Consider the following 286,468-nt stretch of genomic DNA (forward strand, 5'->3'; position numbering starts at 1 on the left):
ACAACAACAATAATACTGTAAGTCCTCGGGGATCCCAATGTAGTCTTCGTAGGCTCCTGAATATCCAGTAAGAGCTGCAGTTCAGGGGTTACGGGTGTACCTCAGTTGGTGGAGTGCTTACCTAGCATGCCTGAAACTGAGTATCACATAAACTGGTTTAGCCATACACACTTGTAATCTAAGCACTCAGGAAACAGAAGCAGGAATTTGAGGTCATCCTCAGTACAGAGAGAGTTAGAGGATCGCCTGAGATATGCAAGGCTCCATTTCAACAACAAGAAAAAGGAAGTCATCCTTCTCAGAATAGCAGTAAGTATCTCTACTTGCTTCCCAGGAAACTAGGGTTCAACTCCTGATGATGGCGTCCCTGAGGCTAAAGAGGTGACTTTGATTAATAGCACTTGCTACTCTTGCAGAGGTCCCGAGTGTGGTTCTCAGCTCCCACGTGTTGGCTCATAGCAATCTGCAACTTCAGTTCCGAGGAATCCAATCCCTTTCTCTGATTTCTACCAGCACCAGGCATGGAAGTGGTATACAGATATGCATGCAGGCATGACACTCATAAAAATAAAATTAAGCCGGGAAGCGGTGGCTCACACCTTTAGTTCTAGTATTCAGGAGGCAGAGGCACGTTACCACATGAACTCCTCAGAGACACAGCTGTGAAACAGAGGACATTAGTCCCCAAAGCCAGAAGCAACAAGCTTTGCAATTGCTCTACTGCAAACTCTCTCTGTGGCCTGGGCCAGGGCTTCTGATTCCCTGTTGGTTCAGCCACAGGTGCTGGCTGCATTTCACACTCAGGTGAGACCCAGCAGCGCTTCCTATCTGTCCAGGTGCTGTTGACCTGGGATCTTCATCCCACAGGGTAATACCCTACACACATCTTTGTCTGTCTTCATGTGCTGTCCAGGGAGGGCAGGCCCATAGGTCTTTGCAGTGACCCTGTATGGTGAATAGGAATGGCCTTCATAGATTGATGAATATTTATGTGCTTGAGTACCCAGCCATAGGGAGTGGCACTGTTAGGTGGTATGGCCTTCTTAGAAGATGTATGTCACTGTGGAGGTGGTCATATATGCTTAATGTATGCCAGTGTGGCACAGTCTCCTGCTGCTTGGCTCTTCCAGCATTATGTCTTCCTGCACACGGCCATGCCTCTCACCATGACAATAATGGACTAATCTCGGAACTGTAAGCCTGCCACAATTAAATGTTTTCTTTTATGAGAGATGCCGTCCGTGGTCATGGTGAATCTTCACAGCAATGAAACCTTAACCAAGACACTTTGTGAAGTAACTTCCTTGTGAAGTATACTTCCCCTCGTATAGAAAGGAAAAGAAACCCAGGCATAATGATGTGGATGGGATGTTATATTTTCATATGTCCAGTTTTGGGGCTGGAGGGGTAGCTCCTGGGTTGAGGGCACTGGCTGCTTTTGCCTCAGAGGATCCGACTTTGGTTCCTAGCACCACATCAGGCAAATCACTGTTACAGCTGCTGTAATTCCAGCTCCAGAAGACCCGATGCCTCTGACCTTTGTGGACACCTGAACTCACTTGCATAAACCCATAAACAGAAACATAATTAAAAGTTAAAAGTAATAAAATAGATTTTTAAAGTATATGGTTCCTCGTGAGACTTTGAACACTCTAGCACTCATTTGCCTGGGTTTCTTTTCTTTTCTATATGAGGGGAAGTACACATAGCAGATGCTTCACTACGTGTCTTGTTAAATGTTTCATTGCTGTGAAGATTCACCATGACCACGGCATCTCTTAAGAAAGAGAACACTCTACATGAGACTCTGGACACTCAGGAACCTAGTGCGGCCTGCAGGGCAGCCGGGCTGCGGAGCTTGCCACCAGACTCCAAACCATCTGCTCGCCCTGTCTTCCCTCCCGCCCTTCCCCCACCTAGAGGGCCTTGCCGCTCCCAGCCTCAGTCTCGCCAATCTTCCTTCCAAGTCCATGCCTCCTCAGGGCAGAGGTCTGAACTCCCGCCCACCTCTGCCTCCCAAGACAGAACACCACCCTCTAAAGACCTCTCCCGATTTCTCGTAGGGCCCTGCCCTAGCTCCGCTCCAAAACAGGAAGACACAGACGCTACTGCGGTCTGGCCCTGGTCTCCAAGATCGATCAGAGATCAAACCTGCCTCACCTACCTCGGCTCCGCCCCTGGGTAGGCCCCGCCCCATCTGTGTCTCACGGCCACGCCCCCAGACGGGCCTGTCCCCACTATTCACTCTATGCACTCGCTAGTTTACTAGGCTCCGCCCCTTTGGCCCTGCCCAACGACCAGCTTCTCATGGCCCCGCCCTCTGTGCTGCTCCCGCTCCTACCGGCTCGGCCCCGCCTAGGCCCCACCCCGCTTCTTTGTTCCCGCTGGGAGCGGCGCCTTTTCGGGGAAATGTGGAATTTTCTTAGCTTGGCCCATCTGAAGTCCAGTTCTCACTGGTTCCCGGACGCCCGGGCATGCTCTGGATAAGAGGTGTGTGAGGGCGCTGGGCCAGCCCTTCCTTTGTTCCCGACCACATTCTTTTTGCCCAGCCCTCCGACCTGTGGAGTCCGGGATTATGCTGCACGGAAACTGATCGCCTTGTGACCCCTGGCCTGGGCCACCTGCTTCCACCTGCAGGTGGGGGCAGAGAACCCTGTCCAGGTACGGATCGGAAGGGTACCCAGTGTGCTAGCTAAGATCTCCATGGAAGCAAACTCCCGCCCCACGCCCCCACCGTGTCCCTCATCCCACCTCTTCTCTGAACCCCTGTCCTTGATTTCTCAGACACATTCACACCCTTACTCAGTTCCCCTAAGGTTCGCTTCTGAAATAATCCCTTACCGGATTTTTCCAATTACTGTTTTAACAATCGAGCCATAATTGGAATGGAAAAAAGGCTCTGCGATTAAAAGCACTTGCTGCGCTGGGAAAGAAGCCTGGTTCGGTTCCCAGTACTCATGTTACAGGCTCGGAACACGATTACGCGAGTTTTCCCCTCCAGGGGCACTTTGTAACTTAGTTTCTTTTGTTTTTATGTCTAATGTCTGAGGTGTTGGAGTTCATACCCAGGGACTTATGGATGGGGTAAGGACCCCCATCACTTAGCTCCATCTTAACCCTAGTTTTTCTTCACTTTGTGCATTCTTTAATCATGGGTGGGAAGGAAGCCAGAAGAGGTGTCCCTAAAACAAGTTTCAGACTCTTGTGAACTATACTATGTGGATGCTGAGAACCCAAACCCTGGGCTTCTGCAAGAGCATTAAGTTTGTTGTTGTTGTTTTTTTAAATTTATTTTATGTGAGTACATTGTAGCTGTCTTCAGACACCAGAAGAGGGCATCAGATCCTATTACAGATGGTTGTGAGCCACTGTGTGATTGCTGAGAATTGAACTCTGGACCTCTGGAAGAGCAGTCGCTGCTATGACTCCGCTGAGCCATCTCTCCAGCCCGAAATAAGTGTTAAGTTTTCAGCCATGTCTCCAGCCCCTACTCCTGCTTTTAAAGTTTAATTAATGCACTGTGCAGTGATATCTCAATACACATGTATAATATATCATGTGTTTATGAATTTTTATAAGTGGTACATCCTATAAATCATGCCCTTTGGGCTGGAGAGATGGCTCAGTGGTTAAGAGCACCGACTGCTCTTCCAGAGGTCCTGAGTTCAAATCCCAGCAACCACATGGTGGCTCACAACCATCTATAACTAGATCTGACGCCCGAAGACAGCTTCAGTGTATTATACACATATAATAATAAATAAATCTTTAAAAAAAAATCATGCCCTTAGGAAAATACAGGAAAGTGTCCCAAAAATTAAAGTAAATAAATAAATTACTGGGGGGCTGGAGAGATGGCTCAGTGGATAAGAGCACTGGCTGTTCTTCCAGAGGACTGGAGTTTGATTCTCAGCTGCCCACATGGTGGTTCATCTTACTGTCTTTAGTTCCAGTTCCAGGGGATCTGATATACTCTTCTGGCCTTCTGGGGCACTCCATGTATGTTGTACACACACATAAACATCCATCTACATAAATAAAATGAAGCTTTGGAGTCCTTCCCCAGCTATTCCTCCAATATCTGTCACCATAAGGTAAGTTGTTTTTCTTCTCTTTTCTTTTCTTTTTACATTTTTTGAGACAGAGTCTTACTACATAACCCTAGCTGTCCTGGAATTCACCATGTGTGTAGTGCAAAGTGGCCTTAAACCCATAAAGCCTGCCTCCAGAGTGCTGTGATTAAAAGTGTGTATCACCATACCCAGCAAGGTTGGGTTTGTTTTTTTTTTTTTCCGTTGTTTTGTTTTGTTTAGGTTTTTGGTTTTTCAAGACAGGGTTTCTCTGTGTAGCCCTGGATGTCCTAGAACTCAATGTGTATGCAGACCAGGCTGGCCTCCTGAGTACTGAGTGCTTGGATTAAAGATGTTCACCACCACAGCCCCTCTTCAAGCTGTATCTTAATATAAATAAAAAGGCAAATGTCTTAGGTTGGCATGGTAGTGTTTGCCTGGAACCCCATCACTCTGATAGCCAAAGCAAGAAGATTTTCAGTTAAAGAGCAGTCTACACAGAAGAATTGCTCAAAGGAGAGGGAAGGTTGGATGGGAAAGTGGGAGAGATGGCTCCAGGGTTAAGTGCCCTTGGTGCTCTTCCAGAGCCACCTGACAAGCATCTGTAGCTCCAGTTTCAAGGGATACAACACCTTTTTCTTGTCCTTCAAGGGAACCTGCAGCCATGTGGCATTTTCTCATACGGACACACACACACAGACACACACACACAGAGTTGTATTTTGTTTTGATCGTTTTGTTTTGTTTGTTGTTTGTCTTAAATAGGGCTGGAGAGATGGCTTGTAGATTAAGAGAATGTAGTCCATTTGCAGAAGGCTCAAGTTTGGATCTTAGTTCCCACCTCAGACAGCCCACAATTCCCTGTCACTCCAGCTCCAGGGAATCTGACACCCCTGGTCCCCATTCATACCAGCGCTCACATGCACAAACCTACAGACAGACAGGCAGACAGACAGGTGGACAGACATACAAGATAGATGCATAAATAAATCTTTTATTTAAAAAAATGCTTTTTATTTCTCTTGCATAAAAGCAGAAAGGCTGGGTCATGGGGCAATTGTGTGGTTTTGTCGGAAGCTGCCAAACAGCTGTCTGTTGTGATTATACCCTTTCCCAGGCTCACCGGCAGTGCCTGACTGATGGTTCCTTTTGCCAACACTTTTGTGAGCAGTTGGCATTGCCAATCTTCTTTCAGTGGTTCTCCTGGTGTAGTTAACTCTTGATGGCATTGGCTTTCTCTCCCTCTTTCTTTCTTTCTTTCTTTCTTTCTTTCTTTCTTTCTTTCTTTCTTTCTTTCTTTCTTTCTTTCTGTCTTTCCATGTGTGTGCGGTGAGTTACATGTTCACCTGGGTATATGGACACGTGCTCATATGAAGGCCAAGGGTCAGTGTTGGGTGTCTTCCTTGCTCCCTTTTTTTGTTTAAAAAAATGACACTTTTTTATTTGTGCACAGGGATGGACCTGTGCCAGAGCATGCACATGGTCTCTGTGAATCCTGGAAATGCAATCAAATCATTAGGGCAGGATTATCCACTGAAGGGTCCTGCTACCCCACCTTATTCCTCTGTATCTTTGCTTGTTGTTTTTCGAGACTGGGTTTCTCTGTTTGGCCCTAGCTGTCCTGGACTCACTCTGTGGGCCAGGCTGGCCTCAAACTCACAGAGTTCTGCTTGCCTCTGCCTCCCAAGTGCTGGGATTACAGGCATGCGCCACCACTGCCCAGCCCCACCGTGTTTCTCGAGACCTTATCTCCTGTGGAACCTGAAGTCCCTTCATCCTTTGGGTGACACTGACTGGCCAATGAGCTCCTGGGTTCCTCCTTCTTCAGCTTCCCCACATCTGAGGTTACAAGCGCCCATGCTGCCAGGCTTTTATGTGGGTGGGAGGATTAGAACTCAGGTTTGTGTGGTGTGTACTTTACCAATTGAGCCATCTCTCCAGCCCTGGCATTATTTTTTAAAAGATGATTATTAATACAGGCAGGCAAATGCAAAAAAAAAAAAAAAAACCCACTCTGAAAATAGCCCACAAGCATCCACCCACAGCCATCCCCCAAGTCCCCCAAAAAAGGTGAGTTTCAGGAGACCTCCATTCCATTTGGCTTGTGTTTGACTGTCAGTCCTTCTAGAGCCCCAGAAGAAAGACTGCCTGGAGTGTTCACAGCTCCTCTTCTCCACAGCTAATAAATGTTGTCAAAATGTTAGGTGCCATTCAGAAAGTCTCAGCTCCTGGCCTTTATCGTTATTTTTATTTAGGTAGGATCTCTCTGTGTAGCCCTGTGGAACTTCCTATATGTGGGCAAGCTTGGTCTTGAACTCACAGAGATCAGATCTGCCTGCTTCTGCCCCCCAAGTGCTGGGATTAAAGGCATTCACCAGTTCATGGAGACTTTCCCCCAACCTTTTATCTGTCTGTCTGTCTGTCTGCCTGCCTACCTGCCTGTCTGTCTGTCTACCTATTGAATTAGAGACAGGGTCTCCTGTAGCTAAGCCTGGCTTTGAACTCCTGATCCTCCTGCTTCTGTCCCCTGAGTTCTGCGATTACACACACCACTTTATTACATTTTAATTGAAGAGAGCAGCAGATCCCTTTGGACAAAGCCTGTAAATGGGTGATATCAATAAAAATTTGTTAAATGAATAACCGAAGGTGAAGGAAGGTCCCCGGGGGCTCTCACAGGCAAGGCACGCTGATTTATTTTTCCTTTTTTTTTTTTTTTAACACTTCCTGTCTGTCAGCTGCTGGGCAAACGCTGAAGATGCTCCTCTGTTATTCTCGTGGAGCAGCCGCATTACCTCACCCTTCTGGTAACAGAATCCCCGACTTTCTCAAGGGGATCGTCTTTCTCCACTCAACCCACACTTCCATCAGCTCCGGGGCAGATGACTCAGGCCAAACCAGTCAGAATGTGTCGGTCCCTTGGCAACAGTGACTGGCTGTTCCGGGGAGTGGCTTGCCTGGGTAGACCAATGAAAGCCAGCCCTGGACTCTTATGGCCAGAGAACTCAGTGAGGATGGCAGGCGTACAGATAATGTCCTGAGAAATTGAGTCGTTAGCCACCAGTAATGGAGGGACACACACCCCTACCCCACCCCCCACCACCCCCCTCCCCGCTTCACACTGGAGGAAAACAGTACAGGAAGTAGAAGCTGTGCCTCGAGGAGCTTTGGATTCTACAATGAGAAGCAGTTCCAATGTTCTGAGCAGAGGAGGGGTGGAGGCCCGGAAGTCCCCAGTTCAAAGCCAGCATGGACTACATAAGTGAGTTCCAGGCTGCCCAACAAGATTAGCAGTGAATTGGTCACAAAACAAAAACAAACAGCAAAAGAAATGCAAACAAAGGAAAAGCAAGCTCTACCAGTAATCCCAACACCTGGGCGGGTCAGAAATTCAAAACCATCCATTGTCAGGCTTTGCAGCAAGTTTTCTAAGCCAGTTTAGGATACTCAGGATCCTGCTTTTAAGTGTGTGTGTGTGTGTGTGTGTGTGTGTGTGTATCTGTCTGTCTGGGTCTGTGTGTGTGTGCGCGCATCTGTCTGTGTGTGTCTATGTGTGTGTGTCTATCTGTGTGTGTCTGTGTGTGTGTGTGCACGCATCTGTCTGTGTGTGTCTATGTGTGTGTGTGTCTGTCTGTGTGTGTCTGTGTCTATCTGTGTGTGTCTGTGTGTCAGTTGTGTGTGTGTGTCTGTGTGTGTGTGTCTGTCTGTGTGTGTCTGTGTCTATCTGTGTGTGTCTGTATGTGTGTGTGCGCATCTGTCTGTGTGTGTCTATGTGTGTGTGTGTCTGTTGTGTGTTGTACAGAGCCATATTGGGGCAGTCATGCACTTGGTCAGAGTTTGACTTTGGTCAAGGTTAACTTCTCCCAGATAGCCAGGATCCTGCTCCACCTAGGGCCGAGTGCTCGAAGTAAAGGTTAAGTTCATTGCTCCTCCAGGTCTAGGAATTCCTGAATTAAGCAGGTGACCCACCCAGCTGCCGGAGCAGTCAAGACGAGGACCTCCAAGAGAAGCTAGACAACTTCCACCGGAACTCAGCCTGGAGTCTGGGGGGAAGGGTTTGCCCAAACTGTTAAAAGGTCTGGCACCATTAAAGTTTCTGGCTTTGATCAGTGAATATTGTCTTAGCCATACTTCTTTTCGCCCCTTCCCTTCCCTATTTATCCCTCAGCTTCTGTTCCAGAAACCCACTTCGTAATAGCTGCAGGCAGCTATGGAACCCAGCAGTGTGTGTGTCTGTCTGTGTCTGTGTGTGTGTGTGTGTGTGTGTGTGTCTGTCTGTGTGTGTCTGTGTCTATCTGTGTGTGTCTATGTGTGTGTGTCTGTCTGTGTGTGTCTGTGTCTATCTGTGTGTGTCTGTGTCTATCTGTGTGTGTCTATGTGTGTGTGTGTCTGTGTGTGTGTGTGTTGTGTGTGTGTGTTGCGTGTGTGTCTTTATGTGTGTGTGCATGTGTATGTGTATCTGTGTGAATGTCTGTGTGTGTCTGTGTGTGTGTCTGTCTGTGTGTTGCGTGTGTGTTTGTGTGTATGTGTCTTTATGTGTGTGTGCATGTGTCTGTGTCTTTATGTGTGCGTCAGTATCTGTGTGTATGTCTGTGTCTGTGTGCATGTGAGCACACGTGTATGTTTGGGGTAGTGTTGTCATTAGATCTGATCCACTTTGTTAGATCTTTTTGTGAGGGTGTTGAGATGACTCAGCAACTGAAGGGGCTTGCAGCCAAGTCTGGTGATGGCCTGTGTTTGATCCCTGGGACCTTTGGCACATAGTAGAAGGAGAGTGCTGACTCCCTAAAATTGTCCTCTGCCCTCCGTACTTGCCCCCAAAATAAATACTTGTTTAAAAATTATAAAATAGAGCACTGTGAAGATGAGCTTGGGAATGAGAAGGGGACAAAGGCCATGGCCGCCGCTGAAGACAGAAGATCAACCTCTGGTTTGGCGAGGGTTTTGGCTATGGTGACAAGGAATTTGGCACGGCCTGTTTGAAAGCAGAGGGAGAGCTAAAGAAAACAGTCCAGGGAGCAGCTGTTGCTGACATCAGTTGAACACCTGGATCCAGCTATGCCTGAGGCTGTTTCTCCTAGTTTAGTGATTATGTGCGCCAATACTTTATTATTTTTAAATTTTTATTATACTGGGTTACATAAGTCATTTTCTTGCAAGTACATCCCCCCCTTTCTTTTTATTTTTTTTGTTTTGTTTTTGTTGTTTTTGTTTTTGAGACAGGGTTTCTCTGTATAGCGCTGGCTGCCCTGGAACTCACTCTGTAGACCAGGCTGGCCTTGAACTCAGATATCTGCCTGACTCTGCTTCCCAAGTGCTGGGATTAAAGGCGTGCACCACTGCCACTACCACTACCACTTTTTTTTAAAATTTATTTATTTATTGGTTGTTGTTGAGACAGGACCGCCCTGTATAGCCCTGACTGGTGTAAAGCTATGTACACTGCTCTTAGCTTGCTTCATAGCAAAAGATGGCCTGGACCTCACTCTATAGCTCGGACTGAACTCAGACTCATGGGAATTCCCTGTCTTGGTCCCACCGAGTTCCTAAGGGCTGGAACTTCGTCTGTCCAGCCACACCTGGTTTATGGGGTTCACTTGAGAATGAGATCTCTGGGTGTATGTGTTTTCTCATGAATTTCGTCAGAGAAAATCAGTGCCAGAGTCAGGGAGAAAGGTTGGAGTGTGTATGTGTTGGGGGGGGCATGTGCTTACATACTTGAGTGTGTGGGGGGGGAATGTGCTTACATGCTTGAGTATGTGTGTATATGTGTGTATGTGCTCATGTGTGTGTATGTGTGTATGTGCTCATGTGTGTGTCTCTGTGTCTGTGTGTATATGTGTGTGTGCCCATGTGTATGTGCCCATCTGTTTGTATGTATATATGTGTGTATATGTGCTCGTGTGTGTGTGTGTGTGTGTGTGTGTGTGTATGTATGTATGTGTGTGTCCATGTGTGTGTGGGGGAGCATTTGTGCACATGCTTGAATGTGTGTGTCTGTGTGTGTGCCCATGTTTGTGCCTCTGTGTGTGCTCCTGTGCATGTTTGTGTTGTGTGTGTGCTCTTGTATGTGTCTGTGGAGTGTGTGTGTATGTGTGTGTACGTGTATCTGTGTGCAGGCATGTGAGTGAGTGCAGGAGCCAGAGGTGCAGATCCCCTGGAGGCAAATGAACAGACAATTGTGAGCTGCCCTGCCCTGTATGGATGGTTTTTGTTGTTATTGTTGTTTTGTTTTCGAGACAGGGTTTCTCTGTGTAGAACTCACTCTGTAGTCCAGGCTGGCCTCGAACTCAGAAATCTGCCTGCCTCTACTTCCCAAGTGCTGGGATTAAAGGCGCGTGCCACCACCGCCCAGCCCCTGAATGGATGTTAAGAAGCAAAGCTAGGGGCCTCCAAAAGAGCAGGACCGACTCTGCTCTCAACCCCGAGCCAGCTCTCCAGCCCCACTCTCACACTTCATTTTTATTTATTATTATTATACTGGTGTGTTTGTGTGTGTGAAAATTGGATGTGTGGTCCACAGTCCCAGCGTGGAGGTCAAAGCCATCGATCTTTCTCCTTCCACAGTGAAATCTGGGAATCCAGTTCCAGTTGTCAGCAGGCATTGTGGCCCATGCCTTTAATCCCAGCACTCAGAGGACAGGCAGGCAGGTCTCTGTGAGCTTGAAGCCAGTGTGGAAGGAGAGCCATGGTAGAGAGACCATGTCAAAAAAGAAAGAAAGAAAGAAAGAAAGAAAGAAAGAAAGAAAGAAAGAAAGAAAGAAAGAAAGAAAGAAAGAAAGAGAGAGAAAGAAAGAAAACCAAACCCCCAAAACAAAAAAAAAATGTAAAAAAGAAAGAAAGAGAGAAAGAAAGAAAACCAAAAAAACTCCCAAAAAACAAAAAATGTAAAAAAGAAAGAAAAAAGTAAAAAATAAAAGCAAAAAAATGTAAAAGAAAGAAAGTAAACCAAAAAAAACCCAAAAAAAACAAAAAATGTAAAAAGAAAGAAAGAAAGAAAGAAGGAAAAATAGAAAGAAAGAAAAGAAAAAAATTTCAACTGTCAGGTTTGTGCACCAAGTATTTTTATTCTCTGAGCAATCTTGCAAGTCCCTTAAATAATTAATTAATTTTATTTCACTCTTTGCTGATTTTACTGTGTTGCCTGGGCCAAGACAAGGCCAGCAAGACGGCTCAGTGAGTACTGCCACCAAGCTCGACAACCTGAGTTCGATCCCTGGAACCCACATGGTGGAAGGCGAGAACTGATCCCCATGAGCTGTCCTCTGACCTCTGAACATGCATACACACACACACACACACACACACACAGACACACGTGTGCGCGCACACATGCATGCATGCATACATAACCAACTTAAAAAGAATGGGTAAAATATACTCAGGCTTCTTTAGAAAGCCTTGTCTTTACTTTTTTACTATGGTAAGAAATTCAGACTTAGGGATGTATCTCAGTGGTGGAGTGCTTGCCTCACATGCCCAAGACCCTGTGTTGAAAAAAAAAAAAATCCAGTATTGAAAAAAGAAATAGGCCAGGCAGTGGTGGCGCACGCCTTTGATCCCAGCACTTGGGAGGCAGAGGCAGGGGGATTTCTGAATTTGAGGTCAACCTGGTCTACAGAGTGAGTTCCAGGACAACCAGGACTACACAGAGGTTCCCTGTCTTCAAAAACCAGAGAGAGAGAGAGAGAGAGAAGCCAAGTGACCTTCCATCTCCAGTCCAAGCTCCCTGCTCTGTCTTGCCTACGATAACCACCTGCCCTTTGCCTCAGAGGACTCAGAGGAATGTGAACACCATAAAGAGTACCAGACCATTGCTCAGAAGACACGAAGTGCTCTGTGATCCTGCGTCAGGGAAGCTGCAGCAGGGGTGGCTGCCTCCGGATGCAAAGAATGCACACATCACCTGCACATCACCTATGCTGCTTGCCAAAGCTTCCTGTCCCTGGCCTACCATTGTTCTTCATATTGTTCTTCACTATGATGACGACTTGACAGTGTCCTCCCCCCCCCCAGATCTACTCAAGATATTTCTCTTTCGAACAAAAGAGAATACTTGTTGCACTCAGTGCTTGAATCATCTTTCGCTCATTTTATTGTATTTTGTGAGTCATCAAAACATGTTTGAACAGAAAGAACAGAAGTGAATACAGAAATGGATCGCAACACACTTATGTATGTATGTATGTATGTATGTATGTATGTATGTATGTATGTGTAGCCCTGGGTGGCCTGGAACTCTGAATGTAGATCCAGGTCGCCCTCAAACTCAACGATCTACCTGTCTCTGCCTCCTGAGTGCTGGGATTAAAGGCACCTGGCACCAAGCCTAGCCACACATTTCTTAACTGAACACTCCTCAAAAACAAGAATGAAGCCAGGCGTAGTGGACCACACCTACCATTCCAGCACTCCGGAGGTCGAGTTGGGAGGACGACTGCGGGTTCACATCAGCCTGAACTACATAGTGAGTTCTAGGCCAGCCTGGCAGAGTAAGGCCCCATCTCAAACAAGATGAAGAGGAAGAAGAAAAGATTGAACTCAGCTTTTCCATGGAGAAAATCCAAACAATCCTGCTGACTATTCAGTCACCAATGTCACAAATATTGCTGTTACCAATACTATTGGATTCTTATACAAATTAGAATGCTAACACATATCCATTCGAAATAAAAATGCGTGTGAGTCATTTAAAATATACTTTCCGAGTGTCACTTCACCGATTTTTATAGCAGGTTGAATACTAGAAACTCTTCCTGTATTTTTTTTTTTTTTACTTATTTATTCATGTGTTGTTAATGCTGTTTGTTTGAGACGGGGTCTCGCGATGTAGCCCTGGCTGTCCTGGAACTCACTATAGATCAGGCTGGCCTCCAACTCACAGAGATCCACCTGCTTCTGCCACGGCCAGTTTTTGTTGTTGTTGTTGTTTTTGTTTTTGTTTTTTTATTTGGTTTTTTTCGAGACAGGGTTTCTCTGTGTAGCCCTGGCTGTCCTGGAACTCTCTCTGTAGATCAGGCTGGCCTCAAACTCAGAAATCTGCCTGCCTCTGCTTCCCAGAGTGCTGGGATGAAAGGCGTGTGCCACCACGACCCGGCAACCACAACCAGTTTATTCATGTGTTTGTGTGGTGCTGGGGAGTGAACCCAGGATCTCACACATGCTAAGCAAGTGCTTTATATGGAGCTACACTCCTGGATCTTTGTGTGTGTGGAGGGGTTATTAGTGTTTTTGTGTTTGTTTTTATTTTTTTGCTTTTGAGACAGGTTTTTGCTAAGCAGCCTAGGTTGGCCTTGAACTCAGGATTATTCACCCCAGTGTGTTTCTATGGATTGGATAAAGCCCAGCTGAGGATCTGGCCATTACAGTGTCTAGTGCTGTTGGCCCCCTTATCCTTCAAATAGGCCTAGTCTTTTCCTCTCCTTCTAGAACATCCCAGGACAGCAAAACTAGAGATCATCATTTAAATAAAATATACCAGGCTTAAAAGGAAAAGCATTCTGTTTGGAATGCTTGTGGAACTGTAGAATCTAGAGGAAGAAATTCATAAAAATATAAAATCCAGGTCTGAAGAAATGGCTCTCCTAGTAAGAACACTGGCTTCTCTTGGAGATTTGACACCTCCTCCTAGCCTTCTCCAGTTGCAGGCATGCATACATGAAGGCAAAAAACCTATATTCAGAAAATGAAAACAAATACATCTTTTTTAAAAATTGAGAGAATTAAGCCAGGCAGTGGTGGTGCACACTTTACTTCCAGTACTCCGGAGGCAAAGGCAGAGGCAGGCATATCTCTGTGAGTTCAGTCAACCTGGTCTACAAGGTAAGTTCCAGGACAGCCAGAACTACATAGAGAAACCCTGTCTCAAAAAAATCAAAAAAGGCCCGGGCAGTGGTGGCACACACCTTTAATCCCAGCACTTGGGAGGCAGAGGCAGGCGGAAAGAGATGACAGGCGGATTTCTGAGTTTGAGGCCAGCCTGAGTTCCAGGACAGCCAGAGCTACATAGAGAAATCCTGTCTTGAAAAAAACAAAAAAAAACAAACAAAAAAAAAAAGGAAAAAGAAATTCACTAAACATTAATGCATTGTACACACATACTGAAACCCACAAACACACTCTCCTCATTTCTTAATTAAAGATTTAAACAGGGCTGGGAAGTAGCTCACTGATAGAATTCCTACCAGCATTCATGTGGCCCTGGGTTTGATCTCTAGTATTGGGAAACTAAGACAAGAAATAAGATAAGCTAAAGCACAAAGTCCTCCTTTACCTCATAAAAAGTCTCAGGCAGCCGGGGACAATGTCTTCCAAAGGACTGGGATTCTGTTTTTTTGTTTAGTTCTGAGACAAGGACTTAGCATTTGGACTTGTTTCGAACCTAATACAGAACTGAGGAAGACCTTGCACTTCTGATCCTCCTGTCTCTAGTTGGAGTTTGAAGATTGATTTAACTGGGGTGATTGGAAGAAAGAGATGACAAACAGACATAGAGAAATGCTGAGGTCAGGGAGGCCCTGTGATATGATAGAGACTCTTAGATACAGCAATTGATATATGCTGTGCTTGAACTTCTCAAAAGCAAAGATCTCTGTGAGCCGAGCTGCAACCCCAGCCCTGATAACAGGAGTTTGTTTGTTTGTTTGTTTGTCTGTTTGTTTGTATAGGATCTCTCTGTGCAGAGTCGACTGTCCCAGAACTCACTGTAGACCGGGCTGGCCTTGAAATTATAGAGATCTACCTACTTTTGCCTTCCTGCTAAGCACTGAGACAGAAGGAGAGCACCACTATAGAAGGGCATTACCTGTATGCATACACAAATACACAATCAATCAATGTAAAAGATTAAACAAACAGGAGATCTGGGCATTGTGGTGCATGAACTTAATTGCAGCACCCCAGAGACAGAGGCAGGTGAATGTCTGTGAGTTAAGGCCGATTTGGTCTAGAGAGCGAGTTCCAAGGCAGTCAGAGCTGTGTAGGGAGACACTATCTCATCTGGGTGTGGTCCCAGTACCCAGGAGGCAGAGGCTGGTAGATCTTGTGAATTTAAGGCCAGTCTGGTCTACAGGGTGAGTTGCAGGACAGCCATGAGACCCTATTTCAAAGAAAGAAAAAAAAGGAAAAAAGGAAGAGAGAGAGAGAGAAGAGAGAGAGAGAGAGAGAGAGAGAGAGAGAGAGAGAGAGAGAGAAGAAAGAAAGCCAAGAGCCAAGATACAGGAAAATCAGCTAGAGTGAGAGGTTGGTTAATGCTACAACCAGGGCACTGGTTGTCAGACATTTTTCTGCATACCCTACTGACACCCGAAACCCTGGCTAGCCTTTTTACACAGAGAATTATTCACAAGCTGAGAAAGTTTCCTGCATGGAATGAAGAGCACAGAAGGGCAGGGATGTGGGGAGCAGAGGAAGTCCTGAGTGAATGGGTGTTGTGGCCCTAACGAGGACCCCAGTACCCCAGACCCATGAGAATGGCAGAGCCTCTCCCTGGTCCATTGTTGACAGTGTGTGCAGAAAATGTGGAACACAGCCTCCTCCCCTGGATGTTTACATCCTGAGGCAACTCCCTACATAGCCTTCCTACCAACGTTAGCTAAACCGGCCTCCCTGTTCAGCTGTATACAATGAACCTGTTGTGTTTCTGAGAGTCTGCCTCTGTCAGATCACAGGGCCTACCAGATCCCAGCATTTCTCTATGTATGTCTGACATCTCTTTCTTCCGTTCACCCCAGTTAAATCATCTTTAAACCCTGCAAGTCAAGGCTCAGTGGCTGACCTAAGCATGGTATCACAGGAGACAATGTCTATAAGCGGGGTGCCCTCACTCTGGAGTTCCAGGACGTACTCTTGTAGACTCAAGTAAGGGGGCACCCTGAGCATAGCAAGTTTGGGTGTTGATAACATAATCTTTTTCTCCACATTGTGGAATGGGATCTGGAAAGTAGGTTTTAGGTGGTCTTTTGGTCCTGAAGCATGTAGAGGCTGGGGAAAGCAAACTGGCTCATCTGGTGAAAGTACCTGCTTGACAACCTGAGTTTGATTTCTGGCACTCACATTTTGATTTCTGGCACCCACATGGTGGAGGGAGATGGGCTCCTGCAAGAATGTCCTCTGATCTGCACATGGCAGCATTAGCTCCCATACAGTAAATATAAATGTAGAAAATAATTTTACAAAAAAAGAAGAGAATTTAGAGACTGTCAGAGAGACATTTTGATTTTTCATTTAGGAAAAAAAAAAGCAATTTAAAAGCTTCTGGAGCCAGGCATAAAGGCACATGACTTTAATTCTAGTACTAGAAAGACAGAAGAATCTCTATGAGTTTGAGGCCAGCTTGGTCTACATAGCAAGCTACATAATGGGACCCTCTCAAAAAAAAAAAAAAAAAAAAAAAGGTTCAGGGCACAGAAAGTGATGTAGGATCTGAAAGCGTCCAGAAGGAGACACGTAGAAGGACCTCTCTTGCTTCCCAAAAATACACTGCTGCTTTGTTCTGCATCTGTGTGACATTATCATCTTTGTGGCCTGACGGAGGTTGTTGCCTCTGCAAAATGGTATAAGATAGAGACGTGAACAGAGAAAGGAATCCATGTTCTAGGATGGATGAATTAGAGATCAAAGATCCATCCTTTGGAAGGCCAGTGTCATTTTATGTTATGAAGCCATAAACAGCCAGTGCTCTTAATCACTAAGCTGTCTCTGTGAGTTTTTGAGGCAGAATTTCTCAATGATCTGGAGTTAGCTCATTAAGCTAGGCTGGCTAGCCAACAAGCTACTGGCATCTGGGTGTCTCTGTCCCCCATTCTCCCATGCTTACCCCAACCAAAGCTGGAGTTATAGATACAGTTACTGTACCTAGCTTTTACTTGCATTCCATGAAGCAAGCTTACAGCCTCCAGTTGCAAGGGCTGCAGTTAACCAACTAAGTCATGGCCCCAGGCCTGAGTTAGAATTCTTAACTTATTCAATGACAATTCCGCCTCTGCCTCCACCTCCGCCTCTGCCTCCGCCTCCACCTCTGCCTCTCAGACCTTTGCCAGGGAAATCGGAAGCAGTGGGGCAGTAAGGATGGCACATACACACCAGCTCGTCTCCCTGCTCCTGCACGTGCTTCATCTCATCAGAATTCCCTTAGGGACACTGGAGGGATAACATCAAGAATTTCACCAGGGCAACATCAGAGCATTTAGCTGAGTCTGGAGTCCTTCTGAAGATGTGGCTCCCAGAAGAGCCCATTGATCACACATGTCAATAGTTGCCTCTCCCTGGAGGCTCCTCAATATTTTAGATTTGAGGCATGCTGCACCCCCTTGTTCTACTTTGGGACCAAATCTTAAATAATTACATGAAAATTTCCACTCAAAATAGAGCGTTGTGTGTGTTTGGCAACCTGTCAGTTCTCTCCCCGTCACCCATTCTCCCTATCTCTGATAACTGAATCTCCACCAATCAGCAGGGAACAAAGACTACATTTCTCAGACTCCCTTGGGCAAAGTGCATCCGGAAAATGATGCTCTCACCAAAGAGACACTGAAGTGCAGTGCGGTACATATCAAATCCAGGTTCTTTATTTTTTTAAAAGATTTATATATTTATTTATGTATATGAGTACACTGTAGCTGTACAGATGTTTGTGAGCCATCATATGGTTGCTGGGAATTGAACTTCAGAACCTCTGCTCGCTCCTGCCCAGATCTTTTTTCAGTCTGGACTATATATATATATTTGTAGATAGGCTCTCCATCTGTAACTCAGACTAGCCTCCATCTCAAAGCAAACCTCCTGCCATAGCCTTGAAATTTGGGGGTTGCAGATGTAAGCCACCCCACTCAGCTCAAAGCAATCTTTCTTTTCTTTTCTTCCTTTTCTTTTTTTTGTTGTTTGTGTCCCCCACCCCCATCCCACCCCCGGACAGGGTTTCTCTGTATAGCCCTGGCTGTCCTGGAACTCTGTAGACCAGGCTGGCCTCGAGCTCAGAAATCTGCCTGCCTCTGCCTCCCAGAGTGCTGGGATTACAGGCATGGGCCACCACCACCCAGCCCAAAGCAATTTTTCTAAGCTCAGTTCACAACACTCCACTTGCCTATGTAGGATGAATGGGCACACACACACTCCCACATATACACAACACACACACTCCCACATATACACGACACACATACATACCACACACATTACTACACACATACATATAAACACACACACAGCACACACATATACAACACATACACACACAACTCACATAACATACGAACACACTCACTCACACACACCACACATGTACCACGCATATATACAAAACACATACACACACACACAGAGTGCAGCAATAACTAACTCCAGTCAAACTGACACAGCTATTTTCCTTTGGGGTGGGGATGGGGGGTGTTGAGAGAGAACCGCATGTAACCCAGGCTGGCCTCAAACTCCTTACACACCCAAGAGTGACCTTGAACTCCTGATTCTCCTGCTTCCACATCCTTGCGTGCTGCAATCACGTGTGTGTGCCACCACACCCAGTTCCTTTGCTTTGCTCTCTGCTGGCACATACTCTGTCGTTACATTATAAATGACGAGAGTCTCACTCCTGATCTTCTAGTTTCTCCAGGAGCAGGAGTGAGGCCTTATTAATGACTGAGTCCTCAGGGCCTGGAAAATGACAGGGGAGTGGTCCTGAGAGGACAGTCCTAGAAAGACAAACACTGCACACTCTCTCTCTCTCATTCAGAGGTATCACAAGTTTTTTGGGGGTGGGGGTGGGGTTTCGAGACAGGGTAGCTCTGGCTGTCCTGGAACTCACTCTGTAGACCAGGCTGGCCTCAAACTCAGAAATCTGCCTGCCTCCCAAGTGCTGGGATTTAAGGCGTGCACCACCACTGCCTGGCTTAAATAAAATCTTAAAATAAATAAAAGTCAGGGTCTCAGTTTTTAATTGGATTATTTGGGTTTTTGGAGTCTAACTCCTTGAGTTCTTTGTATATTTGGATATTAGTCCTCTATCGGATGTAGGGTTAGTGAAGATCTTTTCCCATTCTGCAGGTTTTGTCCTATTGACAGTGCCCTTTGCCTTACAGAAGCTTTTCAGTTTTCTGAGGCCCCATTTATCAATTGTTGATCTTAGCGCCTGAGCCATTGATGCTCTGTTCAGGAAATTTTCCCCTGTGCCAATGCATTCGAGGCTATTTCCCACTTTCTCTTCTGTTAGATTCAATGTAAATGGTTTTATGTGGAAGTCCTTGATCCACTTTGACTTGAGCTTTGTGTGAGGTGAATATGGGACAATTTGCATTCTTCTACATGCAGACCACCAGTTAGACCAGTACCATTTGTTGAAGATGCTTTCTTTTTTTCCATTGTGTGGTTTTGGCTTCTTTGTCAAAGATGAAGTGTCCATAGGTATGTGGGTTTATTTCTGGGTATTCAATTCTATTTCATTGATTGACCTGTCTGTCTCTGTGCCAATACCATGTGGTTTTTATCACTATTGCTCTGTAGTACAGCTTGAGGTCAGGGATGGTGGAAATACAGGGACAAAAATGTAGCAGAGACTGAAGAAAAGGCCACAAGTGACCAGCCCAACTTGGGATCCATCCCTTGCACAGGCAGCAAACTCTGACACTATTACTGGTGCCATGTTGTGCTTGCAGACAAGAGCTTAGCATGGCTGTCCTCTGAGAGGCTCTGACAGAATCTGACTGAGAGAGATGCAGACACTTACAGCCAACCACTGGACTGGGATCAGGGACCTCTATGGAAGTGTTAGGGGAGGATTGAAGGAGCTGAAGGGGATGGCAACCCCATAGGAAGACCAACAGTGTCAACTAACCCAGGCCACTGGGAGCTCCAGAGACTGAGCCACCAACCAAAGACAGGCTGGTTCATGACCCCCAGAACATAGGTAGCAGGGGACTGCCTTGTCTGGCCTCAGTGGGAGAGGATGTGTCTAATCCTGTAGAAACTTGATGTCCCAGAGAAGAGGGATGCTGACCTGGGTGAGGTGGGGGGGGGGGACACCCTCTCAGAAGTAAAGGAGACAGGGATAGGGTGAAGAACTCAGCAGGGGCAGGGAGTGGAAAAAGACTGGGAAGGGAGACAATATCTGGAGTGTAAATGAATAAGATAATTTAACAAAAAATAGTCAGGGCCTCTGTGTGTAGATCTGGCTGGCCTGAAACTTCCTATGTAGACCAGACCAAACTGGCCTGGAATTCACAGAGACCTGACTATTTCTGTCTCCTGAATGCTGGAATTATAGTCATGTGCCACCACAACTGAAAAAAGAAAGAAGTTTTAAAAGAAATTTATTTGGCGTGGTTGGAGAGATGTTTCCATGATTAAGGGCACCTGTTGTTCTTCAAGGGGGCCCAAGGTCATTTCCCAGCACCCACTTTAGGTGGCCTGTGACTCCAGGGTGTGGGAATCCACTGGACTATTGGGTCCTCAAGTATCCATATGTATATAGACACCTGCAGATACACAACACACATGTAAATAAAACAATTTTAAAGTTATTTTAAATTAAAAAATATATGTATGTGTATGTGCATGTGTATGTGTATGATGTGAGGGAGGGGCTCACGTTCCGAAGGACGTATATGGAAGTCAGAAGACAACTCTGAGGAGTTGGGTCTTTCCTTCCACCTTTATTTGATTCTGGGAATCAAACCCAGGCTGCCAGGTTTTTGTGGTCAGCTTTACCTTTACCTGCTGAGCCACCTTGACAGCCTAGAAAAAGAGGTTTGAAGGAAGAGGGGCAAGGGAATAAAAGCCACACCTGAAAATGGGAAGGTGACTCACGGAGGCGGAAGGGTACAGGGTGGGGAGAAGTTGCATACTGGTTGAAAAAATAAAATAAATAGGGCCAGAGAGATGGCTCCGCAGTGGAACCAACCACCTGCTATTCCAGAGGACTTGGCTTTGATTCCTGCAACTCCCATGGCAGCTCTAGATAAATAAACAGCCAGATTTGGTGGCACATCTTTAAAGCCCCAACTTTGGAGGCAGAGGCTTACAGATTCTTATAGAGTTCCAGGCCAGCTAGGGCTAAGTAGAGCGATCTCATCTGGAAAACAAAAACCAAGGAAGAAACAAAACCAACAAAAGACATTGCCTATGAAAGCTCAGTACTAATAGGAAATCCCTTGCTTGCAATGTGTTCATTGGATGATCGTCCCTGGAGAGAACCTAAGCTGCCCCATGGGGTCCACGCCCTGCACAAGCTCCCAGTGAGGTCCACTGGACGGAAGGCATTTTCTCTGTGGGAACAGAGCGTTGTCCAGAACAGGTGTCGGGGTCTACCATTCCTTAATTGCTAGGTAGCTGTGATGTGGGCATGGGAGAAGGAGCAGCCCTCGCTGTGAGGGCAGCTGGAGAGGTTTTTTCCCACTGCCAGCAGTGACATTCTGCAGGATTATTAGGAACTCTGCTCAGTCAGGGCTCAGTCTGTCAGCCTCCACAGCTGGAAAATCAGGAATGTCTGATGTGTTAAGAGACAGGAGCAGGTGCTCCTGATCCATGCCCTGAGGGAGTCCAGACTTCACACAGACAGGAACACTAAACCTTCAGGCATCAAAGTTCAAGAAGAAAATATGTTTATGATGGGGGATCTGGGTGAAGTGGCACATACTATTGGGAAGGCAGAGGCAGGAAGAAGGCTAAAGGTTCTGGAACCATCTTGTTCTGCTCAGTAAGTCCAAGCCAGTCAGGGCTACATAATGAGACCACATCTCAAAAACAAGCAAACAAAGGGGATAAGCGGATGGGTTCCTCATGATGAAAACCCAACTGTAATGCAAAATACTGATTGATGTGTTCCAGAGAGAGAGAGAGAGAGAAAGAAAGAGAGAGAGAGATGGATGGAGGGGGAGAGAGAGAGAGAAAGAGAGAGAGAAAACAATAAAACCTAAAGTCACATGATGCAGACGGCCATAATGAAGTTCAAAGACAGAAGAAGGTTGTGGGAGCCACAGTTTAGGCGAATGATCTACCTCAGAGAAGCGGGGTGTTTATTAATGTAACTGACTCAGAGCTGGGCTTCTGGGCACAGGTTTGCAGTTCCAACACTCAGGAGGCTCAGGCAGGAGGATGGCAAGCCTGCACAGCCTAGACAAATCCTACGTCAAACAGACAGAGCAGGTGAGGTGACTCAGCAGCTAAGGATGTTTCCGGCCAACCCTGATGCCCTAGAAGCCATGTGGTGGAAGGAGAGAAGGAGTCCCGCAAGTTGTCCTTTGACCTGCACAATCAAGCCTGCATGTGCACACACACACACACACACACACACATCACACCACAGAACAAGACTAAATAAATAGACAAATAAATGTAATTTAAAAAATCACAGTTCCCCAAACAAAAACAAACAAATGAAAACAAACTCCCCAGATGACAACTTGAGCTTCACAGGGTATCCTCTAGAGAGGCCTTGAGTTTGAACGGCAGCATCCACTCAATAACAAGAACAAAACCAGCACAGAAGGAACGGCTGCGCACAGTAGAAGGCTGCACTGGTCACTCCGGCTACGTAGGAAGCAGAAGAGTCACTTGAGGCTGAGGACAGGAATCTGAGGACAGCCTGACCAACACAGCCTGCTCCATGACACAAAACTAATCCCTACATACAGAAGGCAGAGGCAGGAGGAATACTACAAGTTCAAGGCCAGCCAGGTCTACATGCTGGCTTTGACTTCTGTCCTCCTTATACACATGCATGAGACCTGCAAATACATATGTGCACATGTTTCACACCTCTCAATAAAGAAATTAGCTAATTATAAATTAAAAGTTGGGAATAAGCCAGGTGGTGGTGGCACACACCTGTAATCCCAGCACTCTGGGAGGCAGAGGCAGGTGGATTTCTGAGTTCAAGGCCAGCCTGGTCTACAGAGTGAGTTGCAGGACAGCCAGGGATATACAGAGAAACCCTGTCTCGAAAAAACCAAATCCAAAAAAACCAAAAAAAAAAAAGAAAAAGAAAAAGAAAAAAGAAGAAGAAGAAGCTGGGAATAGTGTAGGAAAATTGTACTCCTGTCACTGGAGAGTTGGAGACAGAAGAATCAGAAATTCAAGGTCCTTTTAAATTTGATCCCTGAATCACACATGGTGGATGGAAAGAACCCATTTCTACACACACACACACACACACACACACACACAGTGAAACAAAGTAAAACAATAAAAAACAAAAAACACCAGGGCTACACAGAGAAACCCTGTCTGCGGGATAAAAACAAACAAAACAAAAATAAAAAAACAAACAAAAAAGTAATCTATATAATGTGTATATACTAGAGTCAACACCTTTGCATGTGCTGGCTCTGGTTTTTTTTTCTTTCTTTTTTGTTTTTTGTTTTTTTGGATTTGGTTTTTTTTCAAGACAGGGTTTTTCTGTATAGCCCTGGCTGTCCTGGAACTCACTCTGTAGACCAGGCTGGCCTCGAACTCAGAAATCCACCTGCCTCTGCCTCCCAGAGTGCTGGGATTATAGGCGTGCACCACCACAGCTGGCTTTTTTTTTTTTTTTAAAGATTATTTCTCTGTAGCCCAGGTTGACTTCAAACTGACATCAGTCTCCCTGCTTCTGCCTCCCCAGTGCTGGGATAATCAGCAAGAGCCACCCTGCCTAGCTTTAGTCAGCACGTCTAGCCTGTATGCCTAGCACATCTGTGCATTGCTTTTCTTTGTACTGAAGATAGCACCTAGGACCTCACACAGGCTAGACTGGCCCTTTCCACTGGCTGCCCCCAGCTCTGGCCAGTGCTTTAGGAAAGGGCAGATGACTGAGGAGTTTCTTTCCTTTCCTTTCCTTTCCTTTCCTTTCCTTTCCTTTCCTTTCCTTTCCTTTCCTTCTTCCCTCCTTCCTTCCTTCCTTCCTTCCTTCCTTCCTTCCTTCCTTCCTTTCTTTCCTTCTTTCTTTTTGTTTGTTTTTGTTTGTTTGCTTGCTTTCAAGACAGCATCTCACCATGTAGTCCTGGCTTTCCTAGAACTGCTATGAAGATCAGGCTGACCATCAAACTTAGAGATCTGACTGTGCCTTCCAAGTGCTCAGACTAAAGTCACATGTCACCACGCTGGGCTAAACACAAGAATTTCATGATCATGGTGGAGGGGGGATCTACATACCTCTGCTGACAGTTTGTTCTTCCTCTGGGTTCCAGGACACCTGTAATATTTGGCTTTAGGAAATGACCCATGTGTCACTATGCATGTCCCCCGAGGTCCCCCATTCCCTTGGCCGTTTGTCACAGTGAGGGCACGGTGCAGGGCGAGGCTTAGAGCTTGGTTCCCTCAAAAGGGTGGCTGGATCAGAGGACAGGACAGGAGCTGTCAGTTCGTTTCAGTCTGTTCCCCAGCTCTTATGGGAAAGGACTTTGTGACCCACACCTTGAGCAGAAAGTCTACCTGGCCCCACGGAGGCCTTCTAGACTTGGCAGAAAGACTCCTAAGGACCTAGCTAGGGCCCTCACTTTCATCTGATGATGGGAGTTTGGATGGGGTGAGGCCTAGTTTCATCTCCAGCAAAAGTATTCACTCACCCACTGCCTGGATTAACTTCAAGAACTTGGCTGGGGGAGAAGGGCAAGGAAAACAACTACCTGGCCTGGAACTTGCTCTATGGACCAAGCTGGCCCTGCCTCTGGAGCGCTGGAATTAAAGGCATGTGATATCACTCACCTGCTGGCCAAGCTGATCTCCCACTGAACTTAGGTAAAGCAGGCTGGTTTTGAACACATAGAGATCTGACTGCCTGTCCCTCCCAAATGCTGGGATTAAAGACAAGCCTATCTAGGCATATTAGTGGTATGCAGATAAACATACAGGCAAAATATATGTACACATAAAATAAAGGCAAATAAGTGTTTAAAACAAATATGCCCATGAAGCTTGGCTGTGTGTGTGTGTGTACATGTGTGAGCATGTGTGTGCATGTACATGTATGTGTGTATGTGTGCGTGTACATGTATGTGTGTATGTGTGTGTACATGTGAGCATGTGTATGCATGTACATGTATGTGCACGTGTGCGTGTACATGTATGTGCATGTGTGTGCGTGTGTGTGCGTGTGTGTTTCTCATTTAGCCCAGCTTATCCTCCAACTCTCTACTAGCCAGGGATGATCTTGAACTTTTGATATTCTTTTTCTCCAACTACCAAGTGCTATATTAGTATAGGCCTGTATTAGACATTAGGCCATACCTGGCTTATTCAGTGCTGGGATCAGTCCGTGGCCTTATGTGTGCTAGCCCAAGTACACCACCAAAAATACTTTTTCTCCTTTTCAACAGAGTTAGGGATTAAACAACCAGGGCTTCACATGTACTAAGCACACACTCTACAAGGACACTTCTGAAATGCTACAGGGCTTTAACAGGTTTTTGGTGGTGTTGTATTGTGTTGCGTTGTATTGTCTTTTGTTTTTGAAACAGGGTCTCTCTCACTGAGCTGAGGATGACCTTGAGTTCCAGATCCTGCCTCTGCCTCCCCCAAGCCCCCACCCCACCTCACCTCCACCCCTGCACACTCTTTGTTCTTAACGAAGACAATGGCAATTTAATCATGAGGCGATTTTGGCCTTTGGGGCTTGTCTCAAGTCTCTGCTAAACTTGCAGGAAGTTGAAGTAAGTCAGAGGGAGGAGGAAAGCCTGGCCCTGCTGGAAAGGCCCAGTGGCAAGGGGTGTAAAGAAGAGGGAGGGCAGGTGTCCAAGAGGAGGCAGAGGACAGTCCTGATTAGGAGGCGGAGACTCTAAGCCGTGGGGGTTGGGGGGTGGCTCAGGGAGATGTGGTAAAACAGGAACTGGAGGAGAAACTGGGAGGCCCAGAGGCTGGCCAGGGGACAGAGAGCCAGGAGCCCAGGCTGAGCTTTCTGACCTGTGTCCCCAGGGCAATGGGAGAGCTGGCTGAGGTTCTCTGGTTATATCAAAGGGCAAAATTGCAACAAACTTGGTCATAGATCAAATTGGCTCTTATTCTGCAAGTTGGTCTGAGAGCTGACTGGAAAAAGAGTGAGTTTTGTAAGATGGGAGCAAAGAAACAAAACAATAAAAATGCTGATTAGTTTGTGCTATTTTTGGTACTGGTTAAACCTGGGACTTCCTTCTGTGCTGACTCAAGTGGACTGGCATCTCCTGTTTTGAGGGACGAGCAGTCTCTTTCGGAAAATGTCTGCTTCATGAGAGTGTCCCTGAGATTTTGTGGCACAAGGCTTGAGTTACTCCATTTTGGTCTGGCCTAGTCTATCGGGGCCTAGCGCAGATTCCATTCCAAAATAATGCCTCTTGAGATTTTTTCTTTTCTTTTCTTTTCTTTTCTTTTCTTTTCTTTTCTTTTCTTTCTTTCTTTTCTTTCTTTTTATTTATTTATTTATTTTTTCGTTTTTCGAGACAGGGTTTCTCTGTATAGCCCTGGCTGACCTGGAACTCACTCTGTAGACCAGGCTGGCCTCAAACTCAGAAATCTGCCTGCCTCTGCCTCCCAAGTGCTGGGATTATAGGTGTGTGCCACCACACCCGGCTGAGATTGTTTTATTTTTTTTTTTTGTTTTTGTTTTTTTTGTTTTTTTTGAGACAGGGTTTCTCTGTATAGCCCTGGCTGTCCTGGAACTCACTCTGTAGACCAGGCTGGCCTCGAACTCAGAAATCCACCTGCCTCTGCCTCCCAAGTGCTGGGATTAAAGGCGTGCGCCACCACCGCCCAGCTGAGATTGTTTTAAAGATGTATTTTATTGTTAATTTGGGGTATGTGTATGTGAGTAGAGGTGCCCTCGGAGGCTAGAAAGGCAGATGTCAGATCCCTTGGAGCTGGAGTTACAGGCTGCTGTGAACTGCTTGATGTAGGTGCTGGGAACCTAACAGGTCCTCTGTATTTGTGCTCAGGGGCTGGAGAGATGGCTCAACAGTTAATGACTGCTCTTCCGAAGGTCCTGAATTCAAATCCCAGCAACCACATGGTGGCTCACAACCATCCATAATGAAATCTGACACCCTCTTCTGGTGCGTCTGAAGACAGTTACAATGTACTTAGATATAACAATAAATCTTAAAAAAAAAAAAAAGAGGATTTGTGCTCCTTGTCTGCCCACTGTATGCTCTTAACTGATGAGCAGTCTCTCCAGTTCTTACCTATCGTCTTTGTTTAAGCAGCAAAAGATGTGGTGCATACTTGTAATCCCAGCTATGACAGACTTGAGGCAGGAGAATTGCAAGTTCCAGGCCAGCCTAGGGGAATTCAGCAAGACCATGTCTTAAATAAAAGTGAAAAATGGGCTGGGGATACAGCCCAGGGGTAGAGTGCCTGTCTGGAATACACAAGGCCTTAGCTTTGATCCTTGAAGAAAGCAGCTTGGCAGGGGATTGCATGCAAGGGGATCGCTCGTAAGTTAGAGGCCAGCCTACAACAGTCTGAAATGGCCACATATTAAGATACAGTCTCCAAAACAAAACAAGGCAGGAGAGATGGCTCAGGGGTTAAGACTTGTTACTTTTGCAGAAGACCTGAATTCATTTCCCAGCAACCACATGGTAGGTCACAATAGTCTGTAACTCCAGTTTCAGGGGATCTAATGCTCTCTTCTGGACTCTATAGGCTCGAAGCACACATGTTACAAAACACTCGTGCACATAAAAAACATATATACACAAGTAAAACAAAGAAAGAAAGAAAGAAACAAACAAACAAAGAAGCCAAATTCTTAAAAATAAGCAGGGAGCCATGCAGTGGTGGCACATACTCTTAATCCCAGCACTTGGGAGGCAGAGGCAGGCGGATTTCTGAGTTCGAGGCCAGCCTGGTCTACAGAGTGAGTTCCAGGACAGCCAGGACTACACAGAGAAACCCTGTCTTGAAAAACAAAAACAAAAACAAAACAAAACAAAACAAAAAACAGGAGAGGCTGGGAGGGGGAGGGGAAACTGTGGTTGAGATGTAATATTTGAGAGAATAAAAACCAAACCAGAACAAAAAGCCTTGCAGGGGGGACATGTGCCATTAATTCCAGCACTCAGGAGGCAGAGGCAAGCAGATCTTTGTGAGTTTGAGGCCAGTTTGGTCTACAGAGAGAGTTCCAGGACAGCCAGGGCTACACAGAGAAACCATGTATTCAAAATGAAGCCAAAACCCAAACAACCCAAACAAAAACAACAATAATAACAAAACCAAAAATACCAAACAAAGGCTAAGCAGAAACTCAAAATAAATAAGATACAACCAGAGAACCAGTCATGAGTTGAGTCAACGGGCTGAATTTGCTGACTGTGTTTCTGAGGATTAGGAAAAGTTGTACCTGATTTTGTTTGAAATTTTTGTCTGTTTATTTAACATAATGTCTCCTTGTGTTGCCAAGAATGGCCTTAAGCTCCCAGGCTCAAGGAAGATCCTACTTAAATTTCCAAAAAAACGGGGAGGACAGGCTTGCTCCTGGTTACACAACAAGAGAGACATTAAAATAACAAAAACAGAGTCTTTCGGTGTAGCCCTGGCTGTCCTGTAATTCACTCTATAGATCAGGCTGGTCTTGAACTCAGAGATCCACCTGCTTCTGCTTTTATTTTTTATTTTTTTTTAAGATTTATTATTTTTTTTTATATGTAAGTACACTGTAGGTGTCTTCAGACACACCAGAATAGGACATCAGATCTTATTACGGATGGTTGTGAGCCACCATGTGGTTGCTGGGATTTGAACTCAGGACGGCTGGAAGAGCAGTCAGTGCTCCTAATTGCTGAGCCATCTCTCCAGCCCCCCAGCTTCTGCTTTTAGAGTGCTGGGATTAAAGGTAGGTGCCACCAAACTGGGCGGTGGTGGAACACACCTGTAATCCCAGCACTTGGGAGGCAGAGGCAGGCAGATTTCTGAGTTTGAGGCCAGCCTGGTCTACAGAATGAGTTTCAAGACAGCCAGGGCTACACAGAGAAACCCTGTGTCAAAAACTTAAAAAAAAAAAAAAAAAAAAAAAGGGCACCGCCATGCCCACTCAACATTTTGTATTAACTACTTCTCAGTCATAATAGCTATTTCTTTGTTTTTTGTTTGTTTTTTGGTTTTGTTTTGTTTTGTTTTTTCCGAGACAGGGTTTCTCTGTGTAGCCCTAGCTGTCCTGGAACTCACTCTGTAGACCAGGCTGGCCTCAAACTCAGAAATCTACCTGCCTCTGCCTCCCAAGTGCTGGGGTTAAATGCGTGTGCCACCACCACCCGGCTGATAATAGCTATTTCAAGTGTGAATATGTAAGAGTGTGTGTGTGTGTGTGTGTGTGTGTGTGTGTGAGGATGTGTGCATTTGTGTGTGCAAGTGTGCATTTAAATGTGGGAGTGTGGGAGTATATGTGTGTATGTAGGATATATATGTGTAAGTGTGTATTCAAATGTGTGTAGGTGTGTGAATATTTGCACATGTGTGTACAAGTGTGCATTTAAATGTGTGTATCCTGTCTTGGAATAAATAAATAAATATATAAATAAATAAATAAAATAAGTGTGTGTATGTGTAGGTCTTATTCAGCATGTGTGTGTATGTATATGTATGTATGTAGGTCCTATCCAACATGTGTGCTCCTATTCAGAGGGTGTGTGTGTGTGTGTGTGTGTGTAAGCCTTATTGAGTGAGTGGGCCTGGGCAACACATGTTGCCAAGGTAACTGTGTGGTCAGAGGATGACCTCAGGTATTGATTTGTAGAGCAATAATTGATTCCTTGCTGCTTCCCACTGCATATACCATTGTCCTGTGAGCTGGGGATTCTCCTGCCTCCACCTCCCATATCACTGTAGGAAAACTAGGATGTGCCTGACATTTCTTGAGTTCTAAGGATCCCACGTTAAGTCCTCCTTTTTGTCTAAACTTTACATACTGAGCCACCTAATTCCCCTTGTTTCTCTTTGCTGTCTTGCACTGGCCTGGGGCCTGCTAATTAGGGATGTGTCTGTTTCTGCCTCCCCAGCATTTGAGAATGTAGACACACACCATCAGGCTGGCCAGATGGCTTAACTGGGATGGCTCAACTGGTAGAGGCACTTGCTGCCAAGGCTGATGACCTGAGTTCAGTTCCTGGAATGAGCACAGTGGAGGGAGAGAATGGACTTCTGCAAATCTTGTTGGGTGTTCTAGTTTGGTTTTTGAGACAGGGTGTCATTCCGTAGACTTGGTTAGCCTGGAACTCTCTCTCCTCTCTTTAAAGATTTATTTATTTTATGTATTTGAGTATACTGTTGCTGTCTTCAGACACACCAGAAGAGGGCATCAAATCCCATTACAGATAGTTGAACCCTCATGTGGTTGCTAGGAATTGAACTCAGGACCTCTGGAAGAGCAGTCAGTGCTCTTAACCACTGAGCCATCTCTCCAGTACCAGCCTGGAACTCTCTATGTAGACTAAGCTGGCCTTGAACTCACAGAAATCTGCCTGCTTCTGCTTCTAAAGTGCTGGGATTGAAGGTATGCATCACCTCATCTGTCTAGGTAAAGTACTTTTGAACTTTAGTTTTTCATCTTGGAAATCACAATCGAATGAGTCTGTCTGCTAGACTTCATGGCATATGCCTGTAGCGTATGAAGCAAGAGGATCTCCAGTTTGAGTTAACAACCTGAGTTCACAGTTATGTACTGTGTCAGAAAATGAAGGGCTGAGCTGGGCGGTGGTGGCGTACGCCTGTAATCCCAGCACTCTGGGAGGCAGAGGCAGGCGAATTTCTGAGTTTGAGGCTAGCCTGGTCTACAGAGTGAATTCCAGGACAGCCAGGGCTATACAGAGAAACCCTGTCTCGGAAAAAAAAAGAAAAAGAAAAAAGAAAGAAAAAAAAAAGAAAATGAAGGGCTGGACATAGACCATAGTATGAAGTGCATGCCCAGCATCCAGCTGGGACTGAACCTATGACCCTTAAACATACTCTTTTACTACTGAGATAAGACCCAGCCCTACAGATTGATTTATAAGATTTTGACTGTGGATTATTTCCTGACAGCTACTGAATAAAAACCTTTAAGAGATGAAATATTCTGGGTGTAGAAATACTCTTGGGAGGCAGAAGCAGGAGGATCAGGAGTTCCAGGTCATCCTCTGCAACATACTGAGTAGGAGTCCAGCCTGGTCTATAGAGTGAGTTCCAGGCCGGCCTGGGCTACACAGAGAGTTCCTGTCTCAAATACCATCAACAACAAAACTAACTTGTGTGGGTATGCTGAGGCTCACCCCAAAGGCCTTTGCCTGCTAAGCACGCTCTACCACTGAGCTGTTCTCCCAGACCCAGCGGAATTTTCGGAGGAGATAAAGATTCATACAATTACTTTTCTAAGGCTCCTCTGTTGCAATTTTTTATGGATCCACCACTTCTTTGCTGCATCTTCATGTCCCTGGGCCGTTAGTTTATTTTTTATCTACATTCATTTCTTTTGTAAGTATTCCTATGAGGATGTAGGATCCTTCCCTGGTTGAGTTCTCTGCAAAGTAAAAATCCCCCCAAAACATTTATATGTAAATGTATTTAGGAAAACAGCACACTTAAAATGACTGTTGGGTTTCCTAGATAGCTTGTCCCTGGAACCTTTATCTTAAAGCAAGTGAGGAAGGCAAACGGCATTGGCCAGGCCTGCAACTTCAGCGGTGGGGGTGGGGGTGGAGTGGGTTTAGGTAAGAGGGCTGCTATTAGTGTCAGCCCAGCCTAGGCTTTATAAGGAGACCATGAGCAGCAATAATGGCACAAAATTACTGAGTAAGGATCTGAAAGTGTGGCTTTTGTCAAGGAACTGGGTTCCTATCACAGAAATAAATAAATAAATAAATAAAAAGGATGTGGTGGCCTAAGCTTTTTTAACCCCAAAGGCATAAAGGCAGAGGGGTTAAGTCTCTGAGTTCAGGATCAGACTGGTCAAGCCTGCTCTTCACTCCTGTCTCCACTGTTTGCCCTCTTGCTCCTTCTCCCTCTCCTGGTCCCCTCTCCCCTCTCTCTCTTCTCTTCTTCTCTGGCTCTCCCTCCCCTCTCCCTCCTCTCATGGCCTAGTCCATTCTTCCGGCCATGTTCGGTTTGGGCTCTTCCAGATGCCTCGGGCTGTTCTTTCCTGCACAGCCACAATGCAAACCTTATCATCATCTACCAAGTTTAGGGGTGATCATGTCTTCATTTTGCTTCAGAGTCCTCCACAAGAACAGTTCAGTGGATGCTGTTAACCACTAAGCCACCTTGCCTCTTTGTTTTGTTGGGTTTTTGAAACAAGCTTCCCCTGTGTAACATGCCTGGCTGGCTGGCCTGGAATTTGATGTGTAGACCAGACTGACCTTGAACACACAGAGTTCCATCTTGTGTGTTGTATAGATGCATCACTCATCATTTAAAAAGCCTATAGCCTATGGCTTAGGCCAGAAGTAGAAGGTGGGACAAGGTGGGACATCCGGGAGGAAAAAGAATTCTGGGATAGAGCCAGGCACATGAGATCCACCTGGGAAGATGTGAGGAGATGGATACATGGTACCTGAGAACAGGTAAGCAGCCATGTGGAAGAATGTAGGGTGAAATTGTTGGGTTATCTAAGTCATATCTAGTCAGAGAAGAGCTTGGCCATATGGCCAAGGTCTAAACTTATTTTGAGTCCAGGTCTTATTTCTGGGAGCATGGGGCTGGGAGGAAGAACCAGACATAACTTTTACACACCTGCCTCTGCCTCCTGAGTACTGGGATTAAAGTCATGCACCACCATGCCCAGAGTTTTTTTTTTCCCCTAAGTTTATTTATTTATGTATATGAGCACTTTATTTGCACATGAACTTGCACAACAGAGGAGAATGTCAGAGAGAAGAGGGCATCTCTATAGATTCTACTAGATCGTTGTGAGTCACCATTTGGGCACTGGGGATTTGAACCCAGGTCTTCAGGATTGTGCAGCAAGTACTTTTACCCACTGAGCCATCTCTTTTTATTTTATTCTCTCTCTCTCTTTTTTTTTTTTTATGGAAGGTCTCCCACTAACCATGAAGCTTGCCATTTCAGATCAACTAGCTGGCCCACAAGTTCCCAGGGTCTGCCTGATTTTGCCTGACAACACTGGCAGCAGAGTCACTTACCCTTCTACACGGGTGCTGGGGATTTGAACCCAGGTCCTCAAGGATTTTGCAGCAAGTACTCTTACCCACTGAATTATCTCCCCAGGTTCGGTACCTACAACTTTAGCTTCGTCTTATTCTCCACCTAAACAATGTGTGATAATAAATTGTACCAATATTTCTATTCTACCTAGACATTCTGCCATAACTGTACTAAATCATATTGTGATTTTTGTCAAGGAAGAGAATTTCTCATCACACTGATCAACTTTTTTGGATGACTCTAGACATTCCATCAGTAAATCTGATTCATAAAATCATAAGCATCCTGTCTCGATAACAGCTCCCGGCTCCCCTCACTTTCACATGGATGTGTACATATGGATCTTGGAGTTGGGTTTCAGTTCAGTTTGTATGCCTTTCCATTTCCTTTGTTGACTGGGAATGTGGCACAGACGCTGACAGTCTTTGTGTTTGTTCCTTCTATTCTGGTGTTAGTGAAATATTTCCCAGCTCTACAGACCTCGTAGTGCAGACAAAACAATAGATTCTATTAAGATGTGATGTAAGCAGATCATCCGTCCCCACGTCCCCACCTCCTTCTTCCAAGGTGACTGGGGTGAGATGCCCACCACAAGCCTGAATGTTTGAATACTTGGTCCTTAGCTGGTAGCACTGTTTGGGAGCCTTAGGAGGCATGGCCTTGCTGGAAGAAGTCTGTCACTGAAGATGGGCTTTGAGAGTTGGTTTTGTTTGTTCTGTTTGTTTGTTTGAGACAGGGTTTCTCTGTATAGCCTGACTGTCCTGGAAGTCACTCTGCAGACCAGGCTGGCCTTGAACTCTGAAATCCACCTGCCTCTGCCTCCCAAGTGCTGGGATTAAAGGCTTGTGCACCACCACTGCCTGGCGAGAGTTGTTGTTTTTTTTTTTTTTTTTTTTTTTAAAGATTTATTTATTTATACATGTAAGTACACTGTAGCTGTCTTCAGACATCAGAAGAGGGTGTCAGATCTCATTACAGATGGTTGTGAGCCACCATGTGGTTGCTGAGATTTGAACTCAGGACCTTCAGAACAACAGTCAGTGCTCTTAACCACTGAGCCATCTCACCAGCCCCGAGAGTTGTTGTTTTAAAGATGTATTTTATTTTAAATTATGTGTGCATGTGTATATGTCTGTGTGTGAATAAGCAGATGTGCATGCAGCTGCTCATGGAGACCAAAAGAGGGTGGCAGACTTCTTGTTGCTGGGGTTACAGGTGGTTATGATGTGCCTGATGGGGGATGTTCAGCAAGGGTGGTACAGACTCTAACCACTGGGCCATCTCTCCAGCCTGGGCTTTGAGAGTTTAGAGACTTGCTATTTTGAGTTTAATATTTCTACTTCCTGTTAGTTTAAGGTATGGGCCCTCAGCTGTTCCTGCTGCCAAGGCTGTTACCTGCTGTCACAATTCCCTGCTGTGATGAATTCTGGTCCCTTTGGAACCAGAAGTTCAAATACACTGTTCCTTTTACAAATTGCCTTGGCCATGGCAATGTAATTTATTTATTTATTTATTTATTTATTTATTTATTTATTTATTTATTTGGTTTTTCAAGACAGGGTTTCTCTGTATGGCCTTGGTTGTCCTTGAATTCACTCAGAAGACCAAATTGGCCTCAAACTCACAGAGATCCACCTGCCTCTGCCTCTCAGTGCTGGAGTTAAAGGCCTGCGCCACCACTGCCCAGAGGTCATGGTATTTTATCACACAATCAACAAAGTAACCAACATACCTCTGCAACTGTCTTGTTTCCTTAAAATTTCTACCTGTGTCCTTATTTAGAGACTGACAAATTCTTATTTGAAATATTTGTTTGATTGCTTGTTTACTTGAGACAGGGTCCCACTATGTAGCCTTACCTAGCTTCTTACTCACTATGTAGACCAGGCTGCCGTCAAAAATGGCAGCATAGATTCTCGCTTCTGTTTCTTGAGTTTTGGGATGAAGGGTGTGTGCTGCCACACCAGGCATAATTTAATGATTTTTTTTTCTTAAGACAGGGTTTCTCTGTGTAGCCCTGGCTATCCTGGAACTCATTCTGTAGACCAGGCTGGCCTTGAAACTCAGAAATCTGCCTGTCTCTGCCTCACAAGTGCTGAGATTAAAGGCATGTACCACCACTGCCCAGCAATTTAATGATTTTTATTTGTTTTTTATTTTTGAGTTTTCCATCTAACTCCATAAAAATCTCCATCAGGAGCCCTTTTGCTATGGTCTCACTATATCTCTTGAATCTTTTGTTGAAACTCAACTGTTGCCACAGTATTAATAACAGTATTAACAAACTGATCTTTGTCTGTGGTTTTTAGGCCCAGAATTCAGGAAGCAGAGGCCAGTAGATCTATGTGAGTTTAAGGCCAGTCTGGTCTACATACTGAGTTCCAAGCCAGTAGGGTTGCACAGTAAGAACCTGTCTCAAAAGAAGGTAAAAAAAAATGTCTGTGTGTCTGGTTGTTTTGCCCATGCACAGGTTTGTCTGCACAGCGTGTTTGTGTCTGTTGCTCTCAGAGGCCTGAAGAACTCACTGGTGTCACTTCTGGGTGCAAGCCACCATACGGGTGCTAGGAATTGAGCTGATTCCTCTGAAAGAGCAGCTGATGGTCTTAACTGCAGAGCCATCTATCTCTCCCGCCTTGTTTACTTAATGTTTAGAAGGAACTTAGCTTTCTTTGAGTCTGGAGCCAGGATTAAACACACAGCTGCCCTTCTTACTAAAGTGGCTACTGCTTCGAGCCGATGGCTTGCTCTCAATGTCCCTTCCCAAAGAAATTCTAACCAAAAACCAAAGCAGGTTCAGAAGCTAAGAAATCAAACTAAAGGATAGGCTATGAGCCAGGCAGTGGTGGCGCATGCCTTTAATCCCAGCACTTGGGAGGCAGAAGCAGGTGGATTTCTGAGTTCGAGGCCAGCCTGGTCTAGAGTGAGTTCCAGGACAGCCAGGGCTACACAGAGAAAGTCTGTCTTGAAAAAAAACAAAATGAAAAAAAAAAAAACTAAAAAAAGGATAGGCTGTGATAGAGGCAGATGAATGTGTGTCTCTGGATGCCCATGCACACTGGGGGGCCTGATGGACTTGAAATGCACAAATTAACAAAAATTAAAGTTGATTTAAAAATTAAATAAAATAAAAATTAATTTAAACTTTAAAATTTTATATAATTTAGTAAACTATATAACTATATAATAAAATAATTTTAAATTTATTAAAAATAAATTTTTATTTAAAAATGTATTTTATTTTGCTTTTTAAGAAAGGATTTCTCCGTGTATCCCTGCTATCCTGGAACTCACATTGTAGAGCAGGTTAGCCTCAAACTCACAGATATCAACCTTCCCCTGTCTTTGCCTCTGGATTGGTAGGGCGAAATGTGTGTACCACCACTGCCAGACTATTTTTTATTTTTATTTTTTTATTTTTTATATTTATTATTATTATTATTATTATTTGTTTGTTTTTTTCGAGACAGGGTTTCTCTGTATAGCCCTGGCTGTTTCGGAACTCACTCTATAGACCAGCCTGGCCTCGAACTCAGAAATCCACCTGCCTCTGCCTCCCAGAGTGCTGGGATTACAGGCGTGCGCCACTACCACCCAGCCATTTTTTATTTTTATTTTTACCTTTTGAGGCAGGATTTCTCTGTGTAGCCTTGGCTGTCCTGGAACTCAATCTGTAGACCAGGCTGACCCTGAACTTAGGTATCTGCCTGCCTCTGCCTCCCAAGTGCTGGGATTAGAGCTCTACTACCACCTGGCAAGTTTAAATTTTAATTTTCCGAGACAGGATCCCCCTACATGGTACTGGTTCACTTAAATTAAAACTTACTAGTTTTAATTTAAACCAGTCTGGCCTTGAACTTGTGGGGACCCTGTTGCCTCTGCTTCCCAAGTGCTGAGATTACAGGTATGTGACACCGCCTGGCACACAAGTGGTTTAAATTCTTTCTTCTTAGTATGCTCCTCACCATTGTCTGTGTTCAGTCACTACCTGACTGCCTACTACAGAGATACGGGGGTCATTGCCCAGGCCTCCGGGGCACGGTTCTCCGGGGTCACATGTTGACCCAGGAAGCAGATGCCTGATCAGCTTATGGGTCATCACTGCACACCATGCAGACCCCAGATGCGACTGCAGTGTGTATGGACTTTGGATAAGATTGGGCTGGCCTCTGGGGCCTCCACCTCCCTCCCCCTGAGAAGGATTTCTAGACAGAGCGATAAAAAACTCCCAAGGGAATAAGAGCTGACAAGCTAAAAGTGTATCCAAGGACTCTAAAAAACAACAGAAAATTAAAAAAAAAAATCTGATTTACCTATGGTATTAGCAAACATGATCTCCCTCTCTCTCTCTCTCTCTCTCTCTCTCTCTCTCTCTTTTTTTTTTTTTTTTTTTTTTTTTTTTTTTTTTTTTTTGGTTTTTCAAGACAGGGTTTCTCTGTGTAGCCCTGGCTGTCCTGGAACTCACTGTGTAGACCAGGCTGGCCTCAAACTCAGAGATCTGCCTGCTTCTGCTTCCCAAGTGCTGGGATTAAAGGCATGCACCACTATTGCCTGGAAGCAAACAAGATCTCAAAAACAAAAGCCAAGTGTCCAGGCTGAAGGTGGATAAAGCCAGTAGCAGCTCTGGGCACAGCTACTAGCAGCGCTGTCTGGGAGGGCACTCGGGATAAGATTAAAAGCACACTAAGAAAATGAAGAAAAAATATTAGCAAAAAATATTAGAAAAGTAGGCAAGAAAACCTTTTAAAAGAGCCAAGCAGGGACCAGAGAGATGGCTTAGGAGGGGGTGGTAAAGGAATTCACTTTCAAGTTGAGAGTTTGATTCCTACCCAGGTGGTCACAAAGAATCCACTCCTGTTGGTTGTCCTCTGATCTCCAAACCTGTGTCTTGGTGCACACACACACACACTCCAAGAAATAATATGAACGCTGAAGATTGCTCAGCACGCAGAAGGCCATGAAGGACATTATAAATAGCATGGTTGAATATAAATAGTTGAATTGCTAAGATTTAAGCTAGAAGCTGCCGTTCATTCCTGTAATCCCAGCCCTTGGAGGCTGAGGCAGAAGGATTGGTACACACTGGAGGCTAGCCTGGGATACAAAGTAAGCTTGAGGCTTACCTGGCCATAGTGTGAGATCCTGTCAAAAGAAGCAAGCAATCAGCGGGATTGAGGCTGCACAGGCTCCGTGTGCGTCCTGTGCACACCGTTCGAACGGCTTATGCTGGGGATGGAGGCCGGGGCCTTGTGTATTGCAGGTACACACTCTGTCCCTGAGCTACACTCTAGCTATGTAGGTGGGGCTGACCTCAAAACTGTGATTCTTCTGCCTCAGCCTCCGGAGTGCTGGGGTTAATCAGCCTTCCCCACCAACTCCAGATGTCCTCTGGTGCAGACTACTCTTATGATCTGGGAGATAGCAGTGGTTCCAGGGAACTGAAGAATGCTAGTCACAAAAATCCCCCTCCACAGAGCCCCAGGCACTAGCATGGGCCCTGACTTAACTAGTTCCTGGGTAGTCATTAAGACATGATGTCCCTCGGGTTCTTGTGGCCATCTGGCAAAACTTAGGAAAGTCCTTCAGTTGTAGAGAATCTCCTTGACCTGAAGGCGTTGAAAAGCTTGTGATAGATGCCTTTGTTTTATCTGGGACATGCTTATTCATTTATTTTTAATTTTTTTTTTTTTGAGAAAGGATTTCTTTGTGTAGCCCTGGCTGTCCTGGAACTTGCTTTGTAGTCCAGGCTGGCCGCAAACTCACAGAATCGGGACATGTTTATTAAAGCACCTACACTTCTTGGGAACTAGTAAAGCATTAACTTCCCTTCAACTCTGTGGCGCTTATATTTTCCCTGAAGAACCAGGAAGTAGGAGGATATGAGGATAAAGAGATTTCTCCTTGTAGGTGTGCACAGAATTCATGTGGCAAAGTTTATCTCTAGCCTGCTTAAAGATTGCAGCAGTCTAGAGGTGAAGCTACAAAGCCAAGGCCCTATGCCTTGACTGCCCGGCACCAGCTCCTCCTCCAGTAAAGGGAAAACCATCCAGGCTCAGGTCTCCAAGACCAGGAAACTTTGTAGCAAAGGGCTTTGTATCAGTTTCTCCCCTTTGTTTTAAAGATGGCTCCAGGCTGTGCCTTCTTGAGCATAACCATAGCTTACCCAACACAATGCTCCAGGATTGGGGTTGGGGACGTGAAAATCAGAAAGCCTTTAGAGAAAACAGGACAAAATTATGGATCACAGCAAATGATGGGGCTGGAGAGAAGGCTTAGTGGTTGAGAGAACTGACTGCTCTTCCAGAGGTCCTGAGTTCAATTTCCAGCAAGCCCATGGTGGCTCACAACCATCTATAATGGGATCCAATGCCCTCTTCTGGTGTGTCTAAAGATAGCTATGTTGTACTCATACACACAAAATAAATCTTTGGAAAAAAAAAAGAAAGAAAATGATGTTATGCAAGAAACAAGAAGACATGCTCAAAGTTGTTGAGGTTTTTGGGGGGTTGGGAGGGTGTTTCGAGACAGGATTTCTCTGTGTAGCTCTAGCTATCCTGGAACTCACTTTGTAGACCAGGTTGGCCTCAAACTCAAAGAGATCCTCCTGCCTCTGCCCCCTGGGTGCTGGGATTAAGGGCATGTGCCATAACCACCCATCAAGTTGTATCTTAAAAATAGAGACGAGAGCAAGCAAGATGGCTCAGCAGACAGAGGAGCTTGCTACCAAGCCTGGGTGTGATGCAGAGGAGCCACATTTTAGGAGGCAGGAGGATTGTAGCAAGCTTGAGCCAGCCTGGAGTAGAAATGAGTTTAAGTCCAGCCTGGGTTACATGTTTCCAACAACAACAACAATAGCAGCAAAACTCAAACCAGAACAAAACAGAGCATTAAAGAATAGTAGGTAAGAATCGCTGGGGGTAAAGAAGGCGAAAAGCTAATGAAGTGATAGGTTTGTTTGGAGATAGACAGAACTCCATGTTGGAGAGCTTGCCAGCACATATGACATCCTGGGTTTGATCATCAGAACCACTCATAATTAACAATAAATGAAACCAACATACCCATTCACTTAGAAAATATATTCTTTTTTTGTTGTTGTTTTGTTTTGGTTTTTTTCGAGACAGGGTTTCTCTGTGTAGCCCTGACTACCCTGGAACTCACTCTGTAGACCAGGCTGGCCTCAAACTCAGAAATCTGCCTGTCTCTGCCTCCCAAGTGCTGGGATTACAGGCATGTGGCACCACACATATTTAAATAAATCTTTAAACAAAAATAAGGCAGCACAAAACAGACCAAAAAGACTGCTCAGTGGGTAAAAGTGTCACCAAGGCTGGTGACATGAGTTCAGTTTCCCAGAGGCCACATGATGTGAAGGAGAGAACAGACTCCTCCTGTAAGATGGCTTCTGCCTTTCATATCTCACTGTGGGATGCAGGTGCACCCTTGAAACTTTAATCTTTTTTTTTTTTTGCAATGGCCCAAAGATTTACTTATTATTATATGTAAGTACACTGTCGCTGTCTTCAGACACACCAAAAGAGGGCGTCAGATCTCATTATGGATGGTTGTGAGCCACCAGGTGGTTGCTGGGATTTGAACTCATGACCTCTGGAAGAGCGAGCACTCAGTGTTCTTAACTGCTGAGCCATCTTTCCAGCCTGAAACTTTAATTTTTAACACCATATTTTTTTTTTTTTTTTTTTTTTTTTTTTGGTTTTTCGAGACAGGGTTTCTCTGTGTGGTCCTGGCTATCCTGGAACTCACTCTGTAGTCCAGGCTGGCCTTGAACTCAGAAATCCGCTTGCCTCTACCTCCCAAGTGCTGGGATTACAGGCGTGCGCCACCACGCCCAGCTTACACCATATTTTTAATGATGGTTCTTTAACATTTTAAGGTAATGGGAAAGAAAGGATATCGAGGAGCTGGGCAGTGGTGGTGCACGCCTTTAATCCCAGCACTTGGGAGGTAGAGGCAGGCAGATTTCTGAGTTCAAGGCCAGCCTGGTCTACAGAGTTCCAGGACAGCCAGGGCTATACAGAGAAACTCTGCCTGGGGGGGGGGGGCAGGGGAGAAGAAAAGAAAAAAGAAAGGATAGGGGGAGTGGACCAACAGGAGGGACCCAGAGGGATGCCAGGAAAATGTCTAGGCTGTGCCTCTCTCAGGGAAGCAAAGATCAGAGAAAATGAGAGACCCACAGGCCTTGCACAGCTAGCTCTATAAGCAAGCAAACTCCGCCTCCATCACTGTCTGTCCCATTTAGTCCCATTTAGACCCTCCAAGCATCATGTGTCCTCCAAGGGTCTTGCCCTGACATGTGTCTTGACCCAGCACATGTGTCTGTCTCAGCTGACATCACTCTGCCCAGCAGCCCGGGTCCACAGAAGCAGCAAGAAACTGCAGCACACCACCAGAAGTTTTAGGTATGTTTCTCTCTATGGAGTCCTGACAAATGCAGCTCAACTACACAATGTAAGGTGGACCAATACATGCGTGTCGTTAGCAAAGAATCCGTCATCATGTGTCCTTTCACAATCTTGCTTTAGCAGAACGTTCCTTCACCTGTGTCCACTTCAGCTAAACAATCCTCCAGGTGACTCCTGTACTTAAATGCAATCGCTGATTGAGTCAAACCGCATTGAAAAAAGAAAAGGCCGCGTGTGATGGTTTAGTGAGTAAAGACACTCTCCAATGAGCCTGAGAATCTATCTGATTTTGATCCCAAGGACCCGTAGGGTGGAAAGGGAGAACTAACCCCTGGAATGTGTCATCTGACCTCCACAATAGCACCACGGCACATGAGTGCACATGCACGCACACAAGTATACATACAAGTAATGTAAAAGTATAAGAAAAAAATTGAACAGTGTTGAGGGAAATATTAAAAAAAAAAAAAAAGCTGGGTGGTAGTGGCGCACGCCTTTAATCCCAGCACTTGGGAGGCAGAGGCAGGTGGATTTCTGAGTTCGAGGTCAGCCTCTGGTCTACAGAGTGAGTTCCAGGACAGCCAGGGCTACACAGAAACCCTGTCTTGAAATACCAAAAAAAAAAAAAAAAAAAAAAAAAAAAGGAAAGAAAAAAAGAAAAAGAAAAACAACTACAACCTGGCCTGTCCCCGGGCTTGTGTAGGCAACTCTCTGCCCCAGGGGCCTGGCCGGCCATGCACTAGAGGGCAATGGCTCACCGGTTATTATCTCATGGAGACTCTCTGACTCAGAGCTCCAAAATCTCTCCACTCAGCTCATTACGTTCCTACTGGCAGGTTGCTACCACGCCAGCCTCATGCTTCCAAACCCCCACAACCTTTGTGGTGCACCTCAGGCAAACCCACGCTTTGCCACTGTCTCTCTTTCTCAAACCCAGATGAGCCACTGAGTAAAGAAAACACAACACGAACTTCAGAAACAACAGTAATTCAATCGCTGGACGCAACAACTAAAATCCTAACTTGTAAGCCTTATTAAATGTAAATCCTCTGGTGGTGAATCCTAACAGATCCACCATTGAAACCCGGAGACGCTATAGCTATGTCCTCTCGCTATCCGTGTCCAAAAGGGCATATCTCCTTTCAACCTGGAAGTCCCTCCTACTAGTCCAGTGATTGGCTCCTTTATTCATTAGAGGATTTTTTTCCCCCACAAGAAGTTTCCTGAGATGTGACTCACCCCTTGACTGCAGCCCCTCCCAGGAGAGCAAAATTAGCATCAAAATACAAACAGCTCCAGGCCCACCCACAATAGACCAGCAGTTGTTTAGGCTTGGGGTAGGGAAAATAGAGGGTCTGGAGTGATGGTTAGCAGGTGGCACATGCCTGTAATCCCAGCACTCTGGGAGGCAGAGGCAGGCAGATTTCTGAGTTCGAGGCCATCCTGGTCTACAGAGTGAGTTCCAGGACAGCCAGGGCTATACAGAGAAACCCTGTCTGGGAAGAAAACAAATCCAAACAAAGAAACAGTTAAGGTTTACATTATAATAAAAGACAAGTAGAAGTTACATTGTTTACCTTAAAGATATTTTCTAGCAAGTCTGATGATGGCTCACACCTGAAATTTTAGTACTTGGGAGGTAGAGGCAAGAACAGGTTCAAAGCTAGCCTAGTCTGCATAGTGAGTTCTAGGCAAACCAGGACTATATCTTTAAACCCTGTTTCGTAAACCCAATAGACAAACAGCCCCTATCCCCCTGCATAACAAAAACCTGAGCAACCAAACCACAACAAAAACAAACAAAAACAGAACACAAAAGAACCACAAACCTCCTCCCCCTCTTCCCTCTGCCATTTATTTAAAAAAAAAAAAAAAAATCCTCGCCAGGGAAGTAGTTCCAAAGGAAAGAAGAGGAGGGTACTTCAGCGCCTCCTAGACTCTGGCTTAGTAATTAATTCTTCACTTCCTCCTTAGCTTTCCAATACCGTCAAACAGAGCTTTTTAAGGGCTCCTTGTGCAGGCTCCCAGTCCCCGGTTTTTTTAGTTTTCCAACAATGGGAGGATTACTTAGATCTAAGTCTAGGTGTGGGTGGTGGGTGTGGCTGTGGGAGAGGAGGTTAGTCTGCTGAGATCTGCAAAGAAACAAAGTGCTTGTTGGAATGGTAACGGCGTAGCAAAGAAAATCAGAGAAACCTTCTGAGGGAGTCTGCTAACAAGCTAGTTGACTAGTGGAACACAGATGACAACTACTACTTATTACAAAGTGTCTTTTCAGAAAATTAGAAGACATAAAGGCTGCCTCAGAGACTTTACAGTGTTTACAAACACAACTTTTTAGGTATTATTAAGATGATGATATTTTAAAAACATTTATCAGCCAGGAATAACAGTACAGGAGGGACTGAAAATGTCTCTGGAGTCATTGTCAGTAACCAGGTTGTCCCTGGACACACTTTGAAAACTGTCATGCTCAATGAAACCTACTTGAAAGGCCTGTCTGTCTGTCTGTCTGTCTATCCATCCATCCATGAGTCTATCTATCCTTGTTGGTCTTGTTATGAAGCGTGACTAGCCTGAAACTTATGGTCCTCTTGCTTCAGTCTCTCAAGTGCTGGGATCATATACCCAGTTTCCAAGGTTTTCTTGAATGATCTTCACTAGAAGTTTCTGCCCAGAGACTTCTTGAGGTTTTTCAGTTACATTGTAACATTCAGTTACAATGACATGGATTAAGTTTCTGCTGATTGGATTAAAAATACCTTTCTCAAATCCATTCTAATTCTCCTCCTTATCAGCTTGACTAGATTTTTTTTTCTTTCTTTTTGAGACTGGGTCTTACTATGTAGCCTTGGCCAGTGAGGAACTTTCTGTGTAGCTCAGGCTTCAAACTCACAGAGATCTGCTTGTTTGTGACTCTGGACTGTTCAGATTAAAAAGGCGTACACCTCATCTGCCCTTGATTAGATAATTTTTTTTTTTTTTTTTTTGGTTTTAGCAGACAGGGTTTCTCTGTGTAGCCCTGGCTGTCCTGGAACTCACTCTGTAGACCAGGCTGTCCTCGACTCAGAAATCTGCCTGCCTCTGCCTCCTAAGTGCTAGGATTACAGGTGTGCGCCACCACGCCCAGCTAAGATAATTTTTTTAAGTTTTATGAACTGAGGATTGATAATATGTTATACATAAGTTTGGCTATATGAATGAGAGAATCCCACTTTTTTTGGGGGGGGGGGATTTGTTTTTTTCCGAGACAGGGTTTCTCTGTATAGACCTGGCTGTCCTGGAACTCACTCTGTAGAGAAGGCTGGCCTGGAACTCAGAAGTCTACCTGCTTCTGCCTCCCAAGTGCTGGGATCAAAGGCATGCATCACCACTGCCCAGCTAAAATATGTTTTTTTTCATTTTATTTTTAAGTGTGTGTGTGTGAGTGTGTGTGTATACAAATGAGTTTGGGTACCTGAGGGGGTAAGAGGTGTATGTTCTTCTGGAGCTGAAGCAACCAGCCTTCGGTGTCATGCAAGGTGGGTGCTGGGAACTGAGTTTAGGGAGTGCAGTACGGGCTCTTACTTGCTGAACCATTTCCCTGGCCTGCCTTCTCTGTTTTCATTTTTATTTATTTATTTATTTACTTAGAGTTTTTTTTTGTTTTGTTTTGTTTTGTTTTGTTTTTGAGACAGGATTTCTCTATGTGGCCCTGCCTGTTCAGGAACTTGCTCTGTAAACTAGGCTAGCCTGGAACTTACAGAGACTCACCTGCCTCCTCTTCTGTGTGTTGGGATTAAGGCATGTACCACCATGCCCTGTTTATGTTTTCTCATTTTTATTATTATTATTGTTATTATTATTATTATTGGGTTTTTTTCGAGACAGGGTTTCTCTGTGTAGCCCTGACTGTCCTGGAACTCACTCTGTAGACCAGGCTGGCCTCAGACTCAGAAATCTGCCTACCTCTGCCTCCCAAGTGCTGGGATTACAGGCGTGTGCCACCACTGCCTGGCTACGTTTTCTCATTTTAAAACAGGAATACTGGTGTCGTGTCTACTATGACTAGTATTTCGTAGTCCGGCAGCTTTATTTATTATTTTAGTTTGGAAAAAAATTCAGATATATTTATTTTATGTATATGAGTACACTGTAGCTGTCTTCAGACACTGCAGAAGAGACCGTTGGATTCCCTTACAGATGTTTGTGAGCTACCATGTGGTTGCTGGGAATTGAACTCAGGACCTCTAGAAGAGCAGTGCTTTTAACTGCTGACCCATCTCTCCAGCCCCAGTTTGGAAATGTTAAGAGTCTGAGGGCAGCACATGTCCTACTGGTAAACACTTGATAACAGCAGTCTCGAGAGCCTGCTGGAGGCTGTGCTCTGATAGGGTTATTCCGGGGCTGGGTTTGTGTCTTAGAGCCTTTGAAAGTAATTTCTTTAGTTTATTTTTAGTTTAGTTTAGTGAGATCAGAGATGTGTGATGTTTACTCTGCTGGGATTGCCTCACTTGATTGAATAGAGAGCCCTTAAGACTAATATGTCCTGATTATGGCTAAACCAGCATTAAAATCTCACTAAATGAATGACGGAAGCTGAGGTTCAATCTAAGGAAATGAAGCTGGACAGAGGTGGCACTATCTTTAACCCCAGTACTCAGAAAGCAGAGCCAGCAGCTGGACCTCTAAGTTTGAGGCCAGCCTGATCTACAGAACAAGTTCTAGGCCACCCAGGTCTATACTTGAGAAACCAAAAATCCAAAACAAATCAACCAACCAGACAGACAAAAAAGAAACTAAAGAATAAGCTGTGACTCTCAGGATGAAAGTATGGAGCCCAGCGTCTGGTAAGAAGCTGAAAGGTATAATTTTCTCATATCTGTCATCTTTTCTTCCTCCTGCATGCTTTTGCACTCTGGCTCTTCAGTACTGTCCAGGGCCCTAGCCTTTATGGAGCTAAATGCATTATCTACTTGATTTCACAAAGTATTGTTAGCAGTGTGGGAAATGAAGGTTCAGTTAAGTAATTTCAGGTCTGATTTCAAGCTGGCTCTCTGAATACAGTATGTTCTTGAGTTTGAATATTGAGACCTTGCCGGGCGGTGGTGGCGCACGCCTGTAATCCCAGCACTCTGGGAGGCAGAGGCAGGTGGGTTTCTGAGTTCGAGGCCAGCCAGGTCTACAGAGTGAGTTCCAGGACAGCCAGGGCTATACAGAGAAACCCTGTCTCCAAAAAACCAAAATCCAAAAATCCAATATATATATATATATATATATATATATATATATAGAGAGAGAGAGAGAGACCTGGAGATGTAGTAGGGTGTCACATAGATGCCTGAAGTCCTAAGTTTGGTATCCAGCACTGCATAAACTGGATATGGTTGAACATGTCTGCAATAACAGATGTTGGAAGGTATGGAAGTAGCTCAGGGGTTCAAGGTAATTATCTCAGCCACACAGTGAGTTTGAGGGCAGCCTGGGCTATATGACATCCTGTCTCAAAGAAAGAAAGAAAAAGAGCAAGGTGGTGGTGGCAGAGGCCTTTAATTCCAATACTCAGGAGTCAGAGGTGGAGACAACTCTGTGAGTTCTGAGGCCAGCCTTGTCTATAATTTGAGTTCCAGGACAGCTAGGGCTACACAGAGAAACTCTGTCTTGAAAAGGCTACAAAAACAAAAACAAAAACAAAAAACAAAACAAAAAAACCCAAAAAACAAAAACAAAACCTAAAAAAACACAAAAAACCAAAATAAACCCCAACAAAACAAAAAAAGCAGGGCGGCGGCGGCGGCGGCGGCGCGTGCACACCTTTAATCCCAGCACTTGGGAGGCAGAGGCAGGCAGATTTCTGAGTTCGAGGCCAGCCTGGTCTACAGAGTGAGTTCCAGGACAGCCAGGGCTACACAGAGAAACCCTATCTTGAAAAAACCAAAATCCAAAACCAAAAAAAAAAAAAAAAGTGGATGGTTCTTGAAGGCAGAGAGGCAGAGGAGGTGGATTTCAGTAGGATAGAGAACAGCCAGGGCTACAACAAAAGACCTTGCCTGTCACATAAAAAAAAACCGACCAACCAAGCAACCAACCAACCAAAATTGAGTGCTTGCAAACACCTCTTGTTTCTAGTTCTCATCTTAATCTGTTTAGTTTGCTCCTTGATATTTATAATGACCTTTGAACAAGGGTCTTGACCCTGTCATTGTGCTCCAGATCCTGCAAATTAGATTTGCACTGAGGTCCTGCACTCCATCAGCATGGTCATTCCGTTGCTCTTTTTTTTTTTTTGTATGTTACACTGGGGAAACCGAGGCAGGGGAAGATGCAGTAAGGCCAGGAGCCAGAAGGCTGGAAGGGCCTCGAACCCAGCCTCGGGCCGGGCTCTGCCACTGTCCGTGCACAGCCCCGGGTCGGCATCCCCTCCCCCCAACCCCCCCATCCCTCCCACGGCTGCCTGGGCACTCCGTGCGCGCTCCCGCGCCTTCCACCCCGCTCCCTAGGCGGCGGCGCGCGCTCGCCCCAGCGGGCGGGCACAGCGGTTGTGTGGCTTGCGAGTTTCCCCGAGTTCACGCAGGCCCTGGTGTTGGCATGGCAACCGGGCAACCTGTTCTAGAGCCGCCCGCCCGCTCCGCACACTCCGCTGCCACCGCCGGAGCCGGGGCCGGCGCCGCTCCCATGATGCACCGCGTCAGCCCAGTCCCCAGTGGGCCGCCATGTTGTCGGAGTGAAAGGTAAGGGGGAGCGAGAGCGCCGGCGAGCGAAGATCGGGGGGCCGGAATCCATCTTCATCCTACCGCTCCGCCCGTGAGTATCCGCGCCCCGGTAGCCCCAAACCGTGCTTCGAACCCCCGACGAGCCGATGCGCCCCTCGTATTGGCGTTTAGCAGCGGTTGGCGGGGCGAGAAGGGCTTAGAGACGCCGCCGGGCCTGGCGGAGGCTCCGCGCTCGCTCCGCTCGTACGTGTTTGGGAGGCGGCAGCGAGGCCCTATTGTTATCCGCGAGGAGGGGGTGGGGAGCGGGCCGCGGCCGGGGCCCGGCCCGCAGCTGGCGGCGGCTCCGTGCCTCCGTTCGGCCCTGCTGGGAGTCCCTGGAGGTTGGTGGTGCGGTTCGGCTCGGCTTTTTCTTTTTTCCTTTGTATTTATTATTTATTTATTTTTGGATGGCTCTGAGAAGCCCCAGGTCCTCTCTTGTGGCCGTGGAGTGGAGATTCTGTGCTCCCGCGGGCTCCTTCGACTTCTGGAGCTTCCGCGGCGGCGCCGAGGGAGGAACAATACATCGCTTTAGAAAGCAGCGGTGGGCCCGGGTCCTCGGGCGAGCCCCCACGGCGGTGGGGGAGTGGGCGATTTTGCAAACCTTTAATAGGGAGAGGTGGCCATCAGGAAGTTTCGGATCGCTTTTTAAGCTCCTGGGTTTCTTGTGGCCTTTTGTTTCTGTGAGAGCTTGTGGTTTTTTTTTTTTTTTCCTTTTTTTTTCCCTTGAGGAGGGGGTGTTCTTCCTCTCTGAGCCTCCCTGTGTCGGTGTGCTTTCCTCTCTAAGGGGCTTTCTGTAGGTAGTAGGAAAAACATGTAGATAGCTACACAGTGCTACAGTTTCGGTCCTCACAATCGCGGTGGGTAAACATGGGTCATTTGTTTTACTCGTCAGTACCACTCCCACGTTAAGTGAGGAACACTCCTGTAACTTTTTTCCAGTGGAGCTCACCCCTCTTCCCAAGAGCTCCCCTCCCACATCGCAAAGAACTCCCACACAGATGACCAGAGAAGGCTTTATCCTCACCATAACTTTGAAGGATTGTTCGTTTTCATTGTGCAAATTACGATAACGCTTCGTTACACTTGATCATTTTGCTCACCCCATTAATTACTGGGATTATTAAGATGATTTATGAGGGCTTTTGGGCGTTAAGTTTTTAAAGCCAGTTACTTCTGAAGATAGGATTATAGCTTTAGCTTTTCGTTTTGGTGTAAAAGTTACAAATGTGGTTCTCCCTTTAAGATAAGCAGTTTCCTTTGTAGTTTTTAGTAAACATTTTGAGCCTTCGCTCATTGTAATTTTGTAAACTAGGGACTGCGGATCTTTATCTGAAGGTTTGGAAACACTGGGTTCAGAACTTTAGTATTTTGCCTTCGCTTGAGTTCATGTTGTCTGCCGCCACAGCTTTTTGAAGTTGAGATTTGTTTAGTTTGGGTCTGCGAACTGCTTAAGATAAATTTATGTCCACAGAAGGTTAGTTCAATGTAGTAAAAATAAACACCTTTTAAACCTGAGCATCTTAGTAAAAGGAGGTAGATTAAACTGTGCTGGTTTTTTTAAAGAAAACTCCTATTAGTGATAATCAAACAAACTACAGTGTGAAAGCTAGGCAGTGCCTACACTTGCTACTTCATATATTGCTTAAAATTATGTCATTTTCTTTAAAAAGTATCACATTTTAAATACTGCACATAACTTTTTAGTGAGCGTTGAGATTCCCCTAAAAGGTATCATTAGTTTCTTCTTTTCTGGTACTTAGGTGACAGATTATTAGTTTTTGTTCTGTCATTGCCAAGATGTTACAAAATTCTCTCAGACACATGTTAGTGTTTAGGTGTTTGCTCACTTGTAAGTTGCCCCTCTTGCCAGGCTTTCCCTTGTCTGAGAAACAAGGGAAAGCAGGACATCTCAGGGCTTCCAGACAGCCTTACAAAGGCCAATTGTTTTGTTTTAATATTGTTGTAAGTGACCCCTCCCCAGTTATAGTTTAGAATGAGATTGCTTTCAGGGACAATTTTTCATCATTTTTTTTTGTTTACTTATTTATTGCTTTTTGAGACAGGGTTTCTCAGTCTACCCCTGGCTATCTTGGAACTCACTCTGTAGCCTAGGCTGGCCTCGAACTCAGGTCCATGTGTCTCAGCCTTCGATTCCTGAGTGCATAACCACTGGCCAGCTAAACTTTTTCTTAATATGAAAATTCATAGGTAACTTTTAGCAGCTCTTTTATGTAAGAAAACACGGCATTTACTATCTTATGAATCCTCTTGATGATTGAGGCTCTGTTGCCTTGACTGGTGTAGGTAACTAAATTTGTGGAACCTTAATAAGCATAAGTGATTTGAGAAAATTTAGAACTTTCTACATACCTTTCAACGTATTGATTAAAAACTATCAAAAACCAAGGCATGGAGGAAAAACTTTCTTTGGAAGCACACAGAGAGATTGTTAGTTTGGTGACAAAACTTGAGTTTTGCATCAGTTGGCTCAGTTGGCCCAAAGTAAAGAGATGTAGAAGCAAATGTACTATGTGATATGAGGGGACTGAAGTCCTTAGAGAACCGAGTGAGGAGTGTTAGGCTGGTGTATACTCTGCAGAGGCTGATAATGAAACAGCTGTACTTTTCTGGGTTTGCACTTCATCCTAGACAGCGTTTTATTCATGAGAGCCTAGAAGGCTAAAATTATTCCTGTGTAAGATTTAATGTGTGTGTGTGTGTAGGTAGAAGGGTATTAGAAATTATTATTATTATTTGTATTTGTTTTTTTTGAGACAGGGTTTCTCTGTATAGCCCTGGCTGTCCTGGAACTAACTCTGTAGACCAGGCTGGCCTTGAACTCAGAAATCAGCCTGCCTCTGCCTCCCAGAGTGCTAGGATAAAGGCGTGCGCTGCCACCACTGCCAGGCTTGGAATTTTTGATTTACATTAGACATAGCCAAAGCAGAGGTTTGATTTTTTTTTTTTTTTTTTTTTAGATTTTATTTATTATTATATGTAAGTACACTGTAGCTGTCTTCAGACACACCAGAAGAGGGCATCAGATCTCATTACGGATGGTTGTGAGCCACCATGTGGGTGCTGGGATTTGAACTCAGGTCCTCTGGAAAAGCAGTCAGTGCTCTCAACCACTGAGCCATCTCATCAGCCCCAGAGGTTTGATTTTTGTCTTTTGTTGTTTTGAGAGAATTTTACTGTTCTCCATGGTTGCCTTAAATTCACAGTATTATAATTCCCCAATCTCAGAATATTAGCACCCCTTCTGGTTTAATCTCCCAGAGTGCTGGGATTACAAACTAGGTTTTGAACAGATTGTAGATTCCATGTGACCTCTACTAGCTTCATAACCTGAATTAGTAGTGAGATGCTAGGATTACTTTTCCAGGAGGTTACTTACCTAATGAGAGAATGTGGTTGGAGGCTGGAGAGATGCTCAGTGCTTTTGCACATTTGACTTGGTGCTTTTGAGAGGACATGTGTTTGGTTCCCAGCACACATGAGTCACAATCATTCCTGACTTCAGTTTAAGAGGATATTATGCCTCTGGCCTTCTTAGACACTGCATGTACATGATACTCATACACACAGGTAAAACACAAACAAAATAAGACTAAATATTTCAAAAAAGAGAGAAACCAGGTTTCTCATTTGTTTTTAACAGTATTGCTAACCTTGGAAGTTCAGTGGTGGGTGCAGACAGACTACCATAGTTGGTAATCAGTTTACTTTGTTCATACAAATGTAATTACTTGGTTTTATGGAACTTAAGTAGCAATGGTTCCTAGTAGCATTTGGATTCCCAGAGTTTAATGTACTCCAGATACTCACAGGGGTGGTGACTTATATCTTTAATCTCATACTTCAGACTGGCAGATGTCAGTGAGCTCAAGGCCAGCCTGCTCTACATAGCAAGTTGTAGACCAGGACTGCATGATGAGACCAAAACAAATGAAAAAGATAGTGATACTGTTGCTAGGATTCTAGGAGGAACCAGGGTTGGTTTCAAAATAGCTTGAGATCTCTGTTGCTAGCTGGACAGCCATGGCTCCTCCTAACTTCTGTAATGTTTTACTTGTAAAAACAGGGCTAATAATGCTTCCCTTTCAGTGTTTCTGTGATGAGACAATGTCTGCCTTGTATTTGCTACCCTATGACTGGTGAGACAGACCTGGTTTTTACAGTGAGGTTTAGTACCAGCAAAGTGAGTTGGATTTGTCTTGTCCTGTTTCTAGTTAATCAGTAATGCACATGATATCGCATTGGGTTTGTAAGGTAAAAGTCTTGATTTTTTTCCTATGTTATAAAAACACAGCTGATACTGGTATTGTCCCACAAACATGTTAGGTATTTTAAAGGACCCTTTTAAGTTATAGAGTCTAAGCCATAGACTGGTTATTGACATGTTTGTTACAGCTGTAAATTCTTGTAAAGCTAATTAGGGCAGGAAGCTGAGAGGGGTCTGTGGGATTGAATCTGCAGAGGCTGGGGTGGAGTCTAGGGGATTGAATCGGGCTTGTTCAGGCTAGGCACCCCGTTGAGCTACACCTCCACCCTAGAAACTTCTTAAGGGTGCTTTGAAAAGTTTCTGGTCACAGTCCTGCTGATGGATGTTTGTAAACCCAGCACCCAGCCAGCTTTGACTACCTTTTAGTTTCAAAGCCAGCCTGGGTTACATGAAATCTCGCCTGAGGGGGAAAGTGTGTATTTTTAAGTACAGTTGACTTAAGGAGAAAGTCAGTTGAGTAGGGAAGCTATTGGTTAAATTCTGATTTCATATTGCCTGCCCCCCCCCCCCCCCCAGACAGGGTTTCTCTGTGGAGTCCTGGCTGTCCTGGAACTTACTTTGTAGACCAGGCTGGCCTCGAACTCAGAAATCCGCCTGCCTTTGCCTCCCAAGTGCTGAGATTACAGGCGTGTGCCACCATACCCGGCTCCATATTGCTTTTTTGCTTGTTTGTTTACTTTTTTATTTATGTGGTTCTAAGGCTCCAACCTAGGTCCTAGCATGTTAGCAAATTCCTTGTCTTTCTATGATAACTGTTTAGTAAAGCTCTGGTTACAGTAGTGGGCCTTCATCTCAGCTTGTTGGAGTACCTGCTACTGTTGACCTTTATTCCTTTAAACACAGGCCCACCAGCTTCAAAGGAGGTTCAGTTCAGGAAACTGTTACTAGACACTTGACTTCTTGGTAGAGACAGTATTGACTTCTAGAAGAGAGGGAATTGTTTAGCATTGTGTACTGGAGTATATGGAGTTGTTTTTTTAAAAATGCAAGCATTAAACATGTGTTAACTTTGTTCTCAGGTGTTGGTGGAATGAGCGTTGCATGTGTCTTGAAGAGAAAAGCAGTGCTTTGGCAGGACTCTTTCAGCCCCCACCTGAAACATCACCCTCAAGAACCAGCTAATCCCAACATGCCTGTTGTTTTGACATCTGGAACAGGGTCGCAAGCGCAGCCACAGCCAGCTGCAAATCAGGCTCTTGCAGCTGGGACACACTCCAGCCCTGTCCCAGGATCCATAGGAGCTGCAGGCCGTTCCCAGGACGACGCTATGGTGGACTACTTCTTTCAGAGGCAGCATGGTGAGCAGCTTGGGGGAGGAGGAAGTGGTGGAGGCGGCTATAATACTAGCAAACATCGATGGCCTACAGGGGATAACATTCATGCAGAACACCAGGTAAAAAAAGTTCCCTATTTCAGCTTTGAAACTTGTAATCACTGTCTGCTTAGGCTGTCTGCTTTCAGTGACTGTCTTGAAACTCTTCTTGCTTATTTAGTTTGTTATAAACAAGAGTCACTTGTTTTTAAAGAATGGTTGGTTATTGTAATTGGCACTGGCTTATTTACAGTTCTGGTGTTATATAGTAAATTCACTAAAGAAATCTCAAGAGTGTCTTAATGTTCACAAGGTATTTCTAGGAATATCTTTTAACAAAATCTTTTTACCATTGACATGCTCTTAAGAATTGTTTGGGCTTACAGGACAATGTGAAGCAGAGTTTCTCTGCTCCGTTGGGTGACTTTTATCAAGATCCTGTTATTTGGAAACAATTCGAGAATGTTTAAATTCCTAGGAAGAACTAAACTTGTCAGATCTTGTAAATTGAAAATTAAGAGAATTACTGAAATAAAAAGATGTTATGGCTGAAAGTGGGGGGAAATTAAGAAATTAGTTGCTCACTTCAGATTTGTTATTCAAAGTGAGGATTGATTGTGCCTTTTAAGTTTTAACTATTTTTCTCTTCTAAGAATTTAGTTGATATTCATTAATTTTTTTTCATTAACATTTTTTGAGAGATATGGTCTCTCATGTAGGCCATGTAGATCAGGCTGGCCTTGAATCCATAGGGGTTGGTCGGTACTGGGTTAAAGACATGTCTCCATGTCTCACTTCATTTTTTTTAAACATAAATCTATTTCACTGACAAAGTTAAGCCTGCTCTGTTTCCTGAGTATTAGATTTAATCAACTGATTAAGTCTACTCTTGGCAATTGGGTATGAGTGCCATTTGTAAAGATTCATTTGATATTGCCATTCCAGTGCTTATTAGAAAAAGGAAAATGATATCTTTTCTAGGGTTTCTAGTTTGTTTGTTTGTTTTTTCTGTTGTACTTCAAAAACATAAGCACACTTGCAAGTCTAATTTTTCAGTTACATGCCAGGAAGGATAGTAGTTATTTTTGTTATTTGTGTGTGTATGCATGTGTGGTGTGTCTTGTGTTTGTTTGTAGGTGTGCTCATGCCTGAGAACCAGACAAGTCTGTCAGGCATCTTTCTCTACTGTTTTCTAACTTTATTTTTTTTTATTTTTGTTTTTTCAAGACAGGGTTTCTCTGTAACAGCCCTGGCTATCCTGGAACTCTGTAGATCAGGCTGGCCTCAAACTCAAAAATAGATCCTCTTGCCTCTGCCTAAAGTACTGGGATTAAAGGGATTAAGTTTTGAGACTGATTGCTTACTGAATTTAGAGTTGGGTGCAATGGCTAGATTGGCTGGCATTGAGTCCCTGGGTTCCCCTGGCTTGCTTTCCCACCAAGTCAGGGGTTACAGATACATGCCTTTACGGTTAGCTTTTATGCCAGGGCTGGGGAGCTAAAGGCTTCATGGCTTAGTGGCAAACACTTTACCCAATGATCTATCTGACCAGCTCCTATTTCATTCTTTTTTTGTTGTTGTTTTGTTTTTTGGATTTGTTTTTTTGGAGACAGGGTTTCTCTGTATAGCCCTGGCTGTTCTGGAATTCACTCTGTAGACCAGGCTGGCCTTGAACTCAGAAATCTGCCTGCCTCTACCTCCCAGAATGCTGGGATTACAAATGTGTGCCACCACCGCCCGGCTTCATTCTTTTTTTTAAAAGATTTTAGTTTATGTTATGTGAGTATACTAGCTGTCTTCAGACACACCAGAAGAGGGCATCAGATCCCATTACAGATGGTTGTGAGCCACCATGTGGGAATTGAACTCAGGACCTCAGGAAGAACAGTAAGTGCTCTTAACCATCGAGTCCTCCTTCATTTTTATAAAATAATATTTATTACATTTTATTTGTATGTGTAGGCACATGTATAGACAGCATGTAACAGGTTAGAGGACAGATTGTAATCAGGCTTGCTGGTAAGCGCCATCACTCATCAGGCATCTTGCCAGCCCAACCCCTGTTTATTTGTTTGTTTAGTTTCTGTGGGGCTGAAACAGGGATTCTCTGCATAGCCTTGGCTGTTCTGGAACTCTCTGTAGACCAGACTGGCCTTGATCACATGCATCCACTTGCCTCTGCCTCCTGACTGCTGGGATTACAGATGCGCCACCTGAGTAGATGACAGATTGTTGTTTTACTGGCAAGGACATTTGGAGGGGAGGGATGCTAATGATAAGGAAAAGGAAGTGTCTTGTGTTCCTCTGGTAGTTTTAGTTTTTATTCTGTTCTTAAAGCACAGCACTGCATTTGTTTACTGTTATAGCAGGGTCACCCCTTTTTTCTTGGCTGAAGATAGAACTTGGGCTTGAGCTTCATAGACGAGACCACTCCCTCTGATTTACTATATCCTCAGAAAGGTTTAGAGTCTTGAAGGTGTTGATTAAATGTACTCATCTCAGTATCAGTCTATATACTTAGCATGTGAGAAGGTTTGGGAGCTGGATGTTGTGTCATATGCCAGAACTGGGGGGCGAAGGGGGCGGGAGGCAGGCAGATCTCCAAGTTTGAGGCCAGTCTGGTCTACAGAGTGAGTTCCAGGATAGCCAGGGATGTACCTAGAAACCCTGTCTTGAAAAACCAAGTAGAAAAAAAAGTTGGAAGAAATTTTTCATTTCATGATTCCCTAACTTTGCCTTTTTAATAAGATTGTAGAAAAAGAACATGGTAATAGAGGAAAAGTCCTTAAGTGGCAGGCTAAGATGTTGAATAGTGTGTGTGTGTGTGGGGGGGTGCTAGGTGCACAGTGGTAGAGAACTCTGGGTGGCTCTTATATAGTTATGGGGTATCCATACAAATAATTACTTACACAGTATCTTTCCTCTTCTCGAATGTTGGGATGACAGCCATGTCTGGTTTGGTTTTGGTATTTGTCTCACCTTTTGGACCGAGCTAGACTGTAGGGTGGAGATTTCCCCTGGAAATATTCTGTGATTTTATGTTAACTCAGGACAAAACATTTTAGTTTTGTCCTCAGGCAGATGAGTGGATCTTGTAGCTCAGCTATCTTGGAAATGCAAGGCTTCTGACAAGGAGTGGAGAGAATACTGGGGAGGGCTGTGCAGGTTTGTTTGTGTTTTGTTTTGTTTAAAGCCAGCCAAGGTGCTAACTCCTGTTTACCCAGCAGTCAGCAGGAGGAACACTCTAGAACAAAGGGACATAACTGTCCTCAGCCATGGTTACTGGTGAGGCAAGCAAGAGGCTATGGGGTCTGTCAGGAGCTAACAGGGTCTAGGCGCTGAGCTGCTTATTCCTGAATTTGATCCTTTCAGTTCTGTGTGGTAGCTAAGACTCTCTTGTGAGGGAGAAGAAACAAGTACAGTTATGAGGTGGCCCTTTGTGCTGGCATTACAGGAGTGTACTACCACCATGCATAGTTGATGAAGTTTTGAAGTAAGCATGGGTTCACTGTGGAAGCTCTAGGTAGACTTTTGCCTTCCCAGGAAGACATGCTGAACCCCAGAGAATTATCGAAGTAGCATATTTTTAGGGGAATGAGTTACTTTACTGGAAAGGTAAAGATCCTAGACTTGATAGTAGATAAATACAAATGATATATAGACTCTCATGGTACTGTAGTCTTGTCTGTCCCTTGACTGGTATGTGCTATGTGTTCTGTTTTTATGAGGGTTCTAAGTAGTAATCACTTCACTCAGTACGCAGTGATCTTATTCCACTGCTTGCCACTGTGCTACTGGGTTAGTCAGTTTTGGTGGTGGCTCTTTTCTGAGCCTTTTAATTTATTTTACTTTTTTCTAAGTTTCTGTCATTTTTTAAACTATTTTTTAAATGTATATGAGTATACTGTAGCTGACTTTAGACACACCAGAAGAGGCCATCCAGTCCTATTGCAGATGATTGTGAGCTGCCATGTGGTTGCTGGGAATTGAACTCGACCTTTGGAAGAGCAGTCAGTGCTCTTAGCTACTGAACCATCTCTCCAGCTCTGTCTTTTCTTTGGTTTTTCGAGACAGGGTTTCTCTGTGTAGTCCTGGCTGTCCTAGAACTCACTCTGTAGACCAGGCTGGCCTTGAACTCAGAAATCCACCTGCCTCTGCCTCCCAAGTGCTGGGATTACAGGTGTGCGCCACCACGCCCAGCTTTTTCATTTTTACATTTTGTTTTTAGATGACTGTATATCATAGTAGATTGACCCTCCCTTTTATTTTATTATTTGTTTTGTTTTGGAGTTAGTCTTGCTCTGCAGCCCTGGCTGTCTTTGAGTTTACAGACATTTGCCTGTCTTTCCTCTTTAGTGTTGGGATTAAAGGCACTTCTGTATTCTGTTATGATGGGACAAAATTTAAGATCAAACACTTTTGGTAAAACACTCATCATTGAGATAGATGCTCAGGGTATGGTAAGATTTATACTAAACGGTGTCAAGATATTTTAGGCTTGTGTTCCTCCCTTTTGTGAAAAACTACTTTTGGGGGCTGAAGAGATGGCTCAGCAGTTAAGCTGACTGCAGCTGGGCACTGGTGGCACACGTCTGTAATCCCAGCACTCTGGGAGGCAGAGGCAGGCGGATTTCTAAGTTCGAGGCCAACGTGGTCTACAGAGTGAGTTCCAGGACAGCCAGAGCTATAGAGAGAGAAACCGTGTCTTGAAAAAAGCAAAAAAAAAAAAAAAACAACAACAAAAAAAACAAAAACAAAACAACGTACTGACTGCTCTTCCAGAGGTCCTGACTTCTATTCCCAGCAATCACCTAGTGTCTCACAACCATCTGTAATGGGATCCAGTGCCCTCTTCTGGTGTGTCTGCAGACAGCGACTGTGAACTCATATAAATTAAATACATAAATCTTTAAAAACTTTACTCTTTAAAAAGTTTATGTGTGTTTGCCTGCATGTAAGTGAACCACAAGCATGCTCAGAGTGCTCACAGAGGCCAGAAGAGGGCATCAGTTCCCGAAGAACTGGAGTTAGCACAAGGTTGTGAACTATTATGTAGGTGTTGGGAACCAAACCTGGGCCCCTTTAAGAGCAACAAGTGCTCTTAACTAAAGAACCATTGCTCTAGCCCACTTTTCTTTCTTTTTTTAAGTTTTTGGGGACAATAGTTTTTTTTTTGTGTAGTCCTAGCTGTCCCAAAACTTGCTCTGTAGACCAGGCTAGCCTCAAACTTGGAGATTCACATGCGTCTGCCTCCTGAGTACTGGGATTAAAGGCATACACCACCACTGCCCAACTTTTTTTATTTTTTTTATTTTTTATTTTTTTGGTTTTTTTCGAGACAGGGTTTCTTTGTATAGCCCTGACTGTCCTGGAACTCACTCTGTAGACCAGGCTGGCTTCAAACTCAGAAATCCGCCTTCTTCTGCCTTCCAAGTGCTGGCATTAAAGGCATGCACCACCAATGCCAGGCTAACTGCCCAACTTTTATTTGTTTATTTTTTTATTTTTATTTTTATTTTTTGGTTTTTCAAGACAGGGTTTCTCTGTGTAGCCCTGGCTGTCCTGGAACCCACTCTGTAGACCAGGCTGGCCTCGAACTCAGAGATCCGCCTGCCTCTGCCTCTCAGAGTGCTGGGATTACAGGCGTGCGCCACCACCACCCGGCTGTTTATTTTTTAAAGTTAACTGATTGTATTTTTGAGATGATGGTCTTACTCTATTGCCCAGGTTTGCCACAAGCTCAAGATCTTCTTGCCTTAGCTTCTCAAGTAGCTGGGATCACTAGCACATATTATATATACTGCACTTGCCTTTTCTACTTTATAATGCTTAGCTGAGCTTTTTAAGGACAGGATCTGTATATGTAGCCCTGTCTGGTCTAGAACTTGCTTTGTAGACCCCAGAGATCCTCTACGGTCTTTGTCCTGAGTGCTGGGATTCAGGTCATGCACTGTCAGACCTAGCTGTAAAATGTTATATTCTTAGGAAGATGGAGACATATAGGAGGTCCTCCCCCAACACATAAGATGTGCACAGTGAGTCTAGGTTCTAATACTAGTATTCAGTAGGCTAAGACAGAAGAATGGTGAGGTGGAGGGTAGCCTGGGCTTCATAGTGAATCCATGTGTTAATGCACACCCTCCATATGAACAGTAGAAGCATATATAACTTTCTGCATAATTGATTTAATATGTAGCATTGCTATACATAAGTTTGAAATGTCAAAGCCCTCATTTTTTTTTTGGACTCAGTGGAGGTCTCTGGGGGAGGAGAGAAAGTTGACTTGGGTTTGGTGAGTTGAAAAGTGAGTAAGCCATTAGAGTACAGATAGACACTGATTGTGGAAATAGGAGCTGTGTGGCATACATTGTAGCACCCATCGCAAGCCATGAAGACAAGGAATGTGATGAGGGTGATAGAGAAGCGCTGGAAGACCGGTTTTACATGTAAATGAAATATATTTAAATAGTAAATTTTTGTGATTTAAGTTTTTCTGACTAGTATTAAAACTTTATCTTGTAAAACTAAAACTTTGACATGTGATTTTGTACTGTTATTGTGAAATCTATTTTCTCTGCAAAATGCTTGGAGATAAGTAGGTGATGAAATAGGGGAAACATTAAGGTCCATGACTGAACTTTATAGGGACAGACTTGAGCAGCTCTGTCCTGGCCACTGGGCCAGGGAGCATATGCATTTTGCTTGTGGTCAATGGCAGGTTCGCGTCACAGAAGTGCAGTGCAAGAAGAGCTCAGTAGATTAAATGTCTCATTGGTGTTGTACTGGTGTTTGTCTCATCTTACCGTGTATGTTTCCTCTCCAGTTCTATAAGAGAACTGCAGCCCCCTGAGAGCTTTCCTGGGGTCGATTGCTTAGGTTGTTCCTCAGCATTGGAACCAGTAGCTCGTGACTTGATAATCCATCTTTCATATTTTATATCCTCTTATATCTACCCTCTTCATTCTTTTTCTCCGTGTTCTGTACTAACAAGATTTAACATTAGTTAGGTTTTTTTTTTTTTAAAGATTTATTTATTTATTATATGTAGGTACACTGTAGCTATTTTCAGACACCAGCAGAGGACATCAGATCTCATTACGGATGGCTGTGAGCCACCATGTGGTTGCTGGGATTTGAACTCAGGACCTTCAGAAGAACAATCGGTGCTCTTAACCACTGAGCCATCTCTCCAGCCCAATTAGTTAGGTATTTTGTTAAAAGGGTGATCATCAGTCTTTGGCTGTATACTCTGAAGAATCATGGTTTCACTTGAAGAAGTGGTCCAGTGGTCCTGGCATGTGTGTATGTCCAGTCAAACATCATTCAAGTGCTAAATAGAACTTGATGTGCATGCCTTCTAGGCAACACATGGTTTCTCTCAAAAAGGTTTTGGTGTAAGGTATTGGTAAATGATAGACGGTAGTAAGATGTCACAATGGAAAATGAAAGTCAGAATTTATTGTAAGTTTCAGGCTGGCCTGGACTATTCAACGAGATTCTGTGTCAGAATTAAAAACAAATAAATAGAAAACTCACAGAAATAATATCCACCAGATTTACAGTGTGCTTTGATATCCGCCTGGATGAAGAAAAGATAATGGAATGAATTAAATTTTGTTGTTTTGTTTTATTTTTTGGACATGTCCCATGTGACTCTGGCTGGCTTGGAACTTGCTATGTAGATGTAGACTAGGGTGGCCTCAAACTCACAGAGATGGGATTAAAGGTGTACATCACCAAACCTGGCCATGAAAGTCTTAAGAAAAATACAGCAGTTTGGAGACATGTTTTAAATGTGAGGGGTGCTGTCTAGGTACCTTGGAGGGTGCAAAGCAAAGAGGTGCTTCTGTTTTTGATGACACCTCTGTGTGGCAGAGACATATTCTTGTGTGCAGCCTTTTCAGGAAGCTGCAGTTGCACAAGAGCTGTTTGCTTCAAGAATATTGTGGAAAGGCTAGCTAGCAGCCTTAGGAGCCTTGATGCAAACTCAGGTGAGGGTGCTGCCACTCACTGTCACAGGATGCCAGGAGTATGTGTATGCCGTAGTTTTTCTATGCTGTAGTTTTTCTTTTTCATCCTTCCTTTTTGGTTTTTTGATACAGAGTTTCTTTCTCTCTAGACCAGGCTGACCTTGAACTCACAGAGATATACATCTGCCTCCCAAGTGCTGGATTTGATTTTTTTAAAAAATACTCTCCTTTGCTGTGTTTTCCATTTAGTTTCTTCTGGACCCAAGGAGCTCACTATGTAGCTGTCGTGGTACTTTGTTCCCTGCTGATAATGTGCAAATAGTGCACAGATTGCAATAGATTGTGTGAGTTTGTTTATTGGTGATAATAAGGATTGAGCCCTGGACTTGGATTATGTTAAGTGTGCACCTGCCACCCAGCTATATTTCCAGCTCTGAAATACTTTTCTTAGAATTAATAAGCTTCCAGGAAAGCGTTTTTAATGTGCAGAAACCATAGTTTGCTCAATTAAAGTTTTGATTCAGGGCTTGTCAGCTGCTCCCCCAGTTGCCTAGCCACACCACAGTGGGAACAGTTACCAGAGCTTTACTCTCACTGACGCTTCAGCCCTACTCTAGTCTGTGGGTAGCCTGGTCAGAACTTTAAAACTTTTTTAGCATAGTCCAGTGTGTGAAGGGCTCAGCCAGAGTCTGGGGATGAAGTTTAACAGTAGTGCTGCTTTCTGAGTGTTGTGGGTTAGGACCCATCTTCGCAGGGGAGTTGTTGATGCTGTCAGGATCCCTGATTCTTTTTAAAGATATTTATTTTAAAGATATATTTGCCTGTGTATATGTATGAAAACTTTATGGGTGTCTGGTGTCCATGGAGGTCAGGAAAGGATGGTGAGTCCCCTGGAATTACAGGTTGTTGTAGGTGCTTGGAATTGGGCTAGACTTTGTTAAGAACAGCCAGTGACTTTAACTTCTGAACCATCTCTTCCGCCCCTGCCAATAATTACAAAATGTTCTTTAATCTATTAAAGAGCTTATTAATTCAAATTTGTGTTTTCCCACAGTTGTAAATGTTAGGGAGACATTATTTAGAGTCAGAAGTCTTGGAAAATGCAAACAATGAGTTTGCTTATGTATTTCCTCTGAAGAAACTTGGTTTCATGAAAGAAAGAGAAAAGTACAAAATGGTTTTGAATAGCAACTTCAGCAGGTCTGTACCAAGTTGGATAGGTCTTGTGTATACTTGGGTTATCCCCAGAATAATTGGCAGATACATTTTCTTCACTTGTTAGTTTATTGCCTAGAAAATAGGCATTTAGTTGGACATGGTGGAGCCCACCTTTAATACCAGCAGGAGGCAGAGACAGACAGATCTCTTGAGTTCCAGGCAAGCCTGGTCTATATAGTGAGTTACAGGACAGTTGGAGCTATATAGTGAGAGACCCGGTCTCAAAAAGAGACAGAGACAGAGCTTTTAAACTCTGTATCTATTGAGTGCTGTACATGGATTAAAGACAGGGAGGAACTATCCCAAAATTTGTTATTTATTTATGTAGGTGGTAGAGGTTATTGTTAATTTGGCTTCTTGCCATTTATTATTTCCAAATTATATCTAAGACAATTTATGTGTGTATTGTGTGAATGTAGACTTGTCATGCAGTGGTGTGTGTGTGTGTGTGTGTGTGTGTGTGTGTATGTGTGTATGTGTGTGTGTATGTAAGCCGGAGGATTCTTGGCTGTTAGTTCTCTTCTTACATTTATGAATTTCTGTTGTTTATACTGATATGTCAGGCCAGCTGGTCTGCAAGCTTGTTAGAAATTGTCTGCCTTCCATCCTGTCCTAAGACAATTGGGATTCGAACCCTTCACCAGCTTTACCTGGGTGCTTGGGACCAAACACAGGTCTGCATCTCATGCTTGCCAGGATAGTGCCTTTACCTATTACCCCCGCCCCCTTGTATAGTTCTGGCTGTCCTGGAATTCACTCTGTAGACCAGGTTGATGTCAGAACTCAAGAGGTTTTCCTCTACCTCCCTAGTACAGGTCCGGGACGGCAGGTATTTTCTTTGTTGTTGTTTTTTCCGCTCTCCCCCCTCCCCGACAGGGTTTCTCTGAAATCCTAACTGTCTTGGGACTTGCTCTGTAGACCAGGCTGGCCTGGAACTCAGAGAAATCTGCCAGCTTCTGCGCTTGAGTGCTGGGAGTAAAGGCTGCTGCCATCCCCTCCCTCCCAGCTTGGCTGGCAGTTTTATTCTTACGTGGTGAGAACCTCCAATAACTTCATATAGGTTATTTATTGAGCGATTGATTCATGGTGGTTGTATGGGTAGAATCTGGCAGCCTCATGTATCCAGGCCAGTGCTATCACTGCACATAGCCCAGCCCTCTGTAAGTTTTTATGAATGAGAAAACAGAGTTGGGAAATGTGTCTCTCAAGTAGAACCTCACAGCCAATCAACGCACTTTCTATATAGGACCCACTTGTTGCAAGTCTGTTGCAATTTATTGTAGGGCAGCTACTTTTCTAAAACACAAGCCTATGTTAAATGACACAGGATTTTAAGAAGTTGAGCTGAACATCTCTCCCAGCCTCATGTCGCACATATATATATATATATTTTTTGTTTTTTTTAAACACAGCATCTGTCTGTAAGCCTGTTTGGTCTAGAACTGTCTGCACACCTCTTTGGCCTGTGCCTTCCTGGGTGTTGGGATCACTAGCTTGTACTGGCATTCTTGTCTGATGTTTTTTTTTTTCCGTTTTCCCTTTTTAAAGATTTATTATGTGTGTAATAATGTTTGCCTGCATGTGTGTACACATACCTATCGAGGCCAGAAGAGTCTTGGATTCTATGGAACTTGAACTACAGGTAGTGTGAGCAGCTGTGTGAGTGCTAGGGACAGAACCTGGGTCCTCTGCAAGAGCATTAAGTGCTCTTAATTGCTGAGCCACTTCTACAATTTTATTGTTTGTATATGTATATGTGTATGTGTATGGTCACATGCCTGCAGGTGCCAGAGGAGGCCAGAAGAGGCCATCAGATAGATTCTCTGGAGCTGGAGTCACAAGTGAGCCACCTGACGTGGGTTCTGGCCACCAAACTCAGGGTCTATAAAAGAGCTAGCCAACTCTAGCCTCTGACTTTTTTTTTAAAGATTTATTTATGTATATGAGTACACTGTTGCTGCAGAAGAGGATATTGGATCCCATACATACAGATGGTTGTGAGCCACCATGTGGTTGCTGGGAATTGAACTCAGGGACTCTGGAAGAACAGTCAGTGCTCTTAACTGCTGCCATTTCTTCAACTCCCCTCCCCCCCTTTAAATACTACTGCAGAATAGAGTTTTTTGAACAAACATTTTCTTTAACTTTTTTTTTTATTGTTGTGTGTACCCATGTAGGAAGAGGTCAGAAAGGTATCAGATCATCTGGAGTTGGACTTAAGAGATGTGGGTGCTGGGACTTGAACATAGGTCCTTGGAGGCAGTAATCCGTGCTCTTAACCACCCAGCCATCTCTTCAGCACAGAATAGAGCTTCCCACCCTCTTTGCTCTACTCTGTTCTCTTCCTCTTTTCTTTTCCTTGATTACGCCGCAAGGGGCAGTAACAGAATATGCCTTCAAGACAATTTGTGCATATCTGTTTTTTAAATTATTTTATGTATATGAATACACTGTAGCTGTCTTCAGACATACCAGAAGAGGCATCACATCCCCTTACAGTGAGCCACCATGTGGATGCTAGGAATTGAACTCAGGACATCTGGAAGGGCAGTCAGTGCTCTTAACTGCTGAGCTATCACTCCAGCCCTTACTTTGTTTTTTCCTTTTTGAGACAGGTATCTTGTATCCCAGGCTGGACTCCATCTAAAGGTATAGCCAATGAGTGTTTGTTTCTTCTTACTGTCTCCCAAGTGTCAGGTACAGGCATCTACCCCCAGTACCCAGTTTATGTGTTATTGAGGATTAATCCCAGGACTTCCTACCTACGACCAAGTACTCTACCAATTGAGCTGTGGTTATTACCATGTTTTAAAAGATAGGGTTTGGCTTTGTAGCCTCAGATGGTCAGGATCTTACTATGTAGCCTAGGCTGGCCTCACTCTGTGACAGTTCTTCTTAGTGCTGGGAATGATTACAAGAGTGTGCCTCTTAGCCAGGCCAATATCTTTTTATTTTCTCTTGAATTTAGAGTAACATCAACTTCCCTTTGAAATAGTATAACAGGACCTCTTGGTGCAGGTCACCTCTCTGCTTTTTTCATTGTCTCTACTGTAGTTGTACTGAATCTGTAACTTTGTCAAAACATGCATTTTTTTTTTTTTTTTTTTTTTGGTTTTCCGAGACAGGGTTTCTCTGTGTAGCCCTGGCTGTCCTGGAACTCACTCTGTAGACCAGGCTGGCCTCGAACTCAGAAATCCACCTGCCTCTGCCTCCCAAGTGCTGGGATTACAGGCATGCGCCACCACGCCCGGCTTCCCCCCCCCCCCCAGACAGTGTTTCTCTGTGTAGCCCTGGCTGTCCTGGAACTCAGGCTGGCCTCGAACTCAGAAATCCTCCTGCCTCTGCCTACCAAGCGCTGGGATTAAAGGCGAGTGCCACCATCGCTCGGCTAAAACATGCATTTTTTAAATATTGTTTGTGCAGTGCTTCCACATGATGCTATTTAATGAATGAATGAATGAATGAAAAACCAAAAAAGAGCCGGGCAGTGGTGGCGCACGCCTGTAATCCCAGCACTCTGGGAGGCAGAGGCAGGCGGATTTCTGAGTTTGAGGCCAGCCTGGTCTACAGAGTGAGTTCCAGGACAGCTAGGGCTACACAGAGAAACCGTCTCAAAAAAAAAAAAGAAAAAAAGAAAGAAAAATCCAGATGTTGCATGTGAGAGAAAACAATGTTTTCTTTCAGCTGATATGATATAGTTAAGTATATGTATCACCTTCCTATTCTTCCTTTTTCCCTGAAAGTTTAGCTAAATTTAAAAAAAAATATATATACATATATATGTACGTATGTATGTATGTATGACCTTAAGCGGTGCTTCTGCTGCTTCTTGTATGTACTGAGATTACAGTTACATATAGTCACACCTGGCTTGTGCCATATATTCCTTCTCCATATAGCTGTCAGGTTAGTTCTAGGCTTTTCTGTCTTGGCTATTGTGAGTAGTGCAGCAGTAAACATAAATAGTATAAGGATTTCTCTGGTGTGTTGTAGTAGAGAATAATGTATTAGTTATTTTTTGTTGCTGTGGTAAAAGGCCAGAGCTAAGGCAACTTAATAGAAGTAAGGGTTTATTTGGGCTAGTGGTCCATCCATCATCATTATGCAGGTGGCAATGGTGATTGAAGCAGAAAGCTGAAAGCAGAAAGCTGAGAGATCATATCTTGAAACAGCTAGAGAGTGTGAGCAGAGGGAATGGCATTAGACTTGAAACCACAAAGCCAGTCCCCAGTGACATTCTTCATCTAGTAAGACACCATTCCCAAATTGCCACCAATTGGGGGCCAACTGTTCAAATACATGAGTATTGGCAAACTAACCCTTATTCCATCCCAATCCTTTCCAAATCCCCACCACTAGGTAGGAGAGAAAGAAGGTTAGAGGAGAAAGACTACTTCCTGCTGATTAGGGTCATTGGGTTTCTTGGGGCAAGTCCAATCTCCAGCAGGATATCTCCATTCATCAGTAGCAGATGGAGCAGCCTCCACTGCCTTATGCCATCCCAGGGCTCTCAGATTTATACCCTCTCGTCCCCAGAATTCTAAACATAATCTATCTGCAGTGGGCATAAATCATGCCCTTTGTAGAGCAGTACACAATCATAGGTAGTGGCTCTGAACACTCTGAAGCAACCCCATACTCCACAGCTAGGATTAAAACAAAAACATATTTACTTAGCATTATGAGGTTTTTAATTCTCAATACACATGAACCTTCAAGTTTTTGTTAAAAGTACCTTCATTTCTGGTAGCCCTTGCTAGCTCCCTCTTTTCTTCCAGAGTTGGATACTGTTATGCCAGTGTGGTGTTTGGTTGAACGTTTCTATGTCTCCATTGGATGTTACCATGCTGTTTCAGTAAACAAATGAACTCCAGTGAGTTGTCATTCATGTATGTTTTCAGGTTCCCTCAAACTTTATGTGCTCAGCCGGGCGTGGTGGTGCACACCTGTAATCCCAGCACTTGGGAGGCAGAGGCAGGTGAATTTTGAGTTTGAGGCCAGCCTGGTCTACAGAGTGAGCTCCAGGACAGCCAGGGCTGCACAGAGAAACCCTGTCTTGAAAAACCAAAAAAAAAAAAAAAAAAAAAAAAACCCTTATGTGCTCATTAGTTAAGAGTGTTAGTTAAGGTTTGGGAAACCTTTTTTTTTTTCTTTCTTTTCCTTTTCCTTTTTGGTTTTTCTTTTCTTTTTGGTTTTGTTTTGTTTTGGGGGGGGTTTGGATTTTTTTTTATATTTTTATTTTATTTTATTTCTTTATTTTTTGAGACAGGGTTTCTCTGTGTAGCCCTGGCTGTCCTGGAACTCACTCTGTAGACCAGGCTGGCCTCGAACTCAGAAATCCGCCTGCCTCTGCCTCTCAGAGTGCTGGGATTACAGGCGTGCACCACCACCGCCTGGCTCTTTTTTGGTTTTTCAAGACAGGGTTTCTCTGTGTAGCCCCGACTGTCCTGGAACTCACGCTGTAGACCAGGCTGGCCTTGAACTCAGAAATCCACCTGTCTCTGCCTCTGGGATTACAGGCAGTGCGCCACCACTGCCCACCTGGGAAACTTTTTCAAAGAAGCCTTTTGAAGCCTTTTATTCCTAGCACCTGGCAAGCAATGTATAATTGATGAGTGAAGACTTTATGCCATCAGGGCACTTTGAGATGTATTGTGTGGTGTGTTTTATTTTGAAGAGTATTAAGTCATTTTAACTTGATAAACTTGTGAAATTGAGTGTAGGATCTTGAATACTGAGATAGTTTGGACTTGAAGGAACAGTGAGCATGCTTCTAGAGGCTGTATTGAAGAACCTTAAAGTATTGTGTGTTCTCTGATTTGTGCCTTTTAAAACATTCGTTGCCAAGCTTGACAACCTGATTTCCATTCCTGGCACTCACACTGTAGGAGAGAATTTATTCCTGAAAGTTGTTTTCTGGGTCTGGAGACATGGCTCAGCGGTTAAAAGCGGTCCCGAGTTCGATTCCCAGCAACCACATGGTTGCTCACAACCATCTGTAATGGGATTGGATGCTCCCTTCTGGTGTGTCTGAAGATGAAGTACAGTGTATTCATATACATAACATAATAAATATTTGAAAAAATAAAAAAGTTGTTCTATGACCTCCACACTTGTGCTGTGGCATGTGTGAATAATCCTCTGTCCTATGCACACTAAATAAATCATAATGTAACAAAAAATGTGTTATGATTTTCAAAATACTTGAATTTTAAAAATGCATTCCTATAACCTCAACACTCAAAAAAGGCTGGTATATGAGCTGGAGAGATGGTTCAGCAGTTAAGAGCACTGACTGCTCTTCTGAAGGTTCTGATTCAAATCCCAGCGACGACATGGTGGCTCACAACCATCTGTAACAAGATCTGATGCCCTCTTCTGGAGTGTCTGAAGACAGCTACAGTGTACTTACATATAATAAATAAATAAAAATCTTAAAAAAAAAAAGGCTGGTATAGGATTGCTCTGAGTTTGAGGTCAGTCTTAGGTGGAAGTGAGACCGTATTCTTGAAGCAGGTGAAAACAAAATAAAATGTCTGTGTGAATAGCTATTGGTTGGCAGTTTGAATGGGAATTGACCCCAGAGGTTCATAGTGCCAATTCTGGGTGACCAGAAAGAAGTTTAAATCTAGGATTAAAGGATTAGGAGGTAGTTTTATTCAAAAGCCCAAGCCAAGCCAGAGTCTTCCTCATCCCTGGTGATCAGGGTGTAGAACTCTTCAGGTAACTTCTCTAGTACCGTCTGCCTGTGTATTGCTGTGTTCCCAGCAATAGCAGATCTCCTAAGCTATAAGTAAGCTTCAGTTAAATGCTGTGGTCATGGTGTTTTCCTCACAGCAATAGAATATTGACCAAGGTAGTAATTTATGTCTCATTTTAGAAATTATGTGGGACTTCATGTAATTTGAATGTTCCCTCACTTTTTGGATGGGAAAGTAATGCAGCCCATTAATGCTATATTTTATGTGCTTTTTCTCCCCTTCTTTTATCTTGCTTTTTGAGACAGGATCTCAATATACAATTTTGGCCTGGAACTTAGCTTTAAAGACCAGGGTAGCTTTAAACTCCCAGAAATCCACCTTTCTCTGCCTTTGTGGGATTAAAGGCATTCACTGTCATGCCTGGTTTACCTCATTTACTTGAGACATGGTATTGCCATGTGGTCCAGACTAACCTGGTTTTGTAATCCTGTCCTACCTAGCCTTCTATAGATGGAAATACAGATGTGCCCCATTTCCCCTCCCTTCCTTTTTTTAGTGTGGCATTTTTACTGGTTTTTGAGAAAGGGTATTACTATGTAGCTCTGGCTGTCCTGGAACTTGAGATTTTCCTGCCTCTGTCTCCCAAGTGCTGTGATTAAAGGGGTTTTACACCATGCCCTGATAAATGGCATATTTTATGGTAAACGTAACTCTAGTTTATTTAATGATAGAGTCTCTCTGTGCTGCCTAAACGAGGGCTCAGGTGATCTTTTTCTCTTAGCCTTTTGAGTAGCTGTAACTATAGCTACACCACTGTACCCAGCTGGCCTGCAGTTCTGTAGAGTTTGTGATAATGTATGCTTGTACTATCACAATGTAGACATGGAATGTTCTAGTTGTCTGGGTTTTTTAAAAAAATTTAATTAATTAATTAATTAATTGTTTTTTGTTTTTTTGTTTTTTTGAGTCAGGGTTTCTCTGTATAGCCCTGGCTGTCCTAGAACTCACTTTATAGATCAGGCTGACCTCAAACTCAGAAATCCCCCTGGCTCTGCCTCCCAAGTACTGGGATTAAAGGCGTGCGCCACCACTGTCTGCCCTGCCTATTGTCTTTAGTAATCCATCCCACCTCTGTTTCTAGTTATTACTGTTTTTGCAGTTTTACCTTTCTCAATATGTTACACTGGGCATTTGCATTTTTTAATTACCATTTGATTTATTTTGTGTATATAGGACTCATATTCCACACAGCACAAGTGTAGACGTCAGAGGACAACTTTCAGTAGTGAATTCTGTCCTACACCGAGTGCTAGGGATGGAATTCAGGTTGTCAAGTTTTGTAACTAGCATCTTTATTATTGAACCATCTCATAGGCCTTGAGAGACCTAAGTTTTTTTAAAAGGCAGTCACAAACCTACAACACTTAAAGGGTTATACTAAGTTTTAAGGTTTGAGATATGACTTAGTGGTTAAGAACGTTGCTCTTGCAGGGACCTAGATTTAATATCCAGCACCTACATGGTAACTCAGTTGTCAGTCATTCCAATTCCAGGGTACATGCTTTTCTGGTTTCCAGAGTAAGTGAGCATGCATGTGTAGGCAATGCCCATAGACATAACAAATAAATAATAGAGTGAGCTCTGCTCCTCCTTCCCATTTAGAAACTTTATTTTCTTTGGGTGTTTTATTTTGAGATAGGGTTTCACTATGCAGCTCATGGTGGCCTTAAACTCACTACAAGTACGAAGACCAGTCTGGCTTTCTTTTCTTTTCTTTTCTTTTCTTTTCTTTTCTTTTCTTTTCTTTTCTTTTCTTTTCTTTTCTTTTCTTTTCTTTTCTTTTCTGTCTGTCTTCCTTCCTTCCTTCCTTTCTTTCTTTCTTTCTTTCTTTCTTTCTTTCTTTCTTTCTTTCTTTCTTTCTTTCTTTCTTTCTTTCTTTCTTTCTTTCTGTCTGTCTGTCTGTCTTTCTTTCGCCCTGGCTGTCCTGTAACTCACTCTGTAGACCAGCCTGGCCTCGAACTCAGAAATCCATCTGCTGCTGCCTCCCAAGTGCTGGGATTAAAGGCATGCGCCACCACTTTTTTTTTTTTAATTTTGTTTTTGTTTTTTGTTTTTCGGATTTGTTTTTTTCGAGACAGGGTTTCTCTGTATAGCCCTGGCTGTCCTGGAACTCACTCTGTAGACCAGGCTGGCCTCGAACTCAGAAATCTGCCTGCCTCTGCCTCCCAGAGTGCTGGGATTAAAGGCGTGCACCACTACCACCCGGCCAGACTGGCTATTTTTAAGAAGACCAGTTTGGCTACCACCATGCTTGGCCTCAGTTTTTATTTTTATTTGTTCCAGATAGGTTTTCTGGCTCAGTCAGTCAACAGGGTTTAGGGAGGGAATGAAGATTAAAAAAAGAATTAGACAACATTATAGTATATCCCCCTCAAGTATTGAGGTGGGTTTACATTTTTTCAGTTTGCTTTTATACCATTTTATGCACACTGCAAAAATTGGGTCAGTTCTAGGTCAAAGTCAAAGTAGTCAAGGAACAAATAAAGCATAAACAAAGGTCCCAAGATATTCAAGGACTTATCAAGATCTTGAGCCTACTTCCTTGCCCTAGCCCAATTTCAGATTCTTGCCAATATCCTTGAGGTGGCACCAAGAGCTCTCTACATTTCTCCCTTTTATTTCATAAACAAGACTGTCTTAGGTTGTTCTGATGAGAATGTCTTCATAACCCGTCATTGAGTATGCATTAGCTAAAGCAATGCATTTCTGTCTTAGGTTGGTAAGGTTCTGTGCAGAAACTTAACTGCCATTGACTTCCAGTCTGTTTTAGTTTCAAGCCATGCATTTTGGCTGCCAACATGCCGAAGTTGTTAAAGGCAAGTTTTATCACAATGGGCAGGAATAAAAGTATTCCCAGGACAAGAAGGGCCAAAATGATCACAAGCCATTCTTGAAGCTTGTCCAAGATAGAAATACAGTATCCGCAGCATCAAAACTCAGCATAGCAGCATTCTTTAAATTCATAATTTTGTTATGCAAAGTTACAATATCCAGAGAGGCGATAGAATTATGCCAAATCGCCTGTAATCCCAGCACTCTGGGAGGCAGAGGCAGGCGGATTTCTGAGTTCGAGGCCAGTCTGGTCTACAGAGTGAGTTCCAGGACAGCCAGGGCTACACAGAGACACCCTGTCTCAAAAAAACCAAAAAAAAAAAAAAAAAAAAGGTTTATGCCAAATATCTTGCAAGTGTCTTTGAATTTTCTCCCAATGATAGTGGCTGTCATTGTTAAGTTTACAGTTGAACAAATCCATTGGTATTTAGTGTGATACCGGAGATGGCTTCTTACTCCTAAACTTTGAACCTCCTCTCCAATAATTCTTAATAGTATCATAAAGAGTATCAGTTTATTGTTCCAAATCCTCATCTAGATCTTCTTGAATGCTCAGAGCATTTGTAACATTTTCTGCTGAATGATTAACAAAAGTAGCTGTTTCAACTTCTTGCATCAAAGCAATTGTAGAAGCAGTGGCTGCTCTAACAGCAATAATCAAACCCCCAGCCCTCTTGAATCTGCTTAAAGCCTGACTCATTTCTTCCAAATTTTGTAAGGGTTTTTCAGAATACAAGGTCTGGTCATACTCACAGCAATAAAACAAAAGCTGGTTGATAGATCACCATATTAGATGTGCTAGATTTCAACACAGGTGTGCGCCACCACTGCCCTGCTGAAGGTGTAGCTTTTAATACTATTTATTTATTTATTTATTTATTTATTTATTCATTCATTCATTCATTTATTTCTGAGAGGAAACAAAGTACTTAGGTTAACATTTCTGAGAATACTGGAAGATATTTGACACCTATGATCTGTCAATTCAAGTTATTTTGTAACAGTCTGATTTGTCCCATAAATAACATCTTACTTTGGCTCTCCCCATGCATGCCCTTCCTTCTATGCACAGCATCTCTATGTCATGTTTAGACAGTACAGACATCATGTGTATAAGATGTCTATCTGGTACTTGCTGTCAGCCCAAACTGTAGGCCCCACAAGAAAGCAGTCTTGCTAGGGAGGGAGCTGTGCTTTCTTCTCTATCCTCAGACAATGCCAGAGCACTCTACAGGCAAGAAGCCCCTGGAGTAAGGCTGAGGATTAATACCTTTTAATACCTCATTAAAGAAACATTGTTTTAAATCCTATCTTTTATAAGTTTTTTCTATGACAGGAATTACATAAAATATTATTCCAGTGTAGAGGTATCTCTAGAGACCTGTTTCCCTGAGTTGGCTCCTGCCATGGGTTGTTGCCCAGAATGACTCCAACCCAGAGTTACCAGTTTTTGTTTTCTTTTTAAAGAGTTTTAAAAATTTATTTTATGTATGTGAGTACATTGTAGCTGTCTTCAGAAACACCAGAAGAGGGTATCAGATCCCATTACAGGTGGTTATGAGCCACATCTGGAAGGAAGAGCAGTCAGTGCTCTTAACTGCTGAGTTACCAGTTTTAAGCCAACTTTCTTTTACCAGTGTTATAAATTTTTTTTTTTTTTTTTTTTTTTTTTTTTTGGTTTTTTGAGACAGGGTTTCTCTGTGTAGCCCTGGCTGTCCTGGAATTCACTCTGTAGACCAGGCTGGCCTCGAACTCAGAAATCCACCTGCCTCTGCCTCCCAAGTGCTGGGATTACAGCTGTGCGCCACCATGCCCGGCTAATGTGTTATAAATTTTTAACAATAGCCAATAACTTATAAGCCTATAATCTATAACCCAGAGATACAGAACAGTCAAAAACAAACATGAAGTGGGCACACCTATCTTTTTTTTTTAAGATTTATTTTTGTTTATAAGAGTACACTTTAGCTGTCTTCAGACACACCAGAAGAGGACAGTGGATCCCCATTACAGATGGTTGTGAGCCACCATGTGGTTGTTGGGAATTGAACTCGGAATCTCTGGAAGAACAGTCAGTGCTCTTAACTGCTGAGCCATCTCTCCAGCTCCCACTCCCATTTAGAGTAGACAGACAAAATTTTCTTACTTTTTCTAGCTGTAATTTCAAGGGAGGAGCACCTTGTCACCTGTAGAACCCAATAATCACAATCACAGATTTTTGTAGGAGAAACAACCATCAGCTTCCTGTCCAGAGAAGCCAAGAAGCGGCTGGCTCCTTTAAGAAAGGCTTATATAGACAGACAGTCGCTGGCTGGGCTTTTCCAACTGCACTAGACTGCTAGCTACAGGTGCAGGGCAGTACCAGTTTTTGTCCTGCCAATTCAGAGCATTTCTTCTTTCTTTTCTTTTCTTTTCTTTTCTTTTCTTTTCTTTTCTTTTCTTTTCTTTTCTTTTCTTTTCTTTTCTTTTCTTTTCTTTTCTTTTCTTTCTTTCTTTTTTTGGTTTTTTGGTTTTTTGGATTTGGTTTTTTTCGAGACAGGGTTTCTCTGTGTAGCCCTGGCTATCCTGGAACTCACTTTGTAGGCCAGGCTGGCCTGGAACTCAGAAATCCGCCTGCCTCTGCCTCCCAGAGTGCTGGGATTACAGGCGTGCGCCACCACTGCCCGGCTTCTTTTTTTTTTTTTTTTTTAACAAAAAAATTCTTGAAATGAGTTAAAAACTAAATCAAGGGGTGAATGGCCAGCAGATAGTTTTAACCATTTTTTCTTTTGAATGTGAAACCCAGAGCAACAAAGCAATGAAGCGAAACCATAGACATTAACTGATATATGTGGGCAGACTGGTGCACCAATAGAGAGGGTAGAGAACCAGATGATATTCCTTTCACCAAAGGGACCCAGAACTAGGACTGGGCATTCCCCCATTGGGAGCCAGAGAGGAGGCAGCATGTTTTCCAGCCTCCTCCTAGCCCAAGGAGAGCTCTGAACAGCTTACTTTCATTTTTTTTTCCTCTTTTGCCCAAGCATCCCAGGACAGGGGTAGGGTTTTCTGAAACCCATTCTCCCTCTCAGGTGTAGAGTCTAAACTATCTAATTATTGTCCAAAAACTAAAAGCATCTGTGAGATTTAATCTTCACTCTAGATTTTAGCAAAACTCTAAGCATATGCTCATAAAAAGCATTTTGCCATTACCTTGTCCCATTTTTTACATGGCTTACTCACCATTAGCCCAAATTTTCTATATTTCCTTTTGCCCATGCTTCCTTTCCTTAAAGTGTCCTTCACTGTCTCCTTCACTTTTCTCTTCACAGTATCCTTCACTGTACCTTTGACTGCACTCTTCACAGTACCCTTCACTGCACCCTTCACTGCACCCTTCACTGTACCCTTCACTGCACCCTTAACAGTACCATTTACAGTACCCTTCAGTGTACCCTTCACAGAACTCTTCACTGTACCCTTCACTGTACCCTTCAGTGCACCCTTCACAGTACCCGTCACAGTACCCTTCACAGTACCCGTCACAGTACCCTTCACAGTACCCTTCACAGTACCCTTCACAGTACCCTTCACAGTACCCTTCACTGTACCCTTCACTGTACCCTTCACTGTACCCTTCATAGTACCCTTCACTGTACCCTTCACTGTACCCTTCACAGTACCCTTCATAGTACCTTTCACAGTACCCTTCACTGCACCCTTAACAGTACCATTTACAGTACCCTTCACTGTACCCTTCACAGAACTCTTCACTGTACCCTTCACTGCACCCTTCACAGTACCCTTCACTGCACCCTTCACTCTTTCACTGTCTCCTTTACTGCATCCTCCACTGTACCCTTTACGGCACCCTTTACTGTACCCTTCACTCTTTCACTGTCTCCTTTACTGCATCCTCCACTGTACCCTTTACGGCACCCTTTACTGTATGCTTCACTGTACCCTTCACTATATCGTTTATTGTACTTGAGCTCCAAAGTTGAGGTACTATCTGACCAAGCCAGTCCACAGGGTTTTGAGGGGAGGGAGTGAGGACCAAAAAGACAACATTATAGTATGATTCTAAGAAGTGCTGAGGCACGTTTGCTTTTTTTCAGTCTGCATTTATATCATTCTAGGTACATGCAAAAATAGGGTCAGTCCTAGGTCAAAGACAAAGTAGTCAAGGACTAAACAAGACATAAACAAAGGTACCATAGTATTAAGGGACTTATCAAGATGATCTAGGTCTTGAACCTACTTCTTTGTCTTAGCCCAGTGTCAGTTTCTTGCCTGAGCCTACTTCTTTGCCCTACCCCAATGTTAAATTCTTGCCAATATTCTTAAAGGAGCACTGAGAGCTCTCTATACACCTGCCTGTCACTATCTCCTGAGTACTGTTATTTTTGTTTGTTTTTTGTTTTTGTTTTTTTGGTCTTTTTCAAGACAGCTTCTCTGTGTAGCCCTGGCTGTTCTGGAACTCACTTTGTGGACCAGGTTGGCCTCAAACTCAGAAATCTGCCTGCCTCTGCCTCCCAAGTGCTGGGATTAAAGATGTGCGCCACCACCGCCTGGCTGAGTACTGTTATTTTTAAGATATACATTACCACAAGTTTGGCCTTAGTTTTTATTTTTATTTTTTTCCCCAGATATGGTTTCTCTATTAGCTTTAGGTGACTTGGAACTCGATTTACAAACTAGGATGGTTTTGAATACAAAGATCTGTCTGTCTTTGCCTCCTGAGTTCTGGGATTAAAGGTGAGCCCCACTAGGTTCTGGAGCTGGCCTACTTGTGTAACTGAGCAAGGAGGGTTTAACTTTCCTTTGTTTTTTTTTTGCTTTGTTTCAAAAATGTTAGAAAATTTCATTCACAATGTTTCTTTGAGAACTGAGCAGTGAACAGTGTTGAAGATGTAATAAGTAAGCTCCAGCTGTTATAACATCTGTCATGATGGCGTTGAAGAGGGATCTGTCTCTCTGCTTCAAACAGTGCTTGACCCTGTCTCCATTCCTTATTAGGAACTAGAGCTATACAACTGGGTAGTTGTGGTTGCACGCCTTTAATCCCAGCACTTGGGAGGCAGAGTAGGTGGATCCTCTGAGTCCCAGGACAGTCAGGGGCTACAGAGTGAAATCCTGTTCTGGAAAAATAAAAACAAAACTAAACTAAAAAACAAAATCCACCAGAAACAACAACAAACAGCATCAGATTCCTTGGAACTAGATGTGGATGCTTGTGAGTTGCCCTGTAGTGCTTAGATGTGGGTGCTGGAACTGTACCAGGTCTCTGCAAGAACACTTACCTGTTGAGCCACATCTCCTGCCCTCTTCCTTATCAAAAGAGTCTTGCTGTGTTTTCAGTGTTGGTCTATATAGCTAGTGGATTGCATGAGAATAGCCCCCATTATATTTGTATTCCTAGTCTCCAGTTGGTGACCTGCTGGGAGCTGTGTCTTTGTTGGAGGAGGTGTGTTGCTGGGTGTGGGCTTTGAAGTTTCTGCCTGCCTGGGTAGGTCAGGATGTAGCCTTCAATTACTTCTCCGGTACTGTGCTGCTTCTGTGCTCCTGCTGCCATGATGATCATGGACAACCCTTCGAAGCTGTAAGGAAGCTCCCAACTAAATGATTTCCTTTGTAAAAAAAAATATAGGTGTCTCTTCACTGCCGATGACTGAGACATGTAGGTGATTGTTGCTACTTTGTGGGTTCTTCTCCCCCTGCCCTTTATCATGCCCTCCCTGTTTGATCCCTTAAAAGTAGACAGGGGAGAAACAAGGGTAAAGGCAAGAGAGGAATTAGGAAAGTGCTTGAATCTAATTTCTTTAATATCTTCTTTGAGCATAGCTACTAATTGCAACCAACTACCCTAAATGACCAACAACTATTTACCCCCACTTCTTGGGGCCCTCACAGTTATATAGCCTCTAAAAAGTTCCCAGAATTCCAAAGTCACACAATTGTAGAAATTATCTGCAGCTGGCAAAACCATGCTTCTGTTAGAGCGTGAGGCAAATCATAGTCAGCTGCTGTGGACAGTCCGAAGCAGCCCCACAGTTGGGATTAAGACACAAGCACACTCAATATTTCTGTGTTTTTGTTTTTTAAAGAAACTAAAATTTCAGAATTCTCACTACAAAAGACATCAAGTCAATGCCCATACTGACTAGAACTTGGGGTCCTTATCCCCCTTTTACATGATGCTCACATTTATGGGTATGTGCATGTGTGAGCAGGGGCTGACAGAAGCCACAGATGTTTAGCTCAACTGGAGCTGGATAAGCAGCTACAGGTGCTTATAAGCCTCCATTTGTGCTTGGAACTGAACTTACATCCTCTGGAAGAGAAGTCAGTGCTCTTAACCATTGAGCCATCTCTCTAGCCTCTACATTTGCTTTGGAGCTGGGAATGTGTATGCTACCATGAAGCTACCTGGGATCCAGCTACTCGGCTACCCAGGCTTCTAGCAAAACAGTTTTATGCTTTGTTTTATTAGTGTGTGTCTGTATGATGTATACGTGTTGAGTGTGGGCTCAGTAGGTCAGCGGACAGTATTCCAGAGTCAGTTCTCTCTTTCCACCTTAGCCTGGATCAGATCAGGTCCTCAGGCTTTTACTGATTGAGCTATTTTACTAGCCCCAGCTCTAGAAGTTGTGAGTTAACATTTGGGTATATTACTTAGATGTGGTGTCTGTTTGGGTGGCACTTTGTATTGTCCTACTTTTTATGTACGTGTGTGTCACTTTAAAAATGTAGACATGTTTTAGGGTGCTGGAGTAGTGGCTCAGAACATTAGTACTTGCTGCTCTCATAGAACTCCCATGTTCAGTTCCCAACAACCATGCAACAGTTCACAACTGTATAACTCCCGTTCCAAAGGAACTGACACCTTCTCCTGGCCTACACAAGCAGTAGGCCTGCACGTGCGCATGTACTGCACAGACGTCAAACACTCCTACCCTAAAAAAAGTAGACATTTTAAGTAGCTGTATCAAGTTCTTTAAATTCTGCTGTGGTGGCACACACACTGGGGAGGCAGAGGCAGGCAAATTCTCTGTGAGAGCCATGTCCAAGACAGCTACACAAAGAAGTCCTGTGTCGAAAAACAAAACTAGCCCCTCCCCCCATCCTTGAAATACATGTGGTATTTAATAACTGCTGTTTTTTTAGCTCTGTGCTGCTTTCCTCATAATATGAAATCTGAAATTTTTGTCAATAAATCTTGGCCCATATTCTTAGAATTTAAATACTTAGGCAATTTAGCAGGTCAAGTGACATGGATATTAATAAAATTCATAAAGCTTATTGTGGGATTCCTAGAAAAGTCACTAGAGTCTACTGGTTTCTTGTGAAGCAAGACAAGAGCCATTTGACAGCCTCTGCCTGTAGGGTACAGTTCCTGCTTTCTGGACATTTGCTTGATTGTTGCTATTTAGACTGCCTACTTTTTGAAGGTACAGATATCTATGTAAATGGTTAAGCTTTCAGTTCAGAGAGCACTCAGGGGAAGTGGGAACCATTCTCTTGGCATTGCCCTGTAATGTCCATCTCTAGCTGAAATTTGTCAACCCCTGGCCGTCCTCAAACTCACTTTGTAGACCAGACCTGCTTCTGCTCTGGATTAAAGGTGTCTGCCACCCCTGGATTTATGGAATTAGTTACTTAAGGGGGAGTTATTCTTGGGATCATTCTGGCTACAGGTGGGGGAAGCAAGAAGTTGCTCATTTTCATTTTTTTAAATTATTTTATTATCTTATGTGTCTGGGTATCTTACCTGCGTATGAGCCTGCACATAAATAAGCATTCAGGGGTCATTGAGGCCAGAAGTGGACAGTGGATCTCCTGGAACTAGAGCTGCCATGTGGGTACTGGGTCCTCTGGAAGAGCAGCAAGTACTCCTAACACTAAGCTATCTCTTAGGCCTGGAAGTTGCTCTTCTTGACAGGTGTTTAAGTTAATTGACTTTTTTCTAAGTATATTTATAACTGAACAAATTTGTTCTCAAAAGAAATTCCTAGTACAGGTTAGTGAGTACTGAGTAGTGACACCCTGTTTTGTCTGAGTTTTATCTCTTATGCAAGAGAGGACTGGATAAACTGTTGCACCTGGGGGATAATAATCCGAGGGCTGGAATGCTAGCAGAGCTTTAATTAGAATGTTCTCCAGTCCTGTCTTTCTAAGTGGTGCTGAGGATCGAACCCACACAGTACTAGAATTACTGTTGAGGGCCATTCATACCCTCAGCACAGGGCTTAACTGTGTGTATTTATTCTGTGGTTCCAGTGACTGCAAGTGTATTTAAAAGAAATTACAATTTATGAAACATTTATGAGTGTTTCATTAACTTTTAAAAAGAGTTCTGTTGAGTCCATCCTGTCGCATCTCTTTCCCAACCCCTTTCACTTCTGCTTTAGGCCAGCAAGAAGACAAGAGTGGGGAGAATCAATGTCCAGAACAATGGTCAAGGATTTTAGAGTACCTCCTTTGTCTGTCTGTCTGTCTGTCTGTCTTTTTCTTCTTGATATTTCGAGGCAGGGTTTCATTGTCCTGGCTGTGTTGGAACTCATTGTGTAGACCAGACTGACCTTAAACTTACAGATCACCTATCTCTTCCTCTAGAGGGCTGGGATCAAAAGTGTACACCACCTCCACATGCTTTTTCTTTTTATTTCAATGACAACTTAAAAAAAGAAGATTGTCATGGGTGGGGATAGAGCAGTGGTTCATTTGGGGCCCTAGGGTAGTGTCTGAATGGATACTTATTGTATTTGCTTAGATTTGAAAAGGGAAAATAATGGGTATACACTGAAATGCCATAGTTTAGAAATCAAGATATTCCAGTGTTGTGTTAATAGACTTCTGGGGAGACGCAATCCTCCCTCCTTCCCTCCCCACACAGGAAGCCTAGGACAGAGAGCAAAGTATGAATACCACCAAAGTCCATCTTGGTGAACCAGTGAGTTTTACTGGGGCTTCTTAACAGGAATAAGGATGGGTGAGGGTTACTGAAGGAACAGAAGTACCTTGGACAGCTGTATTATTGCCAAAGCTAGCATGGGTGATAGCTCACAAAAGTTGGGAACCTGGAGCTCGCTGGACACACTATATGTAAACAGTTCAGCAGGTTGGAAAGTGTCCTTTGCTGGTAGCTCTAGTCCCCTGTTGGCAGCTTTGCTGGTGTAGCCTCAAAAGTCATCTCAGCCTGGGTTGTCTGAGAGTGACTCAGCAATCTTTGCTGTTTACTCTTGGGGGCAAGGAAGCAGGTCAATTTCAGGGACTTGTAGAAACAAAGTGCACCACACCGCTGGGTGGCAAGAAACCCTGTCTTGAAAACTTTACACACACATTGTAAAATTTGGCCTTTTTATTTTATGATGTGCTCTCTTTTGCCTTCTACCTGTTATAATTTAATTTTGCAAGACCTTATGTGACAAAACATCAGATTAATGAGTTAAAATGTAGGGCAGCATCTATACTTCCCTGTTAGAAGAAAAGGTTGGTATTGGGCCTTTTGAAAGGAAGTCCTGGGCTCTGGAAGAGGAAAGGGAACTCACAGTATAAGGATGATGGTGTTCTGAGGTGGGGTGAAGATGCTTGTGCTCAGGTCAGGCTCCCCAGTCAGCTTCCTATGCTCTGATGAAGGGCTGTCTGGATTGCAGAGATGGCTGAACACTCCTTGAGGTTGCCAGCACCCATATGGCAGCTCACAGAACTCCAGGGACACAAGGCATGCATGTGGTATACATGCAGACAAACATTCATACACATAAGATACAAATAAATACTTAAAAAGGGTGGTGGTGGTGTTCTTAAACTTAAATACTTCTATGAAATACTTACTTAAATACTTAAAATGGGAGGAGGTAACTGTGGGACAGCAATGGGAAGCCCAGGTGAGAGAGTTAGGTAATCCTCACAAATGCCACAAAGAAAAGAGAACTGTTTTTTGTGGAAAGACAGAAGAGTTTATAGAAATTTAGTAGATTCAAAAGAGAATTACCAGACAAGAAATTAACATAACCTGCTAGTCTAAGATTTCTGAAGAAAAGATAGGCAGAGAGTACAATAACTTGGAAGAAAGTCCAGTCTTGGTGAGAAGGGTTGGCTACTGACTGTAAGTACAGCCAGCCTTTCCTCTTGATGGTGAGAAAGGCTTTGTTCCCTAGGTCACACATTTCTTAGATAGCCTACATTTTTATCCTCCATTTTGATTCTTTTGATAATTTTGTTTTTAAAGGAAGAATTTTAGATGGTAGTAACCATATCATATGGAACTCCTATAAAGACAGACAGCTTTCTGAATAGTTCATACACATCTTTGAGAATATTTCCCCTGTTTTTGTTTGTTTTTGCTTTGGTTAATTGTAGGTGAAATTTTTAAATGGAGTTTGTAGTATCTCAGCAAAGCAAGCTTTTGGAAATGAGACACTTTTTCAGCATAGGGCGCAGCACACAGTAGATCGGGAAAGGATAATATCAGTTTCCAGTATAGGTGACGTGGGTCACTTGGAAACAGGGAGGCCTGGAGGGAGTGATAAAGTAAAAGAAGGTGTAAAAGGAAGCCTGGGAGGGGCAGAATGCAGAAAGAGACATGAAGGTGAAAGGGTATGTTTCCTGTCTAATTCTCCTGGTTTCTTTGGGAAATATGAACAAGATTTCAAGTGTTCAGTAGGACTAAACCTGTATTTGTATTTTTTTTAAGTGTCCAAGAATTGTTTAGTGTTTTCTCATATAAGATAGATCACACTGTAAGATACAGACCGATGTGCTTTCCAAATTCTGCTATAGTTTTTTTTTAAGTTTATTTAAAAAGTTTTGAGTATGTTTGTTTGTTTGTTTGTTTGTATGTATGTATGTATGTATGTATGTATGTATGTATGTACTCTGTGTTTCTGGTGCCCATGGAAGTCAGGAGAGGGTGTCACATCCCTGAAACTTGGCGTTCTGGATGCCTTTGATTGAGCTTTGCCAAGTGAGCGCCTGGAGTCAGTCTAGGCCTTTATCCCAGTAGCAGGTGTCCTTAACCTAGGGCCAGCTCTGCAGGGCCTGTTACAGTGAACATTTGGTAAGCTCAGGCTGGCTTTGGATTTGTGATTTCTTGCCTCAGTCTTCTAAGTGCTGGGATTATTTAAGTGATACTTAGCTTGTTTACGTCTTTTTTTTTTTAAAGCAAATATTCCCAAGTTGTTATTGCTTAATACACACGGTTTATCTTCTGTAGATTTTAAAGTATGTGATAGAAAGCAATAGTGCTACTGTAGTTTTATATACACTATATTGACAATTAAGACAGTCTAACAAGTTTTTCTTCTTTCCCCTTGACTGAGTTTCTCTTTGTAGTCTGGCTTTCCCGGAACTCAGTCTGTAGACCAGGCTGGCAGCAAACTCACAGCTATCCCTGCCTCTGCCTTCTGACTGCTGGGATCAAAGGGGTGCAGCACTATGCCTAGGTTATTAAGTTGGCTTTAAGTTCTGTCTTTCTCCTGGCTCAGCCCTAGCTCAACCTTGAAATTTAGTTCCTAGAAATTGTCTACCAACTCTGGGAAGGTGATGGCTAATAGGACAGCAGGTTTATTGAGGCCCCTGCTTCAGGAGTCTTGTTTTTAGGTGTGCAGAAATGCCTTCTTTCAAAAATATCTTAGCAGAGACTAGCTTCAGAAAGCAGAGATGGATTGTTGGTCATATTTGAGAAGATAGCAGATGGCAAAGGCTATCTTTTGAAACTCACACTAAAACTTGCCATGTTTTCTGACCTGTAAGTGGCATGATGGAAATGGCTACTTTGAGTACACTGTCTCGTCTTACCCTCACTGTTAAAGTTATCTTATTTTGTAATTACTACCATATGTCTCTGTGTGTGCATGCACGTGTGAGTGTGAGAACAAGTCAGTTCTTTCCTTGTACCACGTGGGGAGTCCCTCAATCCAGTCATCTTAGCAGGTAATGCTGTTGGAGCTGATGAAATGGAAGTTTAAATAGATGTGCTTTAGTGAAATGTGAGGAAGGTTTCTTGTGTTATATGCTATTTCTTTTTTCCTTGTTTGATATTTGGGGACTTCTTGGGACTGCTTTTTATAGATAGATGTTGGGGTACTCTGTACAGTTTGCAGCTTGATCTCTTGGAGTTACCCAAGCATGTTGGTTTAAACTGGCCTCCCTCATACTTGACTGCTGAAAGAGAGCTATTACAGATCAGAGACTCCCCATTGAGCACCACTGTGCTGACCTCTGCTTATTAAAGCATGGGAATAGTAGCTAGCATTCTTGTCATGTGTATTTCATGCTTTGAAAATGAAGGTAGTAGGTAGGGTAACACAGGGATCATTTCTGAATCTTAATGGGTAAAGGTGAGTGACTGTTTAATCCCTTGAGGTTTGTTACTGTGCTTGTTGCTTTCTTAAAGTAAATATAGAAAAGACTTTATTTGTGCATAAAATGTATGTAGTATTCATAATGCTGACGTAAAACTTTCCCCTCTATTCTGAACACTAGGTACGCTCTATGGATGAATTAAATCATGATTTTCAAGCGCTTGCTCTGGAAGGGAGAGCTATGGGCGAGGTAAGTGAGCTGGTGTGGTTGAAAGTGGGTGTTCCTGGGGAAGCTTGGACTTGTCTTTCATCAGTTGTGTCTGAATCTAGTCGCTAGAAATCTGTGCTTGCTTTTCCTTGTTGCCATCCTCACAGTAGGAATAGGATCTTGGAGAATTGTGCCAAAACTCTACTGGTAGGGGGTGATTTAGTAATTTAGTCCAGTTATTAAACTGCAAAGCACCAAATATGAGCACTAACAATAAATATGCTAATAACTTAGCTGTAATATGAGGTGTGCAAACAATTTATAGTCATCAGGTATTCTTACCTTTACATTGGTTTTCAGTGACTAGCTGCTTTCACAGTTGGAAATGGAGTTTAGATGTGCTGTTATTCAGAGCATATCAGTGGCCTGTGTTTTTACACTAGTTCTCTTTGAAGGGTGTTACTCAGGGCTCCATTTTGAATGTGGCTGAGAGATCTGTTGAGCAGAGCAAATCCAGAAACAAGAACTTTGGTTTCTTTTTAGCATTTATTTATTTATTTTCTCATTATATTGAGTTGCCATTGTTTAGAAGGAGAGTGTAACTAAAGTACAGCCAACCTCTGAAGGCTCTGCTTGTTGCCAGGAGTCATATACTGATGACAAATACAGTAGACTGTTCAAATGTATTGCTGAAGACTGCAGAGGTTCATTAAGAGGCCATTTACTTCTGACTGCCTTTCTGGACAGTGACCCTAGGATTGTCTGTTTTCTTCTGTACTTAGAAAGCTTTCCTATTTACTTCAATGTTTTGAAGGCGGGAGGATGACTCTACTTCAGACTTTTCTTGTGTTCCAGCCATTAGATAACATTTGTTTAACAGCATTAGTGAATGCTGTTTGGTCCTGGCATTGTGCTGGGTTTGGAAGATCAAGAAATAATGTGGTCCTTTGTCCTGAGAGTCTTGCTCATTTTGTTGGAAGATTTTGCTTTGAAGGTTTCTGAATTTTCTTGAGTTCAGAGAGGCTAGTGTCTGCCATCTTGGGTTCTGAATTTTAGGAAATGATTTGACAAGTGTCTTTGTGTTAACTCTGCCTGCGTATTATTATTGGAGCAGCATGTGCTAATAAACCTTGCATGTTATTGGGTAAAGGACTTTGTTACTTAATTTCTGGAGTAAGGCTTGAAGAGAAAATTAACATTTATGTTACCCATTAAGTATGGAAGATAAACTATACCTATGATTCTAACCTATTCTTTGTTTAAAGTCCAAATTCTAGAGCTGAGTATATTAGCTCACACCTTTAATTCCAGGACTGGGAGACTGGGACAGAAGGAGCTTGGGTTCAAGGTCAGCCTGGATATCATAGTTGAGTGTATTAGTTTTCTGTTGTGACAAAATGAACTAGGGTAATTTAAAGTTTATTTGAGCTTCTGGTTCCAGAGGGAGAGGCATGGCCACAGCTCTGAATAGCAGGAAGCTGACAGATCACACCTTTTATCTCAGCCTGGAAACATACAGGGAAGTTGGGGAGGAGGCTGTAACTTCTCAGAGCCGCCTCAGGGACGTACTTCCTCCAGTCTCAGCAGTATTACTAGTTGTGTTACTAGTTGGAGACCCTAGGGTTCATTTATGTTTGAGCCTGTTAGGCACATTGTTTTATTTAAACTACCAGTACACCAAACAAAACACTCATAAAGCAACCACCATTTGTTAACTAATTTTTTAGGCAGATATTAACTACTTTTTAAATATTAACTTATTAGCACCCACTGAGGACTCAGTTTTATTGTCCAGACGAGGAAAGCTCTTACTCCCTCTTCAAGCTCAGATGACTCAGTTAACTCTCCAGAGTACAAATAGGGAGGTGAAATCTAGAGTGAGGAAAATAAGAAGGGCCTGGAGAGCACCTCAGTATCATGAGGAGGTTCCCGGCTGAGAAGCGACTCTGGTCAGATGAGGACTTGGTTACGTGAAGATTGGGAGGATTTCCCTCTTAATGCAGGTTACAGTCGTAGTACACAAAAGCAGAGCAGTATGCTTTTGTAATAAAACTTGAGCTTCTAATTACTTGATTTTTCTTCCCATCTAGCAATAAAAGATACTCTCTTGAAGGGAGTACTATAGTATTTACTACTGCAAACTTTACTACTACAAGCTTTAATCTCAAGTGGATTGCATGGACTTTTAAATTGATGAGGGGGCGTGTTAAGAGATGTGGGGAGGGGAGATACGGGGATACGAACATCTTTTCCTTGAAAAAAACTGATTTCTATTAGTGTTAGGGCTGCTTCACTCTGTCCAAAGCCTTTGCCATCACTCTTGGCACAGAAAGATTCCAGTATATTTTTAGTAGAAATTTTTCTAAGAAGTTTTTTGTTGTTGTTTTTTCCCCAGTCAGGGTTTCTCTGTTTATATATTTTTTTATTTATTATATGTAAGTACACTGTAGCTGTCTTCAGACCCCAGAAGAGGGCGTCAGATCTCCTTACAGATGGTTGTGAGCCACCATGTGGGTGCTGGGATTTGAACTGTCGGTGCTCTTACCCACTGAGCGATCTCTCTAGCCCCAGGGGTTCTCTGTTAATAGCCCTGGCTGTCTTGGAACTCTGTTAGTACACCAGGCTGTCCTCAAACTCACAGATCCACCTACCTCTGCCTCCCAAGAGCTGGGATCAAAGGTCTGCGCCACCACTTCCTGAAGGAAGTTATTACTTAAAACACCACACTTAGATGTTTGCTGATTGTCTGAAGTGCAGCTGTTTTTGTTTGAAAAATTTTATTTTAAAAATTTAGTTACTTTTACTATGTGCCTATGGATGTTTTGCCTGAGTGTGTGTGTGTGTGTGTGTCTGCCTGCCTGCACTACAGAACTGCCTGGAGGAGGGTGTCAGATACTCTTGAACTGGAGTTATTATAGTGGGTTATGGGGATTCCACATGGGTGCTGGGATTTGAAGCTGTATCCTTTGGAAGAGCAGCTAGTGCTCTTACTGAGTCAGCCCCTCAAATATAGCTGTTTTTAGCTGAAGGGGTAGGTCCCATTTTTCCTTCTGCAGAGTGTGAAATAAAGTAGCTCCCAAGCATTTTACTGGCTCCTTAATTCTACTTAAGAGTCCTCAGAAGTTTAAAGACACTTAGCCGGGCAGCTTATTGTTGGTATGGATTCAAGAGAGTATTTTTATAATCATAGTAACTGTTATGTGCTCCTGTGGTCACCCAGACCAAATATATCTGGCCGTAGCAAAATGGAGGAGGAATTCTTATTTATTTATATTTTTATTTTATGTGTAAGGGTGTTTTGCCTTCATATATGTCTCTCTAGTCCAGAATTCTTTTAGCTGTTTCAGAGTTTGGAAACATACAACAGAGGGGCTTCTTTATGGCAGACAAACTTGATCAATGAAAGTAGCGTACTGAAGGAGGCCATGGTGACTCCAGGAACACACCTTCAGGAACTCTTACCTGGGCCTGCCTCTGCCTTTTCCCCCTCCCCAAATGCTGTCCTTTCATTCATGATACCAGTCTCTGGAGGCCCCTCATGCGCTCAGAATGCCCTCTATTTGGTCCTTAGTCTACTCTGCATCCAGCCAGCTTGACACTCAGCTCATCTGTCCGTTGCTGTTCTTAAACTTCCTGCCTTGGTTTCCCTATGGTTTCTGCTTTCTGGGTAGAAGGGTAGTTGGGACATAACTGCCTAGATATTTGTGAAAAATAAAGAAACTGTGAGAATCATTGGTAAAAAGATCCCTTAATCTTTCTTCTTTTTTTGTGGTCTTAACATTTTATTTACTTTTGGATAGGTCTTTTTTGTGGGGAGGATTTGGGGGGGAACCAGTTCTCTGTGTAGCCCTATCTGCCTTGGAACTCACTCTGTAGACCAGTTGGCCTCAAGATAAGAGACCCGCCTGCTGCTATCTCCTGAGTGCTTTAAGGCCTGTGCTCCCTCTAGGAGGCCTGAGATAGTCTGATTCTTCTGGAACTAAGTTTTCCAGGCTGACTTAAAATGGTCCTGTTCTCTTACCTCAGCTAACCAAGGGTTGGGTTTACAAGCATGAGCTAGCTGAAGTTTTCTAATCTGTAGAACAAGTGACTATTTTTCTTTTTTAGGATATTGGTGATGGAAATATAGGGTCTTAGGTAGCTCAGGCTGGTCTCACATATGTAGGTGACCCTGAACTCATTCTCCTGCCTGTACTTCTAAACGCTACTGTTCGAGGCATTGACAGTCACACTGAGCTCAGATTCTATAATGTTTTATATCTCTAGAATGGTTTACTAATGTAGGCTCCATCTCATTTATGGATTAAACAATGCATTTAGGTAGCTCTTCATCCTTCAGAAAACATTGCTCTTGGTGATAGGTTTTAAATATGATTGAGAAAGGGCTGGAATGATGATGGTTCATTGGTTAAGAGCACTGGTTGCTTTTCCAGAGACACAGGTTCAGTTCCCAGCACTCTCATGGCAGCTCACAGCAATCTATAACTCAGTTCTAGGGCATCTGACACCCTCACATGGAATACGTGCAAGCAGAAATGTCAAAGCACATAAAATTAAATGTGTGCCATAATTGCAGATACCAGAAATTAGAAAGGATTAATAATATCTTTGAATGTGAGATAGCAGATATGGGGAGCAGGGTCTCACTATATAGTCCTGTATGTCCTCTGCATACTGAGTGCTGGGATTAAAAGCAGGTACCACCACATAGACTAAGAAGAGGGCATGATTTGATAGTGATCCAGGAAACTGCTTACTCAGAGAAAGTAAAACTTGGTCTGTTAGAACCAGCACAGAGCCCAGGGCTCTTAGGCAGTGCTTCTATCTAAGCGTAACATTTATCTGTGGACTTTGCTTCTTTCAATCTCTAAGAGGTGTTGAGTAAGAGTTTAGTTTCTAGGACTCACCCATGTCAGAGATTGCTGGAGTTTGACCTTATAGAAAAAAGAATGATTAGCCTTATTTGAGGAGAGAGGAAAACAGAAATATGCCAAAGGACATTTAAGAGTGATTTGTTATTCTAGAGCTTCTCATTGGACATCCCTCCACCCTGCTCCCCCATGCCCAAGCACACCCTAAAGTAGGGTTTTTTGTATTCTAGGCTGGCTTCAACAAATTGTGACCTTGAATAGCCTAAAAAGTTCTTAATGATGTGTACCATAGAGGCGGGCTGTTAGTGTTTTGGGTTTTTTTTGACGCATAGTCGTATACTTGATTCAAGAGTAAACCAACTAAACATTTACAATAGTAAATGGTAGCCTCCAATACCATATTTATAATGATACCATCAATAGCATTATCCATGACTCTTTTGTTTTGCTTTGTTGTTTGAAATAAGTCTTCACTATGTAGTGTAGGCTGACCTTGAACTTGTGCTTTCTGTTTTTTTCTTGGAAAATGCTGTTTATAGGTATGTGTACTGTGTCTGACTTGTACCCCCAGATCCACCTTTCCTTTACCTGACTTGTGTAACCACATGCCCTCCCCCAGGTCCCCCCACCTTTTTAAAAGATGAGAAAAGGAAGACCAGCTAAGATTGTGTCAATACTGCATCGACTCATTCCATTTTATTGGGTACAGAAAAATAAATATGTTGAACAAATACATTTTATTTTGGCTCTTCTTACCACTTCATAGACCTGATTTTCATGATGGTCCGTCCTGCGATGTTAGGATGCTTTTTTAAAGCAGATAAAGCAGCAGAGACTGATGTGATCATTCATGTTCCTGCTGTTCAAACCCAGATACATCACTTTCAGTCCTTTATGTGGAGTCTTATTCTTTCAGATTGTAGCTTGTAGTTTCTGCTCCTCTATGCAGCTCTTCTGCTTTCTCACCTGCTAGAAGTTCTAGAGTTCAGCGTTCAGGGGAGTCCCCCGTCTTAGGCCCCACACTTGTCATCTACAACTCCAGTTGTGTTCAGTAAACAGCTGCAGCACTTAGATGCCTTCTTGCCCCTAGAGTTGTGAAGATGTGATGAAGAGGATGAATGACAACAAAATTCAAAGTCTCTGCCACTTTTGCAGATAGTTAGGGCAGAAGTGCTTCAGCACAGGCACCTAGTGATGGGCATTGCTGCTGCCCTGCAAGCTGAGTCTGATGTGGAGGTGCTCTGTTCCTGAGCCAGAGTCCTGCTGTGGAGCCCTGATTGGCCCCACAGCTGCATCCATATTGCCTCTGCTTCATTAGTACTGGGGGACTGTACTTACATTTCTCAACATGCCGCCAGGGCATTTGTTATCAGGTTCTTTTTTTTTTCTTTCTTCTGAGACAGGGTTTCTCTGTGTAGCCCTGGTTGTCCTGGGCTGGCACTCTGTAGACCAGGCTGGCCTTGAACTCAGAAATTCACCTGCCTCTGCCTCCCAAGTGCTGGGATTAAAGGCGTGCGCCACCAGTGCCCGGCTTGTTATCAGGTTCTTGTAGAGCTAGATTAAGAGGCTGCTTTTTTGTATCATCTATGTATCACCTATTCTATGTATGAAGGTAGACATAATGGTATTATGTCTACTTACTTGTACTCTGTTGCTTGCTCAGGTGTGCATTGAACTATGATGTGTGTAATTGTTTCTTTGTTGTTTGCTTTCTTTTTCTTACTTAATTTTGAGACAGGTCTCATTGTGTAGTCCTGGCTGGTCTGGACCTCAGGGATCTTCTTGCCTTTGCCTTCCAAGTTGCTGGGATTAAGGGCGTCTGCTACCACGCCCAGAAAGTCTTTTCTTGTTTACAGTAAGTTTGCTGTGAGGAACCAGAGAACATCAAACTTCATTGATTTTTTTTTTTTTTTTTTTAAATTTGGTTCTCATAGCACATAGAGACACAGAGAAAGTCTTTTCTGTTGCTATTCCCTGTATAAATAGCAGCCACATTTTTGAGCTAGTCATTTTTGATGATGTAGGAAAAAGGCGCTCCCTCTAGCACAGAGACCCCCTGTTGCTCACGTGTAAACGATGAGAAGTGCTAGAGGCCTCCTGGCAGTGTGAATGGCTTGAGGATGGCTTGAATGTCATATTCTTCACCTCTTAGTTATTAGCTTGTAGTTTCAGGATCTAGTGTTGGTTGTAGAATGTTCAAAACTGTCTATTATTGAACTTAATAATACCTGTCCCAGGCAGGTCTTTGTATACTAGGGTCTCAAGAAAGATTGTGTTGTTTTTGATACTGGCCCATTTAAACAAGAATATGATTGGAACACATATCATTTATGCATCAAAAAAGATGCAGCTTCATCCTTAGTTAACTTGACAGACAACAGTTGGATTGTATTGTGTATTTCTTCTGCTATTTTTCTGGACTGATTGTCAAGTGTCATGAAGATCATTTCCTTTGTCACTGCCCCAGGGATTTGAAGTGGGGGCATGTAAAGAATGCTCTCAGGGAAGAGACAGAGAGGAGTCAGTGTGTTACTTGTTTCTAGGTTAATTTATCCCAAGTGAAGGAAATTTAAGGTGCTGTCTGTGTCTGGATATCTTTAAAGGACTTGTTTCATGAAAGCAATGTCTTTTACAGTCTATTTCAGGAAAAGTTGCTCCTGATGGCTATATATCAAAGTGTAGGCATTGTCAAAGAGCCAGACTACAACTTTCACTGATGGGTGTCCTAACAGGCACCAGTTTTTCATATCTCCAGCCTCCTCCAAATCACACCTCTTGGTTCCTCAGTAGTTCATAGTGGATCTTCAGGGTACCTTACTATCTTCAGGATGGATGAAACATAACCTGTTTACATCCTGTTATCATTTACCCTTTGTGCCTCAGTTGACTCTATAGAATAGGTTTTCAGTTAAAACAACTTAAAAGTGATGAATTGGCTTCTGGGGTTGCATTCTTCTTCATTATGATGGGCTTTGATTCTTAATTTGTAATTACATTACAAGAGTAGGAGAGATGGCACAGTGGTTAAGAGCACTTGCAGAGGTCCTGGGTTTAATTCCCAGTATCCATATGGTGGCTCATAACCATCCACATGTAACTCCCTTTCCAGGATTCTGACCTGAAGGCACCAATCACACATGCACAACACTCACATAAAATGAATAAATCTTTAAAAAAAAAATAACAAAAACCAAAACTTGCCAACAACAAAAACAACAACAACCAGCCAGAAATTCAAATCCCAAAACTTGCTTAGAGGGCCAGGGATGTAGCTCAGGGGTAGAGGGCTTGCCTAGAATGAACAGGTCCCCAGCTGCTGCCCTGTATCACAGCGAATAGTCTGAATAAGTAAAGAAGTGGGAAAGCTGAAAGGCATCTCAGAGCTTTCTCCTAGGGCTTCACACCTTAGGTACAATAGCCCCATCCTCTGGCCCCATTTCAAACATTTTTTTTTTTAGTGCATGCAGAGCTCTGTCTTTGGGGCCAGCCTGATCTACAGAATGAGTTCCTGGACAGTCCGGGCTATGTAGAGATGCCCTTGTCTCTTTCCCCCACCCTAACAAAACAAAATGAAACAAAACAAAAACACCAAGAACCAAAATGACCCCACAAAAGTGGGTTTCTCACTGTAGAACAAAGCCATGTTAGCCTTACAGTCCAGCTTCAGTATCCTGGGTGGTAGGATTACAAACTTAAGATTTTTCCATAGACAGAACAATCAGCATTGGATGCTTTAGATTCAGGAAGGAAAGACTATAATGACCTTATCTTGGCTAGTTGAGTGATTGGTGGGTTTCACAATAGTGGTGAAACTAGTCTTAAAAGGCATTAATCTTCCTCTTATAACCCAGGACAACACAAAGTCATCCGTTTTAGGGGCTGGAGAGATGGCTCAGGGCTTAGTGTTACCCCAGAGCTGCCTTCCGACTTCAGGGCTGGGGGAGCTCTTCTGGCCTTCTCTCACATGATAAAAATAGTAAAAACCTTTTAAAATTTTCTTTGTTTCCTCCACCAAGGGTTCATGTAATGTTGGGTATTAAGCTGAGGGATTTGCAGGCTTGGCAAGTACTGTAGGAATGGGTATCTTTCTTATTTTTAAAAAATTAATTTTATGTGTCTGTGGGTAGGCTTGTGGAGGTCAGAGAGCAAGACAGGTTCTGGGCATGATCTCAGGCCATTGGACAATGATGATTCATCTCGCTGGCCCAGCTTGGAGATTTGATTAAAAAAAAAAAAGAGAAGCAGTCTTCATTACATTTGAGGGAGGGAAGGAGGGGTGGAGGGAAGGAGGAGAGATAGGAGGGGCTATGAATGACTCCTGGATGAGCATGTGTTGAGAAAGGATTTTATTTGTAACCCAGGCTTGTGGTACCCTCCATTAATTAGTCCTGGGGTGCTAGGATTACATGCATACGCACCAGCATGCCAGGCTGAAGAACTTCTGTTGTTGAGATGAATTCACTTGGCCCTGGGATCATTCTTACTCTTCTGGTAAAAGTTAATGGGTGACTCAAGTTTTATTAATATTTTTTTAAACTTTCAAAAACTGTTTATATTTCTTTTCTGAGACACTGGCTCACATCTCTAACAGAGTGATGACAGCATCAGTAGAGGACACGGCATTGTGGATATTTCCTGAATTGTCTCATTTGCATTACAACAGATTGGGGAGGGGGCGACTAGCTAAATCAGAGGGATTTTGAAAACGGTTTTCTGGAAATGCTGTTGTTTTCAAGGACTTGTGAATTACCATAGTCACCATCATAGTTCAAATTGTAGTCTCAGAGGGGCCTTTTCCTGACTTAATGTCAGCTTCTGAGACTTACAGGATTTTTTATTATTTGAGTCTTACTAGGTGATTAAATGTTTAATAATTTCAGGTAAAACTAGGAATTTGGAAATTTGAGTAGCCAGCTAAAATGATGAAACCTAATCATGCCTGTGAGTTTGTATGCAAACCTTGTGTCTCACAAGCCAGATTTCTGCAGGGAGTGGTGTAGACGGGAGAGAGGAGAAAGGGAGAAAGGGGGAGAAAGGTGGGTAGATATTTGTGACACAAGTGTAAGCAGTTAGATAACACTTTAGAGCATGTGGTAGTAGAAAGAGTGCACAACTTTTTTTTTTTTTTTGGTGGGGGTGTGGTTGGGTTTTGAGACACAGTTTCTCTTTGTAGCCTTGGCTATCCAGGAACTTAGTAGAGCAGTAGCTCTGTCTGCATCTGTTTTGCAAGTGCTGGGATCAAAGGTGTGTGACACCACCGCCTAGCCTGGCCCACTTGCTCTTAAGGCCAGCAGAGAACCTCATGAATACTTCCCAATAATAGTATTGGAGGCCATACACTCTCATCCTCAGTTAGAGCTTCTCTAAGTGCTGCAGAACTGCAGTCATAGTTCTTGGGGAGTTTGGTTGGCTAATGATTTTTCCTACAGAGGTCTGGATGGCTCGGTGCTAGCTTTGCTGGCAACAGTACATGGGCTGCCTTGGATTGGGGAAATCCCACCCTCTGGTAGTTGATGTTCATGACAGACTGTTATAAGACTGAGATAAGGAGGCAGATGCAAAGCTACATGGCCTTCAGACTTAGACACTTAAGAGGTTTTGTGTGTTAAAGGGTCCTTAATAAGGGACATAGGATCATTGTGTGGGGTGTTTGGTTTTAAATAGTTGTTTATGGTTTTGGTTTTGAGACAGGTCTTTACTCGCTTACATTTAGCCTGGAACTTAAAATGTAGAATGAACCAGCTTGTAGTAAATTTGTGGCAGTTCTGTCACCACTTGAGATTTCAGGAGATGTAGGCATACTCCACTGAGTATAACTTCTTGTATAGTTTTTTTGTTAGACTCAGAAAACAACAAAAGGTGTTCCCAGGCAAAACATCAGTTTCCCAAGTGCCAGCTGGCCTGTAGACCAGGCTTCCGTCTTGCTCTCAGTCCTCTCACAGTGCTCACCTGGTTAAGCATTTCCTTTGTGAACCTATGGGTCACGAAGAGATTTGACAAGATGTTTCCCTTCTGTCCAAGTAGGAAAAATGCTTGATGAGATAGTATAGGGAAAGAGAACAAGGTCTGTTTTGCTCAAGATGGGGAGGCAGCACACCTCCCTCTCAGTTTGTATAGGCTTGTTTGTTTTTTTTTTTGTTTTGTTTTGTTTTGTTTCAAGACAGGGTTTTAATGGTCCATCCTGGAACTCATAGACCAAGCTAGTCTCAAACTTAGAGATCTGCCTGCTTGTCTTCCCTCTGGAGTGCTGGGAATAAAGGTGTGTGCGTTACACCACTCTAGATTGTAGGTTCTTTTTCTTTTTGGTTTTTTTTGAGACAGGGTTTCTCTGTATAGCCCTGGTTGTCCTGGAACTCATTCTGTAGACCAGGCTGGCCTCGAATCCAGAAATCCGCCTGCTTCTGCCCCCCCCCCCCCCCCCAAGTGCTGGGATTAAGAAGGCGTGAGTCACCACTGCCTGGCTTAGTTTGTAGGTCTTCAAGGTGGTCTACTATTCATTCAGAGGATTGGATTATGACATTGATCCCACCCTGACCAGAACCACAAGACTATTGTGTAAAAACCGAATTGTAGGCTATTATTTTCTGAGGAGAAATTGTGGCTCTCATTGGACAAAGTCATTGTGGCCAATGATCACTGTGCTTGGTTACAGATGAAGTCAGTTTTGAGAAGCTGCTTGCTATTAGCATTGGATTTAGAGAAGTTGCCAGGCTGATGATTTTAGAGTTTGTTCATGCTAGCTTCTTTTGCTCTCTATCATTGGTGTGGACCTGTTTGTATCATGTGCTCTTTTCCAGGTGCCATAGGGAATTTAGAATTGTCAGATATTAATCCTTTATATCTTATATCTTATATCACTTGAAGAAAAGTGAAAGCAATTTGTAAAGCTGAATGGCTTTTGGCTATAATTTCAGCACCTGGAGACAGAAGCAGGAGGTTGCCTACAGTTGTAAATTAGCTTGGGTTACTTGGTGAGTTCTCAGCAGGCCTGGCTTTACCTGCCTCACAAAGAAAAGAAAAAGTGCTGGCTGGGTGTGATGCTTCCTCTGCACCTTTGGCTTTCTGTAGATAGTCTGAATCTTCCCCCCTGGGGGGCATCTCACAAATAAATGAAGGCTGATTGCATTTCAGTTTGTAGTGATTGAAGTTAGGTCTGGCTGAAGTGAAAGTTTGTCAAGTACATGTTTTTGGCAAGATGTAGGCTTGTGGGGATGCCATACCTCATGCTGTGGGTAGAATTACCTCCAGAGGTGTGTTTGCTGAGTTCAAATAGCTCTTAAATCTTTATTTTGTTTTGTGATAAAGTTGTTACTTAGCTCTGAAAGTAGATGTCCTTACTTTTGTTGACTTTGCATATAAAACTGAAAGTGTTAGCACTGCTTGTCCCTCAGTACACTGAGCTGTAATAATAGCTACTTATTTTTAATGTGGAAGGGTTTTAAGCCAGTGTATGAGAGAACATGAAATCGACAGAGCTAATTAGCTACTTTTTCCTAAATCAGAAATCGATGTACTTTGAGCACTGGGAGTAGGATGAGAAGTGTGGGTGGTGGTGTTCTTTTTGTTCTTGTTGTTCTTGTTGTTTGGTGTTTCAGTTTTTCAAGACAGGGTTTCTCTGTATAACCCTGGCTATCCTGGAACTCAGAGATCTTCCTGCCTCTGCCTCCCAAGTGCCGAGATCAAAGGTGTGGACCACCACCAATTGAGAAGTTACTCTTAAAACAAGACACAAGAGTTGGAAACACACACTTCCACATAGTTGTGATTGGATCTGTTCCCCCACTGTGTAACAGACCCAGACAGCTCAGAAGGCCATTGTTTAAATCTTATGACTTCATAAAATCTCGCATGAGCTGCATGAATGATTCCTACCAGGGCTAATTTTATCCTCAACTTTATCTGAGAAGGATCTTCTTTCAAATTCATGTGGTTGATACCAGGATTCAGGCCTTCAGACTCTTAGAATGAGGGCCTCAGTTCCTAGTGCATTGTTGGGTAGAGATCTCTCTTGATACTTTGCAGGTGGGTCACTTTCTGGTATTGTTCAGAGCATAGCAGCTGTCTAAAGTGAGCAAGCTGGGCAGTGGTGGTGGTAGGTAGGGGGAAACAGAAATGCACTGCACTGTAGACGGTGCGACCCCACTGCACCCTACCATCAAGATCTTCTTTACAGAACATGGAGACTAGGTCATTTGGAGTTAGCCCTGCTGCTTATCTCAGTTGAGTATGGACAGTAGATTTTACAGTAAAGGGAGAAAAGTTAGGTTCTATGTGAACTCGGAGAAATTAAAGGACTTAGCTAAGCTTGCTTTTGACTTTGCCTAGATCCCTTGGGTCAGAGTGCCTTCCTGTTTGCTGAGCACTCACACAGCTCTCTCTTTGTACCTGCCTGGCCCCAGTCAGCATGCTGCACCCCGCTCTCCCACCCTCTTCTGTCTCTTGGGAACTTGCCCAGATGTAGTGTCTGCTGTTGTCATTGATAACAGCTAGCTGACCTCCACCTCACATGTATAAGGAGCTCTAGCCCTGTGGGATCACCTCTAACATCTGTTTAGTATTTGTTTTCTGTTTTTAGTAGCAGGAGAACTGAGCTAGGAACATAATTTTGATGTGTTTCTTTGAGGCTTGTTGCATGTTACTAATAGAAAGTAGACACTTCACCTTAGCTCTTTTTTTTTTTTTTTACGTTTGTTTCATTATTTGTGTGCCATAGTACGTGTGTGTGTGTGTGTGTGTGTGTGTGTGTGTGTGTGTGTGTGTGAGTGAGTGAGTGAAGGACAGCATATGGACTTGGCTCTTTTCTACTAATATGTAGGTTTCAGGGATGAACTCAAGTAGTCAAATTTGGAGGCAAGAACCTTTGGCTTCTGAGACATCTCATCAGCTCTAAAAATCTCCACTTTGGCACCATGCCTCATGCTTGCTCCACTGTTTCCCTTTTGAAGGAGTGTCTAGCCACTGCTCTCATCTGTTTGCCTGTATTTGCTGCTTTGCATGTTATGACAATCTAATAGACTGTAGTAAACAATGTCAGAATCCCACAAGCCTCCTTTCACCCGTTGAGCTCAAAGATTGCTACTTTTAGTTACCAACTTGATAAATTATACTGTTTATATGTTGAATTTGGCTATTCTTGAATTATGTGGAGAAGGACAAAGGTTGAAAAAAATGACATCACAGGACTGGATTACTTTTGCCCTTTACACCATTTCATAGAGCATAAAATTAATCAGTAAGAGTTGTGGAATCTTGTACTGATATTGTTGCTCCCTTTACAATGCAAAGAGGGTCCTAAATTGGGACTACTATTTGGTCTCACCTCTTCAAAATAAATTTGAATGAGAATGTTGTCACTTAAAAAGTAGAATGTTGGGAGAGAAAGAGCTAGTGAGTAAGGAGGATTATGGATGCTTTGGACAGGCATTTGCAAGATGAAAGGGGAGAAAAAGTGAAATCAGGAGCTCTTTTCAATTTATTTTATGTGTATTGAGATTTATGTGTATATGTGTCTGCATATGGGACTGTAGTCACAGACAGCTATGAGCTGCCATGTGGGAACAGGAGTTTGTTTTATGTGTGAGTGATTTGCTCACATGTGTGTCTGTGCAGCTTGGCACCTGAGGAAGTCAGAGGAGGACAATGGTTCTCCCAGGACTGGAGTTATAGACACTTATAAATGACCAACTGGGTCCTGGGAATCAGACCCAGGTCCTCTGGGAGATCTGCTGATTGTAACAACTGAGCCATCTTTCAAGCACTCAGGAGTTTTTTTTTTTTTTTTTTTTTATTGACCCTTGTATATTAATGATTCTCAATATATTTTCTGGAATTTGACTATGATTTTGCTTATGTCTGATGTCACTGAATACATTTCCCAAGAAGCTGTTTGATGGACATTGTGCTTACTTCTTGGTCAGGATGCTTCTGATGGGAACAGCCACTGAAAAACAGGTTTGACATCAGTAAAAAGAGGAGGCTACCAAGGACAGTTTAATAGTTCCCAGGGCATATCACAATTATCTAGTTCAGGGATTTCTGGCTCTTTGCTTAGCTTTATTTGGTCACCTGTTTCTTCCTCTCTTTTACCTCTTTCTCCCCACCCCCTCTAGTTAACAGACCCCAAAAGCATCGAGGAAGAATTGGTTAATGCTTTGATTTAACTGCCCATCTTTGGGGCAACTTAGCACTTGCATAATTCAATGTCAGGTCAAAGTCTTTTGGTTAGGGATCTGCTTGAAAAAGGTAGCAGACTGCCTGGGCTTGTGTAGGAACCTGCTGTGGAATGGTTTGGGATTTTTTTGAGGATGTGTTAACACTATGCTGAAGGCAATAGTGAAGTTGGAGAGCTGGAGTTTGTTTCCTTAGCTTGGATTTCTTTATTATGCTCAGATGTAGCTAAGTAAGTTGGAAAGTTAACTCTGTGTAGGAGGAGAGCAGATCTCTTGGGCTTTCTGGTGTTTTATTTCTGAAAGATAGCATTCCATTTCTGGTATTTATTGAATAAGTCAGTTCTTAAGTATGCTCATTTATGCTCAGAAGTAGTGATTGCAGATTATCTCAAACTTCTGGTATCCTGTCCGAGGAATAGAGGTTAAAAAACAATTAGAGGAAATGAGGGAGACATTGTATTAAATAAAGTTGAACACACCAAGAATTATGGCAATCTTTAGGAATTTTTCTCTATGACTACTGTTTCTTTGAAGTTACTTTAATGATACTATTAAGTATTATTAAACCTAACAGAGGTCAGGAGATTCAATTTTCCTTTTGAAAGTAGATGAATATCTTTTTTTCTCTTAAAATCTTAGACTAGATGAATGTGGTGCGGAAGTGTTAGTTAATAGAAGTGGTGTCCAGTGTTCTGTAGCTGGGTTTCACAGCTGGGTTTGTGCTCCTGCTGGAGTAATGTGGTGTGCTCAGTCAGTGCATGTGCAGACAGTATTAACAGTAGTAGGTACTCTTGCAGTCAGAGCCCTCTGAGCAAGCAGTCAGCTAATAGGGCAATGTTTGTACTCTCCCCTCCTCAAAAATCTTCACATAGATTAAGTGAACAATTTTAGATATTGATGGCTAGTGTCCCCTTGCTTTAGGCCTTTCTGTGTCTTTTACAAAGAGGCCTAGTGCTCTGATCACAGCTCTGTAGCCAGAGCACTCTGATTGAGACCTGCAGGGCCCTTGAGCATCTTCAGTACCTTGTCTAAAGAAGTGTTGACTGCTGTACTCTCATCCTTTATGAATTCTTTAAAAGCATCTATTATTTTTAATTTGCAGCAGCTCTTGCCAGGTAAAAAGTTTTGGGAAACAGATGAATCCAGCAAAGATGGACCAAAAGGAATATTCCTGGGTGATCAATGGCGAGACAGTGCCTGGGGAACATCAGGTAATCTAGCTCTAGCCTCTCTACTGTGATTTATGCCTGTCTTAGAGCTCCCTTCCTCAGCACTTGGCCAAGTCATGAATTTCAGATCAGTGGCAGAAGCACGCAGAGCAAATATCCTGTCCTGTAGTAGTATAATTGCCACTAAGGAGCTTAGATGATATAATATATTAAAAATAATTACACAAAATCAAGTCTTCAATATTTTCTCAAGTGCTAGTCAAAGAAGAATGGACTCACTTGAAGTGACTGTGATTGTAGCTGAGTTTTCCCTATGTGCTGCTGTCAGCTTGCCTGGAATTGGAAAATCCAAGCCTGTACTGTGAACTTCATGATTTCTTTTTTTTTCTTGATGTTTTGTGCCATATACTAGGTAGTTATCTTTAAATGTGCTTGGGGCTGAATGAAATCACCCAGCACAGACATTCTTGTGATAGACTTCTCCTGAAGAGGGATGGGGAGAGCTGGTAGAGGCAGAGACACCAACAGCAGAAAGGAGCCATAGCTTCTAGGGAGGGGAACACAGAAAACCTAACACTGAAGAAACTGTATTCAGGACAGTGCAAATTGGAGAGTCCTCAGAATGATTTGTTGTTGCCCAAAAAAAGAACAGAAGAATTTCTGCAACTTGAAAGAGGTGACCATTGACTCATCTACCTAGCTATGTGAACTGCTGTACTCCTCTGCTCTCCTGGATAGAGGAGGGCTGTGCTCGTGTCCTTAGCCTGTGTAGAGCACCAGTGCTTATTGAAAGACCCAGGAGGAAGGAGACCTTGGCTCAGCCAACCGCTTGGGTCTCCTGATTCCCAGGCAGTGGTTTATCATGAGACATCACTCATAATTTGTTTGGGCTTCTGGCTGCACTGTGTCACACTTGTGTATCTTTTTTGTAGATCATTCAGTTTCCCAGCCAATCATGGTGCAGAGAAGACCTGGTCAGAGTTTCCATGTGAACAGTGAGGTCAATTCTGTACTGTCCCCACGATCGGAGAGTGGGGGACTAGGCGTTAGCATGGTGGAGTATGTATTGAGCTCATCCCCGGGCGATTCCTGTCTAAGAAAAGGAGGATTTGTAAGTTGGCTTGAGGAACTCGTTCCTATCTCTTTCTTTCCCCTTCCCCCAAAGCAAATGTGCCTGTTGAGTTTTCTAGGTTCTCAAAGGTTATAGGGTGTTTTTGAACACTCCCATTGTAGCTAGAGCTCAATAAGCATGGCAGGAGAGATAAACTGCACTTCAGAGATGAAAAAGTAAAGTTTGGGGTTTTTATGGGCGGTCAGGGTGCACGTTAAGTTAGGTGAGGAAAGAGCTAAAATCAAAGTCTCAGTTAACAAGAAAACATTCTTCATGAAAACAAAGAGCATAAGAGAGAAGGACTTTCTTTACAAAGAAAGTAGAAGTTGGGTATCAGCATGAGGTTCTTGTCTTAGAGGAATGATTGGCCACTACCCAAGAACCGTACAGAGGACAAGGCATGTGGCTCATTCTTGTTTTTTGCAGGCTAGATGTTAATGTCATGGTGGCCTCAATGGAGCAGCTTTGTTTCCTGTGCCTATGCTGTTGGGAGCTTGCTTTTTTTGTTTTGTTTTGCCTTTGTTTTCTGGTTTGGTTTTTACTTCACTGCCACTAACTCCACGTGTGTATCCTGGCTGGACCTGGATGGCAGCCAAAGCAGTCTCCTTGCCTCCTGCCACTTCCTGCAGAATCTCAGCATTCTTTCTCAAGTTTTGTCACTGCCTTTCTGGAAGCACAGTCTCCATATTATCAGCTTTATAGATAAAGGAATGTTAGGGAATATATCTATTTGAGTCTTTCTCCTTTTGTACTCTCTGGCTGATGTTGTATGTTGCAGCTATCTGCCTGCCTTTCACGCCTAATGTGGTTTGTTCTGTACCCTTTTATAGTCCTTTTCCCGGATGTCATTGTGGAATAATAGAACCAGGTGGCAAATGCTTGTGATACTTTCTTCCTCATCTTATTTTTAGTTTCATCTACACATGCGCTTCTTTATATGTCTTCTTCTTTATATGTCGCATTTATTACCTTGGTGCCACCCTTCTGTCACTGAAAACTGTTACGCAGCTGTAGTTGGTGTTTGGTAGCCTGCGCTCTCTGTATATTAGTATTAAGCATGTTCTTGAGGGCTAGCCTTTTCAGAGCTCACCTGAATGCTTCTGGATCTTTTGACTTAGTTTAGACATAATGACTTGTAAATCAGATAGGGAACTGCTTTTGTGTTCCATCTCTTGGGTCTTTTTTGTGGAAGAACAAGATTTATGCTTTGGATATGAGGAATGGGATCAAGCCAGATGATTATTTGCTTATTTTCTCGAGAGAACAGTAGAATTCTATTTTCTTCTTCCTTCACACTTTCATTTGATTTCTTCAGAGCAAGTACTGCCTTCTAAATACTGCCTACCACTTTAAGTTATTTGCTGGAAAAAAATTAGTGTGATTCATTAATGAGTTGCTGGCATGGTGATCAGGAGCCTTTATAACAACTGTGAATTCTTTGACCAGTTTCTAGTTTGTTGACATTAGGCACAGCCACACATCTGGATTACTGTGAAAGTTGTAGAGACAGAAAAGTCATTTGACTTAAAAGTAGGTAAGACAGAAGAATGGAATTACTACTGTCATTTTTAGGACAGTTTTTATGATAAAGCCCTGCCTTTGGGTTATAAAGGAGGGTCCCACACTTAAGTTGTTTTGGGAAATGTGATTTTTAGGTCTTCGTTGTATTGGGCCTCAGGTCAGATGCTTCCCCAGGGAGCAGGACTCCTAGCAGTCAGATGGTTAATTCTCCACATCTTCTTTAAGAGGATGGCAGTGGAGAATAAAAAGTTATTCAATATTTTGATGTCTATGCCATCTATATAGGTTGATAGAGGGATACTGATGAATGTAAAGCCAGCGTGTTGGCAAGTGCCATTTTCTGTCTGATGAAAGCCTGCCAGCCAGAAAACTACTGGTTAACACTGGGGTTGTGTTCTGCTGATGTTAACCTGGGCTTGCTTTGCTGTGAATAGGATGTCACCTAGAGAAAACTGTGTTTATGGGAAATCTGAATCACTCTAGTTCTCAAAATATGTTTGCAACATTGGGAAAGGGGGCCCATTCTTTCTTTTAACAACAAAAGAAGTTCAGTGTTAAGTTTGGAGAGCAAGGACAGCAAACCATCTGTGTCTAGGGGCGTTGTCCACAGAGCATGGAGCGCCTGGCCAGGGTGGCTGGGGCTCTAGTCCAGTAAGCTGAGTGGCCAATGATTGTATTTGTGGCACAGTGATTATATAGAACTCACTGCAGTTACACAGAAGTCCTTCTTGGATATGACAGCTGACAGTCCAGATGTGGTGTCTCATGAGGAGGCAATAGTTTTATGTTCTCATTGAAATTTCCTCAACACAGCGTGGATAAAGGGATTTAGCTCTTCGCCTTCCCTTCCCTGTGCTTCCCTGAGTTCCTTTTTGTGCTATAAATGCTTCAGGAGTTTCGGTTTGAAATGATTACTTTTAGGAGGTGGGGCCTGGTATTTTATGTCAGAGAGATATTAAATGATTTCTGTGACTTTGAGGCCAGCCTGGCTATATAGTGAGTTCCAGGCAAGCCAGAGCTTTACAGAACTTGCCACAAACTAATTAGCTAACTTACTTTGAGGTTCAGCAGAAGATTCTGTTCTCACACTTCTGTGAATGCTAGCTAGCACCCAGTATGTGTATCTCCAGCTTTTAGAATACCAGATTTGGGAATAATCTGAGAAAACTTGAATTCAAGAGTCAAGTCATTCTCCCTTTTTTAGCTTTTATTTTATTTGTTCCTGGAATAAGGTATCTTCCCCATCTCCTGGATTCAGAGGTAGTTACAAAAAATCACAAATTTTGAAAGCTCATGGGTGATATTGCCCATCTAAGGGCACTCTTCTTGGTCCCCTAACCTTCAAATTATTACGAACAGTGGATCATGAATGCTACTTTCTGATTTATCCACTGCAAACATTGGATCAGTGACAACTACTCTAACTTTGCAGAGACGTTGCAGATCTCCCCGTGCTGTGTCAAGTGCTTGCTTTCTGTCCTGGAGGATACGGACTTGTAGCTCTTCATTTGGGTCACAACTGTTTGGCTTGGAAGGCGGGTAGTATTACAATTGTGTGTGTGTGTGTGTGTGTGTGTGTGTGTGTGTGTGTGTGTGTGTGTGTGGTGAAATTTGGGATATTGCATTACATAGAGAAGTCAGAGCTTTGAGTCTCAACTGGATTTTTTTTAATTGTAATAATAATTACTATTCAAGGAAGTATCATAATATTGTAACAAAGTATATTGACATTCAAACAATACTCAACAACAAAGTATTGATACTGTGCAGTGATAGCAGTACTATCATTCTGGGGCTTAGGATCCCTAGGCCACACCCTAGCCTTTCTGAACCGAAACCTGCTTTTGATGTTTTAGGGACAGGGTGTCACTGTGTAGCCCTGGCTGGCCTCAAACTTCCAGTCTTGCCTCAGCATCCTGAGTGCTAGGCAGGCAAAAGCTTCCCTCCTGTACCTACATTTGTAACAGAGGAGCCCTTTTCTGTCCCCATGATTCATGTGTGAACTGTGCTGAACTGCTAGAGTCTCCTTGGAAGAGCAGATCGTTGGGGTGCAGCACCTTTAGATTGTGGCTAGCTCCATAGCTGAAAGCACATGTGGAGTCTGCAGTGTCAACTTATTAAACAAACCCAAACTATTTTTGAGGGTTTTATAATAAAATCAAATACCACTTCTTGCCTGTAAGATAGGTTTCTTTTTCCCTCTTAAATATCACTGCTTTCCCTCTTAAAGCCCACTGCTTTCACCTTTCTGCGCAGCAGGATTGGGTGATTGGGACCATGCCTGTGTAGGTGACGCTCCACAGCGTGCTTCCCTCAGCTCTTGCTCCTGCCAAAATGAGTGCCAGTTGAGCTGGGCTTTGGCCCACGTGTACTGCTGTTGTGTCTTTGCAGAGCATGGTAGTGCCCCAGAGTCAGGGGAGTGTGTGGTGCCTGCATCTTTCTATACTGATCTTATAAAAGCAAGTTTTCTTTTTTCTTTTTGATGAATTGTAATTTTAAGGATTGCCTCATTTAATCATTGGAACAACCTGTAATTAATTTATAGATGGAAAAAAAGGTTTGGAGGCAAAGTTGGGGGTCTTGCATTCAAGCTTTGTTTCCATTTCAGTTTTGCCCGCGATGGCTTTTGCTCTGCTATGTTGGCTTTTGAGGTGGGTTCATATCAAGTTGTCCCACAAGGCTAACAGCTGCAGATTTTTTCTCATTTTCTATTCCTGGCTGAGAAATGAACTGTTATACTTTGAAAAAATTTAATTAAAAAATTTCAGGGGTATGTTGTATGAAACAATTATACAGGAGAGAGACTTAGCGTGGTCAGCATCATCCTGTTTGATTTTACACAAACACACACAACTGCCTGTTGGATGCAGGTGGATCAGGAGGGCCCATCTGATCTCACTGAATGGATCTTTGCCATGTGAAGTACTTTTGGTTCTGACTTCTTTGGGAATGAGAAGTGTTTGGAGTTACCCTGCTCCATGGTTGTCCTGAGGAACCCGACCCACACCAGTGAAGAGGCCAGCTCTGCTCTCTGGTTCTTACATGTCTGTTTGGCTCCTGGCTCTTTAGCTGCTAGCAGTGGTGATGTTTTATTGCTGCTGTGAAGAATGTGGTGGGGCCTGGATGCTCAAGTGCTTTCTAGGCTTCTAGAGGCTCTTTTGTTTGTTTGTTTGCTTGCATTACTGTTTAAGGTTAAACCTTTAAAGTCAGAGATTGTGCTCATGAGACAGATGACTGCTCTAGAAGACCGCACCAATTATGTACTTGTGTTTGGTAGTATTTCAAACCCTGCTGTGTGCATCTGTTCTGCTGTATTTTTATGTGTGTACAATAAGAGTCTTAAGTTTCACAGTGTAGCATTTCATTGCTGTTTATAACTATTTATTAAACAAAATTATCCCTGCTTTATAAGAGAAAGCTAAGACTTAGAGAATAAATGATCAAAATCCTATGGCCAGTGCTACACATAGAACAGAGTAGATTCAGAGCACCTGTATTAATACTTTCTGAAAGACCTCATAACTATTAACAATCACCTTATATATTATTAAAAACCACAAAAGTGCCAAAAATTAACACTTTTTATACTTTTCTATTTTTCCCCCTTAATTTATTTTATGCATATGGGTGATTTGCCTGCATGTTTATTTGTATAACACATGCATGCCATGTCCCTGGAGTCCATCAGAGGATGTCAACTTCTCCAGGAACTTTTCAATCTGCCGTATAGGAGCTGGGATTGAACCCTCATCCTCTGTAAGAGCAGCCAGTGCTCTTCACTGCTGAGCCATTTTTCCATTCCACTTTTCTATTTTAGGTTCTTTACAAGATATTTTCTTCCTTTCCCTCCTTTTACAAAAAGAAAAGACAAGGTCTAATATAGGCCTGGAACTCCCTATGTAGCCACGAGCCTTGAATTTGTGGTAATGCTCCTGTTTTATTACCTGAGTTTCACACACACACACACACACACACACACACACAGAGAGAGAGAGAGAGAGAGAGAGAGAGAGAGAGAGAGAGAGATTGATTGATTGATTCACTGTATAGCTCTGGCTGTCTTGGAATTCACTCTGTAGACCAGGCTGTTTGTAGAGATCCTCTGTCTCTGCTCCCATGCGCTGGAATTAAAGGAACCCACCACCACCACCATGCTCAGAGACCTTTTTGCTGTTCTTTGAGGCAGGGCCCTTCACTGTAGCCCTGGCTGGCTGGTTGGTACCTTGCTGTTTCTTTTCCTGAGTGCTGGGACTATAGTAAAAACCCTTTTTATGATCTTGACCCAAGGCTGTGTTTCCATAGCAGCTGATTTCTCAGTCTGATCTTGCCATAATGCACATGGCAGACTGGATTGCCTGATATTTTGTTGCTTATCTTTTGTTTATTTTGAAACTTGGTTTCTCAGTGTAGTCCTGGCTGTCTTGGGACTTGCTCTGAAGACCAGGCTGGCCTCAAACTCAGAGGGAAATATATATATTCATGTATACACACCTAAATGCTGAGGTTCAAATGTTTTCCATAAACTTCTTCAAGATGAGATGCACCAACAAAATCAATAGGCAGAAAGAGTTGCCAATGCTCTGCCAAAAGTTTGATATTTTGATAGGGGGAAAACGTCAGGTATTAAGCTGTAGGAATGTAACCTAACATACAGGGCTAGTGAAATCCTCCCATCTCAGGGAATGTTTTGGAAACCTAGCCCTTGGCTGTGGAATTGATAGTGCAGACCAGTGAGCATACGGATAGCTGAACAGATTCATGGGAAGTCTTGTGAAAGTCAACAGGGAGAATGCTGACCAGGAACCCTCCAGTACAGTGTGTGCTGAAGGACCTTTGTGCTGCTCCTTTTTCCTGTTCTGTGCAGTTTATAGGCACTTTTTTTTTTTTTAACTCTTTGGGAGATTTTGGAGTTGGACAGATTTTCTTGAGACATGGCCTTGATGATTGACTTGATGGACTTGTAGAGATTGTTCATTGTGATTCTTCTTGGCTATTGACATTAATGGTTTCCTTTTGCCACTGCTATCATATTCTCACCATCTAGACTGGGGTAAGATGATAAAGAAAAGATTAAGTTTCTTATTTTGGCAGTTTAGTTTCCCAGGAGGTTTTGACCTTCACCATTAAAACAGCTCTTGGTCATAATTATTGAGCTCCTGCTAGACAGTGTATTTATCTTTATAGCTGCAGCTATAAAAATGAAAACTCTACTTCTATCCTTCTCTCTGCATTGTAGAGGTTGCTGCTGTTTGTGGTTTTGTGTAAGCTCTTGGCCTTCAGAGCCTTGCCTTCCCATGTCTGCTGGGTGTCAGAGCTCTCCTTCAGTGCCTCTCTGTTCCTAAGCTCATGTTGTAGAAAAGCAGTCTCCAAGGCATATTCTGTGCAGGCGGCCACTGTTGGGCTTCATTGTCTTGATATCACTTGAAGCCCGGCTGTGCATACAGTTCACACGCAGCCCTATTTTCTTAGTATCCACAAAGGCTTTCTTTTATTGTGTGTATTTAAACAGGGAATGTGGCTCTGAAATAGTATTCTACAGGTCTAAGACTGTCGGGGCTCCCATATTGTAGATTCTGATTGTGATCCCTTAGCACGTTGGAGAGCTTATATTTTCTCTGTGCAGCCTGACCATTTATTTCTCAGTGGATCTGCTCACAAAACTAACAACCTGCTACTCTGTGTTCCACTAAGTCCTACTGGAGTTTAGCTGGTGATTGGAAATTTTTTGTAGAAGTGGTTATCTTCTGTCCACTGGGCTTGCCTTGTACTGGGAACGTTAGTTTGAGCCATGTGTACTAGTTTCCACAATTAAAGCCTGAGTCAGTGGTGGGAACCACAAGATTGCTTCTCTCAGTTTATAACAGCTAAAGTCACTTAGTGCCCTGCAGTGCCAGCATCTGCAAAGCTCTCTGTCATATTGAGTCCAGAGATAGTTGCTTTCTTTTTGGAAATCAAGGCATTAAAAATGAATATCCAGGGCTTATGCTGGGTGCTACTAAGAGGAGACACATTCATATTCCTTAAAAGGCAGGACCTGGATATATCTGGGAATAGATTTGTGTTTGAAAGATTGAAACATTTCAGAAATAAATTCTCTTATATAAAATGCCCCCAATTATATCATTAAAATTAATTTATAGCAAAATATGCAGGTAATGAAAGATAAAGAGCTTTTAGAGTATGCTTTCTAAAAGGAAGATTTAATTTGTTTTGAAGCATCTTGTAAAAATGTTAGTGTTGGCTAGGTGTGTGGTACACACTTGTAATCTCAGCATTTAAGAGGCTGAGGCAAGAGGGTTGCCAAAAATACAGGCCAACCTGAGCACTATATGTAATGTGTTTTAAGCTAGCAAGGGAGAGCAAAAAGCCAAAACAAATCAAAAACAACAAAATACAAAAATGTCAAGGACTTGGTGCAATAGGGTGAAAGTTTGGCAAGGCATATATCCCCAGGTCAAGTGGAGACAAGTTAGATTCAGATGAGTTTTAACCCACATTAAGTAAGGGAGGGGTTTATATAGAATTGTGGGAAATCATGGATTTCTTTCTTTTCTTTTCTTTTTTTCTTTTTTTAAAACAGGCTTAATGCTTTTCCTCTTAGGAATATGCTAGATAGATTTGAGAGCAGAGAAGTAGGTTTCAATTGGGGAGAAGGGGATGGGGCAGAACGGGAGCACATGGTATGATAAAATGTCTTCAGTTCTGTAACATACCTGTCTGTCTGTCTTCCCCCATTTGGCAAAAAATCTCTGCAGTGTTCCTGCCTCTGTGTTGTTTGTAAACTAGACTGTAATGTCAGGCACGGACACTGTCCGGGTCCAGTTAGCGTTTAGTGTAGTCTGCTGTCCACAGTGGGTATCTATCCACAATTAGTGATGATGATTAGTGAAGCTGAAGCTATTTTTTAAACAGGGCCCAAGGGATGCAGACAGTGATGAAAACGACAAAGGTGAAAAGAAGAACAAGGGTACGTTTGATGGAGATAAGCTAGGAGATTTGAAGGAGGAGGGAGATGTGATGGACAAGACCAATGGTTTGCCAGTGCAGAATGGGATTGATGCAGACGTCAAAGATTTTAGGTTTGTATATTTTACACTTCTGATTTTTTAAATGTGGGCTGTGGGTTTTTGTTTTTATTTTAGTTCCTCCCATCCTGTTTCAGTTTTAAAAATCTAGTATAGACGATGCCATTGAAGTGTAAACTAACTGGTAAGGTGGGATTTTCCAAGAGCTGTCCGTGGTTTATACTTTGCCCAATAGTAAAATTTGCATTTGTATGGAGCTGGGCTTGCAGAGTGGTTCCACAGAGGACATTTTAATAACTCTAGAAGGCATAGGCACTTTGGGACTCCCTGAGTTGGCCCCACACCACTGTTCACCAGAGCCGTGGACATTGAGGAATTTGTGTGTGTGTGTGTCTCTCACATTGGAGGGAGAAACAGCTGCCATATTTTATGCCTTCTCCCATCTCCTATCCGCTCAGCAGCTCCATTCTATGTAGGTAGGCCAGTCACCAGTTACTTCAGTTGGAAGAAGTCAGGTGCAAAGTAAGAGGGGCTCGCTATGTAACCCAGGCTGGCTATGAACTTGGCAATCCTCCTGCCCCGGCCTCTGAGTGCTGGAATTTGAATTGTATACTGCTACACCCAGCACATGGCTTGTTCGTAATCATGCACTTTGCATGGATGACTCTTATCTCGTCTCTGGTCATGACTGAGCTGCAGATCTCCCTGTGATAGAGCATCCTTAGTATTAAATATTTGTCTTCTATAGTTGATAACCATTCTTCTTTATTGCTTTAGTTATGGTGTATAATTTCAAAAAGCCTTAAAAAAATCTTTGTTCAGTGTTATACATACACATGCAAATAATTTAATGCCATTCTAAAGCTAATGGGTATTTATTTGCAGACAGACAAAAACATGCATTTTATACCCTCATACCCACTAGTATAAAAAATGTTTTGTATCATTTGCAGAGGAATTGTATATTGAATTTTATAGAATTAGTCTTTGAAATTTGAGGCAATGGGCAATAAGTACTTACCTGTGTTATTTGGATGTGTTCAGACAGCCTCACCTCCATGAGTCACAAGCATCTTGACCAATGCTTTGAGGTATCTGGCTGGGGCAGGCGGGGGGTGGAGGTCGTAGTGTATGTGATGGAACATGATAGTTCCTTTAACTTGTACCAACTGAATTGTTTAAGAGATGGAGGGATTGAATGTAGCCATAGGCTACTCTCCCTTGCCTGTAACGGGTTGTGTGGTGTATCTCACATCTCAGAACAGTGTACTCAAACTTTTTGGCCCAGGCTTCACTCTGCTCTTTGGAGTGTTGTGACATGGAGGATGGAATATTAATATATTAGCTTAGCTTTAGCATTGTTTTGGAGTAGGAGCTTGTGGTCAGTAATGGCGCTTTACATCTTTTTGATGTTTTTGAACTGATTTCCTTCTTCCATTTCCTTGGAAGGTGTTCACCACTGGAGAAAATATAAATAATACATGAAAACCTTTTTATTAGAATCATTACAGGAATTAGAATTACGCCTAGGAACCAACTTTAGGTGTTTTGCTTTATTTTGAAACAAAGTCTTGTATGGACTCCAGCCTGCCTTTGAAATTTACTCTGAGTGCTGGGATGTTAGGTGTGTGCCATTATGCCTGGCCCAGAAAGTCAACCATTCCAGTTGGCTCTGTGTTTAAAGAGGATCCGCTACCCTGGTGGAGTAGATTTACCCATGTTTGTGGGGGATCATTATTGTTTTTGGTTTTTGTTTTCATGGCTGTTGCAGGCAATATTGTTTTCAGTTTATTCTGTTTCTTCACTCTAGATTCCATAGTAAAGGTATTGTATGTTACTAGCAGATGACGATACACATGCAAACAATGGAAGAGTCATTCTAGAGGCCACAGCCCTGTACGCTTCCTTATCAAAGGTCTCTGGGTTTTGTCTTTTTTTTTTTTAATAGAACTAGCTTTCAGGATTGCTAAAGAACTGTGTCAAGGACATAAACTGGGGGTTGCTGTAGTATCCCTCCTCGATCAAAATAAGGTTTAATGCCCTTTACTTTCTCTGTTTAGCCGTACCCCTGGTAATTGCCAGAGCTCTGCTAATGAAGTGGATCTTCTGGGTCCAAACCAGAATGGTTCTGAGGGCTTAGCCCAGCTGACCAGCACCAGTGGTGCCAAGCCTGTGGAGGATTTCTCCAACATGGAGTCCCAGAGTGTCCCCTTGGACCCCATGGAACATGTGGGCATGGAGCCTCTGCAGTTTGATTACTCAGGCACGCAGGTACCTGTGGACTCAGCAGCAGCAACTGTGGGACTTTTTGACTACAATTCTCAACAACAGGTACAGTGTGTGTCTTTGTCACATTATGGGCGGGTGGGGTGGGCAAGGCTCTTATCAGCTTAGAAAGTCTTCAGCTGCTTGCTTTTGGTCCAGCAATGGAATACATTTTAAAAGCTCACCTTCTCAGGAAGCTGGTTCTTGGGCTGCAGTTGCTGGAAAAGAGTTTTCTGTACACACCCCGCTTGCTCGGCTCTTTTCTCCCCTCCCCTGGGGAGTGGATGAGCATCCTCTCAGATGCTGAGTTACATTTGGAAGATTTGTATTGTATGCTTTTGTTGGTTTCTTTCGTGTTAAAAAATAATGAGGGGCTAGAGAGATGGCTCAGTGGGTAAGAGCGCTTGCTTTGAAAGCAAGAAACTCCAACTCCAAATCTCTAGTATCCTTGTAAAAGCTAGAGTAGCTATGCATGCCTGCAACCCTAGGATTGGAGGTCAGAGATAAATGGGCATGCTCTGGATCTTGATAGCCAGCCTGATAGATAGCCTGGCAGATCGGTGGGCTTCAGATTCCGTGTCAGACCCTGTAACCAAAAGTACGATAGAGGAAGGCGCTTATATACATGTGTATACAGCACCACATGCATCCATTCCCCAGGTGTGGATACCTTCTGCACCCTCCAATATATAAATGAGATAGTGATTTCTTTTGTTTATAACCTCAGTATAATACCAACCCATTTCCTATCCATCATGTCTTTTGTTTAAATTAGTTACTCTAGATATAGGCTAGAACACATATAACAGACATTCTAATTATTGTAAAATAATAAGAATGATAAACTGAGCACCCAAAATACTAGAAGGTCTGCAATGATTTGTTTGGTGCCTGGGGAGGGGGGTGGCCATGAGAGCCGAAGAGTGTGCACTTCACCTGCACATTCACCTGCAGAGGTCAGAGGACAATGCTGGATGCTTTCCTCTATTGCTCTTTGCCCAATTCCCTTGAAATAGGGCTTCTTACCAATCTGAAATAAAGCACTTCATCTAGGCTGGCTATTTTCCTAGGCTAGCCAGCCGGGAAGCTCCAGTTATTCTTCACCACCCCACATCCCATTGCTATTCATTGTTTTCTGTGCCCTTACACACTGAGCCATGCCCCCAGGCTTTACTCTCTGTTTTACAAGCTTCTAGAAGACTGTTCATGTGTCTATTGTTTTAGTTTTTTTGAGACTGTGTTCTTATGAACCCAAGTCTGCTCTGGAATCTACTATGTAGCCCAGGATGGCTTTCTTGTCTCCATGTCTGTGCTTTGCGAACATGCACGTGTGCCATGTGCATGCAGTGCTCAAGGAGGAAGACGAGTCTTGAATTCTCTCGAGATGTTTATGAGCTGCAGTGGGGTCTGGGAAATGAACCTGGGAGCAGTCAGCGCTCTTAACCACGTAGCCAGTTCTCCATGTCATTGCTTTTAGCCTCTTTGGTTGCTGAGATCACAGGTGTGAGCCCCTAAAACAATGGCAGCCAGTTTCGAAGGCACAGGTAGGCCTAATTCATTAGAAAGGAAATGAGAATCAGAGGGACTACTTTGTACTTCACAACCCTCAAGAGGTCTGGTAGATTATACCTTTCTGTTATTCCTTTGGTCTGGTACAAATATAAATTCAAAGCATCAGAGATGGCAATATTTTGAAATTACTCACTGTCTTTGGAGATTAAGTTGTAATGTGCTGTGCCTTTACTTGCTGCCATTTAACTGATCCCAAGTGAAGTTTGATTGGAAGATAAATAGATATCCATAGAAGTTTATAAAAGAAATCTCCTTAAAATATGCTCTGAGTACCTTTTTGTTGCTTTCTTCAGTACTGGGAGCAGAGCCTGTGCTGCCTCACAGGTGCACCCAGCCAGCCATACCCCCAGTCTGTATGTGATTAATAGGAAGCTTTTCCTCCCATAGAATGAAAAGTATAATTGAACATTATTCTCTGAAGCTCCCAATAGCTGTATACTCTACAAAAATTGTCTCTCTTGCTTTTCTCTTTTCTGGTCTTTACTGGGTCAGTTTTTTTGTTTTCTATTTTAATTTAACCCTTTCCGTTTAAGAAGAGTTTATCTGGGACTGGAGAGATGGCTCAGCAGTTAAGAACACTGACTGCTCTTCCAAAGGTCCTGAGTTCAATTCCCAGCAACCACATGGTGGCTCACAACCATCTGTAATGGGATCCGATGCCCTCTTTTGGTGTGTCTGAAGACAGCTACAGTGTTCTCATATACATATAAATAAATAAATCTTAAAAAGTTTATCTCCCGTAGGTTGTTTATTATTTTTATTCTCTTTTTACCTGATTGTCTTTTACTTCATGGTAAAGAAATTGTGGTCTTTTTGGATTATTAGTCTATGGTTTCATATTACCGGAGTTTTGGAGTAAGCTAATTATTAGGACTTTCTTCTGTATCAGAGATACTAGTTGTATAGTGTCATAGATGGCTTTTAGACTGGCTGATTTAAAAAGATTTGCATTTTGGAACCTGTTGAGTTACAGCTTTTCATAGATGTCTTAGTTTTTGTAGTTTAAGGGCGTGTATAGACTATGAATTGGGCATTAATTTTCTTATCCCATGTTTTTTAGTTAGGATTACTATTGATGTGATGAACACTTTGATCACAAGTACATTGGGGAGAAAAGTTATTTGGCTTATACTTGAGGAAGCCAGGGCAGGAAGCTGAGGCAGGAGCTCATGCAGACAGAGGCCATGGAGGAGTGCTATTTATTGACTTGTTCCTTCTGGCTTCCTAAGCCTGCTTTCTTATAGAAACCAGGATGACCAGACAAGGGATGGCCCCACCATCAATCACTACTTAACACTTTACACGCTCTACAGGCTTGCCTGCAACCTGACCTTACAGGAACATTTTCTAAATTGAGGTTCCCTCCTCTCAGTTGACTATAGCTTAAGTCAAAGTTGATACAAATCTAGCCAGTGCATTTCATATACCTTAAATATTATTTTTTCTCCATTCATGCCAATGACATGTTCAACTCCTGAACTGTATTGCCAGTCTCAAATTAACTTCTTCTGAGTAAATATGTAGTTTTTAAAACTCTTGTCTTGGATATCCAGATAACATCTAGCATCATTGTCCCAAGATGCCTAAGTGTCGCTCCATACCCAGTCTCCCAGAGGTGACTGCAGAGAAGCTGGTAACGTTAGGTTAAGGAGGAAGGATCACATGTCAGTGGTGTGCCATCTTACTTTTGCATTTTATATTAGTTTCTTTCCCTTGCTGTGATAAACCATCATGACCAAAGCAACTGAGAGAAGACAGGCTTTATTTGGGCTTCCAGTACTAGATAGTGTGTCATTGCAGGGAGACATGGCTGCAAATGGCAGCATGGCTGTAGGAGCAGTAAGCAGGAAGCTAACAGCTTATACAGCTCTTTGACTGCAAACACAAAATAGAGTGAGCCAGAAGTGGCTTGGACCTCTAATCTCTAAATACCACTTCTCGGTGATGTATTTCTTCCAGCAAAGTCATACCATCAATCAGATCCCAAGTGCTCATATGTTTGAGACTGTGGGGCATCTCATTCAAACTTCCATATTTCTCACCACATTTAACTCTATTCCCGTTCTCTCGCTCTCAGGGCCGGCTGCACCACTCTCCTTTCCTTATGTGCAACCAGAAAGTCCACATTTCTTGACTCCATTGTATAAAGTGGCTCAGTGAACTAAGAGCCCAAGTGTCTTTTCTTTGCCTTTGTGATATTGCCTTTGGCTATTTGTGAGCTGCCTGAGAGCAAGAGCTATCCTCTGCTTTTCTTTAGCCAAATGAGCCGTTAGGGGGCCTTTCCTCTGTTTCTGTTATAAGGTTTCCCAAATTACAATTCAAAACTGTGTAATACCGGGAAATTTTTTGGATGTTGTTGGAGGGTTTGTTATCACCTCCAATAATACAGTATTACAGTGTAATGGCCAGGGTAGTTATTTCTTTGATCAGATGTTAGGGTCACTGTATGGCTGTCTGACCGAAAACCATGGCTCTTCGTATCCAGAAAACATTCTTTTGGGACCCAGTTTTGTGCATTGATTCAGGGAGATTGTGGCTTCGTGGGCTACTCATAATAATATGTAGTTAGTACCTTTTTCATCTATGGACAAGTGTTTCTTTGATGAATAGAGCAGTTTTCTGTTTGGCTCTCTTTTTCCTAGTTCTATTCATTAGGATGCATTTCATTTATCTATCTATCTACTATCTATCTATCTATCTATCTATCTATCTATCTATCTATCTATCTATCTATCTATCTATCTAACAAGATAACACTGTGATAAGAGGTGGAATAATGCTGGAGAGGTGGCTCAGTGGTGTTAAATGCACCTGCTGCTCTTACAGAAGACCTGAGTTGAGTTTCCAGTACCCATGTTAGGTGGCTTACAACTGCCTGTTGGTACCACCACCAATTTCTGCTATCTAGCTCTGGCTTTCCAGAAATTTGCTGTGTAGATCAGGCAGGCCTCAAATTCTGTCTGTCTGCCCATGCTGGGATTAAAAGTGTATGCATTTAATGCCCTCCTCTGACCTCAGTAATAGGAATGCTCACATACACATGCATACACACAAACTCTAAAATAACAGAAAGTGGTAAGACTGTTCATGTCTACATCCTATCCATAGGGTTTCTGGTCTCCAGAGGAAGGAAAAATTTATGGAAGAAGTGCCAGTGAGCTGTTCCGTAAAAGCCTTATTTCTTCAGGAAGAAGCTGAAAATCAAAAATGCTCATGGAATAAATAGTAAAACATATAAATAGTAAAGCCTAAAATACAGATGATCTGGAGTGTGTTTAACCTGACTGGTAATTTGAGTAGACTCTGAAGGTGAATAGTTACTGTACATTTTTACTTTACTGAGTAAGACTTTTCAAGCAGGATCTATATATTTGTCTGTCTGTCTGTACATATATACATATATATATACATGCATGCATGCATATTTAGTCTTGCTATGTTTCCTTAACTGGCCTGGAACTCATGAGTTTCTTGAGTCTATCTTTTCTTTTTAGGAAGAATGCCTAATTTTTGTGGTTTTGTGTTTGTGTAGAAGCAGGTCTAGATATTTTGATGTTAATATATTAGTTAATTGTTGACTTGAGTACTTCTGGAAACTTCTGCTTTCAGTCGAATGAATCATACTAAATCAGCTGATATAAGTGCTATTAGTCAGGCATTGGAGGGCTCATAGATGACCTAAACATCCTAAATGAGTGTTTGGGTTGACAGAGCAGAGAGGATTATATATAATCAGAGAATGCCTGGACTGTAATTCTAGCATCTAATACAAGACTGCATTGAGAATTGAGTCTGAGTTATGGAGATCTTGTTTGAACCAGAGCTGGTAATACAGCACACTGGATAGTTCTGCACAGTATGCTCTTTGATTTTGAGTTCTGTAAATGAGGAGCAAAGGGTGGTTATCTTCCTTTTTTAATTTGCTTCAAATTGTAGGGCAACTTTTGTTTTGTTTTGTTTTGGGGTGAGGGACAGCTAGAGTGGACAACTACAGAGTAAATGATCTCTTGCCCCAGCTCCTTTCCATTATGACGTTTCCAGTTGATGTTTATGGAAGTTGGTTTGGTAACAAAGTGTCAGCTTTATTGAGCTACATGATACAAAGCGCCCAGTGAGTAGGGGAAAGGTGATTTTGATTTATTCTTTGGGCTTTGGATTCTTTAGTTTCTTCTCTGGTCACTGGTGCTCATTGTGAACGTGATCTTTCAGATTTATAAGAGCAAGAGTTCTGTACATCCTTTGAGTAGTTAGGTGATCCCTGTGACTTGCTTTCTTGTCTGCTTTGTTTTATGGTGAGGGACTGGACCATGATCCTGTGCAGGCCCAGTGTGCTCTGCTTCTGAGCTGCTTTACCAGCCCATAGTGTTGAGGGTGTGTGTGTGTGTGTGTGTGTGTGTGTGTTCTAAATATTGGCATGCAGAAGAGTATGGAGGAAACATCACATTAACTACAATGTCAAGGTATTTAAAATCTATCTTTGCTCCTTTATACATAAGAAGCATGAAGCATTAGTTCACCTTGACCATGAAAAGGATTTTGGAATGCTTGCGACTGCAGTGGAAACAGAAAGTGTCCATACTGTCATCTGTTTGTAATAATCCATAGGTATAAGGCTAATAGTAATCCTTTTTGGAGAATATTTCAAGAGTTTGAAGAATTCAATTGAAGAATATACTGAAGAGGGTCCTGGTGGATAAAGCATTCATTCAAGTGAGCCTGCAGTATTCATGGAAAAGGGGTCTCAATCTAAGGCCATTTTCTCCACACAATATCCTTTTCGATGCCCTTCTGGAGTGTTCTTTCCACTTTTTTGCTTTTCCCTTTTTCCTTCTTAATCTTGAAAACCACCCCCCAAAAGTTTTTGTATTCATGCCATTCTGTGTTATATTTGAGCAGTTTTTTTAAATGAAGTATCATAATAAATTTCATTATATCCTCACATGTAACTGAAGCTAAAACTGTTATGTCGGCATAAGTTAGAGTGTTGATACATTTTATTTAGAACACAATCAGTTGAAAAATAGCATAAGGCAGGGTCTCATGTTACTGGGACTGACCCAGAAACTGTTAATTGTGTAGCTGAAGTTATTTATGTCCTTCTTGAAGCCCTCCATCAACATTATGATCTGTGATTTTTAAATCCAAATTTTCCTGGTGTGGTGGGGTATCCAGGACTTGCTATTGAGGGAGGATTGGTGCCATATTGCCTTAAATTGATCCTTCTGTTTGGGTCTCCTGAGTGCTGGGATTATAGAGTGCACATGTGACTGGTAACTGACTATAATTCCAGCTGCAGGGGATTCAGTGCTCTCTTATCGCCCAAGTGCGCTTTGAAAACTCTCTCTCTCTCTCTCTCTCTCTCTCTCTCTCTCTCTCTCTCTCTCTCTCTCTCTCTCTCTCTCTCACACACACACACACACACACAGTCTTTCTGACACACTCAACTCATTTGCTTTATTAGTGATTAACTGTCATTCTCAAGAAGCCATAAGTATGCATAACTTTAGTGTTTTGTTTTTGAGATTCAGTCTCTATAGCCATGGCTTTCCTGGCACTCCTGCATAGATCAGTGAAGTGCCTCCCTGAATGCGGCCTGCTGCCCACCACACTGTTTTGCATAGCTTTAATGCAAAACAGTTTTAAAGTTCACAAGTGTCATAAGTGTTGTTCAGGAAGTCAGCATCAGATACTGACTAGTTATAGGATTCTTTAAGGTTACCTCAGTGTAGCTTTAGTTTGCTCAGGTATACAGAAACATTTATTTGGTAGAGGATTGGGTTTGACTTTTGATCTGTGATTTCAGAAATCATTTACCCTGGAATCAGTCTGTCACCATCCATGTGTCATTATTGTTTTCTCTTCTCTCTCCCCCCCCCCACCCCCCCAACTCATGTAGACTAGGCTGTTGTCAAACTTATTCATCTGTTAAGGAATGGTGAAGGTTTTGTTGTTTAAATATAACATTTGTTTATTTAATGTGTATGGTTGTATGCCATGCATGTAATGTATATGGACTCTTGTCTGAGATACATAAACAGTAAAATTTGAAAAAAGAAGAAAATGGTGAGATCTTTTGGTTTCCAGTGCTAGGCTGTTCCCTTGCCCCTTTCTTATCTTAGGAATGCAAAGGCTTTTGCTGTGTAGATTCGTCTTTCCTTCAAGCTCTGCTTTATCCATAGCTCTTTTTTTGGGGGAGGGGGAGGAGTATGACAAGGAAACTGTTCTTCTGTGATAACTTAGCATCTTTTCTTGTAACTTCCAAAAACGTGTGTGTGTGTGTGTGTGTGTGTGTGTGTGTGTGTGTGTGTGTGTAAAGCATGCATGACATGGAGGAGAGAGACCATACAGAAAGTTTTATCCTTCCACTGTGTAGGATCTGATCACAGCAGTAAACTATCTTTTATAAAAAGCCCACTGAATGGCACCCTGTGTTTCTGAGCTTTTGGAACAGGAACATTGCCTTTTGTAAATTCATGTAGTGAGGGACAGAGTAGGAAGTCAAAGCAGTTTGTCATAGATACACAAACTGTGTTTTCAGTATTTATTGTGAATCCCTATATGACTGAACTATTTACTGGATTTGCCCTGTGCTCCCTGTGAGTGAGCTGTAATTAGCATAGCGCTCCTCTGTGCTGTCATATGTGCCACAGTGCCATAGTTTTCACCAAGCTCCTTTCCCAGTGCAGGTCACTGACTGGCTCCTTTGTGAATTCATGACAGTGGTAGCAGAGCTCAGGTGTGCCACCAGAGGGCATTAGTGTGACTTTTTAAGGATCTTTGGAGACCGTCACTTGCCAATTACCCAATTTTGTTTTGAGTACTCTATTTTTAGTTAGTATTGTACCAAAGAGAATATGACAAAATTGACATAATCTAGTATATAATCAAATCTGATGGCTGTAGATGCATAATTAGCTTTTGTTAGATTGTTTACTACAAAATGCTTCCAAAAAAGAACATCTCCCATTTTTCTTATAATCACTAATCGTTAAGTAGTTGTTAATGATGGGCAACATGTGGCCTCTTGCAAGGCTGATTTATGTGGTTTCTGTTAGAAGTAATAATCCTTACCTTGAAATGTGACCACATGCAGATTTAGGGAGCATTGTTTTACGGTATTCACATATATGTGTTTCTATGTGTGTTTACAGTGTATAAATACTGAATACATGATGGATGTAGTGAGGAAAGTGTGGAGTCCTGTTGGATTATGTCAGGATGCCCTTAGTAGTGACAGTCTACATGGATCACAATTATCTCCCAGTTCCGTACTGTCTGGAGGCCTAGCAGTGGGACTTTGCAGTGAGATGGGTTAGTTTAAAGCAGGGCTGTGAGGGTGGCATAGAGGCAAATGAAAGCATTGGTGAGAATGCGACTGTTGGAAAGAGTTTCAGGGTTTTGTGTGACTTTTACCTTGGTTTTTATTTATTTGCTTTTTAAAATTGTTTTTTGGCACTTGTGATTGAACCCATGGCTTACTCCATGAAAAGTGAATGCTTCATCACCATGCTGTGGTCTAGCCTCTTTATGTTTGCCTCTTGGCCACTTCTCATGTGCAGACTGCCTCCAGGTGCTAGAGACACTATTCTTGAGATAAACTTGCAGCTTCTAAGACACACTGCCTAGCTCCCACCTTAGGGTGGGCAAGGGTTTTGAATATTTGAGAAATAATGTAGTCCTTATTTCACTGCTTGGTATTGGATGTGTACGAAGTAATGCTTTTTTATCTTTGTCTGCATAATGGTGACGTTTTCCTTTAACCCTTCAAAAGGAAAGCCAAAGAGTTTTTTGTTTGTTTTGTTTCGTTTTAATCTTCTGTTTATGATTATGTTTCCTAAGGACTGGTAAGATGAAAATCTTTTTTTTTTTTTTTTTAAAGAAAGATTTGAAGTGTAGGAAGTAAGATTCAGGTTAAAGTGGCCACTGTGTTCAACATATGCATCTTTATATAAAAATACTTGTAGGGACTTGTAGAAATGGTTCAGTGGTTAAGAGCACTGGCTGCTCTGAGGACCCAGGTTAAATTCTCAGTACCCACATGGCAGCTCACAGCTATCTGTAACTCTTGTTCCAGGGGATCTGACTCCCTCATGAATACAGGCAAACCACCAATGTACATAGAAGAAAAATAAATTATCAAAATATTTTTAGGCTTATATGTATGAATGTTTTGCCTGCATGTATGCGTGCATGCATTACACACACACACACACACACACACACACACACACACACACACACACCTTTACCTGGTGCCCACATAGGTCCTGGGATTGAACCTGGAGCAAAAGCAACAAGTGCTCTAATCAGCTGAACCATCTCTCCAGACCTGTTTGAGACAGAGGTAGAATGTAAGGCCACAGAATTAAATCTCTATTATATCCATTAACAGTAAGAATAGTTTCGATGGTAATTTTGCTGAGTTGAGGTGATGGCACCTTCTGATGACTCTTGATAAATAGGGCTGTAGTTCACTGTCTGTTCTATCTGTTAGATATCACTTAGTGAGGTGAACTTGGCTGTTGATGGGTCCTGTAGAAAGAACAGGTGGGTGGAAGCTATCTTCTGGGAATAGGGCTATTCAGCAGTTTGTCTCTGGAAGGAAGCCTTTTGAGACTTTATAGTCTGGCTACCAGCTTCACCATTGTTCATCACTCTTCATGTTAAAATGTTCCTCTTCCATGCATAGTAAATATTTGTTAAATGATTAGATGCGTCACTGACTGAATAGTTTATGTTAATAGGTAAATTCATGGGGAAATGTTTGAGAGAGGTGTAAAACACTTTCTCTTTCCCATGAGTTAAAATTTTATGTGCACATGCATGTGCTACCAGTGTAGGAGGTCAGAGGACAGCTGCAGGTCCTAGGGAATTAGACTCAGGTTGTTAGGCTTAGAGTTAGGAACCTTGCTGGGTCAGTGAAAATTTGTCAGTAGCTGCACTTTTCTGTTCTTTTCACTGCCCAAGAAGAATAAGATTAGGAGACCCTAAAACTCCCAAAGCCAGGCATTTCTCTAATTCATTCATTAGGAAAAGCTGCTACTTTAGGAAGGTATGCAAAGTAATTTTCCTCGAGAATAAAGCAATCTTTCCTGGTCTTCTCCAAAGCATGACTAGGTAAGAACTTAGCACTTGTTGGTCTTAAAAGATCTTTGGGTAGACTCTCTAACCCTTGGGATCCCATGGAAGTCTCTCTACAGTGTTCTTAGCTGACTTTAAGGTGTGCCTTTAGTACACTCTGTGCTGTACACTTGCTGGCTGCTGTTAAGGGTTTTTCATATGTGTATATATCAGGAGTTTAGGTAACATGAGACGTAGGGCCAGTCTGTGGAGAGGGGACAACTAATTGAGGCATTAAGAGAGAATGATAGATTGAAGCATTATTCCTCCAGGGAGTGGAGCAGACCTGAGGGTACCCTGTTTTGTCAAGTATCATGTGTAACAGAGGCTAATGAAATTGTTAGAGATTTCAAACATCATTTCACAGGACAGTTCTCTAACTATCACGTCTTTTTCTTGCCTCAGCTATTCCAAAGACCCAATGCACTTGCTGTTCAGCAGTTGACAGCTGCCCAGCAGCAGCAGTATGCGCTTGCGGCAGCCCACCAGCCTCACATCGGTAAGTTCTTAGGCCCATGGCTTTTTGTAGCTAGGAGAGGTGGGTGCTGGGAAAGCCAGTCACTCTCACTGCCATCAAAGTCCATCCTATCACCTGGGAAGCAGAAAGAGTTTAGAGGATGCCATGAGTTCCAGGCCACTCTGATCTATATGATAGATAATACATTTGGGGTGAGCCTGGCTTATACAGTGATTCCCTGTGTCCAAAAAAGAAAAGGCAAGGGTGGATGGAATTCAGACAAATGCCCTGTACAGAGTAAGCGGCTTCTTTCTTGTATCCAGTTATTTCTTGACCCATATTTTAGTTTTGATGTACTAGACCGGAACTTATAATACTTCTCTGGAATCTTTTTCCCCCTATATCAGGATTTAAGTAATTTAATAGAGAAATGACTACTGATACCTCTTGGTAAGATTTCAGGCAACAGTAGTGGGTATGGTAATGCATACATTTATCCTAGAACTTGGGAGACAGAGGCAGGAGGACTTCTATGAGTTCGAAGCCAGCCAGGGCTACACAGTGACATTCTGTTACACCCCCCCCCCCCAAAAAAAAAAAAAAAAAAAAAGAAAAGGAAAAAAAAAAAAAGACTAGGTTTCCGCACCTGTGATTAGCTTGTTGCAGTTGTGAATAGTCCGGGTCAGCTTCTCAGCCTACTGGGCAGTAGCTAGTGCTCTTTTCCTTTAAGATCCATCTTCCAAGTCTTTTCTTCCTCTTCTTGGGATGAGTTTGGTAGCTGTTTTAATCTTTACTTTGACCTTTCTACCTATATGGACCTCTATGTTTAGATCTCTGAGACAGGATCCTGGTGTAGTCTCAGCTGGACTTAGACTCATGTCGGTTCTCCTGCCTCAGCATCCCAAGTGTTGACATCACAGATGTGACTGCTGTGCCTGGCAGCCCTGCCACACCTTCTTAAGGGTTCTTTAAAACAAAATACCCCTACTGGGAGGAAAGATTTCTTTTATTCTTGCTTTAAAAGTAACATAAAAGAGCAGAAAGGATATGGCGGCTCTAGATGTGGTGGGTTTAATTCCATCTTAGTTGCCACAAGACCCAGCCAGTGCTGTGTACATGTAAATTTCCATAAATAAACTCATTTGAAGCATTGTTTTTAGTAGAAATAGTCCCTCATTTAATAAAAGTATTTTCAAACAAAATTAATATGATTTTAAGACTTGGAGATGGAACTCAGTATGCACAGTGGACTCAGTATCTGCACAGGGCCCTAGATTCAGTCCCCAGCAACACATACAGTAAAAATAATTCCTAAGTCTGTCTAGCTGGATTTCAAACTGTAACAGGGGCAGGTATAGTTTGGAGGTAGAGAGATTGCTTAACATTCAGGAGACTTGAATTTAATCTTAGCAAGGAGATAATACAAAAATGATATATAAATGATTTGTTGCAAACATTTCTTTAGTAAAGATGGGAGAGGTTGCCCAAAATGTTCTAAACTGGACATTGTAGTCCAGCATTTCTAAGACTGAGGCGGGGAGATTCAAGGGATGTAAGTTCAAGGCCAGCATAAAGGTACATAGTGAGACCCCATTGGTAGGTAAGAGTGGGTACTGGGCAAGCAAGAAGACCTGAGTTCAAATGTTCAGCACTCACCTGAAGGCAAGTAGACCCCAGTTTTGGGGGTTGGGAACAGGAGGATCCATGCAGCTTGCTGGCTGTGTGGCCAACTGCAAGCTTCCTGCGCAGCCAAGACAACTTGTCTTAAAAAATAAATGCACATGCCTTTAATCCCAGCACTTGGGAGGTAGAGGCAGGCGGATTTCTGAGTTCAAGGCCAGCCTGGTCTACAGAGTCATTTTCAGGACAGCCAGGGCTACATGGAGAAACCCTGTCTCGAAAAAACGGGGCAGAGAAAGACAGCCTTAGAGTTATGAGTCTCAACCTTTGGGCTCTCATATTAGATTTTCACATTATGATTCAAAATGGAAAAATTATGAAGTATCAATGAAATAATTTTATGGTTGGGGTTCACCACAACCTGAGAAATTGAATTAAAGGTTCTTAGCATTAGGAAGTTTGAGAACCACTGCCATAGAGGAAGGTACCCATTGTCTTCCTCTGTCCTCCCTGTGTATACACACAGATACATAGAAGGACACACTGCTGACTTGGATAAGTGTCACTGACTTCTTATTGAGGTTTTATTATCTTTGTGAAATTCCTCTTTACTCTCAGCCTGTTCTTTCTTCCCTTTTGAGTCTCCCCTTCATCTATAGCCTGGAATGCTAGCCAACTAGAGAGGTGTGTAGTAGGGCTGCAGTTTGCTCGTTTGTTTTTACTGACAGGTATGTTTCCAGCAGGTTTAGCTCCCGCTGCGTTTGTCCCCAACCCATACATCATCAGCGCTGCTCCCCCAGGGACGGACCCCTACACAGCTGGACTGGCTGCAGCAGCGACACTCGGTGAGACACGTGCTGCATGAGGGATTTGCTCACCTGCTTGAAAAGTCCTTTGAAATGGGCATGCCGCCTTTCTACTCTGCCAGAGCCATGTCTCCAACAATGTCTCCTGGTTTTAGTTCCAGTTCCTTGACAGTCATATTTCTCTGCTTAGCTATTGCCCAGTTCTGCCTGGGAAGATAGGTGGTCCCTTAGTCTGCGCACAGTGGCTCGAATCCACAGAATGGCTTGTTGGTAGTGCAGGGTATTTGTTTAGTTGTTTCTCTTGGTCCCATAGGGAGCTCACTGTGTTCTTAACCTTCTCATTGCTTTGTGGCTTTCCCTTCCTCCAGCCCTCTAAATTGTATAGCTTTTGAGCACAAGTCTTAACACTTCTCCCTTGGATTTCTCTTCTCCCTACTCTGAAATGTGGCATATTACATTGTCACATATAGCTGCTCTTCAGATCCTGAGGAGATGATGATGGTTGTCTTTGGGATTAGTACTATAGAGAAGCTCTAGTGTCAGAATTCTGAAGATTGGCTGAGGTTGGCCCACCCTCTCTCCATGACTTGTGTGGGAAGCTGACCAGTGCACTCCCCCTACCCCCCCCCTTTTTTTTTCCTTCTTTTTCCTGGTCACATTGGCTCATACCATACACCACAGCCAGCCCCATCTGATTTTAGGTTCCTTACTGTACCAATTTAGGCCTCTGTTTCCAGATATTTATCACATTTTGTGCCTGGGATGATCTGACTTTATTCTGGATTATCTGTTGTCTCTCTGTTGTTGACAACTGTTGATTTTATTTGCTTGTGAATGGATTCACAATGGTCTTTTCCTCCCCTGAACTTTTATTTATTTATTTTTTTTCAAAGTCAAGTACCCTTTTTTTTTTTGACTCTGTGTAGCACAGTTGCTGTCTCAGAGGGGTCATAAAATATTTAAGTAGCTTCTTTTCAGTATGAGGACAAAGACAACAGTCAACCTCTGAAACTGTTGGGGTGTACTCCTGTGTAAGTTACACTCTTTACAACTTAGTTTCAATGTAAGGTTTCAGTAACTGGTATGTGGTTCTCAGTGATGATGTAGGTTATCTCCAGAATTGTTTCCCTGATTATGATGGCAGCCTATTTAATACTTGCCTTTGGGAGTTAGACAGCACAGCCCTGTCAGTAGTGTGACCTTGCCTGGCTACCACTAATATTTGCCACACCTAAGTGCTATGCACTGTCCTTAGTGCTGTTCTGACTGAGTTTTTCATCATCAGGTTGATGAATGTGTAGTTAATAAATTACAGGTTGTTTGCACATCACCTAGACTGCAAATGATTTAAATAGTCTTCCAGATAACAAGAGACACAACTACCCAAACCATGGAAGGAAGGATTTTAGGAACTCTGATTAACCAGTTTCAGCTAAGCACTCTGGGGCGTTTAATTTTGGCCACATGACCAGGGTCCAAGTAGTAGAAGTACAGTTCAAGGATGTGAAGGCTAAATGTAAGTGTTTAGGGTGCTGTCTTTACAGGCCACACCTATCTTCTCAAAGGTCAAAGGGCCACACACTTAACCTGGTACGCCTGCTGTGTGAACAGCAAACCCAGACATCGGGACAGTTTCCTTAGGTGCCTTTCTTTACCTTACTAGTCTGTGGACACTTGTCAGTTGGGACACTGTTATTTTCTTCAACTTGCAGACCAGGCTTTTGAATCGTTTAGGTTCTGAAAAGTCAACAAGGCACTTTAATCCATGTGCTTACTGTAAGATGGTCTGTATCGTAACACATTTCTTCAACAACACAGTTGGCATTCTTGGTCATGGTAAGCCATAGGCATCAAACAGCACCCACCTAGGAATGCTGGAGCCTATCATCAGGCAGGGATGCAGTCTGACTCGCTAGTGGTGTAGAACCTTGCGAGCTTGTGTTGGTTTATTTCTGTTTAATGAGAAGCAGCTCCTCTGCCAGCACAACTGTATTGTTCGGAGCACAGTGCAAGGCTCACTGTTGGTCATGCAGCTCATGCTCTGTGCTGTGAGGGAGAAAGGAGGCTGTTTCACCACATTCCAGGAGCTGTTTTTGAACAGTTTCTTATTTTTTCCTTCTTGTGTAGGTTCTTTTACTTATGTAAAATACACTCAAACTATTTACTCTTAGCCCTGTCACTGTCTTGAGAGTAAATTCACATCTTTTTTTGTTTTGTTTTGTTTTTTTGTACCAAATTCAGCATAGAATTTTGTCCTAGACTTTGGCCCCACCGGTTGCTCTCTGAGTCACCTTAGTACGTTCAGATCTGCTGCTTTGCCTTGTGTGGCCAACTTTGGAGCTGTCACTTCTCAGCAGAGAAGGTGAACTGTTAGCTTGGAGCAGAGTATTAAGTGTCTGTGCTGAGGTCAGTGGCTCTGGTGAGTCAGGGTTAAGGTGCACTGCGCTTTAGTCAGTAGCCGTGAGCTTGAAATGTGAGACTTGATATAACCATGTGTGAGTGTGTGTTTGTTGTATTAAATAACTTTTGTGACTTTAAACATGGAAAAATATAGTCAAAGATTTTTTGAAATTGTATGTGGAGGTCCAGTTGTGAGAAGGGTCATAGATTGCATCTGGGGCTAGTGATGCAGGGGCTTGGTAGCCTCAGGTGACTGGTGAAGGCAAAACACAGCTGGAATTTGTTCTTTTCCTTTCTGTTTAAGCTCATGCACTTTCCATGTATTTCTCTTTCACAGCAAGCTTTGTCTGTTGTCTATCATGCATCTTTTCTTTCTCATGGGGTAAACATGACTTCTGGCTGGGTATGGTTTCACGTCTCTAATCCAGCACTTCAGAGACTAAGGAAGGAGCAGCTCTAGCTTGAAGCCAGACTAGGGTACATAGCACAGCCTCTTCTGACAAACAGATAGATCTTGGCCTCAGCAGCTTTTCCTGTTTTTAAGCCCTATTCCTTCAGTTTCCCTCCCCAGCCTCTCTTTTCAGTAGCTTTATCACCTTAGCCATACATGTCTGGCTGTAGTGCAGCCTGGCTTCAGAAGACCCTGCCATGAGAATCAAATACAAGATCTCCCTCCCTCCCTCCCTCTCTCTCCTCCCTCCCTCCCTCCCTCATGTCTCATAAATACTGGCTAGCACAGATCTTTGTGTTCTTTAATATTTTTTTGGATCTCACCTTTCAGGATCTGCATGCTCCTAAGATCATGCATTTTAAACTTCTCTTACCTTTCTCTGGTTCCTTCTAGGCCCAGCTGTGGTCCCTCACCAATATTATGGAGTCACGCCATGGGGTGTCTACCCTGCTAGTCTTTTCCAGCAGCAAGCTGCTGCAGCTGCAGCAGCAACAAACTCTGCTACTCAGCAGAGTGCTCCGCAGGCCCAGCAGGGACAGCAGCAGGTAAAGTCTCTCCTGTGAGGGTGGGCAGTGTGTGGTGTGTACTTTTGATAGGCCAGTAAGTACCTGTGAGTGCATCTATGTGCAAGCGACTCAAAGCTGATGTTGATGTCTTCATAAAACACAGGGTTCCTGTCTGTCACAGATGCTGCTGTTCTTCATCATAAACTGCCAAGTGCCTGTGTGTGCATGGCCACACATTTGCTACAGGGCTCATTTAGCTGATACATCATTGTTGTTGGCTATTATTAGCCCCTAGTGTCGTTCTTCAGGAACCAGCCACCTTGTTTGTTGAGACAGTATTTCTTTCCCATACCTGGCACTCACCAATTAGGCTGGGCTATCCAGCCAGTGAGCCAGGAACCCTCTGTGTCTCTGTCTCTGACAAAGGGATAAGTCCATGACCACACTGTCCTGACAGTGCTGGCCATGGAGTTCTGGGTCACATGTTTGGGCAGCAAACATTTAATGACTTTTTAAAAAAATGCCCCCACCCTCCTTTTCTTTTTTTTTTTTTGAGACAGGGTCTCACTGTGTAGCATTGGCTATCCTGGAATTCACTGTGTAAACCAGGCCATTTTCTGAACTCAGAGATCTGTCTGTCCCTATTTCCTGAGTGCTGGGATTAAAGGTACGGGTCACCATACCCTGCCAGAATGTCACAGGAGGTTCCAGCCAGGGCTACACAGAGAAAATCTCCTCTTCCTCCCCCCCCCCCCCCCCCACACACACACACACAATTTAAGAGAGCTTAGGTTCCAAAAGGTTAGAGTTTGTGATGGCAGAGGGAAGGTTGTAGCAGCTGGGGGCAGGGGTAGGGAGAGAAAGAGTCCACATTTCAAGCCACAACTGGGAAGCAAAGAGCATACTGGGGAATTCCAAGCTCACCCTTATTGGCTTACTTCCTCCAACAGGGCCACACCTCTTAGTTCTCTCTCTCTCTCTCTCTCTCTTTTTTTTTTTTTTTTTTTTTTTTTTGGATTTGGTTTTTTCGAGACAGGGTTTCTCTGTGTAGCCCTGGCTGTCCTGGAACTCACTCTGTAGACCAGGCTGGCCTCGAACTCAGAAATCCGCCTGCCTCTGCCTCCCAGAGTGCTGGGATTTGCGCCACCACCGCCCGGCTACACCTCTTAATTCTTAAATATTTTTTTCCCACCTGGAGACAAAGTAATCATACGTGAACCTATGGGGCCCATTTTCACTTGAAGCTCCATACATGATAAAAAAAAAAAGAAGAAAATGTTGTGGTTACAAATTTTGTGCTTTGGTTTGGGAGTTTGCTTATTAGCTTAGTGTTTTCCTAGCATGAATAAAGCCCTGGGTTCTATCCCTAGCAACATGTACAGCTGGGCATGGTGGCATGCCTAGTGGAGATAGGATGTTAAGTAGTTCAGAATTGCCCTGAGCTATACCCTGAGTTTGGAGGTGGCTGTGTAACGTGTACAGTTACTTCCGCTCAGTGCTGAGACTGCCCTGTCTGGGCTGTTCCTCCTAGTCCTTTTCAGTCACCCATGTGACATAACTCTGACATTGCACTGTGTTTTCTTCCTTCTTTTAATTTATTTACTTTTGTTTTATGTGTAAGAGTGTTTTGCCTGCATCTATGTATGCAAATGTGTCCGCTGGTATCTTCAAGGTCAGAAGAGGGCATTGTCTCTATCAAACTGGAGTTGTAGACAGTTGTGAGCCACTGTGTGGGTGCTGAGACCAGAACCTGGGTCCTTATTTAAGAATTCTTACTCTTAAGCTAACCTGTCTCTCCAGCCCTATTATTATATCTTCCTTATTGACTAGAGTGCACATACTTTGCTTGCCTCGTTTACAGTTCTTATCATCTGATCTATGGTAAGAGCTATTTGATTAAAGAGCAATGCTGTATTTCAGTTTTCTTTTGTTTGTTTTCCTTCTCTTCTCCCTCCCTCCCTCCCTCCCTCCTTCCCTCCCTCCCTCCCTCCCTTCCTTCCTTCCTTCCGTCCTTCCTTGCCTTTCCCTCCCTCCCTTCAAGACAGGGTTTCTCTATGTACCTCTGCCTCTTTAGTGTTGGGATTAAAGGTGTTTGCCACCACTGTCTGGCATAATTTACTGTTTCTAAAGGTCCTACTTTAAGCACAGTATAGTAGAATGAAATTTTACTAAATGATGGATGAATTGAAATTTTTACCCTAGTAGCCACACCGACATTTTACTCCTGGCAGTGGTGGCATACAGCACTCAGGAGACAGAGACAAGTGGATCTCTGAGTTTGAGGTCTACAGAGTGAGTTCTAGCACGACCAGGGCTACATAGGAAAACCCTGCCTTGGTTGAAAAACCAAAAAAGGAAAAAAGGAGCATTTTATTTTTGCTCTTATTTAAAAGCCTGACTCTAGTAGAGTGTGTGGTGTGTCCTCTGTAACTCCTATGAGATAGCATTTCTGTTTCTTATTCCCAGGTTCTTCGTGGAGGAGCTAGCCAGCGTCCTTTGACCCCAAATCAGAACCAGCAGGGACAGCAAACAGATCCCCTTGTAGCAGCTGCCGCAGTTAATTCTGCTCTTGCCTTTGGACAGGGATTGGCTGCGGGTATGCCAGGTGAGGTTTGCACTGATGTCCGAATAAAGTATGAGTTCTGGGAGTGATTTTGGCTTAGGACTGGGGACTGGCAGGGATGATACACACTTGCCCTCGCTTAGACCAGAGGTCGTTGATGAGAGCTTTGTTCTGAGCCAGTCATTGGTCGTTGTGGTTGTCCAAGCACGTAACAGATGTGTATGTCTGTACGTGAGAAGGTGAGCTTTGCTTTGTTGGTCTCTCTTACCTCAGGACGTAAGGTATGGAGCCTGGATTACTGTGTGGTATGCAAATACTGTCGTGGTTGTACTCACACTTCTGTTACTTGTTTAGTAAAGAAAACAATACATTGGTCTTGGAAAGCACTTTGATTGAATGGTATTCCCTGTCCTAAATTAACCAGCAGAAGAACACTCCTGTCCCTTAAGTGCTGTGAGACCCTTATCACTCGTCTTTTCTTTAATTCTTCCAAGGTCTTTTATAGTTTGGTCAGTGAGTGCTCAGAGATTTGAGGCCTTTCAGCTGTGTAAGGGACAGGGCCGAATTGTCCATCCAGGCCCACATGATCCCAAAGCTGGATTTGTCTGTTTATTTTGGTGCCTAGTATACATTTTCCTTGTGTAATTTCACATGTTCCTTTGATTACTGTTGCACGACCCAGGTATGTGACCCAGACTGGTTTGTTCTGAATCTTGTTTGTACTATATAAACAATATTCATTCAGTGCCCAGTAGGAGACTGGCATCTGTCTTAGTTACTTTTCTGTTCCTGAGATAAGACACCATGACTAAAGCAACTTACAGAAGAGGGAGTTTATTTGGGGCTTACAGTTTCAGAGTCCAAGTCATAATGGCTGAGAACACAGCAGCAGGCACGGTGCTAGAGCACTTCCGTCTTGTCTTGATCTATAAGCCAACTGGGAATGATGTGAGCTTTTGAAACCTCTTGTCAGCCTCTTGTGATAACACCACGGAAGCCAGACTCTGTCATCTTTTCTGAACAGTTCTACCAACTGGGGACCACGTATTCAAATATGTTAGCCTATGGAGACCATTCTTATCCAAACCACCACCACAGCTAAGAGCTCCTGTAGACTGTAGTAACTGGAATACAGAGATTTTATTCTAGCACGTCAGCAACCTCAGCACTCAAGCACTACAGCACTTACACTGCTAGGACAGTCTGGTAACCTAGGCTGCTATCTCTGATGGGCAGGTGGCATTTGTAGGGTGGTAGGACTTGAGTACTGTGAAATTTCATTATGTCACTTAGAATAGCCATGTGATTTAACTCTCATTAATCATTTGAGGAATTTCCACCTAATACTTTGCATAGTGGTTAAAACCTTGGCAGCAGAGACTAACCAACATGGTTTCTACTTGTCTGCTGCTTACTCTCCCCAGGTTATCCAGTCTTGGCACCCGCTGCTTACTATGACCAAACTGGTGCCCTTGTGGTGAATGCAGGGGCAAGAAATGGCCTTGGAGCTCCGGTTCGGCTTGTTGCTCCAGCCCCAGTCATCATCAGCTCCTCAGCTGCACAAGCAGGTGAGCTTCGTTTGGAGGACTCTAGTGAGGGAGCTAGAGGGGATGGCAGGGGAGGGGGGAGCTAGAGGGGGCGGCAGGGGAGGGGGCTGACAGTGGTGTCTTCAGATAGGCTCCGATGGGCCTAACTTGGTAAATATATTTTCACCACGTAATATTTCAAAGAGAATGAGAAGCTGCAAGGCATTTTGGTAGATTCAGTGTCTGTTGGTGATTGTGGCAAGCACCTGGATAAATGACCAGGAAATAGCACCGCAGGCAGCAGAGACTAACAACATATTTTTGTGATTTTTTTTTTCCCCTCCCCTGGGCGAGGGAGAATTGCTTTGGTGTAGGGCCGGAGTAAAACTATGGGGACTCCAGAGGATTGTCATAGCAGTGCATTGACATTGATTGACAGTGCAGACAATTTGTTTTTTAAAGCTCTTTACATGAGATTTTTAAAATGAGAGTCAGCCGCTTGTGTTTGCACACACTTCTGATTCCAATTCTTGGGAGGCAGAGGCAGGCAGATCTATCTCTTGAGTTCACATTCCATACCAGTCAGGGTTACATAAATGCAATCCTGTTCCTAAATAGATGTGTGGGTGGGTGGATGAATGAGAGTAGAGGGAGGGCTATTACAAAATGATCGGCATGGTAAAAGAAGAGGTTAACTGTAGGACTGAAGGACTTAAATCTGTGAACAAAATAACTTCTTGAAGAAGTCTCATGTAGGAGTAGGTATAGAATTTGGGATTTTTAGGAAGTCGTATTTAATGGGTGTATATGATGTCGGAGCCACTTTAAGTCTGCTTCGAGCATAAAGAGCTTGTTGTGTGGAATTTTTACTTTCAGACCATAATAGAAATAGACAATAAAAGCTTCACATGAAGGCATCACAATGGATTTGTACAGTTCTTTATAAAGTACAGCCTTGATAACATAGCATTAAAAGTAGACACAGTACAGTCTGGGTATATGGCTAGCGCCTCTTAGCCTAATGTTGTGCTTTCTTTCTCATAGCTGTTGCAGCGGCTGCAGCTTCAGCAAACGGAGCAGCCAGTGGTCTTGCTGGAACTACAAATGGACCATTTCGACCTTTAGGCACCCAGCAGCCCCAGCCCCAGCCTCAGCAGCAGCCCACTAACAATCTGGCTTCCAGTTCTTTCTATGGCAACAACTCTCTGAGCAGTAACTCCCAGAGCAGCTCCCTCTTCTCTCAGGGCTCTGCCCAGCCTGCCAACACGTCCTTGGGATTTGGAAGCAGCAGTTCCCTTGGTGCCACACTGGGATCAGCCCTTGGAGGGTTTGGAACAGCAGGTACAAATTAGGCTGAGAAACTGTTAAACCGATTTTGAATGAGATTTATAATCTTTCTGAAACTCTGACAATGCATGACAACCTGCACAGATACCACTGGCAGATGTGGACCAAGTCCCTGGCAATCTGGCCAGCCCATCTATCCTTTGAGATGTTGGACTACAGAAATCAAGTTCTGCAGCCAGGGCCTCTTTCAGGTCCATGTTCGTGTTGCTACTTATGTTCACTTTGTCAGTTTGTTTCAGGAGGTGAAAACTAAAGAGAGGAGGTTCTTCAGGCATCAGGGAGCTTGTGGAGGGGTCTCTAGCAATGTAGATGTGAGGCTGAGGGAGAACAAATCACAGAAGGTCGCAGGCTGGGTGCTCCACATTCAGACCTGTGTCCCGGGCTTGGCTTGAATATCTTAAACAGTTAGGCATTTTATCCAGTGTTTTGAACATTGGTAAGGGAGATGCTGTGGAACATTGGGAGGAAGGATGTTAGACCAAAATATTTGTTTTGATGGGAGAAGAATGCAAGAATGTAGTCTGTGGATAATGGGATACGAGGAGTGGGTATCAGCAGTGTGATTTCAGAACAGAACGGCATATCTGAGAAAACGGCACTAATCAGAGTTGTAGGCTAGCAGCAGCTCCCAAAGATGACAGGCCTGCATTAGAAAGTCCTGTGTAGCGGGCAGTGTCCCACTTACATACCCCCCCCCCCCGCCCCCCCCTGTATTCCATTTTTCTGCTAGAACCTTTCAGCTGATGAAAGGCACTCCTTGTAGGGCATTTCCTTTCACTTTCCCGTAGCTCATGTGGCCACCAGGGCTTTTTAACCTGCCCCGTCCCATTCTGTCTGTGACACTAAAGGAAGGTAAATTTGCCATATTTGTGTGATGGCTTGAATAGTTCTGTTAACCCAAGCCATGTCCTCTTTATGACGTTAGCTGCCCCTAGAACTGCTACATTAACAGTTAGGCTGTCTCTGCTGACACATTTGCGGTGGTAAGGAGTCTGGATCAAAGTGTTAGGAACAGGCCACTGGGCTTGTTCTTCAAAGAACAGGCCTGTTCTTATCTGCATTGTTTTAATTCCATTTTAGTTGCAAACTCCAACACTGGCAGTGGCTCCCGCCGTGACTCCCTGACTGGCAGCAGTGACCTTTATAAGAGGACATCGAGCAGCTTGGCCCCCATTGGACACAGTTTTTATAGCAGCCTTAGCTATTCCTCCTCTCCTGGACCCGTGGGCATGCCTCTCCCTAGTCAGGGACCAGGACATTCACAGACACCACCTCCTTCCCTCTCTTCACATGGATCCTCTTCAAGCTTAAACCTGGGTAAGAACCATTACTCTAACACCCCTTGAACGCTAGAAGTCTCCTGCCACTGATGACAGTTCAAGTACTTTGCATAAGCAAAGGACAGTCCCTTTATCCTAAAGTGTCCTGGTTTTCTGTGCCTTTGATAAATTCCTCAAGTTGCTCAGGTTGTACCTGTAGCTTCATAGCAGTTGGGGATTGCCTAGCATCTGGATACACCTCGTGTATTCACTCCATCCTCAGTGTGAACATTCTCTCTTGGGCAAACACAGTCAAAGTCATTGCAGGGAGGCAGAAGGGCACAGAGGAAGAATAGTTACTAGCATAGCTCCTGTGATGACAACTAAGTTTCTTTGTAGCCCCTCACCCCACCCCCTTGTATAAAAGTTAGCAGCTTCACAAAGCATTTTATTGAAAAATTTTTGCCAGATTTTTAAGTATTAGTAAGTACTTTTTAAAAATCTAAACCTATATAGTCTGTTAATAACTAGACGAAAGTTCCAAACAGCAGGCTTTAAAAATAATAGGAAAATTATAATTCTCGCACTGGGCAAGGGTGCAGAGTTCTTACCTAGAAACAAGGCATGCCCTGCCTTCCTTTCATTGTCTCTCAGGGATGTATTTCAAGGGACTGATTTACTTCTCAAATGGGGAAAGTTGAATTAGAGAAGTGGAGAGCACATTTTATGAGCAAATTGCGAGGTGAGAGTGTTATTTTTGTGGTGGTGGCTTTAAATGAGTGTTCTGGACAAACCAGCAGGAATGCACTTGCTAGAAGATTCTGCCATTGCCTAACAATGCGGCTTCAGGGACTTGGAAGTGGTAAACAGCATGACCTCATTTGGAGAGACATGCAAACCAAGAAAAGTCTGATAAAGTCTACAATAAATAGTTATTTTAGAACAGAGTTTGAAGGCAAGTGATGCTTGCAGTGTGTGTGCTTGGGCATGTGTGTGTACGCACACACGTGTTTCCTGAAGTGGAGAAAACTTGGAAGGACATTCTTACTGGCTGTCCACAATGGATAGATGAGTGGCTGGAGCATGTGGTTACGGCAGTGTTTTATAGCATCAGATAGCCTGGGTGCAGTGTAGCCTCAGGAGGGCGATAGGCTCAGTGGAGGCCTGAACAGCCACTCAACCTGCGCTACCCTCCTCACAGCAAGACTCTCATTTCCTGTGCCTTTGGGAAGCACACCGATGGGGTAGCACCCCATTCCATGTGTGGGGAGCCTTCTCCGAGCTTGAGTGTTTGCCTCACTTGTACCAGATTTGAACAGAATTTCTTAGAATTCTAAATCATGCATTTCCAATGTATGACCTTTTTATATGATGTGCCCAATATATCTTTTGAGCCAGTGCATTGTAACTAAAGTTTTGCTGAGATGTTGTGTTGTTGGCTTATTTTGTTGTTGTTTTGATATTTTTAAAATTTTTTTTTTAAAAAATGTGGGTGTTTTAACCTGCATGTATGTTTGTGCACCGTATATGTTTCTGGTGTCCAAAGAGGTTGGCAGAGAGGAACAGATCCCCTGCACCTGGAGGTAGGGACGGTTATGAGCCACCATGTGGGTTCTATGAATCCATTCTGGAACCTGTGGAAGAGGAGCCAGTGTTCTTTATCTGCTGAGCCATCTCTACAGCCTAGATATCTTCTAATTCAACTAGTTACAGAAAATAAATGGTAGCCAGACAGATCCTGTGTCCTAGAGTTTAACCTGAACTACTTGTAGTGGCTCTGGGTGTGCACACTGGATCTGAAAATGCTGATGATGCAGGAGACCTTTCCTCTTTCAGTCTGTGTGCAGTCTCAGTGAGACCCCATAGTCAACACATATTAGAGGATTCTTAAGAAAGCAATGGATGTGCTTAATAATTACTTGTATGTGCTTAAGAACCCTCAGTGACTTTTCATTACCATTTGTTTCCATTCTGAATTAAACAATGAAAACTTCTAGTTTTTACTATAAAATTTACCTCATTTGATGTAATCTGTTGGATAAATTTTATTGGCTGTAAGTTCTGTGGCTGTCAGGGTAAATCTTAATGTTTACAATTTCTTATACCCATCTGCATTTTATTCTCAACTGCAGTTAATGATGTATTTAATTTGCATTTTATTTTCTCTTAATATTTGTCTATGATACATTGCCAGTAGGTAGTTCCTTCTTATTGAACAATTTCTGTGAGCCTGTTTATTGCCTTTTGTCCGTTCACTCAGATTTCATGGGCATTTGTTTCTGCTTTGGCTGTTACTTGTACTACAGCGGTGAGCTACCCCACCCCCACAGTGTCTGCCTGAGTAGCCCTGGTTGTCCTGGAACTCCCTCTGGGCTTGGATGCAGAGATTCGCCTACCTCTGCCTCCTGAGTGCTGGGATTGAAGGCGTGTGTCTCCACTGTGTGGCATTCAGCTATGAACACTTTAATGCAAGTATTTCTGTAGGTGTTGTTATGTGTTAGCTTTATGATCTGCCTTTTATTTTTGTTGAGATGGGGTCTGGCTATGTAGTCCTGCCTGTCCTGGAACTCGAAGATTTGCCTGCTTTTGATTTGAGATAGCCCTTTCAGTGGACCAGGAATAGTATCTCATTGTGCTTATATTTTCAATTTCACTCCCAACTTGTGATTGAAAGCATTTTGGGAGAGGGTTGAGACAAAGTATTATTTATAGCTGAGGCTGCTTTGAAACTGTGTAATCCTCCCAGGTACTAACTTTGTATGCGTGGCTTTAGAGCATTGTTTTAAATGTGCTTTTTAACCTTTAGTTATCTTTGCTCATTTAAAACTTTGGGTTACTTGAATTATAAGAAAGAGATCTTTGTGTTCTCATTTTTTACTTCTATTTTAAAATCGGTGTCTTTAAAGTGTGTCAGGTTTTAATTTTGATGAAGTTCACTTCATTGAAATTTTGGTTATGTAGGAAATATTTTCCTGTCTTCTAAATGTTTTACTTTTTTTACTGCTTTTTTTGTTGATGTTATTTTTTCTTTCCAGATGCATTTTTATACTTTTAGATTATGAATGTGTGTCTGTTCATTTGAATACAGCCACTGTCAGAGTCATTGGATCTGTTGAGCTCTCATTGTGAGCTACTTGGCTGGGAACCAAACTCATCCTGTGGGAGAGTAGCAAGTTCTTTATTGTTTTAACTCCTGAACTTATGCATTCATTTTGAGCTAATGTTTTCATCTTGTGGGTTAGAATTCATCTTGACATGTGACTGTGTTTGTTCCTGCACTTTTTTTTCTAGAAAAGTTTTATAGTTTTCAATGTGTGTGGTTTATATGCTATTGTGAGTGGGATTGTGTTCTAGTTTAGGGTTGTTCATTTTGTTATTGAAATACTACTGAGTTTTGTACTGAACCTCTGACCCTGTAAGCCAGCCCCAATTAAATGTTGTCCTTTATAAGGCTTGCCTTGATCGTGGTGTCTGTTCACAGCAGTAAAACCCTAAGACTGATTTTTATCCAGAAAACTTCATTGTTTTGTTTATTCTAATGGTCTCAGGTAAATTCCCTAGGATTTCAATAAAACAGAACAGAGAGGAGCATATATTTTGGCTGTGTCTGGGTCCTGGGGATAACAATTGTTCTTTTGCCCTGATGTTTGTTGACAGTTGGTTATTGTGGTGGACCTTAATGAGGATAAGAAAACTTCCCACTATCACAAGTTGAGGTAGATTGTTTTGTTTTATGGATGGATGGATTTTGATATTGTTAAGTACTTTCTGTCTTTGCTGATCATGGTAGGACTCATTCTGTGAAGATTTTGTGGAGTTATATGTCTGTATTAGTTTAATGTGGTATTGTTCTCTTGTGTAATGTTTTGTGTTACATGCCTGTTACCGGGTGGTATTGACCTATTGTAGGTATCCCAAGTCCTGTAGTTTCTGGAAGTTGTGTAGTACAGTCCTTTCTCCTATTCATTTGCAAATTTACCAGTAAAAAAACGATCTTAAGATTTTTAATTACTTTCTTTTATGTCTGGGTTTTATGCATGGTTTTAGGTTTTATCTGTCTACCTTTTCCCTTATCCTATTCCCTCTTTGTGTCGATCTGGCACTATTGATAAGGCTGGCCTTGAAATCAGAGATCCCCCTGTCTCTGGCTTCCATGCACTAGATTAAAGGTGTGCTTTAATTCACCACCACTTGTTAGTATTGTCATTACCACTGGTTTTTGTTTTATTTTCTGAGATACAGTCTTATTCTGGCTTTCCCGGACCTCGCTGTGTAAACTAGGCTTGGATGTGGCATTGCCAACCTGCAGGTTTTGTGTTTCTTAAGTCAGGTTCAGTAATTGGGCTCTCCAAGAGATTTGTCCATTTCATCTTCATTTATAATTCAGTTAGGGCTGGCTCCATAGCTCAGCTGGTATACTCTTGCCACATAAGCCTGGTGGCCTCCGCTAGTTGTCCAGGACCCACATGAAGGTAGTACTAACTTGAGGGAGTTGTTTTTAGACCTTCAGTGGCATCATCCTTCCTCCCATCTCTTCCTCACACTGTACATATACATATATACGTTATATGCAGACACACACTCAAGCTTGGGAAGGACATACAGAATGTGAGTCTAAGCAAGGCTGAGGTAAGCAAGCATTCCTTCCCCATAGTCGAGCTGTTGTCATTAGAGCTCCTTGCAGTATACACGTGGATTAGATGGCGCCTGCGGATGCAGTCTTATGCTTAAAGAAGCTCTCTCAGGAAAGTCTCATGAGGACTGATGTGGCTGTTCCAGAAGTCGCGTGTTAGTTCTGTCTGCCCTGCTTACCCACACATCTGTTCTGTGACCTCGCTTTCCTATTCCCTGGTTTGTTTCCCCATGCATATAGTTTGCTGCAGCCCCTAGGTTGTGCCTTAGAAAGCTCTTGAGAATCAGAAGTTGCTGAGAGAATTTGCTTGGCTTATACAGTCTGCAACCCTCAGGCTTCTTGAACTCGGGTGAGTTGTGCTGTTCCCACCTCCACAGGTGAAGCACCCTATAGTTCCTCCGGACTGTTAGACGAACACATTCTGCCTCCTCTTGTTCTGAGGCTTTGTTTTCTTGTTGAGGCAGGGTCTTTCTTTGTAGACCAGGCTGGCCTCAAACTCAGAGATCTGTGTGCCTCTCTGCCTGAGCCTCACTAGTGCTGCAGGGATTGAGAGCCACACTTGGAAACCATTTACTTTTTCTTAGAGCAGAAAAAAAAGTCTTTTTTTGCCTGAACTTTATCCAGGCTGGACAGAAGCAACCCAGAAGCAGAAGCCTCTCCCTGGGTCCTGTCATCTATGAGTCTCACTGCCTGGACACATTTTAATGTACTAAGTTTTCTTTAGTTTAGGACTACCACGATGTGTTAAGGCAGCAATGAACACTGCAGCTTCTAGTAAATGTTGGAGGTGATGATGTAGCCAGTGGTTGCGTTTTTACCTAGCATGAATGCCCAAGTTTCAGTCCTCACCACAGTGAAGTAAGTGTGTGTGTGTGTGTGTGTGTCTGTAGGGGTGAGAGGATGATGTCAGGACAACAAGCTTGGCTCTGACACAATATAAGTAGACCATATAAGCCCTTAATTTCTGTGGTATGATGCTTCAAGACACTGTCCAAATACTGTAGAAGATGGGAAAGTTAAAAGCCCATGTTAATTGTCTCTTTCATGAAAGGCCTGGTACCTGCAGGTAGACTGACTGCTAGGGACTGGATGGTTAACTGCTGCTTCCCACATTGCTAATCCAAGAGCAGTTTGGTCAGTAAATATTGAAAATCTGTTTGCTAGATGGTTTTTTCAGAAAGGGCCAGAAAACTTGAGTATTAAGCAAAACTTGACGCATTGAGTTACTGTATAGATAAATCCTACTTGGCCCATGCAGAATACATCTGTGAATTGCCAGATCAATTACCTGAAAAAGTTTTTCTCTTTCAGAGATTTGTATATACTTTTTTTTTTTTTAGTAATAAAAGCCAATATGTCAAAACTTGAGCATAAATATATAACTTATGAGCATATTAGCTATTGTTCTCTCTAGCCCTTTGAATTATGTATTAGTATATTTTGGCCATGGTAACAAAGTTTAGCTAATGTTAGCTAATGCACTGCATTTATTAGTACATATAGCTGGAAATTGAAGTGTAGGGCAGTGTTGAGGGTTAGTTTGTTCCATCACTGACTTAGTTGCCAAGGACCTGGCTTCCCTTTCAACATACCTTCCGCCTTTTTCAGTGACCCACATGCAAAATGTCTGGCTCGACTTCAGAAATGGTGTGTTTGGGCTGGTCCTCTTTGGTCATGTTTGTTATGAGTACCGCATCTGCAGTGCCTGCTGCCCCACCATGCTTGTGACCATTTCTTTGTCCCCCCTCCAAACAGGAAGAACAAGGTTTCTTACTGTCATAGAGAGCAGTCATTAGGCTGCTCTTCTCTTTTTGAACAGATCCACTGTGGCATGTAAGAGTTAGCGGCACCCTGAAGAATGAGGAAAGTTGATGTATCAGCCTGAGTACAAGGCACATGGCACTTTGGGCCAAGGGCCTCGCTTTCTTCTGTTCTGGTTGTTAGAACTATGCATTGCATTTTTGGATGACTGTTTTTTTTTTTTTTTTTCTTCTTCTTCTCTTAGTTCTAGTTTCCTATGAGGTAAATGTACCTGTGGAGAACTAGCTATAGATGCTCGCTGACTATTCTCCACAGTGTAATGTTGAGTTGTTGGTATTGGTCATCACTTTGAGTGAGACCTACACTTTGGAAGTTGGATTTTGCGAGGGGTCTTTCTGTGGTGGCCATTGACTGCCATGCCCGCTCTTATCCAGAGCACACGTAGATGGAGGGTGCAGTGTGCCTGTGGCGCCGTCCTTGTTCACCAGCGGCTTTGCAGTTGATGACTGTTTCTCAGTACTTAGCTGTTTTAGGTCGGTTTGTTAACAGTGATTGGAGAAAAACATCCTGGTGCTGGAGCGCACTTCAGTAGTAGAGCTTTTGAGTAGCATCGGTTAACCTATTATGCTACTTTCCTATGTGCGTGTGCATGGCTGAGCGTGTGCGCATGCACGCTTGTACTTGTGTTTTGCCAGGTGGAGCCCAGTGTCATACCTATGTTAGGCACAGACCTGCTTTTTGTTAAAACTTTGGGTTGTGACACCATCTTACCGTGTATGGACACACATTTATAACCCAGTCACCAATCCAAGCAGCAGTACAAGGGGCATATGAAGCTGTTAGTGCTGCATCACACACGCTCCATCTCATGGAAAATGCTGAGAACTGCGTGTTACTGAGGACCTTAAACCTACCGTCTGCCTTGGACTCACTCCATCACAGAAAGGTTTCCAGGAATTTCCTGTCCCCATACATTAGGATGTCTTGATTTTGTTCCCTCTCCTTACAGCACTAGGACATTCCTAAGCAAGTGCTGTATCCACACCCCTGTGTGTAGTGATCTTAGAGGGTGCTTCAGCTGGTGGAGGTTACTTAGGGATGGCATGAGCCCCTGTAGTACTTGGAGTGGACAGCGCAGAAGCCTCAGTGTACTTGCTTTGTATTTTCTGAATCCTCACTGTAGGCGCCGTGCCTCATTTTGTTTATTAAGGAAATACAATGTATTGCTCCATTCTTTTTACTGGTTAGTTTTGTTTTCTCTTTTTTATGTAGTATTGGGTATTTAACCTAGGTCCTGGCACATGCTAGCAAGTGCTTCATCTTTGAGCTGTGTCTCCAGCCTTACAGCACCAATTTTTTAAGCAATGATTTGCTAGCAGTGGTTAAAACAAAACCAAAACAATCAAATAAAAAACCCAAAATAAATATTTCTTTCTTAATCTCTGTGTAAATGTTTCCTCCAGATTGTTGTGTGGGCCTTAGAAAGCCACGGTAGTGGGAAAAATTGCCTCATGATAGCGCAGTGCCGTAGGAGAAGAGAGATGGTGAGGCTTGTGGAGGTGGCGGAGTGGTGCAGACGGTGCAGGCTTGTGGAGGTGGTGCTTCTTCCTCCTAGATGAGTTCTCTAAGCGTGGACTCAAGTCTTTTTGTTCTATAACCAACAGGAGGACTCACGAACGGCAGTGGAAGATACATCTCTGCTGCTCCTGGCGCTGAAGCCAAGTACCGCAGTGCGAGTGGCGCCTCCAGCCTTTTCAGCCCCAGCAGCACCCTTTTTCCTTCCTCTCGTTTGAGATATGGAATGTCTGATGTTATGCCCTCTGGCAGGAGCAGACTTCTGGAAGATTTCCGAAACAACCGGTACCCTAATTTACAGCTGCGGGAGATTGCTGGGCATATAATGGAATTTTCCCAAGACCAGCATGGTTCTAGGTGAGGACCTGGCTTTGGCCCCCATCATAACTGAAATCTGTGCCCTGGATTCCATGACTCAGATAGATATATACCACACCACAGAGACATATCTGCCTCTTTGTGATTCACAGTATGCTTCTGCTGTGTTGGTTTCAGAGGAATTTGGGCATGGGGATCACTAGATGGCCACATGTTTAAAACAACTCTTAGTGGGCTGGACTGTGGTCGTCTTTGAGCAATTTTTTTACCTTCATGATCAAGTACCCTGTGTTTCTAGTTCACAAGAATCTCTTAAAATGCTTTTGTTTGCCACTGGCTATGGCTGTACATAACCTATAATCACAGTATCCAAGAGACAGAGGCAGGGGACTTGCTACAAGTTCAGATATCTTGTTGTACACTAGCTACATCCATCTCTATGTGTGAAGAAGTAGTCTTCCCAGGAAGCCCTGTGCATAAGTCAGCACTATAAGGCAGGCCTCTTATGAAGGGGACACTGTCATATGGCCGGGTGGATCCCCAGTTCCCAGGAGCACAACAGGACTAGCACTTGCTGGCATCCCTGCTGCTCCAGGAGCTGCCCAGAGGAAGGAACTGGGCTTAGGGACCCAGCGAGGTGAGATAGTGTCTGTCACTCATCCTCTATCCCATCTCTGTTGTGGTTTTTCTCCTCTCTGTGTTTAGGGAAACTCCTAATGGTCTGCCTGCTTCTGCTGGCTGCCTTTCCTGAGGAGTAGAGGTCAGGTGCAGAGACAGTGAAGGATTTCCTGAAGGAGTCAAGTAGGGAGCACTATTTCAGAAGCTGTAGAAGGACCCTCTTTACAGATATGGGTTATAGAATAAGTTTCTGATGAGGGACTGCTGTCTCAGCACTTGGGGAGGCAGAGGCAGGATGATCTTTATTGCATACGAGGCTAGCCTGGTCTATATAGTGAGACCCTAAAAACACAAGCAAAAAAATCCAAACCAAAACAAAACCCAGTGCATTTATTTGGCTTATCGGCCGAATGTCTAGTGATGTCCTTACATCTTTGCAAGTCTCCTCTTTGTGTGGTTTCATTGCTCCCCACTCTGTTCTTCAGATTCATTCAGCTGAAACTAGAGCGTGCCACAGCAGCTGAGCGCCAGCTTGTCTTCAACGAAATCCTCCAGGCTGCATACCAACTTATGGTGGATGTGTTTGGAAATTACGTCATTCAGAAATTCTTTGAAGTATGCCTTCTTTTTTCCTATACTTTGACTTTGAGAGTCTTCAGAGTATTTGATTTTCATTGGATTTTTTGACAGTCACCATTGTCATCCTCGATGTGTGAGATGCTCTGGGAACATGGTGCGGGAACTGCCTCCACGAGAGACCCAGCACAGAGCATATGAACTCTTAGAAGACATACACCCCCCTGCCTGGGAGCACTGAAAGAGATTGTGTTTTTAAAAAATAATGTTAATATATGGGGACAGGGGTGGGGGGTGGCTGAGGAGGCCCGAGACATAAGATCCCTTGAAGCTGGAACCAAGTGGTTGTGAGCTACATGGTGGGTGCTGGGAATCAAACTCAGGTCCTTTGGAAGAGTGATGCTCACTGGCCCTCAGTGCTGAGCCCACTCTGCAGCCTCTGCCTCAGTGGTTCAGATGGTCTCATGAGTTGTTCCACACAGCAACACAGTGTTAAAATGAAAAACAATGAAAGATGCCTAAGGAGTTGGCTTCAGCCGTTCCTCTGTGGCCCGAGGCTGTGTGTGGGGATGTCATTTGGCCTTGTCACCTTCTTTGCCCATTAACTTGATTGAGTCTTTGGGAATAAATTAGTGATGAATATTGTCTGCTCCCTCTAATAAGTTCAAATTTCAAAGACTTGGGCATTTTTAAAAAATTCTTATTAACATTTATAATAATGTTATTGTCATTGCTTATTATTGTTAGCAGCTTCAAGTTGTTAGATGACACAGAAGCACTGAGAGAAAGGATCGGGTCTGGGAACAGTTGCTGGAACTCTGAGCTTATCTGACAACATCTGCAAATTTCTCATGGCAAATTTCTTATTTGTATGAAGATTTAAGAGTTGCTTTCTCAGACTTTACCTGTCCACTTCCTCATAGACACTCAGTTGCTCAGTCCTCAGCTGTATTAAGAAACTGGCATCTGTGCCTCTCTGATTCTCTCTCTTCAGTGCCATTATGTCACTGAGTTGGGGGGCTATATGGCTAGAGTGTTAGACCCGTCCAGGTGTGTATATTCCTGTGATTTAGAACAAGCCGGTCAACTTCCCTAGACCCATGGGTGGAATATAGAGGCTTGGACAGTCCTGTTGATGGTTGTATTCAACTGACTACCAAAAGCCAAGGTTGGAAAACGACTTTCGGGAGAACTCCGTGCAAATGTCACCTTTTGGGTTCCTTGGTTTCTCCTTTCAAAGGCTTCCTGTTACTATCAGCAGTCCCTGAGAGACACTAATCTACAAGAGTATTGTCTCACACTTGGCAGTCACTTGGGTGAACGGCTTGCCAACCACAGACCTTGCACATGTCTGCCTATGCAACACAATTAGGTGTATGGAACCTTGAAGACAGTCCCATCCCTATGCTGACTTGGAGTAACAGGTTTTGGTTCCCTTCAGAAATGAATGCTAGTGCATTAATTCCTCAGGGCTCTTTGAGGTATGGTTGATTATAGGCAGCAGGACAGCAAGAGGTAGAGGCTGGGCGTAACACAGGTTAAGGAAAACTTTGTTTTCTTTGGTCTTTCTCTTTTACTTAAGTAATAGTGTCTCATACCTCATGTCTAGTTTGGCAGCCATGAACAGAAGCTTGCTTTGGCAGAACGGATTCGAGGCCACGTCCTATCATTGGCGCTGCAGATGTATGGCTGCCGAGTCATCCAGAAAGCTTTGGAATTTATTCCCTCTGACCAGCAGGTAATTGTAAGTTTCCTTTTCACTTTTCTCTTGGTGTCTCTCTGTGGTTCTCGCAGTGAATGGTGAAGACTGTCAGTATGGAGGTTCTTTGCTGGTTTATGGTTGTGTTTGTGGCTCTCCATCGACACAGCAAGCAGGAATTAGTTTATAAGATTCTAATGGATCAGCTAGTTTGCAGCCTCATCTCTTTGGTTCCATTGTAGTGGCTACAGTTTTACAGGGAGGTAAATCTGATTTCCCTCTGCCTTCTCCACGGAGGGGTTGCTATTGTCTGGCGGTGATGACCCACTTGCCCTCACTGAGGACAGAGTTCGATTATGACAATCTTTGTTATGGACTCGTTCTGAGCCAGACAGTTCTGTATCCCACCAGCTCTGATTGAGACCAATTCCACTATCAGCCAGTGTTGCAGATGGTGGCAGTTGAAGGCCAGTGAAGCTTACAGTACTTGAGGCTGAGCCTTATAGCTGGTGTCCGAAAATGCTGTGGAAGTGGGTGTGGTTAGAGACAGACCTCTGGGCCAGATAGATGTGCAGAAGAGATCAGAAAGCACCATCTAGCTGAGTGTGGATGTACATAGTGGAATCCCAGCACTTTGGGAGCTGGATGCTTGAAGATTACCCCAAGTTTGAAGCCACCCATAGAAAGCTAGATAGCCAGCCTTGCTCCCACCCCCTCCCAGAAAGGTGCTGTTTGTAATCACAGGCAGCCTGAGGCTGGCGTCTGTTACTTACTGTCATCTGTCATTCACTCAGGCATTGTGAGTTTTAATAACCTCGGGGTTTTGTGGCTCAGTGAATCATCTTTAATTCTGTTGCTTTTCTTCCCACACATGGAAGCTTCTTTCTCTTCTATCATGATAGCTACTTACCAAAAGACACTCGCTGTTTCGACACTTTCCTGTGTTCTCCCCTCTTCCCCTTCCTTACTGAGCAGTCGTTTTGCTAACTTTTCATCTTTCCATGTCTTTCCCAGAAGCTGTTGCTCTTCTTTTCCTCTCTGTCCTTTTCTCTGATTCTTCCTCTTCCCACTTTTGTAGCAATGCTGGGGTTGAAGCTAGGGCTTTATGCAGGTTGGGTAACTAACTGCCCACCACTGGCCTTGAAAGACTCCCACTTAGGTTGGCCTCCTGAGGAGCTGGGGTCATGGGCTTGTGCCATCAGGCAGAGTTCTTACATTTGTCCTTTTAATAGCCCTGTTTCTCTGTGCTACCTTGGACTACTTTTCTGCTGTGGAATATGCTTTATTTTAGTAGACAAGTTTTATCAGTTCTGTGAGTATGTGTATCCCTGGCCAAAAATAAGGCTCTTCTCTGATGTTGGGTTAGTAAATGCTCCTTTGGATTAAGCCATTGTGATCATGAATAGCTATTGGAGGATATCTCATTTGCTCTGCAGTTAGTATCTCAGGGATCCAGTCACTGTTCATGAGTGGTGCCATGTAAAAGTGACTGTGGCATTCTAGCAGAAATACAGAGAGGTACGGATAGAACCAGCAGGGGAATTGGGGAGCAGATGCCGGGCTAGCCCGATTCTTCATTTCCATATAGGAGATATGAGGCAGGTAGTGTCATGCAAAAGACTCCAGTCAGAAGAATCTCAGTTGGTTCCAGCAGATACCCAGACACCCATTGTTCTGCATTGTCTGTCTAGCTGCTGTTTGTTCGCTGTGTAGACCCCGTTAATGAACTGAGACAACCATTCCTGCTGGCTTTAATCAGTGCTCCTTGATGGAAAAGTCAGACGTTGCGAGCCATCTTGCGACTGCTCTGAAATTTGTATTCTATCGCTTTTTGTCTGTCCCTGTGACCCTTGACTCCACCGGAGGTTGGAGTTCTTTGAGATGTGTTCTTAGCATGTTTAGCTTAACAATAAACCTCTTGGGTTCTTTAACAGTCTGTTTTGGTCTCCCTAGGAGTATACCATCACCACCAATGGCTGTCCTGGCAAGCCTGGGACGTGTATCCTCAGCTGGCCTTGAATTTGAGGCAGTCCTCCTCCTGCCTTTGCCTCTCAAGCGCTAGAATTACATGGCTAAATCACCATACTTGGCTTTTTATGTTTTAAATATGTAACTTGAATTGTCAGTTTGTTTTTCTGTGGCTGGAAGGGTTGAAGTAAATTACATAATCAACAGGTGGTTTCCTCACAAATACCACTGCATCTTGGCATCCCATTTCTCGGGTGTGAGGCTTGGCAGTCCAGGTCTTTTTGAACAAGTTTGTAATTTGTCTGCTCCTGTGTTTCCTATGTGACCTTGGAGGGAGCGACAGTACACTCAACTCTTGGTTCTCTCTCACCTGGCTAAAATCTAGATGAAGCACTCTTAATGATAGAAGCTTACATGGTTATCAGCATATAAGTGTGCTGAATTGTATGAGCGTTTCAATCCTGCACATTTCTTGACTATTTTCTATTTGAAGAGACTTTGTTAGGTTTTAGGTTGCTTGTAGCTCAGGTCGGCCTTGAACTCACTCTGTAGATAAACTGGCCTTGAACTCTTGATCCTGTCCCATCAGCACTTAAGTACAAGTTGTATCATCAAACCCTGGCATGTTTTTAAAAATAGGTTTTGATAGGTATAGTGTAGGTTGGCCTAGAAGTTGCTGTGTAGCAGCTCCAATCCTACCTCAGCTCCTGGAGTTACAGGTGTTAGAGGTGTTAGAGCCTCGGCAAGTCTGTTTGATATCGCTTTATGTCCCACCTGCTTTCACTCACTTGCTGTGATACTGCCTGGCTATAGTTGACTTTGCTTGTCGTGGATCTGGGCAGGGCTGCTGCTTAGTAGGTCTCAGGGACTGTCTGGATGTTTGCTGGCTGTGATTCTGGTGGTGCCTTTTCATCTTTGTCTCCAATAGAACGAGATGGTGCGGGAGCTAGATGGCCATGTCCTGAAGTGTGTGAAAGACCAGAACGGCAACCATGTGGTTCAGAAGTGCATTGAATGTGTACAGCCCCAGTCTTTGCAGTTTATCATTGATGCATTCAAGGGGCAGGTAAGTCACTTAGGGTCATGTTGTCAGCATTTATTTCACTCTGCAGTCAGAAGCAGTCATGTGCAGTGGCATCAACCTGAACATGTGACCTTTCCCTTTACTCTCTGGGGGTCTGCCATTGGCAGCAGAACTGATAAGATGTATTAATATCTGAAGGATTATTTTTCCCATGGCTAGTTATTATCCTGGTTTTTAAAATCTTTTGTTACATTAAAAAATTAAGATAGAATCTTATAAATCATGATTGAATGGATCTTTAAAAATAACCAAGTATCTTTGCTTATAGCCCTCTGAGAGTGTGCAGAACATGAGTAGTTGAAATGTATAAAACATTCACCTCCAGGCACAATCACTGCTTTGTTGTTGGAACTGTGATCTTGCCATGTAGTCCAGGCTAGGCCCCAATTGGTAGTATGCCAGCCTTCCAAGTGGGCGTGAACATACCTGAACTAAATTGTCACTTTAGTCCATTAATTTTCTGAGTGGCTCTAATTTGAATATAATTGTTAGGGTTTTTTGTTGTTGTTGTTGTTGTTGTTGTTTTGTTTGTTTTGTGTTTTTTTGTTTTTTTTGTTTTGTTTTTTGTTTTTTTGTTTTGTTTTGTTTTTTTGTTTTTTGCCAAAAATAATGCTTTCCCATCTTGCTGTAGTTAATGGGATAGGGCATTAATCAAATTTCCTTTTGAAGCATTTGAAACTCTTTCTTTTTTTTAAGGAGGAAATATTTCTCAAAGAAGTGCTTAAATGGAAGCATGGTTTAGCGGCCTTTCAGGACTGGGGTCTCGTTCACTTACCCCATGCTTAGCATGACAGAGGACCCAGGGCTTCCTGGGAGTTCCAGGGTTAGTGGAGGGAAGGGATGGAGGCACAGTCTTTCACTGAGTTGTTGTAATATTATTGGAATTAGAGAGATTTTGATCAGTGGTTAAGATCATTTGTTATACTTGCAGGGGACCTGGATTTGGTTCCTAGCACCCATGTGACTACTCACAACTATCTGTAACAAGTTCCAGGGGATTAGTCACCTCTTTCTGGCTTTGTTGGGCACGCGCACGCACACAAATGAATTCTATAAAAAAATTAAATGTATATAATTTAATATATAAAAACAAATTAATAACAGTATGCACCAGAAGTAAAACAAAGGATAAAAATGATTGCTGTGGGTTTTTTGTTTGTTTGTTTGTTTTTGTTTTGTTTTTGTTTTTGTTTTTGTTTTGAGGGAGTGGTGAGGAACCTATGCCTGCAGCTGCAGCCACACTGCCACCTCAGACCAGGGCTTGAATGCCTTCCGGTTGAAACTGCAAGCAAGAGCTGGCAGCTAGATTAGAGAAATAAAGAACTACTACAATCCAAGAAAACAATATGTGGTGGGAGAAATGGAGAAAAGATGAATTAACATTTACAGAAGCCCAGATTACCAGTTGATATGGAAAACATGTATTCGACTAGTTAGGAGGGAAGTGAAAACGAGGCCCAGAGACAGGTAGTTTCCACAGTGCACTGTGGTGTGCTTTGGATATGTGCTTCAGCCACTTTGGAAATGAACGATACTCGGTCATCTTAGATTTCAGTATTTGTATTTCTTTGATCTAGCACTTGGCTATCAATTATATCTGGTGAGAGACCTACTTAGCATGTTTTAAATAGCAGTAGGCACACTGAGGTATGTATGTATGTATGTATGTATGTATGTATGTATGTATGTATGTATAAACAAACAAACAAATAAATAAATATGCAGTGTAGATGTTTGTGAGCTACCGTCTAGGTTTAAAAATGTCACACTCTGCTAGCAGCATGCCGGGTAGATATTCTAGATAGGGAACTCTGGAGACAGTCCTAGTCTATATGGTGCCAACTGAAATTAGCTGCTTGTTGTTAGAATTTTTATGTTCCTAATAAGTCCATATAAAAGACACACAATCCATTTGCCTAAATTGGGCAAATCTAGGGCTGTTCCAACTTATCCCCTAGCTGTCAAGCCCCTTGCTACTTAACTGTTCTCCTAGCCACATGGTTCTTGTCCATGGCGGCTTCCTCCCCCTCCGTCGTCTTCCTCCTTCATGCCTTCGACTTCCAGTCCTACCTTAATCCCTCCACTGCCTAGTCCAAGGCTCTAGCCTTTTATTGACCAGTTACATTAGGGAGAAGGTTCGCATGACATCACTTGAGTACGTGTGAGCATCTTCTCATTGGGATCATCCACATCCGAAGGAACCAGTTGTAGCATTAAAATACAAGTTGCATCAGACCAACCCACCCACTGCAAGCTGTTGTAGACCATGGGCAGGCAGTGTCTTTGCAGTGCTGTCTGGAATAGCAGGTGCAACTGCAGGGCCATGCATCTAGTGAGATGAGACTGCTTGGTCCACTGACACCCAAGGGAGGCAAGCACTCCTCTCAGTGCAGTGCTGCCACTGCTACTTGTAGGAATCGTCATCTTTTCCCCCTTTGGTGTTTTGAGGCAGACTCATTATGTAGACCTAGCTGGCCTTGAACCTCATGATACTCCTATCCTGGTTTTCTGAGTTCTGGGATTAAAGACATTAACTCTTGTGGTCACATTAGTACTTCCATACATACAGCTAGGAAAAGCCAGAATCAGAACCCTGAGTATGTATGCTGGGGTTGCAGCTCAGTGGTGGAGTACTTGCCTAACACAACAAAGAACCCCTGGTTCAATCCCGAGTAGCACAAAAGTCAAGTCAAAGATGCTCATGCATTTTTTTATTTGATGTATTCTTTATTTACATATCAAATGATTTCTCCTTTTCTGGGTCCCCACTCCCCGTAAGTCCCATAAGCCCTCTTCCCTCCCCCTGTTCCTCCATCTACTCCTTCCCACTTCCCTGTTCTCGTATTCCCCTATACTGTTGCATTGAGTCTTTCCAGAACCAGGGGCCACTCCTCTGTTCTTTTTGGACATCATATTGCTTTGAACTTAATAGCACCCCAGTCAGCCTTTTGTGCAGCTGTCTGTTTATATGGAAACATTTAGATTTAATCCCCATTACTGGTATGTGGGCTTCTTTGTGGTATGCCTGCATGCTGGACAAGCACTGCACCAGTAAGCTCCTCCTGGAACCTTTTTAGTTTTGCTACCCTGGCTTCCCTGGAGCAAATCCCCGTCTCTGCCTCTAAAACAGGCTGTTGTAGAACTCAGAGGTCTACCCGCCTCTGCCTCCGGAGGAGTTTGCATCACCTTGACACATTTCCATTTCATTTTAGGCTTCTTGGAAAAGTTCATTTCAGTTACTTTACATACTTACACGAATTTCTAAACAACATAAGTGGGTTAAGTTTATCTCTGAAGCAAGAGGGGTGGGGCAGTTATGTGACCACACTGAAGTGATTGTCTTGGATCTGTCTGCTTCAGGTGTTTGCTTTGTCTACGCACCCTTATGGCTGTAGGGTGATCCAGAGGATCCTAGAGCACTGTCTCCCTGATCAAACCCTGCCTATCCTCGAGGAGCTCCACCAGCACACAGAGCAGCTTGTGCAGGTATTCTTGTTGTTGGAAGAGGAGCTGCAGACCTCAGCAGATGCCTGTAGGCCTGGAGGGTGTGCTTTATTAGTAGACAGTCTTAGCATCAATGCCCATCACATCTTTGTGTGTTCCATATAGACACATAATATAGATATAGACAATGATTTGAAACCATGGCCTGCAAGTTGGTTGAAGGTCTTGACTCCGTTGGTACACAAACCAAATGGTTGATTCTTCTTTGGTATTTGCTTCTTCTACTAATACAGTAATGAACAGCTCTGAGTTTTAGAAAGATGCAAGCAAAACCTTTACACTTTCTATTAGAGGTAAACATTTCTCTCTTCCCCAAACACTCCTTCCCAATTCTAAAATAATTATAGAAATACTTTTTTGTATTTAAGCAATTTGTGAAAAGCCCAGCTAGAAAATAAGTCCATAAATATATAAAGAAAAATAGCCTGCTGTCTTGTAACAGTGTGTTCTTGTTTTGTAATGAAAGAGAAAAATTGGTAATACCTATTTAAAAATTGTTTGCAGGTTTCTTCCCATTCATATGCATTTCAGTGCTGTTATGTCCTTGTCCCGCCCCTTTGACTCACAAGAGTGATAGACAGTAGTTAGATGGAGGACTAGTAAGCCACAGAACTGTTTTTTATGTATATTTTCTTTGTTTCCCCCCCCCCCCCCCCCCCCCCGTTTTGTTTTTTTTGTTTTTTTTGTTTTTTTTTGCTTCTCAAATAGGATCAGTATGGAAATTATGTAATCCAACATGTGCTGGAGCATGGTCGTCCTGAGGATAAAAGCAAAATTGTAGCAGAGATCCGAGGCAATGTACTTGTATTGAGTCAGCACAAGTTTGCAAGGTGTGTGCTCTGGGGAGCAAGGATTGGGCAACTCTCCAGCTGTAGAGTCTTTCCCTAAGTTCATACATTCACTTGTGTGTGTATGTGTGTGCGTGAGTGCCTGTGCCCATGTGCACTACACCGGGTCTATGTAAGGAAGCTAGAGGACAACCTGGGGGACTGGGTTGTTTCTTTTTCCATCTTCAAAGTTCTGGGTATCAAACTCTTTTAAACGTTTTTTGGTTTTGTTTTGTTTAAAGTATTGTCTGCTGTAAAAGTCAAGTAGTATGTTAAGTGCTCTTTCTACTCCTTTGCAGTTGCCATGGAAATCTAAGGGCTGTTTCTGACACACTGTCCTTTGGCCCATTTGTTTCCTCCTTTGGGGTGGGCATTGCCTGAGAGGGGCAGAGGGGCAGGCTTGGGAGATCGTGGCCTCCCATGCCTTAGCTCTGTGGTCTTCTGAGCAGATTCATTCTTTCTCGCTGTTCATAGAACATAATACTGCTTAGTTTTCCAGTATTTTCTTCCCTGGAGCTTTTATGGGATTGGCTAGACAGATGGCTTGACTCGTGGGTGTAGGTTCTTAGGTTCTTACATTTCTATTTATTAACAGTCACTTTTTTAATTAGGAAAATCTTTTTAAAAACTGTGTGTGTGTGTGTGTGTTCATGTGTTCATGCACATCTTCCGTACTGCCCATTTGGAGCTTAGATGGAGTAGATTAACCAAAGCACTTATGTGTGACTTGGTCTAGAGAGACTGGCAGGCCATATGCCTGCTGGGGTCACCTTTGGAGTTGTGTTTCTTGAGTTTAAGGTCTGCTTTAGGTAGGCATGGCTTCTTTTTAGTCTTTTTTCCTTGAGGATTTGGGATCCAGCTCTCTCCTCCTTTGCAGAGCCCCAGTTCCCGCCAACTTAGTACTTAGTGTTGGGTGTTGGGCTCAGTGACAGTGGCTCACATAGCACACTCTGCTGTGGTTGACTGGCACAGCTTTGTGCCTATGGAACTGAGGTGAAGTGTACGTGTCATCTGATAAAGGCAGGCAGTCAATACCAGGGAGCGCTCTACTTGGTGACTGGCCATCATGTGGCAGGGAGGGAGGCATTAATGTTAGAAAGCTGTGCCTTTGTGGATGCTCTTCTTTATTCACTGCTTTCCTAGATGAGCAGTCGACAGTACTGTGGGCCAACTGGACTGTTGCCATGTCCCAGTGTCTGTGTCCTGTATGAAAGGAAGCTGTGACAAGCCAAACCTGGGCTCACTGATGGCAAGGACATCGTCCTGAGTCTTGATTCGTGTTGAAATAGTAGCCAGCTGAGCTATTTAGAAAGCTCTGTGGTGAACCTTGTGTCATTCTGTTGGCTTCTCAAACTCATTACTGTCTTGTGTGAGCAGGTCAGGGCCCCTCTCCTGGAACACTGGGACTCAGGTGACTCACTGCTGGTCCCACGCTCCTCCCCCACCCCCAGGTGTTTCTGATCAAAATCTGGATTTTTGAGAGCCAGACCCTGTGGTAATGAGTCCCCATGTGTGCCATCTCCCCTCAGTGTCCATCCTGACAGATGTAGCCTAAGAGGGGATGGTTTCTGATTGTTCTTCCCCATTTGTCTCATGACAGCAATGTTGTGGAGAAGTGTGTCACTCACGCCTCACGTACAGAGCGTGCTGTGCTCATTGATGAGGTATGCACCATGAACGACGGTCCCCACAGTGCCTTATACACCATGATGAAGGATCAGTATGCTAACTACGTGGTCCAGAAGATGATTGATGTGGCTGAGCCAGGGCAGCGGAAGATTGTCATGCACAAGGTAAGCAAATTGGGTCCCAGCCCAAAGTGGGTAGAGGACCAGATGGGTCGTGGTCAGACAGGAAAGCAGACATTGGGCTTGTTTGTGTTTTCGTGCCAGGCTTGTTCTGTGTCACCTGCTCTTACTATGTGGAGTCACTATAGACTTTCTATGCTTGCTCTTCCTATTCGCATCACTGTGGGAGTCTTATTTCTGGGATTTTTCTTCTTTTTTTAACTTTAATTTTCTTCATTTTTCATTTCTCTTACAGATATGGGTATTTTGATTGAATACAAACCTGTGCGCTACATGTTTTTTAGCATTTTGTTGAGTGTGGATGTTAGGGTGCCTGTCTGCATCACATTGAGGTGGTTAGGTTTGATGACAAGTACCTTTACCCACTGAACTGTGTTGGTCCTTAAGCTTATTTCCTGTTTTCAAATGTTGTTCTGGAGGTAGGCCTGGGAATGCTGTGCTAGCATTCTGCCACTGAGCCACACCCGCAGCCTGCCTTGGTTTGGAGAGGGTTACTTTGTTGCTGACCTTAAACTCAGGGTCTTTCTGCCTTAGTTTTCTCAATGCTGGAATTGCAGGCACACGCTGCACATGTTTGTAAGGTAAATCCCTCCCTGGTCTCTGAGCTCAGATCATCAGTCCAGAGGACAGCCTGCTTCCTCTATCTCCTTTTCTCTTTTTACTCATTCCATTACGCCTTCCTGCTGTGCCTTTACAGGAGATAAAATCTGCTTATTGTCCTAGTAGCACTGAGCATCCAGCAGACCTGAACTGCGATTCAACCTGTGCCATCTTCCTTCACTCCTCGTCTTTTTCACTGATCACATGCTAAAGCCTGCTTGCTGTGTGTCAGTGGTGGACAGCTCGGACACGACTAAGGCCTGTCCCTGCCACTGGCCCACATGGTACTGTACTGGAATAGTGGAAAGCAGTGCTGCCCGTGGGGGAGACCCTCACCCTTCCACTGCAGAATCAAGGCTGGGGAGCGTTAGACAGGAGAAGGGAGCAAAGGCCTAAGCTGAGAGCGGGAGTTGATGGGGGAGTCACCCAAGAGGCCCACAAGTAGGGAAGGCACACCACAGCTATTGGTACCAGGTGGCATCAAGACCCCTGGCCCACACTCCTCAGCCTTGGTGCTCTGAGCTCCCTCGGCCTTCTCCACGGAGGGGTTGCTATTGTCTGGCAGTGATGACCCACTTGCCCTCACTGAGGACAGAGTTCGATTATGACAATCTTTGTTATGGACTCGTTCTGAGCCAGACAGTTCTGGATCCCACCAGCTCTGATTGAGACCAATTCCACTATCAGCCAGTGTTGCAGATGGTGGCACTTGAGGCTGGTGGAGCCCACGGCACTTGAGGCTGAGTCTCACACCTTGCTGATGTAAGAAGGTGCTATGAGGCAGGCTGGTGTATGTAGGAGCTAGAAGTAGAGGAAGGGGGCGCACAGTAATGAAGTCTTGGGGAGCAGAGAGGAGGAGACTTCTATTTTTATTTTTACCTTCAATTTTACTTTATGTGTGTGCTTCTGCATGCATGTGAAGGTCCGAGGACAGCTTACTTGATTTCTTTCCTTCTACCATGTGGGCTCTGAGGATGGAGCCTGTAGGTTATCAGGCTTAGTGGCAAGTGCCTTTACCACCGAACAATCATTCAGACCCAGGACTATGCTTTAAACAGTTGTCCTGCCTATGCACCACCACTGTAACTTCAGGGAACCTGTCACAGAAGCAGTTGCGCTGATAGCTAGTAATTTTTTCAGACTGATTTCCAGTAGAAGCTGGAATCAAGAGACCAGGAACTTTCTGCATACAGTTAGGCCATGTCAGGGGAGAGCAAGGAATCCCTTTCACTCACCTCTTAAGAGCAAGGAATCCCTTTCACTCACCTCTTATTAGTCAAGTTAAAAATGGAGTGCAGGAGGCCTGGAGAGCTGGAGGGGTATGTGTGAAGGTTAAGAGCGGGGAAAGCCAGATTGCACTCATATTGGGAGGGATATGGTGCAAAGCAAGAATGCTTGAGTCTTTGAGTAGCCCTTGTTGAGGACAGGGTTCTTACCATACCTGGGGATGCAGCGCTCCTGGGTCCTTTGGATAGGCAAACTTGGAAAGGTATGTAGATTGCTACCTAGAACTCAGGACAGTTTGTTACCATCCACTGCCCCTGTAGGTACCTGGATGGAGGTGTGCTGTTTCCTGGCCTGTTCTGTGTGGGTTCATAGCAATTTCTAGAGCTCCTTGGTCCTTCCCTTGCTCTGGGCTAGCAGTTGAGCAGACTAACTGCTGACCTTGTAGGCTTCGCCTGGGCAACACACCTCTCCTTTGGCATGATACTCCTTGAGATTTTTATGATTTGGAGTTGGGAACACAGTTAAAATGCCCCTTACCCCATCTTTTGTTTCCTGGATGGAAAGATTAATAACTGAGCAGAAGGAAGTCTGTAGCTGACTCTGAGCTCCAAGTGAGGCCCCCTCTCATCTGGGTGCACAGGAATAGATCCAGGACAGGGTGGGGGGGAGCACAAAAGAATATCCACAGGGGTGACCAGAGCTCAGGATGGAGGAGTTAGGCATGGGGTGTGGAGGCTGGGGAGTGGTGACTGATACCGTGTGACATCAGTGTTGGAAGAGTGGATTTCTGGGTTGTGATACCTTTGCTATTCCTTATCCCTAGTTTATCTGTGGAGAGATGACAGAGCCACCCTGTCTTTTAGCTGCACTGGCTCTGTGTCCGTCCTCTCTGTTTGTCTCTTTCTTTTTCTATTTGTTCATTCGTTCGTTCATTCTTTCCTTGTATCTTAGTTGGAATAGTTCCTATTGCTGTGAGAAAGCACCTTGGGAAGCAAAGGGGTTATCTCATCTTTAAAACACGTAGCCTATTCCATTGTTGAGGGAGTTTAACAGCAGGAACCTGGAGGCAAGGAGGGGCGCTGCCTGCTGACTTGCCTTTTCAGTCTGAAGCTTAGAGCACCAGCACCACTGCCCAGGGTGTTCTGCCCACAGGGCAATCAGGTGGTGGCTTTTTCTCAGTCAAGGTTCCTTCTAAAGTAATTAGTTTATATCATGTTGATATTAAAAAGTAGTCATCCCTTGTCAGCTTAATACAATCCCTTGTTCATCTCCAAGATCTCATATTAATATTAGCTTCACAATATAAAACATTGCAGTGTTTAAAGCCCTGCAGTCTTCACAGATACTTTAAAAGTTCAGTTTCCTTAAAATGTCCAAAGTCTCTTTAAAAGTTCAGGCCTCTAAAATATCCATAGTCCCTAAAACTCCAAAGTCTCTCAGCTGGCTCCTGTAAAAGTAAAGTAAGTTAAATCCTTTCTTATTCCAAGAAGGCAGAGTAGGGCACAGTTGCCCAGAGCAAAACCAAACTCCAACAGTGTGAAGCTCAGTGTCAGAGTGGTGGAATTCACCCGGGATCTTTTGGGTTTCCCCAGAAGGCTTGGACAGGACCCCCACAGCCCTCTCCTAGGCATAGCTGGCTTCACTGCACAGCTGAGGCCAGGCCAGTCAGTCAGTCAGTCAACAGGGTCTGGAGGGAGGGACAATTAAAGAAAGATACCTAGACAACAGTGTAATGTGACTCGAGCCAGTGCTGAGGGGGGTTTACTTATTTTCAGTCTGCAGTTATACCATTCTGGGTATATACAAAAAAATAGGGACAGTTCTAGGTCAAAGACAAAGTAGTCAAGGAACAAACAAGGCAATAAACAAAGTCCCATGGTTACTGTGTCTAGGGGTTTATCAGGATGACCAAGATACAAGGAATACAAAATATTCCTTTACTGTATTCATCTTGAGCCTTGTGCTAGCCCAGTGTTAATATTCTTGCCAAAGCCCACAGTGCCAAGCTTCAGTTTTGCTCCGTGACCCCCCTAAAAGCAGTTCCACCTGCAAGAGAGTCTTAGCTGTTACCAAGGCTTGTTGCAGCACGAGGAGCCTCTTGGCCCTTCTGGGCTCTAGCTTCTGTGTGCTGACCCTGAGAGATATTTGAGAGATATTCTTTCTTTCTTTCTTTCTTTCTTTCTTTCTTTCTTTCTTTCTTTCTTTCTTTCTTTCTTTCTTTCTTTCTTTCTTTCTTTCTTTCTTTCTTTCTTTCTTTCTTTCTTTCTTTCTTTCTCTCTTTCTCTCTCTCTCTCTCTCTCTCTCTCTCTCTCTCTCTCTCTCTCTCTCTCTCTCTCCCCTCTCCCCCTTTTGTTCCCCTCTCCCTTCTTTCTCCCCTCCCCCCCCTCTCTGCTTCGTGGGTGCTGAGCTCTTGGTCACAGCCCCAGCTGACCACTACCAACTGTAGCAGCAAAGCAAAGGTTTCACTTTAGTGGTTAAAACAAAATATCACTTAAATGGCCCCGATAGACCTTTGCTTCCCTCAGAAGCTTGACAAGCAATGCTTTTTTGTCTGCACTGCTTAACAACATTATCTTCAAGCTCCTACAGAAGCCCACTGAGCTCTGAGCATGCAGTGGCTTTTCCAGCCCAAACTTGAGGTGCTGCCACGATCCTCCCTAAAGCATGATCTTGTCTGTCACAGCAGTAACTCTGACCTGGAACCAAGGTATGTCTTAGTTAGGGTTTCTGTTGCTGTTGTAAACAACACCAAAAGCAGCTGAGGAGGAAAGGATTTGTGTGTCCATCCTCCAAGGCAGTCAGGGCAGGAACCTATTGGCACTGGCTGATTCACAAGTCATGGGAGTGCTGCTTCTTGGCTTGGTTCCAGTAATTTGCTCAGCGTGCTTTCTTATTCCACCCAGAACAACCACTGGCACACGGGTGGCACCACTTACAGTGAGCTGAGCCTTCCCACATCAATCAAATTGTGACAAGAAAATGTGTCACAGGCTTGTCCACACACAGCCCAATCAGGTGGGGGCATTTTCTCAATTGAGGTTTCCTCTTCCAAAATAACTTGTAAAAACTAGGCAATGCAATTGGTCACTGTTAACTGGAAGCATTCCTGTGCCCTGGAGTTAGGGATCCGGTGGTGAGTTTAGACAACCTGGTTTCTATGTCTGTGGGTAGGTACTGTGCAGCTGGCTGGCATGTGCTATTCTGTCGAGGGTGGGGTCTCTGTCCTGTGTCAGTGCTCAGGGCGAGAGCTCCTGTCTTTACCTCCTGGCTTGCTAGCAATAAGAGGACAAAAGTACCTTTGCAGGATGACGCTCCCCATATACATGTGTCGTCTGTGTCTGTCTGGGAAGGTGCCTGAGATGCCTAGGGCCTTTCCGGCTAAGTGTAACACCCACACTGTCCTCTCCAGATCCGGCCACACATTGCGACGCTGCGGAAGTACACCTATGGCAAGCACATCCTGGCCAAGCTGGAGAAGTACTACATGAAGAACGGCGTGGACTTGGGGCCCATTTGTGGTCCCCCGAATGGCATCATCTGAGCAGTACACCCATCCCTGTCCCGCTGACCTCACTGACCCTGGCAGATCCAACCAGCAGCCAGAGGTGCCCAGCTCAGAGTCGGAAGTGGGCACCAGCGCTCTGGGCTGCTCCTCCTCCCAACCGGAGTCAGACCCACTTGTGGAAGGCCTTTGTAAATTTCATTTTATTACACATAACATGTACTAATTATTTTTTTTAATTGACTAATTGCCCTGCTGTTTACTGGTGTATAGGAACTTGTACATAGGTAATCAGTGTACATGGGAGGCCACATGCTTTGTTCAATGTTGTATCTATATTCCACATGTGGACACTTTCAGGGTGGTTGGTTTAACAAAAAAAGTTTTAAAAAAAGACAAAAAAAGGTTTTTAACTCATTTGCCTTGTGGCAAGTTTTGCAAATAGCTCTTCCCCACCTCCTCATTTTATTAAAAAAAAAAAAACCTGGGAAATTTGAATTTTAGTTAAATGATCTCAAACTGGCATTTAACACTGTTTATAAAATATATATACATATATACATATATATATATGAAATGGGAACGTTTCAGAGTTGCTAAAGCATCAGCCTGTGATATGGAGTTTATGACACTCTTTTTTGGAGATGGCCTCGTGCTGAGGGTGGCTGTAGGTGCAGATCCAGGAGGAGCGGGAACCGCAGAGGCCCAAGGCCAGGGGCGTGGCTGCCCGCTGCCTGTGGACACCTGTGAGCGCTGGGAAACAGGATCTGATTATCTAGCATGAGAGAATACCCAGCCCTGCTCCTGATCTGGCTTCTATAGATACATAGTGTATACTTGTGTAGACTTTGCATATATACGGATTTGTAGTATTTTCTTGTTTTGATGTCTAATCTGTATCTATAATGTACCCTAGTAGTCGGACATACTTTTGATTGTACAATTGTACATTTGTATACCTGTAATGTAAATGTGGAGAAGTTTGAATCAACATGAACACGTTTTTGGTAAGAAGAGAATCAGCCAGCTGTGCATCTGTATATCCCACCGTTTATGGTTGTAGCAGATAGTGTTGTATATTGTAAATTGTAATTTCAACCAGAAGTAAATTTTTTTTTCTTTTGAAGGAATAAATGTTCTTTATACAGCCTAGTTAATGTTTTAAAAAAAAAATAGCTTGGTTTATTTGTCAGCTAGTCAAGATGGTAGTGAGAGCCTTTCTAAATGTTACTTCAGATGATTCAGTTCACACTAGTGTTTTTTTTTTTTATCCTAAAAAAAAGGTAATGTTTCGCTTATTTTGTGACAGTCAAAAAAGGACGTGCAGAAGTTTGGCCTGCCCCCTCCCTGCTCAGCGCCTCCCTGTAAAGTGACTCCTCCGTTTTGTACAGATGAGCTGTATTTTGCATTTTGTCTACTTGTAAGTGAATGTAACATACTGTCAATCCTCGTTTGAATATAGACTGTAACACTACACGGTGTACATTTCCAGAGCCTTGTGTATATTTCCAATGAACTTTTTGCAAGCACACTTGTAACCATATGTGTATAATTAACAAACCTGTGTATGCTTATGCCTGGGCAACTATTTTTTGTAACTCTTGTGTAGATTGTCTCTAAACAATGTGTGATCTTTATTTTGAAAAAATACAGAACTTTGGAATCTGAATTTGTTTGCACTGCTCTTCTCAAACCTGCTCAGATGAGCACTGCTCCAGCCTGTCTGCTGCTCATGGGGAGGGGAGGCGGGGAGAGGAGGGGAGAGGAGAGGAGTGGGACTGGGGTATCAAGCTGATGGCTTCTGAGCCTAACTTGTCCTGAGGCGCGTGTGCGTACACACACACACACACACACACACACATTTGCTCACCCCAAAAAGGGAACCCATCTTGGTGAATTTTTTCTGGGTCACTAACAAGGGGTCATGGCTGCATCACAGAGCACCCCTGTTCTCCCCCCCCCCCACTTCTGCCCATGCTGTAGCCCTGGGGCTCTCTGCAGAACGTATAAGCAGTTCCACAGTCAGCCTTATATAAATCTTAAGAATCTTTAGTTTCTGCTTTCCTAAATGGTAGCTTTTGTTCACTTCCTGTGTCTCATGAGCCTCCCCTCCTGGGAGGAACTGTTTCAATTAAGAGAAAAGTGCCAGACAAGCTGGGTGTGGTGACTTCAGTCTCAGCAGAGAGAGGCAGGTCTCATGAGTTCAGGGCCAGCCTGTTCCTAGACAGTCAAGTCTGTTCAGGGCCAGTCAAGTTCCTAGACAGACTGGGTTAGACAGAGACCCTGTCTCGAAATCCAGAAGACCGAAAGAGGGAAGGAAGTGCCCAGCTTGCTCAAATCTCCTGTGCCTCTTTGTAAGCCTGTGTCCATGGCTGACAGCCCTGTCCTGCTGACCACCCTGCAGGGTTTTCATCTTGGCATTTGGGGCATGGAGAAGTATCCTTTCTGAGACTGACTCCCCAGACCTGGGAAGGCCCATTCAGGCTCTCCAGTGTCGAACTTGCTCTGATTATCCTCAGATTGAGAACCTCTGGTCTCACAGCAGTTCCTGCCCTCAGGATGTCCACCTTTCTTCCATCCAGCTGTTAGTCAAGAGTCACCTTTGGCAAAAATTGACAAAGGTTTAGCTGGGAAGGCCAGATGGGAGGCCACAGAACCTGAAATTTCACCTGGCCTCCTGCATGTTGGAGCCTCTAGTCAGTGTATGCCGTCGAGCCCTCTCTCCGGGGGACAGAAAAGAGATGTGATGGTTTCCAGTTGAAGGCCTGATTCTGCTTGAACAGTTTGGCCAAGCCCAGGCCTTGCCGGTTAGGACTTCCCACGGCTGAGGGGAGGTGCTAGTGGCTGGGCCTGTGTTGGGGACACTGAGGGGCTCTCATTACCCTCTGCTTTTCCTTGTAGTTGCTTGATTTGGGTTGTTTGAGCATTCCAGTGGAGAAGCACATGTGTGGAGACCCTGCTGGAAAGGGGGTGGCCTCTGGCTGCAAGCCTCGCATGTGTGAGGAGCCTTCAGAATCAGGATTAAGTGGAGCTTTTAATTCTCACCTGCCCCTGAGACCCAGTTCTGTGAAAGAAGAAACTGCCTGCATATTAATAAGCACTTTCAAAAGGAGTTGTGTAGATTAAGATTTTATAACTGAGTAGTGCCCAATGCATTATGTAACAAGCAACATTCACATATTCCCTATTTACTGTTGGGGACTTCATTCTAATAGCTTCTGAGTAGAGACTATCATAGCCTCTTCTTCCCTCCCTCTCCCCCACCCACTTGGTAGCTATGCACAGAACATAAACTATCTTAAGAACTCACAAGCTTGTCATCTCAATCCTTAGAGGCCAAGGCAGGAGGAAGGAGAGTTTGACCTTAAGCTACAATAACAAAAGGGTGTCTCAGAAGCAGCAAACCAAAGCCAACTGAGCCAGTGTATATTTATAAATCCCTATGTTTGGGAGGCAAGAGGTTCCAGGATCATCTCAGCCCCACAGTGAGCAGGAGTGACTGCATGAGATCCTGTCTGTTTGGGGAGATTTGGAAGGGGTGCTTGCTCCACAGCACAGGAGTTCGGAGGGCCTTTACCTGTCCACCCTTATCTTACAGCCTTTTGGAGACAGGTTTTGTTTTGTTGATTGTGTCTCTTCTTCCCACACATGGTGGGTACCTCTGGCTTTACCTGGACTTGATCCTCACAGTTGGGTGGCATGTGCTTTACCCTGAGCCATACCCCAGCTTGAGATTTAACAAAAACAAACCCAGGACAACAGACCTGTTTTTAAGTAAAGCAGTCTGTCCAATGAAAGCAGTTCACTGGACACAACCTCTGCTGACCCCGGAAGGTAGCATCTGGGATGCCCACTCCAGATGCATAAGCCCAGGTTCCACATTGGGATGAGACACTCACTTCGTGAGATCCTCCTTCCGCAGGACTTTGACGGAGCAAGCTGGGCTCCAGGCCATGTCCACCCCTCATCCTTGAGACAACCAGGAGGGAGGAAGTCCAGATGTTTCAGCCCATATTGTAGAAGAGATGAAACTCAGGCTTGGTGTACATTGATAAGAGTTTATCTGGGTCTCCTGCCTGTGGGTCCAGTGCTTTGTCATTGCCTGTGTAGCCCAGCGGTTGCTACCTTTCAGAGTTGCAGCAGGGGCCTGAGAGGGGGCTCAGTGGTGGAAAGAGTGCGCGCTACCAACTCCGGTGACTGAGTTTGGTCCCCAGAACCCACGTGGTGAAAGGAAGAGAACTTGCTCCTATGGGTTGACTGTGGACATACATGCACTGTGCAACAGACATGCACCCACACTACATGAACACATACATGTACTACTCTTGCAGAGGACCGGAGTTTAGTCTCGGCACCCAAATAAAGGGCCTCATAACTGCCTGTGACTCCAGCTCCATGGCAGCCTTCATCTGGACTCCTTGTACATACACACACACACACACACACACACACACACACAGACACACATAATCGGGGTGACAGAAGATTGGGGTTCAATTCCCCACTCTTCATACTCTCTTTGGGCCTCTTTAAGCACTATGTACATTTAGTGCAAGGACAGACATGTAGATAAAAGACCCATGTATAAAATGAAAAAAAATATTAAATTTTACAATCCCTCCAAACAGTTGCACAGAAATAAATTCAACCAATCAAGTTGCAAGAAACTTGTGAGGGCTGGTAGTTACCAGATCTGGTCACCTGAGGGCGCTGCTGCCTAAACCAAATACTGGAGTCTCCAGGGCACCGGGATTCAAAGCTTGACTTTCAAGACCAGAGGTAGAGTGAAGTTTGTTTCTTCTTCACTCTTCCCAGGAATCTCCAGTGTACATGGTCAGACCTTCACCGTCTGGGGGTGGGAACCCAAGCTCACACATCTGGCTCAGATCCAGTTTCCATTTGTTTGATGACCCTCGTGGAGCCTCTGCCTTCTTTGGGCCTCCGTTTCCCCACTTGTCACTTGGTGAGGTCAGTCGGTGGTGGGGGCCTGAGAAGAGCACTCCCAGCTCCCAGGTAGCTCTTGGGGGGGGGGGGTCTAGACCCCAGCGGACACATCCAAGCTCCCAAACAGCGCAGCCCAAACCTCCAAGTGTTGGCATAACTGCGTGCGTGCATCACAGCCCAGCTCCAAGGGTCGCTGTAGCGTTCTCCTGTGTAAAATGGGAAAACTACTGCATTGGAAGCCCCTGACCCCGAACTGGGCGCACAGCTGGAAGAGAACACTACTCTTCAATTCCCTAGCTGTTCTGAGGCACTCTTTGCTAGGGACGACTGTCACATCGTCAAAACTGGGACACTTAATCGAGAAAGTGGAGCTTTGCCGAGCGCTTCACTGGGGGCCCCCAGGGGTCCTGCCTGGTGCTCTCACCTAGAACCACAGTCCACAGTGGCGCACACCATAAGGTCACATGTGGCACTGTAGCCCTGGGGACAGTCAGACAGCGTCCTCCTGGCTGGATTCCTGTGGCACCTGGCACTCTGTGGGCAGAGGCTCCAAACACCTGGGAGAGACATAGCCCCATAACAACCCACTCCAGCTGTTCGCTTCCTGACCCCAAGAGGTATCTCAGTTCCGTTTCGGGCCAAGAGTGACACGCAAACATTGACAGTCTCCTGCGGTGGTGGTAGGATCCACCTCTGTGCCATCACTTGGATTCTGAATATCAGGAAGTTGTGCATCCAGGAGTCAACCCCAAGCCAGGTTCCCCTGCCAACCCCCATCTAGGCAAGGGGGGGGGGCACAGGTCCCCTGGAGACAGAGCAGTGCAGCTCCCACCCGAGGGCAGCTACAAGTCACTGCTTCCCTGTCACCTTCCATGGCAGGTTTCTGCCTCACCCGGAGCGGAGGTGGGGGGGGTAGCAGTGGTGGCGGGACTGGGTGCCAGTTTCACAAGATCACCCCAAACCTAAGATGTACTAATCCCAGCAACAGCTGTGCGGAGAGAGCAAAGCCAACAGACAAGCTGAGCAGCGGGGGTGGGGGGGTTGGGGGGTTGGAGGTTGGGGGGGCTAGGGGGGGAAGTAGGGGGAGTGGGGGGTGGGGGCGGGGTGGGGGGCGGAGTCAGGATCCCTAGCTCTCAGCTCCAGTCTTAAGATGGGGTGAGACAGGAAAATATGTTTTTAGGAAGTTTTTTGTTTGGGTTTTTTTTTTCCTTCCAGGAAAATGACTTTAAATATGCAATTTATTCCCAGAAGCTCGGGTGTGCTATGGAGAGGCTTCTAATGTAACGTCCTTCCCTCCTCCTCCCTTTTTCTTCTCCCCTCCCTCTCTTGCCCCCTCATCTCCTGTCTTTTCTCTCTTGTTCGTAGTCCTCTCCTTTCCTATCTCCCTCCTCCTGCCATCTCCTTTCCCAGTCAATCCTTGGGTCCCCAACATAGGAAAGAGGACAGGTTGGTCTAGGCCCACCTTCCCCACATCCTAGTTCTGGGACCTTAGTCAGGGTCTTGGGCGGAGGTGACCAGGTCCTAAGACTTTACAGATCAGGGGCAGCTGGTAAGGCGTGGACGAGGCTACCAGATCGTCTGGGAGGAGACTCCAGGGATGAAGAGCCCTCCAGTCCTGGCTCAGACATAGACTGTGTGGCATGGTACCCACCAGTCACCTCACTTTCTACGCCTCTCCTTTCTCAGCGTGAACCAGACAGACGGAATTGCCTGGGCACGGCGGGGCAAGCTGCTTTCCCCTCTTTGGACAGGGCAGTTGCCATCTAGAAGAGGAGTTGCGATGGCCACACTACACCCTCGGGAGATGGTGCCTGTTCTGGTGTGAGTCAATATAAAGTGGAAACAACCACCTGGGGTGGAAGGCCTTCTGCAGTAGGGCGGCTGCCCCTGGACCGAGTCCCCTGGCCTGGGGGCTTTGGGAAGATGCAGCTGCTTTTGAGTAAACCACGCATCCCAGTGAATCACCTCAAGCTGAATGCTGTTGTTCTATGGTCTGTCGCATCCTGCCCGGGTGAAATGGCCATCTCTCAAGGGAAAATAGCAATGCTTAATCTAGGATTCTCAGATAGGCAGAAGCTCCTGCCTCTTCAGGAGCAGAAGATCGGGAGGAAGTTCCAGGTCAGGCTCCAGGTGGTTTCAGAGCACTGGTCTGCCCCAGCCTCCTAGGAGACACCACTACTAGGAAGACCTCCTAGATTTCCCCATGGGGAAACCTCATCCTGGCACCAGGCTGGGTCTAGGGATCTATTCAGAGGTGAATGGCTGTTGAAACAGTATGGCCACAGCCCCAGGCTCCTGGCTGGCTCAGATCTGCTTTCAATACTCTGTTCTCGGTGCTATATATGGGTGCCTCAGGATAGTGCTGGGCAGCTATGGCTCCCCAGAGCCAGTTCCCTTCCCCTTCCCAGCTGCAGGTCCGGAAGCTTCATCTGCCTTCCCGCAGCACCCTCCCTGGCTGTTCTGGCCCAGATACTCTGTGATGCCAAGGAACCTGTTGGAGTCTTGAGGCTTCTAATGGTCCATCCACGGCCATCCCAGACATGAAGGCCCTTTTGGCTGGGACTCCAACTTCCCCTCCACACGCCCATGGACCTGAGGGATGATTGGGAACTGTAGCTGCCCACGCTGGATTTCCACACGAAGGATGACTCCTGAGCCTCTCCAAGTTCTGCAAAGACGATCCAGTTCCTCCATGTCTGATGCAATCCTGCTAGGATCCTGTTTCAGTTCTTACTTTTTGGCGGGGGTGGGGTGGGGTGGGGTGGGGTGGGGTGGGGTGGGGTGGGGTGGGGGGCTGGGGGGTGTCACTGACTCATCAGCTTTATTTCACCAAGATGTTCCCAGAAGTCAACCTTGACTCTGACCTCCATCCTGACTCGTGGGGCGAAAGAGAAGTTTGGGTAGGAGAGGGGAGGGGCTGAAGATGCAGGAGATGCTTGTGAGGACCCCCCCCCCTTGTCTCAAGGTGACCACCCAGCACTGACGTTAACAAGCCAGGTTCCATGATGGTAGCACACACCTTTGATCCCAGTGCTTAGAGGTCGGGGCAGAGGCTGAAGGACAGCCTGACTTACTGAAAGAATTCCAGGTTGGCCTGGGTTACCAGGTTGTGAGATCATCTCTATTTGTTCTTTACTTCTAATGAATTATTTTTTAATAATTTTAATAATTGAGTACTTCAGCAAACTCGCAATGTTTTCAGAGGACCTGAATTCGGGTCTCAGCGGCCACATCCGATGGCTCATGGCTACTTGTGCCTCTTTCTCCAGAGGGTCTCGTACCTTCTCCTGGCTTCCAGAGCCGCCTTCCTTCAGTACCCTCCTCACATACGCATACTTGACAATATAAACGTGTTTATTTTTAAAGATCTGGGTCAAGATTCCTGGTTCAAATCCTGGCTCACACACTTCTCACCTGTGAGGCCAGAAGCAAGTTACTGTCCTCTAAGCCCCGGGCGCTCCAACTGAAGAGTGGGGGCCGTCAAAGCCAGCAGGCAGGGCACTCACCGTGGCCTAGGCTCTTTCCGAGGAATTAGTCACTTGGTCCTCACAGCACCCAGCCTGAGAGGAGTCAAAGAGAGCCGGTGCCCGGCCAGGGCTTGGTGCCGAGATGCCCTTGTGATCTCAGCTTTTCCTATTCCCCAGGGGTTTTGAGGACACCTTCTGGTTGGCTAAACCGTTGGGAGAGGCAGGTGAAGAGATAATCACTGTTTAGTCAAGTCTGGGGTACCTCCTTAAGCAGAGTGGGATGCTGATGACACTCCTTCCCTCCAGCCTTCTTTAGGGGCTCCTTTAGTTAGAAGACAATTTCACAGGGGTACAAAGGACTGGGGAGGCGTGGCTCAGCCAGCTGGCGGGGATCGTCTGGGTGCGATCTGGTCTGGGCCTGAGCACGTCCTCGGCGTAGAGAGGGACCCCTCTGTAACTCTTTACTTCACTCAGCAAACACTTCCGGCACAGCTGGGGGGGAGGGAGAGGAGGGGGAAGAGCAGAAGCCGAGGCCGGGGGTTCTCACCAGCTGGCTTTGGTGGTAAGATGGTGGGGGTGGGGTACAGTGGGGGACTGGACTCTTGTCCTAGATTGCTTTCTACTGCGGTGATAAAATGATCAAGAGCATCGCGAGGAAAAAGGGTTAGCTTCATCTTACAGCTCCCAGGTCACCCTCAGTCACCGAGGGAAGTCAGGGTGGGAGCTCAAGGCAGGAACCTCGAGGCAGGAACTGAAGCAAAGGAAGCAAAGGAAGCCTACTGACTTTGCCCAGGGTTTGCTCGGCCTGCTCTCCTTCCCTCCCTCAGTCCCCCCTTCCTTTCTTTTTCTCTCTTCTTTCCTTCCTTCCTTTTATTATTATTTTATTTTTTAAAAGATTTATTATTATATGTAAGTACACTATAGCTGTCTTCAGACACACCAGAAGAGGATGTCAGATCCCATTACAGATGGTTGTGAGCCACCATGTGGTTGCTGGGATTTGAACTCAGGACCTCTGGAAGAGCAGTCAGTGCTCTTAGCCACTGAGGCATCTCTCCAGCCCTATTTTTTTATTTTTATTTTTATTTTTTAAAGACGTATTTATTTTATGTGAGTACATTGTAGCTGTCCTCAGACACACCAGAAAACGGCATCAGATCTCATTACAGATGGTTGTGAGCCACCACGCGGTTGCTGGAATTTGAACTCAGTACCTTCAGAAGAGCAGTCAGTGCTCTTAACCGCTGAGCCATCTCTCCAGCACCTCTTATTAGTTTTTGAGACAAGGTTTCATTTAGCAAACCTTATCTGTGTAGTCTTACCTGTCCTGGAACTCATTCAGTAGACCAGGCAGAACTTAAATCATGGGGTCTGTCTGCCTCTGCCTTCTGAGTGGCTGGAATTAATCTCTACCACCTGGCTTAAATGTTTATTTATTATGTGTAAGGGTGTCACGCCTTCTTGTATGTTTGTGCACAACATTTGTGCCCAAGGAGGCCAGAAGAAGGCATCAGACCCTCTGGGACTGGAGTTACAGGCAGTTGTGAGTTGCCTTATGGGTGCTGGGAATTGAACCCAGGTTTTCTAGAAGAGCAGCCAGTGCACTCTCTACTCCCAGCCTGCTTTCTTATATACCTGCAAAGAGCTCACACTATTCACAGTGGACTGGGATCTTCTACATTTTTAATCATTAATTAGGAAAATGCCCCCCCCAACCTGTCTATAGGCTAAGCTGACAGAGTCATTTTCTCAACTGAGGTTCCTTCTTCCCTGGGTGACTCCAGAGTGTGTCATCTTGACAACTGCCCAGTTCCTCTTCAGCTCTGAGAACCAGGGGTGGTGTCCTGTCAGAGAGAAGGGTGAGGACAGGCAGCCTGCCTAAACCCCTGCAGTTGTCCATTGAAAATCTAGATTTTTTAAAAAAAGATTTATTTATTATATCTAAGTAGCTGTCTTCAGACACTCCAGAAGAGGGCGTCAGATTTCATTACGAGATGGTTGTAAGCCACCATGTGGTTGCTGGGAATTGAACTCAGGACCTCTGGAAGAGCAGTCAGTGCTCTTAACCACTGAGCCATCTCTCCAGCCTCCAAAATCTAGATTTTCACAGTTCCAGGAAAGACAGAAGGGCTGTTGAAGGTGGGGTGGGGTGGTCAGGACTGCGTATTCCTTAGGAGTCAGGAAGTCTTTCCCAGGTGACCCGCGGCTGGATGAAGGCAGTTTCTGGAGTCTGTTTGGATGCGGGTAGCACAGGGAAGGAGACATTCATGTGGTATAGGCAGGGTGACCTGTGATGTAGCAGGTTCCCATTTCAACTGTCTGTGACTATACCTATAATAAGCAGCAGGGGGCGCTCCGAGCCAAAGATTCCCCACAAGGTTTCCTGCCGGGATCTCAGTGAAGGGTGTTTGCAGAATGAAGAAGGCAGCTTAGTAGATTCCTTCGAGCAACACTCGAGCTTTGCTTGCCTCCCAGCACGGGCAGCTCAGTACTTTGTCCATCAATCGGATCCAGCTGTCCCAAGGTTTTCTTTGCACCACGTTGACATGCCACTCCTTGGGTCTCCTTTCTTGAGCCCCACAAAACCTTTGGGAGCACTTCCCAACCAGTCCCAACCACATTCCCAGCCTGTCCCCTGACCTGGTACATACAAGGCATTCAATATGTTTGTTGAATGAATTAGTGAAGCCCATATGGTCATTATTTCTTTCAGACATTGGGGAAGAGGCTCAGAGAGGTGAAGTTACACAAACAAGTACCACAGCTCATGATTGTCAGTACCAGGATTTGAACCCAAGCACTTGCTTAACCCAGAGCTAGAGTCCCTCAGCTCCCGACTACGCCAGTGACAAAGCCAGCTCCTGATTCCTCGGCAGGTCATTCTTATCCTGTCGTATTCTTCAAGACTTCAAATGCCAAAATACTTTGAAACAGGATTGACTTAAGAGACTGTTTTTGAGGGCTTGGGGATGTAATTCAGTTGATGGAAAACACGCCCCTCTGCCTAAAGCCCTGGGCTCGGGTCGGCATAAATTGCGTGAGTTGGAGGCAGGAGGATCAGACGTTCAAGGTCATACTGAGGGACATCACAAGTTCAAGGTCAGCCTGAAAGCCCATCTTCTAAAAAAAAGTTAACGTTTGTTTTTTATTATTTTTATTATTCGCGTGTACGTGTGCACACGCGGGCCACACCTGTGCACATGAGCGTGGGTGTCCTTGGAGGCTGAATGAAGGCTTTGGATCCTCTGAGGCCGGGAGTTACAGGTAGTTGTGACTTGCCTGCTGTGGGTACCGCGTGTCGAGCTTACATCAGCTCTCCCACCCCTCTTAGTTTTGTAAAGACAGAGACTCAGTATGTGGCCCAGGCTCTGAGATCCCTCTGCCTCAGCCTCTTAAGAGCTGAGTGCTGGCGTTACAGGCATCTGCGACTCAGGCTTGGCTCTTTCTCAGCGCTCTGTAAACCACTGAGTGGACGGGCCCCTCCCTCCGCTCGTGATGTCTACTGAGGTTAGCTAAGCAGGCCTCGCATACCTGTGATGCCCGGCCGCTCACTCCCTCTGGGGAACCCATCTCACGCTCTGCCTTATATGGTCCTGAGCTTCATGCTCTGGGTTTCCAAGGACACGTGGCTAGCAAATGGATAGCACTGACTGCAGGGACATCGAAGGAGTCCTGCTCAGTTCTTGTGCTAACTGACCAACGCCTACCCTTATCAGCCTCCCCGGAGACCCTTTGGTGCAACTGAGCCCCTGTGAATGGGAAACTGGTGACTTCACCAACGTATGTGAAGCAGACGCGTGCTGGTCTCCCCACGCGTGCCTGTGACTGACCCAAGCCCCTGCTTCCTCTGCCCCAGTGTCTGTCAGACAAACAGGCCAAGGAGAAGCTCAGGAGGACGAGGGGGACCCCAAGTCGGGGTCCTCTGACACCATCCTGCTGGGGGGGCAGAGATACCCGGGGTGCTGTCTGGAGGAGCAGGTTCTCCCGCGGCCGGCACCCGGCGGGCTCCCTGGATCCACAGTTGGGGGGCAGACGTCAACGCCCCTCGCCCCCACCGTGCCCGGGGAAACTGAGGCCGGGGGCGGTGTCGCGTGCCGCTGTCGCTGCGGCCCCGCCCTCCTGCTCGCCCCGCCCGCGCGGGGGGGCGGCGGCGGCGGTGGCGGTGGCGGCGGCGGCGGCGACGCTTCCTGCGGGCGCGGCCGCTGTGGGCGCGGAGCCGAGCCGCGAGCGAGCGAACGAACGAGCGAGGCGGAGCCGGCGGCCGAGGAGCCGAGCGCAGGTCCCGCGCAGCCCGCGCCGCGAACAAAGGCCGCCATGAAGCCCGGGCCGCCGCGCCGCGGGACCGCACAGGGGCAGCGCGTGGACACCGCCACCCATGCGCCCGGGGCCCGCGGGCTGCTGCTGCCACCGCTGCTGCTGCTGCTGCTGGCCGGCCGCGCCGCGGGGGTGAGTGATGGGCCCCAAGAGGGTCCCCAGCGTGTACCCCGCGTGTCTTTTGCGTGTCCCCTTGTCGCGCGTGTCGCGCTGGGTGTGTCCTGGTCTCACGGGGTCCCCTCCCCGCCGGGAAGCGTGTGCGTCCGGTATCCACTGGGGTCGCCTTCTCCCCACCCCCACTCCAACCCAAGCCGCCTGTAGGGCCTTGGGGACTCCCGAGGAAGAGGGGGTGGGTGGATGAAGGTGACCCGCAGGGGGGGGGTGAATGAGGGTGACCCTGTGTGTGTGTCTGCTTCTAAGAAGGGTGCGTGGGCACCTGTGGGTGTGGGCACGGGAAAGGCTCTGTCCATATGGGTGGATGGCATCCGCATCCCGCTCCACACTAGGATGACCCATTGTGCACGCTGTGTGCCACCATGGCCATCCATGGCTGTGTGACTGCTGGGTGAGGGGGTGTGTGCTTTGACCCATGGAAGTGTGTGAAAGCACACGCATGTGTGTGAAAGCAGCTGTGTGGCGATGGTGCGCCTGGCTGAGCTCCTACGCCAGAAGACATGGGTGTGCGAGCCGGCAGAGGTGGGTACCAGGTGACCCCTGACTGTCCCTTTGAGAAACCGAAGTAGCTGTGGGATTGAACTTGGTTCTGGCTTCACTAGCAGAACGGGAGGTAGAGGGTCCTGTAGGTGGACTGCAGCCAGGTCCCTGCTCTGAGGAGCCCAGCTCCCAAGTGAGTTCTGAGTTGACAGGTGTCTAAATGTGGGCTGAGTGAGCTGGGGATTTCTAGGTCCGACCCCCGTGTGGCGACTCCAGGAGCAATGGCTGTCCCTACTCACTTAGATGACCACCAGAGCACAGTGGCCAGGCTCTAGGGAGGCAGGCAAGACCCTGAGCTGCCCTGACTACTGTTAGCTTTGGGGAGGGGACCCCAGGATAGTGCCTGGTGGCCCATGCATGCCTTGCCCTTTTTTTCTTTTCTTTCTTCTTTTTTTTTCTTTTCTTTTCTTTCTTTTTTTTTTTCTTTTTCCTGATAGAGGTGGTGAGGGAGAGCTTCCCGAGAAGCTCTGGCAGTAGGAACTGCTTTTCAGCAGCATTATAGGAAATTACCCTTGACATCAAAGACCTGGTTTCAGTGTCCGGCGAGGACCACCACCCCTTCACGGTGAGGTCTCGAGCCAGCCTGGCTGGCCACTCCTCTGAGTCCCAGCTTTCTCCTCTGCGGACTAAAGGTGCCCTCCCTGGAGGAAGGGTGGGCACAGAGGCACCTTTGAGGGTGTTTTTTGGTCTGAGTACAAAGGCTCAGGATAAATGGCTCCACCGGAACCACTGTCCCTGGGAAGGAATAAGACACATTCGACCCACGGGGAAAGGATCCAGGGAGATTTTTGAGGATCTGGCACGTAGTAGGGCCTCAACCAGGCAGGTGTGAGGGCAAAGTGAGGCTGGTGTGGTTCAGACCAATGCTGAGGTGGTGAGCCTGGCTGAGTGAAGGGGAGACTGTGATGGGGATGGGTCTCAAGAGGTGTTTTCTCTACAAGCATGCTGCCCTCCCAGGGAGGGGCCAGGGCTGTTACCTGGCCTGGGAGGCTAAGGGTTAAAGGGAGTTACTCTCAGAGACGACTGAGGCTGGACCAGAAGAAGCCCAGCTGGTGGTTTCAGGAATGGGCTCTGGTGCCAGCCTTTGACAGCAAGGGACTGACAGCGGTCGGTCGGCTCAGTAGGGGAGAAACAGGATGAGCCTGGGTCTTCTTGCCAGTCTGGGATGGCACAGGATCAGGGGAATGAACAGATCTCTAGGGAGGAGAAGGCTGGTTTGATCCAGGCTGTGGCTGGCAAGTTGGGGGTGTGTCCTGACCTAGAGATTTGAGGCTTTGGTCCTGAGAGAGTGACTGTCTAGGGCTCCGAGGACCTCAGGCCACCTCAGCTGCTCTGGGTGACTCCCATAGTGGCATGCGATGTGGGGACACTAGAAAGTATAGCCTTTGGAGAATGTCCTTTGAAGGTCCAGATCTGGGAGTGACCATAGATGCCATTCCGTCTGCTGTCAGGGGGTGGTTGTTCAACCGATTTGTGGCCGTGTGACTTTGTGGAAGTGACTTAAGTGTCCTGTGCCTCGGTTCCTCTCTCTAAGAGCGAGAGCACAGCCTGTAGCACTTGGCGCATGCAGATTCCTTTTTGGCAGGGGTGGGGGCAGGGTCTCATGTAGCTCAGGCTAGCCTCAAATGTAGGCAAGGATGATCTTGTACGCCCTACCCTCCTACTTCCCAAGTTCTGGGATCACAGACGTCAGTCACCGTCCCCCGTTCTTTGTCGCACTTACTGTCCTGCGTTCAGAAAGGCGAGGCACGTGGTGGCAGTGAGGCTTGCTCCTGGCATCCAGGAACCCTCTCCTTTTGCCCTTCCTGACTGGGGACCTCACTGTAGAAATGAAAAGCTGGGGACTGTTCCAGGCTGGGCGTTATAGCAAGCAAAGGGATTCAGGGGCACCCTAACCCAGAGTCCTCGTGACTCCCGGGCTGCTGGGCAGCAGGTGCAGATATTTGCTGTGTTATCTGGGTGACTGCCATCTCTCTCAAGACCTTCTCCATGCATTAGACAGCGCCAGGCCCAGCCCCTCCCTCCCAGGAGCTGGAGTGCTCTGCCTTTCTCTGGTCATGGACTTTCTTGGAGGAAGCCTTGGAGGCTTCCTGGAAGAAGAGGCCTTCTGAGCTAAGCTGATAGGGTTCACAATGGCAGCCTATCTAACCCCCCACACTCTCTCATCACCTATAGACACAGGGTTGAATTTTCAGGGCTGTTGGGTTGGACCTGAAGCCTCCTGCTCTCTGGGAGCAGAACCAGCCTCTTAAAGCCGGACAGCTGTGCACGGGCTGCTTGGGAGGGACCACCTGCCGCTTTCAGGAGAAGGAAGGCTCCTGGAAAGTGCCCCCATCCCACCCCATCTTTCTAAGCTGTTCAGGGAGAGAGTTGCTACTTTGAGCCCTCTGGGCCGGCTGCTGACTGGCTGAGGAGGACTCCAGGTAGGCGCCCCAGTTCCAGGCTGAGCAGGGGGCAGCTCTGACACCCGCTCCCCAGCCTTCTATGTGGCTGTGTATAGGGTGTACGCAGGACAGTCTTAGAAATAACTAGAATCCCTGTTTAACAGATGAGGAAATGAGCCAGAGACACTCGGCGACTTGCTCAGTCACACAGCCAGAAGTTAGCTGTTTTGAGTTGGGGCCAGGCTGGCTCCAGGCCTGGGCCTCAGTTCTGGTCTATGCCCTCAGACTCTGTGAGCTTCCATACTTCACCTCTCTGGCCTCTCCCTATCCCCCAAGTTAGGTATTTATTAATTAATTATTTTTTTCCAAGACAGGGTTTCTCAGTGTAGCATTGGCTATCCCAGAACTTACTCTATAGATCAGGCTAGTCTCAAACTCAGAGATCTGCCTGGCTCTGTCTTCCAAGTGCTGGGATTAAAGGCATGCTCCACTACCACCCCCACTTATTAAAATAATTTTTGAGACCAAATTTCACTGTATAGCCCAGGCTAGCCCTTGAACTTGTGATTTTTTTTTCCTGCCCTGACCTCCTTCCTGATTGTTGGAATGATAGTGCCACACTATCTCCTCTTGGCTACCCTTTAGCAGCTGCCCAGCCTCACTGTAGATGTGGTCCCTTCTCCCATTTCATTCTGCTGTAATCTCGGAAGCAGCTAATAGGACAGGAGTGTTCCTAGCGTGCTTCCTCTACCAATTCACAGGTCCCTGTCACCTGCAAGGGGGTAACTCTAAGATTCTTGGGGACAGGCTGGAGGAACTTTGTAAGGGAGGTGTACAAAGCCAGGGCACTGATGGCCCATGCTTCTAATCCCAGCACTTGGGAGGCAGAGGCAGGCAGATTTCTGAGTTCGAGGCCAGCCTGGTCTACAGAGTGAGTTCCAGGACAGCCAGGGCTTCACAGAAACATGCCCCCCCAAAAGAAAAAAAAAAACAGATGTGTAGAGTTTGAGGCCCTTGTGTTGGGTCACGAGAGCACAGGGCAGGAAGCATTTGGACTCAGATCAGGGGCTAAAGATCCACACTTAGCCCTTGAGTGTGAGGCCCGAGCCATGGCTGTTCTCCGCCCCCCATCCCTAGAAAACTGTTAGGAGCCCAGACCCTGCCCAGCTTCCCCTCTGAGCACCAGCTCTGTGACCATCACTTTCTCTCAGTCCTGGCCTGGCTGCAGAGAGGGAGTGACTTACAAGGTCCAAGACAGGATGAGATGACCCCAAGGAGTCACAGGACTTTCTTGACAGGCCTTGAGCTTCTGGGAGCACCCGAGGCCACACTGGGCAGTGGGAACTGAGCATAGAAACACAGATAATGCAGCTGGGCCGGGGGCTCTGCTCCTGTGTGGAGGGATCAGTTGGTGAGGTGGGCGGGGACCTTCCCTATGCAGGGTACAGTCGTGGACTGGGAGGCGCCAGGGGGCTGCTTAGGGCGGTCCTGTGGTGACACTGTCACCACCAAGTCTGGCCATGGCCCTGAGGTTGTGGCTCTGGCCTTCAGCCCAGCTTTGTGCAGCCCTGTAATTTTGTGTCTGGGGGCAGGATGACCAAGTGGGGACACTGCCTGAGGGCTGGCCCCTTATTTCCACCACCCTTCCTGACTCCCACACCAACCAGAGCAAGGACTGATGAGCACCTGGACCATCCAGATCTCTGTCCCACAAAATGTCCTGGGAACATTTGCCTTATTGACTGCTCCCCCACCCCCCACCCCCCCACACACCCATTTGCCTTGGCTTGTAGCCTTCCAAGATTCCGGGAGGGAGGCTGGGCAGCCCTCACTTCCGGCCCCTCACTCCAGAACAGGCCCCTAGCCAGAGGGGTGGCCGTTCCCCTCCCCCACTTCCACAGACCAGGCCTGCTCTGAGTATCAAACCGGAAGAAGGTGATTACAAGATGGGAGTCTGAGCAGCTGTGGCTGGGGGGCCTAGCTGTGGGAGAGCGGGGGCCCTCACAAATGATCTAGCACCTTTCCCACCTGGTGGCTGAGGGTGGCAGGCTGGGGACATCTTGTTGGTCTTTCATACCAGGCAGAAGGATTCTCTTAATCCCCACTGCTGGAACAGTCAGAGTTTATCTTCCCGCCCAGACCTTGGTGCTGTGTCTGTTTGGTGGGCAAAGGGAAAACTGAATCTGCAGGTGATCCTGAAACAGAAGAGCAGAGACCTCTGCGCCAAATGGCGAGGGTTGAAATCCTGCTGTTTCTAGTTTCTCGCTGTGTGATCTGGACACATTCACCCAAACTCTCTGAGCCTGTTTTATTGCAGGGAGTGGGGTGGGGGTGTGGGGAGACTTAGGAGTTAGGATACGAAAGGGGAGTGGCTGCCCCTGCAAATGTTACACTAGCTTCTTGTTTTTAACTGCCTGGACTTTTGCCTTTTTTCCCCCTGTTGCCCTCTTGGTCTTACTAAGGAGCTGCTGTCTGGAAACAGGGCCAGAATTTCCCTACAGAATGTGGGAGCCAGGTCTGAACGGTCTGAAGCAGGGCCCTGGGCCCAGAGTAGAACTTAGGTTGGGACTCCCAGTTGCAGCTGGCTGGATTTAGGCCAGATTAGGCAACGTATTTTCTAGGCACCATGGTGCTGAGTTTCTGGGAATTCTGCTCCCCACAGTGCAGGCTGGAGGCAGGTAGACCTATCTACTGCTCAGACCCCATGGCCCTGAGACTCCTGGGAGATCAGGTTGCTTGCGTGCAAATCCCCGAGCAGGGTGGTGATTGTGGAATCGGAGCAGCCACAGCCCACTCACCCACGGTCCTATAACCCAGAGCACTTGGCTGTGTTCTGTTAGTCCCCTCGGCCTGGCTAATGGTCAGGAACCTTGGAGTGGATGGTCACCCTCAGCCAATTCCTCTCAGCGGGCGGCCTGAGCCTTGCCCAAACGTGGTGGTACAATCTGCAGTCATAGGTGGCTGGCTCACTGAGCCTTCTGGCCTCTCTAGGAGACTGGTATCATTGTCTTACTTACAAAGCTCTGGGATGGACAGAGTGCCCACCCACCAGTGCCCACACATGCCAGGAGGACATGGAGTCTGTGCTCGGCTGCTCCAGTTCTACTCTGGAACTCTGCCCCGAGTGGCAGATGTAGTGTCACATCTTTTTTTTTTTTTTTTTAATTTTCTGTTTGTTTTGTTTTGTTTTTGTTTTTTGGATTTGGTTTTTTCGAGACAGGGTTTCTCTGTGTAGCCCTGGCTGTCCTGGAACTCACTCTGTAGACCAGGCTGGCCTTGAACTCAGAAATCCGCCTGCCTCTGCCTCCCGAGTGCTGGGATTACAGGCGTGCACCACCACCACCCGCTGTAGTGTCACATCTTTAAGGGTAAGTGGACTGTGGTGGAGCAGCTCTGAAGCATCCTGCACCCTCTCCTTGCCCGGTGAACCTCCCCACTCCACCATCCCCACCCCAGCTCCTAGCTAGGCTGGAAGAGTCATACAGAAGCGGCACCAGTGACATCTGGGAGTCTAATTGCAGCTGGCTGATTGCCGGTTTGATCGCCAGTGGCTGTGAGCGGCACCGGGATGGGTGGAGGGAGGAGGAGGAGGAGGCCGTGATGTTCTTCAGTGTTTCCCTCCTTCCAGTGTCAGGCCTGGGGACAGCTGAGGAATCCTTGGGAGTAGGGAGAGCTGTTGAGCTCTGCTGGGTACCTGGTGGTGCCCATGACAGGCACACTTCTGCAGGGTGTGGCGGGTGTGGGTGTCCGTCTATCCTTTTCTCCTGACTGTTGCCACTGCCTTACCTGGTACACAGAGCTTTGCATCTGAACCTCACCCACATTCTGCCTTCAAGGGGTGGAGGCAGACGGCAGGGATGACAGTTGCAGGGACAGTGGTCAGAACACACAGGCTTCTGCTAGGGACCAGGCACCTCTGGGTCCTCAGCACAGACTGTGGGACGTCAGGTCATCCTATCCTACCCTGTCTGGGCAGCAAGCAGTCTGCCAACGTGAACCCAGTGCTCTGCATTCTTCTGGGTGCTTGCCCGGGGCACTGGGGTACCAAGTAGAGCACACAGTGGTGAGGACTTGGGCACAGCTCCTGGATCCTGGTGATGGACTGCTTGGTTGGTGCGGCAGTCTTTATTGGGCACCTACTATATGCATGTCCCATAGTGGGGGCCTGTAGTATTAGTCTGAACAGCCTGTCTGCCTGTCTGTGGATGGCTACTAGAGGATGTGAAATTTGTGGAGATCAGGCTGGATCCCACTTCCATCCCCTCAAGGCAAGACCAGACCAGCCATGGAAAGGGTCTTGTCTTACTGTGGAGAAGGGACTGGTGGCTCCTGGTTCATTAGGCTTTGAGAGGCAAAGCTGGCTCAGCAGTCACTAGTTACAAGGGTGGCAGGTTTTATTTTTAGTATCAACTTCCTCTAAGATTGCCTGGGCTCAGAGGTGATTGCTCCAGTAACTCATCCAGGGAAAGGGAACTGGAACTGTCTGTGAAATGGAGCCATTGCATGGGGGTGATCTGGGCCTGCCAGTCCTCACAGCTGACAATGGTCTGACCTCGAGTGTCCCACACCCTTCACGTGTCCTGTTCATGGTTCCTCTTGGGCCTGGGTGGGAGTCCCTTTCCTTTCTGGTCACACTGAGTGTCACCTCTCTCCCTGACCCTGGGGACATGGTCACTCACATCCAGGCCACCCAGGGATGGGAAGAACATTGGGTGGGGAGTCTGTCACCAGGTCCTTGTCCTTGCATGCCTGCTGAAACCCATGAGACCCATAGCCCCTGTCTGAGCTGAGTGTGTGCCCCACAGCCCCTGTCTGAGCTGAGTGTGTGTCCCACAGCCCCTGTCTGAGCTGAGTGTGTGTCCCACAGCCCCTGTCTGAGCTGAGTGTGTGTCCCACAGCCCCTGTCTGAGATGCATGTGTCCCACTCCCCTCCACGTTTGCCTCTAGACCTTAAGAAGCTCCAGTAATGGAGAAGGAAGGAATCCAGGGAGTGAGGTGTTGGTTTGACCCTGGAGGCTGAGAGGACGCCTCGTGAAGGAAGTGTTCTTGGTTCCAGCCTCAGAGGATGCCTGAGGGTCAGAGTGGTCAAAGGCTCCTAAGCAGGAAGGTCATGGTTTAGAGGAAGAACAAGCTGTGGAGAGGAACAGGAGGACTGGCAGCCAGGGGAGGAGGGAGCACTTGGTGGGGGAGATGAGCATGCTTCTCTTTGGGATGGAGGCCTTTTCTCTGTCCCTGTCCTGTTGCTAAGTGTGTGGCCTTACTGACCGGCCACTCCCAGGTTTCTGGCTTTGTGCCTCAGCACATGCTGGGGTTAAACAGCTGGCCCCACCCAATCCAGCCCAGATCCCAATGCAGAAGTCTCCACACAGGTGAGCTGTAGTGAAGTGAGCCTCTGTGTTCTGCCCTGCAGCAGAGGGTGTGGCCTGTAAGGAGGGGTGGATACCAAACCTGGTGTATCCAAAACAAAACAAAACAAAACAAAACAAAACAAAACAAAACAAAAAAAACCCCCACAGTTAACCCTGTGAGAAAGACACAGGTATTATCTTCATTTCTTACATATGATAGAAACACAGATGAAATACTTTGTGCAAAGTCACAGAGCCAGTTAGAACTGAGTTGGGATTCGCACAAACTGGCAGCAGCAGAGAAGTTATGGGATCCTGTGCTGCATCAAGGTCTTGCCAGGTCCCTGAGTTTGTGTGACTGCTGTGTGCTGACTCAGACAGGAGCCTCCTTGACTTCAGTCATGAGGACGGTTCTGTCATTATTGTCCCTGCTGAAGCTAACTCAGGCCAGCCTGTAGGGAGGGGACTGGTGGTAGCAGGGGACCCAAAATAACAGCAAATTGATTGATTACTAAACTGAGATTAAGAACCTTTTAGAGTCCCGGGGAGGGCACCACCCCCTACACCAGGTTCTATCTTTTACCCATCTCCATTTTTTTGCCCAGAGTGCAGGTGTGGTTTCACTGTTTGTCTCCAGAAGCCTCCCCCTGGCTGCCCCCAGATGCTCTCCTGTCCCTCGCTATCTATGCCACACCCATTCACTTTGTTCTTCAGTGCACGGCTTCAGACCTGGTTCCTCTGCCCCATGCATCTCTGCCGTGTGCATCCCCCACCCAAGAGACCCCTTGAGCAGCCCACTGTCTGACTTTTCCCACACCTATGTATATCCTCTCTCGCCCCTCTAGTGAACTTCTACTCATGCTCCAAAGCCCAGCTCAGATGGCCCCTCTTCCTAGCTGCCAAATACAGACGGAGCCTTCCTTCGATGCTCCCTCTTCTAGATTCCCAGGCCCTGCCCTTTCTGAACAGGAAGATTCTTTGCCGAGCTGGGTCCTGCTTCATTGCTTCTTGTTCGACTTCCCACAGGGTTACATTGTTACCTCCCCTCTGGGGAGCCCTGTCTTGGATACACTGTTGCAGCTGCTACTTCCCCCGCCACCCCCCTCCCGCCCCCATGACATCATCTCCCAGCCCAACTCACACATCTAGGTTTCGTTTTTTTTCCCCCTGGTCTGACATTGCTGTATTGTTTCTTTTCCCCATTTTCACACATCCCCATTTTGATTTATTTCTGGTTCTTCTCACTCTAACACCTTGTCTTTTCTCCCTGGCCCTCCCCTGTATGACGACCCCCCCACCCCCACCCCAAGCTGGGGGAGAAGAAGGAAGCAAGAGCAGCTTGCAGCTGGGGAGATGTTGCCATGGAGGTGTGTGTAGCGGTGCAGTGTGGTGCTTTGGTGCTTTGACTCCTTGAAAGTGGGCCCTGGGGGCTGCGTTACCTGGAGGTGTCCCCTTCAGCCACCCTTTTCCCCCTCCTCCACCTTTGCTCCTCCTCTCCCTCTTCCTTCCTCCATTTCTTTTCTCCTACTCCAATTCCCTGAGGCTGTCTCTCCCTCTCTCCCTGGCTGATGCGGACCTCTCCCATCCCTAACTGTTACTCAGTGGGGACTTGTTCCTTGGAGGGACTTGGAGGGACAGAGTCTGGCTAGGGCTGGGATAAACATCCCTTTGAGAGAGTCCTCAACTCCTGGTCAAGAATTCATCTCTCCCTTTAACGAGCTCCAAGGAATTTGAGGCCAAAGCGGCTTTGAGGACAGTAGACACTGGTCTTGCTGGTCAGGGTCCTGTGTCCGAGGGAGCTGGGAAGCTTATTTTATCTTGCTCTCTTGCATGAAGTGGGAGAGCAATTTTAGACCTGTCCTGGGAGGCTGTGATGGCCCCTGGGTGACCCTGTCTCATGTACGGTTACTAACATCATGTTTCTGTCCCAGCTTACACTACGGTGAGTGACTAGGTCATCTGCATGCAGGTGCCTGTGGATATGGCTGGGAGTCTAAGCGGATGATTAGGAGCCTGGAGTAGCAGAGCCTGCCTCTGCCCCTTCCTCAGCTGCTAAGGTTCACCCCCCAGTTCCGTGGCTGCTTGTGGATTTTGGTGGAGGAAGTTGGGAGATGCTGTGGCGACGTTGTGAGGGTCAGGTGTGCACACAGAGGCTGGGCACTCAATACTTGAAGTTCTAGTGTGCAAGTGTGAAGACCTAGAGTCCGGGGGGGAAAAGCTGGGTGAGCATGGTGGCTCGTGGATCAACCCAGCACTCGTGAGGCTGACACGAGGGGTCTCTGGGACAAGCTGTCTAACCGTGCTCCCACGTCAAACTGAGCTCTGGGCTCGGCAAGAGACTCTGCTTCAACCGTGAAAGCTCGAAGACACCAGGCCAGCATCAACTTTCGGCTTCCAAATGCACTCATACCTGTGCACGTGCACTGATGCATACACACATGTGAAGACACATGTGGATGTGCACGGACAAGTGGCAGGGACCCTCTCCCCATGGCACTAAGGTCCCTTGTGCCTATAGGAGCAGGCTCAGGCTCACAGCATCCACCACGCCCACAGCTGACCCCATCCCATGCACACACAGTGTCTCTAGGCGCTTCCAGGAGCCCTCGGGCCACATGAGTATGTGCCGTGCAGGCACAGCGCTGGAGCTGTGCTCATGGGAACAGGCCTGTCCCTAATCCAGGTCTTAATCCCAGGGTCCAGAGCTCTGGCCAGAGGCAGCTGGTCATCTGGCCTCCTTAGGGAGATTAAGGCAAGGGCAGAGGAGACACTGGGAGCTCTGTCTCCACCCAACCCCCCAGGGGCACTTCATTCCCATTGGCCAAAAAGCTAGTCTCGGGCCCCTCGGAGAACTGGTTCTATATGCCACTTATAAATTCTGGGTGCTGACTGAGTGGGAGTGAAGATGAGAACTGTGGGTCCCCCAAGAAAGGGACAACTACTAGAGAGCAGCCAGGAGGGCCACTCCCCTTACTTAAGTACCTACCCATCTGCAGTGGCCCCTGACTCAGAAGACCCTTCATCACTGAAGCCCCCCACCCCCATGACGGTCCCAGAGCATCGTCATGGAGACGGGCAGGATTGTGAAGCCCAGCCCGGACACATCGGATTTTGGGTCCGGCGCCTGTGTAGAGCTAAGATTGAGACCTCTCCAGGCGGAGAGGAGATCTGAGCTGGAGGCCTCGGGGGTGACTAAGGACATTGTTGGTTACTAGCAGAATAGTGCAGGAGGTAGCACTGAGCAGGCCACGCCTTGGTGCGTGGCTGCTGGCTGAGCCTGGTCCCCTGGTGGGCTGCTGGGCTAGGGTCCCCCCCCCCACTACCCAGGACCTGAGACTGTGCAGGCTGAGCCTCGCCTGTTTCTTCCCACCTCAGCTCTGTCCAGGTTTGGATGGGTAGCAGTGTGTGTTGACAGTGGAAGGAGGTGGCTGAGGTGATAGGGCTGTGACTTGGGCCTTTGCTTGTCAAGTGTGCTTGTCAAGTGTGTCATCTTGTCCCTGTGCCTCCAGACCCCCTCTGTAAACAGGAGAGTCCGTGTTCCACCGAGGAAAGCATTAGGGTTCGTGTGGCCAGCTTAGGGTGGTGGCCTCAAGCTGTGGCCAGCCTGTTAGTAGTGGGAGGAGTCTCAGGTACCAGAGAGGTGACATCCCCACCCTATCCCAGACTGACATCCAGGCTGGTGGCTATCTTTTCAGCTCAGGCCCTCTGTCACAAACCTTGCCTTCTTCCAAGCTGGATCCTGGGCAAGACCATCTGGTACTCATTCATTTGTCCATTCATTCATTCATTCATTCATTCATTCATTCATTCTCTCATCCATTCATCTCCTTATTCGTTCTGTCTCACGCTCGTCTCCTTCCTCATCAGTTCCCTCCCTCATTTAATTATTCTCTTATTTATTCACTTCTTATACACTCTCTTATAGTCCCCGCCCCGCCCCCCATTCATTTTTTCCATGAGGCTCCGCGCCGCTCAATGTTGGCCTTGCGGTGCAGCTCCCTGTCGGGAAGGGGACCAGGCAGGTGTTATAGAGTTCCTCCAGCCTTGCCTGGGAGGGGTCTGGGGACATGTACAGGGCCTGTGGTCGCTTTGTCCTTGGACTGCAGAGCAGGTGGAGGCCAGAGCACTCAAGATCCTTGAAGGCAGGGTGGACTCTGAGCCAGGTGCAGAGCCTGTGCGGCGGCCTGAGGAGGAGGGCGGGACATGTATGCCCAAGCATCTCGGGATGCTGAGGAGGACAGAGACGGCATATGGGACTTTCCGTGCTCCCTCTACCCAGTCACTGAGGGGACACTGAGAACCTGCCAGACAAAGGCGGGCAGCTGGGGCCTGGGCCAGGCCTCAGGACAGATGGGGCCTCCGTCTGGGAGCAGAGAGCGGAAACTGCCTGGGGCTTGGCAGCTGCTGCTGGCGTGGTAGAGGCTCGGCCTGGGAGCCAGAAGGAGGTGGGTAGGGCCGAGGGACAGATCCTGGAGCCCACAGGGCTGTCTGTCCTTGAGGCTACCCTGGACAGCCACAAGGTAGGGGACAGATGGACTTGTGTCCAGCCTCTGGCCCTTCCCCAGAGAGGCCTGGCTGGGTCCCACTTCCCTGGGGGCTCCACACCAGGGGGCTTCTCCTGGGTGCTGGGTACCCAAAATGGGAGCATTGAGACGTGTCAAGGTTGTACAGTAAGTTCTCTGGAGATTGTGAATTTCAGTCCAGGCTCTGCTGTGTGACCAAGATTCCTCCTTTCCTCAAGAGCCTCAATTGTCTGCTCCTGCCTTTCTTACACAGTTATACTGAGAGGAGACTCATGTGCTCTAAAGTGCAGATGTCTCCCTTACCCATGACTTTACTTTCTATGCTCGACCAACCACAGCGTGACCATACTAAGTGGAAAATTCCAGAAACAAAACAGTTCATCAAGTTCAAATTGTGCGTCTTCCCGAACGGTGCGGTTTGATCCTGAGTTGTCCCGCTGAGTTCTGCCGGGAAGCACAGGACTCATGCTGTGCGTGCATGTGCGTGCATGCAAGTCACTTAGGAACATCTCTGTTAGGGGCTGTCACTGTGTCACTGTGCTGGTCGTTAGGTGACCTTTGTCATGCTTGCTAGGGGCCCCAGCATCAGGAGAGGAGATGCATACAAAGTGCCAGGTGTAAGACGTGGAAGGACCGATGGCCCCATGTGGCTGCAAGGCATTGTGGGAATCATGCAGGAGCTCTGGGTCAGTCTGCCTGAGGTTCTGCACCTTCTCCAGGGGTCACAGGAGGAGGGCGGAGGCTACCTAAATTCAGAGCTGTAACCATCACCTAGTTTAGGACTCAAACAACAAACAAACAAGCAAACAAACAAACGAGGTTTCTGGTATTCCAGGTTGGCCTCAAGCTTGCTCTAAGCTAAAGATTACCTTGAACTCCTGAGCCTCCTGGTGGGGGGTGAGGAGTGGGGGGTGGGGTGGGGGAGTCTACAGATGTGTGCCACATGCTGGGTTATTTCAGAATTTCTTTTTATTTATTTTATTTTTTTAAAGACATTTATTTATTTTATGTAAGTACACTGTAGCTATCTTCAGACCCACCAGAAGAGGGCATCAGATCTCATTACGGATGGTTGTGAGCCACCACGTGGTTGCTGGGATTTGAACTCAGGACCTCTGAAAGAGCAGTCAGTGCTCTTCCCTGCTGAGCCATCTCTCCAGCCCCAGAATGTTTTTTATTAAGTGTTTTGTTTTGGGTTTTAAGACAGGGTTTCTCTGTGTAGCCCTGGCTATCTGAGAACTCGTTCCATAGACCAGGCTGGCCTCGAACTCACAGAGCTTCACCTCTGCCTCCCAAGTACTGGATTAGAGGCATGCACCACTGCATCTGCCACCCTCGGAACCTTTTTTTTTTTTTAATCATTCTGAAAGGAGAGTCTGTTCCAATGTCATTGTCCTCTGTGTGCCCAGAATGCCCAGTGCTAGCGGTCAGCAGACTGGACACTTCCCTCCAGGGGGCCGCACAGTGTGAGGTCCACTGGCCTGATTTTGTCCCTTAGCACGATGCTTGTCCAGAGGTTGACTCCTGGGGTAGTGTCCGCCATCGTTGTAGCTTTCTCCAATGAGTCATATTCTTCTATGTGGGTGGATCCTGCCTTGTGTATCCTAGCAGCAGGCGCATACTAAGAACAAGGGTCACAGGAACATCGGCTCGGTGACACAGTAACTGTTCATCTGGTAACAGAGATGTTCCTAGTGACTTGTGTGCACATCCATCAGGGGCCCTGGACATCCAGTCAGGGTGGATTTGCTTTTGCCTCTTCTGGACAGCCCTGCTTTTTTGTTCTTTATTGCGTTTTATTTATTTATTTTTGTTTATGTTGGGCATGTGGAGGAGGTCAGAGGGCAACTTGTGGGAATCTGTTCTTGACTTCCACCATGGGAGTTCTGGGAATCGAACCCAGGTCTTCAGCCTTGGTAGCAAGTGCCTTTATGAGCTGAGCCCTCTTGCCTGCCCTGCTTTTATGTTTCAAAAATAAAAGACAATAGAGTTACTGGGTCATATAGACATTCTGTCTCACATTCCGAAGCACTGCAGGCTGCTTTTTGAAAGTGGCCTTGCTGTTTTGATGTGCCACAGGAGGGGGGTCTGAGGTCGCTTCCCCTAGCTTACTAAGTTGGCTGTTCTCTGGCTTCTGCGCACCGTGGTCCCTGCATCGCTCAGGTATCTATGGGGTGGCACCGTGGACAAGGTACAAAGCTCTGGGTGACAATGGACAAGAGCTTGTCCTTTGAGAGGCTGCTTCAAAAGCCTAGCACAGGTAGGGTCCGCTGGAGGAGGCAGACTGTGTGGGGAGCTGGGCAGCAGACCCATAGCTTGAGGACGAGAGCAGAGCAGAGGGATCTGCCCATGGGCTGCCCGCTGTGCCCAGGATCCTGGGCTTCCATTCCTAAGGCCCCCGGCCCTGTGTCAGGGTCTGCAGATGGGAGACTGAGGCTCAGGAGGACAGTTTGCTGAGAGGGGAGGCTCTTACAGGACCCTTGGGGTCAGATCTCCTGACCCTTTGAGGCCAATGTTACTGAGCATAAGAAAATGGTTCCCATGCCGGGTGGTGGTGGCGCACGCCTGTAATCCCAGCACTCTGGGAGGCAGAGGCAGGCGGATTTCTGAGTTCGAGGCCAGCCTGGTCTACAGAGTGAGTTCCAGGACAGCCAGGGCTACACAGAGAAACCCTGTCTCAAAAAAAAACAAATCCAAAAAAAAAAAAAAGAAAAAGAAAAAAAAAGAAACTGGTTCCCTCTCTCCCCTCCCCCCACCCTTTTGAGGTCAGTGTTGTTACTGGGCATACACAAGCAAAGCGAGAGAAACTGGCTCAGAGAAGTCCGCTTTCTACCTAGGGTTGCACAGCTGCAGAAAGCCAGTGCTGGGGTCTGGCCCCTACCTGGTCTAGCTTGGGTCCCTGTTCCTTTTGGATGATCTACGTAGCTTCCAGGAACCAGGATGAAGGTGGCCGGGGACAAGTGTGTTGGCTCCTAGGCAGGCTCTGAGTGCTCTGCCTGTCAGACCGCCCTGGGTGTCTTAGGTGCATCTTTCTGTATGTGCCATTTTCTACCTGGACATGGAGATGGTGGTGCCTGAGGCCTCCGCTGCTCAGAGCATCCAGAGTCCTCCCGTGGGATGACAGACTGGGGAAGGATGGGACCCGGGGCCCTGGCGTGTGAACGCACATGAGGCACACACCCTGGTGGCCACTGTACAGTGGGGAGCTCGTGGGGTTCGGCTAATGTTGGTTTCGTATCTTAGTCCTATTGATGGGCGACTCAGTTCCAGTTGCTTTACCTCTCTGAGCTCTGGTTCCCATGTGTGGACTGAGAATTAGCCCCCAGCAGTGAGGTTTGTGAAGAGAATCTAGGCTGTGTGCATCCAAAGACCCAGGCCCGTGGCGAGTGCTCCCTGATGGAGCACTGTTCTTCACAGCGAGGGATGGAATGACAGAGATGGCCTCTTGGAAAATGCCCAGGAGATGCACCAGGCTACAGCTTGGGGCCTGTGTGCACGCTTGGAGGCTCAGGGATTCAGTCAGGGGTTCAAGTCCTACTGGGACACGCTGCTGGTCAGAAGTCTTGGGGTCTTTATCTATAAGTGAGACCTGACATGGCCAAGGAAGCGGAGCTCGGCAAAGCCCATGGAGGCCCGAGGCCAGGAGCTGGGCATCGCACGGGAGGATGGGGGAGCACCCCACGGGTGCTCCTTCCTTGCACAACTCAGGGCTGGGTATCAAGGGGCAGTGTGTCAGGGTGGTCCCAAGGGTGACATACAAAAGCAAGTGGCTGGGACAGTGAAAGTTGTCCAGCCTGGCTGAGGAGTGCCCTGGTTTGCCAGGGCTGGTCCTTCCTTGTCTTCCATCTAAACACAGGAGATAGAATGTGTGCTGCGGAGCTGCTGCCCGTACCCCATTCCTGGGTGGATGTTGGTGGATGCCTGTTTGCAGGACTATAGTGACGAGGGTGATGGCCAGGGTGGGGGAGGGGGCAGCCAGGCCCACCAGCCAACTGTGTGGGGGGTGGGGGTGTCCACAAAGGAAGAGGCCTGAGGAGGCCATTGGCCAGTAGGTGGGGGAGGTCCTTAGGAAACACGCACAGGGTCAAGAATGGACAGCGCTTAAAGCCCGTGCCGAGTGCTGGGAAACCAGAGACCGGCCCAGAGTGCTTTCTGAAATGTGACTTGGGGATGTCACTTCTGTCGTGGGCTCTGCTAGGCTGGCTCGACTCCATGTATGTTTAATAGTCTCCCTTTGGAACTTGATGGTGAGGGTATTAACTGCCAACAGTCCTAGGCCCAGCCTCCATTGTGATGCCCCAGAGGGGTCACACTGCCTTTGTTTTGTCTGGAAGGGCAGACTGGCAGAGTTGGTGTCCGGCCAGGGCCATTCAGGCACTGAGGGACAGAAGTACCCGGCAGTCACTTTAGCGGCCCAGCTGTCCCCTCCAGGCAGTCAATGGATAACTTTTCCCTTATTCTGGAATAGTCTTTCAAAAGGACTTTAAAAAAAACCATCTTCTGGCATGCGTTCAGGTCTTTTGGGGACCTAATTAGGCATGCATGCGTGTGTGTGTGAGAATACACTTTTTGACAGCTACATACTATTCCATGTACATTAACTTATTTAGCAGTCCCCTATTGTTGGGACCCAACACTGCTTCCAGTTCCCCTTCTTATTCAGAGCACTGCCCTAGGGCTCTTATTCATGAGGCCCCAATTCCAGAAGGCTGGCAAGGTCCCGCTTAGAGGGGTCCTGACCTGGGCTTCATAACCTGAGGTTTCTTTTCCTCTTTACTGAGGGGGAGAGGAGGAGGAAAAGGAAGAGAAAAAAGAGGAGGAGGAGGATGTAGAGTCCTGTTTGCAAGTGGGGAGGAGCTCACGGGACCTGTGCACTGTTTCTGGGTAGGCATCAGTACCACTGTATGGATAGAGGTGGGGGGGGGTTGGTACTAGCAACCTGGGGAAGGTGATAGAGGGAGATTTTGCTGACACCCCACCCCACTCCCCATCCCCTGGCACACAGCTGGGGAGAGGTGCAGCCGCCATCTTGATTTCCTTTGCAGAGAAGTTGGCTGGCTGGGATGTGCTAGGTGGGGGTGAGGGGTGGGGTAGAGGGGAAGCTGGGGAGTAGGACTGGGGTTATCCATGCTGCCATTGTCACCCTGGCCAGCCCTCTGCCAGGAGCCTGGCCACAGCCCACATTCCTGCTGAGAGGCTCTGGGTCTCCCTGGTGGAGCTGCTGAGCATGAGAGGCACAGAGTTCTCACAGGGCTGAGGGCCTTTGGGGACAGAGCCCACGGGGACCCTCGGGCTAGCCTGGACTGCTCCCCTCCCCTCCCGCCCATTTCTGCATCTGTTGGGAGAGGGATTTGAACACTCTGCTCTCTCAGGCTTAGTTTAGACTTGAAATTGAGGTCTGGTGTGGGACTGGACGCTGTGGGAACATCAGCCAAAGGCGAACAAGGAGCGACAGCCCCCTTGGCAGCCCGCGCTCCCTGTGCTCCTCACACACGCCGTACTGGATTCTCACAACAGCTCTGTGAAGCAGATATTATTATTGTCACTATTTAGCCAAATATAGGCTCAGAGAGGTTATATAACTTGCCCAGAGACACCCAGCAAATAAGTAGAGCTTGACTGGAACCCAAGACTTTTCGAGCCTAATGCTGGGCTCTCAGCCCAGTTCACATTGTCTCTGGTCACCAGGACAGTGGAGCCCTAATCTGGCTAATTGGGGGAAGGAAGCTGGGGCAGAATTAATTACACTTGATTTTGTTCTAACTTTTGCAGCATGATTAGCAGGGCGCTGGGCTCCTGGCCCCCTGGCCCCCGGCGGCTGACCTAATTTATGTGTCTGAATGCTTACCCTGTCTTCCTGCCCCAGCGTCTGTCTTTAGTCCTCTGTGTGGCTTTGGCAATATTATTCAGCCTCTCTGGGCATCAGCAGTTTCCTCTGCATCTGTCTCCTCCAGGAGGAGGCTGTGGCTTCACTTCTGTAATTGTGCAGAGATTAACATAACTGGTAATCAATCGTTACTCATTCACCCCCTCCCGTCTCTGCTTTGCACGGTCTGGTCCTGGCTCCTCCTCTCAGTGCCTCAAGATCCTGCTCTTACCAACAGATGAGGAACGGGGGACGGGAGACCAGACTCTGCACTTCCCTGTCTCTCTACAAGGTGGGGAAGGAGTTGGAGAGGGTCCCTTGGGACTTTGTCGGTGACTTAGAGAGGGCTCTGAGTAGCTAACGGTTGGTGGCTGCTGTGGATCGTGGGGACATGTCTGACTTGAGGCCTCATCTTAGTCCTGGGCAGGGAACCTGGGGAGATGGGGTGACCTGCAGGAGGAAGCCTTCTGCCCAGGCCCTGGGAAACCCAGCAACTCCCACAGCTCCGTGACACTGGAGAGAGGCCTGTGGATGGACGGATGGGCGGGTGGCTGGCTAGGGGAGCTTGCTTACCATAGGGCCAGGATCCCGCATCCCTGGACAAGGTCTGGGTATCTTTGAGGGCTGAGGCTGCCGCCGGTCAGTTCCAGTTAAATGTGGTAAGGAGGAGAGGGACGGTGTAGCTGATCACGTGCACGTGAGTTTGTGCTGCCCCAGGGGTTGCATCTTGGTGAGTCTGGAGGGACCTGCTCCAGCAACAAGGGGCCTGTGTCGTCTGTGGGGAGGGTGTGTCCTGTGAAGTGGACTCAGGCACTGAGAGCACTGGAGAGCAGGTGGGGCTGCAAGCACGGGTAGGTACTGAATGCTGGGGTGGGTGTTACCCTGGGCAAATGGGGCTGGTCACATGTGTAGGAATCCTGGGCCCTGGCTGGGCATGGGGTTGGGTGGCCTGGAGCACTCAGAGAGAAGGATTTGGGACGAGGGTGGTGCTCACGCCTTGGTTGTTGTCCAGACTTACTGTCTGACTCTGTAGACTGAAGATAATAACCCTCTCCCCTGGAGGGATGATGATGGTGATGATGGTGGTGGTGGTGATGATGATGATGATGGTGATGATGATGATGATGATGGTGGTGGTGGTGGTGGTGGTGATGATGGTGGTGGTGGTGATGATGATGATGATGGTGATGGTGGTGGTGATGGTGATGGTGGTGATGGTGGTGGTGGTGGTGGTGGTGGTGGCAGTGGCCTGATACCCAGGTCCCCAGTGGCAGGAAGGAGGACATTCTACTGGATGTTTGCCTTGAGTTAGCCATGGCAGAAAACACATCAGGGGTACTTCTGGTACTTCTTCCCCTCATGGTGTGTGCGGAACCAGCAGGGGGTGGTGCCTTGACGTGCGAGTGTGAAGGGACCGGATTCAAGTTGTGATGTGTGTGTTCAAGTGGAGCAGGCGATGAACCAGAGTGCCACGTGTTCTACTGGGCATTTGCGTCGGGCTCTGTCAGTACCGCTTTTAATTGCATCCATTGGGTTGCGTATCTGCTAAGGTGAAGGAGTGTGTATGTGTGTGTGTATGTGTGTGCACAAGTGTATGTAAGTGCATATGTGTGTGTGTGCTGAAGGGTATGTGTCCACTGGGATGTATGTGTGCATGTGTATCCATATGTCTAGGTGTGTTGTGTGTGTGTGTGCTTGTGTGTGTGATGGGGGTTAGTTTGTGTATGTGCTGGGATTAGTTTGTGTATATGCACAAGGCTGCATCTTCTCTCAGTCACTTGCTAGGACATGGGTGTCCGCAGGCTGCTCTGTCACAGGGGATTGTGGACCTCTTCACTAGCGAGCCACAGGGAGGGTCACACAGAGAGGCCAACCGGGCCCAGGGCACTAGGACTTTAAGGGGGTGACAAAGACAGTTGTGTTCATCAAGTGTGAAGTCAAGCAGATGCAGATGCCCTTCAGGGGTGAGATACTGTATTTGCCCCCTACCCCCAGATTGTGACATTTACAGCATTCTTCATTGCCGCCTTGAAGCCTGTTCCCCACCCCCCATGCCTTGGAGCTGAGCTACCAGCATCCCTAGTGTCTTGCACAGGGTGTCAGACCCTCAGGGTGACTGGGCTATGGGCTACCCTCCCGCCTTGTCCAGGCATCTCTGGAGGAAGAATGTCTGGTGGCGACATGGTGGGGGAAATCTCTAAGGTTGCCTCTCCCCAGCAGCCTCTGATGAGTGAGACTAAATTGAGATGTGAGACCCCCCAAACGTTCTCACCTTCCCTTCTCCCCAGCTGTGCCTGCTCTGGCCTTCCCCCTTTTCATCCCTCCTGTCCTCTGATCCTTCCCCATCTCCCTCTCCTACACTCTCCAGCTCTGTGGGGAGCTGCAGCTCCTGGTCCTTAGCATGGAGAATATGGTTGCCATGGCAACCGTTGTCATGTCAATGGCTACTGAGCCAGGATGAATAGTATCTAGGTGAGTGCTACCTGAGTGGAGGCTGATGGGTTCATGAGAGGCTATATGCTCCTTTCTGAGCTCAGAGCTGCATGGAAACCCCGCCCCACCCCACCCCACTTCCCTCTCATACCCCCAAAGGTATGCCGGTCTGCTGCCTTCAATGGCTGCCTCTAGGTGAGTGTGTTGGTGCATGCCTCTGTCTCTGTCAGTTGCAGGGTCTCTGTAGCTTTGGAGCTGTCTCTGGGTTTATGCAAGCCCTTTTTGGCCACTGAGCAGCCTGGAGGAGTCCCCATCTTGACTCATGTGTTCATTCTTATTTTGGGTCCCTGGAATGACAGATCTCTTAGAATGTTCCTTCCCAGCCTGCTTCAAAGGTGAGAAAGACAAGAGATTCCTGCTTCATCCTCATCCTGCCGTGTGACATCTGGCTACTGGCCGGACAAGAAGAGGGACAGGTGCCTAAAGCCCCCACACCTTGTAGAAGATGTGACTCTTGCAGCCCAGGACCTGGGAAGGGTGGGCTGGGCAGAGACGGGAGCTGGTGGGGGATGATGGACTTGCTCTGAGCTCCCGGGATGTCTACAAAGGAGGACGACCCAGTGATTAGTCATGGGGGCAATTACGCTAATTGTTTCACCCCATGACTCACTGGTATAAAGTAAATACTGATTAATTCATTACTTCCAGACGTGTGTGTGTGTGTGTGTGTGTGTGTGTGTGTGTGTTGTATGAGGGGTATCTCCTGGCTCCCTGCCCTGACTGGCTTGGCTGGAGCTCTGGAGCAGGTGCTGGGGGCTGGAGGGCGGAAAGCCAGGACTAAGAGCCTCTCTTTGGCTCTGCATGAATTCTAGAAGGATCTGTGAGTGGCAGGGGTGTGAGATACTGAATGTAAATCTAGTGCTGCACTGGTCTAGTTCCTCCCCTGCTCACACACCTTCCACAGCTCCCCACTGCCAGCTGGGGCAAATGCCCAGGCACTTCCCAAGACAGCCACCCACTGGCTAGGCACTGGGCCCTCTGAGACCACCACCTCTAGCCATTCCTAACTCCAAATCGGTCATCCTAAGCCTCCTCAGTGCCAGGAACCTTGCTAGACAGGGCAGCACCACCACGAAGCATCTTATTAGTAGACAGTGAACGGGAACGGCCCCTTAACATTGGTACTTCAAAGCAAATTGCTCGTGAGCTTCAGGCATCATGACTCGAGGGGGGGGCGTGGGATGCTTTTCAAAAGAAGTAACACTGGAGGTGGCTTGGGAAGAATGCGGTAGGCAGAGAGACCAGGGCCTGTGAGGGTGCTGGATAAATCTGCAGGGTAGGCAAGGGCAGCCCAAGGGAGGCGGCTGCATTGACCAACCCCAAGGTATATCTAGGGTGCCTTTCTCTTTGGATTTTGGTTGTAAGATGCAAATGCCCAAGCTTCAAATCCTAATAGCAGGAGCGTCCTCCCCTCAGAGCTGTGGGGGTTGGGGACCACAGCCAGGGTAAGTCAGGCAGCAAGTCAAGGCCACTGTGCAGTCTTTGGGAATCTGTGTACCAGCCTTTGAGGTTCTTAGTGCCGGCTCCAACTGTGGGCTTATCAGTTAGAGCTGAGAATATCAGCTCCAGGCTTCCCAGGTTCTGATCCGGAAGGGTTCTTAGGACTGGGGAGTTAGACACTTGGAGAAGCCATCTCCGGGGCTTGTGTTGACCCTGGTCATGCATACACTGTGGGGTAGGCCAGGCAGGAGCTAACTAACCAACTAACCAACTAACTAACTAACTAACTAACTAACTAACTTTAGTTAGGGGAAGAGCCTGGGCTGGCTCAGCAGGGATAATCCTCCTCTCCATTCCCCTCCTTATTCTGGTATTTCTCTCCTGGCTCCTCGCCTCCCCTGCGCCCATGTCTATCTTATAGAACTATCTATCTGCCTTTGCCAGTTTTTGGTGTCATTCAAATCCCAAACCTAATTTCACTCCCTCCGGGCACTGGAGCCTCAGTTTTCTCATCTGTGAGTTGGGCTGCTGGCTGCCACTTAAAGTCACTAATCTTGACGCCCCAATGGGATCCTGTCTGTGGATACTGTTCACATGGAGGTGATGGTGGACCTGGGTTGTGCACTAGGGCTATCTCAGGGTAGTAAGTGAGCCATTTGTTGTTTTCTAAATGTACAAATGGAGTGAACAACCCGTCCAGTGGGCAAACTACCTACCTGTCTTGGTTTCAAACTCAGCACTGCATGCTCTGAGCCTATTCTTCTGGGTAGGGGTTCTCATGGCTGGGGTTGGGAGGGTTGGCAGCCTGTGGCCCCTGGTGGCAGTTGGCAGGTAAGGGAGAGCTCTTCTGCCATGGTCTTGGGTAGGTAGGAAGTGACCACCTGCCAACACCCAGCTCTCTGTAGCACGTATGGCCCTCTCTGCCCAGGAACGTGTCTGCTGTCTCTTGGGCCTGTGTGGGCCAATACCTTGGGTGCCTAGCCCTGTGCGTGTCTACGCCCTCCCAGGCTCAACGCTGGCGCAATGAGAACTTCGAGAGGCCGGTGGATCTTGAGGGCTCAGGGGACGACGACTCGTTTCCTGATGATGAACTGGACGACCTCTACTCAGGGTCGGGCTCTGGCTGTAAGTAGTCCCCACGTCTCCCTGCCTGTCTCTGGCATCTAGCACCAGCCTAGGAGCCTTTAAGGTCACTTGAGTGAGTCCTGCCACTGTGTGGAGATCAAGACCTCAAGGAGGAGGAGGAGGAGGGCAGAGTAGTCTTCTGGTAGGGAGAAGGCCAGGAAAGCCTTCAGAGCCCAGGACTCTTGTCACTGTGTCTGCATGTGCAGTATGGGCCTGTACCCGGCCCCATGGCTCCTGCCCTGTTGCTCCTGCCCCGTGGCTTGTTGGAGAAACATAGATAGTGTTCCCAGCTCAGCACCCATTATATTTGGAGAGCCATGGGAAGTCCTCATCAGAGATGACCTTTTTGGTCCCGTCTGGAGCAGGTGACCTTTGGGTCCATCAACAGTGGGCACGCTCAGGCTGAGGTAGGGCTATAGTGGGCTTCAGGGGCCTGGGTTGCGGGCTCTGTCTTTAGTCTTTAGTTGACTGTGGGTCAGGCAGGGTGACAGTAGATGTGGCCGCTCTGCCAGAGCCTTGTGGCCAGGCAGCTGAGTGACTTCTGACCCCTTGCAGCTCCCATATTCCTATCTGCTGAGGAGTTAACCTTCCTCTCAAAGGCTCTGGGAGGTGGGGACAGGAAGTCAGTATGGTCATCAAGCTGGTAACTGAGAGAGTGTGCTGAGATGGACCCAGTTAGGGGACGGGTGTGTGACCAGGTTCATGCTCCTCCTGAGCTGACTGACTCAGCTCTGCCTCTAGTCTCCCTCCAGTGTCTGCTTTAAGCCTCTTCCTCAGGAACCCAGTGCCCTCCTTCAGAATGTCACCGTTTCCTGCTCTCCCTCTGCCTGCTCGGCCCTCATGACCTCCCTCACCATGGCCTATCCTCACATCTCCTAACTCTCTCATCTCTTCCCCTGCAAGCCCCTCATTTTACCCCTCCCTGAGTTGTCCTGTGGCCTGGGAAGTGCACTGTAAGAAGGCCTCATTTCCTCTGGTGATCTGCTCTCGTCTGGGAGGTGGAGTGGCTCGGGGTCTCCGCTGCCATGGGTTTGTGGCAGGGCATGTCCTTGGTCTTGCCCTTCCCATGAGGCCAGGTCTCACTCTCCTATAACCCTGAGTGGATTCCAGACAGAGGTTTCAGTCACCAGTTGCTAGGCCTCAGGAGGAGCGGGTTGGCAGAGTCAGGGCAGGCTGCCCGGAAGTCGTGATCCCCTCGAGGATTTTGGCTAGCATCTGCTCATACCTTTTCCCTTCTGTCTTGTTTTCCTGGGGAAATTGCTTGGAGAGGTGGGGGTGTTCTGCTGGGAAGGCGATGCCTCCCTGGGGACCTGGTGGTGAGGAACACCCACTCCCCAGGGCTCTCCTTTCCCCATCCCACCCCAGACTTCGAGCAGGAGTCCGGCCTTGAGACAGCCATGCGGTTCATCCCTGACATGGCCCTGGCTGCTCCCACCACGCCTGCCATGCTACCTACGACAGTTATCCAGCCCGTGGATACCCCATTTGAGGAACTCCTTTCGGAGCACCCCAGCCCCGAACCAGTTACCAGTCCCCCGCTGGTGACAGAGATGACAGAGGTCATGGAAGAGCCCAGCCAGAGAGCCACCACCATCTCCGCCACCACATCTACCACTGCGGCCACCACCACAGGGGCCCCAACGATGGCTACAGCACCCGCCACAGCAGCTACCACTGCCCCCAGCGCTCCCGCGGCACCCCCTGCCACGACCACCACAGCTGACGAAAGGACCACCGGCATACAGGGGATGCTGCCTCTTCCCCTGACCACGGCTGCCACAGCCAAGGTCACTACCCCAGCAGCACCCTCACCGCCCACCACTGTGGCTGCCTTGGACACGGAGGCCCCAACACCTAGGCTGGTCAACACAGCTACCTCGCGGCCACGAGCCCTTCCTTGGCCAGTCACCACCCAGGAGCCTGATGTGGTTGAGAGGAGTACTCTGCCACTGGGGACCACGGCTCCTGGACCCACGGAGGTGGCTCAGGTGGGGACAGTGGGTGATGGGGTTAGCGTGGGCAGAGGTGGGTTGGGTAGGGACCAGGAGGTGCCAGGGGTGAAGTAGGCAAGGCGGGCCTGGCGTGTGTGCTGAGTGGGATCCTCTGGACGGGGTTAGGGGGTCAGAGAACCAGGGCAGCTGAGTAATGCCTGCTGTTGAGCCAAGACCCCAATTAGGTGGATTTGTGGGGTGGAGTTGGGGAACGGTGGGTGTGCCGGGCTGGGAGTTCATGTCCAGTGCAGCGTTAAAAGATTGTCAGCTACTGGCTGTGGTAGCACACAATTTTAACCCCAGCACTCTGGAGGCAGAGGCAGCCAGATCTCCATGGGTTCGAGGATAGCTTGGTCTACAGAGTGAGTTCCAGGATGGCCAGAGCTAGACCCTATCTCAGGAAAACAAGAAAAGGAGTAAATAAGAGGTTGTCTGCCTGCATTTAAGCCATCTGCTATCTTTTTTCTCTGTAGTCTTAAGACCTTAGCTGGTGGTTGGTGCTTTCTATGGTTTCATTTCTTTATCTGTGAAGGGAAGACCAGAGAAGGTACACATGCCCATAATCTTAGCACTGGGGAAGCTGAGGCAGGAGGATTGCTGTAAGTTCAGGTCAGCCTGGGCTACACTGTAGGACTGTTGCAAAGAGAGAGAGAGAGAGAGAGAGAGAGAGAGAGAGAGAGAGAGAGAGAGAGAGAGAGAGAGAGAGAGAGAGAGAGAGAGAGAAAGAGAGACACAGAGACACAGAGACAGAGAGAGACAGAAACACACAGAGAGAGACAGAGACACAGACAGAGACATAGATAGGCAGAGACAGAGAGACAGGGAGAAGCCGGGCAGTGGTGGTGCACACCTTTAATCCCAGCACTTGGGAGGCAGAGGCAGGCGGATTTCTGAGTTCAAGGCCAGCCTGGTCTACAGAGTGAGTTCCAGGACGGCCAGGGCTACACAGAGAAACCCTATCTTGAAAAAAACCAGAGAGAGAGAAAGAGAGAGAGAGAGAGAGAGAGAGAGAGAGAGAGAGAGAGAGAGAGAGAGAGGCCTGCCATGGTCTGCACATGGTGTTTCCTGACCATTTAGTTCTTAGAATTCTGGAACAGTCCACAAGCCAGCTGCTCAGCTGTTGTCATTGTCATATTCACCGTGGTTGTCATCCTCATGGCCTGAGGGTGACTGAGTGGGTGCTGTGGGGAGACACCTGGCTGCAGCCAGGGCAGGGCATTCTCCCTGAATACATCTCAAGCCCCGACCCCTCTCCGTGCTGACTGATGGCCTCTTTTACAGGTGAGGCAGGGGAAGCCATGTTTCTAAGGTTCATCAGGTAGTAGATGAATCAGGATTCAAATTGTGCCTGGCTGGGGCCTCTTGAGCTTGGGCTCCTAAGGCTGGGGAGATCCTGAGCTGGGGGCCCCTGACCTGAGGAGCCCCCAAAGCTGGGAATTTCTGAAGCTGAGGGCTCCTGAGCTGGGATCTCCCGAGGCTGACCAGTGTTCAGGGCCAGGGTTAAGCTAGGTTGGGCATGGGGATTGAAGAAAAGGCCATGGTGGGGGTGGAGGAACTCCAGGGGTCTGCAGCTGCTATGCATGGCACCGTGAATGTACACAGGAAACCCACGGTGGTGGCACATGCCTGTGAGTTCAGCACCTGGGAAGTGGAGGCAGGAGGATTGGAAGTTTAGAGCTGTCCTCCCTCATGTAGCCAGTTCTAGGTCAGCCTGGGCTACATGAGACCTTGGCTGGACAGACAGTGTTTTCTAGCACCAGGCTGGAGCACGATGACTATGGAGAGTCGCAGAGCAGCCTGACTTCAACCTCGCAGGGCTCTTAGGGCCTAGGAGCGGACTTCAGATCCCTGCAGACCCTCTCAGGCCCCAGCCAGTCCCATAAGGCCCAGGACCAGGCCCTTCCCCCGGAGAGGGAGCCGTTCAGGAAGGAGGAACAGTTAGCAGGGTGTGGCCCGGAAGCAGAAGCAGATGCAGAAGCAGGTGTAGGGGATTTGGAGCCTGGGCTGGCCATACTCAGGCCCACCCTCTCCTCACCCTCACGAAGCAGCGGTGTGCGCCACCTCTCAGCAGCTCCCACAGCCTCACTTCGGTCCCTCAGCTCCCAGCTGTTCTCCCCTCTGCAGTGGGGAGCTGGACACTGCTGGTCCCCGGTTGGTTTGGGGATACCAGCTCCTGCTCAGGCCGGTTTGCTCAGGGACTGACTTCCAGCTGAAGGGACATAGCCAGGCCTAGCAGGCCCCAAACAAAGCCCCGCTCCTGGACAGGAATCGACCAAGGATTGTTTTAAGGCAGCTGGAGAGGAAGTCATGGGGACAGGATGGGGACAGGATGTTGTCAGGATGAGAACAGCAATACGAGGTCCAGTAATTGGAAGTGCAGACTGCAATCAGCGAGGTCTAGGTTTTAGTTCTGCTTCCACCGTGTGTTAGCTGGGTGTCCTTGAGAAAGTCACATACCCTCTCTGGGCTTGTTTACCACTCTGTAAACTGGGGATATTAATCCCTTCTTTGCAGAGAGAGTGCTGGCCCCACCTGGTGTAGGTTTGTGTGTCTGGAGTACCTAACCCCAAGTCATGCTACCGTTTCTGCAGACCCCAACTCCAGAGTCCCTTCTGACCACGAGCCAGGACGAGCCAGAGGTGCCAGTAAGTGGGGGGCCCAGCGGGGACTTTGAGCTGCAAGAAGAGACCACACAGCCGGACACGGCCAATGAGGTGGTGGCTGTGGAAGGAGCCGCGGCCAAGCCGTCACCGCCTCTGGGGACACTGCCCAAGGGTGCCCGCCCCGGCCCTGGCCTCCACGACAATGCCATCGACTCGGGCAGCTCGGCCGCCCAACTCCCTCAGAAGAGCATACTAGAGCGGAAGGAGGTGCTTGTAGGTGAGGCCAGGTTCCCGGCCTGGGGCAAAGCAGGGTGTGGGGTTCCTGTGAGGCCTGCGGGGAAAGCAGGGCCTTGATCCCTGAGCCTCTCCTCCCACTCCTCTCTTCATTCTGTGTTCTTCTCTCTCTAGAACTTTATGCCCTCTGACCTCTCCATAGACTCTGACCTAGGAACCTAACTTTTGGGGGTCACCCCAGTTGACCCTGTGTGACTTTTCTTCCTAGGTGCTAATCTCTGACCTGTTTTTTGACTTGACCTTTAACCCAGCCTTGACCTAAGACCTTGAAGGCTTTACCCTGGTGGGACTTGGGATCCAAATGGCTCTCCCATCAAGGTTCCCATCTCCTCACGGAGACAGTGGGTGGTGGGCTGGCAGTGTGGGGGAGAGGCCTTCCCTTCTTAATAGTTTTAAGGTAGCAGGGCATCTGATATTTGATACTGACAAGGACCAGGTCACCTGCCTCCATCCTAGGGATGCGGAGTCATTGTTGAGCCATTGGAAAGGAGTTGGGAACTGTAGGTGGCACCAGCACGGTCCTTACTGGTATTCTGTCTCTGACTCCAGGTCCGGGAGGATCCCTAGCCCGCTAGCATCCGAACACCCTCTAAGCTGCCTCTGGGCCTTGACCTCTGTCTCTTTCTCCACAGCTGTGATCGTAGGTGGGGTGGTGGGCGCCCTCTTCGCTGCCTTCCTGGTCACGCTGCTCATCTACCGCATGAAGAAGAAGGACGAAGGCAGCTACACCTTGGAAGAGCCCAAGCAGGCAAGCGTCACATACCAGAAGCCTGACAAACAGGAGGAGTTCTACGCTTAGCAGAGCCACAGTGCCTCCTGCAGCCTCAACTCCGCCTTGCCCAGTCCCTGGCCCCTGCTCCTGGGGCTGGGCCTGGGGCTGGGATGGAGCCTGGCTCTGCTTCCTGCTGCTCAGGCTGCCAGCATCACACACACTGTCCTAAGGAGCAGAGGCATCACCATCTGCCCCAGACTGTGCCCTTTGACCCCTTCTCTGGTCCCATTCCCTCCAGCCTGGGGCTTCAGGATCTTGTGTCCCATGGACAAGAGGAAGGAAGCCCTGGGTTGCTGGTTGAAACCCCAGGGGCAGGGCCAGGGTTAAGGTGGTCCACAGTGCTTGCTGATGTCCCCTTCTTGCTACAGAGGCCACCCATGCTGGCTTCTAGAACCAATACATTGGTACATCTCGCCCTCTAATTCAAAATCATCCAGATGCTGTGGCCTCGAGCTGCTGTCCCAAGGCCTCTCTCAATAGGAGGGTGTCCTTTGTCACCAGCCTGAGCTCATTATGGGGTCACTGCCCCCTGTCCCCTGCCTAATGCATATGTCCCCAGGCTGCACCTCTTTCTGCATTGCCTCCCAGGGAAAGGGCTTCCTCAGTGCACAGGGCAGTCAGTGGTAAGTGAGGCCACTTTATGGTCCCTCCTGTGAGGGAATGCCACATCGCCTCTGTCAACCACTGCTCTAACCCTATAATGCATTCACACAGGAGACAAAAACATACCCAGTCCCGACCACCTGACCAGCGAGACATCACACACACACCGCCTTCACACAATGCTCCGATATCCTGATGCTTCTACCACATAGGCCACTGTCATTGTCATCAGTGGCGACCACGCCACCTTCCTCCCAATCTCTTTACACACATTGGTCCTGCATCTGGCTCCTCTAACCATCCAGGTCACTGAGGAAGGCAGGACCGAGTTGTAGGCATCAGCCCATATTGGGTCCCCCAGAGTCACCCTATTCCTCTTGGTCCCCACCATGACACCTATACCAGCCACACTGATGCTGATCCCAGCTGACGTCAGTCACAACCCCACACAGATGATGCAGGCTCTCCCTCCCCGCTGTGGCTCACAGAGAAGTTTGGGGCTAGCCTCCACCAGCTGAGTCTGAAGGAAGAAGGGAGCTAGGGTATCCCAGGACCAAGGAGCTGTGTGGGTTGTCCCTGGTTTCCTTGTATCTCCTTTCTGCTCTGAGCCAGGAGCTGCCTCTGCCTCCCAGGACACGCGTCTCCAAAGTGCCTGTGAGGGCGGGCTCCGCCCAGGCCCTCTGTGTCCCCTGCCCTGCCCTGGCCTGGGCCTGCCTCAGGCCTACCAACCCTGGGTCCTCTCTGTGGACATAACTGACCAAACAACTTGGCAGTTCTGGCTACAACCAGATGGACCCATAGCCCAATAGGCTCATCCCAATGCCGTAGGCCCCGAGGGTCATTGATGGGGACAAGGGTGTCACAGGCCTCAAGTCTACCATCCTGTCTCTGTTATCCTTAGAAGTGGGATCACCATCCTCTATGTGAAAGGGACATGCTGAGGGAGCTCTCAGCACCAAAGGGACACACACGGCTTGGGTAGTGATCAGCCTGCACCCCTACGCCATCTCTCATGTGTCCCAGGTTCAGTCAGGTGACCACACAGTTTCTTTCTGTTTCATTTTAAAGATTCCCTGACAGCAGAGTTGGGCAGAATGAAGAACCACATCTGGGCAATGGGACAGGATCTAGGCGATTGGCACAGCTTGTCTTTCTGGGGTGGGGGTGGGGGCCCCCTGTCAGGCTCTGTTCTGTCTTCCAGGCCCCCCCCCCCCCCCACCGTGACTCCCTTGATGGAACTTTAGAGTTTTGTAAGCCAGTCGGCCAGGTCTTTAAGGAGGGGAAGGAATGAGCAGCGTCCTAGGCCCAGGAGACATGGAGAAGGGAGCTTGGTCAAGATCCTCCCTGCAGTAGGAGCTGGGTAGGGGTAGGGCGGAGAGGAGAGCCAGTGTCCCAGACCCTCCCACTACTCCCTGGGAAGCTGCAGTCTTGGTGACTAGAGCTTTAGAGAGAAAAGCTCTGCAGCTAGGAGAGACAGCCTCCAGGTGCTCAACCCAAGGGGACACCGGGACCATGGCAGGAGGCCCCAGCTTCTGTGTTGGACTAGAGCCCACTTCTCACATCAAAGAGTGGCTCTGGCCCAGTGGCTGTGGGTCTTAAGTATGGGGTCCAGGCCCCAAGGCCAATGTTTAGGCCTTATGCCCATGACGTTTGACCTGAAGGCTAACGGTGTGAGTAGCCCAGAGACTGGGCTAGCCTGGTGAGGCCAGGACGATTTAAGAGACCTCAGTTCCAAGGATGAACTGAACTCTTCCTAGTGCAATGTGGGTGTGGGGGTTCCCACCCCGCCCCAGAAACAGTGCGGTACAGGCAGAGCCTGCCTGAAGGAGGCCAGAGACACCTCAGTGCTCCTGGCAAGGTTTTCAGGATGCCGGCATGCCTGGAATGCACGGTGCATTCTGAATCAGAGGAGTTGATGTGTCCTGGACCTCTCGGAGCCCTGGTTTCCCTAGAGAGTAAGACATGCTGGTGGGGGGCGTGGGCAGAGAGCTGAAGGGCCAAGCTTTGTCTCTCTTGGGGGCCAGACGAGGGACTCTGTGTGCAAGGTTGACTCCCTTTGGTTGCCTGAGGCATGTGGGTGACAGCCAGGACTGGCTGAGCAGATCTGCGGCAACAGCTTAGGGTGCTGGGTCCAGACTCCAGGGGCTTGGCTTAGCTACCCATCAGGCCTCCAGGCTGGGGCTCGCACCACAGAGAGCAGAGCCAACTCTGTCTTCAGGGCAGGGGTGGCTGCCTGGGCTGTCCTCGCTTTCTCCTGCGATGTGCACCCCCAGCCTTGGTGTCTGTAAATAGAAGCCTACACTGTACAGATCTACAGAGAGGCCCAAACTGGGCCCTGGAGTCACCATCTGAGGGGCTGTTGGCCTGGCTTCCCACAGGTGCCCTCTGGGTGCTTGGGTATGACTGGCCCCGGTGTGGTGAATGCATGTAAATACTTTTCGTAGACAGTGTGGCTCCAGAGAGCCCCCTGAGACAGTGTACCCCTCTACTGGTTCATCCTCTCTCCTGTACAGAGCCCTCCTAGCCCCTGGGCCACCAGGAACAGGGGTTTCCTCCCTTCCCCAGGCTTTTCCTACCCGTTCTCTCCCTATAACCTGTTTATTAACCAACCCTGTCCTGAGTTCATGGCCAAAACTTTAAATAAGAAAAGGAGGAGAGGGTCAGATGGATAAAGATAAAGATACCGAGGCCTGGTCCATCCTAGCACGGGTGCTCGCCCACCCCTGGCTTGGGAAGGACAGGGCTTGCTTTGTTATGTTTTCTGTTTGTTTTGTTTTTGTTTTTTTAACATTTCCCTGTGCTGTGCCCATTTATAAGAGGAAATAAAATTAAGCTGAAAGATGCTGTGTGGTGGCCCATGTGTGACATGAGTAGGGGATTGGGTGGCACAGCCCACGCTCACCTAGCTTCCCAGATCACCTTGCGTCTCCATCTGTCCCTCTGGGGAGATGGAGAATGACCCAGGGTAATAGGATAGCATCCATACAGGAACCGTGAGGTAAACGTTGTGGTTGGTTGAACGAGGGCAAATGGTGTATATGACTGTGTGCAGTTGGGTGGGGGTGGGGGCATTGCTGTTCATCCCCTGGGGGAAGACTCCAGCTTCAGGCTGCAAAGAACACCTTGGCCTAAAAGATGTGGGAACTGGAGCCATGCACGAGGGGAGACTGTGCCCTTGGGGTCTGAAACAAGAATATGTTTATTCTTGTTGGGTTTTGGTTTTTGGAGACAGGTCTCGCTAGTGTTGGGTGTCCTGGAACTCACTCTGTAGACCAGGCTGGTTTCAAATTCACAAGATCCACCTGCCTCTGCCTCCCGAGTGCTGGGATTAAAGGCGTGCACCACCAGCACTCAGCTGATCGATTCACTCTTTTTTGTTTTGTTTTTTGAGACAGGATTTTTCTGTGTGTAGCCCTGGCTGTCCTGGAACTCATTCTGTAGACCAGGCTGGCCTCGAACTCAGAAATCCGCCTGCCTCTGCCTCCCAAGTGCTGGGATTAAAGGCGTGTGCTACCACTGCCTGGCTTGATAGATTCACTCTTGTGTCCAGGTGGGGGTTCCCAGACTCAGGTTCTGGCCTCAGGTGTTCTGTTTCCCTGACCACAAAGTGGGTTAATCACATGTCCCTCGTGGAGGGGGACAGGGCTCTGTGAGGAACTCAGCACAATGTCCCCATCACTAACTTTCTATGGTGTTCTGAAGACAGAGTTGTGACAAGACCTCAAGTTTCTGTGGCCTGGATCACTCGAGCGGGCAGGGCACCAGGGCCAGAGAGCCTACACGGGCAGGCCGTACACGGGCAGGCCGCTCAGTGCCTGTCCCAGGCTCTTCCCATTTCTGTTCCTCCTGCTCCTCTGGGGGGCACACACAGGGCTGTTTGGACCCAGGGCAGGGGATAGAGGGCAGGCATAGGTGTCCCAGTCACCGTCTGCCCTCCTCCAAGGGCAGCCTCCTCATAGCTCGGGAGTATTCCCTCAAAAAATGGGGTGCCATCTCTGGTAGGCTGATCCTGAAGCCTGTGGACCTAGTGATGCTCCGGCTTCTCTCTCGGGCCTCCTTCCCCGCCTCTTCACCTCCTTCACATAAGCGTGAGGACCTCAGTTTGAACCCTAAGAACTCATAAAGCCAGGTGTGGTAGCTCTTGTGTGCAGTCTCCACATTTATAAAATGGGATGCGCAGGGGAGATGGGAGTCTCTGGATTCTTGCAGGTGAGCTAGCCTGGGGTACCCAGTAGTGAACAAGACACGCCGCCATTCGAGACAGGCCAGAAATACCACCTGTGGCATGGCACATGCATGTACGCCTGCACACGTATGCACACATGCACACACACTGACACTCACACGCACACCATGGCCAGTCAGACCGTAGGGCCACTAGCCTGGCAGGAAGGATTTTTCTTCTCAGCTGTTACCTCCACAGGCTCCGACCCTCCCCACTGTGTGGTAATTCTGAGACAGCTCTCCAGGGCCTCAGTGTGTGTGTGGGGGTTCAGATGGCTCCTTCCCAGGAGACTGTGTCAACTCCCCGGTACTCTCCACTGCATTTGAGAGGTAAACATTCATTTATTCTCAGCGTGGCAGAGTAGCAGGCTGAGTCTCGGAGCAGCTGTGTGACCTTGTGCAAGCTGCTCTCCCTCTCTGAGCCCAGCGTCCCTGCGTGCGCACAGAGAGGACCATGCTTGGGGAGCGTGCTGGAGATTCACGGGTGTGATATTCTGACGAAGCTGTTGGGGAGGGGCCTGTGGCTGTGAGTGACGGGACTTGGATGGCTCTCTGCAGTGTCAGGGTCTCGAGGAGCCAGCTCTGCCATGACTACATGCCGTGAGCGAGTTGCTTCAACCCCAGGGGTCAGTTGTTTCACCTGTAAAGTGGAGACTGCAGAGGTTGCCTGGTGCGCACAGTGCTGAGAACCATGTTGGGTATGGAGAAGACACTGGATGAGTGAGGGCCATTACTGTCGTTGCTATTGTGACAGTGATGACGATGGTGATGATGGTGATATAGTAGTGATGGTGAGGATGATGGTGAGGATTTAATAACCCTTTTTAGGTAGTCTAGGTTAGCCTGGAACTTGTGACAAAACTCCTCCCTCAGCTTCCCGAGTAATGAGATCACTGGAGTCTACCACTACTCCTGACTAGGCCTGGTGTCCTGCCTACAGAGTGAATAAATGACCTGAACCTGGGCAGGGGTCAGGTGACCTATGTTGAGGTAGTACAGACCCTGACTTGGGCCACGAGAGAGCCGAGAGCCGCCGCTCATCTGGAGCAGCGCTCTTGCAAGGAGCTGGGGGCGGGCCTCCCCTTGGGCCTCTGGTTGAGTAGCGGAGCTGAAGGAGGGGGGAAGAATGGCTATTTGTTTCTGTAAGTCCAAGAGGTCACGGAGGCCAGCCCGAGCCTCCTTGGGAACAGAGCGTGCTCGGCTTCCGGAGGCCACCCACCTCGTTCTGCTGGGCTGAGGGTGGGCTGGCGGCCATTAGAGGGTCCGGACTGCTTGCAGCCCATTCCGAGCCCCCTCTCTCCCTCTGGAAGGAAGGAGGCCAGGCCTGCTGTGGGAGTGGAGGACGTGGGTTGGGGGCGGAGAAGGGGATCGGTCGGCAGAGGAGGCTGTGCGAACTCTCCAGTTGACGCCGTCCTTGCAGCGTGCATTTGCAGGTAAGGCTCCAAGAGCAAGGATGCAAGCTCTACCGCGGAGAGGGGGCAGGGGACCCAGGCCAGAGCCCAGCCCCTCCCCTCCCCCTCCCCTATCTCCTCCCTCCAGCTGTGTGCTCCCTAAGTGTGGGCTGGTACTCAGCCCCAGTCAGCAGCTGAGGAGCCAGAGGGGCTGAGACTGAAAAAAAAATACATGTGACCTCACAGGGGGAGGGGCTTCCCCATCAGTGCCTCCAGCACAGGCTCTGTGCTTAGTTCTTACACAGAATCAGCACCCTCGTGTCATAGTCGAGATTGGCTTCATCAGCAAAACTCAAGCTATGAAACGTTCTATCAAATGGTCCACTTCCTTCAATAAATCATTTGTAAAGAAAGAGAAAGGAACTTAGAATATATAGAAAATGTACACAGACGTATACACAGGCGTAGTTACTAAGATGAATTTAGGGGGTTCTGGATGACAGATCAGTCAGAAGTTTTGCTTCACAAGAAGAAGCATCTGAGTTCACCTCCCTGCACCCAGACAAGAGGCAGGCATGGTGTGCAGAACCTGATGCCCGGGAGACTGAGGCAGGAAAATCTCTAGGGCTCACTAGCCACAGGCTGGCGAACACCAGGCCAATGGGAGCTCATGTCTCAAAGGAGGCAGATGGCATTCCTGAGGATAAACACCTGAAGCTGACCTCTGTCCTCTGCACGAATCCATGCATGTATACAGCACACATGCAAACATACTAAAAACAAAAATAAAAACAACTTTCTGAGATGGGATCCTGCTGTGCTACCCAGGCTGGCCCTGAATTCCTGAGCTCAAGTGATCCTCCTGCCTCAGCCTCCTGAACCTTGGACCATAGGCGTGCACCCACCTAAAGACTTTATAAACGAGATTAAAAGATGTTGTAGCCAAACACGGTAGAAACTTGATGTGGATTCTGCTTCAAATACATCATATTTAAAATGAGAGTTGTGACACAGTGGAAATTTGAGCTCAATGGAGTTTATATAGCCTGGATTAATTCTCTGTGACAGTCTAAAGCCCATGCTAGCCTCAACCTTCCTAGTAGCCCAGGATGACCTTGAACTTTTGATCCTCCTGCCTCCACTAACCAAGCACAGACTACCACAACAAGTTTGCACAAAGTTTGGGATCTAAGCTAGGCCTTCGTGTGTGCTAGGCCAGCACTGTGTCTTCAGAGTCACAGCTGACCCAACTCCCTTTATTCAGCTGGGTGTGGTGGTGCACACCTTTACTCCCAGCACTCCACAGGTAGAGAGGCAGGAAGATCTTTGAGTTTAGGCTAGCCTGGTCTACAGAGCAAGTTCCAGGACAGCCAGGGCTACACAGAGAAACCCTGTCTTAGAAAATAAACAAACAAACCAAAACAAAAAACAACAACATTTCCATCATTTGCTATTTGTTTTTCCTTTCCTTCCCCCTCCTCTTCCTTCCTTCCTTTTTTCCTCCCTTTTCCTGGTGTGATGGTGTATATGTGTGTGTGTTTGTGTGTGTGTATGTATGTGAGTACGAATGCATGTGTGTATGTGAATGCATGTGTGTGTGTGAATGGAAGTGTGCATGTGAATACATGTGTGTGTGTATGAATGCATGTGTATGTGTGAATGCATGTATATGTGTGTGAGAATGCATGTATGTATGTGGGTGTGTGAATGCATGTGTGTGTGGATGTGAATGCATGTATGTGTATAAATGCATATATATGTCTGTGTATAAATGCATATCTATGTCTGTGTGAATGCATGTGTGTGTAAATGCATGTGTGTGAATGCATGTATGTGTGTAAATGCATGTATGTGTGTGATAATGCATGTATGTGTGTGCGTGTGTGAATGCATGTGGATGTGGAGGTGAATGCATGTATGTGTGTGAATGCATATATATGTGTCTCTATGTGTGTATGTGTGAATGCATGTGTGTGTGTGAATGCATGTATGTGTGCTTGCCTATGCAGCTGTATGTGAAGGTCAGAGGTTGCTATTAGGCATCTTCTTCAATCACCCTCCCTCACTGTTTAAAGTTTTTATTGTGTTTATGTATTGTGTGCATTTGTGTGTGTCTGTGAGTGCACTCATGCCATGGTTCACATATAGAGGTTAGGTGAACTTGTGAGAGCTGGTTCTCTTGTTCTACCGTGTCATCTGAGGACTGAGCCATGGGTTGTCAAGCTTGGCACAGGAGCCTTTACCTGCTGAGCCATCCTGCCAATCATTATCTTTTAAGATTCTATCTATCTATCTATCTATCTATCATCTAACATGCATATATGTATGTGTGTATGTATGTATCTATCTGTATCTGCCTATGTATGTGTGCATGTATGTATGTATCTATCTGTCTATGTATCTATGTAATTATCATGTATGTATCATGTGTATATATGTGTATATGTATATACCTATCATGTGTATATGCATATATGCATCTATATCTATTTTTCTATCATCTATCATGTTTGTATGTATATATGTATCACACATATACATATCATTTATCCTCTCTCCCTCTCCCTCACTCTCTCTCTCTCTCACTGAACCTGGAACTAACCATCTCAGACCGGCTGGCTCCTGAGCTCTGGAGATCTGCTTGTCTCTGCCCTCTGCCCTCTGCTCCTGCTCAGTGCTGGGACTACAGATGTGAACTCGGCTTTTTGTGTGAGTGCTGGGCATCCAAACTTAGGTCCCGATGCTTGTGTGGTGACTTTGCTTTCTGAACCATCTTGCTACCTTTACCTTCATAATTTTTATAACACACACACACACACACACACACACACACATACACATTTCATATAGTACTAGGACTTGAACCTAAGGCCTTGGGCAAACTCTACTGAGCTACCCCTAAGCCCGGTGTTTATATTTTTGTCCACAAGGCAGTTCTGCTTTTCCAAAGAGGACAAATTAGTTCCCAAGGGCTGTGGGAACTGGAGGGGTCTCTGTCCCAGTAGAGGTAGAGCTATGTAGCCTCTGTCCCTGCTGTTCTGTCCCAGTGTCATGCTGCAGACCATCCATTTCCAGTTGCTTAGCACCTCAGGGCCCCATTCCCTTTCCAGGTAAGAGAAGCAGCTTTCGAGCTGGCCTCTGACAATAGGGAAGCATGCGGAACCTCTCAGAGAGCTATGGCTTCAGAGACCCCTTCCACAGAATCCTGAGAAGGAGCCTTCCCAAGGAGTGGTGGGCCGAGTCTCCCTCAGTTCCTGGGAACTCCCAACTCCAGCTTCTAGGCTGATGGCGCCATCTTTGAAGGATGTCATTTGTGTCTTTTCCTCAGCCCATTGCCAAGGCCCTGATAGGTCTATACTCCCATCATGCCTTGCTGTAAATATTGCTGCTCACCCTCATCAGCTGAATGTGACAGAAGAAGGGAACGTGGACTAGCAGACACAGGTCCTTCCTGATCGATCGTCCATGGGGCTGGGGGTGGGGTCATCCCGTACCCCTAGCCTGGCTCCATCCCCTATATAGAGGTATTATGTCTCTTGCCAGATGTAGTCAGTTCAAGCATCTGTTAGTGTTGGGTAATTAGAACAGCGCCTCTGGTACTTGTTAGATGGGTTCAAATGTTAGATGGTTCATTCTTTCTTTTTTTCTTTTTTCTTTTTCTTTTTTGGACATAGGTCACTATGCTAGGCTTACATTACCATGTAGCCCAGACTAGCCTCAAACTTGAAGCAACCTCCTGTCTCAGTTTCCTGCATGCTGGCACTACTGATGTGCACTACCATGCCTCATCTCTTTTCCTTTTGAGACAGGGTTTCTCTGTGTAGCCCTGGCTGTCCTGGAATTCACTCTGTAGACCAGGCTGGCCTGGAACTCAGAAATCTGCCTGCCTCTGCCTCCCCAGTGCTGGATTAAAGGCATGCGCCACCACCTGATTCATTTCTCAGTATGAGACAGGATCTTACTAAGTTGGCCAGGATGACCTTGAATTTGTGATCTCCTACCTCAGCCTCTGGAGTAGCTGGAATGATAGGCCTGTGCCAACATACCCAACTTGGGTTTTGAAGGCTATTCAGGAGTTCTCTGTGAAAAGAAGACAGAAAAATTATTTCCTAGAAGAGACAGAAGTATGAAAAGTATCCTAGTATGGCTGAAGATGGACAAATCAAAGTCAGGAGTGGATGGAACACAGCGTTTGCTGGGGACCTATGCAATCTCATCCCAACTGCCTTGGCGTTTCTAAGCTGCCTTGTGTGGGTATGTACACTTGAGCATGCATCTTCCTGTACCAGCAGTCACCCATGTCTCTCCTACCTTTGTTTCCCCAAATGCTTTTAGGAGTGGGGTATGCAGCTGATACTTTAAGCAATGCTTTTGTGTAAAAACACAGGTGCCCCAGGTTGTGCCCCCTGCCCCCACGCTGTCCGTGGTGCTTACACATGCTCTAAACATTAGGATTATGCAACCCTAGTGGGCTGCCTGGTGGTAGCTTAGGGATGGTGTGTGTGTGTGTATGTATGTGTGTGTGTGTATGTGTGTGTGTGTGGTGTGTGTGTGTGTGTGTGTGGTGTGTGTGTGTGTGTGCGTGTGCATGTGTGTGTGTGTGTGTATGTGTGTATGTGTGTGTGTGTGGTGTGTGTGTGCGTGTGCATGTGTGTATGTGTGTGTGTGTGTGTGTGTGTGTGGTGTGTGCGCGCAGGCTCATGCTCATACACATGGACTTGAGTACACACCCACATAAATGCACAAAGTCTGCAGGGATCCCTCAGGATATGCCTGTAAGCCTTAGCCCATATAATGGAGGCAGGGATTGAAGTCAGACAAAAGCCTGGGATGGGAGTTGGAGAAGGTGTTTGCTTTTGATTTTCTTTTCCTATATTTTTGAGACAGGGTTTTACTCTATGGCGCAAGTTGGCTCAGCCTCCAAAGTACTAGGATTACAGGTCTCTCCCATGCCCAGGCCCTGTAAGGAGTTTCGAATGTGACTTTGAGCGTGACAGAGCTGGGTGTGGTGACACACCTGTAATCCAGCACGCAGGAGGGAAAGCCAGAAAGGTCCCAAGTTCCAGGTCTCTTATTACAAGAATAAAGTTGGAAAGGAGAGGCTGAAGGCACCTAGACACACCCAGGTACCAGATACCACACACAGAGGGACTGAACTCACAGCCAAGTCTTCCTAGAGTGGGAGGGGCCTGAGTTGACTTTGAAGGGCTCACAGAGGGTTGCAAGTCAGACAGGGGAGGAGCCTGGGCAGAGGTGACAGGTGGGCCTAGCTGGTGGCAGAGCAGAGTGGAGACCCTGCCCTTCTGTCCCCCTTTCCTCCCTGCCTCCTTTCCGAGGCCCGCTGGGTGGGTGGAATGCGTGGGAATGCTCTGCCTCTGGCTGAGGGAGAGGCTGGGCAGGCCAAAGCTTGCTAGGTCCTTTCATTGTGTCTGAGGCCAGGCAGGAGACAGAGCCCTTTGTCTGCCAAGTCACCCTTCAGACACTCTGGAAGCCTCTAGTTCTCACTAGCCCTAGACTCCAAGGCCATGTCATGGAGACAGATTTTTCTCCCTGGGCAGGCTGTGATGTCATAGTTGAGGGAGGGAGGGAGAGAGAGGCAGGATGAGTAGTAGTGGTCTTCCAGGCTGGCCAGAGGGCTGATAAATTGCCTCTTGCCCTCAAGGCTCAGCAATTACCAACCCATTAAATCCTTTAACCCTGGGAAGCAGAGACTGCTGGAGCCTCCTGTCCCAGAGAATCCCAGAGCAATGAAACCTTTGATAACAGACCCTGTGGACTGAGCCATTCTTAAAGATCATACAGGGCTGGAGAGATGGCTCAGCACTTAAGAGCACTGACTGCTCTTCCGAAGGTCCTGAGTTCAAATCCCAGCAACTACATGGTGGCTGACAACCATCTGTAACGATCTGACGCCCTCTTCTGGTGTGTCTGAAGACAGCTACAGTGTAGTTACATATAATAAATACATCTTTAAAAAAAAAGAAAAAGTAAAGGTAGGAAGATTAGGAGTTTTAAGTCATCCCTGGCTATACGGTGAGGTTGGGGCCAGCCTGGGCTACTTGAGAGCTAGTCTTACAAAATCGAAGCAGAGTAAAAACAAACAAAACAAAACATAGGCTCAAGGCCTGGGGATGTGGCTCAATTGTAGTGTCCTTCCTTTATTTTATTTTATTTTATTTTATTTTTTATGTCTTAGTCAGGGTTTCTATTCCTGCACAAACATCATGACCAAGAAGCAAGTTGGGGAGGAAAGGGTTTATTGAGCTTACACTTCCATGTTGCAGTTCATCACAAAAGAAAGTCAGGATTGGAACTCACACGGGGCAGGAAGCAGGAGCTGATGCAGAGGCCATGGAGGGATGTTCCTTACTGGCTTGCTTGCCCTGGCTTGCTCAGCCTGCTCTCTTATAGAACCCAAGACTACCAGCCCAGAGATGGTACCACCCACAAGGGGCCCTTCCTACTTGATCACTAATTGAGAAAATGCCCCACAGCTGGATCTCATGGAGGCACTTCCCCAACTGAAGCTCCTTTCTCTGTGATAACCAGCCTGTGTCAAGTTGACACACAAAACCAGCCAGTACATTTTATTTTATTTTATGAATTTTGCTTTTTTGAGACTGGGTTTCTCTGTGTAGCCCTGGCTGTCCTGGAACTCACTCTGTAGACCAGGCTGGCCTCAAACTCAGAAAGCCACCGCCTGCCTCTGCCTCCCAGGTGCTAGGATTAAAGGTCTGTGCCACCACTGCCCGACTTTCTTAACAAAAGGAATGTCCTGGGGTCAAGCCCCAGCACTGACAGAAAATTGATATTTTCTTTGGAATACTGTGGTAAGACTACCCTGAAATTGTGTATGAAAAAGACACAGACTAGCCACAGATATGAGCATGCTTTCTACAGGTCAGGCGATATCTACATTTTGAGGGACCTCAGACCCAGAGAGGCGGTGTGTCTTGTCCAGGGACACACTGTGAGGAAGGGCCTGCATATGCTGGCCTGGAGGAAACCCAGGTGGGCTGATCCCTCTTGAGGTGACTTGTCCCTGTGGTCCAGGCCTCGCTGCTTCTTTCTGAAGCTCAAGGCCTCAGAGACTCTTCCTTGGTTGGGGCAGGGAGACCCTGAACTAGCCCTGGTTCAGTCCCTTTGTAGCTTCAGCCAATCTATTGAATCTCAGTTTCTTTGTCTTTAAAAGAGCAATGGAAATCCCCTCTGTGTGCCCTGGGCAGAGGACAGCAGCTCTCTGAGAGGCGGCTTCCTGTAGGCACGCCTTCTCCACTGGCCATGCCCCGCTGCAGAGACCATCACAGGGAGACATGCTTAGCCTAGTTTGATAAAACAATGCTGAGTGCTGGCCAGAGGGAGGTGCTTACCGCATTTCTAGTCTCCTGTAGGACAGAGGATTCCATCCTGTGAGGATCGCTATTGTCTTACGGTTTCTATTGCTGCAACAAACACCATGACAAAACCAAACCAAAACAAAAAAACCCAAAGTGGGGAGGAAAGGGTTTATTTGGCTTACACTTCCACATTGCTGGTCATCACCAAAGGAAGTCAGGACAGGAACTTAAATGGGGCAGGAACCTGGAGGCAGGAGCTGTTGCAGAGGCCATGGAGGGTGCTGCTAACTGGCTTGCTCTCCAAGGCTTGCTCAGCCTGCTTTCTTATAGAACTGGGGGTAGGGTGGGGTGGGGTGGGGGGTGGGGGGGAACCTCCAGGCCAGGGATGGCCCCGCCCACAATGGGCTGAGCCCTCCCACATCAATCACTAATTAAGAAAACAACCCACCGCTGGGTCTCACGGAGGCACTGTCTCAATCGAAGTTCCCTCCCTTCAGATAACTCTAACTCGGGTATCAAGCTGATTCGTTGTCAGGGCAAAGACTTGTTTGTGTCTGAATGTGTGTGGGAGCACAATGTGCCATCATGCTCGCAAAAGGCAGAGCCGGGACTCAGAGTTGAGCTTGTGGGCTTGGAATTGCAGCTTCTTCTTCTGGGTCTCCCCAGGGACCAGAGGGTAATAAGTGTTTACTGAGGAAACCCCACCCCCTGCCAGGCAGAAATGAGATGCTCTTGCCAGTACGGGAGCTCAGAGCCACCGCCAGGCGGGGGCTCCGAGCCCAGCCTTATTATATTAATGAGCATCAGGGTGAGGATTACCACTAATGAGATTAGTCACCAGTCGAGACTCCCCCCCCCCGCCCCGCCCACTCTCCCCCCTCGCTGGCCTCCAGCGGAGCATGCGCGCTGTGCATAGCAGGCATCGGGCACCTCTAGTCCATCTTCCCAAAGCCCTAGGCAGAGGAAAACACGCCCCAACTTTACAGGTGGGGAAACTGGGCCCAGGCAAGGCTCTACCCCTCGCAGTGTGCATGGCGTCTTTTGCTTACTCTTTCTCTGGCTTTTAAACATTTGCTTTCTGAGTGGGTGTGTGCGAGTGGGGATTAGAAAGCAACTTACAGGAGTCTCCACCATGTGGGTCACAGGAGTTGACTCAGACTCCTTTACCCACCCACTGAACCTTGAGAGAACGAACGGACCATGCGCGCTCTCTCTCTCTCTCTCTCTCTCTCTCTCTCTGTCTCTCTCTCTCTCTCTGTCTCTCTCTCTCTGTCTCTCTCTCTCTCTCTCTCTCTCTCTCTCTCTCTCTCTCTCTCTCTCTCTCTCTCTCTGTCTCTCATGGCTGCCCTTGAGTGCCTGGCTGAGGACTGATCTCAAATCTAATACCATCAGCCCCTTGTTTTCCCCTTCTGGGACCCCTTTTCTCCCAGCAGCCATCACGGTGGGGCTCTAGATCCCTGGCAGAGCTGATGTGGAGCCAGAGGCTTCTGTAGTGTTCTGTCTTTTACTCCCTCAGGCCCCTGTGTCAGGCCAAGCTCTTGGTGTCCCCAGTTGGGCAGGACCAATGCTCCCCTTTAGCCATTCACCACACAAGCCTATGTCCCCTTTTGGGAGCCGAGAGCCAAGCCTTCAGGGTGTATGCAGGGAGTCCAGCTTTCAACCGACTTCACAGTCAACCAAGTGACCTTCGCAGGCTCCCTACCCTATGAAGACATCCTTCTCACCGGCAGTCATCTGGCACATGACAGGCCAGTCAGCAAGGCTGTGGGACTCAGTCTCCCTGTTGAGAAGCCTGGCCCTCGGTACGTTATGTGAACCAGGCTGAAAGAGCAATAATTTCTCTTCTATTTAAGCCAGTTATTTTTGGTTTCTGATTTAGTAGCTAAGCTTACATCCTGTCTAAGAGGCAGACCAGAGGCTGTAATCTGTTGGGGCACAGAAAGATGCTGGTATTTGGGGGGCGGGCTGTGAGAGCCACATCTGGTGGATCTGTCCAGATGTGTCATTTCTCCTGCCAGTGGGAGGACCAGTGGGGGTTTGCCCTTGGAGCGCAGCCTACTCTGCATCCTGGACCAGGAGGAGGCTCACATCTGAGCCTGTGGGTCAGGGCTGCTGGCAGACCAGACGCTTTCTCCTTATGCCCAGGTGGTTCTGGGAAATGAATCCTCCTCTGTTCTCACCGCCCAGGACTGCAGGGTCTTATGAGGGTGGATTTAGGGAGAAGTGAGGGATGGTGGGAAGCTGGCCTGAGGGGTGGGGGATGGGATGAGCAATGCCAAGGGAATTGTGCTGTGAAGCCTCTTTCAGTTACAAGCAACCAGTCAGGCACTCGGTTGCTCCTGTGAAAGATGGCTGGTACTTGCTTTGGTGTGTGTGACGCAGAGGTGGGAACTGTCACTCTGTCTCATTGTATTGGGTGATTTCACCTCCAGTGCTAGATAGCAGGCAGGAGACTTGGCCATGGGGAGGGGGCACTGCCACTTCTTTTCAGCTAGCAAGGACAGAAACCCCCTGACTTCTCTCTCTCTTTCCCAGAAACAATGTATCAAGTCCTGGGTAATGTCTATGGGCCAGGTGGGCCAGGGCCAATCCCTCTGCTGGGAGAGGGAATGTCCTGACAGCCAGGCCTGAGTGTCCTAATGGCCTCAGGTCAGGAGATCATTGTCACATGGATACAAGCACACTGGGAGGAGCCATGTCTTCTGTACCCAGGACAAGGCTTCTAGGTGGAAAACAGACATTGCTGACAACTGCAGACAGTGGCAGGGATTCATGCAGGATGTCAGATGGGCGGCAGAAAATGGGAGAATTCAGAGGGAGGGATGGAGGAGGGGGGCCAGGTGGGGAGGGGACAATGGTGTTCTTGTTTCTTGAGGCAGCGCGGCGTCTCACTGTGTAGCCCAGGTTGGCTGGAACTGGCCATTCCCTGCTTCACAGTCCTGCCAGATTCACACTCATGGGCACATTCACGCAGACACACCCACAACTATACATTCAAAGACATATGTACACTCAGAGACTCCAGACAGCCCCCACCCCCACAGCTACACAGCTAGCCAGCTGCACCCGCAGGCCTGCCGCAGAAGCCTAGAAAGCAACGTGGCTACGATTTTACAGGGTTTCCCCTCTCTGTCTGGAGCATCTTCCTGTGCCCAGGAGTGCCCAGGGAGCCAGCCTGTGACCTCCATGCCTGTGACTGGGACCTCGCCTCTGGCATCAGGAAGCAGCTGGTCCAGCTCCCAGCTTCGGAAACAGGGGTGGGCCTTATGTCACTGAGAGGAGGGCGCTGTCACCAGGCTGGGGGGCAGTGCTCTGCTCCTGGGTCAGTCTTTCTGACTATGCTCACATGTCTCCTTAACAGTGCTCACAGGCCCTTAGGCGCGAGCCCTGGGGGAGTGTGAAGTGGAAGGATCCATTACTTCTGCACTATCCCAAAGGTCTTCACCACGATGGTGCCCTGGTTCTGAGCACAGGCGACATGTTCAGCTGAGGACTGTTACTACCGGTGCCACCTGTGGACACAGACCTGAGGGTCCCGGAGGGCAGTTTGTTCCAGGTAGAACGGCAGCTAAGTGACACAAGTTTCCTGTCTGGGACCTCAAAGGTCCTATATGGTCATCACCATGCTTAGTCCAGAGTTTCAGTTTCTTCATCCCCACTTGTGGGTTGCTGGTATGACAGTGGGGGTGGGGTAAGGAAGCCACAGACAGCTGTTTAAGATGAGAAACCCCTCTCCAGGTCCATGACTTGCTTGCTTTGAAAGCCTTGTGTGTTGGCCTGGAACTCACCGGGCTGGCCTGCCTGAAACTCAGGGTGATCCTCCTGCCTCAACTTTCCAAATGGGTTCATGTGTGAACCATGCTGGGCTTCTCCTTTGAGTTCTCACTTCACTCCCTCAGCTAGGGCAGGAGTTGGGCAGCTCAGGGAAAGAAGACAGAGAGAATCTTTTGAGGTGATAGGTTAGGGACCTCCCGGGGGGGGTGGCTCTCATTTCCTGATTGATTTTTGGGGTTAGCCTCAGTCACTTGGCTCCACTCCTCAGTCCTCTGAGTTCTCCAGTTCCAGTCCTCTCTGGGACCCTCCTGAGCCTGGCCCGGGGCCCCCTGGAGTGGAGCATGCTGGTGAGTCCTCACCCGGGGTCTCTTTGTCTACATGGTAAGGATGAGGACCCACAAGTGTCAGGAAGCCACTCACAGGGGCTGTGGGATGGACAACAGATCTGCCAACAGTGGCCCCTGGGGCTTCTGAAGCCACAAACTCAGGGATGGGCCTGTCCCATGAACCCCCTATGAAAGCTGTGCAGAAGTGCCATCCTGCTGTGGATTAGCTGTGTTCCCCCACCTCCAAATGCAACCGAATGCTGACCTCTGCTCTCTGAATGTGGCTTTCCTTACCAGACAGTTTCTGCTGGTGGGATCCAGTTTAGATGATCTACAGAATGCCCAGTGCCGGCTGCTCTTTTTTTTTTTTTTTTTGAGACAGGGTTTCTCTGTATAACCCTGGCTGTCCTGGAACTCACTCTGTAGACCAGGCTGGCCTCAAACTCAGAAATCTGCCTGCCTCTGGCTGCCTCCCAGAGTGCTGGGATTACAGGCACGCACCACCACAGCCGCCCGGTTCTGGCTGCTCTTTAAGGAGGACATTTGGACACATAGGGAATGGCAGAGGCAGCCGTTAGAATTTGCTGCCGCACACTGGTGAGAGCCGGGAGCCATGCGTGGGCCTCAATCTCCCTGGGAACCCCAAGGAGGATCCAGCCCTGCTCTACCCTTGGCCTTTGGTCTTAGCCTCCAGGACTGGGAGAGAACGGATGCTGTTGTTGGAAGTTTCCATGCTGGTGGTCCTATTCCCAGTAGCCCCAGGAAACTCATAAAGATGCCAGAGATGAAGAAACAGAGGCTCAGAGAGGTGAAATCCTCAGCCCACAACACACAGCAAGCTGGCACTGCAGACAGACAGACAGACAGACAGACTCTGGGGTTGTTTGGCATCCAAGCTCATTCCCCTGGCCGGGGGGGGGGGGGCTGGTGGGACTGGCCACCTTGTTTTGTAGTTATTTGTACAACTACCAAAGTGCGCATCTGAGGTAGACATGTGGAGCAGGCAGGAGACCTCATGCCATGCTTCTCAGAACACACGCAGGAGGAAGGAACACAGTACCAGTGTCTGAGGTCACCAGATCCTGAGGGTCAAGCTCAGCTTCTTGAAGTGTGCCCATGACACACTGTAAGGCAGAGTATGGTTGGTCCCTAGAGAGTGGGACAAGGTTTCCAGATGTTTCAGTCTCAACCTTCGGCAGCCTTGGAACCCGAGAAACTTCCTTAGTTTCCCCATCTGAAGAATGGGTCTGGGCTCCCAGAGCCCAGCATGTAGGGAGGGAACATCTTAGGGCACTGCAGGGACAAAGGACCCTTGTTTCTGCAGCTTTCTCACCCACACAGGCTGCGGGATGACGCAGGGGAGGTGATCTGGGGACAGATTTCACCGTGGCTAAGGGGAGGGGAGGGAGGCAAGCAACTTCACCCTAGTCTCGCATTCCCTCGGGAAACAGGAAGTCCATTCTGCCCAGGCGCTGCCCTGGCTCCAGGAAGCCAGATGACCCCTTCCTCTCCTGTCTCCCTCCCAGCTGGGGTAGGAATTCTCTGTACTGTCAACAGTCCTGCCCAGCTTCAGACTATGACTCTCAGAGCTGGGAGGGTGGGGCAAGGCACTGTCCAGACCAGAACCCGCCCCCCCCCAACCCCTCTGCCAATTCTACTGGGTGGTTTGTTGAGGCCCAGAGAGGGGAAGGCACCTGCTTCAGGCCACACAGCACACAGAGCACACAGGGCCAGTGTGGGTAGACCTTGGGAGTTAGGAGTTCTCATGCTTGGCAGGACCGATGTCACAGGAAGGCAGTGTGCCACCACCCTCATGGTAAGCCCCTCAAGGTCAGTCCTCTCCCCTGAGGATCTCCAACTGCCAGATTTCACCCACACAACGCTTTAGCTACCCTAACAGCTAGACCCAGGCCATATCTCCGTCACGCAAAATGTCAACGTCAGGCTTGGACTGCTCCAGCCCCCCCCCCCCCCATGAACAGAAGGCTGCCTACAGGTCTCCTCTACAGTGTCACCCACAAAATGCAGGCTGATTTACAGTGGCAGTGTGCACTGGAGGCACCTGCTCTCCAGGGCACATCAGGATAGCACAAGACCCTCATTCATTGTGCCTGCCTTCCAGGAGAGTCTTCAGGGGAAGATGTAGCATGGGTCGGAGCTCTTGGCTTGTCCATTCTTCCTGCTCAAATGCAGACAAAAGGCTGGAACCTTGGCAACCATTCTGTGATGGTGAGACTCTGAAGATGAAGGTGCATGTGGAGAGAGCCTGAGACACGAGAGGGAAAGAGCACAGTGCCCTGGGGTGCGCCTCTCCCCGACTGGGGTTTGTTTTTGTTTTTGTGTTGCTGTGGCTTCCTTCTCCTCCTCTTCTTCCTCCCTCCTTCCTCCTTTTTCTTCTTCCAAGACAGGCTCTCATGTGGCCCAGGCTAACCCTGATGTTCCTGTGTAGCCCAGGCTGCCCTTTAACTCCAGATACTCCTGTCTCAGTTCCCGAAATGCTAAGCTGAGAGCTGTGAACCACTACACAAGGCAAACTGGCATTTAAAGCAGACAATACTGTGGCTCAGAGGGATATACGATGACTAATCAAAGTCCAGATCACCCAGTGAAGGAAGAACTTGTGTGTGGTGTGAAAGCCCCAGCAGAGAAGGGTGATTGATTTAATCTCTGTCGCATCCAGCAGCAGCTGGCCCCAGTGTAGGCAGAGCACACCCTGGTGCAGCTGGAGAGGGATTCATGGGACAACGATGGCCGGAGTGAGGGTCTTGTCACTCTGTTCTGGGTCCTTGACTGTGTAATGGCATGAGATAGCAACAGGAAGACAGGGTCCAAGTGTCTGTCTGGCAAGTTCTGAGATCCAAGGTGCTCCACGGAAAGTCAAGGTGCTCCTCCGAAATCCTGAGGTGCTCCCACGAAATCCCAAGATGCTCCCATGAAATCCCAAGGTGCTCTACGGAAAGCCCAGTGCCCACTTGCAAGCTGGGGAAGAAGCATCCTGGGCAGAGTCTTCTGTTGAGCATATGATCTTACCCTGCCTGCTGTGTGGTCTGAACCAGCTCCTGCCCTCTCTGGGCCTTGACAGTGGTGAGGGGGAGGTGCTGTGTGCTCCTGTGAAGAACCTGGTATAGCAGGTTCATTCATCTTTCTGTGTTTCTAAGCCTCTTTCATGCGCCTCTTCTTTCAGTCACAGGCGCCAGGGGCTCAGGGAGGACCAGAATTGGGGATCTGAGGACAAAAGGGAAGGCTTGCTGTTGGCTTCTGAGTGAACACGCTGCTCTGCTGCCGTTGTTAGCCCACTGACAATGGCCCAGAGAGCCTGTGGGGGAGGGGCTCCGAAGTCTAGACATGCTCTTTACACATTGAGAGCCAGATCACAGGACTGTGGGCAGGATCAAGAGAGCAGGGAGAAGACAGAGGCCACCATCCTGGGAGTGAGAGGGACAGGGAAGACACTCAGGGATCTCCGGGTCCTGGGTGGGAAGGGTCTGGGTTCAGCCTCTGCTTCTCATGAGGGGGAAGGGGAGGCCGGCCTTGCTGGCCCTTGGGGTACACAGCTACCTCCTTCCACACTTGCTAGGACACTTCCTGATCCGTGGAGCTCTCCTGGAACCAGTGCAGGATTTGTGGGGTCCAAGGAGCCTGTGCCAGCTGTGGTGCCAGCCTTGAGAGGCAGGGGGAGGAGCCACAGGTAGAGCGAGTGTGACCTGGGGCACTGGGGGGTGCGGGAGCAGGTGACCCAACCTGCATTCTCGCCCTGCTGGTTCCTTCTGGAAGCCGCATCAGGCATCCGGGAGGCTATGATAAGAAAGAACTATTTTTTTTTCTCGTGTGGGTCTAGGGTTGGAACCACAGGCCTATTGGATAGACACTCCACCACCAAGCTGCAGCCCAGATTTATTTATTTATTTATTTATTTATTTATTTATTTGGTTTTTTGGATTTGTTTTTTTCGAGACAGGGATTCTCTGTATAGCCCTGGCTGTCCTGGAACTCACTCTGTAGACCAGGCTGGCCTCGAACTCAGAAATCCACCTGCCTCTGCCTCCCAGAGTGCTGGGATTACAGGCGTGCGCCACCACCGCCCGGCTGCAGCCCAGATTTTAAAATGATTTCTCTTCAGTTTTCCTTTGCAGTGTTTGTTGGAATCCAGGTCCTCACAAATGCTATATAAGCACGCAACCACTGAGCTTCCAGATTTCTTCATCTCTCCTGCCCTCTCCCTCCTTCCCTTCCTCCCAACATTCCTCTGACCCTCCTCCTTCCCTTCCTCTCTTCCTCCATTCCAACATCATTCATCCATCTAGCTCTCCATCCATCCATCCATCCATCCATCCATCCATCCATCCATCTGCCCATCCATCCACCCACCCATCCACCCATCCATCCATCCATCCATCCATCCATCCATCCATCTGCCCATCCATCCATCTGTCTGTCCATCCATCCATCTCCATCCACCCACCCAACTATCCATATTACCAATGTCTCCATCTATCACCACCACTCCCATGAAAATCTTTTCATCCACTTATAGATTTTAAAGGTCATTCATTCATCCAAACACATTTCCATCCATCCATCCATCCAACCATGTACCCACCCAATGACATTGGTTAATCTAGTGATCCAAGACAGTGCTGGCTTTTGTCCTTTGTCATATCTCATGGTTACAAGACGGCTACATGCCTCTGTGTCATCTCACACACCCGTGTCGGAGACCAGAAGAGAGAATGTTCCCTATCTGAGTTCCTTTAATGAGGTGTTGCTCTTACAGGGCCCCAGTGGGCTTGCTCCCCTGTCTCTCTCGAGCCAGAATTGCATCACAAGGCTGTTTGTAAGCAAGTCTCTAGCTGGGGAAAAGATATCATGGCAGACTGGAGCAAAACAAGATGTGTTGCCTGGAGAAGGGCTGGTCTCTTCCCTGCATGCTAGAGACTGAGTAAAATTGGGATTCATTAAACACAAAAAGAGGCAGGGGAAGCGGGAGGTGGCTGTTGAGTAGGCAAATGCAGGACCACTCTATCCATCTTTCAGTTCCCACCATCCATGCAGCGATTCATTCAACCACAGACTTCTCATTTATCCATGCGTGCCTTGACTCATCCATCAAACGGTTATTGATGCCCACTGTGAGCCCGGCTCTCCGCTGGCTGAGAACTCAGAAGAAAAAGATCTCGTTAGGGAGAAATATGGAATTTCCCATAATACCCCTGATAATGGCTTTATTTAGTCACAGTAAGAATAATATCGGTGGTGCGTGCTGTGAGGCACAGTCTGCAGAGATCTCTCAGGGCCACTCCTTCATTCCGCACACGTTTGTCAAGCATCTGCTGCATGGCAGGCACAGGCTTCTAGCTTTACAGAGAGCTCTTCCCCACCTTTGTCAGCAAAGAGATTTCCAAAGTCAGAGACCTGACAGCTTCTGGAGTCAGGAGCAGAGTGTCTCTGGGGTCTTCCTCAGAGCTACCGTGTCTCTGGGGCTGGGTTATCAGGAGACTCCTCCAGGGATGAGGGGATGTTTTTCTGAACCTTTCTTGAACGGCAGATGACTCTCTAGAGCATACGATGGGATGGTGTTCAGAATGGGGGTGGAGGTACCCTGTCCAGGCACAGGCAGCTTCTGGGTCAGCTCTGATGGAATTGTGACTCTGCAGTACAGTGTACCATTTCCACTGATCCCAGGTACCCAGATAATTACTCTGCCAACCCAACAAGTGTTCACAACCTCTGCTCCCCGGTCTCAGATGTTGGCAGCTGTCAGGTTGCCCTGGATGCACGTGTTCCTATCTTAATCAGAACCAGTAGCCTGTCTGGTCCCTGTGAGTCTCTCTGGAGACTCGTGGTCATCTTCATATCTCACCAAAAACTTTCATCAACCCATGTCCATTTTCCTGTTCAGAGGGTGCCGGGATGCCTGTGATGGTATCTTCCTTTATGTGTCGGCTAGAGAGCCTTGCCTCCCGGGAGCCCATAGTCCAGTTCTGGGGACCTGAGGGGTGTGGTCAGGGCACGGAGACTCTCTCAGAGCACTGGGAGTGGGATTCCTGCTGTATGGGAAGGGATGTCATAGGTTAGTTGACAAGTGACAAGACCTAAACCTAGCAGTCCTTTCAAGCTCTGGCCTCTGATTTTTTTCCAGCCCAGGGTGACAAAGAGATCTAGACCCAGTGTCTCTGGGATCCCCGTAGTCAAGGATTAGAGTCCTCCTCACTCAGTGGAGCCAGCAACCCCGGCTCACTACCCCCTCCAGTCAGCGCCCCCACTAGTCAGCACCATCCTTGCTGAAAGCCAGGCCTCTGTGCACACCACAGCGACCCCCAGAGGCAAGTGCCAACCTAGCAGGCTCTCCAGGAAAGGGTTTCTGAATATTTGGATGTTGTAATTTTTTTCTTTCTTTCTTTCTTTTTTTACAATCCTAAGCAGAGTATGTTTCATAGGGCATGCTTCTTACATTTGGGGGCAGAGTCTTTCCAGAACTATGTAATGCTTTCCTAGACTTAGAATTTTCCTGAATTTCAACTAAGGGGTAGCTTTTCTCTCTGTCCATCCCTCCCTTCCTCCCTTCCCCTCTCCCTGTGTCTCTCCTTCCCTCCTCTCTCTGACTCCCCTCCTTCTCTCTCCACCGTGTTGTCCCCCCTTCCTCTTTCTTTCTGGGATTGAATGAGGCCCTCACCCATGCCACCCAAGCTTATTACCACTGAGCCACATCCCTAGGCACCCGTGCCAGGCAAGCATGCTGCCACTAAGTCACGCCCCTAGCTCATTCATGCCCAGGCGAGCACGGCGCCACCGAGCCTCGTCACTAACCCACTTTCTACTTCTCATCTTGAAACAGAGTCACATCAAGTTGCCCAGACAGGCCTTAAACCTGCTCTGTAGCCCAGAGTAGCCTTGGACTTTCGATCCTCTTGTCTCAGCCTCCACCACAGCTGGGATTACAGGCCTGTAGCCATCAGGCCAAGCCAAGAATATTCTTGATACAGAAACAGATTCTCCCTGACCCTCAATTCATGGCCAGAGGCAACAATAAAAATTTCCATATGGATCCCTATCTGTCCTCCAGAGTACAGATGGCATTTCCTCCACAGGTAATGGTGGCCTGGCATTCCCAGGTCCTACTCACACAGACACTAAGCAGCCCCACCCCCATAGCCCCAGTTGAAGCTCCCAGAGGTGGGTAACAAACCTGTCTTCATGTTAGCTATATGAATGGATCCACAGAGGAGCCCACAGTCCAGGCCCTGGATGGAGCCCAGAGGAACAACTCATTGATCTATTTTACTGTTATGGAAGGAAAGGGCTGAGCTTGTGACCTGCCTTAACCCACGTGTGAAGGGCTCTAGGATCTCTATCAGCTAGTGCCAGCTAGTGGTAACCTCTGTCCATCTATCTCCATGCTCACAACTGCTCAGAGCGGAATCAGCAGCTCTGTGGACCTTGACTCCGGCACAGATACAGACAGGAACCTATCAGAAGCATAGTTGCTCCCTGGGCCAATGTCCCAGCATGTCTCCTGGGAAGGAAGGAGCACAACAACGGGGAGGTACAAGAGGTGTGGGGCCAGGGGAACCAGCATTAGTTCATGGTGGTTGGCATCACTTAGTGGGGACACTTCGAGAAGATGCATCTTCCTCCTCTGGCTGTTGGGTTTTACACTGTAATACCAAAGGTTGCTGAGGGGCTGGGAAGAACTCAATTGTTAAGAGTGTTTGCCCAGCATGCAAGGAACCCTGGGTTTTATCCCCAGCACAGCATAAGCTAAGTATATTGACTTACTCCTGTAATCTCAGTACACAGAAGATGGAGGCAGGAGGATCAGGCTTTCAAAATCACCCTTAGTTACATAGAGGCCAGTCTGGTCCTCAAAACAAAAACAAAGTAAAAGAAGGACGATCAGTGTCCTGCTGTGATGTGTACTGCCTCAGGACCGGAAGCTGCCTCAGAACTGGCCTGTGAGTGTCCCCCAGACTATCATGACACCAGCACAACCCCCCTCCTCACTGGGGTGGGGTCGCTCTTTTCTTGTGGCCATTTGTCCTTTTAACAGAGGGCTTCATGAGGTAACCCAGAAAGGTTTAAATTTATAGTCCTGCCCACACCTCTGAAGTTCAGAGCTTACAGGTGTGCAGCACTATATTCTGGGGACCTTGCAACCTTTGGAATAGGTGTCTTGATTCTATAAATACGACGACTTGGCCAGAGATTCCAGAAGAATTCCTTGTCTTAGAGATTTTTCAAGATAACATTATAGAGACATCTTAAAATCCAAGTGGAAATCAGAATATCTTTCAAGTCTAATTCACATTTTACAAAATGTGTTTTAAGGCTTGAGCTGTGATTTGTATTTGTGAAGACCATTGGGCCACTAAAAGGAAAATCCATATAATTGATACAGTGATAATCTGAGCTGACATTTTGATGAAACTGTATCTTCTCTAATTCTTCATGGTTTTGTGTTTAAAAAATATCTGCAATAAAGGAAAAAGTAGGTTTGGCACCCTGCGTTTGAAATCACACAAACAAAACAGGAAATACAAGTACCCTGCTGAGATAGCAGGTGGCACCCCCATCCCTGTCCCCTGCACCCAGAAGGGATGAGCAGACGTTGTCACATAGGAGCTGAGTCTGCTCTTCAGTTACTGGAAGGCAACACACTGGAGAGCTACTGTGGGTTTCCTGGTTCATCTAACTCCAGTCAATCAACACTCAAGTGTCTCAAAAGCATAGTGAGACAGTTATTTACAATTTTATAATGTTAGCTATAAATGTTAGCTATCATCCTTTTGTTTTTGTTTTTGTTTTTTTGTGGTAAGGTCTGTGACTCTTAAGTAGACCAAGCTGGCCTGGAACTCACAGAAAAAAGTTTACCCATCAAGGACTTCTGACCCAAATAAAACTTTTTACAATGAAACAAAGGAAATTGCCTTTTCTGGTTGTTTGTTCAAACCGTCTAACTGCAGCTGGGGTTCCTTAGGTGGAATGCTTGCCTAACATGCATGAAGCTCTGGGTCTGATCCCCAGCATGGTGTAAACCAGGCTTGGTGGTATATGCTTGTAATCCTAGCACTAGGAGGTAGAAATAGAAAAGCAATGTCGTTCTTGGCTAGAAATTGACTTTTAAGCCAATCTAGGCTACATGATACTCATTTTAAAAAAAAAAAAATCATTTAGCTAGGTCTCTGGTGTAGGCCTGTAAGCCCAGATACCAAAGAGGCTGAGGCAGGACAGCAGAGGGATCAAAGGTTGACTGGGCTACTGAGTGAGCTCAAGTCTACCTAGGCAATGGAATGAGATATTTCAAAAAAAATGTCAGCAGGAGAGCTGGGGATCCTACCTCAGAGGGAGAGTGCTTTCTCAGCAGGCTAAAGGCCCTGAGTTCAATTCCCAGTGCTATAAGCTAAAAGTCACAGTGAGTATACAGTTGTGTGCATGTATGCTTTTGGGGAGGCTGAGGGTGGAGCTTTCCTTTTGGGGCACAATGAACGCCTGCCACAGTGTAACTAACCACCAGATATAGCAGCAGCTTAAAGAGGCCAAGAAATACACCCGGGTCCTACCATGCTGGGATGCCCCCAGGCATCCAGCAAGATACAAGTAGGGGAAATAACTTAGCAATGAGCCCCAAACCCTAGGGAAGACTTGCCAGGGCTTGACCATAGCGCAGACTCCACCCTGTCACCACTGACTTGTGCAGTGCAGGCCACCCCAGCAGTGAGCAGGACACACATGCCTCACGGTGCTTATTTTATGTATTTAGGATAACTTTCTCTCTCTCTCTCTCTCTCTCTCTCTCTCTCTCTCTCTCTCTGTGTGTGTGTGTGTGTGTGTGTGTAAGCCATTCAGTTGTGAGCATTCAGCTAGCAAGGGACAAATACAATGAGCTACTTATCAATCCATATTTAATTTCTTAGTCTTATGGATCTCAGACCCCGGCTCCCACCTCTGCTTCTCCCTTCTACCTTACGGATCTTGATATTTTATTTATGAACCTAGTAATTTTTATATAAAGCAAGATCACATTTACTTTCTCATTGATTGGTATTCAATTAAGTCATAAACCTGACAGATTAAATCCTTGTAAACTTTTAAACCACTCAAACATTTAATTAAGCAAATTCCTTTAGATATTTCAAAGTACAATTACAAATTTAATTTATCCAATTCAAATACTTCAAACACCTGACAAGGGAGCCTTACAAATATGATGAACAAATTCTTCTTAAGCACCCAAGAAACTTCTGTAAATCTAATCAGAAGTGAAAGTAGATGCTTAGATTTCATTCTAAACATTATAAAGGTAAGACCTGACAGCACATGCCTGTCACAAGAGAGGCTGAGGCAGGAGAATTCCCAAGTTTGAGGCCAGTATGTGCTTCCTGGTGGAAATATGTCTTTTAAAAAATCATAAGAAGGGCTGGAGAGATGGCCAAGCTCTCCCAGAGGCCCAGAGTTCAATTCCTAGCAAGAACATGGTGCCTCATAACCATTTGTAATAACCTCTTCTGGTGTGTCTGAAGACAGCTACAGTGTACTCACATTAAAAAAAAAATCATAAGAAGTATCTAGGAAAAATGTCTTTACTCCACCCCCTAGACCTGGTTAGTGTGTCTTGTTACAACTGAAACATAAATCATAAAAAGTATCAATTCTCTGGGTTCATTTCTTCCTAATCTTGTGTTAGAGGCAGGGTCTGTCCTTGGACCTCTGTGCTTAATTCCTCAGTCCTGGGGATGGAACCCATGTGCTAGGCCAGAGATCTGTCACTGAGTCACGCTGCAGCCCCTGGACCGCTCTATCTTTCTTACCCTAATGGAGAAGAACAATGCTTTAAATTAAAGATGCTTAGCAGAGACCTGGGGATACTCAGCTGGGGAAGGGCTTGCCCAACATGCACGAAGCCCTAGGTCCCATCCCAGCACCACAGAAACCGGGCGACTGGTAGAGCATGCCTGCTATCTCAGCACTTGAGAGATGCCTGCAGGAAAGTCAGAACTTCAAAGTCTGAGCTGGATAGATAGCTCAGTGGTTAAGAAGGCTTGCTGCTCTTTCAAAGGACCAGAGTTCAAGTCCCATCTCCCACAAGAGGTAGCTCACAATTGTCTATAACTCCAATCCCAGTTGACCCAGATGGCCTTTGCAAGCATCACATACCTACAGAATAAACACACACACTCTCTTTCTTTCTCTCTTCCTCCCTCCTACTCCCTTCCCCATCTCTCTCATACATAAAAATTAATTTTTTAAAACTTTTTACTGGTTCTTCATAAATTTCACATCATGTAACCCTAGCCTACTCATCACTCATGCCCCTCCCTCTGTGCCTGCCCTCAACCCTTGCAGCCACCCCCACAACAGGAAAAAAAAAAACCTCATTGTGTAGTGTGTCACAGTGCGTCCCACAGCATATCCTTTTATCCACACTTCAAATGTTTGTTGCAATGACTCCTTGGCCTGGTCAAGGCCTCCGGCCTCTGTCACTCCATCAATGCTGGATCCTCACGGGGACTCCTCTCGGATATCCTGTTGTTGTTCTGTGTCGTGGGGATCCTGCAACCTTGGATCTGTGGGCTTGGCCCCCCTCATGTACTCCAGCAGTTTATCGATGTGGTAGATGTTCCGGTGGGCCAGTTCAGAGCCCTGTATCTGAGCCCGAAAGGTATCTGAGCTGATCAGTCACCAGCTCCCTCTCTCGTGCCCTCGCAGCCCCGGCTCACCAGCAACCCACACCCACACTGCAACCACAACTGCAACCAGGCCTGCTTTACCCTACTGCCCAGGTGAGGTGCAGGGCCTGCTCTCCTAAGTGTTGCATCTGGTGAGAGGCAGGGCCAGCTCTCCTGTTCTTATCACCCCTGGATGGTAAAGGAGGAGGGGGCGGGGAGGGGGAGAGGAGAGGGAGGGGGATGGAAAAGGGTCTTTCTTCCTCCTCCACCAAATGGAGACCAAATGGTAGGGTTAGCTCCTCCACTCCCATCCTCAGCTCACCTGCAACTCCTACAATGTGCAGGACCTGCTCTCCCCAAATATTGCAGCTTCCTAAGGGTAGAGTCAGCTCTCCTGCCCTTATGCCTCCAGGGACAGCCCCCAAACCCAGGCGAGGGGTGGGGCTAGTTCTGCACAGCTCTCAGGGCGTTCAATAGGACCCCAGGTGGCAGCCCAGACCAGGGACTTCAGGCCCCTGCTGCTGCAGGACCATGGACCCAGATGTACCCCACCCCCAGGTGCAGCACCAGCTCAGAAACCCCCCAGATTGTGGCACCAGCTACTCGCATCAGGCTTTTCCCCCTACCCCCTCACCCCCCACCCCCACCCCCGCTACCCTGAGTCTCTAACTCTGCGTCTCTTCATTGTGCCCACATCCTTCTGTTTCTCTCTCTCTTCCATTTCTCCACCACTCACTTGCTTCTCTTAGTGGCTCCCAGGGTCTCGGAGAATCTGAGGTCATCTCACGAGTGGTCTCAGGAGTGCTACACTCTGCTTATGCATTATGGAAGCTGGTAGGGGTCATCTCGGGCATGGTCTGCCCCCTCCCCAGGCCTGTGCTGTCCCGGACTGGTGGATATCTCAAGCTAGCTACCTGTCTGGGTCCTATGGTGACAGTTTGGTGGCCATCTTGGGCTCACTCCCCATGACTCCTGCCTGACCGAGTGACCCCTTATGAGCGTTGTGTGTCTTGAATTCACTCCCATCCAGGGGTCCCCAGTACCAGGCAGGGGTTCTTCCAGTTTCCAGCAGCCTGCCTGGGCCTGTGCTGGACTGGTGGTCATCATCAGGGAATTGTAGATCCCTGACTAGATCGTCTCAGGCGTGCCTTTTTCCGGGAGTGTTAGGCTACTAATCATTCAGATGTCCATAGGTCAGAACACAGAGCATAGACATAGCCTCTCTCCTCTCTGCCACCTACTGACATAGATGGGACACAGCAGCCACACCCGCAACACCTCTAGGGGCAGGCAAACTAAATCTTAAAAAGAGGAGTTGAAGGTCATCCTGATGGATGGAGTTTGAGACCAGCCATGGCTGCTCTAGCTCTTATTTGGGGAAAACAGAAACAAAACCAAAAGCACATTACAACAAAGAGCCCACAAGACCTCAGGCCCATGACACAGGAGGCGGAGCATGAGACACAAACTAGAGATTTGCCAACAGAGGCCAGTGTGGGAGAGCCTGCAGGTAACTGCCATCTTGCTCAAGAGTGGTGAGTTTCCATTGGCCACACCACTGATCCCCTTGTTTTCAGGCTGGGACGCACCCAACACCCTGTGCCTCTCTAGTCTATTTCCTGGGAGCTAGCGGCAGGTCTGTGAAATTACTGGGGACCCACACCGCTGGCTTCACTCGCTTCTTACAAAAGCAATTTAACTGTGCAATTGTGCAAACTAAAACTACTAGAACAGGTTCCAGCCTGTTCTCTCTACAACACACCCGTTGTCTTTATAAGTTGGTCTGCTTTTTTCTAAGTCAGTAGATGTTGTGTGTTCTCGATTCGAGCTCTTAGTCACGCATGTCTGTTGCTGACATTTTTACACACCTCTTCTTCAGCTGTTGTGGAGACTGGTCTCTCTCTGAGATCCTCTACTCCATTGCTTACTCCTGATAACCTCAACTGGCCATCAGGCATGGCGAACTCTGTTCATCAACCGGTGTCTCAGCCTGACCCTCAGTCTCTCTCCCCATCTCCTCCTCTGCTTATCTGCTTTGAAATCAAAAGTGGGCACTGAGCCGGGCAGTGGTGGCGCACGCCTGTAATCCCAGCACTCGGGAGGCAGAGGCAGGCGGATTTCTGAGTTCGAGGCCAGCATGGTCTACAGAGTGAGTTCCAGGACAGCCAGGCTACACAAAGAAACCCTGTCTTGAAAAAACAAAACAAAACAAAAAAGCACAAAAAAAAAAAAAAAACCAAAACCAAAAAAACAACCAAACAAACAAAGAAGTGGGCACTGCTATTTCTCCAGCTGCCCCTCCCCCATTTATTGGAACAATGGAACATATTATTATAAAACAGAAAATTTGTGCAGAAAGTTTATGAGAATACAAGTTGCACAGCTTCTATAAATAATTCCTCCCCAATGCTCCTCTGAGTAACCCTAATTACATTTATTGGTTCCCTAAAAATAAGACAAGTGGTGGAGGTGGTGGAGGGTTAGTTGGCAAGAGAGAGGCATGAGGGGGAGAAGGCAGACAAGAGAAAGTAACAGGTAGAGATGAATATGTTCAAAATACATTATGACAATACATTATACATAGCACAAAATACATTACTTCACAATGAAATACATTTTTATACACAATTACTGTGTGCTAATAAAAACTGGAAAAAAAGTGCACAAACATAATTGCACAATTTAGCAAAGATAAACACCCACACACTCACCACCCACAGTGCCAGAATGCAAAAGTTATTTTGTAAATCCCTTAAAATGTGTGTGTGTGTGTGTGTGTGCATTTAAATTTTGCCTGTATCTGAACATATTGAGATTATGTCTCCAAAAAGCAAGTCCTAAACCTGAGTCTATGGTTTGAAGGCCCTATAGAACCTGGCCTCTGACTTTATGGATCTCCTGCACTGCCCACTCCTGTTGGGCCTTGTGTTCCTAGTTCTTAGAATACTGTTCAGAGTGACACCAGCTCAGAGCAGGCATGCATAAGTCCTTGACATGTGTCTTTTGGTTATATTTATTGAGGAAGCCCAAGACTATCCCAGCTACTTCACAGAGAGTGGTTCAACTCAGGGTCTTGCTATCAACTAACAGAAAGAGACAGAGCTGTAATGTTGCTGGGAGTTCATGAGTCTGTTCTCACCATCAGAGCTGTTGGACACTGTCCTTGAGTGGGTGGGGAGAGCTGGAGTCCCAGCTGATGCTGCTTCTAAAGCAGAATGGCATTTCACTCCCCTTTCACTACCTAATCTTGCATGGATTCTCCCTGTTGGCAGAACCCACCCAAAACCCAGAATTGCAAGGGTATCTGGGAAATGTAGTTTTCTAATCTTCTAGCCCTGCTCCTCCTTCCTGGGAGGTACAGACCTTCCTTAGAAACAGTGCTGGGACAGTGAGGAAGGCCTTTCATGGCCTCAACTGTGGACCTCCTGGCACCTCTGCCATGAGGGATGGGACAAAGGAAGGCCTGAGGCTGGATCTGCAGGTTTCAAGGGCATTTGCAGCTCTGACCACCAGGAACTCCAGGCTGGCAATCTTGACATCGAAGAAGCAGTTAGATTATTCTAGATGTATCCACAGCCATCAAGCCAAGGAGTTGGTTGAGATTTTGATGCTCTTAATGAGGCATTACGACACAAATTCAGGATCCAGTCATGCCACTATGTTTCTACTCCAGGGTGTGCCTTCCCTGAGACCCTGTGACACCACCACGTAATAATGCTGCGTGACAAGCGTAGTGAAAGCAGCGTTCTTTGACGAGCTAATCAGGTGCCTCACTGCGGGGCCGTGCACACCAAGGTCCTAAGTAGGTCCCTTCACTTGCTTTCATGTTTATTGAGAATCTGCCATCATGATGGCTGGCTAGTGGGTATGCTGTGTAGCACATGGAAGAGGGGCCCTATTGGACTATGGAAATCTGCCACCATGGAGTAAGACTTTTCCTCTTTGTTGGAAGGGCTGAGGCATGGTGTGTGTGTGTGTGTGTGTGTGTGTGTGTGTGTGTGAGAGAGAGAGAGAGAGAGAGAGAGAGAGACAGACAGACAGACAGAGACAGAGAGACAGAGACAGACAAAGAGAGAGACAGAGAGACAGAGAGGAGAGGGAGAGACCAAGAGGGGAGGGAGGGAGGTAAGGGGGAGGGACTGAGGGAGAGGGAAGAGAGGGAGACAGACAATCCTTAGACCAAGATGATGGCTACAACACTACCAAAGCTGTGAGAGAGGAGGCTGGGTGAAGGGGAGCCGGGAGTGGATGGAGGCTGGGTCAATGACATAGATGATCCTGGGGCAGAGTTGGGTGGGAGCTCACTGTTGGTGGACTGGGATTTAGGATGAAGTTCTGTGCCAGGTGCTAGAGCCAGGGTGAGGGAGAGGAGAGAAGGGGGGGGGGAGAGGAGAGCAGGAGGGAAGGAGGATCTTTTCAATTTAGTACAACTAATGAAGCCGTCGTTGCATACACAGATAGCAAGATGCTGTGGACGTCGTGGTGGCCCTTGTTGGTTGTCAGGAAGCTCCCTCACCCCTGACTTCCTAGGTAAGGGGGACATCGATTAAATCACTTGACTTGGGCTGTCCCCATCCTCTGTGCCTGCACCTCCAATCTGGCTAGGGGGCTCAGAATTTCTCTACCCCTCTCAGCGCCTGCAGAAACTGGTCTCCGGACTCCCTCCTGCTCCTCCTTCAAGGCAACCAAAGCACTCGTCTCTCTTATCACAGGTTCTCACACACCACGACCTCTCCCCTCTTCCTTGGGTGTGGTTCAGAGCTCCTTGGCATCGCTTTCAACCCCTTTGAGACCTCGCTCTTGTGTTTCTATCTGATTTAGGCCAACTCCTCCTTTTCAGTCTCCCCTTCACAGCATCTAATTTCCAGCCACAGCGCCCCAAGTGCCTCCCTTAACGCAGGATGGAACCCTTCCCCTACCCTCTATTGTACAGAAAATTTCAGCTCTGCTTTCCTGTCTCCCAGAAGCCCCCACAGCCCAGTGGTTGAGTTGAGACATCTCAAAGAGTACCGTGAGCCCTAAACGCAGGCTTGCAATCCTCGGTTGTTTGCTTACTCAGCCCGGGCAGGGCTTCTGGGACACGGACTTGGAGGGACTCATCTGTCCGCGCAGAGGCCAGCGCTGCCATGCGTGGTCATGTGTTCCTGGCTGTCTGCAGGTGCCTGTGTAGTGACAGGGTGGGGCCAGGCACCGAATGGAAGGCAGTGGTTGTGGCAGAGAGGTGGTTGGTGTCCGTAGAGGAGATCTGGTTCCTGCTGGAGCTGCTGGAGCTCGGCTTTTCTCTTGAGGTCCCAGCCCAGGTCCCTGGAGTTGAATGGGAATCCCCGGAGAGAAGAGGGGAGCCTCCTTCTGGCATCCCTGCGCAACGCCGGTCCAAACTGTCATAGCAACAGCGCGCACCGGCACAGGGGCCAGCCAATGGCAGCACGTTCCGGTGAGGTAATGCCCAGGCTTGGCAGCCCATTGGTTCCGATTTTTGCCCACGCTGGGATCCCGGGCGCGGGTGGAGCAGGCTAGGGGGCACGAGGAGCGCGTGCTCAAAGCCAGACTCCCTGCGCGCTCCTGCTCCTGCCTGTGGCCTTGAGCGTGCAGGGGCTCTCTCTTGCTCCGTGTCACTGTTCTGGATCTAACCGCATCTTCCTCCTCTCTGTCTCCAATTATCTGGATCCTTCTGTGACTCTCCCGGTGTGTCTTAGGGCCTTGGCGGCTCCTGATGACTGTCCTCTCGTCGCCATACTGCGGCTCCTGGTCTTCTCCAAACAAGGGTGCACTGAGGGTTCCTTGACTTGCAGCCAGGAGGTGACTCACCACCTCAGACTGCAGACTGGCCTGGCCAGTTTCAGTGCACCGTCTTCCACAGGAAGCTTTGGTCCTGCAGCCTCAGGTCCGGAGACTGAGTTGAGCCCTGGCCTGTGCTAGCTCACCAGGTGTTTGTGAGACAGTCCAGGGAAAAGCAGGGCAGTCTGCTTTGGAGAAGGGGCAGGAACAGAGCGGGCCACGAGCTTCAGCCATTACAGCAATCACAGTAAGGGCAGTTAGACAAACATATATGTCAAGGTAGCTGGACTTTGGCTTCAATCATGCATACCACGGTCTGTCCATGAACACAACAGGCCCCTCTGCTCCATATTCGTATTTAACTTTATTCGTGGGGAGTGTCCAGGAGTCACAGGCTTATCTGGAAAGCTGGGAGAGACTTCAGGAGCAGAATGGCAAGGGACTCAGGGAGAATCAGTGTAGCTGAGATGGGCAGGCCAGAGATGCACGCACCTTGGGGGTGCCCCTGCAGGGGGTCTGAGCTTGGAAAGGTCATGGTCCTGCTCTGGCTTCATGCAGCCACAGAGACTGTTTTGTCAGTTCCTAAGCCCATCTTGAGGTCCTGTATGACTGAAGGGAGGGGCAGACGCTTGTTGAAGGAAAGTTAGTACTAGAGGGCGTGGTTCTGAGGAGTATGGGGAGCACATGAGGAGGTGGGCGTGCCCCTGGGGTGGACGGGATGGGACTCTGCTGGCTTACTTGCAACAGTAGGGACAACCGTGGGAGAACAACCACCGTGGGAAAACAACTACCGTGGGAGAGATGCCCAGGCAACGCCTACCACTCTGGCTTGAGCATCGGCGTGTGTATGGTGGGACACGGGATTCCAGAGGAGAGACGGGCAGCGCAGAGTTGGAGCCCTGGGGTCTGAGACCCGGGGGTGGGGTGGGGTGGGGTGAGGTGGGGGTGGGGTGGGGGTGGGGGTGGGAAATGTCCAGTTGGGGCTTCTATGGGGGGGAGTTGTGGGCTGCGGCTACCTGAAGGAAGAGGTGGGTGAAGAGCTGAGACTCCTTGAGCACAGGGATGCTGAAGGGCGACTGTGTCTGGGGAGAGTGTCCCAAGGACACCCAGTCTGGGGTTGGGTCTCAGGTGGACTCTGGCACTGGCTTGCTATGAGTCTTTAAGGCAGTTACTCTTTCCCTCAGGAATACTGTCTGTGCTCTGTCAGCAGAGCCCCTCAGAGGTGGAGAGAGAGGGCTTCGAGGGCTCTTCAGTTTTCTGCCCTGATGCCTACTAAGAAATTGCTATTTTATTTTATACTCTTTATTATGTTTATTCTGCGTATAGTGGGTGTCTGAGTACACACACTCCACAGGAGGGTAAGGCACGTGCTGCCAAGCCGGATGACTGAGGCCAGTCTTCAGAACTCACATGGTAGAAGGGAGAAAGTGGATTCCCACAAGTTGTCCTTCAACCTCTATATGTACTGGATGACACGTGAGCACTTGTGTGCATGTGTATACACATGTGCATGTGTGTGATGGGGCATTTGGAGTGTAGGCTAGCCTTGAACTGGCTGTGTAGCTAAGCTAGGGATGACCCTGGCTGTCTGCTCCCCCTGTGTCTACCCTTCCAAGGGCTAGGATTTCAGATGTCAGCCAGCATGCCTGGTTTATGCAGTGCTGGGGATTGAACCTAGGGCTTCACGCATATTAGGCAAGTACTCTGCTACTCATCCACACACATAGACATACCCTGTTTTAGTCAGCTTCAGTTGTCAACTTGACATGGCCTGGAGTCATCTGGGGGAAGTCCCAGTTGAAGGATTACCCAGACTAGATTGGCTTGCGGCCATGTTTATCAGAAATTATCTTGATGGATGACTGATGTGGGAGGCCCAGCTCACTGTGGGAGGCGCCATCCCTAGGCAGTGGACCTGAGGGTGTGAGCCAGACAGCGGATCAGTTAGCAGCATCGTCAGTGGTTCCTGCTTGAGTTCCAGCCCCGACTTCCCTCAGTGATGGACTGTGACCTGGAAGTGTAAGCCAAAGACACCCTTTCCTCCCCTAAGTTAAATCTCTTGGGGTACAACCTACATTTTAGGGTCAAGGTCAACCCAAGGCAAGGCTGAGCTGAGCTCAGTGCCCTCAAAGTCAGGTTCCTAATCAGCCTGTGCATACCCAGGCCTCACCTAACTGCTGCACTTGAAGATACTCAGGGGCAGAGCTTAAGTCTGTTTTAGGATTCAGAGGCACCTAGCATATGAGATACACACCTAACGTGTATTACAGAGTACAGCATGGCTCTTAGTCCCGGGATGACATCAGTTGTGACCAATTCTTGCCTGCCAAGCACCGGATCTGCTCTGCCCATCATCTGCTTTGGGTGGCTTCCCGTGCTCAGACCCCTGGGCATCGTGGTATCGCCTACACTGCCTCCATTTTCTGCCTGATGACTGGAATCCCATGAACTGCTCAGGGCTGCCTGAGGGCAGGTTCCTCTGAGCTTGGGATGAGCAAGGAGATGGCGTCTGCTTCAGGCTTTGGATTCTATCTTCTGTGGACCTAAGAGCCTCTCCAGGTAGGGAGAAGCTCTGGGGGACAGAACGATATCATGAGGTGCTCTCTGGGCCATGAAGCTCTTCGCCAGGGACAGAGGTGATGTTGTCTTCCTCTGTCATGTCTGTTTGCTATTTGTGAATTTGTAAAAACATGTGTATAAGTTTGTTAGAATGTCACACACCAACATAGCAACACACACACACACACACACACATACACACACACACAACAGAGAGAGAGACAGACAGACAGACAGACAGACACAGACAGACAGGAGTGGGGGATTGGCCTCACAGCCAAAAAGCCCCATGGGAGTCCATCCTCCTGTACAATGCTTATATTTCCTTGTCCAGCTGGAAACATCAGCGCTGTGCTGAACGCCAGTCCCTGCTTGGAACAAGAACCTTCTCTCCTCTCAAAGGCTGTACTTTGAAAGGCGTGGACTATGCCAGGCAGGGGATCCTGGCAGAATTAAGGCTAGAGGCCAGGAAGTGAAAAGCCAGGCCCCAGGAGAGAAAAGCAGTGTATACTACAAACCAGAACTGTGCCCGACTCTTTTTTTTTTTTTTTTTTTTGAGACAGAATCCCACGTAGTCCATCCAGGCTGACTTTAAATCCAAGGATGGCCTTGGATTTCTGATCTTCCCGTCTCCATCTTCCCAGTTCTGAGATTACAGGTGCATGCCAGTCTGCCCGTTTATGAGGTGCCAGGGCTTGAACTCAGGGCTTATGCATGCTAGGCAGGCACTCTACCAAGTGAGCCACATCCACAGCCATCTATTCCATCCTCACTGTGTTTCCGACATCTCGCAGACGTCATCCCATCTCTCAGAAGGAGAAACTCAGTTTTGGAGAGGCTTGCACACTTGCTCAAGATCACATGGCTGGAAAAGAGCGGGTCAGAGAGTGGAGGCACCAAGAGAGGAAGCGCCTTGGGATCGCCAGTGTGCAAGCTGGAGCTGGGATTTGAACTCACGTCTCTGCTCCCGCAGCCTGTGCTATTGTGTCCATTTCTTCCCAAGTTCTGTGGTGACTAGGCACACGGAGGGTGTGTGACAAGACAGACATGGGTGGTCAGGGGAGAAAAGGGCTGATTCTGCCTGTAGGGTCAGAATGCAAGGCATGAATTACAGCTGAGGATGCTCTGGGGGAAGGGGCGGGACAGGTCAGAGAAGAGAAGAGAAAGGCATACAGGCGTGAAATGGGGTGCCACATTTTGGTGCTTTATGACTGGCCCACTGAGAGGGAAGATGACCTCCATTTCTCCCTGCCCCCACCAGCCTGGTTTAGAAAGCTTTACTGTCCTCACCGACCCCCTCCCCCCCTCACCAACCCCTCCTCCCCCACCAGGCTCCTGAGATATGGACAAGAAAGGAACTTGTCTTTCCTGGCTCTGCTGGAGTCCTGCCGCTGAGGTTTGGTTACCATGGCGACAGGCTCCATGGAAACCCTCAGCTGGCCTTTTCCAGGATGGGCCTGGACCCAAGCCCACCTGCTGGTGCTTTGCCTCTGCGGCCTTGGCATCTGGGGAGATGTGTGGGTGGTCATTCTGGGGGGGGCGGTTACTTGCATCCACACGCTTACCTTGGCAGGAGCAGCGTGTCCTAAGGTGGCAATCCTGGTATGAAGGGTACCAGTGGGTGGCCCCAGGATTCCACATCAAACCCAGGCACAGAAGCCCAGATTCTCATGTGGAGACAAACTAGGGGAATGTCTGTCCGTGGCTACCAGTTGGTGATCTGCCATGCGGTGCCCACGGCAGAGTCTGTTTCTCCCCGCCTGCTTCTCTCTGAGTTCTGCTCCTGCCAGCTCATCATCTTCCCCACACCCTGTGCTCATTTTGTTTCCAGGGAAGCTAAGAGGCTGCTTTAGTTGTGAGGTGCGGGACCTTGAACATGCTGCCCGCCCCCCTTCCTGAGCCACAGGCTTGCTCACTCTCCCTCCTCCTCCTCCCTTGCCCGCCTCTAAGACAAGATCTTTTCAGGTAGCCCAGGCTAGCTTCTAACTGGAGATCCTCCTGCCTCAGCCTTCTGAGTGCTGGGATTACAGGTGTGTGCCACCATGCTAGGTCCCGTAGAGCTGAGGCATCTCCTGTAGGGCTACTGCTTATCCAGTGTACGCGAGCTAGGCAATCGCTACACTTCCTGATGTCCTTGCATCTGGCACATTCTTTGTGCTAAAAGCTGCTCTTACATGATCTCATGCTCATAATAATGCTATGAGAAACAGAATTCTCATGCATGTTGGGCATGCACCCCCCCACCAGCTACACATGCATATGCACATGCCACAATCCACAAATAGAGGTCAGAGGACAGTTTGCAGGAGGTGGCTCTCCTTCCACCGGTGGGACCTCGGGATCAAACTCAGGTTGTGGGGCCTGGCTGCAGGCGCCGGGCCCTTTCCTGCCGATGAGCCACCTGGTGCCTGAGACAGTTTTCATCCAGCTTGTTTCTGCACAGGGGTGAGGAAGGGGGAGATCCTGTCACAAAGTCACCAGGGAAGCAAAAGAACATTGCCGGCCTGATGATGGCTGCGAGTCACTTGTAAACACTTCATTTCGTGGTCTGTCAGCTTTTATTGAGCACCAACTACACCATGACCTCCTAGCTTCTGCCCTGCTGGAGCTGCCTCTCAGGGGTTGGAGCTACTGCAGGGCATGGAGACAGGACGGCGGACGCAGGCAATGCTTGATTTAACTCTATTGCACTTTTGGTTATTGCACACTAATGGTGCAGGTTCATGGGTTATAGTGTGAGGTGTTGACGTGTCTACATATCGCATGATGAAAGTTTGGGGTAATTAGCATATCCCCTCCACCTCAAATAGTTATCATTTTGTTGCAGGGAAACTCCAGACCTCTCCTGGCAACATCGGCACCACCAACGCCTCACCATTGCTGACTAGGGAGCAGGTTCGTAAGGAGGATGATGGCGGCATCTGGAAGGAGCTGACATGCAAGGAGGAGATCTGCAGAATAAGAAAAGCCAGTCACAGCGATAGAGATCTAGGCAGGGCCAGTATGGGTGTGCTTTGACAGGGGTGGGGCCTGGTGTGTTCTCAGGTGGGGCGGGACCAAGGAGCTTGGAGGTCTGAATGAGGAGGGAGAGAGTTGGGGAGAGTGGGAGGCTCAATCTCACAAGCGCTAGAGACGCAGATGTGTAGTGTGGTTGGTTCTGAGAGCAATAGAAGCCATTAGAAGGTTCTGTATGGAAACAGGTAGGAGAGAGGGGGCCAGGAGGCCAGGAGGCCAGGAGGCTGTCACAGTGGTCCAACCTGGGGATGCTGGTGGCTTGGGCTGCAGAGGGGATGGAGTTGCTGAGTGGGATGCTCTTTGCATTTGGAGCAGACATAACTTGCTGATGGACATTGAATGGATAGAGAGGAACAGAAAGGAATCAGGGATTACCTCGCTCCCCTGTGCCTCCAGCACCTGCAGGACAACAGACAGGAAGCACTGAAGAGTTCCGTGATAGTTCGCAAGGCAGCTGGCTTCTGACGGAGGAGGTTCAGAGCATGTCCTGGGTTTGGAGAAGGGCATCTGGGTGAGATGTTGAGGATGGAGGTTCTGGGGTGAGACTTGGACTACAGAAGAAAACGGGAAATTTGGGTGTTGTGGACTACTATTTTAAGTCATGGGCTTGAGAGAAAAGACAAGGGGAAGAGACAGAGGGGCAAGAGGGGACAGAGAGGAGAGAGACAGAAGTGAGACGAGAGGAGACAGAGAAAAGAGAAAGACAGTAAGAGGGGAGAGGGACGGGAGACATTTGCTCATCACGTGATGGGCATTTGTCTATAAGATCTGTCCTGATGTGCATTGTATGCCCAGCACCAAGGAGCTGACAGAGGATCCCATAGGTGTGGTGCGTCCCAGACAGGCTCTGAGTCTAGAGGCCCCGCCTGGGGTTGTCCACTGTGGCTCTGAACACTCTGAGTAATGCTGGGCTTCAAGGTAAGCAAGTTGCAGCAAGATGCAAGGAAGGGGTGAGTTGGGAGAGAAGTATTCTGGAGGTCTGAAGGACTGGGAGAAGGTTTGCTGAGGGAGGGGGATGGGAAGGTAGCCAGGTGGAGGCAGCAGGCGTGACCGACCGTGGAGACCTGCAGGCACTCGTGGTGGCTGGAGCACAGGAGCTCCCAGGGGCCTCTTTCCCATCTTCAGCCAGAGGAGCCACCAGCTTCCTGCATTTCCATGTTTTGGTGTCTTCCTGACCTATTAGCACACATACCCCTGAGGCAGACAACACATGCTGATGCGTATGTGTGCATCAGAGAGCACATGTCAGGTTGCAGAATCTGGCTGCGACAGCTTGCAGTCAACATTTCTGAACTCAGGGACAGGGGATGCCCAGCAGCTGTTGGCTCGGGCGTCACCCAGAAGAGGAGTGATGACGGCCTGCGGTTGTGCTCTGCCTGCGCCACTGCTCTGTCAGCACGATGCTCACGGCTGCCTGACTGTGAAACCCTGCAGGAGGGCCATCCCAAGACAGGGACAGGGATGGTGATGATCTGGGCAGAGGGCGAGAGAATGAGCATGAGATCACAGGTGTGAGGACCGAAGAGACGGCTCAGAGGCTGAAGCGTTGGTTGCTCCCAGCGTGCACAAGACAGCTCACACCATCTGTAACTCTAGTTGGATCTGATGCCCTCTTCTGGTCTCTGTGGACACCAGGCACACATGTGTTACATAGATACACATGCAGACAAAAAAACCCTTACATGTAAAAAAAAAAAAAGGACTACATGTGTATGTGGGAACACATTAGAGACATGGAGACTAAAAGTAGTGAGACAGAGTCAGAAAGAGATAGGAGAAAGACTTTCTCACTTTCTCTCCCTCTCTCTTTTCCCCCTGTGTGTGTGTGTGTGTATGTGTGTGTGTGTGTGTGTGTGTGTTAAGCAAGGGTGGATGTTATGGAAGTCAAGGGAAGAAAGAGAAAGAGGAAGGAATGGAAGGAGGAAAGAGGAAGGATGGAGGGAGAGATACTGATTTTTATCTTAGCTGTGTGTGTGTGACTTTGATTTTATACTTCTGTTCATATTAGTTTCTGGGTTTTCCTTATGTATACTTAAATAATGATCTTCTTTTTTATAGAAATGAAGGCTGGAGACTGGCTGAGGATGAAGTTGCCTGCCATGGCCTGAGCTAAATCCCGAGGATCCATTTGGCGGAAGGGGGGATGGACTTCCAGAAGTTGTCCCTGTAACCTCCATGCTGCAGTAAGGCTCCAACCCCCTTAAGCCCTGCAAAAACACACAACCCAGTTATAATATTTACAAACTGCATGCCTAGATTGGGCAGAGCCACAGTTACACTAATCTATTCCCGGCTGTGAGAGCTCTTACTACTTGCAGCTTCTCCAGGCCACATGGTCCTGCTCCATCTTCCTTCCACCTCTCCTTTCTCCATCTTCCTCTCTCTCCTCCATCTCCTCATCACCTTCTCCCTCTCCCTCTCTTCACTCACTCTCTAAAACCTCCAGTCCCATCTTTCCCTTCCACTGCTCAGTCACAGGCTCTAGCCTTCATTTGACCAGTTAAAATGGGGAGACAGTTCACATGAAATCATCTGAGTACATGATCCACTCCTGGTCAGGGCAGCCCCTCGTGAGGAAGCAGAATTAACATCAGAATACATACAGCACCAGGACAACTCACAACACCTCCATATACTGAACTGTGGTACACATGCATGCATACATATACATGCACTCATGTATATACATGCAACATACACTCAAGCATAGATACATGTACACATACACATGCACTATGTATATACACATACATACACACACTGTGCACACAATGCATACATACATGTGCACACATGTACACATGCACACACAGGTGCACACACGCACACATGTACATATGCACACATTTACACACATGCACATGTGCACACGTGTACATGTGCACACATGTACATACATATGCACTCATGTATACACATGCATACATGCACATGCACTCATGAACACACATACATACATGCAATGCACTCATGCACACACATGCATACATGTACATGCACTCATGCACACACACACACACACGCAACACATACTCATGCATAACACACATGCATACATACATATGCACTCATGTACACACACATAGAACATACACTCATGCATACATACAATGCATGCACAATGTATACATACAATGTATACACACATGGACTCACACACACATGCAACACACACTCATGCATAACAGACATGCACACATACCCATGCACTCACGCACACACATGTACACACACATAAACTCATACACACACATACATGCACTCATATACATACATACACATATACTACACAAGCACTCATGGACATATACACTTTAATACATACACATGTGCTCATGTACATACATGCATATATATACACACAATAAATAAGTTTGCAATAAAAATATAAAAAAAATGGTTTCTAGATGTAAGTTGGGTCTTTTAACTTTCTGCAGTTTGGAAATATGCGCGGAAAGCTTTGCGATTTGCATGCAAATTGACCTGGAAATTTAACATCATAGAATTTATTCAAAGGAGATAATCATGGACAAGCTGATGATTTAATTGCAAGGATGTTTTTGAAGTGTCAGTTGGTAAGAGCAAAAAACTTCCCAAGAAACAAAAAAAGAAAGGAAAAACCACTATCTGAATATACAAAAAAAGGGCAAATAGACAAATAAGAGATGGATTCACTTGCAGAATGGAGCTTTTTCTTATGTCTTATCCAACAGTGAATCTCCAAGTGGCCTTTAAAACAATGTAGAAGGCCAGATGCATAGGAGGGTGCACTACGCTTCAATCTTACTAAAAACAAAAACAAACACAAAAAACGTTTGCCTGTAGAATGACCTGGAATTTTAAAACTTAAAACATTTTTGTTTATTTTATTATATATATGGTATGTGTGTGTGAGAGAGGGGGAGGGGAGAGGGAGGGAAGAAGGAGGGAGAGAGGGAGAGGGCACACACCTCTGCCATGTGGAAGTCCAAGGCCAACTTTGTGAAGTTGGTCTCTTCATCCATCTTTCTGTAGGTTGTGGGGATCCATCCCAGGTTGTCAGGCCCTGGGGCAAGTGCTTTGCTGCCTGAACCCTCTTGCCAGACCGACTGTCAGGAATTTTTATCAACCAGGTAATAACTTCATTGTGTAGCAGTAGGAGCTCTAGAAGTGAGTTATGTCACACTACCCTGTGGTAAATGCTGCACACTGGGCTGCTGTGAGCTGCCCTCCTGTCTCGGTGAGTCCTCCCGGGGCACAGAGATGGCGGCTATTGTCCAAGTGTGAAATCCCACCTCATCCATGACAATTCACACAGATATATGCCACCTCTCCTCTGCTAACTGTCCCACAGGGCCTGAAGCCACCTCTCTTCTGTTAACTATCCCACAGGGCCTGAAGCCAGCTGCTACCCATTCAGAAAAACAGTCTCTTGCATCTTAATAGGCACCGAGGCAGTCTGCTCCCCTGACAGTCGCAAATGGATGTCTTTTAAGGTAGGTGCTTTGCGGTCTGTTTGGGGCAAGGAAGTGAACCCTGACACTGGTGTGTCAGGAAGGCCAACTCAGGTGTGTGGAGAAGGTTCACCACACCTCAGGGCTTTGTCCTTCCCTTCCTTCCCTTCCCTGAGGAAATAAAAAGAAGACAAACAGGGGCTGGAGAGTTGGTTCAGTGGTTAAGAGAAATGGCTGCTCTCCCAGAGGACCCAGATTTGATTCCTAGCACCCACATAGTGGCTCACCACTGTCTGTTAACTACAGTTTAGAGAGATCCCTATTCTGGCCTCAGAGGGTACTACACACACACACACACACACACACACACACACACACACACAGGGGGAAAACACCCATATACATAAAATAAATTGGAACAAAAGGTAAGTAGTGAAGTTAGAAACACTTCCACTTCAAGGAACTGAGAGACTTGCTAACAAGTCTCCTCTTCAGTCACTCTGGGTTGAGATAAGGATTGAACCCAGGGCCTCACACTCACCAGGCTAGTGCTCTGCCGGATGCTGAGTTTATCTCTCTGGCTATCTGTTTTCTGCATTCAATCCAATCTGGAGCAAAGGTAGAGAAACATAAAGCCTAAAACCATCACTTCTTTCCAGAGCTCAAATGTCATCTGAGCCTATGCAAATAAGGTGTTTCTTCTTCCCCGTCCTGGGAGAAGGGTTCTTTCCCCTGCATCCGTGCTCTCCAGCCAACAGAGAGCTGATAGCCTGCCCAGGGCCCACAGCAGGTTTCTCCCTGGCTTTCAGAGTAGATGAATCCTCAGAGAGGGTGTCCGGCCTCAGGCTCAGTGGTGGGGCTTCCTGTCTGACTGGCCTGGCCTCCCCTCAGCAGCCGCTGGCCATAGTTTGATATTTCTTGGTCCTTACACAGGAGTCATTCTGTCACATCCTCACTCCCCGAGCTGATCCTGGGTGTGCCCACTGGGGCGGTGATTAGATTTCAAGTGAGATGTTACCCTGGCAACCAAGTTTCCGGCTCACTCAATTAACCCGCTTTCCCCCTGTAATCAATACTCATTAGCTTCCAATCGCTTCATTTTTGTGTCTTGCAGCTTTAACTGCACATTCAGGCCCAGCCTGGTTCTTACAGGTAACAGCCAGCTCACTCTGAAAACCTAGGAGACGTTTGAACCAGGCAGAAGCCCCCTCCCCGAGCCCTCGCGGCTGTGGCCTTCATTCAGGCACCTCAGAGAGCGTGCTAGCAGGCCGTCTAGGTAGAACTGCCAAGGGAGCCGCCATCTTGCTTCTGGCATTCCATCAGGCCAAGGGGAAGCTGACCAGGAGGATGGTGGTATGTTGGCCTTCAGAACCAGAAAGAGGGCTTTTTCATCCCTCTGGAAATCCCTGGATCTTCAGAGGGAGAAACGCTGTTGTGGGTATGGTAGGCAACCCAGAGAGAAGACATAGATGCCCAGCCATCTGTCCCCTCCTCAAACAAACCCTGGCTTGCCCAATTCAGTATGTAGCAGAGGATGACCTTGGCCTCCCATCCTCCTGCCTCCACGCTGAAGGGCTAGGCTCACAGATGTGTATAAACAATGCTGTTTATTTGAGGCTGGGGACTGAGCTCAGTCCCACCCACTCAGCAGGTATTGAGCCCTCTGCCTCCCCCAGAGACAGGCTACCGTGCAGTTTGGAATCTCACTCGGTCCTCACAAGCTCAGCAGGACTCCTGATTCCATTTTATAGATGAAGAAACTAAGGCCCAGAGAAAAACTTGGAAGGAGTCACTTTCAATTGAGAGAGACAATCAGGACTTGTCCTTTGGGTCCCTGATTTTTGCATATGCTGTTGCCCTGTCCCCTCATCTCTTTGTACTCCTATTCACCCTTCAAGTCCAAATATAACCCAATACCAACTCTTCCAAGGGGCCGCTCCTGGTGTCCCCTATCCTCTGGGCTGGGTACAGACTTCTAGGGAGTTATGCACTGAGACAAGGATGGGGCACTGGTAACTCTCTCGTCTCTGGATTCAAAGCCCAGCTTCCAGAACTGAAGAGATGGCTCAATGGTTAAGAGCACTGACAGCTCTTCCAGAGGTGCTGAGTTCAATTCCCAGCAACCATATGGTTGCTATCTATCACAATTATCTGTCTGTAATGGGATCTGATGCCCTCTTCTGGTGTGTCTGAAGACAGCAACAGTGTACTTACATACATAAAATAAATAAAATCTTAAAAAAAAAAATCCTGTTTTTAAAGCCCGGGTCTTCCCTTTCCCCCAGGAAGGGGCAACCCCCCACCTCTAGGCACACTGTGAGGTAGGCAGACAGGAGGGATTTGACTTGTGTTATCCCCAGGTGAGTGCCCAAAGTGGAACAGGTGTTCCATAAAGGGTGTCTGCTCTCCTTTCACATGGAAGACTCTGGAACTGTCCACTGCCTCAGTTTCCCTGCCTGTCAAGTGGAGGCACAGTAGTGCTCCCTCCAAAGGCTGGGGGAGGGCAGTATGACTGAAATCCGTGAAGCGTTCCCGCAGGTGACTGCTGGCGGCCAGCCCCGCTCGCTCAGAACTATTATTTTCATTAATCTCATTACTGAAGGGCGCGTGGTAACGGGATGCTCGCCAGCGCCTCCTCCCCGGGCTGGGCTGTGTCTTCAGGCCAGGCAGGGCCTGGCTCTGTGCCCAGCTCCAGGGAGCAGCCCTTCAAGGGGAGAGGAAACGAGTCTGTGGTCCAGGGAGGGTTCATGGGAGAGAGGGCATGAGGTTGGGGCTGGGGCAGCCTTCTTGCGGGTGGCCCACCGCTGTCGGGGCAGATCCAGGGCAGGAGCCAGCAGGACAGTCACCACCCTGACCTCACCATCCACTTGATATTTACCTGTAACTGGATCTCATTCCTGACCTCTGCTAAGACACTGGATCCGTACTCAGCCTGGACCCTGGGGAAGGCTCGTACAGTCTTTGTACCTCGGTTGTCCCCTCTGGGAACTAGGATTATTTGGAGTTATTGCCGACCAAGTTGGTCCCAGGAAATGGATCAGGACAGGCATAGCATGTGCTCAATAGAATGATAGCCTGGGCTGTCTGGCCCTTGGGAGAGGCTTGTGGGAAGGCCCTGGCTTTGCTCTGGGCAGTGGCTTGAGCTCCGTCCTGTCACCACTGTGTGATCTTAGGCCTCAGCTCATCTGAGGGAGTCGCAGGGTCTTTGTCTGTAAAGAGGTACAATGTCCATCTCAGGCTGTAACAGTCCACAGTCAGGCACACACACACACACACACACACACACAGAGAGAGAGAGAGAGAGAGAGAGAGAGAGAGAGAGAGAGAGAGAGAGAGAGAGAGAGGTCAGCAGAAAGCTCACAGGACTTGGTTCTCTCCTTTTACCATGTAGGCTCAGGGCTCAGGAATCAAACTCAGTGCATCAGGCTTGGAAGCAAGCGCCTCTACCTACTGCGCCATCTTGCTAGCTCTTTTGGTTAGGTCATGTGTCTTTAAGGCTGAGGGGTGAGGGTGTGTGGTTAGCACCATTCCCAGCACTAACAGTCAAGCCCGTCTCCCAGAGAACCTGCGTCTGGCTGAGCACCTGCTACGCTTTATTTAACAACCTACAAACTAACTCTGTCTCCGGAGGAGTTGGGGCTCCGTGGAAGGCTCAGAGAAGTCGAGGAGGTGACTCCAGAGCACACAGCGGCTTGGCCAGTTCTATCAACTACTCCCAATTCCCGAGACCTCTCCTTGTTGTCAGCCCTGAGCCCCAGCCCTCCCAGAGCTGTCCCTGGGAATTCTCAGAGCCACCGGACAGCCCTTTCAGTTCATGTGTAATACCTGGGCTCTCAAACAGCTCAGCTCTCAAGAGTGGCCTTGGCTGCTGAGGGCATGGGGGAGGGGCACGGCTTCTCAGAAATCCAATAAGCCAAGTGACTCAGTGTGTGGGCATCCCCCTCCCCACCGCAGCCTCACTCTAGTCCCAACTGACCGTGGTCACGGTCACCTCCACCCTTGCCCTGCCTCAGCCCCTCTTGCCAGGGGCAGAAGTGTTTGCAATGAAGCCCTCTCTGCCCCCTCCTCCATCCTGGTTCCCACCTCAGACACAGCCTCTTCGGTCTCCACCTCTGGTCCACTGCACAGCTTTCCTAGACTCTGCCCCAGGCTCATCTCTCTAAAGCTTGCCCATGCAGCGTTTTCTCACAGACAGATTGGATTCTGTCCCTCTTCTACCTGTGGTTTCACAATAGTAAGACTTGCCTTCCCACCTGTGTGTCCCAAACTGAGTGTGTCCCCAAACTGATGCAGACACAGCCCAGGGCATCATCTAGTGTTCCCAGTGTCCTCTGAGGTTCTGAACTCCTTTGCCACTTGCCAAGAGTGACCCCCACCTCTAATCTCATGGCCCTTCCTAATTAGCCTCCCCTTGGCACCATTTCTGAAAAATTCCCCCTGGTTCCCACAGAAGGCTTGCTGGTCCTTACCTGAATCAGCAACAGTCTCCTTGGGTGACAGTTACCTAAATAACTGTCCCTTCTTACCATCATCCTTGAGAACCTGTAATGATACCCAAACGGGACTTTGACGGGCTCTGTTCTATGCTGGGTGCTGCTACGGGCTTTACCTGCCTGATCTCCATTTTCCATACAATCCCTGATCCCATTTATGTGATGAACAGGAGTGCAGACAGGATTGGTCCAGCTCAGGCTAGCAGTCTGGAAGTCTCCTAAATGAATGGGCGAGCAGGAGAAAGAATAAATACGTGAGAGATCTCCCCTGGATAAATCACAGCCTTAGGAGATTGACGGGAGAGAAACCTTTATTTAGTAGATCCGTGACCCCAGCATTATTATCCCACTTTATAGATGTTAAAACTGAGGTTTGATTACAAAAGTGACTCTACGACACCCAGAGAAAGGTGGTGTCAAGAACAGAGATTGTGTTAGTCGCAGTTTGTGTTAAGACAAGGATCTGAGGACAAGTTATTTTGGGGGAGAGGAGGGACCCATTTTATTCAGCAAAGCTGCCTTCTAGTGCCGGGAGCTGTGGCCTTGACTCTGTTGGGAGCCTTTCCGGTCATCAGCTTTTTTGGGGTGAACCTAGCTGAGGTTCGACCCTTTAAGACAGTTCTTCCTGTTGTGGACCCCAAGCATAAAATTATTTCATTGCCACTTCATGACTAATCTTGTTACTGTTATGAATAGTAATGCAAACATCTGGTTTGCAGGATACCTGATATGTGACCCCTGTGAAAGGGTCATTAGACCCTCCAAAGGGTTACGACGATCCACAGATTGAGAACCGCTGTACTAGAGGAAGGGTGTGTAGACACGGCTGGGAACTCAGCCTTTGCAAATGCGTGCTTCTGGGTATGAATTTTGCTTCTGCTACCTGCTGGCTGAGTGGCATTGGGCGGCAGCCCAACTTCTTAGGACCTCTTTCCCCTTACTTGTGAGTGGGAACAGGGGGCTTCCTAGCAGATCGGTGAGAGAGTTCCTCTCGCTCTCTCTCTCTCTCTCTCTCTCTCTCTCTCTCTCACACACACACACATACACACACTCAAACTCATGCATACATGCACTGTGTACACCTTGCCCATGTATATGCACATGCATACACACAGGCATGCTCATATACACACAAACACGTGCACGCTCTCACATGAACATATGGACACATACCCACATTCACGTACATATGTATATGCACACTCATGCATACACACACACACACACACACACTCATCCATGCACATAAGCATGTACAACCTAGCCTGTGCACATACACATACACACTCATGCTCACATGCAAACACACATGCACCCACTCCCCCCCCCCACGAGTGTCTTACCAGCATTCACTTCTGTTGAATCACATGACACTGGGACTTGGGTTAGGCTGAGAACTAGGCTAGAACTTGTGAGAAGCTAGGAGTAGCACTTACAGCCAAGCATCAGGACTTTGCCACATTTCTCTGCTTCTTGGGGTCACCCAGAGACTCAGGTGGGGCCTGGTGTATTGTAGCCGCCAGCAGCTACATGTAAACCGGGTTACCTGTTGAGAGAATTTTGGGGTCATAGGGAAGAGCGGCGAAAAGAAAGTACGGCTAAGTCAATGTTCACTGATCAAAGCCGTAAACTTTAATGGCGCCAGACCTTATAACAGTTCGGGCAAACCCTTCCCCCCAGACTCCAGGCTGAGTTCCGGTGGAAGTTGTCTAGCTTCTCTTGGAGGTCTTCGTCTTGACTGCTCCGGCAGCTGGGTGGGTCACCTGTTTAATTCAGGAATTCCTATACCTGGAGGAACAATGAACTTGACCTTTACTACGTGCACTCCACCCTAGGTGGAGCAGGATCCTGGCTAACTGGGAGAAGTTAACCTTGACCAAAGTCAAACTCTGACCAAGTGCAAGACTGCTCCAATATGGCTCTGTACATGTCCTCCCTTTTTTTATTAATTTGAACACGAGGAGGTAGAAAACAAGTGGATAAATATCCTTCATAAGAAGGCGGGCATTAACCAGGAGGGGAAGCATTGACCGTAATTCCTCTTAAATATTGTATAACGTCTTTTTCAGAGGAGGGGTAATAGGCTCCCTTATTATTTTAAGGACAGCCTCTCGACGTTAACCCCTATGCAATTAGGTGTACTTCCTGGGGACTCAGAAGCAGAAATTCACCTCCCCATGCAGTGCTTTGCCTCGCACGTCTCGCTGGTACCCATGTTTGTTCAAACAAACACACATAGATCTGAGTTCTATGTGGCTCCCTCTTTGGAGATCCACTTGTGTAAGTTTTGAAGCCAGGGGGGTCTGCAAGTGTCTTTAACAGACATGTAATCTCTCCATCCAGGTGAGCCTGGGTGGAGACAGCCAGTCTGCTTAACAGACAAGGTCAAGAGTTAAAGGTGGAATAGGATTAACTTGTCCCAGAAGTATCCAATTCAGTTGTAAATTAACAACTTTAAGGACACAAAGCTTGGCCTCTGAGGTGGGAGAGGTAGCCTTGTGAATCAAGAGATATGCTGTTACTTCTCAGGAAAAGTGGAGACTATATGTTAAATTAACACAGCTGGCTGAAGATTGTTAGCCATCTTCAAAATTGGAATCTTCAATATTGGAATTATTTCTAGACCAGTCTATGGTTGAGTCAGCTGAGCACAATAAGGAGAAGAGTCATTTTAACTCTTCTAATTAATTTTTCCTAAGCTAGCTTAACAGTCTCCATGTTCTGTCCCACAAAGTCTAAAAGCTTGAAGCTAGGCAATTTATCTAACCTGGGACATTTAACAATTGAGGTAAGTCAAGAACATATATCCAATATAGCTCTTATGTTACCATGGTCTGGGCATTCAGCAAGCACAGTCAGCATATCTTCTGCAGCATTCTGTGGAAAAAACAGAGGACATGCCTTCTCCCCCAATATTAAATCAGGATCATGGCATATGTTAGTAAGTGAATTCCTTCATTTCACCTAGACATCAATATGCCTAATTACAAGATGTCATATACATTTAGCAAGGAGTTTCTTGGCATCTAAATTTTAAAATTTTAAAATTTTCTTAAAAACATGTAAGCATAATTTAAATTATATGTACAGGGACACAATTTCCCCTCTCTTCTTTCTTCCAAGAAGATATTGTTTTATTAATTTAAGTTGGAACACAAAGTATAACCCATAACATAGGCAATAACTATGTAATTATATAAAATATAGTTGCTTTTTCTGTTAGAGCAGTTGCAACTAGACAGCCTAAAAATGAATCATTAGTCACATGTACATATTTTTTTAATCTTTTAAATTAGAAATATGAATATCATTTATCTGTAATAACTAAGTCCTCTAGGATTAACACCATTACTTGGTAGAGGTAGAAATTGAGGACATCAAGAACAAATCTTTATAATTTGATGTGCACAAAATATAAAATTATTTCAAATACCTAAAGGACAGTCATTTAGAGAACATATCCTTTGTTCTTAGAAATTTGAATCACATTTGTATAAACTGTAGAAATTAAAAATTAGCAGTATTAAAAATGGACCAATTTTAAGCAATTATAAAACCATGAGCTATATATATCTACTATTATTAAAAGCTTGACCTTTAACATCTTAAAAATAGCTGCTATAGCACCCAATTCAGGTATCTGTGTTGAAGCAGGGAGAAACTTAAAGGAATAAACATGTGATCTGATAGTACAAATTATCTTTTGGATAACAGTTATTAATTTTGCCTAAAAATGCTTGTCATGTAATAGACCAACCATTAATAATAAATTTGATTGTTGCTTAAAGCAAGGAACAAACGTTTCCTACCTTGAAAACAGAGGTTTAAGACCTTCTGTGGCAAGCTTAAAATGAGGTAAATATAAGATAAAGCCAATTAATATATCCTAACAACTTTTGAAAGCCATTTACCTAAAAATTCTAAAAGTCTATGGTTATAGCAAAGGCCTGTAACAAACATTCTATGATTATAGACTGAAAAATGTAAGATCCTAACTCTTGTATTGAAAGAGAGACAAACATTTTTTTTTTTTTTTCTTACAGGACATAAGGCTGTTAGCCATTCCTTGAGGCAAAAACTTTCTAATGAAATTGTTTTGTTGTCTCTTTAAAATTAGAAGCAAATGCTTTTATAATTATCAGAATGTAAAGCAAAAAACCAACCCTTTAAATTTACAATAATTTTATAGGGAGTAGACAGGCCAAATGTTAATGCTTTTATAGCCTCCTTGACCTTTCATAGATTTGAACTGCATTTTAACCCACACCTGGATAAGTCAAAAACCTTTTTTTTTTTTTTTTTTTTAAAGCCAAACACTCCCTAGGTGGGGCCTGTAAGGCAGAAACAATTTCTCAAAACTTCCTCACTAGCTTCCCCTGAGGCAGCTCTAAGCTTTGCATTAACTCAAATGTAAATTTTTTTATCTGCCCTAGGATCCACCTTGAGTCCTTGGCAAGGACATTGTATGAGATTCCTCAAATGTAAATATCTTCTAATCTGAGCCTTTTATCTAAGACCAGACCCAAACCTACAAGGACAATTTAAGGATTAAACAAAAGAAACCAGTAATTCCATGGTCAAAGGAACCTACTTGATATCAAATACATTTCTACAGAGATATCCTTTTTAATCTTGGAGGGTTAAATTTTGCTCCTACCATTGTAGCCTATAAACTTGTGGAAAAGAGGCAATGGGCCTCTAAAACCCATAGCTGCATCACTCTCAAAATTATCTTAATTACAAAATGTTAACAATTACGAGCCTGCAAACTGAAAACTGTAGCCAATGACACACTGATTTTTATTGTAACTCAATGTTTTCTTGCAATATTAGAGCACAATTGTAATTTTGGAAGCAAATCTCAATTTTAAACAATCTATTTTCTTTAAAATTAATGGCAAACACATATTTACAGCACAAGGTTTGTATGCCAGTTCTTATGTTCAAGTGTATAACAGTGTAACTTATTAAAGAGACAATATTTTAAATCTTAATCTTCATTAAGTCTAATCTCCAGGCCAAGATTCACATGAAACACCATGCCAATTTAGGAGCGTCCCAAAGGCCTGTATTTCCTGGATTGCGTCATGCCACGTGGTGTTCTTCAAAATGGCGACTACCCTAAACTAAAAGCCTTAACCATCATGCCACGTGTTCAAAATGGCGACTACCCTAAACTACCAGCCTTAACCTAACTTTTGTTAATAACATTATACCTTTTAAATCATGTGCAGTGACTTAAGCCAATACTCTATAGTCAAGACATGCAAAATATACCTTTAAATCCAATTATAAACAAGAACAAAGCATGAGTGGCGTTAGGCCACGTGTAGTTAGTTAAGATAGCTCTAACACTGAATCACCAGTTTTTAAACTAACCTTTTCTTAATAACACTATACCTTTTACATAATAACCAATTAATTTATAACTCTTTAGTCAAGAAATGTAAAGCCTTATATCATTAAAACCAATTAAAAACAAGTATAAAGCGACTACATGAATTTCACAAGCCAAACCAAGGTCTTCCCAAATCTCGAGGTTTCTGGGCTTTAAGAGCGGCTTTTTCCCCAGCCATGTTTCTGTCTTGGGTGAGTGAGCTACGCTGCTGCAGCGTGGCTTTGAATCAATCCCCACACAAACTGTGGCTAGCTCAAGAGGTTACCAGCAGATGTAATCTTTACCAATTTTTTCTTTTTAACATGAAACAGTCATTCACACAAAGACACAGAGAGGACATAAACATACACATAGACAGTCGGTGCACCGGAACAAACACGGAAAGATACACAGAAAGTTAAGCGTGCTTGTTAAGCAATTGCATCCATTTTCCTCTTTAAACAGCTCTTAGAAGCTGTGGACATATGCCTATTTTTAAAAACCCCTTTCTTTTCGCCGAAATCAGCTCTTACGAGCTTTGGGCAAATGCCTACCAAATTCCTTCCCCATATTTCCCTATCTTATCAACCCAAGCAGTCCTGCGCTGGGTCCACGCAGTATGCTTGAAAAACTGTATCCATTCCTGCACTCACAACCATAGACACGAATTCACTAGCGCTAGTTTTGCCCTCTATGTTGCTTACCGTGCGGACACCATTAATTTTCACCTTTTTCTGCGAAGCTTCGCTGGATAGGGCCACCTCAGGAATTCTCTCGTGCCAGGTCGCCCCACGTTGGGCGCCACTATGTAGCCGCCAGCAGCTACATGTGAACTGGGTTACCTGTTGAGAGAATTTTGGGGTCATAGGGAAGAGCGGCGAAAAGAAAGTACGGCTAAGTCAATGTTCACTGATCAAAGCCGTAAACTTTAGTGTATAGCTGAATGAAAGGGAAAGGTGACTGGATTTGGAACCCTACTGCATCTACCCACAGGCCCCGTTTAAATCTTAGTTTCCCCTTCTATAATTTGGGTAATACCACCAAGCCCAACAGACCTAAAAAAAAAAATCAAGTCAGATCATGAGGCGGCCGACCCTTAGACTCAATGAGTGCTTTATATTTTTTAAATTTCACGAAGATTAATAGTTGAGCCTAATTTTTCCAACTATTAGGGTGGCCAAGTTGGGATGATCCTAAGTTCAAAGCTTGTCTGAGTAAGACCCTCAAAATAAAACAACGTTAAAAAGGAGGCCCGAGGCTATAACTCAGTGTTAGAATGCTTGCCCTGCTATTAAAAAAAAAAAAAAAATTGTCTTCTCCTCGAATGTCTGCTTTGAATTATTTGTTTCTGAACGGTGTGGGTGGCTGGTAGCTGGGTTTCTCTACCCATCAGTCACTCATCCACCCAGGCATCTCTCCCCGTTGAGGAGCAGGCTGGCATTGAAAAGACATAGGGTTCTGGGTAAAGCAGCGCAGGAGAGGCCTGACCAGATGTGAGCCGGTTTGCTCTGTCTGCAGCCTGACGGGCACAGCGATGCAACGGTGCTGAAGACCGGTCTGTGCGTGGTGGGGGAGCTGGAAGCCGGGTCTGTGCTGTGCGTGGTGGGGGAGCTGGAAGCCTGGTCTGTGCTGTGCATGGTGGAGGAGCTGAGCCTTAATGGGAAGCTGCTGGAGGGAGGGTTGTTTCCAGCCGCCTCCTGAACTCACTGCTGGCTCACCGGCAAATGAAGCGTGCACGCCCCCTGCTGGACATCAGGCTAACTGCACGTTTGCCTTCAAAGACGCCAAGCCACTAGGGCTGGGAAATGCACATCCGGAAAGGTGGACTTACTTACTATGGATCTAGGAAGCTCTATGTAGGTCTGGAGACTTGTACAGGGCAGGAATTTGAAGCCGTGACTCCATGATTGAGCCCTGGCAATGCCTGGGGAGGGGGAACCTCTCCTCTGGGAGAATCCTGGCAGCTAGCCCCAGGAGGCAGGGTCGGGTAGGAGGAGGCTGTAGAGAGCAGAGGGGGTTTCAAATTCCCAGCCCCTTGCCCTCATCTGGCGGGTTTGGTTCTGGGATTTCCTGTTTTGTCCCATATCAGCCCCAGGGGGTAACCTGATAGCCATGAAAAAGAACTCAAAACATATTCACCAGTCAGGCTGTGTGTGTGTGTGTGTGTGTGTATGTATGTGTGTGTGTCTTGACATCCATCAGCAGCTGCCCTGGCCCAGTGACATCACCCGGCTAACACTTTGCTGTTCCTTTAAAGCAGTGTCCCTGCCCCCACATCCCTAGGATTGCCACTGTGAACTTGTTCTGCATTCTCCAGCATCAGGTTGTGGTGGTGGTGGGGCAGGGCCACAAAGACAGGTCAATGGGTGGAAGGGAAGGTGGGTAGACTCAGACAGAGTTCCCTAAGGCTGGAGCGGGAAGCTGTTTGGTGAGGGGGGGTGCCTGAGCCTTTAGCTAAGGAAGGTGGCGCCCCTCAGTGCCAGGGGAGCCTGGGAGGCCACAGCTGTGCCATGCTGGGCACTTGTGGCATGTGTCAGGCTCTGGTCTGTCTGACCTCCTCTTCCCCTCTGTCCTTCTTCCTGGCTGAGCTGCAGTGTGCAGGCATGGGCACATGTCCCTGTGTGCATAGGTGCCCATCTTCATGTGCTCTACATGATGGGAGCTAGAAGCCAGGACTGCTAGACACAGGCACCCTGTTGGCTTGACTCTCCCAGAAAGGGGCTTATCAGCGCTGGGAATTGACACGGGGGATTTGTTCTTCTAGTATCCTCTTCTTGCTCTGGCCATGCTGGCCTTAGGTGGCCTTCTAAAAGTCACCAGGCTCCTCCCCGTGGTGGTGCCTCCTCTGTTTGGAACATCTCATCCAGGTGCTGACAGGCGGGATCCTCCTGTGTGATGTCATCTTCCAGGGCCTCCTCCCCTGACTGCTGTCACCAATGCCTCCAGATCCTGGCTCACTTGCCATGTGGCTCTCTTCCGGGGCCTGCTCCTTTTAGAGTCCTACCTCTCTCTCAGATCTGGAGTGAGGACCTCATCTCTTGTATTCCCTACTGTGCCTCTGGGACTAACAACAGTGTCTAGCACACAGTGGGCTCCCAATAGCTATGTGTGGGCTTGGCAGAGGCTTCTGCTATGGGACAGTTTGGGGTCAGACTATTCTGATTTGAACTTGGGTTGGAATCCCAAGCCCCAGCTATGTCACTCATGGCTCCCCATTTTTGAGTCTCTGTTTGATGCATCTGCCCCGGTGTCTGGGGTCTGGGATCTGGGGTCTGGGGTTTGGGAAGCAGATTGATACCCAGCTGGCTTGGAGGGCTGAGTGAAGAACTGCACATGCGCCGGCATCTGTGGGAGGCAGCATCTGGCATCCCCAAGTGGTAACAGAAGGGCGGCCATGCACTCAGATCTTCGCTTCTTTAAGCTCATTTTACCATCATTAGCACCAAGGCAGGGGTGTGGGTGGGGTAGAGGTGGGATTATTGTCCCACTTGACAGATGGAAACACTGAGAAAGAAGATAAATGCCCAGTATTACCCTCATCTTCCCAGCCAGGGCTGTAGGGTCAAGAGACTTGGGTTCTGGCCAGCCTCCTGGGCACTGCCTTCAGCTCACGAACTGAGAGCCCTAGGTCCAGCTCTGTCCTGGCTCACTGTGGCCCTGGAGATCCATGACTCCTGAGAAGTTCATTTCTTCTCATGTTTCAAGGAGGTCCAGGTGTGGGGCCTGGGGAGATAACACAGCACCACCTGGACCAGACATGGTGGCACAAACTTGCAATCCCAGTATGCGGGCCGAGGTAGGAGGATCTGAAGTTCAGGATTGTCCTTGGTTAATAGGAAGTTTGAAGTCAGCCTAGGCTGCAGGATATTGTGTCTCAAAACCAACTAACCAACCAGCCAACTAACCAGCTAGCCAGCCAGACAGCCAGACAGCCAGCCGGCCTGCCAGCCAACCAACTAGCCAACCAACCAACCAACCAACCAACCAACCAAACAAACAAACAAACAGCCAGCCAGCCAGCCAGCCAGCCAGCCAGCCAGCCAACCAACCAACCAACCAAACAAACAAACAAACAAACAGCCAGCTAGCCAGCCAACCAACCAACCAACCAACCAACCAACCAACCAGCCAATCAACCAGCCAACCAACCAGCCAGCCAACCAACCAGCCAACCAACCAAACAAACAAACAACCAAACAACCAACCAACCAAACAAACAAACAACCAAACAGCCAGCCAACCAAACAGCCAAACAGCCAGCCAACCAACCAACCAACCAACCAACCAACCAACCAAACAAACAAACAAACAACCAGCCAGCCAACCAAACAACCAAACAACCAACCAGTCAACCAACCAACCAACCAACCAACCAACCAACCAACCAACCAAACAGCCAGCCAGCCAGCCAACCAACCAACCAAACAGCCAGCCAGCCAACCAACCAACCAACCAACCAACCAGCCAGCCAGCCAGCCAGCCAGCCAGTCAACCAACCAACCAACCAACCAACCAACCAACCAAACAAACAAACAAACAAACAAACAACCAGCCAACCAATCAACAAACCAACCAACCAAAAAAACAAACAAAAACAACAGGAGGTCCGGGAGCAGGGAGGGCTGGTAGGAGGACAGAGGAGTCTGGGAGGAGCCAAGGGCTATGGACACGGAATCTTCAGGGCCTCGGCTACTCAGCTCTCGCTGGAAGTTGCAGGCCAGAAGGTAGCCTGGTCCTGCCAAATCTTTGAACTTTTCAAAGAGAGGCAGATAATTTGGATTTTTGATGTGGAATCTGATTTTTAAAGTGTTGGCAACAATTTAAAAAGAAAAAAGAAACAAAGAAGTCAGTGTGGGCAAACAGAGGCCATTTGTGGCCTGTGTCTGGGCTCGTGGGCAGTAGCTTTGCAATCCGTGGCATGCCCAGTTGCTACAGCCCCCTTCCTGTCCAAGATGCTTCTTAGAAATGACTCTCATAGCTGGGTGATTGCTCTGTGTGTGAAGTCATTTGACTTCCGTCCCCTCCTCTCCCCCAAGTTCTCCTGCTGTGTAATATCCCAGTAGGACACACCATCACCATTGGGCAACTGAGCAATCAGAGACTCAGAGAGGTGACTTAACCTCTCTAGGGTCACACAGCACATAAATGGAGGGCTAGAGGAAAAGGGGACTCCCTGCTTTGAAGGTCATCTGTATAACATTTCACTGAGCTGCCATAAGACAGGCTTTGTTCAGTTTTCTGTCCTTCAGAATCCCAGTCCTGGCTTTCTGGGGACTCACGTACTCCCTGGCTGACTCATGGCTGATTGGGCACCATCTTCTTAAAAATAGTAGAGATTTATTTTTAATCATGTGGAGGTGTGTGTATGTCTCAGGAATATGCACTCCGATGCCCCTTCCTTGGGGGCTGGAGTTACGGGTGGTTGTGAGCCATCTACTGTGGGAACTGGGAATCGAACTCCCATCTTCTGCAAGAGCAGTACTACGCTCTTAACCTCAGAGCTGTTTCTCCAGCCCTGGGCACAGTCTTGACCTGGAAGGATAAAGAGTCAGGCGGGGCACCACCCGTGCTCCTCCGGGCACCCCTCAGTGCTGCAGGCTGTGTAGGAACCTGGGGTCTGAGGAGCAGTGGGCTGAGGAGGAGCCCATCGTGGTTGTAAGCAGATGCCCCTCCCCTCGAAGGTTCTGCTGAGTGATTGTTCTGCTCTGGAGCATGTTTGAGGTCATGGGGGTTTGGATAGAGACCCCAGTCAGCAGAGCCGCTGTCAAAGTGTTATTTCCAGCGAGGTGGAGAATTTCTCCAAAGTGCGTGTCTCTGAGGGCACACCCGCCTAGCCCTTGTACCTGCCCAGACCCCTGCATCTGAGCTCAGGAAGCTGCGATGCGCGTATCCTCTTGCTGGCTCAGGGGTCCTCTGTCTGGGTTCCTTCCATGTGCATCGCTGATGGGGTAGGTATGCCGAGACCACACGAGGCTGCATGTGTTTGGTGCTTGGACATCGAAGAGGCTTAATGGGTTAAAAAGAATTGAGAGTTAATTTACTCACAGAAAGCGCGGATGCTTCAACTGCACAGTGTGATAGGATTTTAGATGTGTAATAATAGGGCTATTAGCGGGGTTCAGGGGCTCCCCTGCCTCTTCAGCTGATATCTCCGGGCTGGCTTCTGTTCTGTCACTGTGGGGCTTCAGTTTTCCTTGGTTTTGACCTTGATCTTGCACCAGGTGTTTATTACATTTGTGCGTTCCAGCAGCAGCCGCAGCAGGGAGGGAGCTATTTGGAAGGACTTCCAGGTGCATGTTTGGAGAGTCTGGGACTCACGCCCTCTGGGGAGCTGCAAAGACAGTCCTTCTGATGGGGAAATTAGCGAACTGTAATTAAAGTGACCATTGCTTATATTGTCCTGAGAAATTACCAAAGTGTCACTCATCTGGCACTGTTCCCATCTTGGGGATAAATAGACTGAGGCTCAGAGAAGGCAAAAAGGTCCCCAGGCTCATGGAGTGGTCAGGATTTGAACCCAGGTCTACCATCTTCTTCCCATCTCTCCACTGTCCCTTTGCATCCATGAAGACCTCTTGCTGGGGCTGGGACCCCACTCCTGGAGGCTGTCCTTGAATCACTCTTCCCTGTCTCTTTAGGGAATCCAGCCAACTTGCAGGTGAGTGTCACTGGTACGCCAGACACTCTCCAAATGGAGGATCTAAGGCGACTTCTCCCCAATGTGCCCCCGGAACCCACCTGACCCGCCCCTTAGCTGAAGCCGGGTCACTCTCAGGGATGTAGCCATTGTCTGTGCCATCCAGGGTTTCAAAATGGTGGACCCAGAGTCTAAAGAGGGGACATTGGGAATGCTTTTCTGTCTTAGAGACACCGGCGCACCTGTCACCATGGCCTGGTTAGAGGTACTATGGTGCCACAGAGACAGGTTTTCAGGCGCACAGAAGTGTCAGGTCGAATCCATCTCTGCCATACATTTGCCATATGATCTCTGGTGATCCATTCTGCCTCTCTTGTAGCCTTGGGTTCTGTATCTATGAAATAAGAACAACACAGGCCTTATTAAATAACCAAATCGTGCGAACTCAGAGAACGGAGGCACCAGTAACTATAGCCAGGTCGGAAGTGATGGCGTTGGCCAGGCGCTGTTACCCACTCAATAGCTCCAGAAGACTGTGGGGGCGGGGCGCTGTGTATCCCCATTTTATAGGGGAGGAGCTAAGGCTCCGAGGGACTCAAATCCTCCTCAGGGGCTTCCATTAGTGTCTGGTGTCTCTCCAGACCCGTGACTCCACAGCCTAGAATGCTCAACCAGGTGGGTTGTCTACCTGCTTAAGGGTCGGCCTGGCCATGACCCCACGCTATCAGAATAGATGCCTGCCGGAAATAAACTAGCCGTGTGCTCTCCCAGGCCCGCATATCCGTTACACACTAGACTGTGCTAAATGGGATTAGTTCAGGAAATGAGATTATAGATGTCAGGCATCTTGGGGAACCACAGAAGGCTCTGGAAGCCTTGGGTTTTAGATCTTTCCACACAGTGGGGAAGGAGAACTGGCCGGTGAGTCAGGAGATCAGGGCTTGAATCCCAGCTCCATCACGAGCCTCTGCCAACAGTTCCCAGAGTCTCTAGTGATTAGACCCAAGCCCGTCAAGCAGCTGGAGTCCATTAGCACCCGTCAGGTTCTGTGCTAATTACAAACGGCTGGGCTGGGAGGCCTTCAGCATGGCTACTGTTTGCTATGTCATTCAATAAAGGGATTCTGTGCTCTTCATCAGGAGACCCCTATCGACATTCCCTCCTAGAAGGAAGGGTGGGAGGAGCCTCAGACCCTCCCCTGACACTCTGGCCACACCCCCTGACCCTCCCAGCTGGCTGTATACAATTCAGACTTAACTGTAGAGGCTCGGGAGGCATTGAAGTGTACAGACTTCAGAAGGATGACTTCTCTGGCTGTGAGGCAGCCGTCATCCTGCGAGGATGAGACTTTCCAGTGATGTGGCTGCTTTGGGGACACTAAGGCTTCTTCCTGTAAGTGAGCGTCATAAACTCATCGGCTCACCATGTTGGACTTCGGTGGGATTCTACCTCAGTCTGGCATTGATGCTCTTTGGGGAGGGGCAAGCATTGCCCTCATCTTCCCTGAGGAAGACTTCATACCACAGTCTCCACAAGATATATTTAGTAGGTATGGCTCAGTTTGCCACGCAGGAGGTTTCCACAAGCCTGCAGGCCTGCCTCCCTTAGAAGGTTTCCGGACCCTGTCAGACCGTTTTTTTGGTTTGTTTGTTTTTGTTGTTGTTGTTGTTGTTTTTTAAATCTTGTTCCCCAGCAAACCTTGATCTGTGTTCTGCCAAGCTAGATCATTCTTTTTTCATAGGTGTGTAATAAATGAAGCCACACAACGCGTAGGCTGTGTCCCCTCTCCTTTCTGCAGTGTGGTGTTTGAGGTGACCCCCACTGTGTGTACCCTTCCTGCTGTGAATGTCTGCTGCAGGGATTGGTGACATTTTACTTTTCCACCCATTTAGGGACGGATGTGTGCCTTGTTCCCAGTTCTGGATGTAAGAAGTTACCTGCCGGTGGGCAGAGGGATAGCTCGGGATGGTTCCGTAGAACGGTTGCCATGCAGATGTGGAGACCTGTGTTTGAGCCTCGCATAAAAGGCTGGGTGTGGTGGTGCACAGCTCTAATTCCAGTACTGGGAACGAGACAGGAGCTTTCTGGGGCTTACTGGTTGGACAGCCTGACTGAGTCAATAAACTCCAGGTCCTGGTGAGAGACCCCGTCTCAAAAATCAAGGGGACTGGCTCCAGAGAAAGGCTGTCTGGAGTGGACTTCTGGCCTCCACATGCACATACACCTGCATGTACATGTGTGCCTGATCCCACATGACCCCACCTGACCGCACCTGACCCTGCCTGACCCCACATGACCCTGCCTGACTCCACATGCCCCCCCCCAATTCAAACACTAACGCTGCTGGGAACACCCCTGTGTGATGCTTTGGGTGGTCAGGTGTCCCACTGTTTACCAGATAATTCTGTCCAGTTAGTTCTGCTCCACAGGACTTGTGCTGGGGCTAGGAAGATCATTCTGGCTCCTTTTCATGCATATATATATATATATATATATATATATATATATATATATATTTACATTGCTTTTTAGACAGGCTCTCAATATATAGCCCAGGCTGGCTCCAAACTCAATATTCTTATGCCTCAGCCACCCTTGTATTGTGGTCACAAGTGTGTGTCACCATACTTGATTAGAACATGTGGCTTTTCGTGGCCTCAGGTAGATGGGGAAAGGCGAAGTAAGGAGAGGCTGACCACTGGGCTTCACTGCCTGCATGCTCACTGGTCTTATGAGGTAGCAGAACAAGGGCCAGTCAGAGAAGCCTTCAGAGAAACAAGTTTGGTTAATGTTACAGAGAGAGCTTCTGGTCAGCCAGTGCAACCTAAGGGTGGGGTAGCTTTCCTTACGAAATGATCACTTCTGTCCCAGCATTACTGGGTAATCTGTTGCACCAGTCCAATGGCAGTTGGACAATTGTCCCTGCAAACATTATATCCAGACAGATGCAGGGTACCCCACAGACCACGTCTGCCCTAGTCTCTGCTCTCGTTCCCCTCTGGCTGGACATCTAGGTTATCCTGTGTTCTATGATGCATCCAGGAGCATCCTTGGCACTCACAGCTTTGGGGCATATATCCAGTTATGTGTCTTCTTAAGGGAGTGGGAGGGGACCAAGGCTGTGACCTCAGGCACTCAGGCCCTGCAATGTGCTCTCTACAAAGCTCATACGGAAGCTTCCGTGACCGACATGTGTAACTGCCACCTCCCTCTTTGTGGCGGTTTGTATATGCATGGCCCAGGGAGTGGCACTATTAGGAGGTGAGGCCTTGGAGTAGGTGTGTCACTGTGGGCGTGGGCTTTAAGGCCCTCATCCTAGTTGCCTCGAAGTCAGTCTTCTGCTAGCAGCCTTCAGATGAAGATGTAGACCTCTCAGCTCCTCCTGCCCCATGCCTGCCTGGATGCTGCCATGCTCCTGCTTTGATGATAATGGACTGAACCTCTGGACCTGTGAGCCAGCCTCAGTTAAATGCTGTCCTTATAAGAGCTGCCTTGGACATGGTGTCTTTTCACAGCAGTAAAACCCTAACTGAGACCCCCTCCTTACTCTCTGGTGCTGGGTTTGCTCGCTCTGTCACGTTCTTCCACCATTTGCCAGGCACCTGTGACCCTAGCTCTGTGCATAGACATGGGGACAGTACCCGGGAGCCATACTGCTGACACTGCAGCCATGCTGTACCAGGTCTCTTGGGCACTAAACAGTCAGGAGAGAGTCATGTCGCTTTATTTAAAATGAAGTGGATTCTAAACACCACTTAAAAACACATTAATAATGGTGTTGGTGTGTTATTCATCTTGGAAAAGTGACAGATGTTTCCCTCAGCAAATCGCTGATGGGGGAGTGTGAGCAGGGAGCCAGGAGATTGATTAGCTCCTGTCAAGGGGCCCATTACGGTTGCCTGGTCACCTCCTTGTTCTGCCTGCCCCCATCTGCCCCTGCTATCCTCTAGGGGATGCTTCTCTAGACAATCTTCCTCAAGGATTAGGAGCTGTGTCCTGGCCTGGGCTACCGTCCCCTTATTTTGGGGACAGTACTCTGACTTTCCTTTGTGCTCACATCTGTTCCTTTCTCCAGCCCCATCCCAGCAGGCTCATAGTTAGTCTTTGAGACCCCCCCCCCCGCCACCCCCACCCCAGGGCTAGCTGCTCCAAGCTGATCCAGTGTTTGCAGATGGATCCAGATGTACCTGAGGCTGAGCCTTCAATGTCCTGGTGATTCAAACCTAAACCCTCCTCTTAAAAACAAAACAAAACAAAATCAAAGCAAGAAACAAAACAAAGCAAAACTCACCAAACTTTCAAGTCAGCCTATGTGAATCCCAGTTATCAACAGGAATTCCACACGGTACATCGTGTGTCTTGACTAGGTAGGCTGTTTCTCTGTGGAGGCCTCAGTGTCCCCTCTGGGCTTCTCCTCCTGGGGAGGGCTGTAGAAATCAAACTTGGGGAGAGTCACACAGAGACAGGCAGTGGCTCAGCAGCCTTTCCAGAAGCGTTCCAGGGCATATCGTGTATCTATGGCCACCCTGGTATGAAGGCAGGGACACTACAATCAGGAGGGAGACACCCTCATCCCGCTCTTGGTCTCTCAGTGGCTCCCCAGTCCCTCCAGGAGTAACTCTGAGTGAGGAGCTGAAGTGTAGCTCTGTTGGTTGCTAGGGTGCTCACAAAGTCAGTACCCACAAAACCCAGTGTGGGTCCCCGGCACTGCAGAAGCAGTGAGTGCAGCTGTGACGCCTAGAATCCCAGCACTCGGGAGGTGGAGGCAGGGGCATTCGAGGTCATTCTTGGTAACATAGCAGGTTCCTAAGGATACCTGGCACTTTTCCTTATAAAACAACAACAAAGAGAAGGAAGGGATGAGAGTCCTTCTCTGTCAGCCCTGTGCTGAACTTCCTGCCCGGCCCTAAACTCAGGGAGTGGCCCCTGTGCCTGGGCAGGTAAGCTCTGATCCCTCTCCATCCCTTCCCTATCACACCAGTGGGCCAGGCCTCAGGGCTCTGAGTCAGGAATCTGCCCAGATCTATCCTTCACTGTTTTGTTTGATTCTTTGTTTGTTTGCTTTGGCTCTACTGTTTGCTGGGGTCTGCTCCATGATCTGGTACTGGTCAGAGAGGTAGGGAGGTACCAATATCAGGGCCAGCCTGTGCTAAAGGCTGAGGAGAAAATGAAGCAGGGAGGAGGGAGGGTCTGTTACATGCGTGGAATGTACTCTGTCTGTCTGTCTGTCTGTCTGTCTTTTTAATGGTTTCCAGGGGAGAGCTGATGAGAAAGAGGGACATTTAAGCCAATATCCGATAGGTGAGAGGAAACTGTACACACCATTGAGAAAGGCAGGGACCACACATGCAAACCCTGGGGTGGGGGTGAGTTCAGAATGCTCTGTGGAGTCAGACAGAGATACCATGGACAGAGTGCCTGGGGGAGGGGAAGGGACAGGGGGAGGGGGGGAGGGCGGCTATACAGCCTCACAGGCTGCTTGCTGGTTTTTGCTCTGAAGGAGCCAGGCCCAGGGGATTGGGTTCCAGAGGACAGGGGCTAAGGAGAGAGCCTGGGGGAGATGAGCGAGAGATGTGGGGAGTGAGGTCCAGAGCGGGGCGGCAGAGAGATCTGCCAAGGCTAGGCGTGGGAAGCTGCAGGTGAGGGCATTGTCTGTGGGGTGGCAAGAAGACAGGTAAAGCCAGAGACATGAACCTTCCCTGGCAGAGTCAGAGGCCGGCGAGAGGAGGCACAGCCAAAGAGGGCCAGGAAGCTGGAGCAAGACCTGGAGGACCTGCATAGTCATCAGGACAGTTGTCCCCAGTGCCACCTGCTGCCAGCCAGCTGCCCGTCCCAGGTCAGGGCTTGGCTATGCACCCAGGGGCAGCAGGACAGGATGATTTTGGCAAGGGCATCAAAGACAGGGCCTGAAGCCTCCAAAAGGAGACAGAGGTGCTCCCGGGCACCAGAGTCAGGGGTCAGGATTTAGGGGTCTCTAGAGCAAAGATTCAGGGAGCAAGGGAAGTGGTTGTCTTGCCCTTGCTACAGGTAAGGAAGTGCCATGGGGTAGGGAGAGGAAGGGGTGGGGTCAGGCGTGTGTGCGTGCATACATGTATGAGCGTGCTTGTGCATGTGTATGCACGTGCGTGCTTAGGGAGCCGAGCCTGTCAACAGCTGACCAGAAGCTGCTGGGGACTGTGAGTACTCTTTATTATCAAATGCCCTCTGGCTTCTGCAGAGCGGCCTTTGGGGCCTTTGATCTGTGTGCACCCCTTCCCACACCCCTTCCTGTTGTCCCTTATCTTGGCTCCTCTGGCCTCCAGTAGGGTCATGGCCTCTGTCCCTGCTGCCTGTGATCTCTGCCAGGCTGCGCGGGCCCCAGGGCTACCCCAGCAGGAGGCTGGGTCAGTGGGCACATCCCCAGCAAAGCCAGGCTTCTTTGGCCTGTGTGGCTCTTTGTTTGGGACGGTCTCTACAATTTGATCTGGCCCAAGTGGGACAGGAAGTGATCTCTGGCACTCACCAGACAAAGGGCCTCTTGGAGACCAGGACGTGACCACTGGGGTTATCTGACCAGGGACTCATGGAGCGTCTGAGAGACAGAGCTGGAGCCTGGGATCCTGGGACATTATTGCTTCATGGATGTTCTACTAGCACAGAAGGCTTCTTCCTCCAACTCCTGCTGGTCCTCCATGAGCCATGCCAGCCCATCCCCACCCCATCCCTAGCAAGTCCTGTGTCCTCTTTTCTGAAGAGGCTTCTCTTCCTGAGCCCTTCTGCAAGTCTTGCGTGCATGTGCACATGCGCATGCGCCTGCACATGCGCACTTAGACATTAATGATGGTTTTAGGCTTCTCAGAGAGATGGCCCTGGAGAGTTTCTGCAACCTTCCACAGATAAAGGAAGGGGTCCCCAATGGTGAAATGACCATCTGTGCAGGTGGGAGGAGGGGAGACGTGAAGTGTTGGGGTGTGTGGGGTGAGCTCCCGTGTGCCCCGGGGGCCAGCAGGTAGGGTCCCCTAGGCTCTGCTCTCGGTTAAAGGGCTAGAGTCAGAGATCACACTTAGCTTCACCTCTGCTCAGAGTCTCCATTCAGTTTTCCTTCTCAGGCGGGAGGAGGGAGCCTGGTCAGGGTGTCTCCCTTCCTAAGAGCAGTTGAGTTAGCATGTGTGTGTTCTTCATCCTGGATGGGAACCCTGGGGTCTTCCCAGCCTCCCTCAAGGCGGGTCTGTGTGCTGTGACGTAGAAATGTGTCTTAGACGTAGAAATGGAGGAACTTTGTGGCTTATCATCACTCACCACCAAAAGCTCACCCAAAGTCACACAGTTCCTAATCCAAAAAGGACCTAAGCCGGATCTCAGCTGCCTCCAGGAGGGGCCACAGGGACCCACTAGCTTGTCCATTCCCTGTGGACCCATCATGGGCTGACCTTGTCTGATAGGGACCCTGTCCCTAATCAATGGCCTCCAGCAGGGCTGTGAGCTACAACCACAACTATGTCATGGTTTCTAAACGTGCTTCCCCTGGAGGGGGTAGAGGCTTCCCCGCACCCACCTCGGAGCCTGACGAGCTCAGGACAGATGCAGACGACCTTGGCTACTTTACCTCCAACGTATGCCTCAGTTTCCCCATACCCCGGTGGCTTTGGGTAGGCACAGGCACCATTGTCGCCTTCTCCATCTCTCTATGCCTTCCTTCACGCTGGCTTCCATCTGGGCCGAGCTCTCTGGGTGGGGGGTGGGTGTAGAGGAAAGGACAGGTGTAGGCACGCATGCTGTGTCTCATTTCCGCTGTGTCTGGGTGCCATCTACCCCCGGGGTTCCACTCCTGGAACAAGGGCTCCAGTTCTAATCGCCTGCCTAGTTCGACAATCCTCATTGCCAGGGAGGGTTCTCTTGGACACACCTTTTTAATCTTCTCTACCTCAGTTTAGAAGCAGAGACCTGCTGCCCTCTGGTGGCTATTCTTTAGCATTGCCCTATCCTGGCCCCAGTGGCCAAATCCTCTAGCCTGGAGAAACCCTGTTTTCTTTCCTTGCTTAGGGGAAGCTAGGCAGAAGCGAGCTGTGACAGCTCCTGCAAGCCTGCTGTCACCCCTGATCCTCCGAAGCCAACGCCCTGGGTGGGGCTTCCTTTCTTATTTGATGGGAACCTTTGTCCTGGGAGCTCAGCATGGCCATCCCTATATGTGAGTGAGAAGGCTTAAGAGCCCACACTGATGGGTGTGACCTGCCCAGCCTCCTTCTGTTCTGATAGATGTTGTCAACTTGACAGAATCTGGAATTGTCTGGGAGATGGACTTCTGGGTCTCTCTGTATGGGGAGTTATTCTGATTATATTAATTACTGAGGGAAGACACATCGTAATGATGGGTGGGGCCACTGGGAGGGCGGGACCCTGAGCTGTATAAAATGGAGAAAGCTAAGCACTGGCCCCCGACCATTTCTGGCGCGATGCTTCTTGACTGAGGATGTGATGTTTCTTCTCTTCCTTCATGGGGTGTAAGCTGGAACTAAATAAAACCTTTCTCCCTCAATTTGCATTTGTCAGAGTATTTTATCACAACAACAGGGAAAGTGTCAAGAGGCACTGCCCTTCTAGAGACTCCTCAAGCCAAAGATGGTGGCTTATGCCTTTAATCCCAGCACTTAGGAGGCAGAGGCAAGTAGATCTCTGTGAGTTTGAGGTCAGCCTGGTCTACAGAGCTAGTCCAGGACTCCAAGACAGCCAGGGCTGCTTATACTGAAAAACCCTGTATGAAAAAACAAATGAAAGACTCCCAGGGTTTCGGGTTCCAAGGGAGGGTATATAACAGGTTCTATTCTTTTTTTAGAAGAATGCTATTAGCCTGAGTTCAATACTTCCCCCAACTCCTTCAAGTCAGGGTCTCATGTAGTCCAGGCTTCCCTTAAACTCGGCATGTAGCTAAAGCTAACCTCTTGCTTTCTTTTCCTGAGTGTTGGGGACGCCACACCCAGTTCATGTGGTGCCGGGGATTGGACACTGATCTTGGTGTGCTGTGTCTCCTAATGGCTCTCTGTTGCTGTGATGAAGCCTGCACCCAAAGCAGCACGAGTAGGAAAGGGTTTTTGTGGTTTGCAAGTCACAGTCCATCTGTGAAGAAAGCCAAGCCAGGAACTCAAGGCAGGAACCTGGAGGCAGGAACTGAAGCACGGACCATGGAGGAGTGCAGTTCACTCTCCGTGGATCACTCTGCCACTTTCCTTACGCTCTGCCTAGGTGTGGTGCCGCCCACAGTGGGCTCGGTCCTCCTACGTCCATCAGCAATCAGGAAAACGCCTTCCAGACTTGCCCGCAGGACAGCCTGATGGTGGCAGTTTCTCAGTTGAGGGTCCCCTCTTCCCCGGCATATAGGTTTGTGTCAGGCTGACAAAAAATGTGACACTAAGTAGCACTCTTTTAACTAAGCCAGGTCCCTAGACTTTCAGGTCCACAGGTCCCTAGGTCCCATGGTCCCCTGGTCCCCAGGTCTCCAGGTCCCCAGGTCCCTAGGCCCCCAGTCCTCAGGTCTCCAGGCCTCCAGGTCCCAAGCCCCCCAGGTCCCTGGGGCTGTTTTACTGATTTTTAGTTAAAAAATGGTAGTAACAAGATGTCTAACCTGAGATTAGCCTTTTATCTGTCTTTCACACATAGCTGGGCAGCATCAAGCATGCTTTCACCATTGGGAGACTTTCACTGTATCTGCGGAGTACCTCACCCCCTCCCCACTTCCTGGCAGCCATTGCCTCCGCTCTGTCTCTGTGGGTGTCCACTCTGTGGACCTCATGACTGGAGCCACGTAGTGTGTTTAATTTGCTTAAACCTCAAGGCTTATCTGTGTTGTAAGTAGATGCCAGAACCTCCTGTGTGTATGTTTACTTGTGTGTGTGCATGTGTGTGCACGCGAACACCTGTGTGCATGCAGAAGCCAGAGGAGATAGTGGACACCTTCGTCTGTAGCTCTCCATCTTCGTATGTTTTATGACTCTGCAATGTGCATGTATTTTACATGATTTAAATTTCAATAATTTAAAAAGTTTAGTTAAAATATTATTATTATTATTAAGTATTTTGTTTATTTATTTTATGTGAGTACACTGTTGCTGTCTTCACACACACCAGAAGAGGGTGTCAAATCCCATTATAGATGGATGTGAGACACCATGTGGGTGCTGGGATTTGAACTCAGGACCTCTGGAAAAGTGGTCAGTGCTCCTAACCACTAAGTCATCTCTCCAGCCCTAGTTAAAACATCATTACATCATTTCTCTCTTCTCTTTCCTCCCTCAAACTCCTCCCACATCCACTTGCTCCAACCTCTCCGGTGCCCCTGCCCCACTCTCTCAGATTCGTGGCTTTTTCCCCTGTGATTATTATTGTTACATATATGTATTATTATGTAACTACAGTCTGACGGGGCTGCTTTATGTGGCTTGTGTGTATAGGATTTTAGGGCTTGAGCGCCTGGGATTGTATAACTCTTAGAGGGCTCATCCTTCCCCATCTCAGCAGTCTGTAACTGACCCTCGTCCTTGTCCTGTCATCATCGTAGTTGTCATTGTTGTCGTTCTTCTTCCGGGGGTGGGGCCCTGTGAGATTTCCCTTTCATCAACATGGTGAGGTACTCTGGGCGTAACTGCCCTGCCGTTCCTGGGAGACACAATCTCACAGCAGACTTCCTGGCCCTCGGGCTCTTCCAGTCTTTCTGCCATCTTCTGAGATGTCCTCTGAGCCCTAGATGCAGACATTGTGGTGTTCTCTTGGTTTTCTGTTCCGGTCTCCATTGCTTCCAAGAGCGTCTTTGATGAGGGTGGAGCACAGATGAGAAGACGTCTCAGAGCCTCCACCACGGACTCTGAGACAGAGATGCTCTCTGCACCCGGAGCGCCTCGGATCCTCTTGGCCCTGCTCTTTGGAGCCAGGATTGTAGGAGCCTCTACTTTGGGCTTTTATATGTGGGTGCGAGGGATCCAAGCCCCCACTGCCCGTTCCTGCGTTCCTGATTTTTATGACCAAATAACCACCCCATGTGCATATCTGTACCCATCCTGTTAGTTCGTCTGTCGCTCAACGGAGACTGGGCGACTCCCACACCTGGAGCAATTGTGAATAATGCTTCTGTAAACCCAGGGCTTGAACAAAACTAGTCAAGCTCCTGTTTCTGCTTCCCTTGGGCGTGTCCTGGGAAAGGGCCTTTCTGGATAATGTCTGTGCAAGTGTTTCTGAGGCTCACCAGCAGCTGCGTCAGCTCACGCGGTGCCAGCTCACGTTCCTGCCAGCAACACGCACATCACCGACCGACCAACCGCTCCCGTCTCCCCTTTCTCCTCTCCTTTCTCTGCTTCTTTAAAAGAGATCACGACACAGTAGCCATCCTAATGGATGGGAAGTAGCATCATATTCGGGTTTTGTTCACATTTTCCAGTGATTAATGAGGGTGTGTGTTTTCTCAAGAGCATATTGATCTTTGTTGCTGTTTTAAAATTAACATCTATTCTTCCCTGCCAGCATCACCATCACCATCACCATCACCACCATCAGCACCACCATCGCCATCAGTACCATCATCACCATCACCACTGTTGCCATCACCATCACCATAACCACCACCATCACTATGACTACCTTGCCTTTCCCTAGGATTTATCAGCTGCCTGGGTGAGGTGCCCTGTATGGCCAGCAGGGGGAGGACTTGATCTAGGATCAGCATCTGAGCTGGGTGTGGAAGGCCAGCAAACTGCCACAGGGCTGTGTCAACCATGGTCCTGTTTCACAGGGTTGGGGTCTGAGGCACAGCTGGTGAGCGGTGGGGTTGGGATTGGACTGTGTGTGTGTGTGTGTGTGTGTGTGTGTGTAGGGGGGGGGCAGGGTTTTGCAGTTTTGTGTAGCCCTGGCTGGCCTCAGACTCACCTATAGCTGAAGATGATCCTGAAGTTCTGGCCCTCCTGCTTCCTTCCTCCCTCTGAATGCTGGAGTTGTAGGTGTGCACCACCGTGGCTCACTGGTCCAGGCTTTTAATTCTCCGGAAGGGAGTGGCAATTAGCAGAAGCAGGAGGGGACACACTGTGGCAGACAAGTGTGGTCCCGTAGCCCACATAGTCAGTGACTGCGAAGTACCAGCCTGGATCTTGCACACAGTAGGCTTAGCGTTGGAAAACCAGGGCAGGCAGCTTTGTCCCTGAGGAACCTGTGGTGCTAGCTAGGTAGAAGGCTGCCAGGGACCAATGCCAGGGAAACTGGGAGAGCCTGTGGGTGGGGTGTACCCCTACTCCACCCCAGATAGAAGCTCAGTGTGAGGGGGCCCCTGTGAGGGGCATGGGGATGGAGGGGGGCCCTTTGAGTGGTGTGGAGATGGAGGGGGGGCCTTTGAGGGGTGTGGGGATGGAGGGGGTCCTTTGAGGGGTGTGGGGATGGAGGGGGCCCTTTGAGGGGTGTGGGGATAAAGGGGGGCCGTTTGAGGGGTGTGGGGAATGGAGGGGGCCCTTTGAGGGGTGTGGAGATGGAGGGGGGCCGTTTGAGGGGTGTGGAGTGGAGAGAGCTCTTTGAGGGGTGTGGGGATGAAGGGGGCCCTTTGAAGGGTGTGGAGATGGAAGGGGCCCTTTGAGGGGTGTGGGGATGGAGGAGGGGGCCTGTAAGGGGGTATGGGGATGAATGGGGCCCCTGTGGGGGGTTGGGAATGAAGGGGGCCCCTGTGAGGGGTGGGGGGATGGAGCCCCCATCCACCCCATGCTCTTGGCTGATGTTATCTTTGGAGCTGGGCTCCTGGGTTCATCTCTCTGGGCCTGAGATGGGCAGGTCTGGGTACACAAACACCAGGCACACCGGAGGCTGGGAACAAGGCTTCCCCTTAGCAGTTTCTACAAGGCTTCCAAAAACAAGAGAGTGAATTCCTGCCTCCTGCCCTCCTGCTGTAGCTGCTAATTTATGTTAATCAGATGCATGAAACCCCAAGTCCCCAGCAATACCTGGGCCTAGAGAGGATAGAGCTGGCTGGAGCGAAGGTGAAGAGGCCCTGTGTCTCTGAGGTGGCTCTGCAGGCCTTTACCTGGGCCCCAGAGCATGGGTTCTGCTTCCCATGAACCTTTGCTGTGAGGCCACGATAGAGGGGCTCTTCTTGGCGCTCAGATTCTGAGGAAGCGTGCTGCTCTGTTGTCTGGTAGGAAAGGTGACCAACTGGAGACCAGCTCTTGGGCCCTCATGAGTTCACAGACTCCCCTCCCTGGCCACCTCAGGGGTACGCAGAAAGAAAAGGAAACACTGGGGGCAGCTTCCAGGACAGGTAGCTGTGCTGAGCGCCTGCACTCACCACTTAGCTGCTGGGGGACAAAGTGTCTTAACCTCTGTGCCTCAGTCTCCTCACATCAACTGGGGACACTGAGTGCTTCCTGCCACAGGATTCAGGACACTGAAGGACATGCCCTGTGTGGGGAAAGAGCACTTTGGAAATAGCTGTAACCCGTTGGCAGCCATGAGGCATGTGTAGAGTCTGGACTAAAATTTCTTCTCTGGCTCCTTCCAACCTGATTCTCCAGGCTCCTCCCTCTGCAGGTGAGGCCTCAGCCTCCTCTGTGTGTGTGTGTGTGTGTGTGTGTGTGTGTGTAGTGTGTGTGTGTGTAGTGTGTGTGCATGTGTGTGTGTAGTATGTGTGCATGTGTGTGTAGTGTTTGTGTGTGTATGTGTGTGTGTAGTGTGTGTGTGTAGTGTGTGTATGTGTGTGTATGTATGTGTCTGTGTGTGTCTGTGTGTGTGTATGTGTGTAGTGTGTGTGTGTAGTGTGTGTATGTGTGTGTATATGTGTGTGTGTGTGTCTGTGTGTGTGTGTGTTTGTGTGTGTGACTATATGCACAGAGGTGATGGAAGCCTGGTTCCTACTCCCCCAGTTTGTTTGGGTGGGCTCAGCTACCAGAAGGTTCATTTCTCTGCCTCTTTTTCTTCCTTGTCTGTTTCTAATTGCCCAGGCCACTCCTTGAACCTCCTCATGTGCCTTTACTCAGTCATTTGGGAACTGGCCTACTTTCTTCTCTCTCTCCTTTGTGCTCAGGAGCACTCTCCTTCCTGTTTCCTGGAGCACTCTCCCTCATCTGGAGCACTGACCCTCCTCTCCTGGAGCACTGACCCTCCTCTCCTGGAGCACTCTCCCTCATCTCCTGGATCATACTTCCTCCCTGATTCCCTAGAGCACTCTCCCTCCTCACTCCCTGAAGCACTTTTCCCTTCCACATCCCTTGGAGCACTCACCCTCCCATCCTGGAGCACTTCTCTCTCTTACCCCCTGGAGCACTCTCTCTCCCTCATCCCCTGGACATTGCCCCTATACCTGCTGCCCTCGTCATCACTGATTTGGAGCCTTGCCCGGTCAGAGGCCATTCAGGTGGCCGCTGGGGTGGACAGCCTGGTGTTCTGTCACAATAGGTGCCACAGGTGTGAATCCTTGTACAGGAGATGACCACCGAGTCTCCTCCCTTCTCAGACATATCAGGAGGAGGATGATAAAGACCAGCTGTGAGGAGCTGAGGCACCCAGGAAGGTCTCGGAATGGTGCCACCCTTCAGGGACTGTGCCTGCCCTTACAGAACTAAAGCCTGAGGCCTGAGGCCATGGTGGCCTTCCTCCTCTTGCTTGTTACAACCACTAGCTGCATGAGGAATCCCATAAACAGGGGCCTGGCTCCCTTGGGCTTCTGGTCACATCAGAGATGGCTTTGGGACTAGATCTCACACTCAGGAAGAATTAATTTAAATTTTCCACGGAGGGCTGCTGTCAGGTCTGGGCTCTGAGTTATTTTAGGACACCCTGGCAAGGGCACTGTGCCCTCCTCTAAATAAATCAAGTCATTTTAGAGTCCCCCTCCTCCTTACAGCCCCTGTGGCTGGCAGGGTCCGGGCCTAGCATAAGGCCTGTATTCCCTGGGTCCTATGGGTGGAGCACAAGTATCTCAGCTGGCTTGTGGCACTGTGGTCTCTGGGCTGAGCTGGGGCATTTGTAATCAACAAAAACAACCATGTCACACGTAAGGCCTCCAGAGCAGCGCTCATCAGGACCCATGACACAGCCTGAGACCAGGAGGAAAACCACTTCCCTGTCATCTACTCACTCACACACAGCCCACGTGACCCTGGCAAAACAACTCTGAATTTTCCACTGAGCTGTACTTCAGCCTGTGTAGGGTTGGGTTGTAGGGTTGGTGACAGGGCAGGGTCCAGGGTCCTAATCACGCTCCCTGTACCCTACCCTGCTGCTCTGTGTCCCTTGCCCCACCAGAGGCTCACATCCAAATGCCAGTTCCCTGTGAGTCACACTGCTCATGGCCTAGCATTCCTGTCTACACAGCAGACTTGATCTAAGACGAAGCTCCTTCCTAATAAGGCGTTCTCTGGGTGTGTGTGTGTGTGTGTGTGTGTGTGTTCATACAGATTGGTTCTAATGGCACATAGGGCTGAGAGCTTCCCCTGCCCCCAGCATACACAGCAAGAATTAGGCAGGAAGAGAAAGGATGTAAATTCTGCTCACATAGGTTATGGCACCACCCCTACGGGGATGCTGCTTTGGGCTTTATTCCTTTTGTGGTACGGCCAGAGGCATCTCTGTTTGCAAACCTGCTGTGGCCGGGGAGGCTCTTTATTTCCTGTTTCTTTTCTGGGTTTGACACTTCAGTTTGAACTCAGGGTCTCATGAATGCTAAGCAAATGCTTTACCACTGAGCTCTATCCTAGTCTTGCTTTTTAAAAATATTATTTTTATCTTATTTATTATTGTGTGTATGTGTCAAATTTTGGGACTCAGTTATCTCCTTTTACCATATGCTCTGGATTTCAAACTCAGGTCACCATGTCAGCACAACAAGTGCTTAATCTACGGGGTCATACTGTGTCTCCAGCCCCCGTTAATTTCGAGACAGGGTCTTGGTAAGTTGCCCAATCTTTTCCTGAATTTGTAATGCCCGTGCCTCAGTCTCTGGAATAGCCGGGATCACAGGCCCGTGGCTCGTGGCTTGGCTAAGGAAGGGCTCTGTCTCCTTAGTGTGTTCTCTGCCGTCCTTGTCTAGCTGCCTGGTTTGATGATGTGTGGACTGGGGCCAGCGGCCAGGTGGGAGAGAGGAGAGACTGGAAATCCAGGGGGAAGCAGCGTTGGCGAGCGTATTGTCTCCATAAAGAACAGATGTAACAGAGTCGAGTGCCTGTGCTGTCCACACTGAGGCAGGGGCATCGGGGTTAAGGGCCATTCTCTGATATGCAGTGTGTTTGAGGCCAGCTGGAGCTATCTAGCTACAAAACAGAACATAAAGTGTCGAGGCTGTCCCAGGCAGGGCAAGCCCACCCCCAACCTCCCACAGTGCACGCATGCAGCCCTGGAGGAAAACAATTATCTATACCTTTGGGCTGGGTAGGGTGACACACACCCTTAATCTTAGCATTCAGAAGGCAGAGGTAAGAGGATCTCTGTGTGCTCAAGGCAAGCCTGGTCTACATAGTGAGTGGTAGGATAGCCAGGGCTATGTAGAGAGACCCTGTCACAAACAAATAAACAAACAAACATGAATGAATGAATGGAAAGAAATAAAAATTAAAAGACCTTTGGACTAAGCTTATTGTCTAGTTTGCCCAGGTGTGGACAGAGACCCAGAGACAAGCCTGCCGGTGTGGACAGTGTGGATGCAGAGTCTGGGCAGAGCAAGGGCTGCCCCCTGCTGTGGGGTCCATGGAGCGTGGCTGTGCAGAGTTTCTCTTCTGTGAGAGGGATGCGAAAAGAAACTGCTGCCACCTCCGGGCTTCAAGTGCTGTGTGGCTGCAGGCAGGGCTTCACCGTCTCTGGTCCCCAGCTCCTCATCTTGCAGAGTGGAATGCTTTGGATGGAAAAAGACTGAAGGATGCAGAGGAGCCTTCTTCCGGGGGTGGGGGTGGGGCTTCTCCCTCTCTCACAGCCTCAGACTTCCAAGAGAGCAGGTAAACACGGGGAAATGTCCCTTGATTCTTTGGGGATGAATTGTGAGCATAATTGGGCTCTTTGCAGTCCTAGGCTGTCCCCAGACCCCTTCCCTTCTGAAACGATGAAGGACTCTTGGAGACAGTGACAGGCCCTCCTTTTAAACCCTCAGCTGCTTACTTGTCCTTCCCCAGGAGCTCTGACTGTGGCTTCAGGCTTGTTGGGGAGAAGGGGGAGAAGGGGAGGGGGGAACGGGTCATGAATGGTTGGCATTATTTAGTCTCATCCCCCTTCCCCAGGAGCTGGAGGGAGCCTCGCGTGGGCCTCTGGTGGCAGGGCCTTCTCTAAGCTCCATCCTCTTCCTCATTTTCTAGTCCATGAAGTTGTCTGTCTGCCTTCATCTTGTTTCCCCTAACCAGCCCCAGATCCAGCCCTTAGGCCCTTAAGTGTGGTCTGCTTTGATTTCCAAATGAGGCCTGACACACGAGGCACCAGTGCACTGCAGGCTGAGTGCAAGCTGCTAGAGTTGACTTATAAAATACAGCCGTTAAGGAAGAGGGAAGTTTTACGAATGTGGTTGGATAGTTCTTTCTGTTTGAAGATAAACTAGATGCTTTCAGAGTAGTGGTGGCCCAGGACAGTGTGCAGATACCCTCTGTGGCTTCTGCCTCCTTCCCAACCTAAGAGGCCCCATCTGTCACTGATTCTGTTACCCACTTTGGCCACACAGTCCAGAACACACAGGCCGGGATCCCATGAAGCAAACAGCAGAGTCAGTGTTAGGTCATAAGGAATCCTCTCCAGGGGCTGTGGCTCTTCCCAGGCCCCTGGAGGGAGAGAGCTCAGGGGTTCACAGAGAGGAGTGGGTGGGGTCTGATTGGTCATAGCTCAGAGGCTGTCACAAACCCACACACATACACACACGCAGACACACACAGACACACAGACCCACACACACATACACAGACACACATAGAGACATATACACAGAGACATACACAGGCACATTGAGACACATATAGACACATATAAACAGCCACATGTGTGCGCGTGCACACACACACACACACACACACACACACACACACACACGTTTCTTGAGTTCATTGGCTCAAAGGTATTAAACTGTGACTCCGGCTTGAAGGAGCAGTTTGCAGCAAGAACAAAGGGTGACTGTGTGTTTCCATTACCGGAGACAAAATGCCTGAGGGAATCAACTTCCAGACGACTAGGCAGAGAATATCTGGGAGGTAAGGGCTGGGACAAGGGTTAGGGTCCACATGTTCCTTTAGTGAGGCCCCTCCTGAGTTCCCAATATTTCTCAGAAGCCCTGAAAATTCAGAATCCAGCCTGGATGCATCACTGACGAGGAAGACCCCCTTCCCACAGCCCAGACCCCTCAGTTTGGGGACATTTAGGTCCAAACCATAAAAGAGACTTAACATCTCCTTACCTTTTAAATATTTACTTATTGATTTGTGTGTGTGTGTGTGTGTGTGTGTGTGTGTGTGTACATGGGTACCCACATGCATGCCACAATGATATATGGAGCTCACAGGACAATTTGTGGGAGTCAGTTGCCGTCGGTTGCCATGAGGGACTTGGGGGTTGAATGCAGGTTGTCTGGTTTGGTGCCGATGGCCTTTACCTGCAGAGTTATCTCTCAGGCCCAACGTCGCTGCCCCTCGCTCACTGCTCTGAGCCTCACATCTGCTAGATAAGGCTTGCTTTATTTTCCAGTGCTGGTGATAAAGCACCAGGACCAAAAGCAACTTGGGGAGGAGAGGGTTTATTCAGCCTACACTTCCACATTGCAGTTTGTCATTGAAGGAAGTGGGGGGGGGGCTCAAATGAGAGGAACCTGGAGGTAGAAACTGAAGCAGAAACGTGGAAGAGTGCTGCTTACTGGCTTGTTCAGCCTGCTTTCTTAGAGCACGTAGGATCACCAGTCCAGGGGTGACACTGCCAAATCCCACAGGCCAGTCTGGAGGGGGAATTTTCTGAGTTGAGGTTCCCCCTTCCAAAACGTCTCTGGCTTGTGTCAGAGACAGTTCTCACAAAACTAGCCCGTAGAGTGCTTCCCTGTTTGACCTAGACCTTTTTGTATTCTTTATATTGAGCCAGGGTCTCACTAAGTTGCCCAGGCTAACCTTGAGCTCACTCTATAGTCTAGGCTAGCCTCCTGCCCCATCTTCCTGAGGGCTTGTGCCATTAGGGCTGGCTCAGCCCCATTCTTAATGTAGTTCAATGAAGCAACACACAAAGTCCCAGGTATGACGTTCCCAACCGTGTGTGATCACGGTGTTGACACGAATGTCAACATGCTTGTCTCTTCATAGAAATTTCTAGAAAGAAGCAGAAGTGATCACTCTAGAGTGTTGCCCCAGGGAAGGGCATCGTCACCAAGGGGCCACAGTGGCACCATCTGTCACCGATTCAGAAATCCAGTGTACAGCAGAGCTGAGGTGTGACCGTGTGTGGGAGACGGGCATCCAGGTCTCACCCAAGGCTTAAGGGGAGGCAGGGAGGCAGAGAAAGGCTGTACCCCACGTGAGTGGTGTGGTGGATGTGTCTGGGATTCCATGCCTGGACTTCTGCTCTCACATACATAACTCACATATATTTCCTCTACAACTCTGCCGCTGTCTGTGGTGTAAGCCATCTCACAGGGGACTGTAGGTGACGATGTGAAAAGCTAGCTGTCCCAGGGGCTCTTTGGTGTGGTCTCTCCCCATGGCCAGACAACGTGACTCTCCCCATATAGAGACACTGTTTAGTGCAGGACCTGTGCCCTGCTTTTCCTGAGCAGAATATCAGGCCACAGATGCCCTAAGGCAGCTAGGGTGTGAGGAAAATGGCACGCCTCTCCTACCACAACCACCCCCACATTTCCCTCCAATGTAAGGATGCTTTGGGGTAGCAATACCAATGTTCTTTCAGACCTGTACCCCGGGTCCTCTTGGACAAGATGCCCTCAGGGTGGAGACTATATCCAGGGAGAGACTCTGCTTGTGGGAGAGTGACCAGGAAGCTTGTCAGGGAAACACTTGCTCTTCTGGCTG

At 47.1% G+C, this 286,468-nt stretch overlaps 2 protein-coding genes and 5 non-coding genes across 28 annotated transcripts; 5 read left to right on the top strand and 2 right to left on the bottom strand.

Moving 5' to 3' along the window:
• The first annotated feature begins 46,007 nt into the window (after window positions 1-46,007).
• On the top strand, window positions 46,008-164,285 carry Pum1 (pumilio RNA binding family member 1). 21 transcript variants are annotated; one of them, XM_052177517.1, is made up of 22 exons: window positions 46,009-46,398; window positions 53,590-53,963; window positions 85,132-85,200; window positions 101,301-101,409; window positions 102,300-102,478; window positions 110,912-111,078; window positions 113,085-113,355; window positions 124,387-124,480; window positions 126,787-126,903; window positions 130,109-130,260; window positions 132,688-132,826; window positions 134,209-134,352; window positions 135,355-135,651; window positions 136,738-136,974; window positions 144,975-145,242; window positions 146,307-146,436; window positions 148,007-148,141; window positions 150,993-151,130; window positions 154,509-154,634; window positions 155,361-155,482; window positions 157,080-157,272; window positions 162,524-164,285. In XM_052177517.1, exons 1-22 carry the CDS (start codon window positions 46,359-46,361, stop codon window positions 162,653-162,655), a joined length of 3,633 nt encoding a protein of 1,210 aa, XP_052033477.1. In that variant the 5' UTR covers window positions 46,009-46,358; the 3' UTR covers window positions 162,656-164,285. The 21 variants fall into 21 exon arrangements, with proteins under 21 accessions (XP_052033487.1, XP_052033477.1, XP_052033479.1 ...); XM_052177519.1 differs by having other exon boundaries at window positions 148,007-148,135; XM_052177518.1 differs by having other exon boundaries at window positions 101,304-101,409.
• LOC127681999 (small nucleolar RNA SNORA49) lies at window positions 73,798-73,928 on the bottom strand. The gene has a single exon (XR_007977307.1). It is a non-coding gene; the product is annotated as a small nucleolar RNA SNORA49 (small nucleolar RNA).
• Window positions 132,893-132,965, top strand: LOC127681886 (small nucleolar RNA SNORD103/SNORD85). Its single transcript, XR_007977231.1, has one exon. It is a non-coding gene; the product is annotated as a small nucleolar RNA SNORD103/SNORD85 (small nucleolar RNA).
• Window positions 148,406-148,488, top strand: LOC127681885 (small nucleolar RNA SNORD103/SNORD85). The gene has a single exon (XR_007977230.1). It is a non-coding gene; the product is annotated as a small nucleolar RNA SNORD103/SNORD85 (small nucleolar RNA).
• On the top strand, window positions 158,445-158,527 carry LOC127681884 (small nucleolar RNA SNORD103/SNORD85). Its single transcript, XR_007977229.1, has one exon. It is a non-coding gene; the product is annotated as a small nucleolar RNA SNORD103/SNORD85 (small nucleolar RNA).
• Window positions 164,286-175,191: 10,906 nt separating the features above from the next.
• Window positions 175,192-208,339, top strand: Sdc3 (syndecan 3). 2 transcript variants are annotated; one of them, XM_052177539.1, is made up of 5 exons: window positions 175,192-175,473; window positions 199,117-199,234; window positions 200,573-201,222; window positions 203,817-204,105; window positions 204,755-208,339. In XM_052177539.1, exons 1-5 carry the CDS (start codon window positions 175,342-175,344, stop codon window positions 204,919-204,921), a joined length of 1,356 nt encoding a protein of 451 aa, XP_052033499.1. In that variant the 5' UTR covers window positions 175,192-175,341; the 3' UTR covers window positions 204,922-208,339. The 2 variants fall into 2 exon arrangements, with proteins under 2 accessions (XP_052033499.1, XP_052033501.1); XM_052177541.1 differs by having other exon boundaries at window positions 175,193-175,473; window positions 200,600-201,222.
• Window positions 208,340-235,371: 27,032 nt separating this feature from the next.
• On the bottom strand, window positions 235,372-235,503 carry LOC127681920 (small nucleolar RNA SNORA17). Its single transcript, XR_007977259.1, has one exon. It is a non-coding gene; the product is annotated as a small nucleolar RNA SNORA17 (small nucleolar RNA).
• Between the last annotated feature and the right edge of the window lie 50,965 nt (window positions 235,504-286,468).

The sequence above is a fragment of the Apodemus sylvaticus genome, chromosome 3, assembly GCF_947179515.1.
Source record: "Apodemus sylvaticus chromosome 3, mApoSyl1.1, whole genome shotgun sequence".
NCBI lineage: Eukaryota > Metazoa > Chordata > Mammalia > Rodentia > Muridae > Apodemus > Apodemus sylvaticus.

Excerpts from the sequence above, each read along its gene's own strand:
- Pum1 (XM_052177517.1), top strand. The coding sequence starts at position 46,359 with ATGAAAGTATGGAGCCCAGCGTCTGGTAAGAAGCTGAAAG. Across the intron at positions 146,437-148,006 it reads TCATTCAGAAATTCTTTGAA|TTTGGCAGCCATGAACAGAA; the intron begins GTATGCCTTCTT and ends CCTCATGTCTAG. Across the intron at positions 157,273-162,523 it reads GGAAGATTGTCATGCACAAG|ATCCGGCCACACATTGCGAC; the intron begins GTAAGCAAATTG and ends TGTCCTCTCCAG.
- Sdc3 (XM_052177539.1), top strand. The coding sequence starts at position 175,342 with ATGAAGCCCGGGCCGCCGCGCCGCGGGACCGCACAGGGGCAGCGCGTG. Across the intron at positions 175,474-199,116 it reads TGGCCGGCCGCGCCGCGGGG|GCTCAACGCTGGCGCAATGA; the intron begins GTGAGTGATGGG and ends ACGCCCTCCCAG. Across the intron at positions 201,223-203,816 it reads GACCCACGGAGGTGGCTCAG|ACCCCAACTCCAGAGTCCCT; the intron begins GTGGGGACAGTG and ends CCGTTTCTGCAG.